A 288,358-nucleotide genomic window follows, 5' to 3' on the forward strand; every position below is an offset into this window, starting at 1 on the left:
CATGTTACATGAGATTACGATAACCTGAGTATAACGTGATCGGGACAGATTCTCCTAAATGCTGCTTCCTTTTCCAAAAGAGCATCTTCACCAATGTCAATTAGACTGTTTTAGAACAAATGGTTCATTTCCCATAATCCTCTGCTTAACCTCCATCTATCTGAAATGCTAGAAAAGAAAGGAGATTAATGTCATGACAATTTAACACGAGATAAGATATGAAAGACAATAGTTCAAAATTGAATTTTACTATTTGCAAGCTTTGGCTGCACCTGTCAATTGTAACGTAATTATTATAGAAAAGCAGCTACTGTCTAGACGCAGAATATGGGTTTCTTCGCCAAGACGTAATTTTGATGCAGGCACCGTAAAAATAGCAGAATTTACTGAGAATGGTTAAAGGGAGGCTCCAGCAGCAGGGGTAAAATGTATTTTGTGTGATAGTCTAAAGCAAGTTTCAATAGGGCTTGATGCAAGCAGTATGGTCTTCTCGCCAAATGCGAAAGTTTCCAGAGTCCTAGTGCTGGCATACATTTCTTCATGCGTTTCTTAAGGCTACGGGGATCATTTCACCAGACAGTTTTACTAAAAGCTCTGCCCACTTAAAAAATAAAAAATAAAAAAATCACTAAATGCTGTTCACGCAAACGTTGCACCTATTTTTACACCCCCCCAAAAAATGGTAAATGACCCTCTATGTTGATCGTTGCACAAATGCATCGAAAACAAACAAAAAAACCTTCCAAATAGTCTTGATTATAAATATATTGTTTCGTGTCTATAGCTCCTATGCAAAGTTATGTGTCTCCATGGTTGCAGGTTACAAACCCTGTTGTCTGATCCTACAGTCATGACTGCTGAGGACAATGATTGGCTGCAGCAGCCTTACTAGAGATGAGCGAAGTATTGGAAAATTTGATTCGGCTGCTTTGCCGAATTTTACAGAAATTTTTTGGCAGCGTAAGTATTGGCAGCGATGACAGGGAACGGGGATTGCGCTGCTCTCCGTCATTGTATCCCTCAGATGCCGTGATCAAAAATGATTGCCGCATGTGATGGTAAAAATACAGTGTAAAATTAGCAGAAAAATAAGTTAAATCATACTTACCTCCTCCACTTGCTCGCGACAGGCTGGCCGCCACCATCTTGCTTGAAGACCTATCGTGAAGTCTCGCGCGGCCCATGATCTCATCACGTAAGCTGGCGTGTTGATGTCATACGTCACCGCACACGAGATTTCGTGTGAGATCTTCAATCAAGATGGCGGCGGCTGACCCATCGCGAGCAAATGGTGGAGGTAAGTACCATTTTTATTTTAGTTTTTTACACTATTTCAGATTAAATCGATTGGCCACCATGAAGCACAAGGAAATTCATCTTCACTGCTAATCAAATTTATCCTGAAATTCGGATCGAATTCCACTTCGTCGAGTTTGATTTGCTCAACATTAATTACCACTGCTGTTTGAAAACAAACCAGCAGGAGGACCAGTCCCGCACCGCAGAGAACAGCGCTGGAGAAAGGGGAGAATATAGCTTATTTTTATTTTTTTAAGCAATTTTATGGATTTTTTATTATCTTTAGCTGCCTTCAAATGTAACCTAATGTATGTTCAGATGAAGTAAAGGACAGAAAGAAGAGAGGATGACTGCTGGATCAGAGTGCACTAGACTGCTGGATCAGAGTACACTAGACTGCTGGATCAGAGTGCACTAGACTGCTGGATCAGAGTGCACTAGACTGCTGGATCAGAGTACACTAGACTGCTGGATCAGAGTGCACTAGACTGCTGGATCAGAGTGCACTAGACTGCTGGATCAGAGTGCACTAGACTGCTGGATCAGAGTGAACTAGACTGCTGGATCAGAGTGCACTAGACTGCTGGATCAGAGTGCACTAGACTGCTGGATCAGAGTGCACTAGACTGCTGGATCAGAGTGAACTAGACTGCTCGATCAGAGTGCACTAGACTGCTGGATCAGAGTGCACTAGACTGCTGGATCAGAGTGCACTAGACTGTTGGATCAGAGTGCACTAGACTGCTGGATCAGAGTGCACTAGAATGCTGGATCAGAGTGCACTAGACTGCTGGATCAGAGTGCACTAGACTGCTGGATCAGAGTGCACTAGACTGCTGGATCAGAGTGCACTAGACTGCTGGATCAGAGTGCACTAGACTGCTGGATCAGAGTGCACTAGACTGCTGGATCAGAGTGCATTAGACTGCTGGATCAGAGTGCACTAGACTGCTGGATCAGAGTACACTAGACTGCTGGATCAGAGTGCACTAGACTGCTGGATCAGAGTGCACTAGACTGCTGGATCAGAGTGCACTAGACTGCTCGATCAGAGTGCACTAGATTTATTTGTAGTCTAATAAAATTTCCTCAGTGTTACGTTCTGAAGAAACAGAGTTATGTATTATGATGCTCTGCAGCAAGGTGTGGATTATGTTCTGCAGCAGCTGAGGTGTTTAGCAGGATGCCCTGCAGCATTTGATTTGTGTATTATGATGCCCTGCAGTATGATGTTTTTTAGGGCCTCATTAAATAGTTTTGGTCCTGGTGTTTTTGGGCCAAAAAAAATCTCAAAAATGTCTGACGATCATCATTTTTTGTAACGTTTTTTGAGATGCCTTTGAGGTGTTTGAGCAGTGCCCCAGAACAGAAAGTACTTGCAAATGGTTTATTCTTTAATGTTTGTCATATTATTTAATGCCATTTAAAGGGGTTGTTCACTTTTTAGTATTAATGACATATCCTCAGGATAGGTAATCAATATCAGCTCTCCCGGCAACCCCACTGATCAGCTCTTTGAAGAGAAGGCAGCGTTCATAAGAGCCTTCTCTGCTCTGTTTACCTGCTCGCCGCAGCAATTACAGTGCTGAGCAGGTGTAATTACAAGTATGGTGTCCTCATTTACTTCTATGGGACGGCTTCGTCTGTTCAAGTGAATACCACAGAGCCGTCCCCGAGAAGTGAATGGGGAGGACGCCATACTTGTAACTACAGCTGCTTCCCACTGCAATTGCTGCGGCGAGCAAGTAAACCGAGCAGAGAAGGCAGAGCTTGTATGAGCGCTGCCTTCTCTTCAAACAGCTGATTGGTAGGGATTCTGGGAGTCAGACCCCCACCAACCTGATATTGATGACCTATCCTGAGGAGAGATCATCAATAGCAAAAAGCGGACAACCCCTTTAAGCCCTCTAGCTGCATCTAGAGAGTTCTGTCTGGAAATAGCAAGGAGAAAACGCAACTCCATGTGCTCCATTCCTAATGAGACTGAACCAAAGCTTCAGAAACTCACCAATCCCTGGATGATCTACAGAAAGGAAGAAAGAGACAATAACCGATCAAATAACTAAAGTGTGAACTCAGCCTTAGGGCCCGAGCAGACGATTGTACTGGCTCAGTGCTGGCCATGTGCACTTCGTTTGCGGATGTGAACCCCTTGACTTGAATGGATTTGCGATCCGCAAAATACCACAAAAGATAGGACATGTCTCATGTTTTGTGGTGCGGAGGCATGGACCCCATATCCCATGGAAGGGGCTTCAGATCCATGCTTCTGCTCTGCAAAAGAAAGGTGAAGTCCTATCTTCGGTTGTATCTTGTGGATTGCGGACCCATTTAAGTCAATAGGTCCACATTCGCACCATGTAGTGCACATGGCCGGTGCCCGTATATTACAGGAACTGAGCCAGTACAGTCATCTGCATGAGCCCTTAGGCTGTGATTGGCCTTCAGCCATGATTTTGGTCATACGTCGTGGGTTAAAACCCTTAGAAATGTATCCCATTGAGAGCTGCATACACTTAAAGCTTTCATTGACAACCCAATTTCTAAAGGCTGTATCTCTATATGTAGCTCAGCTAGTACATCAGTCTTGGTCTTGATTACAAGCTTTCAAACAAGAACATGATCACATCTCTAGCTGATACACAGCCTGAGATATGAAGGACGGGAGATACAGGTCCTGTACATGGTCTCAGGGGGAGGGTAACATGGATCTCTGTGCGTGTTATCGATCCCCCCTCTCCATCAATCAGAGAGCATACTTGGAGTGAGAAGATGGGTGCTTGCCCATTTAATCCCCTTTCTAAGCCTAATCAGGCCATTAATTGATGCCGTAACCCATACATTTACCGGCATCTGGATCATAGCGCCAAATAAGTTGCACCAAACATTTGAACTGCATACACACAAACATCAATAATGTTCACATATTAAACTTTCCCTCGAGTCCATTCCCGATCTTTAGCGTAAAACCTGCGGAGCACTTCTCTAGTGATATCTGTTACATGCTGCAGTAATGGCGACTATCACCACAGAGGAATATCTAATATATTTCTAAAAGATGGGAAAGGTCAGTCAGAAAAGATTTTCTTTCACTGTTTTTAGTCAGTTTTACAAAACAAACCAGTATAACAAACCAGGGCAAATTGCGCTCCTGCACAGGGTCCACACAGTTCAAGGGCAGCACTGAAGTAGGTGTACGGTATTTTTTTATCTCCCAACCCCCCAAAAAATAATAAAGGTTATGTTCTACATTATAGTATGTAACCCAAAATGGTTGCTATAAAAACTGCAACTTGTCCCACAAAATTCAAGGTCTCATACAGCTAAATTGAAGAAAAAAATAAAAAGTTATGACCGCTGGAATACAGAGAGGGATAAATGTTACTGGTCGTAAGGGTACATTCACATGACCAAAAATAAAAAAAGACTGTTAAAAACGGATTAACTTTGAGTTTTTCATGGCCCTTTTGTATCAGTGTGTTCATCCATTTTCTGCTTGTTTATCAGTTTTTAACGACCGCTTTGCATCCATTTTGCATCAGTTTTTAAAGACCATTAGAAGTGGATGAATTTCATATATTTTATATCCCGACCCTTGCAGTGCTCTCTGTATATATAATGGTCCCCATAGTTCCCCCCAGTATAGATAATGCCTCCATAGTGCCCCCTAGTATAAATAATGCCTCCATAGTGCCCCCTAGTATAGATAATGGCACACTGTGCCCCCCAGTATAGAAAATGTCCTCCTTTGCCCCCCCACCCCCCCAGTATTATAAAATGCTCCCTTTGTGTCTCTGATATTATAAATTGCCCCTTTGTGGCCCCAGTATTATAAATTGCCCCCTTTAGTTCAAACAAAAAAATACCTGAAAACTTGCATACTCAGAAACACTCGCTCCTCGGTTGCGCCTAGGCTGTATGGGCTTCTGAGAGAATAAATTGTTCTAAAAACTATTGTTCTCCACCTAAACAACCCTAATCCTAACACATACAAGGGTTAGGATTAGGCTGTACCCTTGCTCCTCACTAGGGTTGCCACCCGGCTTGTATCTCACTGGCCAAGCCGGTGATTTAGTGCCCCTGCCGACGCCGGTAATAATTGCTGGTATTTTTCTATAGGGACTGTTACTAACGAGTGTTACCATTGTGGAGCGCTCGTTAGTACAGCCTTCAACTCCCCCACTTGTGTTAAGGAAAAAAACAAAAAAACTCGCCACATCCATTTGCGCACTCCGCGGTGAACACTCACTGCTCACTGGAAGCTCAGCTCAGGACAGGACCTGTGAGACGTCATCACACTGGACCGCAGGTCCTGTCCTGAGCTTTCAGTCAGCAGCGAGTGTTCACTGCGGAGCGAGCAAATGGATGAGGTGAGGTTTTTTTTGTACTGAGAAGAGAAGAGGCATTAGTAATTCTGGGGGGGAGCACTAATGGGGACAATACTACTACTTGGTGGGCACTAATGGGAACAATACTATTACTTGGGGGCACTAATGGGGACAATACTACTACTTGGGGGGCACTAATGGGGACAATACTATTACTTGGGGGCACTAATGGGGGAATTACTATTACTGGGGAGCACTAATGGGGGCATTACTATTACTGGGGAGCACTAATGGGGGCATTACTATTACTGGGGGGCACTAATGGTGGCATTACTATTACTGGGGGGCACTAATGGCATTACTATTACTGAGGGGCACTAATGGGGGCATTACTATTGCTGGGGGCACTAATGGGGGCATTACTATTGCTGGGGGGCACTACTGGGGGCATTAATTCTGGCAGGCACTAATTGGGGTATTAATATTGGGGGAGCGAATGGGGGCATTAATATTATTGGGGGGGCACTAATAGGGGCATTACTATTACTGGGTGCACTAATGGTGGCACTAATAATTCTGGGGGGCGCTAATGGAGGTATTATTAATACTGAGGGTACTAATGGGTAGGGGGGTAAAAAAGGTGAAAAAGCCATCAAAAACGGCGCCAAATCCCTTGTTGATCAATATGTGCCAGATATTTAATCGAATTGGGAAAGAATAATAGTAATAGGGAATCTTTTGTGAAGGTGGAATGAACTTAGTAAAATCGCATCTCTTAGTGAGATCAATTAAAATAAAATAAAACGGTAGGATACAATCAAAACATATGAACAAGACTCACTGTACTGAGGAGGAGGTCTAATGGATAAATACGAGACACCCAATAGACGCAACCTCCCCCGCCTGGATCACTCGTAGAGTAATAAAATCAAACGTCAAATCAGTTGAAATAGACGAAGATAAATACAATAAAAACAAATGGAATAAAATGACTCTCTTCACTGAGGAGGAGGTCTATGGGATAAACTCAAGACACCCAATAGACGCTACTTCCCCCGCCAAGATCGCTCGTAGTGTGTCAGGAAATAACACGGCAGTATCCAAGAGGTACTTCAGGTGATTTCCTTTAATGGAATCTCAGGTGGGCTCAACGCATTTCGGGGGCTTCAAAGTACCCCCTTCTTTAGGAGCAGTCAAGTATAAGGTAGCAGAACAAAATGTTATAATAAAATCACTTACCAATAGGCCTTATATATTGTGTTACATGTGGTCACCTAAACATGTGGTAGGAATGGAGGGAGGAGGGATGGATGTAATTTCCGGTGTGAACCGGAAGGAGTGCGTTCCAGTGTGGAACGCATATTCTAAACAGTTACTTTATTGAAAAAAACATTGGTAGGATAGTTAAATATCATTGGTGGTGTTAGTGGGTATCTAAAGTTCACCTCCCGCCCTGGAGGAGGGTGAGGTGAAGCTTAATTTAGCATGCGAACAGGACGGATGGGCACTTCCGGTCCCGCTCGCAGTGGAATGCATTGGTGGAATGCAGACCACTTTCGGTGCAGTGGAACGCACGGAAGAGGCTGTGCCAGAAGCACTCACCTAGTCCAATGAAAGGCGTGTAGATTATTTGCTCACTAGTTAGATGGAGGCCCGTTGTTTATAGGGGAAAATATAGGCAATATATATATATATATGGCATATTGGTGCACATACAGTACAGACCAAAAGTTTGGACACACCTTCTCATTCAAAGAGTTTTCTTTATTTTCATGACTATGAAAATTGTAGATTCACACTGAAGGCATCAAAACTATGAATTAACACATGTGGAATTATATACATAACAAAAAAGTGAAAATATGTCATATTCTAGGTTCTTCAAAGTAGCCACCTTTTGCTTTGATTACTGCTTTGCACACTCTTGGCATTCTCTTGATGAGCTTCAAGAGGTAGTCACCTGAAATGGTCTTCCAACAGTCTTGAAGGAGTTCCCAGAGATGCTTAGCACTTGTTGGCCCTTTTGCCTTCACTCTGCGGTCCAGCTCACCCCAAACCATCTCGATTGGGTTCAGGTCCGGTGACTGTGGAGGCCAGGTCATCTGGCGCAGCACCCTATCACTCTCCTTCATGGTCAAATAGCCCTTACTTTCAAAGTTTTCCCAATTTTTCGGCTCACTGACTGACCTTCATTTCTTAAAGTAATGATGGCCACTCGTTTTTCTTTACTTAGCTGCTTTTTTCTTGCCATAATACAAATTCTAACAGTCTATTCAGTAGGACTATCAGCTGTGTATCCACCTGACTTCTCCACAACGCAACTGATGGTCCCAACCCCATTTATAAGGCAAGAAATCCCACTTATTAAACCTGACAGGGCACACCTGTGAAGTGAAAACCATTTCAGGTGACTACCTCTTGAAGCTCATCAAGAGAATGCCAAGAGTGTGCAAAGCAGTAATCAGAGCAAAAGGTGGCTACTTTGAAGAACCTAGAATATGACATATTTTCAGTTGTTTCACACTTTTTTGTTATGTATATAATTCCACATGTGTTAATTAATAGTTTTGATGCCTTCAGTGTGAATCTACAATTTTCATAGTCATGAAAATAAAGAAAACTCTTTGAATGAGAAGGTGTGTCCAAACTTTTGGTCTGTACTGTAGATGTATAGGTATATATTTACAATTGACTATCAGTACATGGATACACAGTAGATGGATGCATTACAGGAATAAATGAATAATTAAATAGTTATAATAGATGAATAAATGACTACTAGATGTATATAAGAGAACAATAAATAAATACAATAAATAGATGCATTCATTAACAATAAGTAAACACAAAGAAGTAAAAGAGATATAATAAATCATGATGATAATCATGAATGAATGATTGGATGGGTGACCTTATTAAAAAAGTGGATTGGTTGGTGACTGCTATATAAAAAATATATAAAAAATGTACATAAAAAAACTGCTTAGTGTATATAGATAGATGTATGTAGCTATAAGCAAAATGGGGGCATTGTTAATTCTGGGGGGCTAATGGGGAGATTAATATTAATGAGGGCATTACTATTACTGGGGGCACTAATGGGACATTATTAATTCTGGGGGGAACTAATGGGGGCACTATTAATTCTGGGGGTCACTAATGAGAGCATTGTTAATTCTAGGGGGCACTAATGGAGGCATTACTATTACTAGGGGTGCTAATGGGGGTCACTAATGAGAGCATTGTTAATTCTAGGTGGCACTAATGGAGGCATTACTATTACCGGGGGGTCCTGCTGCCTCAAATGAGAAGCAAGTGTTCTGGCTGGTGCTAGTGGATAAGGTGAGTATTTATTTGTTTATTTATTTTTTGACCCCTGAAAGGCCCTTTATTTACATAGTTGACCCGTTTTTTAACTACTGTTAGAAACTGCTGTTAAAACTGTCCCATTGGTTTCAATGGGTTCCAATAAATGATTCGTCCAGCATCAATAAAAAAATCTCAGTTATTAATACATATTAAAACTCAATTTCTGACGCACGCTGCGCCCTTAGTCATGGCGCTATAGCTATATGTCTAAAGAGGGATTTGCTGCCTGGGAACAATGATTTTCTACGCGGACAAGATATTAATCTAGTGATTGCTTGTCCCCATACAGTGGAGATGATGACTGCATGTAAATGCAGCCTTCATCTCTGCTGAAGATCAGGCAATTATCGGGAACGTCTGGTTTGTTACAGATAATTGCCTGACACATTGGTCCGTGTAAAAAGACCCTGTCTACCTGCACAAGTTGCGGATTAGGCCCCATTCACACCACCATATTTTTGATCCGCATCCGATCCACATTTTTTGCGGATAGGATGCGGACCCATTGATTTCATTGGGGCCGCAAAAAATGCAGACAACACATCGTGTGCTGTCCGCATCCGTATGTCTGTTCTGTAGCTCCGCAAAAAAGATAGAACATGTCCGCAAGACATACAAGAATAGGACAAGAACCAAAGAATAGGACAAGAATAGACATTGTTACAGTGGATCCGTTAAAAAAAAAAAAAAAACGATGCAACATGGACGTCACACGTACGTCATCCATATTTTTGGCAGATCTCCGTTTTGCGGACCACAAAATACATATAATCGCGTGAATGCACCCTTACGCGTAGATTTTCGTGTAGATTTTCCACAGCGTAACACAGTACCAGGAATGTCTATGAAATTGTTCTTCTGATTTTGAAATCCGTAGCACGCCAGTTGTTTGTGCGTTTTTTTTTTTCACCCTAGTAATGCTATAATGAGATCTGAGGCAAAATCGCATCAAAAACCGCAAGTAACACATATGGTTTTTGGTGCAGAAACGCGCGGATATCTACATGGAAATCTGTGAGGATTTTCTGCTTGTAAAACGTGCACCCGTGTGCATTCGCAAAACTGTGAAAAAAATAATGGCCATTAAAAATGAATACACTGTCAGTTTTTTGCGGCCATTTTGCATCCATGTGTGCACCCATTTTCAGGCGTATATTAGTAAATTTGCTAGGGGTGCGGCCCGCGCTCCACACAACTGTCGAAAACATTGACATACAACATAATATTGTTACACGGCTGGTCAAAATGGGGACTTGCGACAATTTTTACGACTAAAATGGTCCTTTGATAAATGACCCCTGAAGAGTAGTTGACACAGAAGAAGGTACAGATGCTGCAGCGTTAACAGTCACAGTCATAGGGTCATATATATTAAGACCGGTATTTTAGACGCCGGTCTTTATCCCCTATAGTTGGCGGTGGATCCATCGCAGTTTTGTAGAGACACCGGCCTCTACATAACTTCGGAGGATCCACCGCCGCCTCTAAATGTAAGACAGGTTCATTTTTAAGAAGGTGGAATCTGATCGGTTGCTATGTGCAAAGTCTTATTTTGCGACATTTTTTTAAAGCAGGTTGGACAATATTTTGTTGCACAGGCATTTTTGCACCGTCCTCGCCACTTGGGTGTGTTGGGACTTTACCATCTTTTACTCCTGGAAATAGACATAAAAGAGGAGTAAGGCCCCATTCACACGACCGTAGGGACGCTGTGCCTGTGTTGCGGACCGCAAACTTGAATAGGTCTGTGATCTGCAAGATACGGCAAAAGATAGGACATGTCGTATCTTTTGCAGAGTGGAGGCACAGGCCCGGAAGCCCTATCTTTTACCTTGTGGATTGCGGACCCATTCATGTCAATGGGTCCACACTGCATAGGGTTTCCACCCGGTCGGTATCTTACTGGCCAAGCCGGTATTTTAGCGCCCCTGCCGGTAATTTTTTCTACCGGCAATTATTATTTTTCTATAAGGACTGTTACTAATGAGCACTTCCATTGTGGAGCACTCGTTAGTACAGCCTTTACCTCCCCCTACCCCTTTTGTTTTAAGAAAAAAAAGAAAAAGAACTCGCCTCATCCATTTGATCGCACTGCGGTGAACACTCGCTGCTCACTGGTCAGGGCCTGTGAAACGTCATCACGCTGGAGAGCAGGTCCTGTCCTGAGCTTCCAGTGAGCAGCGAGTGTTCACCGCGCAGCGAGCAAATGGGGGAGGTGAGTTTTTTATTTATTTTTTCACAGAGAAGAGAAGGAGGGATTACTATTACTGGAGGTACTAATGGGGGCATTACTATTACTGGGGGGCACTACTGGGGGCATGACTATTACTGGGGAGCACTAATGGGGCATTACTATTAATGGGGGCATTACTATTACTGGAGGTACTAATGGGGGTATTACTATTGCTGGGTGCACTAATAGGGGCATTACTATTATGTAGGGACACTACTGGGGGCATTAATATTATTGGGGGCACTAATGGGGGCATTAATATTATTTAGGTGTACTAATGGAGGCATCAGAATTACTGGGAGCACTACTGGGGGCACTAATGTGGGCATTACTATTACTGGGGGGCACCACTGGGGGATTACTATTACTGAGGGCACTAATGGGAGCATTACTATTACTGGGGGCACTAATGGAGGCATCAAAATTACTGGGGGCACTAATGTGGGCATTACTATTACTGGGGGGCACCACTGGGGGAACTAATGGGGCATTACTATTACTGAGGGCACTAATGGGGGCTTTACTATTACTGGGGGCACTATTGGGGGCATTACTATTACTGGAGGGCACTAATGGGGGCATTACTATTACTGGGGGGCACTAATATTATTGGGTGGCACTAATGGGGGCATTAATATTATTTAGGGGCACTAATGGGGAAATTACTATTACTGGAGGCACTAATAGGGGCATTATTGATTCTGGTCGGACACTATTCATTCTGGGGGGAGCTAATGGGGCATTATTAATTCTGGGGGGCACTAATGGAGGTATTACTATTACTGGGAGGAACTAATGGGGGCACTATTATTTCTGGGGGCACTAATGGGACATTATTAATTCTGGGGGGCACTAATGGAGGCATTACTATTTCTGGGGGCATTACTCATTTTGGGGGGCACTAATGGGGGCATTATTCATTCTGGGTGGGTGCTAATGGGAGCATTATTAGTTCTGGGGGCACTAATGGAGGCATTATCAATTCTGGGTTGCACTAATGGAAGCATTAATATTATGGGGGAGGGGGGGGCCCTACGGTTGTGTGAATGGGGCACTCATACCTGCAGATTTTATTGCAGAAAATTCAGCAACTGAAAATCTGCTCCATTTATTTGAAGAGGGGGCAACAGGCGCAAGTATTTCTGCAAGCCCCAGTCAGGTGAATGGAACAGATTTTCTGACGCAGACATTTCTGCAACAAAATCTGCGGCGTGTGAAGGCGCCCTAAAAACTACTCCAGTAAGAGGCTGCATAGACTGCCGGAGATGTACCTCATTTATGATGAGGCGCACATTCAAGGGGAAAACAAATACTAGCGTGAATGATCCCCAGTGAGTAAGGCCTCATGCACACGACCGCATCTGTACTGCGGTCCGCAAAATACGGATATGGATAATGAGGCAAGGACATATTCTATAAATGGTGGAACAGAGATACGGATGCAGACAGCACACAGATGACATCAGTGTGCTGTCCATTTTTTGTGTGTTGTCTGCAAAAAATGTGGATCAGACACGGATGCAAAATACAGTCATGTGCATGAGGCCTTAAAGGGGTATTCCGGTTATGTAAAGTCATCCCCTATTCACAGGATAGGGGGTAACTATTAGATCGGTGAATGTCCTACTGCTGGGACTAGGTCTGCAGCTATCGATTATTTTTGCAATCAAGTATTCTACCGATGAATCCAACGATTAATCAAGTACTGTAATGAGAAAAAAACTAATTAAAAGAACGTTTTCCTTTATAAAAACTCCCCCCCCAGTGCCATCAGGTCCCCCCCCCCAGTGCCATTTGCTCCCCTCAGTGCCATCAGGTTCCCCCCAGTGCCATCCGGTCCCCCTGCAGTTCCATCAAGTCACCCCCCCCCCCGTACCATTAGGTTTCCCTGCAGTGCCATCAAGTCCCCCCCCAGTGCCATAAGCTACCCCCCCCCCCCAGTTCCATTAGGTTTCCCCCATGCCATCAGGCTCCCCCCCCATGCCATCAGGTTTTCCTGCATTGCCATCAAGTCCTCCCCGCAGTGTCATTAGCTACTCCCCGCAGTGCCATTAGGTCCCCACCCTCAGTGCCATCAGGTTCCCCCCCCCCCATGCAATCAACTATCCCCCTGTGCCATCATCATCTCTCCCTCCAGTGCCAGTGAAATAAAATGCTTACCTTTCCTGTAAGGGCACTGCCGAAACGAATCCTTGATGCAGAAAATTTGCATGGAGGATTTTTTTGTGTCGAGTAACGCTGGGTTCACACCTGAGCGTTCTGAAAGGAGCGCTCTGTATGCGCGATTGTACCGGCGTTTGCAATCGCGCATACAGAGACAAGCGAACACCCATTGTCGCGCGTTCCCGAAAGTCTATGTACGGGAACGCGCGACAAGACGCCCCAAAGAAGCTCATGTACTTCTTGGGGCGTCGGGCGTTTTACAGCGCGATCGTACGCGCTGTAAAACGCCCAGGTGAGAACCATTCCCATAGGGAAGCATTGGTTTCTCCTTGTTGAGCGTTTTACAGCGCGTAGGAACGCGCTGTAAAACGCTCAGGTGTGAACCCAGCCTCACTCATCGAGTAATCGTTTAGCCCTAGGAGCACCCATGGAGCAACCCATGGAGCACCCCAAAATGAACGCAGGCACGGACACAGTCACTCCATTCATTTCTATGGGAGTTCCGGAGATTGCTGAGTGATGGCAAAACATTTTTAATGGACTTTTTCAACGTGCTTTTGTGACGTGATATCGCACTTCTGCATCGCGCCGTCTGTATAGGTGCAGCATGGGAATTAGAGCTAATTTACGCGTGGATAGTGCGGCGCAAATACGAATGTGTAATAGCACCTTTAATACAAATATTACGTCCGGTGGAATAGAACATTTCCCTTGATGTGTTCGAGCTCTTATCAGTGCTGCTCTGTGGATCTAGCGATTCATTCTTTATCTGTTGTTTATATTTGTTTTCTATATATTTTTGGGCTTACAATCGCGCCTCCGAGTGTCTTTATGTGTGTGCAATAGATATATTCCAGAGTGGCTGCGCGCGTGTACAGAGCCCAGGTAGTGCCAGCAGGGGGAGGAATAGAGGCTCGTCCTTCCGCCGGCTCTGCTGTGTCGTGAAGCATTCTGTATCTGCGAGCACGGCTAATTAAACCTCAGGTATTCATCTGATTTAAAGCTGAAATCCATCTATTACACCGTCTAATAGTGTGCTGCGATATGACACAACGCAGGGCGGAATGAGAGCGCTTACTGCGGTGCAAGATGAAATTCATTACTGCGAGTATTGTAAAATAAAACTGCCAATTTGTGATTGACATCTCTTCCCAGTGTGAACGGTGTGCAAAAAACTGAAATATTTGGGAACCCAAAAAAAAGAATATCGGGGGTCCTTACAAAGATTGGCTTTCTACGTCGGTCTTGTTTACCACCTGAGCTGCCGGAGGATTCGTCTAATTTATAACGAGGCGGGCGCCCCACAAAACATTAGGCGCACCTGCGTCGGTCCGTGAGCCTGGAGCCCCTGACTGGAGTAAGAAATAGTAAATTTGCCGGAGCCAAAACTCCAGCCCTTGCCGCTCCCAGCATAAAAAAAAAAATCTTATAGGGTTTCCGTCACCAGATTTAACCCTATTAAGCTAGCTGACATTGTCAGCTAATGTCAGCTAAACCTAACTAGCCTATTCCTACTTTTATCTATGCCCCCGTTACGCCAGAAATCTAAGGTTTATAATATGCTAAGTATCCTGTACGAGCGGGGGGGGGGGGGGGGGGGGGGATTGTTCCTGCTCCTAGAGGCTCCGTTCTCCCACCTTTGTCGCCTCCCTCCATGTCCTGATTTACAGGGCCAGGCAGCGCTCGCATCCGTCTGCCAGCCCTGTGCTCTGGTGAAATCTCGCGCCGTTCAGCATTCCGCGCAGGCGCAGTAAGGAAGCTGGCAGCCTGCGAGTGGCTTTCCCTCACCGCGCCTAATGCTGAACGGTCCAAAAAGGGGTCTTGCAACATTTTTGTACCCCTATAACTGGCAAAATGAATTTTTAAATATTTGATAAATCTCGGCTGTATTTCAGTCAATATTTCATGCGGTACACCAGTCGCTATCCTTGGTGTTACCATGGAGGCAGCTTGTGCGGATGCTGTGCAGGGTGGGCAGCCCTGGTTAAAGGGGCATTCCCAACTTAGATATTTCTAGGATATTCCACCTCCGGGGCCGGGACCCACACCTATGAGGAGAGAACAGGAGTCTCTCCAGCTGGTGAATGAATGCAGCACCTGCACACCTATATAGCTGTTTCCGTAAATCCGAAATCCTGTTTCCGTAAATTCCCAACTTAGATATTTATAGGGGATTCCATTAGTGTCTGATCGTTGCGATCCCACTTTGGGGACCCACATCTATGAAGAGAACAGGGGCCCCCCACCTCCAGCTGGTGAATGAATGGAAATGGGTTCACCTATATAGAAGTTGTGGACACGGCAGGCTCGGTGCATTCAGCTGTTTCCGTAAATCTTACAGTACTGGACGGAAAGAGATGTCCACATGCACAATCACCCCTCCACTTAGGGTATTCTTCGCCTGAATGCTTTAAGGCATATCCTGTGGTACTACCCCAAAAAGCCCCCTTTGATTTTGGGGAAGGGGGGAGGGGGTGAATACCTCTGCAGGAATTCCCTTTTCAGCATAAAGGGTGCTAACGCCGCTGCAGCAGCAGAGTAAGGCTGGGTTCACACCTGAGCGTTTCACAGCGCGTTCCTACGCGCTGTAAAACGCTCAACAAGGAGAAACCAATGCTTCCCTATGGGAATGGTTCTCACCTGGGCGTTTTACAGCGCGTACGATCGCGCTGTAAAACGCCCGATGCCCCAAGAAGTACATGAGCTTCTTTGGGGCGTCTTGTCGCGCGTTCCCGTACATAGACTTTCGGGAACGCGCGACAATGGGCGTTCGCTTGTCCCTGTATGCGCGATTGCAAACGCCGGTACAATCGCGCATACAGAGCGCTCCTTTCAGAACGCTCAGGTCTGAACCCAGCACAAGGGTAGAGGCTCGGCTTAGCAGCACCGAAAGTGTAGCGCCTGCACAGTTGCTGCTCTGAAGCCAACACAGAGTCTCTGCCTTCGCTTTGCGAATTGGAGCAAGGCAAAGGCAGGAGACTGCAATACCGAGCACAGCCACTACACACTGTATGGCGCTGTGCTTGGTATGTTGTGAGGAGACTGCATTGGTGACAAGGGGATCTGTGAAAGGAACAAATCCGAGGTTTCCGTCAGGAAATCCTTCCTACAGAAACCTCAGAGGGGCGCTGCAGAACACGGGGTGGGGACCTATAGAAGGGAATATGTCTGCAGGACCTGACTACATAGGTTTGCTAGTAGTCTGTTACCATGGAGACATAAATCTGCACCAAAGAAAACTACAGGAAAATGTTAATGATGACTATTTGCAAAGGTGCTTCCTTTTAGACTGGGAATTGCTACTTAAGCAGCCGCCATAGCACTTGTGGGTTGCGCTTTGTCGGCACCCTTGAATCTTGTATACAGCACCCTGGTGCCACTTTAACCTCTTAGTGACCAGGGACGTTTTTTTTTTATGGAAAAATCTAGCTTGGGCCATTTTTTGGTTCATTAGTTAGCTCTTTATTACAGTGTCTTCCTCCTATTGTACTGCCCGCATTGCTCAGCTCTGGCCGTGTCTTGCTATGAAGCGAGCAGCTCTGCTATGAGGAAGGGATAGCTCACAGCATCCCTCATCCCTCTGCTCTCTTGCTGCCATGGCAATCCGACGAGGACCACCGAAGTCTCCGCCTCGCGCCGTGACGTCGCATTTCGAACCAGCCAATGGTAAGTAAAAGAGGCGGGCGGGAAAGAAAAAAAAAAAAAAACACACGTGCTCTCAACCAACCTTCCCCCCTCCCTTTTTACACCGGGGCAACGCCAATCTTGACTGACAGAGCAGGGCCATCGATTGGTGGCGTGCCACATCTCCCTTAGCAACGGTGGCGCGACAACAACTCTCGCCCTAGCAACCGCCGGAGCGCGCCATTTCTCTGAGGTGGTAGTAGTAAGGCGCCTCCTTCGCTGGCGGGCGGGGACGGGAGAAGGGGGTTTTGAGGGAAGCTGCGCCCCCCCCCCTCTTCTCCTCCTCCTCCTCCCGGGGCCGAAGACACGGGGAGGGAGGAGCCTGCCTCCATTATTTATATTTTGTCTCCCTTTTTATTTCCTCCCCTCCTTCAAAGTCTGACACGTCCGCAGTGAGTGAGTGGCGTTGGCATCCTGTCAATCCGTCACCGGGGCCGGCAGCAGCAGCGCAAAGCGGGGCAAGCAGCCGGAGCCATAAATCCCGCCCGGGAGAGCCCCGACTACCGGCCCCCCATCCATCTCTCCCTCATCACCCCTCAGCCGCCGCCGAGGAGGAAAAAACTTTTTTGATTGCTGCTCTGAGGCATCATCATCATCATCGTCCCCATCTGACTGGGCACCTTAACCATTTCTATCACCTCTCCCTGCCCGGCTCCTGTCATTAATACTGGGCGCTGCTCCCCCACCCGCCCCCAACTTCTTCTTCTTCTTCTTCTTCTTCCCAGAGACTTTCTTTTGATGCATCTTATTTCTCCTCTTTTTTTTATTTAAATAATCCCTCATTTATTTTATTGGCGGTGATCAGCGAGGAGCTGCGGCTACTACTACTACTCCTCTAACTACTACTACTACTCCTCCATCATCATCATCGGGCACTGATTTATGTCCTGGACGCGGACAGATCGGGACTGAAAAGAAAGGACCGAGGCGATGTGAGGAGCCCCGATGCCTTCTTCTGACTCCGTGACATCTATCACCATCTGCGGGGAAATGAGCTGAGAATAATTGACTTTATTTATTTATTTTTTTGACATTTTTACAAAAAAAAAAAAATATATATATATTTTTTTTTTTAGGATTTTCTTTCTTGGAATAAAGCTTTGAAAAATCATCAACGTGATTTCTTATGCAAGGACTGTCCTAGAAGAAAGTGCGTCTTCTCCTGCAGAGCATCCTTTCCTTCAAGATCTCGGAGTGGGTCTTGCATTGACAGAAGAGGGGGGGGAGGAAAAAAAAAAAAAAATTGCTAAAAAACTGATTTCCACTTGTGACTTGAATGGCTTTTGCTTACTCGTGTCCTGATGGGATGAATCGGAAGCGGCCTTGGCAAAGATAAAGAAGCAGGGACCTTTGACCTTTCATGAGACCCCCAGAATTTTGTCGCATTTGCAGCGCGCGGTGGAATAAATCGGCACTGGAAATAGACCCCCAGAAGCAGAATTTTGTCTAGACGAGGCGTTACTTTCTATCAGTTTTTTTTTTTCCCGGATGGAGTGAAGAACTGTATTTAGACACCTTCTTTGCCAGTCAGTGCACGGGAATTTACTCTTCGTTGTCACTGTTGATGTGCGGGGCACTGACCCCCCAAGCGGTTGTGCCCCCGACTGTGAGGTCGTCTCCTCGCAGTCTAGATTTCCATTGATTTCGGCTGCGGAGAGGAGTATGGACGAGCAGACCAGGATGCTGCAGACTTTGGCCGGGGTGAACATGGCCGGTCACTCGGTACAGGGGGGGATGACTTTACCTCCTCCCCACGGACACGACGGGACCGATGGGGACGGCAGGAAGCAGGACATTGGCGACATCCTGCACCAGATCATGACCATCACTGATCAGAGCCTGGACGAGGCACAAGCAAAGTTGGTTTCCATTGCAATAAAAGAAAAAAAAACTGAAAAAAAAAAAACCCCTGCGCACACACATAGAGACACGCAGCATCACGCTTACCCTCCCCACACATGAGAGCAGCTCATCACTCCTGTACATCCTGGAGTGAGCAACTTCTCAACGCAGGCAGTTTGTCAAGTCGTCCGACACATGTTTGGGTCACAACGACGAACCCAGGAGGTTCCCCAGCGGGGGGACTGGGTGATGCCTTCATGGGCTTCGGGCGCAGCTGCTGCGCTCTCTGTGCGGCTACGTCCTTAGGATCTGCGCCCTATATAGGGGGGAACTGATCGTTATGGATCCACTCGGCACGGTAGGGGCTACACGAGTCAATCTGCACTCGTTTATTAGCTCATATAAGTCCCCGGTTATCAGGAGGCCCCCGTATAGAGCATTATTTATAGGTCAGGCTTTCAGGACCTCTCCGCTTCCTTCCAAGGAGCAATCCTCTGTCATGTAAGAACTTCTCCAGACCCAAGCATCTGCCGCGTCCTGATGGCGCTGGGATGTGCTTCGCTCTGTGCCCGTTTTATGCCCCATCCTATGGATTTTGCATGTTTCCTTGAGCATTGGCAGGAGACGCCGCCGCAGACTAAATCCAAATCAATCTTAGGGAAATGTACTGCCGTGTAAAAAGTTGTCCCCTTTTAATAAATCAGTTTTGATATGGACTGAAGTCGTTTATTGCCGACAGGCGGTGATTTATATTCGCTATAATAACCGGCTAATCTGACGTGTGAGCAAACATTACACGTTGTGAAGCTCTACTCTTACACTTACCACTAGTCCTGGTCCTCGGCGTTTACTGCAAAGTTAGGGCCAACTTCTCCAAGTCCCCCTGACCCTGCCGTGGGGGTAGGTGGCCGCAAGGAGGGAGTCCGCTCTCTTTGTTCTAGTTTGTTATTAGAAGGGTGAAGTGTATAAATATTTATATTATATCGATACATTAGATTCCATCTAAATAATGTGCAGAATGTTACCTGTGTGAACACACACATAAATCTATACATACATGATGTGTGCAGGGTATAAATATACATACATGACGTGTGCAGGGTATAAATATACATACATGATGTGTGCAGGGTATACATATACATGATGTGTGCAGGATATACATGATGTGTGCGGGGTATACATATACATACATGATGTGTGCAGGGTATAGATATACATACATGATGTGTGCAGGATATACATACATGATGTGTGCAGGGTATAAATATACATACATGACGTGTGCAGGGTATAAATATACATACATGATGTGTGCAGGGTATACATATACATGATGTGTGCAGGATATACATGATGTGTGCGGGGTATACATATACATACATGATGTGTGCAGGGTATAGATATACATACATGATGTGTGCAGGATATACATACATGATGTGTGCAGGGTATAAATATATATGATGTCTGCAGGATATACATACATGATGTGTGCGGGGTATACATATACATACATGATGTGTGCAGGGTATACATATACATGATGTGTGCAGGGTATACATATACATACATGATGTGTGCAGGGTATAGATATACATACATGATGTGTGCAGGGTATACATATACATACATGATGTGTGCAGGGTATACATATACATGATGTGTGCGGGGTATACATATACATACATGATGTGTGCAGGATAGAAATATACATACATGATGTGTGCGGGGTATACATATGCATACATGATGTGTGTGGGGTATACATATACATGATGTGTGCAGGGTATACACATACATGATGTGTGCGGGGTATACATATATATACATGATGTGTGCGGGGTATACATACATGATGTGTGCAGGGTATAAATATACATACATGATGTGTGCAGGGTATACATATATATACATGATGTGTGCAGGGTATAGATATACATACATGATGTGTGCAGGGTATACATATACATGATGTGTGCGGGGTATACATACATGATGTGTACAGGATAGAAATATACATACATGATGTGTGCGGGGTATAAATATACTTGATGTGTGCGGGGTATAAATATACATACATGATGTATGCTGGGTATACATATACATACATAATGTGTATGGGGTATACATACATGATGTGTGTGGGGTATACATATATATACATGATGTGTGCGGGGTATATATACATGATGTGTGCGGGGTATACATACATGATGTGTGCAGGGTATAAATATACATACATAATGTGTGCGGGGTATACATATACATGATGTGTGCGGGGTATACATATACATGATGTGTGCGGGGTATACATATACATGATGTGTGCGGGGTGTACATATATATACATGATGTGTGCGGGGTATACATATACATGATGTGTACGGGGTATACATATATATACATGATGTGTGCGGGGTATACGTACATGATGTGTGCGGGGTATACACATACATGATGTGTGCAGGGTATACACATACATGATGTGTGCGGGGTATACATATACATGATGTGTGCGGGGTATACATATACATGATGTGTACGGGGTGTACATATATATACATGATGTGTGCGGGGTATACATATACATGATGTGTACGGGGTATACATATATATACATGATGTGTGCGGGGTATACATATACATGATGTGTACGGGGTATACGTACATGATGTGTGCGGGGTATACATATACATGATGTGTGCGGGGTATACACATACATGATGTGTGCAGGGTATACACATACATGATGTGTGCGGGGTATACATATACATGATGTGTGCGGGGTATACATATACATGATGTGTGCGGGGTATACATATACATGATGTGTGCAGGGTATACACATACATGATGTGTGCGGGGTATACATATACATGATGTGTGCGGGGTATACATATACATGATGTGTGCGGGGTATACATATACATGATGTGTTCGGGTTATACATATACATGATGTGTTCAGAGTATACATGAAACATACTGTTCATGCATTATTTATCTTGTTTCTATTTTTGTGTATCTATCCATACATGAATAATCTATGTATCCAGGCATTTTTACATTAAATTATCTGTCCATTTATACATCATCAATCTATGAATAATCTATCTTCACATTCTGTATCTATCCATACTCCTAAGAATTATCTATGAATTGTCTATCCTTACATCTATACCTTATCTATCCTTCTATATATCATCTATCTATGAATTGATTGAATTATCTATCATTCTATCTATCTATCTATCTATCTATCTATCTATCTATCTATCTATCTATTATCTATCTATCTATCTAACTATCCCCTATCTATCTATCTATCTATCTATCTATCTATTATCTATCTATCTATCTATCTATCTATTATCTATCTATCTATCTATCTATCTATTATCTATCTATCTATCTATCTATCTATCTATCTATCTATCTATCTATCATTCCTTCTATCTATCTATCTTTCTATCATTCCTTCTATCTATCATTCCTTCTATCTATCATTCCTTCTATCTATCTATCTATCTATCTATCTATCTATCTATCTATCTATCTATCTATCATTCCTTCTGTCTATCTATCTATCTATCTATCATTCCTTCTATCTATCATTCCTTCTGTCTCTCTCTCGATCTCCGATCCCCTGGTGTTAATCTGTTGTTCTGCCCGTTTCTTGCAGGAAGCATGCACTGAACTGCCATAGGATGAAGCCGGCCCTCTTCAGTGTTCTGTGTGAAATCAAAGAGAAAACAGGTAAGAGTTGGTGCCTTTCAGTCTTTTATGAACGCTGGTTGCGCTCAGTTTTACGCCGCTGCATTTAAGCTGCACGCCGCCATCTTTGTTTCCAGTAACGTCTTGCGGTCAAAAACCGGTAGAAAAAAAAAAAAAGATATTATTGATCATTTGTGTACAGGCCGCTGTGTATATCGGGTGGGAACAGGTCACCTGCCACAGGCAACACTTTTCTTCTGTCAGGCCGTGGCCCAAGTGACGACGAAAGGTTAACCCTTTCTACGCTGGAGGGGAGGCAAATAGGCCCCAAAAAAAAAGTTGTCCCCGTGTCTTATACCAATAACAAATTGCCCCAGAGGCCTGTGTCTGTAGGGCGCAGGGGGCTGATCTATGGATCAGATGATCAATATGGAATCTGTGCGGCCGACACCAGATCACATCAGAGATGTTACCCGCGGTCCTGGCGGTAAAGCAATCCGTTTTGGAGAAATGAAATCACAATTCAATCAATTTAAAGGGAAGGGACTTCTAGACAGGATTTCCACGGCGTAGTGATAGGTGCGCCACTGCTACTGTCATATTGAATATTTCATATACGTAATGCGTATACATTATGCCCAAAAGGAGGTCACTGAGTGTTTACATAGTTGCATGTTCTTAATACATGGCTGCCATTTCAAGTGGGGGAAAAAGAAAAGAAAAAAATATATATATATTTACATTTTTATTTTGTGGAACGTTCTTGTATATTTCCTTTAAAAAAAAAAAAGTGATCGTTAAATAATCCGGGGATTTCAAGGGTGTCAGATCACCAGAACCTATTAAAGGTGTCAGTTTCAGTGTTGAGCTTGTCATTGATACATTGTAGCAAATCAAATGACTACAATATATATATTAATTGCTGGCACACCTAATCAATCACCGTCAATTTCTGTGTGCGGAGAGGGTTCTCTCCTTTTTTTTTTTTTTTTTACCCCCCCACCCCACCCCCTCCCAAAATCTTTCTGTGTAATTGCTGCTTTCTGCTGGAATAATACACAATGACCTGATCTTATGAGCACTTGCAGTGCTTATTAGACAGTGCTCAGTCCTAGAGCAATTCAGAGGTTAATTATATATATATATATATATATATATATATATCAGTATAACGTGACACTTGCATTGTATTTAGCTTTTAATTGTACGACTGTCATTATTTTTCTCGGGCTTCACGGCGTATGTTCCCACTTAACATTCGAAAATTTTAATAATTGAAATAATTGTAGACTTTATTCAGTCCGCAAAGCGACCCTAATCAGACTGACTAGCGCTGCAAGCAAGGTGTCAAACCTCAGCTCTTCGTAGATTAGATAGGGGGGCGAAACCGCCCGAGAGGGCTGATCGGTACAAATGTCCACCGGCACCCCCGGCTTCTAAAAGTGACAGTAAAATTGACAAAAGGAAAAATGGAAATTGGAAAAGACGTGCCTATTACATTATGAATGAGCCCAAGACCTCTTTAGTTGTCTTAGGCAGACAAAGAACGCGGAGCATTGGCCGCGACATCAATAAGGAGCGGAATTGTTTTAAATGAGAAGATTCGTTTTTACATCGCCCTCCCTTTTTTTTATTTTTTTATTAGTACGATGTAAAACTGTAGGTATGGATTTCACACATCGCTATGCCGCCGTCTGGAGCAGCGGCAGCAGCTGGAGTCGGGAACAATGCTGAATTTCAAGTGTTTGTTTCTGTCCTCGGTGGCGGCAATCTGCTTAATGTCACGGAGGGAGGGCGGCTGGTGCGTGTGCGAATACCAGCCCGGGCAACTTTACCTTATTAACCGGCCAAAATGAAAAGGGTCAAGAAGCGTCTTTTGTTTTCTGACCGCTTCATTGTTTCAAAGCTTCTCCCTTCATACAGGGAATCTATCAAAATATCGCAGGAGGGGAGACGCTTCCCTCTATCCCCACCTACACTTCAGGACTGTTTTATTATGTTTGTTCATTTTAATTATCACATCAGCCGGCAGGTTTTTATTGAATAAAAAGCCAGATAACAAGCAGGTTCCAGCCCGGCCGGCGCATTTATCTTCTTCCCTTTTTTTTTTTTTTTTTTTTGCATGCTTGTGAGTGGAATTCTTGTTATTTTTATATATTTTTTTCTTCCCATTGGTGTTAAAATTACAGAGTAGTTGCCAGGTTTTTATTAATGTTTGCGCTCCACAAAGAAGCGGCAGGCTTTTGCTTTTGCTTTTGCATTTGTTTATTTATTTATTTATTTTTTACGCTGTAATTATTGCTTTTTTTTTTTTTTTTTCTAAAATATTGGGTTTGGAGAGAATAACAGTGTTTTCGGGAATCAAATTTTGTATTGGAGATGTTAAACTGCGGCGAATCACTTTTTTCTGTTTTTCCTGCATTGATAAAAATTAAAAAAAAAATCTAAAAAAAAAAAAAAAAAAGCGAGAAGGATTAAGGCTCCTTGAGCTGTGTTGGTTGCATGTAGATGAGAAATGACCTTTTTTTGGAATGAAATAAACAGGCTCTGGATTTTTCAGCTAGCCACGGGCATAAAAATCAATACACGTGAACATATGATTGCGTATGGATGGGTTTTTTGTTTTTTTCTCTTCTCCTTTTGTCAAGGAGCCCGAGTCTAAATGTAAGTTTTTATCCCCAAGTGGGTACACGCTGGCAAAACGTGAGATTGCTTTATTAGTATTTTTGAACCGAGAAAATTAGAAATATTTGTTAGTTTGTCATCCAGGCAGGAACGGCGCCATAGATCTTGGAGCACAAAACCGCACAAATACACTATATATATATATATATATATATATATATATTTGTCGCTGAGCCCATCTGCCCCGTATAACTACCTTTTCACTTCGGACTTTAGAGGATAGACGTACAGTAGGAAGGGGCATTGACAGCTGCCAGCCACCCGTAATCTAGGAAGCGTGGAGCCATTCATTTAGTAGTAATGTCTAATGCCATACACCATGGTTTGCCAGATTTGTGGCCTTTTGCGAGTCTTCTAAGCAGGACAGACTTGGGAAGATCATAAAACGTAATGAACTTCTCCACCGAGCGAGGTGTCCGCAGGGGGAAGCTCGAAGGACCGTCTCGGGCTACTTGGAGGATTTTTATATGCCTAAAGAGAGTCGGTAGAAACGCTCACTGAACATTTTTGACCCAGAAAACAAGATGTGAGTAGCCAGTCGGGGGATTGTTAACCTGTTTGTTGCCAAGGCGGTGGGTTTCAAAGTCTGCATGGCAACAAACCATATAGAAAAATAGCGTCAAAGTAAATACGGTATAATACCAATCAATGTTCTGCCTTGATATAAAGTGATGCAGCGGCGGGAACCCCTTAAAAGAAGGGTATAATAGACTGTGCAGGTGTTAATACTTATAAATACATACATATATATATATCACGTATTAACATGTGTAACTAGTGAACAAAGCACAATGCCTATTCAGGGAGACGGCTCTTTTCCCATCCGGGGGGAGAGAAAAATTATCTGTAGTTAAAGCGTAGGAATGTATCTGAGAACACGCTCCCAAAGAGGGGGGGGGGGGGGGATCTACAATATTAATTTCTCAGCTTGACATGACCTTTAGAAAGTGCTGATTCAAAGTGATCAGACATACCTTTTGTCCCTATGTCACTTTTGGAGTTGTGATTAACCACCTCACTCCGATCTCTTCCCCTCCACCCCCTACCTGTGAGCACCGCCGCTCCGAGTCCTTGTAGAGCCTCACAAATTATAGCTGCCCCGAGTAGATGGTGGAAAAGGTGAATTATCACGGATATGAAATGTTCTGTCTATCTATACATCTATGAATCAATCTATTCATCCTTTCATGAATTATAATCTTTCTATCCATACACCTACAAAATACCTATCCGTCTATGAATTATCTATGTATGCACACAGCATTGCACAAATGAAATCTACAGGTCTGTCTGTTTATCTTTTATCTAATTCATAGTTTATCTATCTATCCTTCTTTCTATCTATCCTTCTTTCTATCTATCCTTCTTTCTATCTATCTATCCATCTCATATCTCTGTATCTATCTATCTAAAAATAAGCAAACTCTGCGGCACTTCCGTGAATGTGCGTTTATTTACCCGGTATGATGCATGTATGTTGCATCACACAAGGTAAATAAACGCACATTCACGGAAGTGCCGCAGAGTTAGCTTATTTTTGGGGTAGAGGGGTCGCCATTCAGCCTCTGGCACTCCACTTATTTTTTTTCCATAGCTGTGCTTCCTGATTAATCTACTATCTATTTATCTATCTATCTACAATATTTATAAATTTAATATCTATCTATCTATCTATCTAATATCTATCTGTTTATCTATCTATCTACAATATTTATAAATCTAATATCTATCAAATATATATCTATCTACTATCTGTCTAATATCTATCTACCTATCTTCTCTCTATATCTATCTATCTATCTATCTATCTCAATTTTGTCCTTCTTTTGTAACGTATAATTGGTGACATATTTACCATGTACGGCTACTCTGTAAATTAGATCTAGTAGATATATCCGTGGTTAGTTGGTCTTTTTTAGCCCCCTCGAGCTGCGCTATTTGCTATATAGTAGTATAACCTACATGTACACATTCAACACCTAGAAATTCAGCTCTGCTACATCTCGGCCCACTAGGCGTCCCAAACCCCTTGTTGTCGCTCTCCTCGATCGTGTAGCCCCCCGGGTCACGCGCGGTATGATAACGTTTCCCCGGGGCGCTCACTGCTGCTAGGAAACTCTCCTCTGCGATGGACAGGGGGGCCCATTTGGCTCCCTAATTTCTACCTAGTCATTGCTGATTCTTTGATAGAGCAGTAGTGCAGACTCTCCAGCAACGTATGGGTTAAAGATCCAACAAACTTCAACTCAATTAGCGAGCTCTGTTTCCAGCGTACGTCTCGGCTTCCTCTTGTAAGGTTAAGCGGCAGCCAGTTATCAATGCAAATTTAATAAATGAAGATAATGAGGGGCGGCTTCAGAGAGTAGGAAGCAAACACGTATGTTACATGCGGCAGTGATAGCAGACGGGGGGTTACATGGGGCTGCAGCCGCCTCCCCCCCCCCCTTTATGTCTGTTGCACTGCGCCGTGGATATATTCTCTGGTCTCTGTTCTCCTGGAAGTGATGCATATGTCGGTGATATATAAAACGTGCAATTATTACGATGTTGGGACAGGAGAATATTCCACATTTATTTCTCTTCTGCACATGGAGAACCATTTTATGAGGACGGCATGAAATGTCGTATATTTTCTGATCGCCCAATAAAAGTTATCACGTTCCGAATGCAGAGCCTGAAATTGAGCTTTTGCATAGCGGACTTTTTACCCGTAAAGCAGGACGGTCCGAGAGGATTGTCTGTGTCAAGGCTATGGCCAGCGCCGAATTCTGATTGAATGGCGCTGTCCGTTATTTTGGGGGCTCAACCATCCTGTATGTATACTGTCCTGTATACATATCCCACTCCTCTCATCCTGATATAAATGTTAGGTACTGCGGGTCAGTGGAGATGCGGATTGTGGGAAGGCCGTCCGGGCTTCTATAGATAGGATCCGTCCCTTATACGTTTATTATGGCACACTGATATTATTTGGAGTCCCCTTAATATCTTTGACAGTTGATTTGAGATGTTTCCCGTATAGTCGGACCGACATTTCTGTATTAAAATGATTGCAAATGGAAATAACCCCTTTATGATGTGACCACATCTACTGATTATATAAATGGGGGAGGGGGTCCTTGTACTGCACTATAAATATTACAGCAAGTCCTATTTTGCAGCATAATTTGTGACTTTTTACCCTATTTTTACATCTGGGACACTTTCACAAAAAGTTGGTGGGGAATGGGCAGGCCACAGGCCCGACACTATTAACCATATCTGTGCCAGAAAATTGCCTTGTGCTGCGTCTGAAATCGTAGCCAGCTCTTTGCTAGTTTAGATTGCACTTTCGGGTGCACGACCGTGCTGAAGATAGCCATTATTAACAGGCTGATTGGCGTAACGCACACCTGGCAGGTTTTCTTATTAGGACTGGTGACAGAATCGCCATTCTTAATAAATTTCCCCCCCAAAAGTGTAAGTTCATAGATGGATGGAGAGAATGTTAAATGATAGGAAGGTAGATAGATATTCAAGATGGGGAAGATATTAGTAGCACTGTGTTATCAGAGGGGTCCGCGATGAAATCAGGAAATAAAAAGTCCACAAACGGTGGGATTTGCTTACTTTTTTCCTGGCCTAGAACTGAAATGAATACGAGGGAGTGGATTCCACTGTTTGCTTCTTGTAGGGACACGTATTTTCAATAGATTGTATTAGACATCGGGTGCAGTCTATGGTTTGTATGGTAGGTAAGTAGTCAGATAGGCAGATGGCAAGAGATGAGGTGGATAGATATAGTGATACCTAGTTATGGTGGTAGATATAGAGGCACAGAAATACATAGTTATAGAGGTAGAGAGATATAGTGGTAGATATAGAGGTAGAGAGATATAGTGGTAGATATAGAGGTAGAGAGATATAGAGGTAGAGAGATATAGAGGTAGAGAGATATAGAGGTAGAGAGATAGATATAGAGGGAGATATAGAGGTAGAGAGATATAGAGGGAGATATAGAGGTAGAGAGATATAGTGGGAGATATAGAGGTAGATATAGTGGTAGATATAGAGGTAGAGAGATATAGTGGTAGATATAGAGGTAGAGAGATATAGTGGTAGGTATAGAGGTAGATATAGTGGTAGAGAGATATAGAGGTAGATATAGAGGTAGAGAGATATAGTGGTAGATATAGAGGTAGATATAGAGGTAGGTATAGTGGTAGGAATAGAGGTAGATATAGAGGTAGAGAGATATAGTGGTAGATATAGAGGTAGATATAGAGGTAGAGAGATATAGTGGTAGATATAGTGGTAGAGAGATATAGAGGTAGATATAGAGGTGGAGAGATATAGTGGTAGATATAGAGGTAGAGAGATATAGTGGTAGATATAGAGGTAGAGAGATATAGAGGTAGATATAGAGGTAGAGAGATATAGAGGTAGATATAGAGGTAGATATAGTGGTAGAGAGATATAGAGGTATAGAGGTAGAGAGATATAGAGGTAGAGAGATATAGTGATATAGAGGTAGAGAGATATAGAGGTAGATATAGAGGTAGAGAGATATAGAGGTAGAGAGATATAGAGGTAGATATAGAGGTAGAGAGATATAGTGGTAGAGAGATATAGAGGTAGATATAGTGGTAGAGAGATATAGAGGTAGATATAGAGGTGGAGAGATATAGTGGTAGATATAGAGGTAGAGAGATATAGTGGTAGATATAGAGGTAGAGAGATATAGAGGTAGATATAGAGGTAGAGAGATATAGAGGTAGATATAGAGGTAGATATAGTGGTAGAGAGATATAGAGGTATAGAGGTAGAGAGATATAGAGGTAGAGAGATATAGTGATATAGAGGTAGAGAGATATAGAGGTAGATATAGAGGTAGAGAGATATAGAGGTAGAGAGATATAGAGGTAGATATAGAGGTAGAGAGATATAGTGGTAGAGAGATATAGAGGTAGATATAGTGGTAGATATAGAGGTAGAGAGATATAGAGGTAGAGAGATATAGAGGTAGATATAGAGGTAGAGAGATATAGAGGTAGATATAGAGGTAGATATAGAGGTAGAGAGATATAGTGGTAGGTATAGAGGTAGATATAGAGGTAGAGAGATATAGAGGTAGATATAGAGGTAGAGAGATATAGAGGTAGATATAGAGGTAGATATAGTGGTAGGTATAGAGGTAGATATAGAGGTAGAGAGATATAGAGGTAGATATAGTGGTAGGTATAGAGGTAGATATAGAGGTAGAGAGATATAGAGGTAGATATAGAGGTAGAGAGATATAGAGGTAGATATAGAGGTAGATATAGTGGTAGATATAGAGGTAGAGAGATATAGAGGTAGAGAGGTATAGAGGTAGATATAGTGGTAGGTATAGAGGTAGAGGTAGAGAGATATAGAGGTAGATATAGTGGTAGGTATAAAGGTAGATATAGAGGTAGATATAGAGGTAGAGAGATATAGTGGTAGATATAGAGGTAGATATAGTGGTAGGTATAGAGGTAGAGAGATATAGAGGTAGATATAGTGGTAGGTATAGAGGTAGAGAGATATAGAGGTAGATATAGAGGTAGAGAGATATAGAGGTAGATATAGTGGTAGGTATAAAGGTAGATATAGAGGTAGAGAGATATAGTGGTAGATATAGAGGTAGATATAGTGGTAGGTATAGAGGTAGAGAGATATAGAGGTAGATATAGTGGTAGGTATAAAGGTAGATATAGAGGTAGGTATAGAGGTAGAGAGATATAGAGGTAGATATAGAGGTAGATATAGAGGTAGAGAGATATAGAGGTAGGTATAGAGGTAGAGAGATATAGAGGTAGATATAGTGGTAGTTATAAAGGTAGATATAGAGGTAGAGAGATATAGAGGTAGATATAGAGGTAGATATAGTGGTAGGTATAGAGGTAGAGAGATATAGAGGTAGATATAGTGGTAGGTATAAAGGTAGATATAGAGGTAGATATAGAGGTAGAGAGATATAGTGGTAGGTATAGAGGTAGATATAGTGGTAGATATAGAGGTAGAGAGATAAGAGATGGATAGGAATAGATATAGCCGCACACACAAGCTCAGCATAAAAAGTGCTCTGATGGGAAGTGTCATAATCAGATCTTCAGAAATGAAGCAGATAATCAATCAGTTTGCGACTTGTTTTATTCTGTTCTGACACTTCTGTCGGTCATTGTGTTACTTATCTGTAAACCTGTTGTACACAGAGTGGTGGGTATCCCCCCCGTACCGTGCATACATTGTGAGACGGGTGGCACAGTGCAGTATCTATCTGTCTATCTATCCGTCTGTCTATCTATCTGTCTGTCTATCCGTCCATCTATCTGTCTGTCTATCCGTCTGTCTATCTATCTGTCTGTCTATCCGTCCATCTATCTGTCTGTCTATCCGTCCATCTATCTGTCTGTCTATCCGTCCATCTATCGGTCTATCTATCTGTCCGTCTGTCTATCCGTCTGTCTATCTATCTGTCCGTCTATCTACCTCACTCGCTCACTGTTGCTATTACTGTGTTATATATATTATTACCCATGTGCGTTCACATTGTGGCAAGGCCGCTAGTGACGGGCAGTCCTTCTGTCTGACATGTCTAATGGCAGGACAGAGAAGTAGATGTTTGCTTTTCCCTCCCATAATCTCTACTTCACACCAGGAGGAGAATACAGTGTTTGCCTTTTCCACAGCCCCCCCCCCCCCCCGAGGTGAGCGGCACAGCCCCCCCCCCCTGATAACCTCCCCTCAGTCCCGCTCTTTAGACGGCCCAGGTTTTGAATTATGAAGGCTGTAAATAATTCACATCAATATTTAATATAAATTATTAAAGTTTCTGCCAGGCCTTACATTCACCTTCTTTCTAGTTGTGATGAACGCCAGTCTGCAAAAACATGCAAGTTCTGGCCAGAAGCGCCATGTTTGCAGCTCCGCCCTCCTCCCGGGCGTCCCGTCACGCTGCAGGACCTGGTATGAAATGTAAGGAGAGAAGGATTAGGATGCGGATGTGCCTGCTGAGGATGCAGTTAGGGCGGTAGAATGAGATAATCCCGCGAGGAAAGATTTATCTAGAACACCAATGTTTATTATATTAATGTTTATTATAACATTTACTGTTACTCCGTTTTTAGTCACTTACTATAGAACATAGGCCATAATGGTAATTTTTTTTTTGCTTTTTTCTAAAGAGGGGCATCCTATGTCCCCTCCATAGTCCTTCTCTTACCTCCTGTGTCAGTACTATGTCCCCTCCATAGTCCTTCTCTTACCTCCTGTGTCAATACTGTGTCCCCTCCATAGTCCTTCTCTTACCTCCTGTGTCAGAACTGTGTCCCCTCCATAGTCCTTCTCCTACCTCCTGTGTCAGTACTGTGTCCCCTCCAAAGTCCTTCTCTTACATCTTGTGTCAGTACTATGTCCCCTCCATAGTCCTTTTATTACCTGTATCAGTACTATGTCCCCTCCATAGTCCTTTTCTTATTACCTGTGTCAGTACTGTGTCCCCTCCATAGTCCTTCTCTTACCTCTTGTGTCAGTACTATGTCCCCTCCATAGTCCTTTTTTATCTCCTGTGTCAATACTGTGTCCCCTCCATAGTCCTTCTTTTACCTCCTGTGTCAGTACTGTGTCCCCTCCATAGTCCTTCTTTTACCTCCTGTGTCAGTACTGTGTCCCCTCCATAGTCCTTTTATTGCCTGTGTAAGTACTATGTCCCCTCCATAGTCCTCCTCTTACCTCCTGTGTCAGTACTGTGTCCCCTCCATAGTCCTTCTCTTACCTCCTGTGTCAGTACTGTGTCCCCTCCATAGTCCTTTTTTTACCTGTGTCAGTACTATGTCCCCTCCATAGTCCTCTTCTTATTACCTGTGTCAGTACTGTGTCCCCTCCATAGTCCTTCTCTTACCTCCTGGGTCAGTACTATGTCCCCTCCATAGTCCTTCTCTTACCTCTTGTGTCAGTACTATGTCCCCTCCATAGTCCTTTTTTATCTCCTGTGTCAGTACTGTGTCCCCTCCATAGTCCTTCTCTTACCTCCTGTGTTAGTACTGTGTCCCCTCCATAGTCCTTCTCTTACCTCCTGTGTCAGTACTGTGTCCCCTCCATAGTCCTTCTCTTACCTCCTGTGTCAGTACTGTGTCCCCTCCATAGTCCTTCTCTTACCTCCTGTGTCAGTACTGTGTCCCCTCCATAGTCCTTCTCTTACCTCCTGTGTCAGTACTGTGTCCCCTCCATAGTCCTTCTCTTACCTCCTGTGTCAGTATTGTGTCCCCTCCATAGTCCTTCTCTTATCTCCTGTGTCAGTACTGTGTCCCCTCCATAGTCCTTCTCTTACCTCCTGTGTTAGTACTGTGTCCCCTCCATAGTCCTTCTCTTACCTCCTGTGTCAGTACTGTGTCCCCTCCATAGTCCTTCTCTTACCTCCTGTGTCAGTACTGTGTCCCCTCCATAGTCCTTCTCTTACCTCCTGTGTCAGTACTATGTCCCCTCCATAGTCCTTCTCTTACCTCCTGTGTCAGTACTGTGTCCCCTCCATAGTCCTTCTCTTACCTCCTGTGTCAGTACTGTGTCCCCTCCATAGTCCTTCTCTTACCTCCTGTGTCAGTACTGTGTCCCCTCCATAGTCCTTCTCTTACCTCCTGTGTCAGTACTGTGTCCCCTCCATAGTCCTTCTCTTACCTCCTGTGTCAGTATTGTGTCCCCTCCATAGTCCTTCTCTTATCTCCTGTGTCAGTACTGTGTCCCCTCCATAGTCCTTCTCTTACCTCCTGTGTTAGTACTGTGTCCCCTCCATAGTCCTTCTCTTACCTCCTGTGTCAGTACTGTGTCCCCTCCATAGTCCTTCTCTTACCTCCTGTGTCAGTACTGTGTCCCCTCCATAGTCCTTCTCTTACCTCCTGTGTCAGTACTGTGTCCCCTCCATAGTCCTTCTCTTACCTCCTGTGTCAGTATTGTGTCCCCTCCATAGTCCTTCTCTTATCTCCTGTGTCAGTACTGTGTCCCCTCCATAGTCCTTCTCTTACCTCCTGTGTTAGTACTGTGTCCCCTCCATAGTCCTTCTCTTACCTCCTGTGTCAGTACTGTGTCCCCTCCATAGTCCTTCTCTTACCTCCTGTGTCAGTACTGTGTCCCCTCCATAGTCCTTCTCTTACCTCCTGTGTCAGTACTATGTCCCCTCCATAGTCCTTATCTTACCTCCTGTGTCAGTACTATTTATTGCATTGATTCGGTAAGGGTTCATGCACACAAACGTATTTTCTTTCTGTGTCCGTTTATTATTATTTTTTTTCGGACTGTATGTGGAACCATTCATTTCAATGGGTCCGCAAAAAAAAAAGTAAGTTTTGTGTGAATTCCATTTCCATTGCGCAAAAAAATAGAACATGTCCTAATATTGTCTGCATTGCGGACAAGGATAGGACTGTTTTATTAGGGGCCAGCTGTTCCGTTCTGCAAAATGCAAACAGACATCATCCTTATTTTTTGCGGATCTGTGTTTTGCGGACCACAAAATACTTACAGTGATGTGCACGAGCCCTTCCTGTCATCATGCCTAGATTTGCTTGTTAAGAATGTCCTCTGCCGCTGCTACCCTCTGTGCCCACCTACCGCACTCCGCACGTTTTTTGAGATCATGCGATTGGGACGGGTGAAATTAAATTCTTACTCCTGTCTTTTTTTTTATTTTCTTTTATCCTACTTTTGTAAAATAAAAAAAAATAAAAAAACACTTACAGACCCCATTTATTTCAGTGGTCTGCGTCCTGTTCTATATATTTTTTTAACAGGACTCCAAACATCACACTTTTCATGTAAAAAAAAAAAAAAAATAAAAAAAAAAAAGCTTTAAAAACTTTTTTTTTTAACATTATGATGGATGGGAAATGGATCGGACAACTTAGGCACCAAACAATTTCAACTGTTAACTTTGCGACAAATCACAGAGCATCTGTTTTCACCTCTAGTTGACTTTAATGGGATATAAAAAAAATGTTTTCAAAAATATTGAAAAACGGATCTCCTTGTCTTATCGGCTGTCGTTTAGATCAAGTTGTAAAGGAAAAGAAAAAAAAAACAGGCAAACCCCCGTAGCCTGACATAAACTTTGGAGTAATTGTGTGATTTTACTGACTGTAGCAGGCAGACAGACCCGTCCTTACATCAGCGAGCGCGCATAAAAAGGCAAATTAGAAAGCCGGCGTTTTTACAAACTGTGTACGATCTTCCCGGTGCGTGTGTTCTCCTTCCAGCCGCAGGGAGCTTACAGAAATTGCCAATAAATTTAACAAAGCCACGGAGAAGATAGACCTCAAGAATTCCCATTTTGTTGCATAAAATAGCAATGCGCACCGAATTAGCTGCCAAAAAAGGGTCATCTGTCCTACGAGAGGTCTCCCCAACCCCCCCTCCCCCGTAGGGCCACGTCAGAGCTTCTGTTCATTGTCTGCTGTTTTGGAGAGAGGGATACGGGCCAACAATGTGAAGTGACAGAGCACGCTCGGCGGCGTGGTTACAGATGTACGGCCGGATCGCTGACGCCGGGAATCACAAGTGAAGTGTTTTAGAGCAGGAGATTAGAAATAATCCTATTACACATATGTTGCGTCTTGTGTTCTTTATTTTAATTTTTTGTCTATCGGAGTTTGTATGCCGCACCCCACGAGTGGCTTTCGTACGTAAGTCTAAATTAACCCTGCAAGACAAGGTGTAACCTAGGAGTCCAAACCCAATGATGTCCCACGTTTCGGGAGACTGGCCTGTGATCAGCTCACACAGAGAACGGATTGATGCGGTATTTTATTATATTGCTACGTGTATCCATGACCCGCCGATTTATTGTGTACTATGCAAGTTGTGGGATTGTTGCCTTTGAGCATCTACGATTACAGAAAGTTTATAGAAAGTCCTGTCTCACAAGCTGGTGAACTCTGAGCTCAGGCAAAAGCAAAATGTACTCGTTTCACGGGTATTAATTATTATTATTAGCCACTCATAATGCAAGTTATTGCTAATCCGGCATCCATTCTGTTACAGAAGTGGTTGCCATTGCTTATGGCCAACTGGGCACGGCACTGCGTCGACACCATATTGAATTAGGCTGCGCTGAGGGTAATATAGAGCAGCTTATTTCTACTTTGCTCCTTCTCTCGCTCTACTAGTTTATTTTATTATTAACTCTGCTGCCTCATTGTAGTATTACTTCTGCTTGTGATTTATGTGGCACTTTATTGCTTTTTATTGCAGGTGTGTAAAGCTGCTTTGGTTGGGTAAACTTGTTACATGCGCAAATACATACATGTGTCAGTGAACATTGGATTGCTGTCTGCTAACACATTTGTGCAAAAAAAAAGTAAAAAATTATATATATATATTACAGTGATTTAGTCCTGATAAAATCGACTGCAATAAAGTAAAGATCATTGGGAACATTTACTTTGTCTTGGTCTGGCAGGGTTGATCCTACTGATTAAAATGATACCTGTCTTGTGAAAATCAATTCTGGCATTCCCGAGAAAAAAAAACAACAACTTTTATTCTTTATGCAAATAAGGCATTCGGTATACCAAGGATGTGGCCAGCACCGGAAAGCTGAGGGGCAAGACCCCGCCTTCAGTGCACTTAAGCCGTCGTTTGCTTAAAGAATACAAATCTTTTTTTCTCTCTGGAACGCCGCAGTTTATTTGGCACAAGACAGGTATCGGTTTACTCAGCAGTAGTCAACCCTATCACAGCCAAGTATTCTTGGTTTTATAGAGTTGATTCTGAAGACAGGTGCTCTATAAAGGGACTGTATTGTCAGAAAATGATATATTGTGAAAATCCAAGTTTTTATGTTAAACATATTTAAAACAGTTTTTTTTTTTTTTTATAATTTTCATTGTCATTCTGTATATTTTAAAGTATTTCAGAAAGGATAGAAGTTTTCACACCGCCACTAGTCCTCACAAGCGTAGAGATCACCTCTCAGCAGTCATCTTATTATCATGACTGGTAACACCCAGGCAGATGAGGTAGGATCCAGCACTGACAATAGGTGATGGTCACAGCTCACTTCCTCCCCCTCCCTGCACAGTGACCTATGCACAGGTTACAGAGCATACCTGAACTACAGGTTCTTACTCTAAAGCATGTCTCTGACTGCTGTTCAAAGAGCAGCAGCTCGGGCAAGATGGCCACCCCATAAGGAAAACTTTGACCATAGCAACCAATCATATTCAACCTTTCATTTTATTTTTGGAAAATGAAAAGATTATTCTGATTGGTTGTTTTGGGCAACTAAAGCCGGCCATACACATTAATCTTTTATCCGCCATACCTGTTGAGAAAGGCGGGTTCGGCCACCACACTACTGTGAGTGGAACGCTCCCGACTTTTCCCTGACAGCCTGGTGATGTCGGGAGAGAAGAGGATCTGGCGAAATGAATATGTTCACCTTACCCTTTGGTTCTCCCAGGAGATAGCTGTTGGCCAAACGATCGTTTGACCGACCGCTATTGACTGTGTATGGGCAGCTTAAGCCAGTGATACTCAATACTGCGATTAGTCTCTATTGAGTAATTCAGTTATTAAAAAGGTTCTCCGGGCTTTTAATATTGATGATCTATCTTCATACACGTGCACATGCCATCTCCCCATACAGCTGATCAGCGGGGGGGGACCGGGTGTTGGACCCCCAGCGATCTGATATTGATCACCTATCCTGAGGATAGATCATCAATAGTAAAAGCCCGGAGAACCCCTTGCATGCATTTTTTTTAACTCATTTCTGCATTATATTTTTAGTTTGTTCATTAGTAGAGGCCATTGTCAGTGGTCCATTTAGATTTAGGAAGCTCTGCTAACAATTGAGTGCCCAGGAATACTGCTGATCGAGAACAAGAATCCAACTTGTTGTAGTTTATCCTGCTGGATCCTCTGGTCCTAGAGATAATCAGATGGATTTTTCCTTCACTGGCACAAAACTTCAGTCTGTCCTTATCTACCCTAAATATTGTGGCCAAGAAAGAGTAGCTTGTTGTTGCGCTCCTGACACCCATCACCCTCCACATGTTCCACCAACACCCTGCCCAAGAGCAGCAGTATGCCTACAGATCATATATCACTTTTTTTCTGGTTAGGAGTTGAATTTCCATGTAACTTTATGTGCGCTTCAAGAATGAAATAGGTTCCAAGATAATGGGTGAGATAACACAGACGTTACCACCGGTGAGGTGGGACATCGGTGGACCCATCTGCAGTTTTACAGTAGAGCTGTCAGATACGTTACAGCGCGTGAGGAGCTTCAGGCCAGAGACTCTGGCAGCTGTAAAGCTTTATAACGTACCCCTGTGATCTACGCAGTTATCCAAGCTACAATACTAATCTATGACTAAAACGAGTCCTAATAACTCGGGGCCTCTCCTGCTGGGCTTCAACATTTTATACTTATCGTCAAGCATGCTATATTGGATGTACGCTACACAAATATATATAATTATCTCGTACTTAAATACGCTCCAGTTGTTTGGCTGTGGTATAAGTCTCAGGAGTTTCAGGATTCAGCCCAAACGCTGGGTGCAGTGGTACTATTGCCGATCCCCAGTAATGATCCCCGTGTCATGAGGCCACCACTGGCATTTTTCTGTTGTCTTTTTCTTTAGTACACACTGACTGTTTCCACCAGTGCCAGATATGATCTGCAGCATTGGTGTAAAGTCACATGTTCTAATTTTTTACGTCCGTTATTCACTGACCGTCAAAAAAAACAGCCATGTGAATAACTCAATACCCCGTGTCGTGTGAATGTAGCCTACAGAATAGAAGAAGAGTATTCATGTTTTATATCCCGCCTCAGATTGCAACCTAAGGGCTCTGTAACAAGGGCTAGCAATCGAAGGCAATTATCAGGAAGGATCGCTCGTTCCTGATAATTGCCCTTTGTAAAGGTGCCAGCAGTCGCCCCAAGCAAATTGCGTAAATTGTTGTTTTGGGGAGGCAGATTGTGCTGCGTAACCAGTGATCTGCTGCCCAGAAAGGATGAATCTGTGCAGGGATGAGCGATCACTGTAGCGATCGCCCCTCCCCCACACCGCGGAGGCGATTGCTACTTGTAAATTCAGCTCTCGCTACTTCTAACGAGCAGGTCATTATCGGGAATGAAAGGCTCATTTTCAGTAATTAGATTCTTACTTTAAGGCCCCTTTACATGGGTTGACCAAGCGGGCAAAGTTTTCTCAGATATCAATACTATTAATAACCCTGTCTATAGTGTGGTGACATTTACTGAGCTGTTCTACAGTTAGGAACATTTATTACAATGATATGCAAAACTGCCAATAAAAAGATCATCTAATCATAGGATTACCTCAGGGCCCAGTCCATATAAAGTGTAAGACCCCAGACTGTGTGCAGACCCCAGTCTGAAATTTACTGAGGTGGCGGATACCGAGGTGGCTCCCCAAGCCCTCCTCACAACTATACATAAAGATCTGATGCTCTCAGCATTAATTAATTAATTTAGGAACATCAGGTACTTATGCCCCTTACCAGCGGCGCTGTGTTATTTGGTTCTGCTGGGGCAGTATATTGTACTGCACTGTGTTATTTGGTTATGCTGGGGCAGTATATGGTGCTGCACTGTGTTATTTGGTTATGCTGGGGCAGTATATGGTGCTGCACTGTGTTATTTGGTTATGCTGGGGCAGTATATGGTGCTGCACTGTGTTATTTGGTTCTGCAGGGGGAGTATATTGTGCTGCACTGTTATTTGGTTCTGCTGGGGCAGTATATTGTGCTGCACTGTGTTATTTGGTTCTGCTTAGGCAGTATTTTATGCTGCACTGTGATATTTGGTTCTGCTGGGGCAGTATATTTTGCTACACTGTAATATTTGGTTCTGCTGGGGCAGTATATTGTGCTGCGCTGTGTTATATGGTTCTGCTGGGGCAGTATATTGTGTTGCACTGTTATTTGGTTCTGCTGGGGCGGTATTTTTTGCTGCACTGTGTTATTTGGTTCTGCTTGGGCAGTATCTTTTGCTGCACTGTGATATTTGGTTCTGCTGGGGCGGTATTTTGTACTGCGCCACAATCTTACTGGTCCCACCTACTTCTGTTGGTCATGCCTACTTGTGTTTGCCAGTCTTCTGTCAATTTGAACCTGCCTACTACACGAGGACACTTTTTTAGAAAGTTTTTTCTTCTTCCAGGGCCTCGTTTAGTTCGCAGTCCGTCCCTGCATGTTGGATATTTAAAGTGGTTGTCCCACAAAAAATATTCTACAGTTTTCAAACCAGAACCTGGAGCTGAATACTTTTATAACTTGCATGTAATTAAAAATTTAGCATAGCCACTAAGTTATTCAATAAAATGTATCTGTATAGCGCCACCTGCTGTTTGTTCTTTCCCTCATTTCTTTGCCCTGCTCACTGAGAAGGCCGCACATGCTCAGTTTCATCCTTCAGCTGCCTCCTGAGCTGTGATAGGGAGAGCATGGACACACCCCCTTAACTGCAGCAGAAAAGACACTCCCCTTGAGCTGTCAGCTTGATATAAATCTAGCAGAACAATGACTGGAGAGATCTCTGGACCCATGTGAGGTACAGGGTCTTATTTTTTTTATTTTTTACATTAATCATGGAATAACCTCTTTAATTTATAAAACAGAAAAGCACACTATGTAAAAAATCCCTCAATGTAACATGCATACATACCTTCAAAATGATGCCGAGAGCTACACTGGCAACAGTTATGGCCAAGCAAAAGGTACAGAAAGGTAAAAAAAAAACTAAATGGAAACAGAAATCATACTCCCATTAGGCTGTCTCGGCACACCTTTCATGTGGACGAATATGTCGGGTCTGTCTGTCTGTCTCTGTTTGCTCCCTTAGCATGAAGTAAAATGTAGCAGCCCCCGGATCTTGTAAATTCAGATACTTAGCAGATGCCGATAAGTTTGGCAATTATCATTTTCCTTTCTTTTCTTCCGTCGTCTTGGCGAACAGTAGTAAAACAGTGTGCGGTAAAAGTGTTTAGAGAGGGAGATAAATAAGTTGAACAGTTTTGCAATGCAAAGTGGTTGGTGGTATGTGTATTTTTTTTATTTTTTTTTCTCTGAGCCTTTCTTGGCTTCTTCTAAACTGCTATTGTGAGCCCCAAGCAGATTTTCCCATTGCTAATGTCCTAGAAGTATTAATTCACTTTGAAATGCTAATTAGAGGGCATTATGCAAGAAATGAGATTAAGTGGCAGCGTGAAGCCATTTGCCTGTCAGTAAATTGAGAGTTTTAGCATCAAGAAGAGCTTTGTTTTTTTTTTTGTGTTTTTTTTTTTGTCTTGCACGTTTCCCTCGATTTTTGCATATAAATAAAATTGATTGAAAGCACTCAAGAAGCTTCCAGAACCGAGCAGGATCTTTCCATCTCTCCTTCTGCCCCTTGTTGCTTTTAATATTATAGGTGGCTATGATGTACAGGTGAAGGCTACGGAAAGGTCTGAATGAAGTAAGCATAATGTGGAGCACAGCCCCGAATAAGAGGGGGCACATTATCCGTAATAATCTTCTGGAGTATCCGGACGTTCCACATTTTATTTTACTTCTCTTAGGAAAGCGTGCAGGAGTGGTGATGAGGATAATGGCATAAAACATTTTAAAACTTGATCAAAACCTAAGGAAATTGTAGAATTATAGGGTCGGATTTATCATAGTATGTGCCTCGTCATAAATTAAGCACTGCATCCGGCAGTCCTATGGATGTCCCTGGAAAATAAATAAATAAAGAGTGGCCTCTTGTTGTAGGTGGGTCCAAATTGTCAGAAGGTGGGGTAACACGAGTAGGCAGGAACAACAGAAGTAGGTGGGCCTGCAATACCTTAGTGCAGCACAAAATACCGCCACCCTCACCACAGTATTCAACTGTATCTCCGTCCTGAGTCATACAGTTGAGTTCGGGAGGGCACCTGCGACCGTTGGCTGGGTGCATAAGTGCCTGATGCTCCCAGCAATAATTAAAGGGGTTCTGCAGTTATTTTAAACTGATGATCTATCCTTTGGATAGATCATCAGCATCAGATTGGTGGGGGGGCTGGCAGTAGCGGAGCGGACTTCTCGCTGTTTACCACAGGCCCAGTGACATCAGGGCTAGTATCACTGGCATGGGCGGGGCTAAGCTCCATTCAAGTGAACAGAGCTTAGCCCCGCCCAGGCCATTGATACTAGTCGTGACGTCACTGGACCCCCGCCGATCAGATGCTGATGATCTATCCAAAGGATAGATCATCAGTTTAAATTAACTGTAGAACACCTTTTATGCTGAGAGCATCCAGACTACGGCTCTGAGGTGGGCTTGGGCAGCCCCATGGGCATCGGCCCATTGGGAAATTTCCCCTTAGTGTCGAAGGCCAGTCCACCCCTGGGCAGTCCGTGCTCCTGAACTGCTGTAGAAGATGATAAATGTGTTGGAGCCCCCGGCCCCTTTTCGATAAATTGGGAAGGCTGGCAGAGAAATGGATTTCGTACAAAACTTTTAGCTCCAGTGCAGTTTAACAAGTCACAAACATGCAATTTTTTTAGGATAAATGTGGGCAATTGTTTTTATTGCTCTTCTGGTAATTATCGGTATTCTCGGGGTCCAAACTTTTTTCGAGCGATAATATCTAATAGGTTTTGAATAAAAGAAATGGACCCTAGTAGTAAATGATTATCTTCAAAGACAGTGCTAAATTCTGTAATTTTTTTTTTTTTGGCCCTTCAGAGTCTGGGCCGCCGGAGGAGCCTCAAGTAATCTGGTGGGCCAGTTCCAGTAGATGCTATAACGTAGCTATTAGGATTAATATATATGTCCATCTAAGGTCTGATGTGCATGGTGGAGCTGTGTATGAGAGGTCTTAGGTTTGCACACAGAGCCAATGGAACATATGCACAAGCTACGTATACATGACATGACTGCTACCTCCATCACTATCGTCCTATCTATCCACATGCGTCCCCGTCCTGGAGCACGTGCTGAAAAGGGAGAAGAATTAGAGCAGACTTCGTGTTAGTCAATACCATAACTTTGTGTTTTATGACAACTGAAAGCCATTTATTAGAAACTGGCCAGCCCCTATAAGTCAGTAAATTGTAGTAGTCAGCGGAAACCAGTGGACATCAATATATGCCCAAAACTAGGCCAGACGGTATTTTTTTTTTTTTTAAAGCCACGTGGTAAACGGTGCTTTTAAAAAAAAAATTTTTTTATCTCAGTGTGGTATATGCAAGGAAATTCTAACCTAGAAACCCTACTTGAAAAGCAAAGTATTAAAGTTAATATTTGAGTAAGTAAAAGATGAAGGCGACAACTACCGTGTGGTTGATTTGTACGGCGTACACTTTTTGCTTTGTTCATAAAGACCCCTGCCAACTGTATTCTCCACCTGCGCCAATTCCACGGGGAAGCATTAATACAAACTCTCAATGCAGGTAATGAGTATTCATGAATCAACTACATGTCCACGAAGTCCGCTGTCTGTACTAATAATTCCCCGGTAAAGATATCTTCCATCACAATATATCTCATTAGTTATGTTGATGCATTATATGATAACGAGAACCAACAGGTTCACTAACCTGTGACTAGTTACAACAAAAGGCCCATCATATCCAAACCTAAGAAATCGTGAAGCGGTACTTCTTCAACTTCTCAGATTTTACTGCTGTTTTTGGTATGTTGGGGCTGAATGTGTCAACGTGACAGTACCTGAAGTGTACGTATCGGAGGAAAATCCTCTTATGGCTACTAAAGTTTTGGTTGTATAATCAGGTAGACACTAGCATAGTGATGGCTAACCTCCCGCACTCCCGCTGTGGTGAAACTACGACTCCCAGCATGCTCCATTCATTTCTATGGAGTTCTGAGAACAGCCAAGCAAGTGTACATCTTGGGAGTTGTAGCTGGAGGATAGCCATCACAGCTCTAGCATCTTATTGTTCACCAGTTTCTTTTTGATTGTGTAAAAGGTCCGTGGTTCAGTATGGCTAGGATTACACGAAGATTTTACAAATTTGGTTAAATTCTCCTTAGCAACAGACTACGACTGGCCAACTCGTACGGTTGCTAACGACATGGTAGCTCATAGCCTGTTGCTTATGGAGCATCTTGACAAATTTTATGAAGAAAATCTGCAGTAAAGGAAAGTTTTCCTTTTACACTAATTACACCCCTGTTAGAGATTCACCCATAGAAGTCTTTTTGCTTCAAGGGGTTGTCTTACGGTATGTTCACATAGGTCTGCAGTAGAAATCTGAGCTGACCCTAAGATTTCCTGGCGATCATTTGATTTCTGTAGGTCTAGCTCCTGAAATCCCCCAGCCTACTCCTTCATGGTCATGCTTAGGGCTATATAGTTTTTCAACAGCTGGAGAACCAAAGGTTGGAGACACAGGCAAGGGTGGACTGCCCATGGACCCTACAGGAAAATCTATTGGGGGTGGCCCAAGCCCTCCTCATGGCTGGCAGACGGGTACATAATGATGTTATGCTCTCAGCATTAGGAGCATCAGATACGTCTGCAGGACAGTCATACAGCTGAATACTGTGGCGGGAGCGGCAGTATTTTATGCTGCACTATGGTATTGCTGGCCCCGCCTACTTTACTTGTGTTGCCCTGCCTTCTGTCAATTTGGACCCGCCTTCCACATGGGGCCATTTTTACTTGTCTATTTTGTTTTCAAGGGACACTTTAAGTTCCTAGTTTGCCGTTGGCCACAGGTCTATGGAAATACAACATGCAGTATGTTTTGTAGCCACTGGTAAGAGCTCGAAACGCGTAGTTTTGAATATAGAAATTTGGATTCACCTTTAATTCATGGAAAAGGAAAGGAGATATAGCTGATAGTTTACTCTATGCACTGTATTCCACGAGCATGACAGTGACTTATCAGATGGCCACAGGTACCTGGATGTAGCCCGTGATCAATGCAAATTTCAGAACATTTCCTATAAATTTTTGTACATTTGGTAAATTGATTTGCTGTATGTAATCCTTGTACATACCTATAGCAGGGATGTAAATTTAGTGGCCTCATGTCTGTAACGTCAAATGTGAATAGTCTGCAGACTCAGCCAAGGAAATATCCCCAGGTCTGCTATTTCTTACAGCTGCGCCTGTTTCGAAGTATTGTGAATTCCCGTCCCTATATCCTGTCATATTATGACTTAAGATTTTAGCCTTATGGTCAAAATGTGCAATGATTCCTATTTGACCTCATGGATGTATATATCTTACCATTCCTGAGTAAATTACCCCTCCATAAAAAGTACAGCCAGCGATTGTGCAGAGCCTAACATGATCCATAGCGCCAATGTGTGAGTTTTATGGCATTTTATGCTGAAGTTTTCTCAAAAATTATAGCACAATCCTGTCACTATAAAACCAGATGATAGGTAATAACAGGCAGGGGGAGGATTTCAACATTTTTTTTCTTGTTGTTCCTGAAGAAATTGATTGTTTTTTGCTTTTTTTTTTTGCTCCTTTTTCCACAAGCAAACATGGAAGCTGTGGGAAAATGAATCCTGTTGCCTAGCCAATAGATATGATGGCCCTCGTCAGGATGAAAACTAAGCAAAACTTTGCGTTATCTGCTAATAATCTAAATCAGGGTAAACTGCCCTGAAAATAGGGCTCGGGGGCTTTTAGTCTGTGATAAGACAAGCATTCTAATATTAACATTATTGTAGTTTTCTTTCTTAAAGGGCTTTTCTCCTCAAGACAGCCTGCTTCTTTTTGCCCTACTAGGACATATGGATGTCGTAAAGGTGGGGCTTCCATTCATTTGAATGGGCGACATGTAATACCACTTTGCTCCTGCAGTGGCCACTGCAAGGAAAGTGTACTGGCGCACATAGCAGGCAGTGATCGGGAAGGAACTGTTCCTAATAATTGCCTATTTGTAAGAGGAAGTGAGAGCTGCATTTACATGCAGCAATCACTTCCCGCAGGACAAGGGATCAGCGGTCTCTTGTCCCTATACATATTGATTGATTGTTTTTTGGGCAGCAGATCCCTATTTACACAGCTAGATTCACTTCCCAGGAATGATGATTTTGGTGTCAGCAGAAATGATGATTTTAGGGGTTGCTCATTCATTAGGTGATCAATGGCACCTTTCCATGGGCAAATTATCGGGAATGAGAGTTCGTATGAACGTTCATTCCCAATAATGTTTCTGCTTAAAGAAACCTTTAAAGTAGCCAGAGCAATACCCTGCTGATCACCGGGGGCAGTCTAAAGCCAAGCAGCTGGTTACCAGGCAGTGAGCAATCTGAAATCTTGATGAGACATCCCCTTTAAAGAACCTAGAAAAAATTCTCAGCATGAAAACTTTTTGTCCGATTTGTGGCTTGTTACTCCAAATATTGATAACTAGAAAGCAGGAATAATAGGTGTCCGACAAATTTTTGACACTCTGACAACCAATTATTTTATTACCATAGCATTTCAGATTGTTGGCATGTGCATTTAATACTGGGTTGTGTCTGTCTGTGGGCAGCCTTAAAGGCTACATACACCTTTGGGGGCAATTTTTTAAATTTTTGCATTGTGTTCATTTTGAACTAAAAATCATTTTTTCAACTGATCTTTATTAAAAAATGTTGAACCACTGTCTTTGTGCAGCCTTGAGTTTCTCTAGTAGCAGGGTCGAATTTTAACTCTGTTCCATCAGGCAGCTTAACTGACGACTCCTTATCTCAGCTCACTGACCTTGTAAAGACTCATTATAGCTAAATTCTTGTCTTACTGATAAGAATATGGCATAAATAAGTGTTTATGACCTTTTAATAATTTAGAGATAAGGGTTATTAGATCACCAGAAAATAAAAGGTACATTCGCCCGTTAGAAAAAACACTACACCCCGAAGGGGTACATAGCCCTTAAGATGGCCTTACACATTAGTCTAAAGTTGATTAAAACGGGCGATTTGAACCAAAATGTTAATCAGGTAACAATTAACCACGAAAGATCGTTTTAGCCAAAAGCTGATGACTGTCAAGTCGTCCTCTGGAAGGAATTTGACTGTGTTTAACATTTTTTGAACATGTTCAGCCAGTTTGAACCATTGTAACGACCAGTAAGGACCGAAATGTGTAGGACTGAAGATTGTTCACCAGACAATGATCACCTACTTCGGTGTGAAGTACATGGCACCTTTAGACTATGTCTATGTGTAGACTTTTTGGGGGTTATTTATTAAAGAGGTTATCCGGTATCTACCCCCCCCCTAATGCCCGGGCCCCTTGTATGGGCACCCGTTTTGCTCCATGCACTGGCCACTGCTGCAACTCCGCCCCTTGAGGCTGGTCACAGTTGCGGCCTGCTATTGGCTGCTCTCTCCGTCGCTGGATGTTTTGAGCCAGACGACGGGGAGATGCAGCAGCGGCCGTGCAGGGATCCGGAGCGATGCTGGTGCTGGGGAGTAGATAAATATAATCCATACAAGGGGTCTGGGCATTGGGGGGATGTTTTAGATCTTGGATAACCCCTTTGAGAGCAGCGATTTTATATGCCGGTCTTAATATCCCTGCACTGGCGGTGGATGCGCAGGTAGGTAGAGTTGCAGGCCTCTACTTAATTTAGGCTTAGGCACATGATCTGGCGGCTTAGATTTAAGCCATTTTCTATGTCAAAAACTGGCGTAGAAAATGATAAATGAGACAGGCCTACTGGCCCACCCTCTTACACACCCACGTCAGGCCCATTTTATTGGCACTGGCGTGAGCGGTGCAAGGGGCGCGGATTTGGCCGCATAACACCTTTGCGACAAAATAAGCGAATATATATATATTGGTGTATATTGGTTGATAAATGACCCCCTTTATCTCTCACAAAAAAAAAATTGCTTTAATAACGTTGTCCATAGGAGTGCAATAAGTAGTGTGAAAATTTTAAAAAGTAGTTACTGTTTTCCCCAAAATCACACAGAAATTCCATGTACGGTAAATCCTTTTTGTAAGGATTTATTTAGTTTTATAGAAAAAAAAGTCTTACTACGAAAAGTCGCGTTGTAGCTTTAGCCTTACCTCATGGGTGTATATTCTTGGTAATAAGGTGCCTGTACATGGTGTGGTCCGCGTGCAGATGACTAGTACGCTGCCTCCGCCCAGGTGCGGCCCAGCAATCGGCAGTAATCTCCAGGTGGATGCTGAAGTCGAACCGCGCCCTAAGGCTACATGCACACGACCGTATGTGTTTTGCAGTCCGCAAATTCCAGATCCGCAAAAAAAATGGATGACGTTCCGTATGGCATCTGTTTTTTTGCGGATCCATTGTAATAATGCCTATCCTTGTCCGCAAACTAGAAAAAAATAGGACATTTAGCACTATTTTTTTTTTTTGCGGAGCAATGGAACGGACATACTGATGTGGACAGCACACGGTGAAACGAATGGGTCCACATCCTATCCGCAAAAAAAACTAAAACGGAACGGACATGGAAACAAACAACGTTTGTGTGCATGTAGCCTTGGATATTACCTGTGATCATGAAGAACCTAGTACCCATGTCTTAGGTACACTTGATTTTCTTCTCTGCAGCGAGTCCTTTTTCCTTGAGTCTGCAATCTCATTTTTCTTCCAGGGCTTCAAGTGCACTTACCCTGGGCAGGCTGCCTATAACAATTACAGGTTCTGCACACAATAGTTTATAAGGCAGGAATTATACAAGCCATACTTAAGTACACAAATAGTTCGCTGGAAGGAAAAGCTCTACTTGAAAATTATAAAATACTCAGTACTCCATGCTATGGAGGAAAGTGGCATGATTGTGCTGTTCCCATAGCAGTTCAGTGAGTTGACTGTATCTGTCCAATAATATAATCAGCCCCCGGTATGTAATGTAATATCATATGTGCCTCGGACATGAGTTCTCAGTCCTTAGAGGAATTTCCAGTATTCTAGCAGCCAGAAAAGCTAATGAAATCTGCAAAATCCAAACAACCTGACTTATTTTTTTGCAAATTGAATGCAGGGCACTGCCAGCTGTGTTTTGCATGGCAAGATGGCACTTCTCTTAAATGGAGTGTGTCATGTTGAGCATGGTGCCTGAGCTGTGGGCATTATATTATAATGCAAGAGTGGCAGAGTATATATATATATATATATATATATATCTCTCAAAGAAAAATGGCGGCACTGGCTCAGATGAAAAAATCGGGTGCACGTTCCAGGGGAATGGACTTCTTACCCCAACCAATGGATCCAGAAAATGGACGGCACTCCAGTAAGATGAAAGCAAGAAATACCTTTATTCACCCATGCGGTGCAACGTTTCGGCTCCAAAGATGAGCATCTCTGCTTGGGTGAATAAAGGTATTTCTTGCTTTCATCTTACTGGAGTGCCGTCCATTTTCTGGATCGATATATATATATATATACAGGAAAAGATTCTATATAAATTGTATTTCAGTCAAATGCCTTCTCTTTCTGGTCTTTGAAGTCAAGGAGGCGGTCCTATCAGTGATTGACAGCTCCCTCTGTATACACAATCACCGATAGGACCGCCTCCTTGACTTCAAAATTTGACACCCAGGACTCCCGACGATCATCTGTTTGAGAAGGCACTGGTGCTCCTGTGAGCGCTGCGGCCTTCTCTCTGCTCACCAAACACAGCACCGTACATTGTATAATGGCTGTGCTTGGTATCGCCATCAGCCCCATTCACTTCTATGGAGCTGAGCGGCCCCTAGGTCATGAACTCGGCACTCATAGCTTCTCAAACAGCTGATCGGCGGGGGTCCCGGTTGTCGGACCCCCACGATCAGATACTGATGGTGACCTATCCAGAGAATAAGTCTTCAGTTTTAAAATCTCAGAAAAACCCTTTAAGCTGTTTTGGTCCTCATGAAAACTCGCCCTTATTCTGCATAGCAGATAATCAGAGTTTAGCTGTTATGTAAGTGTGAACTAGAATAGATAAAAGATGAATTGTAATCTGTTGCTTTTGTTAACAAGGCTGTTTAGGTACCAAACGTATCCCATGGAGTCATGTAGTTGTTTCCCGACACAGTACGAATAGTGATTAATACATAGTGACAGAGCAGAGTCAAGATGGTAGGAAACACAATCTGTGTTTGGTAATATGTCATGTATGGGTGAAATTTTGTCTTGCCCGTTGCTTAAAGGGATTTACTAGGCGCCTGATATCGATGATCCATGTTCAAGGTAGGCCATTAATACCCGATCGACCCGATCTGACACTCTGCACCCTCACCAATCAGCAGATCCTTGCAGCCTCTGATGAATGGAACAGGAAGCACAGCTCTGTTCAGAGTGTAGTGGCCGCGTTGGGTTACTGCAGTTCTGCTCCCATTGACGTGAAGGGTAGTTGAGCTGCAGTAACCAAGCACGCCCAGAACGGCGCTGTGCTTCCTGTTCCATTCACAGTGCTAGTTCCAGCATCAGAGGCTGCAGAGCTCAGCTGGTCAAAGGGAGTGCGGGGTGTCAGATCCTCACCGATCCAATATTAATGAACTATCCTGAGGAAAACCCCTTTAATTTAAAAACTCCATTTAATTTAGATATTCCATGAAAAGTCAGTGGTAGGTGTCCAACCATGGGGAAGAACTGAAGTCCATTGTATGTGGTTAGGTGGACCACGGGACCGAGAGTACAGTACATCTTCAGTGTGAAACGGGCCAGATGAAGAGTAGTAATTTCAGGGAAAATTAACCACACATTGGGGTTGGTGAGCAGAAGAATGGACCTGAAGAACTGAATCTCAAAGACAATGGATGGAAAATGTTGGGTGTCCATGGAAGAGGCCTAGGGCTTACAGGAAACAAAAAACAATATGGATTTTCAAGAGTAAATGGACCAGGGGATGTAGACATGTGAAGGAAATATAGGCAAGGGGACAGACCCTTGTGAGTCGGATGTCCAACCATGTATGGTGGAAAGGAGGTATTAGAGCTGGAGTTTTTGGTGAATCTGCTCTATAAAAATTTAGATTTAGTGAATATCAGTAAGAAATGTATCGGATCGCAGTTAATGAAAGTCCTCCACCACGTGTTCTCACTTCCATTACTCCTGAATGCGGCTGCAGGAAGCTTACAATTAAGTAGGTTGTCTTCTATACAGTTTTAATAAGGCTGTTTAAAAAAATCCCCGACCAGCCTCTTTACCCTCTGCTGCCTGGCTTAGCCAGCAGTAATAATAACACAGATCACAGCGCTGCTGGTATGTCACCCCAGAGGTGGCTGCACGCTGACCTGCGAGGAATAATTGTGAGAGCACCGTGGCACTGATAGATATTATTACAGATTGCCTGTCTTGGCTGGAGCTTTGCAGCAGGAAAGCAACTTGTCTTCTTTACAAAGTGCTAGTGTTTGTGCTCTTATCGCAGCATCAATATAAGGCTTTCTGTCAGCAGCCCCGGCTGTGGTCAGCAGTAATGTAAATGTTTGGAGGATGAGTGTGTTCTACAGGCGTCCATCTACTGGGGTAAGCCGGTCCTGTAAGGAAATCCTGGAAAACAGATTCCCATTCATCCACCGGACAATTGTCTTTGTTATCGGAGAGGCTGGAGTGGTAGTAACGCAGCCACCAAATCCAGGCCTGCTGCCACTAGCTGGTGGTGGCCACTGCCAACACATACTTCCCATGCGTCAGTGCCAGAAAATGGGGACAGAGGGGGGATTTATTACAGCCCTGACAGTTTTTGTATTGTTGAATGGGCGGCTAAATGGTTTACATCGGAACCAGAAACGGGGGGGAGACAGAATAACGACAGAAATGTTCTCGTTTCGCTTTCTACTGATGGCTGCGTAGTGAAATGTTCATTGCAAGTCATATACCACGCAGTTGTAAAGCCTATTTCCACATATTTTATATACTGTTAAGTTGTCACATCATGGCAGCCAGATGTTATCCTGAGGATCTTCCACAGAACAGCTAGGCACATTCTCCGAGGCAGAGCTTGAAGCTCACGGGCTCCATTAAGCAATGTGTAACGGGGCACCCCACCGGCCATGTGTCCTTTTATAATAATGGTACCTTCTTATGTGGCAGGAGGGCCTTTGCGTGTACATGTATTAAAGGGGTTGTCCTAGGGTAGACATAAATGGTATATGGCTAGGATATATCACCAGTGTCTATGCGGTATGGCTCTGACTGATCGTTAGCATATAGTGGCACAATAATGGGGACAATTTATTAAAGATAAATTGTAATTTATATTTAATTTTATTACTACTTACACTATATATATATATTTTGTAAGAAGGTACCTGGAATCATCATGGATGGAAGGTATGTGTCACCGAGGTTCCTGGCCTCGGTGAAGTAAGAGCCGGTATTTTATGTGTCCGCAGCAGCTATTGGTAATTGACACCTAAAGATTTAGCATGTCTATTATAGCTGATTCGGGACGGCTCTTACTGGGAGTAGTCAAAGTGCTGGGAGGGTGACTACTCCCCATGTTCCAGGCCAGGTGTGGTGGATTTACCTCCCTTTGACAGTGGAGCTCAGGAGTCTGTGTGCTGTGAACTGAGGCCTGTGCTGGGATTTGAGGTTTGAGCCGGGCTGGAGGACTCGGGCCCCTCTAAAGCCCAACAGGATGCCTAAGGACTTGATGAGGCTGAACGGCTAACAGTGTGTGAATTGTTTATGGACTTTCCTTGTGTGAACAAACACCAAGCCACCTGCGTTTTGTGATACACCAATGTGTGAATAAACACCGCTGTTTGATTCAAGTGTACTCTGCCTCTATACTGCATCCGCTAGTCCTAACTACCAGAGCGAATCCCCACAATATATATATTTTTTGCGCCCCAACTCGTTCAAACAGCTGATTGGTGGCGGTGCCCAGAGTCGGACTCTTACTGATCAGATATTGATGACCTATCCCGAGGACAGGTCTCCAATATTTATTGCCTGTAAAATGAGTCTGTAAACTAGAGGTGTATATAAGCACATCTTAAATGTTGGTGATTTGTAGGTTTTAATGTGATGGATAGAACGGGTCATTTAAAGCCATATAAAGCAGTGTCAGTATATACACTTTACGATTACTAGGCCTCCATGCTGTTCATTGTCAAGAGATGCAGTAAAAGGACTCTGCCTTGGGCGGCGTGGGAGCATTGGTCTCCCCCACATACCTCCACATACCTTCTCAATGTCTGACCCCCTCACTGTTTACCGCTTGTGATAGATATAGGGCCCCTCCTCTCTGCGCTGGAGAGGTGTTCTATCACTGAGATTTTCCAGAGATGGACAATCCCTTTGAGGATGAATTTATGGTCGTGTAGTATTGATGTTATTGATGGTTTGTCTGCAAATGCTTTTTATAATTTATTATGTTTTATATTATACAGCGATTTATTACTGAGCTATGGAGGCATTTGGAACTTATTTTTTGGACAAATGGAGGATTTGGATGTAGCGGACTGCCTGTCTGGCTTTTAGATAAAGGGACTTTTTTAAAATTTCTATTTAACGACAGAAAAAAGGTAACTCTGAAGAAAAGCATGGCGTATCTATAGCACATAGTCGTTTTTAGTAGATGGGATTTTGTATTCTTCGGTAAGGTTTCTAGTCTAAATCATTGAAAGCGCTGCCCTTCCTTCAGACTCGTATAGTATTCCTGTAACCGCTAAACCACCAGCCCTGCTAATGAAACGAGAGGGATCGAGACAATCGAGTCCAGCTTTTATCTTAATCGGTATTCAATTCTTCTGGATCTTTTATTATAGTGCAGCCTATAGTATTGCTTCTCATCCTCTAGAATTGGTGGTGGTGTCTGCCACTACAGTATTTAGGACACTGTAGCTTATCTCTTATCTGGTGACTTCAGTAAGGGTACTTTCACACTTGCGTGGTGAAGATCTGGAAGGCAGTTCCGTCACCGGAACTGCCTGCTGGATTCTGAAATCCATGTGCAAACGGATAGCCTTTGTAGACGAATCCGGATCCATCTCACAAATGCATTGAAACACCGGATCCACTATTTATTTTTTCTGAATTTTTAAAGGTCTGCGCATGCGCAGACTCGAAAACTGGATCCGTTTTGCCGGATCTGGCATTCCGGCAAGTGTTACGGTATTTTGGCCGGAGAAAATACTGCAGCATGCTGCGGTATTTTCTCCGGCCAAATACCGTAAGAGTGACTGAACTGAAGACATCCTGATGCGTCCTGAATAGATTGCTCTCCATTCAGAATGCATTCGGATAAAACTGATCAGTTTTTTCCCGGTATTCAGCACCTAGGACGGAACTCAATACCGGAAAACATTAACGCTAGTGTGAAAGTACCCTAAGGCTGGCCATACCCGTGAGAAACCATCGCCTGAACGCTCGTTTGGCCAACAACTCTCTCTCCAAATCCCCACACGCTTGGCTTAGCCGAACTTGCATTTGTCTTGAACCCGGAGAGGGTTAAAAAAAAAGAAGCCACTGCTATATACTTGGCCACGACTTATTTTTCTAAGAACAAAAGAAATGGACATGCTGAAATCTAAAAGCCTCATCCTTATCTCCGTCATCTACCTGGAAAATCAGGAGGCCCCATACACGTTAGGGAGAGTTGACATCACCGTTGTTTTTCCGTCAGAAGAACAGAAAAATAAAGGAAAAAAAAACTGTCCTGTAAGGCTACTTTCACACTAGCGTTCATAGGTCCGTTCGTGAGCTCCGTTTGAAGGAGCTCACGAGCGGACCCAAACGCCTCTGTCCAGCCCTGATGCAGTCTGAATGGAGCGGATCCGCTCAGACTGCATCAGTCTGGCGGAGTTCAGCCTCCGCTCCGCTCGCCTCCGCACGGACAGGCGGACAGCTGAACGCTGCTTGCAGCGTTCGGGTGTCCGCCTGGCCGTGCGGAGGCGAGCGGATCCGTTCAGACTTACAATGTAAGTCAATGGGAACGGATCCGCTTGAAGATGTCACCATATGGCTCAATCTTCAAGCGGATCCGTCCCCCATTGACTTTACATTGAAAGTCTGAACGGATCCGCTCAGGCTACTTGCGCACTTGCGAAATTTTTCTAAGTTATTAATGCAGACGGATCCGTACTGAACGGAGCCTCCGTCTGCATTAATATGATCGGATCCGTTCAGAACGGATCCGATCAAGCGCAAGTGTGAAAGTAGCCTAAAAAAAACAAAACAAAACACGGATCCTCTAAAAAAAAAAGGATCCGGTAAAAGAAAAGGATCCTGTTTATCTTTTATGCAGCTTTTGCATCCGTTTTAGCAATTTCTGCCTCAGATCTTATTTTTAGATAGAAAAAAAAAAAAAAGCCCTGCCTGCATGCAGGACTAGGGACGAGCGGTTTTCATATTTTGAAATTAGTTTTCGGCTTCGGGTTGTGGTATAATGTGAATTGCGCTATGGATTCCGTTACCACGGACCATAACGCAATTCCATGACGGATTGCATAATGGAATGCTTTTAGAGGCATTCCGTTATTCATTCCGTCATAATAGAAGTCTATGGGCTGCATAACGGATCCGGCCCGTTTCCATTATGCTGGAGTCCTCTCCTACATAATGGAAACCGTACGGATCCATTGTGCAGCCCATAGACTTCTATTATGACGGAATGAATAACGTAATGCCTCTAAAAGCATTCCATTAATGCAATCCTTCATTGAATTGCGTTATGGTCCGTGGTAACAGAATCCATAACGCAATTCACATTATACCACAACCTGAACCGAAAACAAATTTCTAAATATGAAATTCGCTCATCCCTATGCGGTACTTTTTTTCCATCTAGAAAACGGATCTCAGACGTATGTGCATAACGGATACACAGGATCTGTGTTTTTTTTTTTTTTTTTTTACAAGATCCAGTTTTTTCTTTATCCTTCTGTTCTTCTGACGGATCAGAAGAATAGAAAAATAACGGTGATGTGAACTTGCTCTTAGATGGTCGGCAGGTTTGGCAATACACATCAGTATATAGCCTGGGATTTTAGTATCCTCAAATTAGTGTGAACCTACCCATAAGACCAGAAACGTAAAGAATTCATCCTATTATAACAAGTATTTTTTTCCTATTTGCAGTTGTAGCAGTCCCCAGGACAGGGGCATCTCCAAAAAGAGAGTTCCTGGCTTATAGTATTAGAATTAGTGGACATTTGTTTTGCTGCCTTTGCATTTTTCGAGCTTGATGCAGCCAATAAAATTCAGTGCCTGATCAAGGGTTAATAACGTGTTTTCAGCCGTGTACAAGTCTTAACTGTCTATTTTAAATAGTCCATTCCAAGGACTCTATCACTGAAACTTCTTATAGTGAGATTCCTAAGCAAGGCTGCAGAGTTCACCCCAGTAATTCATCTGACTTGTATTTAGACATTCTTTCCCCCTGAGGTATACATTTGCCTTTTTGGTATTGTAGATCTTTCCAAGGTTTATTTCTAAAATTAAAAAATATATATATATATACCGTATATAGTTTTCATAAAACTGAAAATTAAGATGTGTATTATCTGGGAATACACCAAACAGACTTCTGTACATTAGTGGTTTTATGTGCAGATACCAACATTTTATTTGATAAAAATAAAAGGCACTAAAGGGTTAGAAATAAGACCCTGATCCCTTGCTGCCTTTCAGGTGCTGTTTTGGTGCCCACTGCTCTCCACTTCCTGTCCCCGTTCAACATGCTGGAAATGCCAGTGAAGTCCAGCTCAGCCAATCACTGGAGGAGGTGGATCACCACTAAGGCTGGTGATTGGCTGATTGGCCTTTTCCTGGCATGGAGAGCAGTAGGAAGCATGGGATTGCTGGAGGTGAGTAAAGCACCTCTTTGAACCCTATATGACCCTGTATAGCCCAGAGCATCCATTTAATTAAAGGGGTATTCCAATCACATACAATGGGGGCATATCGCTCCTATTCATTTCTATGGGGCAGACGGAACTAGCCGAGCCAGCGCTTGGCTATTTTCGTCAGCCCCATAGAAGTGAATGGAGCGCGGCTGCGCATGCGCAGTGCGCCTTCCGTTCATTTTCCCGCTCCTTTCTCATTGTGGGTGCGGGTCCCAGAGGTGGGACCCGCACCTATCAGATATGTGGGGAATATCCTAGCAATATGCCGCCATTGTCTGAGATGGCAAAACCCCTTTAAAGGGGTTATCCTACGAAAAATATTCTACAGTTTTCAAACAAACACCTGGATCTGAATTCTTTTGTAATTGCATATACGGTAATTAAAAATTTTATATAGCCACTGAGTTATTCAATAAAATGTATCTGTACAGCGCCACCTGCTGTGTTTTTTTCTTATTTCTTTGTCCCGCTCACTGAGAAGGCCGCACATGCTTAGTTTCATTTTTAACTGCCTCCTGAGCTGTGATAGGTAGAGCATGGACATGCCCCCTGAGCTGTGATAGGTAGAGCATGGACACGCCCCCTGAGCTGTGATAGGTAGAGCATGGACATGCCCCCTGAGCTGTGATAGGTAGAGAATGGACATGCCCCCTGAGCTGTGATAGGGAGAGCATGGACACACCCCCTGAGCTGCAGCAGAAAAGACACTCCCCTTGAGCTGCCAGCTTGATATAAATCTAGCAGAGCAATGACTGGGGAGATCTCTGGATCCATGTAAGGTACAGGGCTGGTTCTAGCTTTGTTAGAAAGAGATTGTCATGGACTATATGATATCTGATTTTCATTTTTTACATTATTCATGGGATGACCCTTTTAACACAGATTGCAATATTTATACGTTTCGGGATGGCTATTCTCATCTGAAAACATTGCAACTTGCAACCAGAAAAACTAGTAATAGGTTTCGAATCTCCAAAATGTCAACCGAAACAAGTTCTTACTTCTTACATGTACAAGTCAGAAAGACAGGCTGGAAGCTGGAAGTCGTTTTCTGTGTTGAGGACAGGAGCTTCTTCAGGGTTCTGTACAGTACAGTACATCCTCTTTGAGGCAAAATGGGGGATTCCTGAATAATAATTCCCTTATTGGGGTTCATTTACACATCCGCAAGTGTTTTGCAGTCCGCAAAACACGGACACCAGTCATGTGCATTCCGCATTTTGCGGACCGCACATGGCCGGCACTACGACAAGAATAGGACATGCTCTATTTTTTTGCAGGGCCACGGAACGGAAGTGCGGATGCAGACAGCACACAGTGTTAGAAATGAATGGGTCCACACCCGTTCCGCAAAATTGCAGAACGGATGCGGACCCATTATGCGGATGTGGGAATGGACCCTAAGGGTCCATTCACACGTCCGTTTTTTCTTTCCTGATCTGTTCCGTTTTTTCAGGAACAGATCAGGACCAGATCTGGACCCATTCATTTTCAATGGGTCCTGGAAAAAATCGGACAGCACAATGTGTGCTGTCCGTTTCCGTTGTTCCGTTCCGCATGTCCGTTTAAATATAAAACATGTCCTATTCTTGTCCTGAAAAATCGGATCCTGGTACAATACAAAGTCAATGGATCCGCAAAAAACGGATGACATTCGGATGTCATTCCGTATGTCATCCGTTTTTTGCGGATTCCGTTCCTGGAAACACATAACAAATTTATTTTATTTTTTTCAATTTTTTTTCAAAGAAATCCAAACAACTTTATTTGATTATTGAAATGTATACATGTTTCCGTTTTTTGCGGATCCGCAAAAAACGGATGACATACGGAAACATTTTCAGGAACAACGGATCCGCAAAAAACGGACCGTTTTTCAGGATGAAAAAAAACAGGACGTGTGAATGGACCCTTAGTAAGGGTCCTTTTTCACAGTCTGATGCTGGATCATAAAGAGTGCCAGTCAACAATCTAACAAGTCAACTGGCGCTTGCTTATAGGGCCTTTACATGGGCCAATACAAACTAAATGGGAGATTCAAAAACGTTAGTATGATCTCTCGTCTGCAGTATATACCCTGTTTGCATGGTGAGCCGTAAAAAAGGGAATTTTGAGGCTGCATCAAAGATCTGATCAACAGACAAACAAGAATTTGCACACTTGTTGGTCGGGATGCTTAGACCGGCCAATGATCGGTCAAAAGACTCTCAACATCATACCGCGTTAAAAGATCTCAAACTCAAACCAATGTGATGGAGGAGGAGAATTATAAACCATATGTATGGTGATTGGTGACCGTTGGCTAAACTCATTGTGTCAACACATTACATTCTGGCTTTTACCACCAAATTAAAGGGGTTGTCTCATCATCATCCTAGCGATAGGCCCACCGTCGGGCCCATAGAACTGAATGGTAGCGGTGGCCGGTCATGCGCGGTGCGCTCTCATATGGGGAGAGCGCTTGGTGGTGGCCGGCCCAGAGTCCTTCAGCTACCACTTTGGCCCGCTCCGTTCCCGATATAGGTGCCGGTCCCAGCGATGGGATCCGCAACTATCAGACAATGGGGGGCATATCCTAGCGATATGCTCCCATTGTCTCAGATGAGACAGCCCCTTTAACTCCCAAATCCTGGAAACGGTGGGACCACAGTAAGGTGAGGGGGGTGGAAGGTGCAGAGGGACAATCTCTAGTCCCTAATGCTAATTATTATTAAAGGGGTTTTCCGAGACTTTGGTCTGACTTTCCTACTGATGACCTATCCTACTGAACTGCAATACAAAGGACAGCCACTATACAGTGAATGGCACCGTGCTTGGTGAGCTGATAGAAGGCCGCAGCGCTACTGCGAGTGTCGTTGCCTTCTCAAACAGCTGATCAGCGGAGGTGCCAGGTGTCAGACCCTCACTGATCAGATACAGATGAGCTATCCGCGTGATAGGTCATCGTTAGAAAAGTTTTGGAAAATCCCTTTAAAGAGGACACATGGGAACCCAACCCTGTATTTAAAATCCAAGCGTTGGCCACTCGAAGTAAGCGCTTGTCAATATGTAGCTGGCGTCTATCGTCCCGCCTGCAACAGACCTTGTATTTTTTGGATGATCCCTCTGTATCACGGTCTAAACAGTAGTCCATGATACTGAAACAATCGGCCATATTTCCACTACATGGCGATGGCTAAACACGGAGGATCCTATTCATTCCAGCTGCCGCCCTGTTGTCGGTAGCACGTGATGACACAAAGAGGGCACGATTGTGCTGTGCATAAGCCCCCTTTAACTCACTGCGCATTGTCTTCATGTGCATTGATATCAGAATATTCAGATATTTTTTTTTAATTCCCCTGCGAGGCGGCGCGCTGTTCTAATATTTACATTTTGCTGTGACATGTCAACATCCCCTCGGTGCCATTTCTGATATGTTGCTATCAATAACTTTGTCAGGCACAATAGAAGCTTCCCATTTCAATCCACCCACCGCTATGTTAAATCACCCACTTTTTATTCCCCCCCCCCCCCCATAGACGAGATGTGAAATTAACCGAAGAATCGGGATGAGGAATCTCCACAGCTTCTGCCTAGACACTAGAAAGCGCGTAGACGTAAGCAGCCTTCCTCCTCTGTGCTTAGAATTCACCAGCACGTTCCGAGCCTCTCTTCAACATGCTTGAATTTACTACTGCACAACACACCACTCAATATCTGTTCACTTATGTACACTGTAATTGAAAGTATTGTATTTTCAATAGGAGTAAAACAAGATTTCTCCATCGTTACGCTGACTGATTAAAAGCTCCTCTTTCCCCATTAAGAAGGTGTGCAATTTCCAAAAGTGTTTCATTTCTTTTCTGCGTAGTATCGAGGGCGATACATAACCATATCTGTGCAGCAGAAGCTCTACGCCCCATGGGAGCGTGCAAATATTATTTAATGGGCGCGTTTTTGTCTTACAGTCTTCTGGTAGGAAGGGGTTAACTAGTCTGAGATTACGATAAGTACTATTAAAAATTATATATATATATATTATATATTTTAAAATGCAATACAGAACTCCTTAAAGGGACATTAAACATAAACGCTCCCATCTCCATTTTTAATGCAGTCAAGTGCAGTCCTTTTTGTTATCAGACATTTCCAGTTTGGGAGAGGCTGCCCCATTCTATTTGTCGGTGGGATGACTGAACTGAACACTAGGAAAAACAAAATGTCTGCCTCCATGATCAATACTTTATCTCGCATATCTCCAGTTCTGAGAACCTCCTGAAAAATTGACAGGCGTTGTTGTGCATTATATGAGCAGCTCTGTCTATAAGCTTCACTTTCATTGGCTACTGATTTTTGCTAAGCACTCCTTTAAAATGCCCATGGAGCCCCTTTGTATGATCTGACCAGTAACAATTGGCATAATAAAGATGGTATTAAAACTATGGTTAATGTGATCATTTAAATTTGAACCCATCTTTTGAAAAATGTGTGAAAAAAAAATTTATGTAAAAAACAACAACTTTCTAGTGAGATCCTCTTCCGCTCCCTTACGGATGGTGCCTGGTCTTCCACCTCTGTCTGCATCCTGCTCCAGCAATAATTTTCCAACACAGGGTCACGTGACGTGCTACAGCGGCTGATTGGTTGCAGCAGTCACATGCTCCTATGTTGGAATGTCATCAGTGAGGTCTGGGAGAAGTGGGGAATTTGGGAAGTGAGCACAACAGCGCTATTAAAGGGGTTATCCCATGAACAATGTAAAAAATGAAAATGATACATAATCTAGTACACGCCATGCTCTTTGTAACAAACGTAGATCCAGTCCTGTAATTGACATGGATCACGAGCTCCCCCGATTCATTGATTAGGGGGAGCGTCCTTTCTTTGGGGTGTGTTCATTCTGCTGTAGCTGGTGGCAGTTGAAGGATGGAACTGAGCAGGTGCTTCCGTCTCAGTGAGCAGGGCAGAGAAATTAGAAAAAGAGCGAACAGCAGGTGGCGCTATACAGATAGATTTCAGCGAATAACTCGGTAGCTATCATTAATTTGTAATTACATGCAATTACAAAAGTATTCAGATCCCGGCGCTGGTTTATAAACTATTACGGTAAATATTTTTCATGGGACAACTCCTTTAATTTTTTTTTTATATTATTATTAGATTCTTTTCTGGACCGTAATGTGAAATGACCTTTCATTGATTTCTAGGATTGAAAATATTTTATTTCATTTTTTTAATAAAATACATTTTATTATTTATTATTATTATTTTTTATTTTTTTTAGAAAGAGCGCCACTCTTACCCACAGCCTGTGCCTGGTATTGCAGCTCACCCCTATTCAAACCAACCTGGCCAAACGTCACATACACAAGTGTGGCGCTATTTCTCTCTCTGCCAAACCAAACAGAAAATCTTAGTCCCTAATCTCAGACGACAGAAGACTCCTGTCTGGCCACTTGCTCTCTTTGTATCCGGTGAAGACTGCGGTTTCTGCTCCTTTCAGGTTCGCAGGATATTTTTTTCTCGGCCTCTCCGTATTGATCATCCTTTGGGGAAATATTGAACGTTATTAGCTTAAAGAGGGTCAGAGGCAGAGTCGCCTCCCAACCCAAGTCCTCTCACAGTAATGACTCCTCTATTTATAGATCCCCATTTCATTAGTCGCAGAGTTTCAGGGAAGAGGATTTCTCCTGGGGAATGGGATACTTGAAGTTCATTTTCTCCCTGATACACATTAAAGCAGAGGGAAGGCAAAAAAAGGAAACCTGCACGCAGCCTTCATCTCTCTGCATTTATCTAGGACACGGGCTGACATCTGGAGGAGGCTGGTATTCCTAAATATACATTTGTAGCAACGTCTGTGGCAATCTGAAGGCAGCGCATTCTGCGCGGTGCATTAAGCATTTGACGGTGTGCGATTATTTTAACCCATTTCCTGCCAGGGCGAGCCTTGCCCTCTTGGCTCGGACAGAATCAGTGTGTAGTGCTACCATTGGCCACTGCGGTGGTCGTGCAGCCATAGGGTAAAAGGAGCTTTACTTAAAGGGGTTGTCTAGGATGGCTGCTTTCTTCCGAAACCAGCACCACTCCTGTCCATGGGTCATGTCTGGTATTGCATCTCAGCTCCATTGGAGTCAGTGCTGCAATGCTGAACACAACCTATGGAAAGGGGGGGATGCTGTTTTTGGAAGAAAGCAGTCATGTTTTTATATTCCTGGGAGACCCCTTTACTTAAATCACTGTGGAAAGGATCGGCAGTTGTAATGGTGGGCTCACATCACGTTTTTTTGCCTCCGTTTGACATATACGTTAGGAAAAGAAAGAAAAAACGCAGCAAATCACGTTCTTGTTTTTTTTTTACACTGAATCTCTATGGTAGATAGATGCCACTGTGTGGCATCAGTCTGAGGCATCCGTTTAACGCATCCGTTTTTTTTTTTTACACTAAAACTCCATGGTGAACGGATGCCGATGTATGGCATCAGTCTGAGGCATCCGTTTAACGCATCCGTTTTTTTTTTTTACACTAAAACTCCATGGTGTACGGATGCCACTGTATGGCATCAGTCTGAGGCATCCGTTTAACGCATCCGTTTATTGTTTTTTTTTTACTCTTAAACTCTATGGTGAACGGATGCCATTGTATGGCATCAGTCTGAGGCATCCGTTTAATGCATCAGTTTTTTTGTGTTTTTTTATACACTAAAACTCTATGGTGAACAGATGCCACTGTGTGGCATCCGTTTAACGCATCCGTTTTTTTTTGTTTTTTTTATTACACTGAAACTCCATGGTAAACGGATGGCATCAGTCTGAGGCACCAGTTTAACGTATACGTTTTTTGTATATGTTAAACGGACAGGAAAAACTTGATGTGAACCCAACCTAAGACCGTCTCCTACAGTACATGCCAAATATGCTCAGATATGAGGACACATTATTTCTCGCTGTCCTGCACTTTATATTATAGGGCGATAAAACAAAAAAAGTGTTCCCACAGCAGTAGTTACTGGGTGACATAGGCGACTATGTTTTTTCCCACCCGTACATTTAGGTATATATAATTCTTTCTATTTAAAGGGGTGAGTTTTTATGAAAAAAAATTTTATTTATTTTTTATCAGCATTATTTTTTTTGAAAAAATATTTACCTAAGCTGTGATCGCCGTCATTAGAAGTGACTGCCGAACGCTTCCTCGGGAAGGTATTTATAGTATTTTCTTTTCGGTATTTGCATTCCAGAAATTAAGTCCCCCACGCCAGTCCTCGACATGCCTTTCATACATTAGAATGATGAATTGAGAGGCGAAATGGGGGGAAAAGACTGCAATGCAATGAAAATTTAATCAGCATCTTCTGCTGCTTTAATAAGGCAAATAATTCTTATTGGTCGCCGCGTTAAGATTTCTAATATTTAATTCATAACAAAGCTTGCATTATTTCGCAGCGGTCTCAACAGCGACACTTTGCTGCCTGCCAAAAAGCCAACCATAACAGCTTAAAAGCAGCTGTAAATGCCTGGTACAACTAGAGTGCTGTGATCTAATCCACGCCGGTGTCACCAAAATCATCCGACAAGTCCAATCTGTTTACCAAATCACATTAATGATGGATTACCGGCGGGCGGGCGGCCTTCTTGGTGGGTAGACGAGAGATAGACTCCATGCAAGGTTTAGCCAAAGGTCAGTGTGGCAGTATATGGCGGTGATGAATATCTGCCACCCTCCCCTTTTATTATTACTGAAGGGGATCGACATGTATATTTTTATTTCTAATTAAACGCTGTAGATATCCCTTCCCGCTCGAGATGGACGGTATTAGCGGCATCTTTCAGTTTTTAAGGTTATTAAGCCATCCGCACGCATTCGAGCTGTCATGTCCAAAGGAAAGAGATGTATGGCGAGAAGCAGAGCCGGCAGCTCCCCTTTGTCATGATATTGTAAGCAGTTGTGCGGGCTGGAGTGAGGCCGCAGTACAGCGCGGTGCTCGTACGGTTCACGTCAGTCTAGTGGGGTTGAGTCGCGCGTATTGTCATTTCCTAGAAATTGCGCCGTTGTACAGTTAGTATCCCATTTGCATGCCTTTGTCCCCAACAAATGTACATTATACGGAGGCACTAGAGATGAATTGGTTAACTCTTTATGTGTGAAACCACAGAGAAGGGATCGTAATGCGCGCAAATGCGTTTTTGTCCTTTTTTTTTTTTCTTCAATGTAGTAGACAGCCTTTTATTGTATTTTTGTGTCATTCGCTTCTCATATTCTTTGTAGCAGGTAATTAACGGTGCAGAGAGCCAGTGCTGGCTCTTAACGACCTTTGATGACATTAAAGTTAATGGAGCCGGCAGCTTCTCGTCATGTAAGGGAGAGTTCACGTCAGAAGAACCAAAAAATAATTCCTTTAAAAAAAACAAAAAAAACGGATCCTGTGCATCAGTTCTTCACATTTGGCATCCGTTTGAGCCATTTCTGTCCTTTTTTTTTTTATGGGGGGGGGAGAGTTCTACATGATTTTTTTTCCGTCTAAAAAAACGGATCTCAGACTTGAGTGGCTCAAACGGACGCCAACTGAAGCGTGGGATCCGTTTTATTTTATTTTTATTTTTTTCCGTTCTTCTGACGGATCGGATAAATGGTAAAAAAAAAAAACTGTGATGTGAACTCTCCCTAATCATGTTATAGGAGACCTTCAAAGTGTTAAGTGTATGGAGGATGAAAGTCATCAAGGTAAAGGTATACAGCGTATAGACACGGAAAAGAGAGGGAAAAAAATGTGTGTGTGTGTATATATATATATATATATATATTCCACTTTGTTGGCAATGCCCACGCTGTCAAAGACAACAAGAGACAGGCACAGCACATTGTTCACCGTAGGAAGAGCATCCTTGTTCTCCAAGCTCCTTTAATTGATGTCATTTCCCCAGAGGTAGAAGGCTCCCCTAAGCCCCGGAGCCTGCAGAGTCCACCCTCGCTGCGCCCTGACAGTCTCCGGCCCATGTTTGGCATGACAGGAATTAATACAGGAAGGCTGCAAGAAAGCAGTGATTAATGTCAGGTGGGAAGGGATGCTCGCTTGCTCTCGCTCTGCTTTGATCGGGATCGAGAAGTGAAGAAGGCTCATTTCCTTCGAAGCAGAAAGCAGAGGTCGTACGGAGTACATTAAAGTCAATTTCTCCTTATCTTCAGTTTCCCGTTAATATTTCCAACCCCTTCCGTGCCGGCAGGGGAGAAACGTCATCCCGGCTCCATGTAATTTATTAATTCTTTTTTTTTTGGGCTCGTGGATTTCTACGACTTCTCAGTACAGGAGAAGTCAACCGATTCCGCTGCCCTTGAGAAGGCATTTACTTAGCTGCTCTTTGTGTCCAGAGGTAAACAGTGTTTATCGAGATCTCACGTGGGGATCGGACGCGCGGTTCTAGAGATCTAATAGAGGATTAGCGCAATGCATTTCTTTACAGCGCCGAGTATATGGGTCCTATAGCGGCCAGGGTAAATCACCGGTTACGTGGCATCTGAAGACAGTAATTCTATATCATTCAAAACCCGGATTGCACATCGTAGGGTGTAAGCGATGCCGCACGTGTCAACAGTGTCGCATGGCAAATGTAAATGGATGTGAAAGCGAACGGAAAATTGGGTGTTAATAATAATAGATTTGGATAGCAGGGGTCCATTAAAAGGCAGCAATGTGTACTGACGCGTTTTACACTACACGGCAAGCGTATGTGCAGCGTTCTTATTGTTAGGTGAGGCACTGGGGACCGTGATAACGCCGTGCATAAAAAGCATTAATCTGCTTATGTGTAGAAGATCTATATCCATGGATGCCGTATGGGCCGGTTGGTAATCGCATACGCTGGGGATATAGGCGACCGTGCTTGGGTTCCGCACAGATCCAGGACACTGCTTCCCTATTCATCTACAATACCTTTCTTTTCTTTTTCTTTTTTTTGCTCGTCTTTTTTTCTTTTTCTTTTTTTTTTTTAAATAAATGATAATAAACTCATTTCTTGGTGTTTTCTGCCTTAAGACATATCCTGGGCTTTTATACCCCAGTGAAACGTGAGCGAGGAGCCTGTCAGTAGCAGTGCATGACAAAATAGATTATTAATGAAGATCTGATCTCCAGAACTCTATTAATTTATGTCTGCCTGTCGTATCTCGCAGATATATCAGCCTCCTCACTCAGGGAAAAAAAATATCTGCCAACATTTCGGCTTTGTTTTAAAGTTCCTCCTAAGATAAAGGATTCGTTAGTAGAAACATGGTGTTGCCGGGCGCTTTAGCTGAAGAAGAAGGAGGAGGAGGGGGTAAAAAAAATAAATAAGACTTTTTATCACATTTCTTGGAAACGCGTCGGCAAGAATTAATAACTACCCAGGTAGATCTCTTTACAGAAAACTAAAAGATTTTTTTTATATTTTTTATTTTTTTTTACATAATGAATTTGCTTACTTGACTACAAATGGAGAAAGCAAATAACAGTACTGTTTAGAAGATGCAGAAAAGTCAGAACTTATCCGGAAGCTTCCTGCGTAATTGGTAAAGATGATTTAGGTTATCTGTTTGCTATGTGCTAAAAACCTGCAGCCCCCAGACATATATTTGCATTTAAGAAAAAGATTTTTAAATAGTTGGTTTGCGAGCACCAGTCTTGGTATATAAGGGACGATACCACTCTTTGCTACCAAGCAGATGGACACCCCGATAGGTGATGTTTTTGGGGTGCTGTATGGAGGCAGATAGAAATGAAGAAAGTTATTCCTACAGAAATCCCCGCTGGTCACTATGACCTCCATGTCTATGCTGCTATCTTAACCATTAAAGGGGTTGTCTGGCCTAGTAAAATGTTTTTATATAAATGGTCAATCGGATCCCCCCGCCACTTCTATTTTAACGCTTCTTGGGTCCCCATTGGTCTGTTCTTCCTTGTCACCGCTCAGCTGATCACTGGTGGGTTCACCCACCGTAGATCGTAACTGGCAGAGCATCTATTTTCTGTGTGTCGAGAGGGACCAGAAAGCAGCGGGTGCCCATGAAGGATCGGGGGGGACATCACTTTGGGGGTCATTTAGTAAGACCGGCGTTTTAGACTCCAGTCTTTATAAAGCCTCTTCGCTGGTGGTGTATCGCCGAAGTTATGAAGAGGCACCGGCCACTCCATAAATGCGGCACGTCTAGCGCCGCTTCTAAATGTAAGACAGCTTCCTGGCAGGAGTAGAAAATGATGAATGAGAGAGGCCGGCAGGCCCGCCCTTGCTCGGCCCACTTTTTTGAGACCTGACGTGAGCAGTGAAAAGTCGCGGATTGCGGCACAGCTAATCGTTGCGCTTCAATCTGTGCCTGAAATATGACTAATATAGGCGCAATTCAGGTTGATAAATGACCCCTTTATGTCATTTTGATCCTTTGTTCAAAAACTTTTTACCAGCCGGGCAACTCCTATAAACGGCTAAAATATACTTACAATTTACATTGTGTAGTCCCTGTGCCGCCGTACAACACACCTATTGGCTTCTGTGGCGCAGTCAGTATATGCAGCACGTCACCTCTGTGGCCAGTTGTTGTGTATGATGTCATCGCGCTGATCACATATACTAGATGGGCCGGGAACCCTGGTATCGGAGGCACAGAGTAACCCAGAAGTCAAAGTAACTATATCACTGCTAGTTTTTACCCGTATGGGGACTGGAACCCCGGGCAAGGTGATCAGATCTGTCAAATATTTAAATGAGTAGTGACATCACATGACATGAATTGTTCAAAGCACAAATAAAATACGCTGTTACAATCTCCTCCATGTCTATGGTTGTGTATTTTAAGCCTTCTTTCTAGTGGTTGCATTTCTGTTATCCTGTATTTCTTACACCCAGGCTTTGCTATTGTTACTATTTGTATTGCGAGTGTTGCTTATAATTACATTTTTTAATACTACTTTTATATATACAGTGTCGCTTTATTGCCCTGGTATATGCTCTGGATCCGTTTCCAATCTCACTGCTTGTTACAAGCCTCTTTTTTTTAATTTTTTTTGGGCCTCTCAGATGTAAGAATGAAAAATGAACGTCTCTGTCTTTAGGAAGTGAAGGCAGAGTGCACAGTTCCTTCATATCACCTCCAATAAATGCATTGAAGCCCCCCCCCTTTCCCCGTGCCCCGTGTCCCCTCCTTCCAGACACATAGACGCGTTTTCGAGGCGGACAGCTATATTTTTCAGAGTGCCTCGCGCTGAGAGATTTCTGCTCTCTGCCTGACACTAGACACCAAGAATATTTCCTGAAGTCGGGAGAATTTTGAAAGGGTAGGAAAAAAAAATGAACATGCTGCAGGATGATATTCCGGTAGATGGGGAGGAAGCAGGGGGGTGACCGACAAATGGATTTAACCCATTGGTAGTCCAGGCGATCAGTAACTGGCAAAGGGCATGTTTGCCAGGCTCGTATCCATACCGGAAAGACAAAACGTAGCCCGTTGAATCAATGTGGGCCTCGAAAATTGCCTCGAAGACAAAAGATGAGACAAGTCTCCTAATAAATAAATAAAATAAAGCAAAGATGCCTCTGGATAGAAGGAGCATTCCCAGCCACAACTGTGGTGATTATGGGATATAGTTAGCAGGGCTTCCCTTTGTTTGCCATGCATGTCCGCACATTAATGACAGTTTGCTAAACAGCTTGGCCATTCAGCTTTTGGAAAGTGCAGCCGTTGGCTTTAAGCCGTAAGCAGTATGAAGTCCATCTCGTTTGTAGGGTGCCGAACCCTCCTCCAGGCCGGGAAGAGGATGCCGCGTGTATGGCTGGGCCCCCACTGGCAGCAAAGGGTTTGTATCTTTTGGTTAAAAAGAATCGTCTGGCATTCTGTAAGAATTTATTTCCCCCGCTGGCCTTGCCAGCCAGATTTTTGCATGCGTGCATGAATATTCTGACGAGAGCGGGGACTGGAAGCATCCCATGGCTGCACAAAGACGCAAGTTTGGCCAGCTCCTTCTCTAGGAAGAAAAATTGATGGCCGTGCAAACAAATCATTTCTATTTGCCAGTGCCTTAACCATCACACACAACAACGCGAGGAACAAAAGATAAAACAGCCCAATCAATCTGTTTAGCAACATATACTTTACACAGGGATTTGGATATGAAGGTGTCGAGGTGGCAGATAACGCTCCGTTATGTCACCGTCTAATTTTATGGCTCACAGTATGTTACTATTATAGAAACGTGAAGGGAGCAGGGCTTGCAGCCTGTCTGCCGGCAGCTCTGGAAGCGGGAAGGGGGCCTGTAACATCTGTTAATTGTATTACGTATAGTATACTTTACGCTTTTTTATCATTTTGCTGAATCCTGGTAGTTTGACACAAAATTTCGGAACTCATTCAATGTGTCAAGGTTACACAATGATGATAACTAACCACGGCACCCAAGTCTTAAATTTAATACAGTGCTTTTATGGAATTTGGCAATTAGTTAATTTTTTTACTATTCTCAATCTAGGAATTTTTTCTCTATAGTGCTGGAATTTAGCATAAAGGGGTCTTCTGCTTTCTTGTGACTGTCTCACTCCGCTTATGGGTCACACCAATAGCAATCTCCTTTTAATATTTCATTATTGAGACAGATCTTTTATACTGTAGACCGATCCAAAACCCACAGGCTGGAGAGAATTTTAAATTTTCTGCGCCTCTCTTTTGACCACCACCCTGTGAGACAAATCAAACCAGACTGGCCAGGTAACATACCCCAGTTACACCGTTAAGAGATTAAAGGCAATTGGCTTGTGTCACCGTTAAAGGGGTTGTCCTGAGTTATAAAAAAATATATAGCACTATAAATCTGATGGGCAGCAATATATAACGGAGCTAAGCAAGTTTTAGGTAAAAAAAAATTATATTTCCTCATTTCCCTGGTTCTCTTCTAGCTTTTTGTTTTCATGCAATAACAACAATCTCTGCCCCTCCTCCTGCTCTGCAAAGGAAGTGAATAAGTCTGCCCTGAGTGACATGTATGACTGCTTGGAGACACAGCAGCATGTTGTATGTGCAGGACTACAAGTCCCAGCTGTACAATTACACTGCTGACACAGGATCTTTCCCCCTACCTGTTCTTGTGCAGAACTCCTAGTCTGTGAGCTCCTGTGCCCATAATTTGCCTCCTCACTGCCTGCAGCTACTCAGTAAAGCCTTCAGCCCTGAGTCTGTGCAGCTGAAGGGGTTAAGAATCCAGGGAGAGAGCAGACAGCAGCAGCAGTGAAGGGGGGTGTGGCCAGCACAGTGACTTCTCCTGTACAGACACATCTGCTCTTTCAGGGTTGTGCACTAATCATCATCAGAGCAGGGAGAGAGGCTGACATCACAGGTCATGTGACCCTCAGTGGAATCTGAGAAAGGAGCAACTACAGATGCAGGAAGTGTATGGCAAAGCTGTTACATTTGATTAGTTAGAAACATACAAAGAACAAAAAAAAGAGTGGTAAATGTTATCCCATAATTAATGTAAAAAATGAAAATCGGACATCATGTAGTACGTGACCATCTCAAACAAAGCTAGAACCACATGGATCCAGAGATCTCCCCAGTCATTGCTCTGCTAGATTTATATCAAGCTGGCAGCTCAAGGGGAGTGTCTTTTCTGCTGCAGCTCAGGGGGCGTGTCCATGCTCTGCCTATCACAGCTCAGGAGGCAGCTGAAGGATTAAACAGAGCATGTGCGGCCACCTCAGTGAGCAGGACAAGGAAATCTAAAAACGATTTTCCACTAATGCCTTTCTTGCACATCTGCTAGCAGCAATTTTTAACGAGTGCTTAGTATAGGGATCCCACTCCAGAGCATAAATCAGGAAATTCAAGCACTCCAAAAATCCAAATGCAAGTCTGGACTTCATTTAAAGGGGTTGTCTGGCTTCAGAGCCTCTTCTTCACTCATTTAGCATGAATGAGTGGAGCATCGGAGCATTTCTTGCTATGATGCTCCCTCTTGCCCTGTGCTGCATTACTTAGAACAAGGGCTTCTCCTTTACCTCCAGTGATATCTGAGACTCAGCATGGGTATGCTAGGGGGCGGCTTCCGCCTAGCAGTGAGCTTGATGACGTTACCTGCACTGATGGGCGCTCTTTAGCACTGCCCTAGGCTGTAAAACGGGCTAGAGCAGCGCTATAGTGCTGTTGACATCACCGGGATCACTGCTAGGCGGAGAATGTAAACAAAACAGCGTTGGCTTGCGCGATACAGCGCAGGGCAAGGGGGAGCATGAAATGCTCCACTCATGCAGAAGGGGTTATGTCTGGGTTAAGTTCTGAACCTTGACAACCCCACATGAGACGTTTCATCAAACCATTGCCGCTCTAGCCTGGCAGCAGGGATAAGTGTATCCACACTGTGTTAACGCATGCACTTTTACCTGACACCGGTCTTTCTTCTTACTCAGCTACAGCGGCAATCGTTTACTGAAGGTCCTTTCGGAACGAAACGTCCCATGTGCAGCCACATTTAAATAAAATCCTGATTTGCATTTGGCTCTTTGGAGTGCTAGATTTTTCCTGATTTCTGGTCTCATCTTGTTGACATGCCTCCTCCTGTCTCCTCCATACATTTGGTGAGTTACCAAGAAAGAGGAGACAGATGGAAGAGAGTATGAATGCGGAACCAGACTACACAGGGTTTGTTTGTAGTCTGTACTCCATGGAGACGTATATTTCTTCACAAAAGCTGTAGGCACAAAATTGGAGGATATTTTAAATGTTTTTTTTGTATGCAACTTGTTAATAAAAAGCTTGCAAAAACATACGTAACCTCTAAAGCAGCAACTAAGGTGACATTTTGCTTTGATTGTATGCTTGCTCCTCTGATTTGTTTGCCTTTTTGTGCAGTCAGAAATCGTCTTGTATTTGTGTGTTTTTGCTTCTACTCTTTCTACACTTCATTTGTATCGCCTGATATGCATAAATTAATATTTACGTGCTCAAGCAAGAGAAAATCCTGAGCATTCTTGATCTCTTTACATCGGGCGGACCCTTTCTTTGCTTGGTTATAGGGAAGAAGGATTTGCATTAGATAGCACGCCTGCGTTTGTTAGGAGAGGCTGGGATGGCTTTAAAGCTCGGAGCGATTATCTGCTTCTTCTCAACCAGCAGCATCTGAGCACCAGTACACAGCATCCACACATACATCTTTCTCTGGAGTAGCAAAGGACATTTGTCTTTGCGAATTGTGGTGAGATTTTAAAGAGCGGATTTGACAGGAGACATTTTGCTGACATGGAATATTTTGTTCACTTCTGACTCCGGAATAAGTGCTACTTCTGTCACAGTGATTGATTTATATTTGTTTCAGGCTGCACCGGCTCTGTACCGTGTGCCGCTTGCGTTTCCTCTTTTGGTGTTGATCACTAACGCTATATGCGACGACACATTTCTACCAACTCGCGCTCTCCGTTTCATCATGTCAAATAAAACTTGTGGGAAATTAAATGTATCTGGTGTTGATCATTTGTCTCATCCGTTTTTTTTTTTTTCGGTTCGGGCAGGATGGTGTTGTTAGGGCAGGGGAGGTTGACATGGGCGAGTGCTCAAGTTTTCTTCTTGATATCTTGATGCCAGTTTAAGCTGAGAAGGTTCAAAGTTTTAGGCAGGTGTAGAAAATGATGCAAAGTAAGAAGATCTATCCTCAGGATAGGGCATCAATATCAGATCAGTGGGGGTCTGACACCACCGACGCTGTTAGAAAATGTCTGGCGCTCCGTGAGTGCCGCGGCCTTTTCCTAGACCGTGTGACATCACGTACATCGGTTACATGGCCTAGTTGCAGCTCTGCCGCTTAGAATTGAATGGGGGCTGAGCTACAATACCAAGCACAGCCGCTATACTATTTATGGCACTGTGCTCGGAGACCTGCCCGATGCCGGCTATGCTCCCCAGAGCTATGGGGAGCACGGCAGCTCCAAGAAACAGATGATTGGCAGGAATGCCGGGACTCGGACCCCAACGATGTGATAATGATGACCTATCCTGAGGATAGGTCTTCATTATTATTTACTGGATAACCCCTTCAATAGTTCATTTTTATCAGTTAACAAAATACTAAGTGAATGAACAAACGAGAAACCCTTTGCCTTCAAAACAGCATAATTTTATTCTAGATGACGCTTGCGCACAGTTTTTGAAGGAACTCGGCATGGAGTAGAACTGACCACAGATCTTCTGTGGATGTAGGCTTGTTCAAATCCTTCTGTCTCTTCATGTAATCCCAGACAGATTTGATGATGTTGAGATCAGGGCTCCATGGGGGGCCATATCATCACTTCCAGAACTCCTTGTTCTTCTTTACCTTGAAGCGAGATTCATTGGCTGTATGTTTGGGGTCGTAGTCCTGCTGCAAAATAAATTTGGAGCCAATCCAACTCATCCCTGATGCTATTGCATGAAGAATAAGTATCTGCCCGTTAGACTCCTTCAAGGAAGCACAAAGATACGGGCAACGATGAGGACCGTTGTAAAATAAATGACAGCTGGGTGTTTCTCTTATAAAAGGTGGGTTACTTAGACAGCCTAAGGGCTCATGCACACAAACGTATTTTCTTTTCGTGTCCGTTACGTTTTTTTCTGCGGAACCATTTATTTCAGTGGGTCCGCAAAAAAAAGGAAGATACTCCATGTGCATTCCATTTCTGTATATCCGTATTTCCGTTCCGCAAAAAATAGAACATGTCTTATTATTGTCCGCATTACGGACATGGATAGTACTGTTCTATGAAGGGCCAGCTGTTCCGTTCTGCAAAATACGGAATGCGCACGGATGTCATCTGTATTTTTTGCAGATCCATTTTTTGCAGACTGCAAAATACATACGGTCGTGTGCATGAGCCCTAATACTGATGACAGGTTGGCACTACCGTAGCATCGAGATCACCATGTGTACATACATGATCACATCAGCTGAAGGTTCAACCATATATCTGGTACACGGTCACAACTGTTCACTGTAAAGACAGAAGAATACAGTATGACATCTACATTTATATGCAGAGTCTGTTTTATGCCGCCATTTTCAGACATGATCAAAAAAAATATATATATAGATATAAAATACAAATACATGTGCACTTTTATCCTGACACTGTCATATATTGGCAGGTAAAACCTTTCCACAATGCCCACATAATACTGCTATATCAGGGATGGCCAACCTGAGGCCCTCCAGCTGTTGCAAAACTACAACTCCCAGCATGCCCAGACTGCCTATAGCTAGCAGCCTACAGCAGGGCATGATGGGAGTTGTAGTTTTACAACAGCTGGAGAGCCGTAGGTTGGCCATGTCTGTTCTATATAATACCTAAATAGTGAAGGGATAAAGTGCCTGGTGATGTGGAGCAGTGAAGGGGATTATGGTGGTCCACCGTAGGTGCCGAGTCCTTAGCATCCCTAGCAAATCAAAGGGACGGGTTCCAAATTTGCCACCCCCCTAAAATTGCCATTTTGTAAGTGTCAGTTCTTGGAGGATCGGTATGAACCGATCTAGAGATCCAAGCCGGACAGCTAAGTGCATTTCTCCGTACTTCCGTTCCGTGGCCTCGCAAAAAAACATAGAACATGTCCTATTCATGTCCGCAGTTGTGGACAAGAATAGGCCTTTCTATCATAGGGCTGGCCATGTGCGTTCCGCAATTTGCAGACTGCAAAACACATGCAGTCGTCTGAATGAGCCCTTATTCTCCTTCAGTTAGTGATTTCAGCCTAACCAGGCGCTCATCATACAGAACAAAATGTTTTAGGTATCGCTGTTACAGTTCACGATTATGGTTCTCAGTATCCGGGATTTTGTTACCTTGAAGCATCTGCTTGGCAGACGCAGGCTCGCCAACATAATCCTAATTTCCATTATCTGTGACAACGTGGACCAAGCCAGGAAAGTTTGGCATTGAAGCTTTTGAACAGAGCACACAGATTGTTCCACCGTACAAAGCAAAGCCAGAGACTGACGAAGTCTCATAAATCAACTGTCCTGTTCTGGGATTGTGCCTGATGGAATCCACCGCTACAACATGGGATGGGAACTTTTGTCAGACTTTTTTTTTTTTGTTCCCCTTTGTCAAATTAGCATTTGCCCCACATTGGAAGACTGTAAAAGTTTTCTTTAATCGTGGTAAGGCAAAAAAGTATTTTAGTGATAGACTAAACCGGAAAAACAACTTTAGTGACAAAAATTTGCATTTCTCAATGGTGCTGATTACCAGTGGCCATTTCTGGTCATGTAATAACTGCATTCTGGCCATAGTATAGTGTCTGTAACCCTTGCAAGCGTGGATATTGATGACCTATCTTTAGGATAGGTCTTCAATATCGGATTGGGGGTCTCTGACACCTGGCACCCTTAACAATAGAGTACGGTATCTTAAGCAGCTGCCGATGCTGGATACTATACAGTGGACAGAGCCAGAAGAAGACTGCTCCATTCACTGTGTAGTGGCCATGCTAGGGTACTGCAGCTCAGCTCTCGTTCAAGTGAATGGTAGTTGAGCTGCAGTACGCCGGCATTGGAGACTACACAGTGGATGGAGCTTTCCGTGCAGTCTATAGTTTCCTCTGCTGCCCGAAACAAATGATTGAAAGTAGTGTCTGGTGTTCGGACCCCCACTGATCTGCTCATCCCTGAGGATAGGTCATCAATATCTACGTATCTAAGTTCTGGAAAAACCTACCTGGAGAGTTGAAAACTTACAAGAATAGTGCTCCCTCCTCTGCACATGCGCAGGCTAATCCGCCTGGATCCCGACTGGATGAGGGTGCTTCTTTTCCTGTTCAGATGCCTTAAGGGGGTTGTATCACTTCATCAAATGGCATTTATCATGTAGAGAAAGTTAATACAAGGCACTTACTAATGTATTGTGGTTGTCCATATTGTCTCCTATGCTGGCTGGATTCATTTTCCCAGCACTTTATACACTACTCGTTTATGACCACCATACAATCCATCAGCGGTGGCCGTGCTTGCACACTATGGAAAACAGGCACCAGCCGATGAGCGCTCCCACAGAGGTCTCAACCACCAGAGAGGCAGGCGCTTTTTCCTGTAGTGCTGCAAGCACGACCACCACTGATAGGATTGCAGGATGGTCGTAACCATGGAAACGAGCAGTATATAATGTGATGGAAAAATGAATCCAGTCAGTGTAAGGAAGCTATATGGACAATCACAATACATTAGTAAGTGCCTTGTATTAGCTTTCTCTACATGATAAATGGCACGTGCTAAAGTGAGACAACCCCTTTAACTATAATCCAGCTGAACAGGAAAATATTCGGCCACATCCGGTTGTGACTCGGGCAGAAGAGACATCTGCATCGGAGGCGTGAGGGAGGGTAAGTACTATGTTAAAGAGCTTCCCTCCACAGATTAGTTACAACTACTAATTAGACAAAATGCCCAGAGAACCCCTTTAAAAAATATATAAAGAGGAAATTAAATTATTATTTATAATTTTAATTATTTTTTTTTTCATTTTGACTGGAAATTAATTTTAAGCTAAATCATTTATAAGCCATTGGCTTTAACAATATTGTCAACTATTTAAGTGCTAAGATCTGGAGTATCCAGTTACCTTCCTCCTGTGTATGAGGCATCTGTGAAGCAGAATTTGCCCTCTTTATAGAATTAATGTCAGGAACAGATCCGGCACATCTCCCTTTGACCTCGCTGCCCACTAATGGCTTAGAAAATTGCTCATTAGAGCATTCAATACCTAACAAGCGAACACCTCAACAGCAAATATCCCACCTTTCAGTTGGTCGCTCGCTTTCCATTTCATAACCACATTTGATTAGGGGTCATGTAAAGCCAAAGTCATCAAATTGTGTGATTTGCATGAAGTTGTTTGGAAGAATTGGGGTTTTTAAGCATATATTTTCATTTTCAGTGTTATTTCCCAGGTTTGGAAGACAACATTTTTAAATGTGATCTAAATCACACGTAACCTAAGGGTGGAAACTAGCAGGAAATATTAATTCTCTCTTATTGCCATCTGATTTGGATTCAGTTTGTAGGTTACCTTTGGGTTGGAGTAACAATAGAGGGGATATCTCACCGGCATTGTCTTCTTCGCGGACCTCCTGCAGTTATTGGTGTCACTGATTAATTCCGTAGAGATCTTCTGACATGGGGATGCTGGGAAGATCTAGTTGTCTAAATTTTGTGGTGGGTACTCATATTCTTGCAACTCTTGAAAGGATACTCTGGGTAACACGGCCCAATACTTTGGCCAATTATCGGGAACAAACATTCCTACGAATGCTCGTTCCCGATAATCAGCACGTGTAAAGGTGCCGCAGATCACCCAGAGAACAAGAGAAACTGTCATTCGTCAGGTGAAATAATCAAAGGTGCGGACACCTCGATTATCATTCCCGGGGAACAGATCGTGCTGTCTAAAAAATGCTCTTCTGCCCAGTAGCGATCGTTCGTTCTCATACTGTGGAGGTGATCGCAGCCCTTCACCTCCACTTAACGAGCAGCTGACTGTCGGAAAGGAACGCTTCCTTCTCCACAATCAGCTGCTCCGTGGCCGGTCTAATTCCACCTTTATTCCTAGTACAAGACCTGCATCATATTAGAGGAATTATCTTGGTACCCTATAGTTCCCCTGCGGTGGAACTGCTGGAAATAAAATACTTGTCTCGAGTTCCTCCACAGATTATAGCTGATTGCTGGGGTTCCTAGATCATCAGGACACTCTGGGGGAGAATTGGCGATTCCTACATCTGTCTTGATCCTGCGTTGGAGTGAGATATGCCTGATTCATGGAGGACCTCCGTGCTCCAGAAACTCAGCTTGCTATGGAGGTTCTGCCCCTTTACTCGCTACTTTAGAAAAGGGTTGGAAATCTCAAAACGTTGCAGATATGGCTTGCTCTATAATTTGCAATATATTTTTTTAGTACCACTTTTGTGCTCTAAGAGGCTTCATAAATCAACCCCAATGTGATCAGCCTGTTGTCTAGGACCCTTCTAACTTAAAGGAATTGTCCAGACTATACATAGCATGGCAATGTGTCAGCGGTCTATTACTGTTCGATTAGATCTTGACATGTTCATTGAACATATCAGCCCAGGACTTGCAACAAGCAATTTCCATAGAAAATAAACTTGTAATAAACAGGTGTACATGTGAGACGCAGGCACCTCTGCTCTCAGGGAAGTAATTTCTTCCTCTAGTTAAAGCATGTCAGGCTCCGCAGACATAGCCCCCGTCCTTGCCTGTTCTCCTGAGATCACAGCACAATATCTGTATCCTTTGCAGCTGCCGAGGTCAAGCATCCTAATAACAATGGCGAGATAAAGCGACTGGAGGAAAGTGGTCATATTTTGTGTATAGCTTTTGGTGCATCCCCTTTATCCCAGACTATGCCATAAATTGTGGGAGCTCTAAAAGGACATACTGTATACACTGAAAATAATATAAAATATATGGTTTAAAATCAACACAGAACTTTGTAGAAAAAAATTAGCTGTAGGACATAGGTTTTTGATCCTTTTGAAACCTTGGCTCATCATCTATTACTAGTTTGTTGGGTTCCTTTACTATAAGGAGAAAAATATCTCCTTGGCATAGACCATCGATGGCAATCTTGAGGCTCTCCAGCTGTTGCAAAACTACAACCCCCACCATGCCCACACAGCCTACAGCAGGTTGGCCATCTATGGTCTATGCCAAGGAGATATTTTTCTTGTTATAGTAAAGGAACCCAACAAACTAGTAATAGATGATGAGCCTCGGGGTTCAAAAACCTATGTTTAGGTTGGCCATCCCTAGCATAGACCATTCAAGTATGATCGTGGGGGACCGTGGACTCTTCATTGTTCATCCAGACACCAAGAAGTATATACAAGGGTCTTTGTCTGATATGACATGTGAAGTGGGACTATAGGGTATGAAGACTGGGGTTGTTCGGTCAGGACCAACATTGAATACCAGTTCTGAACAATGACCTCGTCCATTCAACTGCCGTCAGTAAAAGGTTCTTTTAAAGGGGTTTCCCATTATGATGGCAAATCAGAGACTATGTTTTGTGTATTTCCAACCTCTAAAATCCTAACCAATCTCGACGATGAAGGGGATGCAGATCCAGCTTAGCCCTGTGGCCCTATTACTGTATTTCCTCTGTACAGCAGCACCCGTAGTGTGGTCATCGTCAAATGAATGGGATGGGCTGTGGTCCTTTTCATAGCCAAGTGGCTGGGGAGGGATCAGCAAGCTTCGGCACTCCAGCTGCTGTCAAACTGCAACTCCCAGCATGCACACTATCTTGGCTGTTCTTGTAACTCCCATAGAAGTGAAAGGAGGACTCTGGGAGTTGTAGTTTCAGAACAGCTGGAGTGCCGGAGGTTGCTGAACCCTGCTGAGCTAAGGAGCATGTCTATGAACAGGTAGAATAGGATGCAGCGCTAAACCTGTGCTTTGCCCCCTTTATGCTCAGGATCACCAACGGTTCCAGGGGTCAGACATTCACCAATTGGAAAGTGGTGACCCGTTCTAGTCGTAGACCATCACTTTGGGCAAACCCGTTTAAGGTTCCTATGTATAACTTCTACCAAATGGTAGCGATTAGAGGGGAGGGAGGACTCGGCCAGCTATGACACTAAAGCCATGCAGTAGGCCCCTCATGGATGAGATCTCACCATGGATGAGATTTCTTGCACCTTTTACACATCGAGTCAGAGTCACAAGCAATCTGTAACGTGGGAAGGAGGCGAGAAATAATCTTCTAAAACACGGCACATTATGGATGTATTTGACAACATTAGCAATGTAAACTACAGATTGAGCGTAGCAGGGAGAGGCTTTTACAGTAATGCCAGGAAAAGGCGCTTGTGTGATTTTCATGAGCAATCATCAGTTATGGTGCAGCAAGTTCACAAATCAGAAATGATATCTCCAGGCAGCGCTGTCAAGTACTGTTCAAATAACACCAGCCTTGCATGTGAATAACAGCAGACATTTTGAATTAATTAATCAGAGGAGATAGCCCGATCCCTCTTCTCATTAGTCTGTGGGTCGGGAACAGGGAGATGTATGCGATGACGATGATAGTCTTGTCTTTAATGGTGATTTATGAACATTTGGGATTGACTGAGATTTGTATGAGGGCTTTGGATAAAATAAACCTGTGTTTTTGATTAGAAGTGTCAAGCCAAGCAGGTTCACGCTTCCTTCGCTCCGCGTAAGACCTTGCGTAGTAAATTACCCTAATCACCGTCTACTTGGGTGCATTGTGGGAGCAAAATGTGGACAATGAGGCAAAATAGACATAGGTCTATAGGTACTCCGTGTGGCACTGCTCCATATTACACAACTGTAGGTACTCCGTGTGGCACTGCTCCATATTACACAACTGTAGGTACTCTGTGTGCTACTGCTCTGTGTTACACAACTGTAGGTACGCCGTGTGCTGCTGCTCCGTATTACACAACTGTAGGTACGCCGTGTGCTGCTGCTCCATATTACACAGCTGTAGGTACGCCGTGTGCTGCTGCTCCATATTATACAGCTGTAGGTACTCCGTGTGCTGCTGCTCCATATTATACAGCTGTAGGTACTCCGTGTGCTGCTGCTCCATATTACACAGCTGTAGGTACGCCGTGTGCTGCTGCTCCATATTATACAGCTGTAGGTACTCCGTGTGCTGCTGCTCCATATTATACAGCTGTAGGTACTCCGTGTGCTGCTGCTCCATATTATACAGCTGTAGGTACTCCGTGTGCTGCTGCTCCGTATTACACAGCTGTAGGTACTCCGTGTGGCACTGCTCCATATTACACAGCTGTAGGTACTCCGTGTGGCAGTGCTCCATTTTACACAACTAGGTACTCCGTGTCCTGCTGCTCCATATTACACAACTGTAGGTACTCAGTGTGTGCTGCTCCGTATTACACAGCTGTAGGTACTCCGTGTGCGCTGCTCCTTATTACACAGCTGTAGGTATTCCCTGTGGCACTGCTCCATATAACACAACTGTAGGTACTCCGTGTGTTGCTGCTCCGTATTACACAACTGTAGGTACTCCGCGTGGCACTGCTCCATATTACACAACTGTAGGTACTCCGTGTGGCACTGCTCCATATTACACAAATGTAGGTACTCCGTGTCCTGCTGCTCCTTATTACACAGCTGTAAGTACTCCGTGTGGCACTGCTCCATATTACACAGCTGTAGGTACTCCGTGTGGCACTGCTCCATATTACACAGCTGTAGGTACTCCGTGTGGCACTGCTCCTTATTACACAGCTGTAGGTACTCCGTGTGGCACTGCTCCATATTACACAGCTGTAGGTACTCCGTGTGCTGCTGCTCCTTATTACACAGCTGTAGGTACTCCGTGTGCGCTGCTCCATATTACACAACTGTAGGTACTCCATGCGCTGCTGCTCCACATTACACAGCTGTAGGTACTCCATGTGCTGCTGCTCCTTATTACACAGCTGTAGGTACTCTGTGTGCGCTGCTCCTTATTACACAGCTGTAGGTACTCCGTGTGGCACTGCTCCATATTACACAGCTGTAGGTACTCCGTGTGCTGCTGCTCCTTATTACACAGCTGTAGGTACTCCGTGTGGCACTGCTCCATATTACACAACTGTAGGTACTCCATGCGCTGCTGCTCCACATTACACAGCTGTAGGTACTCCGTGTGCGCTGCTCCATATTACACAGCTGTAGGTACTCTGTGTGCGCTGCTCCTTATTACACAGCTGTAGGTACTCCGTGTGGCACTGCTCCATATTACACAGCTGTAGGTACTCCGTGTGGCACTGCTCCTTATTACACAGCTGTAGGTACTCCGTGTGCTGCTGCTCCTTATTACACAGCTGTAGGTACTCCGTGTGCACTGCTCCATATTACACAGCTGTAGGTACTCCGTGTGCACTGCTCCTTATTACACAACTGTAGGTACTCCGTGTGCTGCTGCTCCTTATTACACAGCTATAGGTACTCCGTGTGCACTGCTCCATATTACACAGCTGTAGGTACTCCGTGTGTGCTGCTCCGTATTACACAACTGTAGGTACTCCGTGTGGCACTGCTCCTTATTACACAGCTGTAGGTACTCCGTGTGGCACTGCGCCTTATTACACAGCTGTAGGTACTCCGTGTGCACTGCTCCTTATTACACAACTGTAGGTACTCCGTGTGCACTGCTCCGTATTACACAGCTGTAGGTACTCCGTGTGCACTGCTCCCTATTACACTGCTGTAGGTACTCCGTGTGCACTGCTCCATATTACACAGCTGTAGGTACTCCGTGTGCACTGCTCCGTATTACACAGCTGTAGGTACTCCGTGTGCACTGCTCCCTATTACACAACTGTAGGTACTCTGTGCGCTGCAGGTACTCTTTGTTCTTCTGGGAGATTAGCAATGTCTGAGATGTTTGGTAGATTGTCACCTGTGTGTACTAAAATATGGGCGTAAATGACTTTGCAGTACGTCCTGCGTAGCGATGGAGGGATCGGCGCCCAGGGACTGGAAGTTGCACAAGCTCTTCCTTCTCTTCAAACAGCTGATCGGCGGATGTACCAGTTGTCAGATCCCCACCGAGCTGATATTGGTGACCGATCCTGAGAATATTTCACCAGTATCTACCCCTTTAATACGGTATATTATTCTATATAACATCCAGCTTCTAATAAAAGCGTTGTATACTTTATTCTTCAAATCCATAAACTCCAAAAGTGACTCAATACAGACAAGTTACATTAGCGCCACTTACACCTATTTTTCTTTCCGCATCCGTTCGGCATCTTTGCGGATCAGATGCAGACTCATTCATTTTTATGGGACCGCAAAATCCACGGATAGCACACTATGTGTTATTTGCTTCCATATGTTCATTCCGTATATCCGCATAAGGGCTCATTCAGACTACGGTGGGCTGTCCGCATCCAAAACAGATAGAGCCAGATACAAGTGCGGAGGAGAATAGGCATTTCTATCGTAGTTTTATCTTGTATTTGGGGCATTCATTGACCCGTCTGATCCGGGTGGCTCCTAAACAAGTACACAGGTGAGCACAGCTACCTTCTCATTTGAAGGCTATAAAGCGATTCCTTGGGCTGAAGACCTGCTTAGTAGAACTGGGCCCGGGTGTGAGATTGCCTTTGGGATGTGTGGGAAGAGCCGCCAGACTCTGCAGTTTCAGACCTTTTTTACAAGCTTATCTTTGCAACTGTCAACCGACGCTGTAAACCTTTACTACCAGCCGTTAACTGGCTCTGCTTTAATTATAGGCAAATTCCTCATTCTGTCCTAAGAGGAAGTTCCAGTAGTTCTATATTTACAGCCCATAACAGAGTTACTAACCCGCTGATACAGATGTCAGCTTCATAAAGGAAGCCAGCTCCCGCCAGATCTGCCGGCGCTTTAGGAAGGTCAGGGGAGGAAATTGAGCTGGGCTTCTTTATAGTGAAGGTGACCGGGGCCCATCCTGCAGAGGGAAGTCACTGGGCTATACCCGGTTCATATGTACAGGTTTAACCAGCACGTTTCAGACCTTATGCACTACACACAGGTTAATAATTTGGAACTCAATGACCAGCGCGTTTCAGACCTTATGCACTACACGCAGGTTAATAATTTGGTACTCATGCCAGCGCGTTTCAGACCTTATGCGCTACACGCAGGTTAATAATTTGGTGCTCAATGACCAGCGCGTTTCAGACCTTATGCACTACACGCAGGTTAATAATTTGGTACTCCACCCAGCGCGTTTCTGACCTTATGCACTACACGCAGGTTAATAATTTGGTACTCCACCCAGCGCGTTTCAGACCTTATGCATTACACGCAGGTTAATAATTTGGTGTGTGCCGTTTAGGATGTGGTCAGATATTAAAGTGATTTCTACAAATTTTTGTAATATATTTTTTTTTTTACAAATAAATAGGTTTTGTGCATTTTGTAACTATTTTTAATGCATGCAGTTTGCAAATACCGTTTAGTGTATACAGTGTCTATGCAGGGTTATGTGCCTCCATGGGGTTGTCCGAGAATACCTAATTTCTAACAGGTGCCTCCCCGACTGAGAGGATCAAGGCTGGGTTCACGTCACGTTGTTTTTGTTCCACATTTAACGTATAAAAAACTAAACAAAAAAAAACAAAACGTTAAATGGATGCCATACGGAGGAATCCGTCGGAGTTCCATTGTTAAAAATATATATACGTTAACGTAGACGTCTTTTCCTGGACTCTGCAGGATGAAATAAGAGTACTGTACTGCGCGTTTGCATCCCCCTCCCCCCCCCCCCCAATGTATACATTAAACGTAAGGCAAAAACATGATGTGAACCCAGCCTGACCTGCCGCTCTTGAGACACATCACAGCTGAAGCCTCTGGTTGGCTGAAGAAGATCCGGTGACCATGCCCAAAAACAAACCCTGGACAGAAAGATGGACGACGGGGAGCAGGGTAATTATGATCAGTAGGGGGGGGTAGGCTGTTAGAAATGACGTATTTCCGGACAATCCCTTTAAGAGACTTTAGGTCAGTTTATGAAAGGCTTAGTGGAGTTGGTGTGTTTATCTATTTCAGCTGTGCCTATAACCTGTGGCCCTCCAGGTGTTGGAAAACTACAATTCTCAGCATGCCTGGACAGCCTACAACTATTAAGGCATGCTGAGAGTTGTAGTTTTGTAACAGCTGGAGGGTCACAGGTTATAGGCACAGCTGATCTATTTCTATCTCTCTATTTCTGTTTCTCTATTTCTCTATCCCTCTGTTTATCTATCTCATATCTATCTATCTATCTCATATCTATCTATCTATCTATCTCTATTATCTATCTATCTCATATCTATCTATCTATCTATCTATCTATCTATCTATCTATCTATCTATCTATCTATCTATCTATCTATCTATCTATCTCATATCTATCTATCTATCTATCTATCTATCTCATATCTATCTATCTATCTATCTATCTATCTATCTATCTATCTATCTCATATCTATCTATCTATCTCATATCTATATATCTATCTATCTCATATCTATCTATCTATCTATCTATCTATCTATCTATCTATCTATCATTGCCATTCATACAGTATTATTGCCAAAAACTAGATTTAATCCCATCTTACTTCTACTTTTCACTGCTAATTTAAATTTTGGGGCAAATCTGTCAGATGTGAGTGCCCTTATAATGCCCACAGCCCCTGTGCCCCTGCCATCCTCTAGCTATGATGCTGAGTGCAGCCTCCTGTGGTATAGCGGTATGCCCCTCTCTGGTAATTACCCATGGAAAGCAGCTTTCCCTTTGTGCCTTTCTATTAAAACTTAATGTGGTAGTTTGACCCCCCCAAGTCTGCCCCTTTTGTGTAGTCGCCTATTGTCACCATCATCTTCATCACAACTTGTCACAGGTCCAGGGGGTAGAAACAAGTCTTACTTCAGTGACACTCGAGGACCATTGTCTGCTCTCCTCCTCCGTTCTTATTGTCACATCTTCAGACATATATGCAGGAAAATGCAGCCCACATGGCGTCTTAGGTAACAATCAGATTTCTTCCGCAGCAGCAGGCGCCACAAAAATCACCTCCTAGTTTTCAGACGGATGTGACAATTCCTTTTTGCAGAAAGGACTGTCAGTTTTATAATGTGCATCAGTATGGAGCAAAATCCGGTTACTGTCTGCAGCATCAGAAATGATCCAACCTCAAGATGTAGGAGCAGAATCCCGACCGGCATGAAGAATGCTTATTAAGGGCTGAACCTGCAAATAAGTCACGGGGCAGTTGTAATTGTTACTTTTAACGGTTAATATTAAAATATGTGCTATAGAAAATGTGCGTCCGAATTTTGGCAGAATCGCCATTACTGCTGGGAGTGAGGCAGAAGGCCTGATCATCAATTCAGCAAGTGACTATTCCTCGCGCTGTACGGCGAAGGGCCTTTCCACTGCTCCATACATATTAGGAGAGGGCAAATATGTTTTAGAGGGTGGAATAAATTGCCAAATCATTCAAATAGTGCAGGTTTTATGGCTATGAAAAAGACATTACAAGAATTTGAATGTGCCCATTCATTCCTAAAGAATGATTCTTAAACTGCAGGCAGCAAGGCAGCATGCACAGGTGTTACCGAGTGAGCCGCTCGTTCCGACGCGCCCAACATATGCTCTGTATTATTCCCATTATTAATTGTGGTAATAACATGTAATAGTCATCCGATGAGATACAAATGGATGCCATTCAATAGACTGCTCAGACAGCTCAGCAATTACCCAGACAGCTCGCAGTCAGAAAATCTGTTCAAATCTGAGATTATCGCAGATACGCTGGTGACAATGGCACCTTGTCAGGTCTAAAGCATGTGCGCAATCTCCGTTTTAATTGGCCTTGTTTATTAATTATTCTTATTGGGCAATCTTCACTTGCTTTTATTGCGCCTCGATTTAACTCCGTCCTAGCCGGCGCAATCGGGCACTGAGATCGGCTTTGTAATGGTGCTCAGATTAGCTATAGTGAAATGTGTAGGTCCTTAAGAGGAAATTTCCTGTAGCTGTGTCTTTTAAAAGGGTCATCCAGGTGAAGATAATGATGACCTATCCTCAGGATAGGTCATCATTATCACATGGGTGGGGGTCCGCTGATCAGCTCTGGTGAGCTCCTTCGGACTCCGGGCGGCTTTCCAAGCACAGTGCCGTACATCGTGTAGTGGTTGTGCTTGGTATTGCAGCGCAGCCCCGTTGCAGCTGAACCACATTCCAGTCCACTAGGCCATGTGACTGATGTACGATGGCCTAGGAAGAGGCTGTGGCGCTCACGGAGTGCCTAACCTCTTCTAACAGCTGATTCAGGGTGTCCCAGGAGTCGTACCCCACCGATCTGATATCGATATAACCTATCCAGAGGATAGATCATCAATAGTAAATCCAGGATAGCCCTTTTAAAGTATACCTGACATTGCAGAAGCAGCTATGGTGTGTGCACATGATTATCAGAATATCTGACCATTATATGACTTGTACTCTGCATTCATAGCCAGTTTTCAGTACTGCAGACTATATCTATAATTGTCAGTTTTCCATGAGCTCAGCTGAGGAGTTGGTAGATACTAGCTGCTATCATGTCTCCCGTGGACAGCAAACAAGGAGAAGAGAAGACCCTTCTTTGTGCTGCTGCTCCTTCCCCTACATTCAGAAACAGCATCTGCATGGCCAACTTTCTAGAGCAATACTGACCAATGTTTCTCTGAATCCGGCCCTGGGATGAGACAGAAAACCTAGTTTCACATCCGCAGCTGTCCTCTCCAGCAAGCTGTTCCGGTATAGAAGTGCCTGCTGGAGTTCTCTGGCTTTGCCGGATACTGCTCAATGCCTGCCAGCGCCCATTGACTATAATGGGGCCTGGCAGAGATCCGGCTGCTACCCGGTAAATATGCTGGGAGTCAGTCGGACAGAAACCTGCTGTATCTAATGGTTTTTGTCCGGCCGATTCCCAGCATTCTATGCCCGAACTATCGTAGAGGACAGCCGCGGATGTGAAGCTAGTCTTACCTGAAGCAGTGTCTCTGTGTGTGCTCCACTTTCCATGCAGCTTCTCCACCTTCTCTCTCTATTAATCCTCTGTGAGCAGCAGCTATAACCTTATCCTTCTGTCTCAGCTTTGCCTCTTTCAAGACTAGATTTTAGTAGTAAATTTGATCAGCTCATGCGGGATGAGAAGCTCAAGCCAAGGTGTCCGGGACTAAGAAGTATGGCTGTTGTATATATGCAGGAATGCTTCATGTAGCAGGCCTATAGATGACTGTTTTGGTTTGCCCCCAACTTCAGCACTTTTCAGGTTGGGTTTAAAAAGGTTAATTTTGGACTCCTGGAGATCCCTCATGAGTGGCCAAGATGGGACATGATCTTATTACAAGATAGAGGATAGAGATATAATTTTCTAGTTTCCTCTTATCAAAATAATTCTGGATTGTGAAATCGAAACTCTCCATGACATGACGTAGTGGCTTCCATCCTAGTTTTATTGATGTACACAAGTGTTATCTTTGAAGGCCAAATGTGTGTGTTCTGTCGGGCAAAGTAGACTTTGTTGGCTCCCTGGGAAAAGAGCAAACCGTTGCTTACTTTATTGAATAGAACAGCTCCATAAATCCTTCCTGTGATCAACACCAGACCAGCTCACAAGGAAACACAGGACACGGCTTTACGACTAGTGTTCTGATAGTGGCCTGGAAATGTATTTTCACGCTCAGTAGGCACTTTTCAGAAACTCATGGGCAATTTACTGCGTCGAATTTTATTATTGGAATTAATATTGATGTCCGGTGATAATCTGTACAATGAAAAGTCGTTGGGTACGGTGGTTCTGCCAGATGCTGCAAAGTTTACTTTGTGGTATGTGGATCCTGTATGGGAGGCACAAAAAGGGGGTGTCCACCTTTTCATGTGCTTTTTTCAGTCCCACCCCCCAACGTGGCTAGACCCCTGGTGGTGAGCATACTTGATCCCTGTTGTGTGCCCGTGACCGTATTGCGTACTATTGTGTATCCACGTTGTGCATACGGCGGGTCCGCAATACACGGTGTGGGGATTCGCTCTGGTAGGCAGGTTAGCGGACGCAGTATAGAGGCAAAGGACCAGGTTGTAAATCACTCTTTAGTGTTTATTTCACACTTTTAACACAACACAACAGTCACTTTTATGGCTGGGTGCTTGTTCACACACGGAAAAACTCAATAAAGTACACCTGGTATCCTGGGTGTCAGTTCACACCCGGATCAGCCTCAGAAAGTCCATTTGCAGGCTTTAAGGCAGCCTGATCGCCTGACACTGATCTTCAGACCTCAGCACAGAGATCTCGAGAGATCCACTGTCAGAGGGAGGTATTCCACACCACCTGACAGTGCTGGCTGTTTTTTAGAGGCCTACCAAGACCCGGCCTGGAACGTGGGTAGTAGTCACGCACCCAGGACTTTGACTACTCCCAGTAAGAGCCGTCCCGGATCAGCTATTTACAGCCATACTAAATAGCAAAGTGTCAATCAGCATTAGCTGCCACTGACACATGAAAATACCGGCTCTTCACCGAGGCCAGGAACCTCGGTGACACATACCTACCATCAATAACGACCCCTTGTACCTTTCTACAATGGGCACCGGCCCGTGTGCACTCCAAATCACGGATGGGGACCTATTCACTTGAATGGGACCTGCAATCACAGAGATGCGGAACGGAAGCACGGATCGGAACCCCACAGAGTGTTTCTGTCCGTGCCTCCGCACAGCAAAAAATAGAATTTCTTCATTTTTTATTTTTTTTTGCAGTGTGGATGGATCACGGAGTTGAATGTGTCTCGATCCGTCCCTGCCGCCGCACGGACGTTGCCTGTGCGTTGGGGACCGCAAATTGCGGTCCCCAATGCACGGAACGGTTGCACAACGTTCGTGTGCAAGAGCCCTAAAGGTGGAGGAACCTTTTGAACATCTTTATGTGAATGTGGGGCGTGTCGACTCTCCCCTGAATAATGAAGGTTGAGGCATATCTAAATTCAACATGTCCAATTCTTTATTCTCCCGGCTGCCGATAAAGCCGTTTCTGTCGGCTGAACGATCTATTGAAGGCGTATGACCACCTTTACTAGGCAGCAGCAGTTGAAGGGATTCATGCTGGAATTATTGTGATTTCAGGACCTTTTTTAAGGCTCACAAATCTGTCGGAAATTACCGTAAACTTCGGTGTCTCGGTAATAGTGCCCTGGCGACTTAAAGGTGTTGTCCACTATTAGAAACACAGCTGCTTTCTTCATCAGCACACACATGACAATTTACAGCTTATTCACGTCAGTGGACCTGAGCTGCAATACCAGACTTGACCTGCGGAAAGGTGTGGCGCTCCTTCTGGAATAAAGCAGCCATTTTTTTTTCTATTCCTGAAAAAACCCTTTAAGTCGAAGGCAAGTGAGCGGAGCTACCTGTTACCCTTGGCCTCCTGTGATAGATAATTACTTCTGCCTGGCACTGCACATTTCTAATTACCTTACCCTTTATCCAGAGGTTATTAGTGGCATTAAAAAGGGTAAAGCTCCCATCCATACCCACGGAGACGATCGGCAGCTGCAGGAATAGCAGAGTTAATAAAGTTAAGATTAGACCTAACTTTTAGCTCTTCACTTCCCGCTCTCTCCCACACCCCTGTATGTTGGCAAATTGCTTGCGCCAGAGGGTAGAAGACATGAACGTGCCATAAATTTGTCTGCGCCCCTTATAATTTAACATTGCCACCTCCTAACAGCCATCTCTCCCCTTGACGCAGCGACAGCCATATTGTGTCCACAGCATACACTTCTGCTCGATGGACTAACTGCTTCATTTAGGAACCGTTGCGTCCCGATAGATTTTGGAACGACACATCAGCTTGGGGGGACAGTTAATTGCAGATGGCACAGGCAGCTGCTTTAAATGAGATCCCAGTACGACGTATATTCGGAGACCTTCTCCTATTAACTACCATCTCAAAACTCTGTTGTATTGTACATCCGAGTCACACAAATTGCTTTGTTCCTGCATGCCGATCCTTCAGGGGCTTCCACGTTATTGAAGCTCCTAGGAAGCGAGGCATCCATATTCCAAAGGAAACGGGTTTTTAACCCCTTGAAGGCTAAGGCACTTCGCCACGGCACTTGTACGATCTGAGCAAATGGCGAGCAGCGCCACCGTTCAGTGTGCGCAGGTGTATATCTTCCACGGCTTCCGCATAATGAATGCTTGCCGCTGGTATAAGGAGGATGAAACCCGTAATAATGTTAATAAAGATTCAAGAACTGCTGGCAGCCCGGAGCACTTCCTTAGCTTCTGTAGCTGTCCGATTTCCGCTGTTTCATTTGAAATCAGCAGCAGAACGAGCGCTACTCGTGGTCCTAGCTCGGAGGTAGCCTCTGGCAAACTGCTTCATCTCCTTGTGTTTCTATTTACTGGAGTCTAAGGGGGTCGTCGTAAAAAGACCATTTCCCAGCATCTTTCCCACTGACCACTCTATGCTCTCGTCTCCTGCCAAACACTGCCTGCCAAAGAACCGTTCGAAAGGCAGCAATACAATTTAGCTCAGAGACTGTGAATTGTGTGTGTGTTCTTTGACTTCAAGATGATGAAGGTTGTCAGACGGAGAATTTTCTCTGTATAGTCCAGCGAGACATATCTGACCCCTTTGCTTGACGCTCTCTTTGCTTTTGCTCTCCCATCCTAGATTTCCAAGATCCTTGTACTGTTTTAATGGTCTGTCTGCTCTCCTGTTAATTTGGGCGTTCCTCGGTTATTCCTCCCTGAAATATATGATTAAAGAGCATCTGTCAGCAGTTTTGTCCCCATGACACTGGCTGACCTGTTACATGCGCACTTGGCAGCTGAAGGCATCTGTGTTGGTCCCATGTTCATATGTGCCCACATTGCTGAGAAAAATGAAGTCTTAATATATGCAAATGAGCAACGGGGGCGTTGCCGTTACACCTACAGGCTCTGCTCTCTCTGCAACTGCCGCACCCTCTCCACTTTGATTGACAGGGCCAGGCGTAATGACTTTTTCACTGCCTGGCCCTGTCAATCAAAGTGGAGAGGGGGCAGCATTTGCAGAGAGAGAGCAACGCCTCTAGGAGTAACGACAACGCCCCCGTTGCTCCTGGAGGCTCATTTGCATATATTAATAGAACATCAACACATAAATATATGGAAATTAGCCTCTAGGAGCAATGGGGCCAGCGCCTCTCTGCAGCTGCCATGTTCTCTGGACCAAGCTTGATGACTGTCAAAGTGGAGAGGGCGCGGCCGTTGCAGAAAGAGCAGAACCTCTAGGTGTAACGGCAACGCCCGACCGCTGGGGCCCCCTGATGGAGCGGCAGGTCAAGCATATGCCTTGCCTCTCAACTCATTCTCTGTGGGACCGCCGCACATAGTCGAGTGCTTTACTCGCTTTACTTTACTTAGCTGTCTCTGACAGTCCCATGATCTGTGGGGTCCCCGCAGTCAGACCCCCAGCGATCAGTTAGTTATCCCTTATACTGTGGATAGAAGATAACTTCTAATCTTAACCCCTTTAAAATGTAAAGGCTCCCCATGTTGTCTATACTTGCATCATTGGATCTCCTGCTTCACAGTCATCAACCCCCCCAGCAGGGACCTGCTCACCTCAGAGGGACCAGAAAGCAGAGACCAGTGTGTGAAGCGTAAAAACAGGAGCAATGGGGGATCGGTAATATATTGAGTTATGTTATTTTACACCATGAGGACCCTTTTGTGTTGGGCAACCTCAGCCGCTGGTGGTCAGGGCATGATGAGGGTTTTAGTTTTGCAACAGCTGGATGGTCACAGGTTGGGGAACCTTGAACTAGGAGATAACCTTAGTTTCTTGAAGGATACCCATGGAAACCACCAAAGAACAAAGAGCTGGACTGTTTGTGATGAGAAAGATGGGTCTATTTATTGAGTCTCCGGAAACAGTGCCACTCTTGGTCGTGTCTGGTATTGCATCTCGGCCTCATTTACTTACAGCCAATTCAGCAGAGCTCACCAGTCTTAAAGTGCACTGATAATCCCGGTATAGGGGACCTGCGCCATTTATCACTCCATATCCTGTTTCATAAAGGCCGGCTTGATAAATATAATGTCTCTTGGCCGTAGATGCGTTTCATGCTGAGCGAGGAAAATGGTTCATTTGTTCGCCCAGTGTCAATCGTTGATATATAAACTTTAAGTGCATATCAATACTTTCAGAAGGGTTATGAATTTGCACAAAAGATAAATTCTGCTATAAGAGCTCATTAAACCCACGTAGACGGAGGCCTGTGCAGGTATCAATTCATCAACATTCATCTGAAAATGCTCCCCAGGTGCAAATCTACATTCAACGTACAACGATACAGGCAGCGTTCACCGTGCAGTAATGCGGATTCGTCTGCAGCTAAACGATCGTATAGGAAAACGAACATCTGCATTGATCTGGCACTAAAAACACGTAGACATCACGCTGGGCCTTTACAATAATGGTTCAATACGCATGGCACATACCAGTGGCACAGTACAGGCCAGCCTGGGGTCACATAATGTGCAAAGGGAAGAGCAATTTGGAGGGATTACACTGTTGTAGTATGGTGTATATAATGTAATATGTTGTTTTTTTATTAGATGGGTCTTCCCATCTTGTAAAGTCATGACAAAATACAAATGACGTCTGTTCACATCTTCAGTGGGTCGGCATTTTGCACATGTTCTGTCTTTTGCGGATAAGACTTACGGATGGGGAAAGCACACAGATCATCCTCGTACTTTGCGCATCTGTAGGTCCATTTTCGCAAAAAGATAGAACATGTCCTATACTGTCCATTTCATGCTTCGATGCTCTCCTTTGCCCTGCACTGAATTGCACAGGGCAAAGGCTTTTTCTGGAGATCCGGTGACGTACCGGACTCTCCTTGAGTAAAGCTAGGCGGAGGCTTCCTCCTAGCAGCGAGCCCGGTGACGTCACCGGTACTAATAGACGGCCTTTAGCGCTGCCCTAGCCTGTAAAATGGCTAGAGCATTGCTAAAGCCTGCCCATCAGAGTCGGTGACATCACTGGGAACACTGCTAGGAGGAAGCCTCCACCTAGCAGAGTGGAAAATGTAAACAAAACAGCCCTTACCCTGCACCATACAGCTCAGGACAAGGGAGAGCATTGCAGCATGAAACACTCCGATGCTGATGTCAGGGGGGCTGCCTGGGTGAAAATGGGGGTATGTCCGGATTCAATTCTAAACCCGGACAACCCCTTTAAACTGCACAAAGTGTAGGACTTGGGTTATGCTGTGGACCTTGTAGGAAAATATGGATTTGCAGTATAGGCTGCATCTTATATTCAAAAAAGTAAAAAATTCAGCACATGTCTATGTCACTGTTCCTTGCTACACGTATGGTTTTCTACCAAACATATTCACATGCATGCCATTATATTAAAAAAAAAGCCAAAGATGTGTGACCTAATCCACCGCATCTCGTCGTAACCCCTTCACATTGGCACGTGGTACAAACAGAGAGTTAGATAATGAACCAGTGTGACGGTGTGCCCCGGAGGGTCCTGTAATGAACATCACCAGGATTACGTTATCGTCCATGACTTGGCCATTACACGATTCTGTATGGAACTGGTGGCTTCAGGGGGTCGAAGTGTGGGAAGGAGGACCAGGAACCAACAGCCTGATACCTGTAGTTCTGCTTGATCTTTATACCTGTGAAGATTCATTTGGTTATTGTCCATCTTGATGCATCTAAAGGTACATTCAATAAAGCCGCATTTACCAAACTATAATTGACGCGTGCGCAGCTATTATTGCCAATCGTTCAGTGGAGTAATTAATGCAAATATTGAGAATATCGCCCGGCGTAAACCAGAAGCGACAGTAGGTTTCCTGCCACCTTATTATCTCCGACAATGGGAGCAGCAACCAGAGGAGCGGGAAATAAATGGCTTGGAACTTGCAGCAAGTTGAAGAAGCCTCCTGCCAGGGGAGAGCGACTCGGGAAGAGGAGGACGAGACAAAGAGAGAAGAGAAAGTGTTGTCTTTGTTTTCACTTCCACACACGACATGTCAGCAGCATGAAGGACACAACTTATTCCAGAGCCGTGGATTGGCACCGCTTGTCAACACTTTGTAATGATGTTAAGTCAGCAGTATGTAGGATTTGGGATGCCACCATGTCGCAGCGTCTCCCGGGATGCATGTTTTTAACTGTGCCACTTCACCAACTCCTCACTGAATCATTAAAAAGTCTGCGTTTCTTCCCTAAACCTGTAGCATCTGGCAGCTGAAAAAGTGCAGCCGAAACGAGCAACATGGTGCAGAGCATAGGAGAAATTTCATATTGTGACAACACATCAAAATAAATTGCTGTCAACAGACCCAAACACAGAGTGCTGTGATTTTATCTGACGTGTGAAGGGCTGAGACAGGCTGTCTTGACAAGTATTCCTGGAGCACCTGATATATACACAAGACAGTGATGTAAATCTGATTTGCCTGATACGAGTGTGTGGCTACAGTTACAGCTGTAGAAAATATCCCCATTCTCTTGTTATTCACGCGCATGCTGGCCTTTGATTCTGGCTCCAGGTCCCTTCCCATCGTTGGCCATTGGCGGCCAAACCTATTGAAGAGCTTTCCAAGCTTCTAAAAAATAGTAAAAAATCTGGCGCGGGGCGAAACGATTTGTTTGGCCAGCTTAAGCTGTACTGTAAAAAAAAATAAAGAAACTTTATCTATATACTGATCTGTGGAATATGCTGATCTCTACAGAAGCAAGAAGAGTCACCCTCCGCCTGCAGATCTGATTGCTAGGCTACAGCTCAAGCATTTGTAGGGTATGCCGCTAAAAATGTTCTGCAGTAGCACTTGAATCTGTAATTAAAAATGTATTATAGCTACTGAGTTATTCAATGAAATCTATCTGTATAGCGCCACCTGCCGTTTGCTCTTTTTCTAATTTCTCAGTCCACCTCAGTGAGGTGGACGCACATGCTCAGTTCTATCCTTCAATTGCCACCAGCCGGATCTACTGTTAGAAACTGTAGCAGTGACAGGGAGAGAGATGCAGGGGGGCACGTCTCCTGAACTGTAATAGGGAGAGAGCTACAGCATATAGGGCATGCCTGCTGAGCTTTAATAGGGAGAGAACTACAGCAGATAGGGCATGCCTGCTGAGCTGTGATAGGGAGAGAGCTGCAGCAGATAGGGCATGCATGCTGAGCTGTGATAGGGAGAGAGCTGCAGCAGATAAGGCATGCCTGCTGAGATGTGATAGGGAGAGAGCTGCTGCAGATAGGGCATGCCTGCTGAGCTGTGATAGGGCATGCCTGCTGAGCTGTGATAGGGCATGCCTGCTGAGCTGTGATAGGGAGAGAACTACAGCAGATAGGGCATGCCTGCTGAGCTGTGATAGGGAGAGAGCTGCAGCAGATAGGGCATGCCTGCTGAGCTGTGATGGGGAGAGAGCTGCAGCAGATAGGGCATGCCTGCTGAGCTGTGATAGGGAGAGAACTACAGCAGATAGGGCATGCCTGCTGAGCTGTGATAGGGAGAGAGCTGCAGCAGATAGGGCATGCCTGCATAGCTGTGATAGGGAGAGAGCTGCAGCAGATAGGGCATGCATGCTGAGCTGTGATAGGGAGAGAGCTGCAGCAGATAGGGCATTCCTGCTGAGCTGTGATGGGGAGAGAGCTGCAGCAGATAGGGCATGCCTGCTGAGCTGTGATAGGGAGAGAGCTGCAGCAGATAGGGCATGCATGCTGAGCTGTGATAGGGAGAGAGCTGCAGCAGATAGGGCATGCCTGCTGAGCTGTGATAGGGAGAGAGCTGCAGCAGATAGGGCATGCCTGCTGAGCTGTGATGGGGAGAGAGCTGCAGCAGATAGGGCATGCCTGCTGAGCTGTGATAGGGAGAGAGCTGCAGCAGATAGGGCATGCCTGCTGAGCTGTGATAGGGAGAGAGCTGCAGCAGATAGGGCATGCCTGCTGAGCTGTGATAGGGAGAGAGCTGCAGCAGATAGGGCATGCCTGCTGAGCTGTGATAGGGAGAGAGCTGCAGCAGATAGGGCATGCCTGCTGAGCTGTGATAGGGAGAGAGCTGCAGCAGATAGGGCATGCCTGCTGAGCTGTGATAGCGAGAGAGCTGCAGCAGATAGGGCATGCCTGCTGAGCTGTGATAGGGAGAGAGCTGCAGCAGATAGGGCATGCCTGCTGAGCTGTGATAGGGAGAGAGCTGCAGCAGATAGGGCATGCCTGCATAGCTGTGATAGGGAGAGAGCTGCAGCAGATAGGGCATGCCTGCTGAGCTGTGATGGGGAGAGAGCTGCAGCAGATAGGGCATGCCTGCTGAGCTGTGATGGGAGAGAGCTGCAGCAGATAGGGCATGCCTGCTGAGCTGTGATGGGAGAGAGCTGCAGCAGATAGGGCATGCCTGCTGAGCTGTGATAGGGAGAGAGCTGCAGCAGATAGGGCATGCCTGCTGAGCTGTGATAGGGAGAGAGCTGCAGCAGATAGGGCATGCCTGCTGAGCTGTGATAGGGAGAGAGCTGCAGCAGATAGGGCATGCCTGCTGAGCTGTGATAGGGAGAGAGCTGCAGCAGATAGGGCATGCCTGCTGAGCTGTGATAGGGAGAGAGCTGCAGCAGATAGGGCATGCCTGCTGAGCTGTGATAGGGAGAGAGCTGCAGCAGATAGGGCATGCCTGCTGAGCTGTGATAGGGAGAGAGCTGCAGCAGATAGGGCATGCCTGCTGAGCTGTGATAGGGGGAGAGCTGCAGCAGATAGGGCATGCCTGCTGAGCTGTGATAGCGAGAGAGCTGCAGCAGATAGGGCATGCCTGCTGAGCTGTGATAGGGAGAGAGCTGCAGCAGATAGGGCATGCCTGCTGAGCTGTGATAGGGGAAGAGCTGCAGCAGATAGGGCATGCCTGCTGAGCTGCCTGCTTGCATGGCAATAGAAGCAAAGAATGAGGAGATCTCTGGAACCATATGATGTACAGGGCTGGTTCTAGCTTTGTTAGAAAGATTTTGGGGGTAATTTACTAACCAGAAATATGACTATATTATGCGTATTTCTGGTACAGATTGTAGCACAAAGGACCTCTGCGACTTTTTCCCCCGTTCACGTCAGGTCTATAAAAGTGGGCGCAGAAGAGTCTCATTTACCATTTTCTACGCCTGATTTAGGCTTAGAAAATAGTCTAAATGTAAGACAGCTAGAAAGCGGTCCTACATTTAGAAGCGGCGGTGGATACTCCGAAGTTATGTAGAGGCTGGTTGCTGTAGGGGATATTAAGACCGGCGTCTAAAATGTTGGTCTTAATAAATGACTCCCATTGTCATGTACTATATATATATATATATATATTATTTTTTTTACATTAATCATGAAATAACCCCTTTAACCACTTGGCTGGAAGCATTTGTGATAGTTATGTTACTTACGTGACTCCTACCTGTAACTTTTCGTAAAGCACAGAGTCAAGCGTGCGGCCTCTTCAAAGGGATCGTTATCTCCGTGCGGTTACCTTGCACAGACAATCCGTTTGGCACCTACTCAGAACCATTACAGATCGTTTAGGAATGCTACACAATCTCCCCCAGATTCTCACCATCCTACCATCATAAATACTGCATATTTCATCTCGCCGGTGGCAGCAGGGAGCTCGGAATGATGCATAGAAATTTGACTCTCACTAGATCATCTTCTTGTATGCATATTTTGCTTCAATCATCTCAACGCAGATTGTAAATGGGGGAGAGTGATTGTAGAAGAGCTATGCTTTCATTGTGAAGAAAGAGGGAGAAAAAAAACCCAGTGCATGTAATCTGCATGTCAGGGCGTTATGCATAATTCCGATTTTCCTCGATGGCTCTATAAAACAATATTTTGCTTCTGGCCCCCTGAGACATTATGCATGAAGTGAGTGGAGTCACATAGCAATTTGCATATATTGCAGCCTTAGTGCAAGATAGGATAGCAGACGACAATAAAAAAGGATTTCCTACACTGCTGACTGTCCTCTATAGCGGGAAAGTAATTAAATTAATGGTGGGAGTTGTCGTTCTGAAACAGTTGGAGAGTCATAGGTTGGGGACCGCTGATCTACGACTTCACATATTGTAGACTCTTAGACAATATTTTAGGTCAGCCTGTTCATCTCATGTGATGCAATGTGGTGCGGTAGGTTCAGGTAACGTTCCTTCGTAGTCATGATAACTGTCATCCAGTACTGTAGGTTTAGGGTAGCACCTGTCATCCTATAGCCCCTGCCTTCCAGGATATTGATGACCTATCCTTAGAACTAGGCATCCAGTAAGGGGTTCTCAAGGAGTTTCATACTGGTGGCCTATCTTCAGGATCTCCCAGCACCCCTGCTCATTGGCTGTTAGAGGAGGCCGCGGAGGTGCTGTGCTTGGTGTTGCAGCTTAGGCACATTCACTTGAATGGGACTGAGCTGCACCCAGACCATATGACCAATGAATGTGATGTCACATGGCCTAGGTAGCACCCCCACAATCAGCTGTTTTCACTAACTGCAGCCCTGGAACCAGAACTGGACAGCTCAAGTGAGTGGGAGCAGCGCTGCAGTAACCAGGTACAGTTACTACACATTGTACTGTACTGTGTAGTTTGAGTGCCTGCGTCCGACCACAGCAGCTTTTATCAGCTAATCGGCAGGGATGCGATGAGTCAACGTGATCATCGCTGATCTGATATTTTTGTACCTTCCTAAAGATAGGTCATCAATAGTAAGGTCCCCAGAAACCCCATGTAATGGATTCCTTTAGTAGTTAAATTTAGAGAAACATTTGTGGTAGGATTATTTTTTTAAACCTTATTTAATAATAAAATGTTATGGCTATTTTTTTTATTTATTATTAATGGTATTGACAGAGGTGGAGCTATGACAACCTTTCAATCTTTTTTTAAAGAAACAATTTGTCATGTGAGGAGAGACAGCTCTGTGAAGAACATTGTTCTCTATCATGTGTCTGATGGACCACATTGACTTACAGTGGTGTCTGATGGACCACATTGGCTTACAGTGGGGTCTGATGGACCACATTGGCTTACAGTGGTGTCTGATGGACCACATTGACTTACAGTGGTGTCTGATGGACCACATTGGCTTACAGTGGGGTCTGATGGACCACATTGGCTTACAGTGGTGTCTGATGGACCACATTGGCTTACAGTGGTGTCTGATGGACCACATTGGCTTACAGTGGTGTCTGATGGACCACATTGGCGTCTGATGGACCACATTGGCTTACAGTGGTGTCTGATGGACCACATTGGCTTACAGTGGTGTCTGATGGACCACATTGGCGTCTGATGGACCACATTGGCTTACAGTGGTGTCTGATGGACCACATTGGCTTACAGTGGGGTCTGATGGACCACATTGGCTTACAGTGGTGTCTGATGGACCACATTGGCGTCTAATGGACCACATTGGCTTACAGTGGTGTCTTATGGACAACATTGCCTTACAATGGTATCCATTAGGTTTAGTCATGGTGTTCATTGTTTTGATATGAACTGTAGTGCTGCATGAAGCACTATTTATCCCATCATTAACTATGGAGCCTGTTTCGGAGTTTGAAACAGAGTCTTCAATGCGAATGGGGAGGCGATCCTTATCTGCCTGGCTAAGTAGTAATTTTCCTCTCTCATATTACTGTAACTTAAAAATCTACCATTCAAATTCTAGAAAACCTGTCTGAATACCCATATAGTTGCTTTAATGGCAGATACTTGTCAAGCAGCCGTCCCAGAACCACAATCAGCTAGGAAATGCATACAATTTAAAGAGAATCTGTCAACTCCAAAACATCCCCCAAACTAGAGTAAGCGGTGCCTAGTGTGGGTGGTGCTGAGTCTGGTTATGCAATTTTTATCTTCATACTCACTTGCATTCCGATGCTGTGCTCCATCAAACCAGAGTCCTCTCCATTATGAGGTGAGCATGGTGGAGCACAGCATCGGAACGCAAGAGAGTATGAAGATAAAAGTGACATGACCGGACTCAGCACCACTTATACTATACACCGCTTACTCTAGTTTGGGGCGTTTTTCGGAGTTGACAGATCCCCTTTAAGAATGTAAATTAAAGGGAGAGCTCAAGGACTTGCCTTCACCGGTGGTTGTTTGACTCTAGGGGGAAATGCTTCCTAATACCGTGTGAGATGTGAAGAAGAAATGATCATACTCTTGGTATCACTCAGCTGATGCTCCGTTTTACAAAACCTTGATGCATAAGAGTTGTAACTTCAGAGAAGTAGGCTTCGCACCTATAACCGAAGCTTTTCTAGTAATCTCACTCTTTTTCAGTGAAAATGCGAGTCGCCTTTTTTGCCGTATTGTTATTTTATCCCTTAAAGGCTGCTAATGAGAAATAGAGGCTCATTATGATTTTAAGGATGAGAGAGGAATGCTTTTAATTAATGATATGTAAATGCTCTTGAATTGATTATGTTAGAATATCAAGAGAGATGGGTAGAAGCTGTGGTGTAATATATTTTAATTAAGAATTAATTAAAAATGATGGCAATTTCATAAAGCCTTGCAGAAAATAGTGGGAATTTACTTTCTGTCAGGAGTAAATTAGCTCGTGATTAAATAAAAGGGCCTTGCATTAATAGCAGAGTTATTTTTACACCGCGCAATGAAAAATTGCACCGTTCTCTTAAATATATAATCCACAATTCTATACATTTCATTCGGTTCCACAAACGCATAAAAAGCTAAAAATAAAAAAACTTGGGAAGAAGTTTAGTAAAGACAAAGCACGCACATGAAAAGAAACCTATTCGCAGCCAGCTGTCAATTTCCGACTCCGTCCGAACATCACAGGATACAGTAGATGGATCATGATGTCTGCGCCGTGTTACATCTTCCCAGGTGACAGCTCTCCTATCTTAATATATGTCTGGCTCCCGTCCATACTTTAATACGACGTCCCAGGGTTAGTAGCATCACTTGTGCAAGGTGACCTGGCTGGTAACTTGGGATATCTGTTACTAGTACACACAGCCAAACAAGACCAAGCGGGTAGGAGAAAGTAGCAGCATTGTGAATGCTAAATTCCAGTTTATTTTTTTTATTTTTTACGTTTAGTATGTTTGATTTGACTTTTAATATAGGAATTTGTTTTTTTGTATTTGCTGTACTTTTTCTTGAATTCCTGATAGGGATTTTTAATTTGTGTTGAGCACAGCTTTCCTGCCCAGTCTGGAGCCAGAACTCATAGACTACCAGATTTTCTGCCTATGAACGCTTGTTGGCGATCATCTGGCAGTCTTATACCGCCTCCAAATGCCAGATGAACAAACAAATGATGCTCGATCATCGGACAGTCCAGATCTTTCAGCATGCTGAAAGATCTGGATTTGCCGGTGACAGATCACGCTGTCTAATAGCATAGCATATAATAGTAGCGGTGTCCTCTGCTAGCCACCTGCCGATTGCCGGAAGGGAACGCTTCCCTCACAAAAATCGCTAGCAGCATCGGTGTCTAATACACCCTTAACTCAGGGGACGATTACCTGCTTTTTATTATCAGATCTTGCTGCTCGTCTCACTTTTAGTGCAGACCCATTAAAGAGATTTTCCGAGACTTTTATATTGATGATCTACCCCCTGGATAGGTCATCAGTATCTGATCGGTGGGGGTCCAACACCTGCCGATCAGCTGTTTGAGAAGGCACAGGAGCTTGCTGTAGTGCCGCCGCCTTCTCACAGCTTTGCCTAGTCCAGTGGTGGCCAGAGGCCGCACTCGGAGCCCTCTCTGTGGGCACCCGCACCCTGGAATAATGGTGTACCATTGTGCCGTAGACTTCTCCTGCCATTCATCAGTGCAGGGCGCACTATGAACACTACAGGCAATGCATTGAATGCAGGCTATTATAGCTAAATGATAAAGTACATTGAAGATATACTATATTGGGCTGTAGTATTTAGGTGACATTGCCGTCTTGGCACGTTGCGATAAATATGTTGGGTTTTGAGTTGTAGTTTGGGCACTCGGTCTCTAAAAGATTTACCGTCATTGGCCTAGTCCATGTGATGTCACGTTCATTGGTCACATGGCCTAGGCCTGTGATGGCTAACCTCCAGCATCCCAGCTGTGGTAAAACTACAACTCCCAAGATGTACACTTGCTTGGCTGTTCTCAGAACTCCATAGAAATGAATAGAGCATGCTGGGAGTCGTAGTTTCACCACTAGCCGTCACATGGCCTAGGTGCAGATCAGCTCCATAGAAGTGAATGGGTCTGAGCTGCGATACGAATCAGAGCCACTATACAATGTAAGGCACTGTGCTGGGTGAGCTGAGAGAAGGCCGTGGCACTACTGCGAGCGTGGGTGCCTTCTGGGTGTCGGGCCTCACCAATCAGATTCTAGTGACCTATCCAGAGGATAGGTCATCAGTATAAAAGTCTTTATATCTTCAGTGAAGCTACAGTGCCTACAGAAAATGTAAGATAGTCTAAGACACCTCCTGTCTCATCACTAGTTCAGACTGCTGCAGTCTCTCGCCTCCTGAAGCTCTACCTCTTCAGATTGGCTGCAAGTCTATCTCAGGCTCACCTAGAAGTCAGTGTATGGAGGTTCGATTTTCCTTGCAGCTATGGCAGAACGATGGTAAAGTACAGATTACTAAACTACTAAAATGAAGGTTATCAAGTATTTGAGGGGACCAAGCCTTACTTTAGAGGGTTGAATATCTTTCTTTACAAAGCAGATGGATTCTGTATGGTGAGTGGAGGCTGTTGTCCCTCAATAATTAATATTGCCAAGACATGGCTCGCCTTGTGCTTATCACTTGGGTATTTAGAAGTTACTCCACGGTTATGGTTATGGTGGTTCTTTCAGGAGAGATTGTCTTGATTGGACTTATTCAACATTTTCCTTTCTTTTCTGAGGGGACCTTTCCTCATTACCCCATAGAGACCAGCGGGTTATTGGTAGAACATCATCTGTTCCTCTGTCCATTATGGATGGAAGATGAAAGATGGCACATCTATGTGGTTATGGCTTTGCATAGGTCACTATTCCTCCATACTTTGTTTTTCTTTTGATTCTTAGACGTGCCATCATGCCCTCTCTGTATTATATCGCGCCTGGCATGCCGTACCCTCGTCCTCTATAAATGACATAGGGTCGTTGGGTTACAAATAAAAACATAATTGGAAAGCCAGTGATGACTGTAGTCATGTTAAATGTCGGAGTGCTATTCTCCCACCCCTCCGGCGCAGCGTGGCAGGACAGCCAATACCACGTTCCGCTCTCTGCCTCCCATGGCATTGTGCCTCCAGTTTCGAGGGAAGAGTTCGCTGAAAGGAACATGCCTGATCTCCATACACTCCATGAGTTCAGCAGCACTTAGCCCTGGGAGGGAGGCAAAGACTATCTCTGAAATGGTTCTAAATTGACTTCACACCCATCGGAGCATCAGGGTTCATTCGCTTTAAGTATTCTCTTCCTCACCACGATGCCACCTAATTGCTTCTTGAATAATTTCAGCGTTTCTGCCTGGACAGTCGTGCCCGTCGGCCCAACTGCCTTTACCAGTGTTTTCTGCTCCTGCCTCGAATTAGCTTTGCTCTTAATCTCTTGTTCCATCTCTGTTTGCGCTCAACCGGGATCAGCTCATTTACTTGCTCAGTAAAGAGTTTTCTCTGCCGCCCCCCCACTACTAATAACTTATATTTACATAGACATAACAGTGATTTGCTTTAGAACTTATTTTACTTCATTATCCGCTTAGTGAATAATTTGTTCGCCGATTATGTAACATTTAAAATGCGTTAGCAATGTTTATTGCTTCTCTCCGTCATTAAGACGGTGGCATTTCTGTGTCTCAAGGCACGGCGATGACGCTTACACAGAACGTCTATACTGGAAGCAGTCTGAACTGTTTGTGTATATTATATATATGTTATGTGATTTAACAAAAATTCTGCATTTCATGAGATGCTTTTATCATTGCCTGAACGTTAGTTTTCTTTTCAGCCGCATTAAACAAAAGCTTTGCAAAGGTTTTGTTTTTTCGGCATTAAACACTCTTTACGCTGCCCTCCGCGGTATCCACGCACTTAATTAGCCATCAAGTATTCGCACCAAGGGTTAAACCAAAGGCAAATTATCTATGCGTACCTGCCAGCCAACTCTTGTCACACACCCATCAGCCGGAAAACATTAAATGAGTCGGAAAACATTAGCTAGATATGACAGCAGCAGCTTTAAAAGCATTTAATGCGTCTGCTACCACTCAAACCACAATGACCTCCCAGGACGAAGGGTCTTGCAAGCTCTGCTGGGAGGGATGGTGGGGGTGCTGTGGGTGGGTATAAAGGTGGTGATAATTGTAAGAATAAGGCATTGGCTGACCTGTTTTCTACACACAGGTCTAAGAGCTTTCACCTGTCGTATGTGATCTGGAGTCAGTGAGAGGTAGGGTTTAGTAGGGGGAAGATCTCGATGTAAAGGTAGACCGCTGTCAAGTGAGGAAAACAAGAGCTTGATTGATGAAGTATCGCCTCTCCTATTCTGTATCAACATAAAATAACTTTTGGGACCTGAACGTGCCGCTCTTGGTCCTTACAGGTTGACATCCTTTCAGTGTCGGGGTGATGCATGCCACATTGGTGCCGTGGAAATGATTTGTCCTCCCTTTTGTGCTACTTGACATCAGAGAACCTGCAGCAAAGATCCAGTAACAAAAGGAACATTTCTAGCTTGCCGAGGACGGCGTTGTAATTATACAGTTCTTAAACCTTCAGACCCCCTGGCTGCTTTTTCCCCCCCAGTCGTGCGCCAGTCACATCGCACCCCTGCCGACTCCCCATGCCTTCCCAGGAATCCTTCCTCGCACCACCCTCTGTGTTACAATCTGCCATCGCAGATATAATTGCCGGGTAGCTCCTCTCTCTCTCGCGTTCTGAGCCTGTTAAAGTTGGAGCTGACACTGCCCTATGAATCTCCTGTCAGAAACCGTAGAACCAGAGCTCTTAACCCTACATGTGCAGGACCCCTACAGTTCTCCAAAAATTGCTACCGAGGCGGCAATTTAAGAACAAGCTGCTGTTTTTTTGTTTTTTTTTACTTTTTAATATCAGAATTATTTTTTCAAATCCATATACATTTTTGGTATATTTGCCGACTTACAGATTGATAAAGTGAAGATGAAACAAATTCAGAATACAAAAAACCTTTCCTGTGTACTTAGATATGTGGCCCTTCGAGGGGCTGTATAATTTAGGTTTTTGTTCTGAAACTCCTCTTCTAAATGCACGGCTCTTCTATTTAGGACTGTTTTTGACAAGTAGGGGCCTTAGGATAGGTTTTGGTAAATCGAGTGGTCTGTTCCGGGAGAGGAGCAGACTGACTAAATTACCATATCCACACCACCAGGGCCCATCCCACTGTAATAGGATCCGTCGGGGTTCTGGCATGACTGCTGGAAAAATACCGCCATATGCAGCATCTTATTGGACACTTTGCTGGACACCCGCCAAATTGAAATCCGGCGGGCCACAGTGAAGTCCTGCTATGCCGGATACGGTAATTCTGGTAGTCTGCCGGACGCAGATGTGAACCTAGCCTGGGTTTATAGAGCAGAACATATATTTAGAAGATTAAAATTTCCTAAGCTGTAATGAAAGCACATATAAAACAAACTGTGCATCTAATAAACCAATGATTCAATATAAATACTAAATTATATTTAAGATTTTTATTCCGAAGCTGGAGTCGGTACTCTTACTTCGCATCCGTCAGACCAGACACCTGGTTCTTTGTTATGGTAGTTTTGAGAAGCTTCAAAGCCGTACTAGGTTTTGCCGGAAAGTCCTAGTTCAGGAAGCTAAGGCTTCTGCTCTGCTAATAGAGGGCTCATTGACCGGAGCCACCTGTATGTGCCGATATCTCGCTTTAGCTTGATTTTAGTTGCTGGTATCCATAAGGAAGCGTTAGGTAAATGTTTCTGCACGTTGGTGGGCACCCGGTGAGCGACGCTTGGCATCATGGGTTCCCGGTGATATTGAATCATTTTGTTATTCCTTTCTTGGATCTTTCTATTCTCAGCGCCTCTTGCTAGCAGTAATAACCACACAGTATGCGGCAGAGCTTATTATACAGCTGCTGGCGCTATATGATTTTTCATAACGGATATTTTTAATTTATGTTCCTAATCATATTGAGGCGCAGTTCACACTAGCATTTGGAAGGCTTGAGATATCTAACCAAAAATGGGAAAATGGGACAGGATAAACAAAACATTCCTGGAGAGGTTTGTGCTGATTTTCAGACTTTTTCGGAGTCATTTTTATGTTTTTTTGTTACATAACTTGATATTGGTGATAATAACTAATCAGATTGTGGATGTTTGCTTAGTTTCAGATCGGCTATAAATAATCCAAAACACAACATCAATTAGAAAAAAATATATATAAAAAACTAAAATAAATGACAGGGCAGAGCAAATGATCTTTCTGATCTCTATAAATCTGTGATATATTGTATAATAAATGGGGGCCCAGTCTTAAATTGGCCATACATTTTGAATAGCTTTTGGCCAGACATTTGCTTGGCCGGCAGTTATCTTTCCCAATTGAATGCATGTGTTTTGATAAGAGGAGGGGTGAAAACCACTGCCACTTTTGGAGGTGGCTTATCTGCCTGAGAACAAAAGGAGTGAGCAGCTGCTCATCCGAGTTTGGGTAGGAGGAGTTGGGAGGTCCCTTACACATTCGCCGGTCAGCCAGTCCCACCAAAATCGGTGACTTCATTCGGTACACATTTAGGGGGGCATTTATCACACCTAAAGTGTCATAAAGGTGTCACAAGTCTCGGCGCACAGCTTATGTGCGGCAAAACTTGGGAATTTTCTCCATTCATGGCACCTTTCCAAAATGAGGACAAATTGGGGAGTTATTCAATGAAATCTGCATAGCGCCACCTGCTCTTTTTCTAATTTCTCTGTCCACCTCAGTGAGGTGGACACACCTGCTCAGTTCCATCCTTCAGCTGCAGGAGAGCACACCCCCAGAGCTGTCAGCTTGATATAAATCTAGGAGAGCAATTGTGGGGAGATCTCTGGATCCATGTGAGGTACAGGGCTGGTTCTAGCTTCGTTAGAAAGAAATTGTCATGTGCTATAAGATGTCTGATTCAATTTTTTTTTTTTACACAAATCATGGGATAACCTCTTTAATTACCTCTTAATCAATGTAAATAATCAAGGGTGGCGTCGCTTTCCTTCCTGGGATGCTTACAGTTTGTCAATCTAATGTAAAGAGTCCAACAAAGGTCTCGGTCAATCAAATATTACAGTGGATGGTGTTCAGGTACCGCTTTACCCTGGTAGGTTCTTCCTCCTTTGAAGTCAATAGGGGGAAAGGATAGCCCAGAAAAAAGACAGAGACAAAGTGTGCTATGGTTTATAAAAAAAAAAACTAAAATAGGTTCTAGAGTGTCAGCTCTGTGCGGAAATGGTATCTTCAGGTTGACGTAAAAAGAATGCATGATGCTGGACCACATCATACCATAAGGTGTTAATGAGCCCCTACCTATAAGCCAGGGCTCCTCGAGTAACACTGGGTTATGAACGTAAGATATCTGGCTATTTATTTATCTTACAAGAGGACTTAGAAGCAATCTATAAACCAAATGAGGATCCTCCCGTTTACTGCAAATGCAGCAACTTCTTCCATAGCGCTTCACAGTTGGGGAGTAATCATTGCCATCATTGAGATGTACACAAGTGAATGGTTTTATGGACTTCACGTGAAAACCCATCAGTGGTAGAACAGAGGGAGATAGACGGAGTTGAATGAAGATTTTGAGTTTTTTCGAGAAGGTTACAATAGGGGAGGATGAGAATATAGGGGTTGTAATTTTGATCTACATAGGGCCCCCCCCCCCCCCCATGACAATATTAACAGGGCCAGAAGCACTGTCCTTAGAACCAGCCCTTCGCAAAAGCAGATTCCAGCTTTAAAGGGGTTGTCTCATTAGAGCAACTTATCACCTATCCCCAGGGTTGGACCCCCTGATCAAAAAGATCGGGGGGGGGGGCTGTCTTCCCCTTTTAAAATGAGTGGCACACACACATGACTGTCCGCCGCTCCATTCAACGTGATGGGACTGCTTAGCTATGTCCGGTGCACCATGGTTCTGGATGGAGCAACATTGCACATGCATGACCACTGCTCCTTTAAAATGAAGGGAGGACGCAGTCACCTGTTCTCGTGATCAGGGGGGCCCCCTGTTCGATCAGACACTTATCACCTATACTGTGGATAGGGGATATGTTGTAATAGGACAACCCCTTTAAGGATTTATTTTTTTATGTGCTTTGGTCCCTTTATTCTGCTGATCAATTAGGTCAGACCCCGCAGTGATCACACGGCCTGTCTTAGAAATGTGTCATAAATGTATATTAATGACCCCCCCCCCTTTCAAATATGCGCACTTCAAGGAGTTTTCTAGTATTTTTATATTGATCGTCTTTCTTCAGGATAGACAATCAGTATCAGAGCTATTCCTGAAGAGCTGAACGGTGGGCTGTCAGGCCCCCACCAAGCAAATATTGGTGCAGTTTCCTGAGGACAGGCCATCAATATAAAATTACTAGAAAACCCCTTTAAGGTCTATGACCTTGTACAGTCCCAGGACGAGGGCCTACACATATGGAGCTGCCTATCTTTTGCTGCTGGTATATTGGTAAACCCTGGGAATAATAAGGCGAGCACTGTAGTAGATATGCTGCTCGGAGGGTCAGAAGTGAAAGTGAATTTGGATTTTTGATTTCTGTATAGTAGGCGGTGGAATATGATAGATCTGCAGGCAAACCTAGGGGAACATTAAATTCTGTACAGTCGTATATAATTCCTAAGGTCACCTTGATGCTATCCTTTCAATATCCACATTTTCCCACAACATGACCCTCAGCTTCAGCCCAAGGAAGAGACCTCTGATCAGGGTCCAACACATCTTACCTACCTATCGCATCATCATTGTAGGCTTCCTGGTCACCAGTGGTCATCCTATCAGTGGGTCTCAGGTAAAATAAACCTTATGCCTCACCTGAATTGTTTGCCTTGTTCTCAACATTAGCTCAGCGTCTGAAGGTCAGGTGCATTACCGAGCACTGAAGTTCCTCGATGATCGGCCATTTGTATGAAGGTACAAACCCTCCCAATCATTGACCCCTGTAAACACGTCCAGAGATAACATTGATCACATCTGTTATAAGGTATAAAAATCATTGTTTGTAAGGAAACAGTATTGGGGATGAACAATCGCAGTAACGATCATTCATCCCCATACAAAACAATGTGTTCCATTTAAACGGGCGCTAATTTATAGTTGTAAATGGGCAATTACTGTTGCTTGGTGCTATTTTTATTTTATGTGGGCAGCCTTTGATCTTTGAAAGGGTTAAGGCCCTAGTAACCTGGCACCGTACGTGGCAGTGCATTCTTTAGGTGCTACTCCTCCCTGGTACCAGCTGCAATATATCACTGTCACCCCGGTGCCCTCCACACCTTGGATCTTTAGATCAGGTGCCCGGGCGGCACTCACTGCAGCAGCTGAACAATCCTGACACACTGTCCCCGGTGGAGGACTGAGGTGAGGCACGGTTGGAAGGCAGAGAGATTGGCGTCACTGTCTGCTGCCTCCTTACAAGGGGAAGCCTGATTAAAACTGAAAGGAGGAATTTATCGTTAGCTGTCGACACGGCCAATCCTGCGGTGCGGGGTGTGCGCAGATCTGCACACTTTGCGCCCTTCTTACCACCGGGAACGGCAAAAAGTCCCTTGCATCCAATGTCACCGAGGCACAGAACTGATCTTTGTGCCATTCAACGCCTAATTATGTGTAGTCAAATCAATTCTAGGGCTCTTACACGGAGCTCAGAAGGAAGGGGTTAAGCGAGTTAAACAATGCGCTCTTTGGATCCGACGCCTTCCCATTGTCATGGCGGTCATTTGCAGCACAGAGTTGTGGAACGGTGGCAGTCACAGGGACGGGGAGGAGGGGGGATGTGTGGATGTGGCTGGATGTAATGTAGGCAGTGACACAGGGACAGTGTAAATATCCCAGTGCGGCACAGGGGAAATTAGATTTACTTCAGCAGCTCGAAATCAAGGACAGGCAAGCGCCCTGTGCGTATTACTGTAATAAAGACACACTGCTCCTTGTGTAACGCTACAAGCCACCCCTTGTGTGCGATACCGTAATCTAGACGCCCCAACGCCGCGCATTTAATACTGGAAAATGGATTTGGTGCTTGTGGGGTAATATAGGATGGCTTAGTAGGTTGGAGTGTAATATACTCTGCACTGCAAGACAGAAATGCAGGTATGGTATATACACCCGCCAATTACCAAGAGGAGATTGGGATATAAAGGCCAGCGCCCGGGTCGGCTGCAATGGGCAGTGTGTGTGGTTTTATGCATAGAGGTCAATATAAAGAGAGAAACTTGCATAGATACAAGCAAATAGCACAACTTAAATACGTCAAAAACAAAATCTTTATTAAATCATAATCCCATACCGTGCAAAAAATCGTCCCATAAAAACATTTAAAAGCACACAGGTGGGTAGCCATGATAAGTACCACAAGCTATCCCCCATACTGAGTTAGAAAGGCAAAAGCCGGCATACACCGGGTGAACAAAAGCACAAATAAATACCAATGCAATGAAAAGGAATGCATGAATAAATGATATACAAAGCAAGAATAATGCAAAATTTCATATAAAACCCTTGCGGCCCCGGAAAGGGGGATGGTGAAGACTGTCCCACATGTACGCCAGCTCTCCTGGCTTCATCAGGGGTGTCTCTGACTGATAATCCCGTATATTGGCACGTCGTATTCTGGTTCTAGGTTGAAATCAGTCTTGCAGTTATATCTATTGCGGGTCTTCAAGCTCAAGGATGCAGAGAGAAGGAGACTTACATTGAAGATTATCAACATAAATATGTCTTACTAAAGTGATATTGTTGCTTTAGATGCTCTTTGTGATGCTCATCGTCTTCCTCTTCCACATGGTTAGTTCTTCTGTGTGGCACTTTGTATGGGAAAGTCATGTTGATCTCTTACAAGTAAGCGATATATATCAGCTACCACCCTGGTTTCCAGACCTCTGATTGAGGTATACTGCCACCATATGTCACACTCTACATTTATGTTCCTCAAGTGAAACTTCTGTTTTAGCTTTTTGGTCCTTTTTTTAAAATGTAAAGGCAGAAGTTTGTAGGGCCTTAGTGATGTTTCATCCACATTGATGTTATTTCCTGCTGCATCAACTGGTGGACGCCATCATATGATCTTGGACACACAAAAACGGGGTTATCCCATGAAATGTAATACTCAAATGAAGTATTGTTTCAATATACAAGCTTAAAAAATATGGTATGTTCTTCTCTGGCAGCGCCCCCTGCTGGTTATTCTTTTGGTCCACCTTCTCCTACATTCAGAAGTGGACTGACATGCTCAGTAGCTTCCCTGTCCCCTTCCTTTTCCCAGTGATCTCATAGGGAATTCTCAGAAATATATAGCTGTATGTCTCTCTAGTGGAGAAGGATATTGTGGTGGTGGATTATATACTGTAGTGCCATTTATTAGTGGAATCACTGGGCGATGTGTGAGGGACAGTTTTCTATGCAGGGGAGAAATGGGTTAACTAAAGCTGACTGCAATGCACTCCTGGGAGTCTTTAAAGGAGTTGTCCTGTCATTTATATATATCGATACCAGATCAGCGGGGGTCCGACAACAACCACCCCCACCGATCAGGTGTTTAAAGAGAAGGCGGTTCTCCAAGCGAGGCTTCCTCTTTATTGCACTGCCCATTACTTTGGAAGTGCAGTGTAATACAAGTACTTGAATAGAGCGAGTAATTACACTACGCTGCCGCTCCAGGGGAGAGGAGAGGTTGCTGCCTCCTCGCAGTTCACCAAGCACAGCGCCGTCCATTGTATAGTGGCTGTGCTTGGTATTGCAGCTCAGCCCCATTCAGTTAAATGTGACTGAGCTGCCATGTGACCGATGAACGTGATGTCACTGGCCTAGAATGAGGCCATGGTGCTCACAGATAGCTGTGGTCTCTTCAAACTGATCAGCGGAGGTCCCTGGTATCAGACCCCCACTGATCAGATACTGATGACCTATCCTGAGGATACATCATCATATTAAAGGATAACTGTCAATGTTAGCATATGTTACTGCTGCAGCAGCATTATGCATAAAGCAATCTTTAGTTTCTTCACTTACAGTTTTTCTTGAGTTTTCCCCTTAGTTACGGCTGTTTTGAATGATATAATATGAGGATCTTCTCAAGATGGCTCCTCTGCCAGTTCTCTGAGGCCAAAACTGCATTCCCTCAGGTCACATACAAACTTGCTGTAGCCAGCAGCTTCCTGCCAGCCAATCAGATTGGATTACTGAGAGACACGCCTCCTCACTCTGAAGCCTAATGCAGGCATGCAGTGTGAAGGACCGCCCCTCTGTCTTCCTAGCCGGAGACAGATGAGCCATAGCAACGGTCTTTTAAGAGAGCAGTGGAAAGGGACAGAGGACATTAATGAAAGCTGTTATTATAAGGTAATTACAGATCTTTTGACAATCATTGAATAGACTAACTCAGGTATACAGACGTGGACAAAATTGTTGGTACCCTTTGGTCAATGAAAGAAAAAGTCACAATGGTCACAGAAATAACTTTAATCTGACAAAAGTAATAATAAATTAAAATTCTATAAATGTTAACCAATGAAAGTCAGACATTGTTTTTCAACCATGCTTCAACAGAATTATGTAAAAAAATAAACTCATGAAACAGGCATGGACAAAAATGATGGTACCCCTAGAAAACACAGAACATAATGTGACCAAAGGGACATGTTAATTCAAGGTGTGTCCACTAATTAGCATCACAGGTGTCTACAACCTTGTAATCAGCCATTGGGCCTATATATATGGCTCCAGGTAATCACTGTGTTGTTTGGTGATATGGTGTGTACCACACTCGACATGGACCAGAGGAAGCAAAGGAAAGAGCTGTCTCAAGAGATCAGAAAGAAAATTATAGACAAGCATGTTAAAGGTAAAGGCTATAAGACCATCTCCAAGCAACTAGATGTTCCTGTGAGTACAGTTGCACATATTATTCATAAGTTTAAGATCCATGGGACTGTAGCCAACCTCCCTGGACGTGGCCGCAGGAGGAAAATTGATGACAAATCTAAGAGACGGATAATCCGAATGGTAACAAAAGAGCCTAGAAAGACTTCTAAAGAGATTCAAGGTGAACTTCATGCTCAAGGAACATCAGTGTCAGATCGCACCATCCGTCGTTGTTTGAGCCAAAGTGGACTACATGGGAGACGACCAAGGAGGACACCATTGTTGAAAACGAATCATAAAAAAGCAAGACTGGAATATGCCAAACTACATGTTGACAAGCCACAAAGCTTCTGGGAGAATGTCCTGTGGACAGATGAGACAAAAATCGAAGTTTTTGCCAAGGCACATCAGCTGTATGTTCACAGACGAAAAAATGAAGCATATCAAGAAAAGAACACTGTCCCTACTGTGAAACATGGAGGAGGCTCTGTTATGTTCTGGGGCTGCTTTGCTGCGTCTGGCACAGGGTGTCTTGAATCTGTGCAGGGTACAATGAAATCTCAAGACTATCAAGGAATTCTAGACAGAAATGTACTAGCCAGTGTCAGAAAGCTTGGTCTCAGTCGCAGGTCATGGGTCTTGCAACAGGACAATGACCCAAAACACACCGCTAAAAACACCCAAGAATGGCTAAGAGGAAAAAATTGGACTATTCTAAAGTGGCCTTCTATGAGCCCTGACCTCAATCCTATTGAGCATCTTTGGAAGGAGCTGAAACATGCAGTCTGGAAAAGGCACCCTTCAAACCGGACACAACTGGAGCAGTTTGCTCATGAGGAGTGGGCCAAAATACCTGCTGAGAGGTGCAGATGTCTCATTGACAGTTACAGGAAGCGTTTGATTGCAGTGATTGCCTCAAAAGGTTGCGCAACAAAATATTAAGTTAGGGGTACCATCATTTTTGTCCATGCCTGTTTCATGAGTTAATTTTTTTACATAATTCTGTTGAAGCATGGTTGAAAAACAATGTCTGACTTTCATTGGTTAACATTTATAGAATTTTAATTTATTATTACTTTTGTCAGATTAAAGTTATTTCTGTGACCATTGTGACTTTTTCTTTCATTGACCAAAGGGTACCAACAATTTTGTCCACGTCTGTACATGCCTAGCTCTAATAAACTAGCAATAAAAATAATAAATATGACCGTTATCGGTCCCCCTCCAATTCTGACATTTTTAAATGACCTCAATTTTAACCCCCCCCCCCCTTAAATGAGCCTAAATCGTATTTAAAAAAAAAACAAGGCTTTTTTTAAGCTAAAAGTAACAATCTGGTTGCAGTGGGCAGCTTTAGTTTTTGATACATCTCCACTGAGAGCAGAGCAGCTCAGCGAGGGCGGGGCTACCGTGTGATTGACAGCTCAGCTTGATGGTCCTGTTCCTCCACAGTCCTGAGTTAGGACACAGCCCTCATCGATGTAAAATATTTCCACATATGTGGCTTTGAATATTGTGGTTTATATTGCCAAAAATAGTTCTAGCTCTTGCCACAGATGACTGGAGACACATTCTTTGCCCCCTCTTCCTCTCCGTCGCCCGCTCTTTCCTGCGTCTTGCTTCTTATTTATTAATAAATGGCAGCGCAGCTCAACGAAAAACAAGGGGTGGGGGGGGGGGGGGAACAAAAGATTTTTAATAGCTGGCACCGAGTCTCCATGGCAACACATCCCCCCCCCCCCTACACTCTCTACCGCTCTCTTTCTCTTAAAGAATATCACATTAGGGCCCAGAGAAGTTTTTAACACCTAAGTAATGGAAGCGCGTTAGCCACCACGCCATCTACTAGTCATTTTGGCCACGGCGCATAGAGGTCATATGCTGAGTTCAGTGAAGGGAGCCAGGACGCCAAATGATGCTGAGCGTGCGTCTGGGATATGAGAAGAACAGAATTACAAGAAGAGTGCAGACCTGCTGAGGCAATTACGACTTAATGGGGTCATTTGGAAGGCAATTGCTAGGGGTTAATGTACTATGGAGAGATGAGGTGAGATTGAAGTGAAATTTGGGGGCTGCAAATATCTTAAGATAAGAGAGATCAGAGAGCGGAGAATTTCCTTGCAGCCAGGACATGGATAGAAATATTCACCAGAAGGATCAGGCGGTGAGGCAGAAGGGGGCGGACGCGGGAAATGAGAGAGAAGGTGGACATGATGTCAGAGCGGGGGGCGCTGGCTCATGGACGAGCAGGTAGCCATTCTTCGGCGATGCAGAACTTGTGCAAGTTTTCTTCACTGTTTTCTTGTGGATTTTTCTGCGCGGATGCAATCACTTTTTGATGCATTTTGAAAAACAACCCTCAACATCTCCTGGCCTCCATCAGTGAAAGACAGGTGCCTACAGTTTTTCATGCAAGACCCATTTACTTCTATGGGGCCAGGGCTGCATGAAAACAGCAATATATATAGAATATGCAGAAAAAAAATTCTCTCCCCCAAACGCAGAGACGATGGGTGAAAAGCAACGCTCATGTTCACAGGCCCATTGAAATGAATGGGTCAGAATTCAGTCTGGATGTTGTGCGTTCGTATAACGCATCGCATCCGGACGGAAAACTCGCTTGTTTGAAAGAGGCGCCTATAAAGAACATACAATTAAAAAAAAAAAAAATCTTCCTATCTTAGTTGGGACCGTATTCATACCATACTTTTTTGAGTGCAGTAATTTTACCCAATTGTGCCTAGACCCAGTCGTAAAATGTGACATCATTTACCGCATGACTGGTGTGGAATGTCGCATCAGGTTTTAGACCTATTAATGAAACAATCATGCCAAAAAAGTACTGCATTGTGCCTAGCTCACCCGTTTCAGCGTTCGCGCTTGATTAGTAGGCGTGGCTTATACAAAGAGGTGTGGTTTAAGATATAACTGCGCACCAAAATTTTGCCGCAAAATAAGACAACCAGTAGTTGGTGTAAAGTTAGAAAAAGTATCGAGCCATGGATAACATTTCTCATACCGCGTGACCCTCTGTGATCAAGTTAGATGGCCTACCTAAGTTCACGCTGTCTACAAGACATCTTTAGGTGATGCATTTTAGACTAGATAGAACTATCTTTATACTTAAAGGGATTTTCTGAGACTTAAAGGGGTTCTGCAGTTTGTTTAACCCCTTAAAGGGATTCTGTCACCAGTTTTTGACCCCCACATTCAAAAATATGGTTATGTTCATGGTGCCCTTGTGATTCCTAATGTGGTCTTATAAGCTAAATCTGTAGGCTCATTTAGTGTAAAAAAACTTTTATCTAACCTGTCATTCATCAGATTAAGGTGCCCAGGAGGATGCTCATGTCTCCAAGATGCCGCCCGCCGCCGCCGTTCGTGCCCAGCTCCTCCTTTGCTGTCATCAGCGATGTGCCCAGCTCCTCCTTTGCTGTCATCAGCGCCGCCTCAGAATCCTTTGCTACTCCTCCGACTTTCCCTCACTCCCCCCTCCTTCTTCTCTAACATCCCGCGCGTGCGCACAGGCCTGTGCCTGATGCGCCCGTGCGGACTTCTCCGTTCAGCTTCATTGAGCGAAGTGCGCATGCGCCGGCACTTCGCTCAACCTCCCGATGACCTGAGCCTTCAGGTCATCGGGAGGTTGAGCGAAGTGCTGGCGCATGCGCACTTCGCTCAATGAAGCTGAACGGAGAAGTCCGCACGGGCGCATCAGGCACAGGCCTGTGCGCACACGCGGGATGTTAGAGAAGAAGGAGGGGGGAGTGAGGGAGAGCCAGAGGCGTTGAAAAGGATTCTAAGGCGGCGCTGATGACAGCAAAGGAGGAGCTGGGCACATCGCTGATGACAGCAAAGGAGGAGCTGGGCACGAACGGCGGCGGGCGGCATCTTGGAGACATGAGCATCCTCCTGGGCACCTTAATCTGATGAATGACAGGTTAGATAAAACGTTTTTTACACTAAATGAGCCTACAGATTTAGCTTATAAGACCACATTAGGAATCACAAGGGCTCCATGCACATAACCATATTTTTGAATGTGGGGGTCTAAAACTGGTGACAGAATCCCTTTAAGGACTCGGCCCTATTTCACCTTACGGACTTGGCCATTTTTTTGCATCTGACCAGTGTCACTTTAAGTGCTGATAACTTTAAAACGCTTTGACTTATCCAGCCCATTCAAAACTGATTTTACAAACTTTGTTAACCCTTTAGGTGTTCCACAAGAATTAATGGAAAATAGAGATACAATTTCAAAATTTCACTTTTTTGGCAGATTTTCCATTTTAATAATTTTTTTCCAGTTACAAAGCAAGGGTTAACAGCCAAACCAAACTCAATATTTATGGCCCTGATTCTGTAGTTTACATAAACACCCCATATGTAGCCGTAAACTGCTGTACAGGCACACGGCAGGGTGCAGAAGGAAAGAAATGCCATACGGTTTTTGGAAGGCAGATTTTGCTGGACTGTTTTTTTTGACACCATGTCCCATTTGAAGCCCTCCTGATGCACACCTAGAGTAAAAAACTCCCAAAAAATGGCCCCATTTTAGAAACTACGGGATAGGGTGGCAGTATTGTTGGTACTAGTTTAGGGTACATATGGTTTTTGGTTGCTCTATATTACCTTTTTTGTGAGGCAAGATAACAAGAAATAGCTGTTTTGGCACCGTTTTTATTTTTTGTTATTTACAACATTCATCTGCATGTGATATTTTTATAGACCAGGTTGTCACGGATGCGGCGATACCTAATATGTATACTTTTTTTTTTATTTATGTACGTTTTACACATTGACGTCACGACTAGTATCAACTGGCCTGGGCGGGGCTAAGCTCTGTTCACTTGAATGGAGCTTAGCCGTGCCCCGGCCAGTCGATACTATTCGTGACGTCATTGTGCCTCCAGTAAACAGTGAGAAGGCCGCAGAGATCCTGGAGCGCCGCTGGCTTCTCAAACAGCTGATTGGCGGGGGTCCCGTGTGTCGGACCCCCGCCGATCAAATGCTGATGATCTATCCAGAGGATAGATCATCAGTTTAAACAAACTGCAGAACCCCTTTAAATACTGATGACCTATCCTCAGGATAGGTGGGGGTCCGACACCCAGAACACCAGCCGTTCAGCTCTCTGAGAAGGCATCCGTGCTCCTATGAGCGCCGCGGCCCTCTGTGTGCTCATCAAGCACAGTGCCGTATATTATATGGTGGCTGTGCCCTATTCACTTTTATGAGGTTGAAGTTGCGCCTAGACCATGTGATGAACGTGTTGTCACCTGGCCTAGAGAAGGCTGAGGCGCTACTGCCTTCTCCAATAGCTGGTCGGCGAGGTCCCGGGTGTCAGACCCCCACCGATCAGATACTGATGTCCTATCCTATCCAGAGGGTTGGTTATCAGTATGTACGTCTCAGAAAACCCGATTAAAGGAATTGTCCCACTAAAAATATTCTGCAGCTTTCAGACCAGCTCCTGGATCTGAATACTTTTATAATTGCATGTAATTAAAAAATTTTGTATAGCCATTGAGTTATTCAATAAAATATAACTGTATAGCGTCACCTGCTGTTTTTTTCTTTTATTATTATTACTCTGTCCACGTCACTGAGGTGGACGCACATGCTCAATTCCATCCATCAACTGCCTCCTGAGCTGTTATAGGAAAAGAGCTGTAGCAGAAAGGACACTCCCCTGAGCTGCTATATATGATATAAATCTAGCAGAGCAATGAATGTGGAGATCTCTGTCTCCATGTGAGGTACAGGGCTGGTTCTAGCTTTGTTAGAAGGAGACTGTCATGTCCTATGTATGATGTCTGATATATTAATCATGGGATAACCCCTTTAAGGAATTTCAAGGTGGTCTGCGGTTTCCAACGTACATTCCTGGGGTATGAAACAGAAAAGTCAAGCGGTCACATAAAAGAAATCTGATGGGTGTCTCCACCAACGTGGTTTTTAGCCGAACAAAAAAAAACCCATCAAAAATAGAAGAAAAAACCCTCCATGGCATTGTTTGATTATACAGCGTGAGGCTTTGGAGCACATCACGTTTCCCGGCATCAGAGCAAAGCAAAGAGACTGTCAAAATATTATATGAATATCAGCTAGCGTTCTCTGAATGGGTATTTGGGTTGTGCGGAAAAATTACAGGTGTTTCAATTAAAAGTGTCAAAACGCTGATGGCATAATGAAAGTCATCATTTTTGTGTTAACCTATATTTTAGGCGCTCGTGTACAAACCGGGCCTGGGAGCTGGGAGTTCAGTTTAATTTCTGAGTAAACTGTTAGGAATTAACTATTGTAAGGATCGCCCAAAATGAAGCGGAAACCACGGCAGCACAGAATTGGCTCAGACATATGCAGTGAGGATTTTGGAACTCCTCGAAACACCCCCGAGGGGGAATGGGAACTTAAGAGGCATTCTGTTTTAATCCGTCATAATATAAGTCTATGGATCCGTCTGGTTTCCGTTATGCAGGACTGAAAACAAAGTCCTGCATAACGGAAAGCAGACGGATCCGTTATGGTTGGCCATAGACCTCTATTATGACGGATCAAAACGGAATGCCTCTTGAAGGCTTCCGTTTTGCATTCCGTTATAACAGAACCTATAACAGAATTCCTAACCCACCCGAACCTTGTGAAGTTTGGGTTCGCTCATCCCTAATTCCTGGCATTAATTAAAGGAGTTTTTCCAAATATTATTTTTTACTGATGACCTATCCTCTGGATAGATCATCAGTATATGATCAGTGGGGGTCTGATACTCTAGTCCCCCGCCAATCAGCTATTTAAGATGGCAGTAGCACTTGCAGTAGCGCCAAGGCCTTCTTCAGCTTTTCCTCTCACATTCATCGATCACATTGAATTTAATGTGGCTGAGCTGCGATACCAAGCACTGCAGTGTATGGCGCTGTGCTTGGTAAGCAGAGAGATGGCTGTGGCATTACTGCAAGCAGAGCTGCCTTCTCAAATAGCTGATCGTCGGGGGTCCCGGGTATCGAGCAGATACTGATGACCTATCTTAGCCTTTAAAAACACTAGGAAAATGCCATTTAATGCAGAGAGCATCTGATCAATATGTACTCTATCAGTATCTTGAGGAGGGCTCAGTCCAGTGGGAAATTTCCCTGTAGGGTCTATGGCCTGTCGGAGGCATAGGGTTATTTGTACCTGTACAGTTTGTGTTAAAGGTAGCCTATCACGTTGGGCATGCCGTCTGATCTACAGGCAGCATGGGACAGAGCAGGAGGAGCTGAGTAGATTGATATATAGTTTTATGGGAAAAGATTCTGTATAACTTGTAATCTGTTCAGCAAAATCCCTGCTCATTCTGGGCTTAGGAGTCCAGTGGGCGGTCCTCTGTATGTACAAGGAAGGCTGTCAGTGACTGATAAGACCGCCCACTGGACTCCTAAGCCCAGAATGAGCAATAATTTAAATGAATAAATAAGTTAAACCAAATCTCTTCCTCCTGCTCTTTAACATGCTGCGTCTGATCAGACTACATGTTCAATGTGACAGAGGGCATGTGTTACAGTATTAGACTTCACGCACACGAAGCTGGATGGCAGGGTAGTTTCTGCTTGTCCTTCTGCATGGTGCTCCATACAGCGAAATATTGCCATGAGATTTCCATTGAAAATCAATAGGGCAGATATATAAAGATTTATTTTATGCTAGAAAATTGTGTCTGCGCCATTTTTGGTTTGTGCCAAATTCATGATTTGGGTTGTTCAATTTGCCTAAATCTACAAAGTGGTGAAGTGACGCACTTCACCATAGGGCTTTATACTATCAGATTTGAACTGGAGCTGGTGTTGGTTTTATCCAAGATTTGTTGAAGAACCGAGAAAATAATTAAAAATGGATACTTTATTTTGGTTATGCTCATTTTGCATCTGTTTTTGTCAGTTCAGTCAGACATCTGTTATTTTAGATGGGGGAAAAAATAACGCACGCAGGACTTTTTCTCCTGTATAAAATAACGGGTCTCTGACCGAACTGACAAAAACAGATGCAAAATGAGCATAATAGATGCTCACAATAAAGGATAAAATGTTCTCTTATTTGGAGGGATCAAAAAATGGAAAACTAAACGGTGATATGAACGTGTTCTTACACAGACTGTTCATAAGTGACCTTAAAGGCACACTAAGCCTAAAGTCTTAAAGGGGTTGCCCCACGAAAAATATTCAACAGTTTTCAAACCAGCCCCTGGATCTGAATACTTTTTGTAATTGCATGTAATTAAAAATTTAGCATAGCTATTCAATAAAATGTACTGTACAGCGCCACCTGCTGTTTTTCTTTTCTTATTTCCTTGTCCTGCTCACTGAGGTGGCCGCACATGCTCAGTTTCATCCTTCAGCTGCCTCCTGAGTTGTGATAGGTAGAGCATGGACACACCCCCTGAGCTGCAGCAGAAAAGACACTCCCTTGAGCTGCCAGCTTGATATAAATCTAGCAGAATGAGGAGATCTCTGGATCCACGTGAGGTACAGGGCTGGTTCTAGGTTTGTTAGACAGAAATTGCCATGTACTATGTGATGTCTTCTTTCATGTTTTACATTAGTCATGGGATAACCCCTTTAAGTAGAGTTTATAAAAAGAGCTGCTAATATCATCCACACATAAGTATGTATCTGGTGGTTCTCACTGCTTGTTTCAGCATAGTCCCCTTGACCATGAGGAGAAACCATGCAGACCCCAATAAGCCTGTAGTGCATTTTGAGTTTGAATGACTTCCAGTTTCCATTGCTGTTAAATTTATGTTGTTGCACCAGCAATCCATATTTATGCTGGTGAGGAACAACCAGATGGTAGCTTGCAGGTCTTCTTTCCACCTACTACAAAGATGGTCTGTAAGGTAGTGGCTGGCATTCTGTGCCTACATTTAAGGGACTCCCAAGGTTTGCTCTTCACAGTTTTATTTGCCTGAGAAGATGCAGTCAACCACCCTTCCATTAATCTTTTGCTTGATGACATACCCTCAGACCTGGGCCAGATGAAAGGGATTATGACTGAAGGATCAGACTACACTTGGGTTTGTTTGTAGTCTGTTACTATGGAGACCTATAGGTCTGTAGAGGAGCTTGTAGACATGTTGGATATTTTTCATCAATACTACAGTATTTGCAAAGTTGTCACCTTTTGTATTTTATATACTTTGGAGAAATATATGTGTATTTTATATTAGTTTGTCTTCCATTTTTCTTGAAAATTTTGTGGTGGCAGCAGCCAGACTTATTCCCGTCATGATATTGCAATCAAGGCGATTGCTCTTCAGCTTTCTTGGGCTAATTGTAAGAATTCCACGGTCTCTGCTCATAATGATTGGATTTACGGCTAATACAGGTCTTTCAGCAATTCCTTGTGTTAGCCCACATCATCTTTGTTGCCCGTGTTCCACCATGGAGAATATCTGAAGGAGAATAAGGTTTCCATTCTTTAAAAAAAAAACTGCCTTTCTTTTCTCCTCAAACCAAAGCGCCTATCAAGAGAAAAAAAAAGAAGAAGCTTTAAACAAGAGAGGGAAGCTAGAAATTATGACTTAAAAAGTCTGAAGGGTTGGAATTCATTGCCGGCCACGTCTGTACTGTTGTAAGGTAGAAAAATCAATGATGCAATCTTTTCCCTCTCTCCTTGTCCGAGCCCTAATTGAAATGGAAAATCAGATGAACGGCCAGCAGATAATTGTTTTATCAATAGTGCCTGCCTGCCCTGGAAGGGTCAGCCTAGAATGATCGCGAGCCAGAGGTATGACGGGGACAAAATGTGAAATTGAACGGGGAGGAGGTCATAAATCAACCGTGACAAGGAAGAGTGACCGATGTGCGTGCAGCTGCTGGGACAGACTTGCTCTACTGCTTGGGATGCCTTAACCCCTCGTGGGGATACAGGTGTTCATAATAATATCGCAGGCATGCTAATTACGATGATGTGTGGCGAGTGGGCAAAATGACAAGAAGTTGGCACGAGAAGGTTCCACGTAGAGTCATTTCGCATCAAAGCATGAAGGTTCCTGGTGCCTGATCGTTATTATTACAATTACCTTCAGGACCGAAACCGTCATCCGTATCGTGGCACTACATGGTACGAATTCGACGCCGTGCATAATTAACCCCTTTATAACAGCAGTACGTTTTCCAATATATGTATTCATTAATGGTTTTAGCTTATGTTTTTGAGCAAATAAATCCTTCTTTAATAGAACTAGGTGAAAGGCGGGTAAAACCCCGTCCTTTATTTTGGATTAAACCGCTTTGAAATGGGTGGAATCGTTTCAATTTCTCTTAGGTTTATTTTAGAATGTTTTAGCATTTTATTTTAGGGTTTAATGGCTTGCTTTTTTTTTTCTTTCTACATATAGGAGGATGTGTTTCTTTATTTTTTAATTATTATTATTATGTCTTTAAGGCATGATCAGTTGTAATGGCAGAAAAAAAGACCGTGTCCGGACAGCAACGATATCGATGTGTTTAAGGGAAAGTGTAAATTAAATTGAGAGCGAATGCTTTTAGGGAATCAGATTGAACAAGGGCTTGAGTAAGATACAGAAACACTTGCACTTGAATGTCTGTCGTCTCCCTTTGCAGCAGTCAAGTCCCAGAGGTCTGAAGTGTGGATGTAACCTCTTGTGTCTGGAAGATCATGACGGGGATGCACAGATAACACGTCTCATATATCTAATTCTGATGTAACTTGTTTTGAGCAGTAAATGGCATGATGTTGATATATATCCCCACCTGACATTATCTAGCAGCTGGAGCATCAAGCTGAATCCTCAGTCACATGGGGATCCAGGTTTAGTGCAGTCAGACCATCCTGACAGTGAGCTGATGCTTGGAGAAGCATTGTCCCTTTGTGCCTTCAACACATGAAGATGTTTCCCTCCAGTCTCCATTTTTGCTCTTGTCAGACACTTGTTTGGTAGGAGAAGTATCGCCGTCCCAGCTAGTGAATCAGAACCTCTTGATTTTCAGGCACGAATCGCGCGTCTTACTGATATAGTAGAACCGCGTTAGCCAATGTAGTGGTTTTCACACGTTATCAGTGACTAGATGCAGTTCTGTTTCATCTATGTTCACGCGAATTATACTACGCAGTGTGAAATGCTGTGGTTATTCCCATTCATTGATTCATTGGGGCTTATCCCCATCCTATGGCTTAACATGCTACTTAATTCTCGTAGATTTTCTTTCTTTGGGAAATTTATAGCGACACATGAAGAGGTTTCCCGAAACCTCATTTACATGCATGAAACCCGCACTGACGCCCATATGATATCCAACATGTGTGAACGTAGCCATCTAGACCTGCTTGATATTCTTAAGTGATATACAGTATTGATTTCAGTGGCAACTCTAGATAACCCCCATACCGTTGCCAGATTTGCCATTAAGGACTCCAGGAAAGATGGTTGACCCCCTGCGTAGGTGTTGTCATGGCAGCCATGTTTCTTGAGCTGATCTTGTGGACTGCTATATACAGGAACATATCTTTATAGCAGTTGGAGCTGTGTTTTCCCCTGCATAGAGAAAAAAAATGGTACAATTCTGCCACCACTAGGGGGAGTTTGAGAGCATACATTACTGTACAACTGTTTTATTGATGAGTTCTATGTATAAACAGTATGCAGTAAGCTCCCTCTGGTGGTGACTGAAGATTGCAGATTAGAATCTGAGTCCCAAGAGCATGCACCATATGCTATAAAGATTTGTTAAAATAATTGATCAATATAGAATGCTGGACCTAAAAAACAACATGGTATTGCAAGATGGAAATTGACTTTAAAGTGTAGCTGAATTTTCACAAAAAGTTGTGTGTCTTTCTACAATCATATCTGTTTGGGCTTCCCTAAAGTCTTTCAACCATATTATTCCCTGTTTCAGCTGCACAGCTAGATGCATTTCTCTCAGAAGCAGTGGGTGTCTCCCTTCTGCTAGTACTGTATGCAGTGACCTTACTTCCCACTATATCTGTTTTCTTCTAAAGAGCTTAGAAAGCTGATAAGAATGAGAGATCAGACTAACAGACACACAGGAGCTTCTCTGCTCCTCAGAAGCAGTGTATAAGCAATGCCTCTATCAGGCTCAGGAGCTCAGCTAGGTCGGACACATACCCACATCCTGTCAGCCATCTTCTGAGTCTCTGTTATCAGGGATGGATCTTGTCCCTGATAACATGAGATGGAGGGCAATTATTTACATTTCCCAGTTTATGCCACAACATGTATCATCTTACATACCAGTGCAACTGGTCGTATGCCTATACAGTTCCTGTACGCACAGTAAATCCTATATTATGCGTATTGTCCTTATATACTGGTATATGAATTGAACTGTAAATGGTAGAGCGAGGGGCCAAGGACTGATCAGTGCTACTTTGTACTTGCTGCAGAGAAGAAAGAGAAAAGCAGAATAGGAAGCAAGAGTAATATGCAGCCGTGATTATCCTTTATGTGCTATGAATGGAGCGTTCACCTGCCAGTGACAGCAAAATTATTTTTATTCAGGATTAAAATTCATATTACCTTGAAACTGAGACGACATGTCATGCAGTGGGCTGCGCAAGGAGGTCATACACGATTGTGCAGTTTTACAATATTTCTAATTATTATAATTAAGCCTTCAGTATCTCAGTGCTGCACAGTGCTCTTCAGTTACTGATGAATGCTTTCCTGGGGGTTGTGAGGTGGTAAGATTGGGGTCTATATCAGTGTATTATATATACCATAATATGAAGGTTAGAATGATTTATAGATCAGCATGGGTTCAAGTGTAATGAAATGCCTACTCCTGCAGGTGGCGGTGTTTGGGTTTGGTGTCATTTGTGCTGCATGGTCCATGCTAAATTCTGCCATATGTAGCATTATCTTGCTTGTGGTCTTCCGGTCAGCAGAGACCAGATGCTGTACCACAGCCTGAGTTTGCTGCTACGTAGCCAGAAGATGGACTCCTGTAAATAGCAGCCTGTAGTCTGTTCACAGACCTAATGCAATAGTCAGGGACGTAGCTATAAGGGAAGCAGTAGGAGTAGCTGCTTTGAGGCCCAGACTCGGAAGGGGCCCACCCAGGAGGAGGACTAAAAGATTTTGTCAGGGCCCCCTCAACAGTATTGTACAATGACATTATATATGGTGACAGTTAGGGGTGGGTGATATAGACGATACGCAATATAAATTTAGCCAACGATAGAGATTTTGTTTATATCGCCATATCGCGGTAGAACATGGCATGCGCCGCTCTCGGCACGTAATATGTTGTCCTGAGCCGGTATAGTGGAGAAGGAAAGGGGTCCCTCCCTCCCCACTGTGTGCGGCTGCCGCTGACCACCACTGAGAACAGACTAGGAGGAGGAGGGGAGGGTCTGTGGCCACTCCGCCACCAATGAGAACAGAGTAAGAGGAGGAGGGACTGTGGCCACTGCGCCACCAATGAGAACAGAGAGGAGGAGGAGGGGAGGGACTGTGGCCACTGTGCCACCAATGAATATAGTTAATATGCCTGAATACAAACATAACCTGCATGTGCCGGCCATATCCCATACCTGGCCTCTATTACTGAGCGCCGTGATTTGCCGCAATTAACCCCTCCGGATCACGGCGCGCAGTAATAGAGGACAGGTATGGGATATGGCCGGCACATGCAGGCTATGTTTGTATTCAGGTATATTAACTATATTCATTGGTGGCGCAGTGGCCACAGCCCCTCCCTTCTACTCCCCCTCTTCTAAGTATTATATTAATTGCGGGGACTCCCCCTCCACATGATTAAATCATTGGTGGCAGTGGCCCCAGGGTGGCAGCTTCTCATCCAGCAGTGTAATCGCAGGGCTCCGATCGGAGTGTGAAGTCCTATTCACCCTGATAGAGCTCTATTAGGGTGAATAGGACAAGGGTTCTAGCTCCTAAGAAGGCTAATAGTCATTAAATAAAAAGTAAAAAAAAAAAAGTGTAACCCCCCCCCGAAATATAGAATATATTGCAATATATATCGCACATGCTTAAAATTATATTGCAATATAGATTTTAGGCCATATCGCCCACCCCTAACAGTATATGCAGTGTAGGAACCAGATGGAGCAGCTGCTGGGCCTGGTCTGAGAGAGGGATCTTGACTAGCCACAGGAGCGGCAGTTGCATGAAAGGAGCGGCTTGTGGAGAAGTTACTGGGAGAGGGGGGGCCTCATTCAAAAATTTGCTGTGGGACCCAGTAATTTTTAGTTACGCCACTGGCAATAGTGGTGATTTTGATTCCCCTCCCCATTCTCTTCGCCATAAAAGCAGAATTCTTTAGGGCATTACTGTAGATGTGTATATACAGTTACCCAATATATAAATTCAGGTTCACTGGACATCATCATATCCTTTACTTTACCAACCTCTGCCAATATCTGTTTCAAGCCGCCATAACCATGGGCAGCATAAAATTCTGACAGGCTCCCTTGCAGAGAGCTGGGTTTTACTCTGAAAGGCGGTGGCTTTTCAGAGAAAACTTTATTTAAAAACTTCTCAGGCACAGAGAGAAGAGTCCAGGCGCAAGGATAGGACTCTCCCTGCACTGCAAGGCTTGATTGACAAGTCTCTCCCTCTTCACAAATAGTAAAGCAGTGTAGGGAAAAGCGCACAGCAGACTCTTCTCCCCGTGTCCTGACTCTTCTCCCCATTACCCGCTCCTTTTAGCGCATGACTGTGATCGGGCCAGGAAACACGGTCTGGATACATGAGATCCATGACTGCATCTTAAAACACTATGATACAGTCAGTTCTGGTTAGGGGACCCGCGGTCGGCTTGGGAGATCTGACAGACAAGGACCGTGTTTTTCAGGCCGATCACGTGAGCCCTAAATCAGCGTCTTAGAGTAAAACATAGTTATGTGTAAAGAGGGACCCTATGTGGGATTTCATGCTGTTTAAACCATGGACGGCAGGTTCCCTTTAAAGCGGTTTTTTCAGGTATAAAAAAATTACAATTAGAGTAAAATTGCCAAAAATTTTAAAATATTACATTTCACAATGAACATACCTTTAGAATTCCCCATGTGTCATACCAAAGGCGTATTAGGTATGTTTTTATTTCAGTATTTTGGCCAATTTTACAGTATTTTCCGCTTTATAAGACGCACCGATGATAAGATGCCCCCCAGGTTTTAGAGGAGGAAAATAAGAAAAAAATATTTTTCATCAGACCTCCTATGAGATCCTCAGATCAGACCCCGATAAATATCAGGACATCACATCAGACCCCCATATCAGTCCTCCATGTCAGAACCCCATCAGCCCTCAATGTGAGACCCCCATCAGATCTCAGATCAGCCTTCATTGTCACACCCCCATCAGATCTCAGATCAGACCTTTATTTCAGACCCCCATCAGCCTTCATTGTCACACCCCCATCAGACCTCAGATCAGACCTTTATTTCAGACCCCCATCAGATCTCAGATCAGCCTTCATTGTCACACCCCCATCAGACCAGTTCCTTGCCAGACCATCAGACCTCAGATCAGAATAAAATAATACTTCTCCTGTGCTGCGGCTCCTCTTTATCTCCGGTAGCGCTCCCATGTCTTCTCTGGCCCGCGCTGCGTCCGGCATCAGGTCATAGTGCGCGCGCTACGTCCTGATGCTGTACGGGGTCGGGACAGTGCAGCGCCAGCCCCAGGAGGGGTGAGTATCGCAAGCGTTTGCATCGCTTCACTCCCCCCTCCCGGCACCTAATGCATACTAGTGCTCACTAGTATTCGCTTTATAAGACGCACGGCCATTCCGCCCCCCACTTTTGGAGGGAAAAAAGTGTGTCTTATAAAGCGAAAAATACGGTATATGTTTTCTAAGCGCTATCACATATAAACGAGATGTTGGCTACAAAGATATGAAAAGTATATTTCCCCAGAAATTCAACATCCAATCTGTTCGACCCACCTCCCCCAACATTTATATTTTGTATTTGATATAGTGCACTCCGAGTGAGCTGTAAAAAATCTCTCCATACAACCTCCAGCTAGAAACACTTGGAGAAAATCATCATTTTGTTTCTACCTAAAGTCTCTTCCTATCTAGCTCCCGCCTGGCACAGAGAATTGACAAAAATATGAAATTGATTTGGTTGAGGAGTGTTAAAGAGCCGAGAGCCAAATGTCACAGCAATGAATGGCCACCGAGCCGGGAAAATCGATGCGGAGGTTACGGTGGGGCTGGGCAGAATGCTGTGTTCCTGGAAGAGATCAGTCTGCTACGGCCTTGGAGAGCCATCAGCCGAAGAGCCTGAGAGGTTTAATGACGGCGGATACGGAGGAGCTGACAGTATTAGTGTATACACACCAAAATGCACAGAAAATCACTGCTAGAGATTGAGAAACTTGATTAAACAAAAATATATCCCCTCAGTTGACTAGAGTGTCCACATATTGTCCCTGAGCCGTAGAGCTTACAATCTGATTGTCACTATATATTGTAGAGTGTTCCATTCGCGAACTGTGTAATATATACCCTTATATACACATAGCGGGAGTCTGTTTTCTGGGACAGCTGGGATCCCAAGATTTTGGGGACCTATGACAGGTGGCAGCAGATCATCCCTATTATACCCTATGCGACAACATTAGATGTATATATTATAATTGCATTATGAGCAATTATCCGAGTTCTCAAGATAGCAACCCACCCAACTACAATGGCAATGGTGGACCCACCTCCAAAGGGAGCGTTTCAGATAATGTGCTCACCCAAGCCATGAAGCCTGGTGGACCCAAATGGTCACCATTGAACCCCTCTGACTTGAAAGCGGTCCGTCAAAAATACTGGATACCTTCACAGAGCCTCCCCATGGATGTCCTCCACATAAATGTGAACAAAGACACAATGTGAACAAAGTCACTTTGAGGTAAGAAATCGGCTCCACGTGCCTTGCCCCAGATTGTTTATGCATTTTTTACGCGATTTTCGCCTCCCTAGAGCGCGTGTAGGAAATGCGGTGGGGCGAAGTCTACTTTTACACTGGCGTTTTGGCTTTCCGTTTGTGAGATCCGTTCAGGGCTCTCGCACAGCGGTCCAAAATGGATCAGTTTTCCTCTAATGCATTCTGAATGGAAAAGGATCCGCTCAGAATACATCAGTTCCGTCTCCATTCCGCTTTGGAGGCGAACACCAAAACGTTGCCTGCAGCGTTTTTGGTGTCTGTCTGATGAAACTGAGACAAACGGATCCGTCCTGGCACACAATGTAAGTCAATGGGGACGGATCCGTTTTCTATGACACAATCTGGCACAATAGAAAACGGATCCGTCCTCCATTGACTTTCAGTGGTGGTCAAGACAAATCCGATAATACAAAGGGATCCGTTCTGAACGGATGCAGACGGTTGTATAATGTGAACGGATCTGTCCATGACGGATCCGCACAAAACGCGAATGTGAAAGTAGCCTAAAAGTTCTAAAATGCGCCTGATTTATTAAAGACGTGGTGCAATATATTGACCTAAATTAGGCCTACCAAGAGGTGGCATCAAGATGTGCCAAATCTGTCACCCAGCATGAGACAGTGTGACAAATTCGGCCCATCTCCTGACTGTCTGGTCTAGTTTTCAGCCGTCTAAATTTACGACCGTAATAATAAATCTGCCCTAATTTCCGCGTGCCCTATATTTCTCTCGTCCCCTTTGTCTGCGTTCCTCTGCTCCAGTGTACGGCGCGCACACCTGCCAGACTTTCATTGCACCACATCTTAATTACTTCCCCTTTTGATTCCCCGTTTGCTGCCAGTCCCCCGTACCTTTACTCGGCTCATCATAGCACACCCCTCCCCCTGTTAGTTTCTTGCCTGTTCCCCCCCCCCCCTTTTCTTTTCCTGAAGAAAAATCGCCTCATTAGTGTTAAATTCCCAAATGCCGCATCATCTCAAACAGGGAAGATTATAACCTGAAAGGAAGAAAAGACAAATCTTAAAAGAAAAAAAAAAAACCTGCAAACCTATGGCAAATAGTCTGCGAGTGGACTGCATCATAAAACTGCCCCCTATGTTGTTGGGAGTGTGTTTGGAGAGCTGCCGCCATATGTTCCTTGGGTTTTTTCGCTGGGATTATGCCATCATTATTGCTGATAAAAGCTGTTTACTGCCTTGGCAGAAGATTCCTGCTCGGAGCCATTCTGGAAATTGGCATACAGTTTACAGAAAAGTTCATTTGATGCCAGATGCCACGATACAGGGCTTTTGTTTTACGCTGCGATTACTGGCTGTAGCCTGGCCATTCCCTCTTATTGTCCCTCATATCACTTGGGTTTTATAGATATAGTTTTTTTTCAGTGGAAAATACCCCAAAATTCAAGCCGGCAATTCTTTAGTAGTAGCAAATGAAACATGGAACCCCTTGCCCCCAATCTGGGGCATCTTTTTTTTTTTTTTCCAGATCTAGGTTTCCATGTGCAGAAGGTTCGGCATTGAGAGTGTTAACAAGCCGCCTTCCGAAACAGTGACCCGACGAAGGCTACAAATGTGAGGTTTAGCTACACTGTCTGGTTTAGCACAGCCTGACCTTAGAGAAGTAAGCGATCTATAATTCTCGTTTGGGTAGGATTCAACCTGCGCTCTCAAAGTGTATAAAATTTACTGCTCTGCCCTCTGTAAACTTTAATGGCTTGTGCCAAGCTCGTGCTATAAAAGTGGGAGCTTTTAGGAAGAAATGGCGCTCACAGAGCCTTACATGACATAGCAATCTAGCTCAGCCGCTTAAAGTGGTGGCTTTCCATTATTTCTTTTTGTATATTTTGCATATCATTTTCAGGTGTATTTATTGTAAATTTACATGATCTTTATCTTTTCTTTACTGGTAGCTTTCTTCCTCTTCGATGAAAGCTCATTTACATGCCCCTTTTCCCAAGGGGCACTGCCTAGCCTATAAGCCTCCAAGGAGAAACAGTACCCCCTTTGACCTCTGTCAGTGGCTTCTCACCTGGAGAACCAGTAGAGAGGCCAAGAACCCCCCCGAAACAGCAGTCAAGTGAATGGGGCTGAGCTGCAATACCAAGCACAGCCACTATATAATGTACGGCGCTGTGCTGGGTAAGCTCTACGAAGAGGCTCCTGTGAGCCTTCAGCCTCCTCAAATAGCTGATCATCAGGAGTCTTGGGAGTCGGACCCCCGCCAACCTCATATTGACCTATTCTGAGGATAGGTCTTCAATATGTAAATTCCGGAGAACCCCTTTTAGACAGTCTACATACACAGTGCCCATGCTGCAGACTGCAACTTTGCACGGGCCCCCATCGTCTGCGGACGAGGACCCATTCACTTGAATGGGGTCCGAAAATCCCCGCATCAGACGGTTCCTCACCGCAGAAAAGTAGTGCATGCACGGTCAGAAAACTCTGTAGTGCTTCTATAGGCTTCCGATGTGTGCCTCCATTCCGGATTGCGGAGCCATTCAAGTGAATGGGTCTGCATCTGTGATACGGTGCGCACACAGCCGGTGCCCATATCGTGTTTGCGGGCTGCAATACAGGTACTGACCTGCTACGGTCGTGTGCATGAGGCCTAAGGCTCCATTCACAAGTCCTCAATTTTCCTTCCGAATCTGTTCCGCAATTTTGCGGAACAGGTACGGATCAATTCATTTCAATGGGGGAGTAATTGCTGTCCGCATCAGCACTTCCGCAAAAAAAATTAAGCATGTCCTACTTTTGGCCGCAAATTGCGGTCCGCGGCCCCATTGTACTCAATGGGTTCGCAAAAAAGCGGATGACATGCGGAAAGACACCAAATGTCATCCACATGTCATCCGCATTACCCTAGCAGCATGTATTCCTCCTTCCTTTTTTATTTCTGCGGAAACACGGAACGGATGTGGATGCACTTTTGTAAAAAACTGAAGGTTTATACGGAAACATGGATCCGCAAAAAAAGGACCGTAAAGGAAAATTGCGGACGTGTGAATGGAGCCTTAATCACAGAGTAGGACTGCTCACTGGACTCCTAAGTCCAGAATAAACACAGATTTCAATCCATCCATCCAAGTTCTACTGAATAATTTCCCATAAACACATATATCGATCTGCTCCGCTCCTCTGGCTCTGCAGGTCAGATTGAATGTTCAACTTAAAGGGGTTTTGCAGTTTTTTTTAAACTGATGATCTATCCTCTGGATAGATGATCAGCATCTGATCGGCGGGGGTCCGACACCCGGGACCCCTGCTGATCAGCTGTTTGAGAAGGCAGGGGCGAAGCTCTGTTCACTTGAATGGACCGGTACTGCATCAGGCCGTCGATACAGGCCATTGATACAGTGAGGAGGCCACGGCGCCGCTTCCTTCTCAAACAGCTGATCAGCGGGGGTCCTGGGTGTCGGACCCCCGCCGATCAGATGCTGATGATCTATCCAGAGGATAGATCATCAGTTTAAACAAACTGTAGAATCCAGCGGTGTGTGGCAATAGCCGGCTATACTGGATATGGTGAACTTCAGTAGTTTGTTCTTTGGCCGGAACAGACTACCAGAAAACACACAACGGTCATGTGCATGTAGCCTAAAGGTGAGTTCATACTTATTTGATGCAGGTCACACATCAATACACATAGATTTTATGCTGAAGTCCGATTATAGAGTTTGTGCCACACGTCCGCTACAAAGTGCGATACACTGTACCGTAAGTGAAAGGGGGCTTTGGTAAACCTAGCTTCTTTCCAATACGTTGCGAAAACGCAGCAGAATCGCAATGCAAAGAGTGAAATCAGCAGCTATATCTAGGTACATGGTGATTTTGAGCACGACACGTGTCGCGCCAAAGTAACACCGTGTAGAAGGGCAGCTATAGAGATGAATGGGATTTCACCGCGCCTCCCATATTTGTAGGATTACGGCCCGATCTCCGCCGGTCCCCCTTATAGTTAATGTGGTTGGACGGCGCTGTAGCAACCAGCAAATCCCGGAATCAGTTTGTGTCCGTTCCTTCAGAGATCCGTTATTTTAGACCTTTTCTCCCATCTAAAAGCACGGATCTAACATGGCGGGTGCACATCTGCACTGCGAACAGAACAGACTGCTGGAGTTCACAGAGCATTTTTTGTCCGTCCAAAAGCCGGCATATATGCTGGAAAGCATCCGGGTCCTTCCGGGTACCATTACAGTGAATGGGGATCCAGCGGTGCACGCCAGATACCATGATCTCCAGCAAGTCTGTTCCTCTGCAGGAGTTCGCAACGCAGATATGAACCCGGGCCTTAACGGAACTGACAAAAACGGATACAAACTGATCATATTGGATCCGTTTTTTTTTCTTCTGTTCTTCTGACGGATCAGAAGAACGGAAAACAAATGGTGATACGACTGCTCCCTTATATGTGAATTTTGGTGCAGTTTTAAACCTATACATTGCAAAGGGTGAAATCTGCAGTGAACATCCGCAACAGAATTTACATGGAATTTTTCCTGCTACTTGCGGACTGGGCCTTTTGAAAACCGCCATCCACATGTATTGTTGGTTTTTCATCGCGGAATCCACACTGAAAATCCTCAGCAGTTCTGCAGGGTGTGAATTCCACCCTAATGAATAATTCCATAGTGCAGTACCATTCATTATATATTTTTTTTGTTCCTAGTGATTCAAGTATTGACCCAAACATCATCTCAATGACCCCAGCCGTAAGATCAGACCCTTTATTATCTCCAGAGCGGATCTGGTCTCCTGGAGACACAGAAGCTTCCATAAGTATTGAGACGGCACATCACCTACTACTCCAGCAGAAGTAACAGGCTTTCCCCAGAGCTCCAGGGCTTAAACAGCCAGCTCCGTTGTATGCATTTTCAGCTCCAGCCCAATTAATAATTTGCATAATTAACACACATATTAAATTGGGACTGGCCTTGCGTGTTTGCAGTGACGGAGTAATGAAAGCACAGAGGGGCTGCTGCAGATCGCCGTCAGCCAGCACAGGGAAGCAGTAATTTGCGCTGGGACTGACAGGCCAGTTCGGGCAAACCCTGTTTGGCAGCTTTAATCGGTGACAAACGGCTCTTAAAGCCGTAACAGTGTTTCTGTCACTTACCCGGTTTGATGTCACCGTTAGACACAATAAATCAATAGTGTCAGAATTCGGCAATGTTTACAGCTAGCAAGCTTTATTATTTCATACGCTCCGGGCTGCGGACATCTGCAAATTGTCATAGACACAGAGCCCTACAGAGCCACAGAGCAGAGTGTGCATGTAATGTGTGCAGCACAGGCGCCATCTCCTCCCGTCACGTATACGCCACTTATATTTGTAGGTAGTACTGCCAACGCAAGGACAGTCATTAGTGGTCATCACTAAAGAAACGGGTACATCTGGTTAAAGGTCTTCTCTTGGACCAAAATTAGAAAAAAAACATGGCTGCTTTTTCCAGATGCAATACCAGAAATATCAGGGTGTTGTCTCTGGTGTTGCAGGTCAACTCCTTTTTTTGTGGGGTTGACCATGACCAACTTCATTCACCTAGATACAGGATAGATCAGGTCAGCAACCCTCAGCTCTCCAGCTAAGGAGTGCCATAGGTTGCTGATCTCTGGAATAGATGGTAAATGTATAATCATGACCCCCTGACCCATCATCACAACAACATGGGTCCTGATTCTCCTGTTTCAGTAGGGCGGTGGTGGGGCTTGACTGTCTATGAAATGCCAACTACAGAAGTCCCACAGAAGTGAAAGGAGCGGTGGACATACTTGTGCACCACTGCTTCATACCCATGCACAGTTGGGAACAAGTAGAGGGAAGAAAGACTCTGTCAGAACCCTCAGGTGGCAGCTTATCTCCCCGAGAACAAAAGGATTGGGCAGTTGAAATCAAACAAGCCCGATCCTTCTCTCTTGATAGAGAGTTGGGAGCTCCCCATACAGAAAAGATGGTCAGCTGGTCCTGCCAGAATTGTCGGGTTCAGTTACTATTTATCTAATGTGTATGTCCAGCTAAATCCCCATGATTTGTACCCAATTGAGTTAAATTAAACAGTCCCTTTAAAAGGGTTATCCTGGAAGTAATATTGATGACCTATCCTCAAGGTAGGTCATCAATATCAGATTGGTGGGAATGCTACTGCTGGGACCCCAACGATCAGCTTTTTGGAGAGGCCAGGCCGTCCGTTAGCGCCGTGGCCTGTTTCTAGGCCATGTGACATCATCGTACAGGCGCCTTCCTGTAACAGCTGATTGGTGGGGATGTAGGAACTCGAATCCTAAGGATAGGTCATCATTATCATTTCCTGGATAACCCCTTTAAGAAGGACATCCAATTTTATATTAAAGTTCTGCTTTTGAAGCAAACATGTGACACGGCTTCAAATAGGAATTATTACTTTATACGTCTTGGCTTTGTGATGTTGGCGCCACATGGGCGATGTGTATTCCCTGCCGGTATAACCAAATGACATTTTTGCAGAAGAGTGGGTGGCCATGTTGGTTTTATACAAGTTCTTAGTTCTGGGCAAGGGTACCTGGTTCATATGGAACCTGTTAGCAGCTTGGCACTCCACCCTACCCTTAAGCTCAGTGTTGACCAGTTTTGGACATGTCTGAACATTGTCCCGGAGATTCCATCCAGTCTATCATAGAGGGATGGGCTATGCCAGTTGTCAGTCTAGATAGAGATGTATCCATAGCCAGCATAAAAGCCAAAGAGTAATATGTCGCACATATACAAACAGACCCGTCTGCACCTTCCGAGTGCCTCCCTCTGCCATTCACCGTATCCAGTCACTTAAGACTAAATATTCAGTTAACACCATCAACACTCCACATCCAGCGAGTCATTCTCAGTGCATTACTCAAAATGCTAATTCACTGGATCGTTTGCAACAATTGTAAAATGACAGCACAGAGGTAGGAGGTGGGAATAGATTGTTGACTCCAGAAAGAAGAAGCGGGGGGGGGGGGGGGGGGGCATCTCTCTAACCCGTTCCTCCATCTTATTTTTTATATGATGAATAGAAAATCTGACATCTGAAGCTCGGGAACAAACATGTTGTGTCCACACATGGGGTCAAGATGGCTAACCTCAGCCGATAAAACCCCAGCATCCCCTCCCCACAAACACTACACTCTCTCAACCACACTCACGAAAGACAAAGAAGAAAAGCCTAGATAATTAGACCAAGCTGATCGGCAGGAGGTAGCCAGCCTCTCTCAGACTGCCTCTTGTATATTCATGACCCTGAGTGATTGATGGAAGGACAGCGATTGTTGACACTGTCATTTGCAAGTGGAGAGGTAGGGACAAGTGACTGTGATGCATCTAAAAGGGGCCTTGGCGCCTTCTCATTTCAATTCTATGCTGCGCCTCATCCACTTCCAACAGGACATCTGCTAATATGGGCGAAAATAGGGCTTAACCCCACCACCGCCAGAAAGCATGGGTGAAGCAAGGCTCAACTTCTTCATTTAATGATAAAGGGTCTGGTTGAACATGCAACATCAAATACATCATGGCAGCAGATTACAGAACAATCGGCGTTTGCAATCTCCCCGTGACATCATATGCTATATTTTGTATTCAATTTAGCCCTTTGACTGCCGAGAAATTACACCCAATTTAATATACTTTAAATGCTCAATAATTAAGAAATTATGAATCAAATCTAAGTACAAAGGAAATCATTTCCACCTGCTTTCAATTACACCAGGGCTGTTTGGTAAAGCAGGCCTATGTGATTCATTTACAGACCCCCCCCTTTTCTTTAATTGTATTGCTAAATCTTGTTCTACAAGGTACAGTTATCACATATCGTCCTTACAATTAGAATGTTGACCCTATTGTAATGTGTCTTTGGGAAATGACTACAAACCTATCCAAAAGTAGTTGCCATGTTTAGGATAGTCTTCTTCAATCTTCATTATTAAAGGGGTTGTCCAGTTTAGAAAGCCCATTTCCATGCACACTATTAGGGAGCATTGAGGGGGGGTCCTCTGTTCAGGATTATCATCTCTTGGCCAAAGCAGAGAGTGGCTCCAAATTTTCCTGCTCTGGAGGACACAGAAAATCCATTGATATAAATGGACACTGTGTAATACTTCTTTTCCACTGCAGAGGCGCTGTCAGGAAATTGAAACTCTCCTGCCAGATTAACCCACACCCTACAGCTGATCACTGTAGTCCTAGTAAGGTGGGGGTCACTTTGTGATTGTTAAAAGACCTTTTTGACAAATAGGGATTGTCTAAATCGGAGAGTCCCTTTAAAGACAATGATCTCTTTGCTTTGAGATGAACACCATTGGATAAGGAAGACATTTGTAGGGTGGCTGGACGTTCTTGATCATCTAGCCAAGTTCCAAAGAAAGAACAAGAAATGTGGACCTTTTAAGAAAAAATGATATTCAATTGGTAAGAACTTTTGAGAAGATCATATTAGAGGATTTCTGAGAGCTCCCCCAATGTCCTAAGTTAGCAGTTCCTTGTGTTTTAGTGGATAGTCTACATGTTGCTAACCAAGGGGATTACAGAAGCTTCCAAATACTTTTTAAAACCACCCTGCTTATAACATGGAGTGAGGTTCTTACTTCTGGACCTCACCAGTGTGAGCTTTGACATTGATGGTCCTTTTTATGTGGATCATGGCAGGAGGCATTTGAGGCTGCTGATATGAAATAGTGTCCATGCTGACGTTGACTGGCTGCCATGAGATTAATGTCACAAAAGTACTAAGATAAGTACAGAACAACTTTATTTTTAATTCTAGCTCTACTAAAACTCATCTCAAGGAGTTTCCCAGGACTTGGATAATGATAACCTATCCTTAGAGTAGGCCATCAATATAAGATTTGTCAGGGTCCGACAACCAGCACCCATGCCTTGGTCAGTGAAACTAAGAGTGCTATTACACTGCCCGATCTTTGGCCAGTGGGAGTGCTGATGGAAGATAACCTATCCGTCGGCACTCATTTACACCTGCCTGATTACATAGGCCGATGCATACAGAATGTGGAAGGAATGGTCGTCACTCCTGCCTAATTCTTCTCTATTCATTATCGGCAGCACACCCCTGATGTTACAGGAAGATGTGCTGCCGATAATCTGGCATCTTTCATCCATGCAGATCGGCCGATGAACGAGCTGATGGGCATCTTTGCCCATTCATCGGCTGCTCGATTATACTAGCTGATTATTGGTAACAAATGTTTGTATTCCCCATAATCGACCCAAAATCGTGCAGTGTAATAGGGCCCGGAGCCTGAAGCATACAGCTCCGTACACTGTGTAGTGGCCTATCGTGTTTATTGCAGCTCAGCTCCTATTCACTAGAATGTGGGCTGAGCTGCAGTAACCCAACACGGCCACTACACGGAGTATGGAGCTGTCTTCTTCTGGCTTTGTACACTGTTACTTCCAGCGTCCATGGCTTCTGCCGCCAGTTGATTGTGGGGTGCAAGATTTCGAACCTCCACCAATCTGATATTGACGACCTACCCTACAATTTGGTCATCAATACACAAGTCCTTGAAAACTCCTTGAAGGATCATATAAAGCTTTATACCAGGTTGCATGTATACAGCAAACAACAGATCTGAAAGTCAACTGATTGCTCTGCTCTGGTGGGCAAACTGATGTGACTAATAGGGGGATTACAGTGGAGTGTGCCGTAGGATCAGGCTGTATGTAACTAATGACAGATGCTGTTAGGGAGAAGAAGGAGTTTTAATAAAATGAGATTAATCTTTAGGAGTTTCTAAAACACTTGTTCACAAACTGAGCCCAATTCCTCTGCATCCCCCCCTCCCTACCTCTCCTGTCCTTCTTCTAATCAGCTCAACAATTTACGGCCATGCTCTGAAATGAACGCCCTCAACTGCCATCTTTGTATTTACACCAATTAACACATAAACTCTTAATTACCCTGATCAGGGGAGTTCCCAGCCCATAAATGGGTAGTGACACTGCAGCTGCCAGCACCGACTCAAGGTGACGATGAATGGGGACGTATCAATTAAATGACAGTCCCTGGGAGGCGCGAGGCATGCACCGAGCAGAGGGTGCGAGGCGATGGGCCATGTTTAGCCGACGCTGGAGGCAGTTAGAGAGTGACAACCTCTGCTCCAGACAGAGATGAAACGCTGCTTCACATTTTATGTCGTTGGATATTTTTCAGACGTTCCGACATAATTTGTTTTATTATATATATATTATTTTAATGAGAATTTCCACATTCCTGTGCATTTCCTTTACACAGGGAAATCAATTGTCTTTTTTTTTTTTGCTATTTGAGGTGGGAATTGAATATTAATATTTTATATCCTAACCACATGACTTACAAAATTTCTTTTTTTTCCCCACCCATTTTCTCCCTATTGTTACATTCCGGTATGATGTAAATTCTACATAAAGGCTTCATTAACCGACGTACTTAACAAAGAGAAGCATTTTGTGCATTAAACAGACGGCCCATTAGCATAAATGCTTAACTCCATGGAGTACACCGAGATCCTGGTTTAAAAAAAAAAAAGTTTTTGAATAAAATAAAATCATGTTTTCTAATGAGGAATACAGTCAGTGGAAATAGCTAGGGGGCTATATATGTATATTTTTCCCCCTAATGCATTGCATGGCATTGACGCGCCCCGGTGTTGGGTCGTGTGTGCTTTTCCATTAAAGAAAAGCAAAGATCTCATTTTCTAATAGACATTTTAGGTCTATATGATCTCGTCCTGCTGAATAGGTTAAAAGGTATATACTGTTGTACTGTCACACGTCAGCAGGTTGTAGCACAGCTTTGACTGTAGGCTCATCGTGTCTCCCTGTACTGGTCAGCACTGGACAGCAACCAGTATGCAAACAGAAGAGACCACCAACCTTACAAAAAATCCCCCTTACGCCCCAATACGAGGCGCTCCGTAATTGCGGAGGAAGCTGGCGGTTCTACCTGAGGAGCCGTCGTCTTTTTAGGTGAGAATTATGGCTGTTATCGTTAGAGCAACGACTGGAAATTAGCTCCAGTCCTCCAGCAATTCTTCCTCCCGCCCTGAGCATCTCAGTGTGTTTATACATGGCTTGTATGGCAGCCTTCATAAGACATTTACCCCATGATTTGCGATGAGCTTATGTGTGAATAATTAATGGCAATTAATCCTTAATTACAGTAATTAGGCAAGTCACAGGAAATTAAGCTGCAGCTGGAGAAGACCATGCCTGCATAGCGAGGGCTGAGGGGCTGTGTGAATTTGCCTTTCACTGACAAGCAATGCCAAAGATGAGGGTTTAGCGGTCCCTCCTGGCTGACTGATGAAGACGGAAGAGTAACTACTTTGGTGTCAGACAAGACAGAAGGGTTAAAAACGCCAGCCACCTAAACTCTCCGGCAAGTGTCATCTTAAAGGGAAAGCCTAAGGCAGCCAGATGTGCTGTGATACTCCAGAAGTATTAGGTAGTAGGGACTCCATAACTATACGTAGCATAGGGCTAAACTTTATTATTTATTGCAATTCGGGTCTATATAGAGATGGGTAAAATGTACAGCCTTCCTTGTAAATCATGAGGCAAGTGCACGGAGGCTTACAGAAAATCTTTGCCCCGTAACTAAAATGTAATTTCACTTTTCAGTAGCCCATGGACCACCTGAAAAATGCATATACTGTATGTGCTTTGTAGAAGAGCCTAGATGTATATAGTCAGGGAGCTTTTCGTGTAATTGCTCGGAGAAACTCATTCCAGATCCGGGCAATTGGCGCTCAGTAGCTCAATTCTTCTTTTACACAAGACCATTTATGATCCATCTGATGTCTTAAGGACACTAGGATGGACTCTACAATATACTCCCAGAATGTGTGACTGATGGAAAGGTCTGTAGACGTGTATATCCCACATGATTGAAGACGTAAAGGCTACAGACCATTCCTTCAGTCGGCTCATTCACTTCCTTCACTCTCTATGTATTTCTATTCGAGGTCTAAGGAAATGTTCATCTTTGAACAATTCTTTTCCATTTCTGATGCTTATCAATTAGATCTCTCAGTCCATTGTGTAAATTGAAGATAAACCGTGCTGGACTGTAGCTCAATGGACGTTAATCTATTCCCATAAAACAGCAGAGTCTGCTAGTTTGTATGTTTTCCTTGTAGGTCATGTAGAGCTTGTATTTTCTTACACCGGCAACAAATCTTGAGATTGCCATACATTTTGTAAAGCTTTTTTCTCCCGACTGCCCCATAAACATACACCAGTTGGACCAATCATACTCAGAATGGAGGTTTGGGAAAGAAGTAAGGTATCTCCTCAAGAATGATAAGATGAGTCATGTTGAGATCCAACTGTGATATCCTTAGCTCCCCTACATCTGCCATTGGGGGATGCCTCCAGTAGATCCATACATTGTTGGCCAGTTCTGCCAAAACCTGATGGTTTGGCTACTTTAACACTTGCGGCAAAGCTAATCCAGCAGGCGGTTCTGGCGAAGATGGTGGATAGTGCTGCATGCGTGCCAGACCCCATCTTATATAATTGGATTTGGCCACCCCCTGGAATAAATGCCGGGATTCGGCCAGACTAAAATCTCTGCATAAAACTGTTTTTGTCCGGCCGAATCATGGCATTTATGACAGGGAATGTCCCTATCCCTGCCGAATCCCACTATAGTCAATGGGGTCCAGCGGTGTGTGGGACTATCTGGCTATGCTGGTTCCCGGAGAACTCCAGCCGGCTGTTCCAGCAGAGAACTCCCCCACCACATGATGTCAGAGGAGAGAAGGATCAGGAGAAGTGAATATTTTCACCCCATCCTTTTGTCCTCCTGGGAGATAAGCCACCACCACACCACCAAAAATGCTTCAACACAAGTGTTAAAGTAGCCTTTGGCTGAATGGCCAGCTTTAGGCATTTCAGGTTTCCAGGGCCAATGAGGAAGGGGTTGCGAGCAATAGGTGTAAAGGGAAACCTGAAAGAACTAGACAAGAGAAAGACTTGTGGGTTGGGAAGAAGTAGCAGATGACTCAATGATATCTTGTAGAAGCTTTGTATTCATTTACGTAAGACCAATTTTTTTTTTTTGTAGGGGTCATATCACTAAGAGAGAAACTACAAGAAAGTAGATATTACTCTACAGTTTGCCTTCTCCAACTCTGGGTGTACTGTACAAGTTATAGTCACTTCTCCTTTGTATTAATGGCAGCTGCAGAGATGTTCACGGTATATATAGCAATTATAAATACAGAAGGTTGGAGCCTTGTAGGTTATTCAGATCTAGAAAATTGGTTTGGCTTTTTCAAGTCACTTCTCGGCATCTGTCTACCGTGACATGGGCCGCCATTTTTAGCAGCCTGCAATTTTGTTCTCTTACAGTTTTATAAATGTAAAAAAAAAAATAATATAAAATAACAGCCAGAAACTACATGAAATGAAGTGTGCTTGGATGAGTCCTACACATTGTCTTTGCGGACGGGTTAATTGCTGTGAAAACTATTAAAATAGGATTTGTGTCAAACGCACAAAGGGTGTCAGATTCTCACTAAGCCCTTAATTATGAGTTGTCAACACTTAGCAAAACGAGCCCTTGTCCTTAATTAGCTTTGATTTAGTATATTCATTGTTAGAAAGTGTAAACAAGCGAATAATTATTTTCTTTCTTTCAAGCCAGCAAAATAAGGAAATATCAGCGGTGTCGGAAACTGTTAAAAGAGCAGTCAGTGGCATTTATAAAGGAAGGGAAAAAACTGAGAAATACTTGTGGAAGTGTTAACCCTGCAATCTCTGCGGAGACCAAACCACATAACGAGAAATTCATGAAAATGGCAACTTTTTCTTCACTCGTCTTAATGACCGAGCCATGTTAGGGCCTGAAGGACCAAGAGATGTTTTTTAATTGTTTCAATAGTTATTTTTTTTTGCCTCTGCATTCTGTCAGCCGTAACTTTTTTTTTTGCTTCTAAGACTAAATGGTTATGAGAGGCCTTATTTAATTTTTTGGGGATGAGTCATATTTTCTAGGCATTATTTTCTATAACTACGGTATATGGTACCATTCAGTTGATAGGAGTTTATATATATATATATATATATATATATATATATATATATATACAGTTGCAAGAAAAAGTATGTGAACCCTTTGGAATGATATGGATTTCTGCACAAATTGGTCATAAAATGTGATCTGATCTTCATCTAAGTCACAACAATAGACTATCACAGCCTGCATAAACCAATAAAACACAAAGAATTAAATGTTACCATGTTTTTATTGAACACACCATGTAAACATTCACAGTGCAGGTGGAAAAAGTATGTGAACCCCTAGACCAGGCATCCTCAAACTGCGGCCCTCCAGCTGTTGTAAAACTATAACTCCCACAATGCCCCGTTGTAGGTTGATACCTGTAGGCTGTTTGGGCATGCTGGGAGTTGTAGTTTTGCAACAACTGGAGGGCCGCAGTTTGAGGATGCCTGCCCTAGACTAATGACATCTCAAGAGCTAATTGGAGTGAGGTGTCAGCCAACTGGAGTCCAATCAATGAGATGAGATTGGAGGTGTTGGTTACAGCTGCCCTATAAAAAACACACACCAGTTCTGGGTTGGCTTTTCACAAGAAGCATTGCCTGATGTGAATGATGCCTCGCACAAAAGAGCTCTCAGAAGACCTACGATTTAGAATTGTTGACTTGCATAAAGCTGGAAAGGGTTATAAAAGTATCTCTAAAAGCATTAGCATTTTAGTATTTTTGCGTTGTGAGCATAACGTTATTGGCAAAAAAGAATATTGGGAAATACAAGTATGTTTTATATGTTGTTTTTTTTTACTTTGAAATGTAATTTATGAATTTTTGTATTTTTTGCCTTGTGTTGGGATTTAACATTTTTTTATTTACTGTTTTTATTATTTTTTTCATTTGATAATTTACTGCCATATGTCTTTATGATAGTACATTACTGTGTGTGGATGCATAACGCACAGGCATCTGTTAGGGCAAACCTAAGATATGCCCTAACAGAGAATATCACCTGATAGCCCTTGGGTCCCTTATTAGACCCTGGGCTGTCACACTGCCCCAGTCAGTCTCAGTGATGGCATTGCAGGGGGATCACAGGGACAGGACAAAAAGAGCCCCCTCCTTTTGTCAACAACGCGATCTACATTGATAACAATGCAGAAAGAGTAAAATGCCCGGGATTGGGTTTTTGCTAATTTGTTGACTTGGTCTCTTACCTTGTAGTTTGCCATCCAACATTTAGTTTTTTTTCAACATGCTTGAAATATAAAAGAGCTGTTATAATGCCATATCTCTAATGCTTTCCTCCGGCGGCCGTACACATTCAGTAGCTTTCCGCCAAACGATCGCCCAACAGCTATCTTCCCCAACTCCCTCACGGCTTCCCCATACACATACACATTTGGCTTGGCCGAATTCAATGTGGATAGGGTAGGAAATCACTGCCAGGCATTTTTGGTGTGGGCTTATCTCCCAGAAGAACAAAAGGATTGGGTAAAAATATTCTCTTCTCTTGATCCTTCTCTCCTCTAACATCATGTGTTGGGGGAGATCCGAGAGCTCCTCATACTTATTAGACCATCAGCCGAACCCACTGTTCTTGGTGTGTAATGTGTAAGGGGGCCTTAAGACTTAGATCAGAGACTTACCTAAGAGGCTTAGGTTTGTGTGAACTGATTCTTATTACTTCTAGCTCATCATGTGTCTACTACTACTACTACAGTGCTTGATCGCACATCCAGCTATGTGGTCTTAAAACCATAGACCAAAGTAAAGCAAGGATAAAACCATTACCATGCCTGACATTAATTTGGTTACCATCTATTTGATCCTTTTTTTTTAAAAGGTAGATGTCCAGTTGGTTGATGACCATTAATAACATAATCCAGAGAAGATCTTGCTACTTTAGCCGAAGAACTGAATGGCTACTGAGATACTTCTATAAAGAGTGAATGGCGGTTCAGGGTCATTGACTACATGCTGGTCTACATTGAAAGTTCAATCCAGCAGAAACTGAGGTTAGAGAAAAATAAAGGCGGCAGAGACAGAAGTATGACTTACCAACTCCACAGTCCTACAAATTATGACTAGGAGATATGTGTTTTACTTTTTGGTTCTTGAGATTCTTGCAAGTTTGGATGCAGCAGATCTGAGTATTTCGTGATAAAATGTAGGTTGAGTTTTTTTCGGTGTTATTTGGAGAGGATTCACAAAATCTCAATAGCTAAGCATGCATGGCCAACATGGGCCATGCTGGTGGACAGTGGACTTGGGGAACTGGTTCTAGCAAAGCGTGAAAAGAGAGGTCGATAGCTAAAAACCCACTTAAAATAACTTCAGCTCTACCTATTGTCTAATTAATGTTATATATTACCTGTCTATATGGGGTACTTTTGTATTGCTAGTATCTGATTGCAAGCTCACATGGCACAGTTCTTTGTGCGGCTCAGCGAGAAAAAGAAAACACTATTAAGATTAAATACAAGGAAAATTCTGGAGGGACAGGCACGCGGTGACATCTGGGGTTGAAAGTAGATTGAAAACATTTCAGACCTGGGCTGCCAGATTGAAGGGCATGGATCAATTTTTAATTTACTTGTACGTACAGATGACTCATTTGAAAGAGAGAGATGGCAGAAAGAGAAGGAGTCGAAAGAGCGAAACACGCAGAGAGTGCTATTGAAGAGCGAGAGACGGCAACGCGAAGTGGAAATGAGACTGTGATAATGAGCGGGCAAGAGTGAGACACTAATAGAGAATTCAGGCAATATGTGGGAATTATAGGGAGCACGTGTGAAGACAAGGGGTGGGGGGGGCGCTCTCCATGCTGATTAAAGTCCTAGAATTCTCCTAACAGTGTTGGATTTTATAAATGATTTTACCTTTCCCCCCGTCTCCCCAACCCAGCAAAGAAGCAGCACATTCATTTTAATATGTAGAATTGGTTTGCTAACAGGGTGACAATTTCAAACGGACACCCCACTGTGTCACAAACACTGCAAAAATGGTTGCCCATTTACCCCGCCAAGGCAGTTGTTTAGAAGCGAGATGGTCGTCCCTGGAAACGCTTTAAAGTGCTGTAATTTTATTTAGGATAATGAGGATTTATAACAGTTTACCATACAAGAACCTGCCTTTAAATGGACGGCCAAATAAGCTGTTTAGCTTAGCTGAACCGAGGATTAGATGGGCACTGAGGAGACGCAGAGTTAATAACTGCAAACTCTGCACATTATCTAAAGACAAATCTTTCATCCGTAATATTTTGCCTGGTTTTCCCAAGTCAATGTGGTCTGAGTCTCTGCTGCTTCTCATATTTTTAGTTCTAAAATCCGCAGTGTATTTGAAAAAAAATTATGCTATTATTCTTACTCCCAGATCTCTATGACCTCTTCAAAGAATAGATTTTGATGGTGATTTCAGAGGGTAATCTCAACCATAGTTCTAAAATGCAGGAATACGGTTGGGACATGGGGTGGTATTCTGATGACACCTTGTTAATGCCCATAAGAGTATACGATCATCATATTGTATAGTCCGTCACTTAGGACACCTCTCTATTAGAATTGACCCGCACAACAATCACTGAAGGTTGAAGATGAAGCCAGATCTTCAACCTACAATGGTCTTGTCTTTATGAGACCACTTCTAATAGGCTTACGTATTCTAAAGTGGCTTGTAATGAGATCTGATATTCTGACGAGACCTTGCCAATGCCCATAAGAGCATACGAACATCATATTGGATAGTCCCTCACTTAGGACAGCCTCTCTATTAGCTTTCACTCACATAACAATCGCTGAAGGTTGAAGGTGAAGCCAGACCTTCCACCTAAAATGGTCTTATCTTTATGAGACCACTTCATGTTCAAGAGTGGCTTGTAATGAGAATTTATATTCTGATGACACCTGCTAATGCCCATAAGAGTATACGAAGATCATATTGCATAGTCCCTCACTTGGAACACCTCTCTACTAGCTTTAACCTACATAACGATCACTAATGGTTGAAGGTGAAGCCAGACTTTCCACCTAAAAGGGTTTTGTCAAGGCCACTTCTAATATGGTGACATGTTCTAGAGTGGCCTATAAGTATAATACAGTAAAGCTATTGATGTTACTCCTACTAGCCTTTAGTCTCCAGTACATCAGTGGACCAAGACAGAGATTAGCCGCCACAATAATTCATTTCGAGTTTCAGTTCTCATCAGCTGGAGGGTCAGTTGTCAGGACTGGCATGTTTTAATAAAACTAGTGAAGACCTGTAGCTTAGAAGCATGATGTACGGACCTAGGTCTTATCGATTGAAAATAACCTTCCATCATGTCCTCCTGCCATCAACTGTTTTTGGGATGAAGCACCATTTTAAAGGAACACCACAAATAAAGAAATGTGTGGATTTGTTCATACGGCCACCAGTTTCATATCAGTCCCGTCTCCATTGCTTTTTGATGCCAAGAATAATGTCGTTTGCAGCACTATTTATGCCATACTCAACGCACCGAAAATCCAACGAATCCATGGTAATTTAATAGGATCTGTTAGGGCGTGTATAAAAATGGAGTAGTCAAAGCATTAATAATGTTCCTTTGTACATTTCCTTACACTGGGAAACTGAGCATATACTGTATGTGTACTGTTAGGGAGGATTAGGAAACTTTGGGCAGATCCTGAGGGTTGTCCTCCGGAGACCTTAAAATGAATACTTATCTCACAGAACCCCTGTCGCTGCTTCGGTTTTCCATGCTAGACTATATTTATCCCTGCTGCAGCTGTGATGTCATATCGACAACACGTGACCCCTGCAACCAATCAGTGGCCTCAGCATGTGCACCCAACCAGGCAAGTGATTGGCTACAGCGGTCACCTGTTGTCGACATGACGTCGCCGCTGCAGCCAAGTAAACAGAGCCCAGCCAGGAGAACCAGGGTGGTGCAGGATCCATGTGGCAAGCTCTTACCTGTTCTTTTATTTCAGGCTCCTCCAGAAACCAGACAAACCCTTTAAGTCTGGAATATTTCTAACAGCAAGTTTGCAGAAAATCCTATACAGTCTTGAATTTCAGATAAGAGACAATTACACACATTGTTTGTGCTGTAGCCCGTTGTCTGCCATCGTCCACCTATTGATTCCAGAATCGTGTTATCTTCAGCATCCACAGTTGTGATGGGGAACGAGCCCAACTGTGAAGACACTTGACATGAGGCATGAATACATGGACAGATAGGCAGGTGCTCCTAGTATTTGGTTGTGCTTAGAGTATTCTGCACTAGTGAGTGCCGATATTAAAGCTTTCTATGGCTCCTGCCTCTGCTCACAAGGTCAGTGTGTTTGCTGGTTTAATAGCTCCCCATCAAGGATAAAATCAATGAGCTGCCTCACATAGCATCTCTAGGGATCCTCACCTACTCCACCGCCAGGACGTCAAGCTCATTTCTGTAAAGGAGTTTTCTCTATAGGTTTTTTTTTTTAATTTTTAGTATGTATATTTTATATATAATAGGCACTAGAGACATAGCCCACTTTCTAAAATAATGTGTATCTTTCATTCTTATGACTACATCTTATTAAAGAGATATTAGCTTCTAAAATGTATTTGCTAATATTGTCTCCCACTGGGGGCTGGTGTTCCCAGCCGACCTTGTATCTAGTCTTCCATAGTTCACAGGTGGTCACTCATTCGTTGGCTGTGACCCCTTCACCTGATGTATATTGCAAGGAGGGTATACCCCCCCCCCCCCCCGTTATTGGACGTGGCCTCTCCTTTTGTCCACGTAGGTGATTGTTAAAGATTATAATCATGTAGCCACCTAGAGACTATAGAAGACTAGATCTGGAGAGAATAACCCATAGTAGATGCTTACAATAAACCTTTTGTTCTCCAGCTAGATTTGTCTTATAAAGTGAGAGTTTCCCCATACACAGCTAAAAGCCCCCCGCCCCCATGTGTGCTGTATTGAGGCACGTCATCTAATCAACAAGACATGATCTACCTGACTTGACTTAAAGGAGCATTCCCATCTCAAACACTGGGAAGCCCTCAGGATAGGTCATCAATATCAGTCCGGCACCCTTGGCGATCAGCTGGTTGAAGAGAAGGCCACACTTCGTGCGAGCAAAGCCTACCCTTGTGTGTTTACCTGCTCGCCGTCGACATTACAACGGTGAGGTGTAGTTACAAGCCGTCCCATTCATTTCAATGGGGCGGCTCCTTCCTATTCAAGTTTATAGGAACAAGGCGGGAATCAGGATAGTTCATCAATATCAGATTGACAGAGATCCGACACTTAGCACCCCCACCGATCTGATATTGATTACCTATCTTGAGGGTAGATCATCAAATTTAAAATCCTGGAAAACTAGATTATTTTTCATGGGACAACCCTTTTAAGAACCTGATTATTATTTTTATGGTGTGACAGCTTGATTTATGAAGAGGGTTAGGGATCCTTTAACAAATCTGGTGGATACAAAGTGGACCTGTCACTGGGAAGTCTGGAAACCCCGCCAGAAGACAAGGCGTAGGCTCCTATGGCCACCGGACTTAGTGGCATGTAATAATAATGTTGCTGGTTAATATAGATTTGTATATAGGTCCCCAGCAGCTGAAGCAGGAAACCGTCCCTGAAACCTGATTATACGGAGTCCCACAGGTACAAGGCACACAGCTGTACGTCCAGTAGAAAATGTACTTGCTTCTTATTAGTTTGTGTGGAGACTTGTGACCATTTTTCACCGCTGACTCTGTAACCTCCTTGACCCTTCCTGGAAAAACAATTTAATGTCATTTAAGTGAAACAAAGTGGACACCAAAGTGAACACAGGAAGCAACGGGAATCATTGACATGAATACCTTATGATTAAGTGGCACGTCCTCCAACTTCATCTTCCATGCTTCGTAAGTAGGATTAAATCCACTTATTAGATGTTACGTTGGTAGAACTTGTGGTCACAATGGATTTCATGTTCCTTCTCCTTAATAGTTAGAGGATATTACGCAGACAAAGGTTATTTAGAACCTAAAGTTGGGATTTCACGCTAATCTTCTGCTAGAGGGACATCCTCCCGGAGTTCTTTGCATCTGGCATACCCGGATACTGCCCCCCCACCGGAGCCCATTGTCTATAATGGAACCCTGTGGGGATCCAGCCTGTTTCTGGCATTAATGTCTGTATTTGGCCAGACAAAAAACGGTGCTTGCACTAATGTTGGAATTGGTCTGGATCCCTGCCGGGTCCCAATTTAGTCAATAAGGACTGGCGGTGCTCCGGCCCTTTCCAGCTGTGAACTCCGGCATTCTGTCCAGGTCATGTATTGGGGACACGCCATGCATTATAAGGGTAAAGACCCCCCAGGCACATCAGTGTATTGTTGGGCAAACCTGCATGTGTATGGGGAGCTCCCAACTCTCCCCGGACAGATGATGTAAAGGGAGAGAAGAATCAGACTAAATAATTTTTTTGCCTGATCCCTTTGTCCCGTCAGGAGATAAGCCGCCGGCTGAGGTGCCTGGCAGCGTCTTTCTCCTCTGTCCTCATTGAACACACATACACATTCTGCAGAACTTAGTGTGTATAGGGAGGTCCGATGACGTAGCTTTCGGCCAAGCGACCATTTGTCTGACAGCTGATGAACGTGTATAGTCAGTAGTCTTAATCATAAGGCATTCATGTCTGTGGTTCCAGTTGTTTCCGGAGCTCCATACTTTCTCTATTGGTCTGCTGGAAACATGTGAGTGAAGATGTCTCCGGCAGTCCCATAGAGAATGAATGGAGTGGCAGGGTGTATGCTCCACCTGCTGCTCCATCAGAGGGAATGGGACCCTAATTCTTGGGATCAGTGGGGTTCCCAATGATCGGACCCCCACCACTGATCAGTTGGTTAGCCTTTTCCTGTGGATAGGGGATAACTTCAAAACCTGAGGTTACAGAGTCATATGACCAAAAGGTCAGCAAGTCGGGCCCACCCACAGCCGCCAGTGGCTGCACAATCCGAAACCATGGCCAGACCATTCGGCCTTATCCTTTCAAGCCCTGGAAGCAAACAAATGAATGCTGCTATTGAGTGGCAGCAAGCAGAGATACTGAAAACCATGAGGAATTGTTACACAAAGGATATTAGAAAATTGTATAACATTTCATAAAAAAATTGATACATTTTATTTCCTGAATCCAGATTACTCCTTTAAATTCCACCTCCAGATTGACAGAATTTAAATGAAAAGAGAGTCCATGTTCTGATCGGTTCGGACCCCCGCCCTGTTGACTTTGGTCAGTCAGGTTCCAGTTATTTCTTCTAGATGGAGTAGAGCTGCATACACTGATGGAATAGAACTTTTTACAATACGTTTTCCAATTTGATCAATTTTTCCCGTAAGTAACTGTGCAGCAATATCACAAGACCCATCTACGGAAGTGCAGTGTGAACAGGGCCGTTTAAGATGCAGGCAGGGAGTTCTCCTTGTTTCCCGGTGGCCGACATGCTGTGAGGCTTCTCAGATTTATTCTGCAGTCTCAGCATCTCCAGCAACCACCTCCTGCCGGCTCCCAGAAGCCATTGCTGCTGCTCAGATCTGAGCCTCCTGCCCCCCATGGTGACTCCAGCGCTGTCGTCCTCGTTTCTGATCACGAGCCAGGCGGGTGCACTCATTCATTATGGATCCTGGAAGAGTGGTGATATGGTCGCCAGATGACAGCACAACTCATCTCATAGAATCGTCACCCCCTGTAGATTCTAGCACATCCTGTACGTCTCCGAGCCCAACAAGCCTTGTGGCTACCTCTGTATACTCTCCAGGGGACAACTGCGCCTATAATACCTGGGGGTCCCCCTAATTGCTTTATGGTTCTAGATAGGCAGCATGCATCTACCTCCGATACATAATATTCTCACCAACCACACTCAGGATAGTAGAAGCATCTGATCGGTGAGGGTCACTGATCACAGGAACGGGGGTCTCATGTTCTCCATTTTGAACGTAGTGGAGTCATTCCATGCAACACTTTGGGACGACCAAAGATTGTTCTGCACTTCGACTACATCTGTCATAGACCAGGGGTCGGCAACCTCTGACACTCCAGCTGTTGTGAGAACTATGACTCCCAGCATGCATACTTGCTCATAGAAATTAGTGTAGCATGCTGGGAATTGTAGTTTCACAACAGCTGGAGTGCCGGAGGTTGCTGATCCTTGTCATAGACCTTTCCTATCGTTATGAGACTGTCCTAATTAAAAAACTACTGTATATCTCTGTCTAGCATTCTGTCTATCTATCTATCTATCTATCTATCTATCTATCTATTTCCTATCTATCTATCTATCTATCTATCATTCCTTCTATGTATCTATCTATCTGTCTGTCTATCTCACTGTTTCTCTCTCTAACTGTCTTTCTCTCTGTCTATTTGTCTGTTTCTACCTGTCTCTCTCTACCTGTCTGTCGTTCTATGTGTCTCTCTACCTGATTGTCTGTCTGTGTGTATCTACCCATCTGTCTCGCTCTGCATGTCTATTTGTCTATCCATCTGTCTGTGTCTCTCTATCTATTTATCTATCTACGGTATATTCTATCTAAATAATATCTATCCTCTCCATATAGCTACTGTACGTTTCCATTTTTATTTCTATCTAATCTATCTGTCTTTCATTTATCTATCTATCTATCTATCTATCAAGGCAGATGGATGAAAAGATCCACTACTTTCCTTTCTGCTACTTTGGGGTGCTGCCCTTTTCCTTTCTTAGGGTACTTTCACACTTGCGTTGTTAGATTCCGTTGCCGGAACTGCCTGCCGGATCCGGCAATCTGTATGCAAACTGATACCATTTGTAGACGGATCCGGATCCGTCTCACAAATGCATTGCAATACCAGATCTGTCTCTCTGGTTGTCACCCGGAAAACCGGATCCGGTATTTATATTTCTAAAATTTTTAAAAATCTGCGCATGCGCAGACCGCAAACTCAAATCCGTTTTTCCGGAACACTTGGAGCCGGATCCGGCATTAATGCATATTAATGGAAAATAATTACGGATCCAGCATTCTGGCAAGTGTTCCGGAATTTTAGACGGAGAAAATACCGCAGCATGCTCCGGTATTTTCTCAGTCCAAAAACCATACAGTGACTGAACTTACGACATCGTGATGCGTCCTGAACGGATTGCTCTCTATTCAGGGCGGAACTCAATACCGGAAAAGCTGAACGCAAGTGTGAAAGTACCCTTATTCTTGGTGTGCCCCATGGCCGGGGTGCTGGGGTGGGCACCCACATTCCGTACACTTTCTGGCAGTGCTGCTGCTTTATCCGTCTGTCTGTCTGCCAATAACTGACACCATTCAGAGCGATCTCTGTTTTTTAAAATTCCATTGAATGTCAGCCTCCAATCTGCTTGACGTGCGGCGGGTAAAGCATGGGTGTTCCCCTCCCACGACGTGACCCCCCGCTAAATCACATGACAGTTATTAGCACCGACATCAGCGCCGTGTAGCAGTTTGCAGTGATGGGAGTCGGATGATAGTCTATAATCCAATTCCGCCATCGTAGCCTCCCTAGATAAACTTGCGGCACGTTTTATTACAAAGTAGGTGGCCTGGAGGAGAAATCTCTGTATTCTTTGCTTTTGGTATAAAATATGCACTGGGGTTTCTTATTTCATCTCCAATCTGTGTTATTCTGTAAGAATGCAGCGGTGCCCAGGGTCCTCTTTAATATTTAATTCAACAAGTTTTTAATCTGTCATTATGCTGTGATGAAGTAAGCATCAAGTGTCGCCCAGAAAGATTAAATTATACTTGGAAATAGGAATTGAAGTGATTTAAGGCCGGGACTGGAGTATTTGCTTTGGACTAGTAATAGTTGCTTTCTTTGTGATAGATCTATATAGATATAAGATATGTGTGTATTTATGTACCGATGTAGCAGAGCTGAATTCTGCATTGAGCTATTTGTGCAAAATCTAAGGTTTAACCAACTTCACGTCTCCGTTCCGATGGGGTTTGCATTGAGTTTTCTTTTACTTTTGAGGGTAAAAATGGCGCTGGGTGCGGGGTGCTCCCAGACTGTGCTTTTTGGGTTCAGATTCTCCCATACATAATGCTCGGGATAAAGGGAGAAGGATGCGGCCAGACACATTACGTTGATTGGGTGGTTGAAATTCAACATGCCCGATCCTTATTTCCCTTGACATCAGACATCGGGGGAAATTTGCGAGGCCGGATACACATTAAATGTTCGCCAAACCCACTGAATTCAGCTGGTTTGTGCGACATAGATCTAAGGCTACTTTCACACTGGCGGCTCTCACACGCGGTCCAAAACGGATCAGTTTTGCCCTAATGCATTCTGAATGAAAAAGGATCCGCTCAGAATGCATCAGTTCAGTTTCCATTCCGCTTTGGAGGCGAACACTAAAACGCTGCTTGCAGCGCTTTATTGTCCACCTGACGAAACTGAGCCAAACGGATCCGTCCTGACAGACAATGTAAGTCAATGGGGACGGATCCGTTTTCACTGACACAATTTGGCACTTTTAATGGTGTTCAAGACGGATCCGTTTTGGCTATGTTAAAGATAAGGGTCCATTCACATGTTTGTGTGTGTTTTGCGGATCCACGGATCTGCAAAACACGGGCAGTGGCAATGTGCGTTCCGCATTTTGCGGACCGCACATTGCCGGCACTAATAGAATATGCCTATTCTTGTTCAGGACATCTATTTTTTTTGGGAACGGAATTGCGGACCTGGAAGTGCGGGTCCGCAATTCCGTATCTGGGCCACCACATCGTGCTGCCCTATAGAAATGAATGGGTCCGCAATTCCGTTCAGCAAAATACGGAACGAAATTGCGGACGTGTGAATGGACCCTAATACAAACGGATCCGTTCTGAACTGATGCAGACGGTTGTATAAGGCTACTTTCACAATTGCGGCAGGACGGATCCGACAGGCTGTTCACCCTGTTGGATCCGTCCTTCCGCTATTTCGCCGGACCGCCGCTCCGTCCCCATTGACTATAACGGCAGTGCACGGCGAAAGGCCGCCGGACTAAAAGTCCTGCATGTCCGACTAAGAGTCCGGAGGCCTCTCACCGCGAACTGCCGTACTACGCCGGAGCTCCACCCCGTCCCTGTTATAGTCAATGGGGACAGAGCGGCGGCACGGCAAAATAGCGGAAGGACGGATCTGACAGGGTGAACAGCCTGTCAGATCCGTCCTGCCGCAAGTGTGAAAGTACCCTGATCTAAATGGATCCGTCTGTGCAGATCCATGACGGATCCGCACCAAACGCGAGTGTGAAAGTAGCCTAACATGTATGACCAGCTTAGGGTACTTTTACACTTGCGGTTTTCTTTTCCGGCACTGAGTTCCGTCAAAAGGTCTCAATGCCGGAGAAGAACTGATCAGTTTTATCCCCATGCATTCTGAATGGAGAGAAATCCGTTCAGGATGTCTTCAGTTCAGTCTTTTTGACTGATCAGGCAAAAGATAAAACCGCAGCATTTTTTTTCCATAGGAATGTACTAGTGCCGGATCCGTCCTTCCGGTCTGCGCATGCACAATGACACCGGAAAGACGGCTCCGGCATTTCAATGCATTTTTCTGACTGATCAGGCATTTCTAAGACTGATCACGATCCTGATCAGTCTTACAAATGCCATCAGTTGGCATACGTTTTGCCGGATCCGGCAGGCAGTTCCAGCGACGGAACTGCTTGCCGGATCACTCTGCCGCAAGTGTGAAAGTAGCCAGACGGCTCTCCCTGAGAACAAAAGGATCGAGCATGTCTCTCAATGTCTGCCTTGTCCGACCTTACCAAATGGAAGTGCGCAAACCAGTTAGGTGTTTGTTGCTTGGCTCACATCCTAATTCCTTTACATTACAATGTCAGCTCTGCTACACCCTTCAGACTTTTATTATTTGCAGTGGTTTTTGTGTCAGTTTTAAGTCTGTCTTTGGTTTGTGCGCCTGTGTCAATGTGAAATGGTGCACTTTAATAATATATTTGGCGCGAGCGCAATGTGGCATAGGTTGTGACATGGTAAATGTGCCTATGACACTGGCTGACCTGTTTCATGTGCACTTGGCAGCTCAAGGCATCTGTGTTGGTCCCATGTTCATATGTGTCCGCATTGCTGAGAAAAATGATGTTTTATTCTATGCAAATGAGCAACGGGGGCATTGCGATTACACCTAGAGGCTCTGCTCTCTCTGCAACTGCTGCGCCCTCTGCCCTTTGATTCACAGAGCCAGATGTGAGGACATTTATATTGTATGGTCCTGTCAATCAAAGTGCAGAAGGTGCGGCAGTTGCAGAGAGAGCAGAGCCTCTAGGTGTAACGGTAACGCCCCCGTTGCTCCTAGAGACTCATTTACATATAAGAATACATCATTTCTCTCAGCAATGCGGACACATATGAACATGGGACCAACACAGATGTCTTCAGCTGCCAAGCGCACATGGAACAGGTCAGCCTGTGTCATAGGTACAAATCTGCTGACAAATGCCCTTTGAGGCCTCATGCACACGTCCGTTCTGTTTTTTGCGGTCCGCAAAACACGGAAGCCGTCCGTGTGCCTTTCGCAATTTGCAGAACGGAACAGGCGGCCCATTGTAGAGAGGCCTATTCTTGTCCGCAAAGCGGAACGGAGCCGCGGATGCGGACAGCACATGGATTGCTGTCCGCATCTTTTGCGACCCCATTGAAGTGAATGGGTCCGCACCCGAGCCTCTAAAACTGCGGCTCGGATGCGGACCAAAACAAGGGTCGTGTGCATGAGGCCTAAGGCTTAGATCAACTGGCGTATCAATCTGTGTGTGGCCAATATTTTTGAGAAAATTTGATTTAAAGGTGTTCTCCAACCCCTATAATGACCCCCCTAATGCCCAGGGCCCCTCATATAGGTTATACTTACCCCCTCCCCCGCACCAACGTTGCTTCTGATCCCCGCACGGCCACCGCTGCATCTCACCGACAAGCGGATCAAAACCTATGGGGGAGGGGTTAATGAATGGCGGTCTGCTATTGGCTGACGCCTGGCGCCGGGTGTTTTTATCTGCTTGATGAGGATATGCAGCAGTGGCCATGCGGGGTTCATAAGCGACGTGGGAAGTGGGGTAAGTATAACCTATATGAGGGGCCCGGGCATTAGTGGGGGGTCATTATAGGGGTTGGATAACCCCTTTAATTGAACATAAGTCCTTTTTTTTTTTTTTTATTGCACTGGAGTTCCTCTAGTAAATGTAGCCACTTTAAAAAGTTGCAAATGTCGCAAAAAAACAAACAAAAAATATTTTTTTGGTGGTTTGCTCATTCTCCATATAGAGGGTACTTAACTATCATGCCCCCGATTCCCGTCCATCACAAGCACCCACCTGCCTCGTGCATTCCCGATTGGAATAACGTAAGACCCCCCCCCATCCCCTCCTCCACCACCCCCTCCCCCCCCGCATCCCCGTGAAGCAGACAGGTTCCCTGCTGCCAACGCACTCTGCTGATCGGGCAAAGTAAATGCATGGCTGTGTACAGGAATAAATAAACCCGAGCGGCTGAGTCAATAAGCAGGCTGCGCGCTGCGCCTACAGCAATGGCGGACAGCTCATTTTGTAGATGCGCGAGTTTTGTTTACATTTATAATGCAGCTTTATTTAATGCTGACAGATATAGCTTGTGGCAAATGATAGTCAGAATGTATGAGCAGTCATAATGCTTCTGTCTTCTTATAGTGCAGCGATGAAAATAAGCACTTCACCTCTGTTTTTATTGAGCAAAAGATAGCAGACAGCTATGCTACGCACGGCTATTTATTGAGTTGTTTTACTGGCTCTGAACATGCCGCTTTATAGCCGTTGTGAAAATGGACTTTTGCTGGTGTGTGGGAAAGGAAATAGCTCGGCAGTGTGGAAGAGCTGTAAAAAAAGATCTCTATAAATTATGATTATTTATTTCATTTTTTTTCTTATTTTTTTTTTATATTTTTTTTTTTCACTTGAGCTGGAAAATGTCATTTGAGCAGCGGTACTGCAGATAAGTGGAAATGCCTAAATAAATCGGGGAGCGCGCTGAGCTCTAGAAGCTGCTGCCCGGACGTACAGCGCCTGATACACAGGTACTTAGATTTTAGGAATTATTTAAAAAAAGAAAAGAAAAATGTAAAAAAATAAATAAATGGGTGAAATAAACAGATTAAAGGAGGGTAGAAACTAATTGGGGCAAAGGGGAAACGGCTCAACCAGTCAGGTTCCACCTTTCATTTTTCAGAGCTGCTCTGGAAAGTGAAAGGAGCAATCTGATTGGCTTTCAGTTTTCCTTTGCACCTGTTTTGATAAATCTCCCCCAAAGGGTCTGTGCCACTCTTGTCTAGGAGAGGCGTCTGGTATTGCTGTTCATCCTGATTCACTTGAATACAGATAACGCGCATCACGTGGGCATTTCCTGGTGCGTTCTGCATCGGTTGGTAGGGGGTGCCACACGTAGAGGGTAAGTAACGGACATACAAGATAGCATTTGGTAAATTGGGGACAAATAGAACCTGTGGCAGGCGCAGCACTATGAAGTGTCTTTTGCGCTGTGGCATTAGAAGAATTTTGATATCTCTGACTTTTAGTCTAACCAGACTGTCTATTACTCTGTAATTCCTCTAGTTCCGTTCTATGGAAACAGTAGGTTTAAAGAACACACCAAATGCTTGAAATAACTTCTTTATTAACTTTAACTTTTCGTCATATATAACACTGCCACCTCCGCAGCAAATCGTCCATGTACATAACACGTGTTGAAAAGTTATCACAAAATGGCAGTATGCATAAGATGGTGGTTCAACTGTTCAATCTTGTCATTCAACATAAAATTGTGGATATATTTCTCTCTTCAGTATCTGTACTCTCACTTTAAGTTATTTAAGCACTTTATGATCTCTTTGAGAGGTATATATGAGGTCTAACTAATAGTTCTACTTGCTGAATTTGGTCGCAATTTGCAGTATGCAGTTAGCAGTAACTATTTCCAAATTATGATCGGGTATGGTTGTATGCAATTTGGATTGAAATATGGAATTTGAATTTGGATTGTGACCTTTTAGTTTGCAATTGGTGGAACTGTAAGTAAACACACATATAACTGGTTCAGTATACAGTTCTGATCACTATATTAACAGTAGGAACATTATATAACAGTTTTAAATACCTATTTTAGCCTCTCTGCTTCCATAAAACACAGCTCTTAGTGGAGTGAATGTCTGTTCAGCTTCTCTCTTCTGGTGTAATGATTCTAGCACCTCCTGCTAGAGAATTTTCCACACAGGCTGTGTGTGAGGCTGTCTGTGATTGTTCAAAACACCTGCTATGTGTGAGGCTGGCTGTGATTGGTTTCTGGTGTGTCATTGAGCTTACCTTACATCCATATAATGAATCTTAAAGGCATATTATCTTTTTTCTGCTTCTGTGCACATAAAATATAACAGTTATAGGACATCAAGTCACTGTAAATAACTCTGCTTTTGTCTTTAACACACAAACATAGTAACTGTATTAAGGTTATTGGCAGGTTTAGCTGTATAAACATATAAGCTATATTAGCAACCTAAGGACAGGTCTTAGGGCTCTTTCACACCTGCGTTCTTTTCTTCCGGCATAGAGTTCCGTCGTCGGGGCTCTATGCCGGAAGAATCCTGATCAGTTTTATCCTAATGCATTCTGAATTGAGTGAAATCCATTCAGGATGCATCAGGATGTCTTCAGTTCCGGAACGGAACGTTTTTTGGCCGGAGAAAATACTGCAGCATGCTGCGCTTTTTGCTCCGGCCAAAAATCCTGAACACTTGCCGCAAGGCCGGATCTGGAATTAATGCCCATTGAAAGGCATTGATCCGGATCCGGCCTTAAGCTAAACGTCGTTTCGGCGCATTGCCGGATCCGACGTTTAGCTTTTTCTGAATGGTTACCATGGCTGCCAAGACGCTAAAGTCCTGGCAGCCATGGTAAAGTGTAGTGGGGAGCGGGGGAGCAGTATACTTACCGTCCGTGCGGCTCCCGGGGCGCTCCAGAGTGACGTCTGGGCGCCCCACGCGCATGGATGACGTGATCGCATGGCACGTCATCCATGCGCATGGGGCGCTCTGACGTCACTCTGGAGCGCCCCGGGAGCCGCACGGACGGTAAGTATACCGCTCCCCCGTTCCCCACTACTACTATGGCAACCAGGACTTTAATAGCGTCCTGGCTGCCATAGTAACACTGAAAGCATTTTGAAGACAGATCCGTCTTCAAATGCTTTCAGTACACTTGCGTTTTTCCGGCGTGTAATTCCGGCAAGTGGAGTACACGACAGGTCCGGACAACGCAAGTGTGAAAGAGGCCTAAGCTGGCCAGCTATAGAACCCGCCCCCTGGAACGCCCCAAACTGGTCTGGGCCGCCCATTTTGAATAAGTCCCAGCCCTTTTTCAGCCAAAATTTGCAGGGATTGTCTCTGAAAATTAGGGCCAGTCGCTGCAAATTCGGGACTGTTGGCATCTATGTACATACATGAAACATCACAGACAGAAGCTACATAAAGTATATCCATCTGTCTAATATTATGTGAAACTGCATCAAACAGTGTACTATAGTACGGTTTTTATTCAATGCAAACAAATTCCACAAGATTTTTTATTTATTTTTTACAGTGCAAATCAATGGGCAGGGTCTCCAAAAATTCTATAAAACACATTCTTCAGATAGATACTATCAATTAAAATGCATCTATTACTGAAAAAAGAGAATTGCTTCCTAAGATCATAAATGAGGATATTTTACTTTCTGCCATAAAGCGGTGGACAGTAATATTATAATAACTTCTCAGACAACCGTGTTTTTTCTTCGGCCAAGCAGCCATTACTGGTAGTCTTCAGCCGAATATGTAGATCTGAGTCATAGGATGAGATCATAGAATTATATTAGGTAAAACTCTGTCTCTGATTTATTAAACTTTTACTTTTAAAATGTTGGTGCACTTTTGCTCCAGTAGGTGGATGGCGTAAGATTAAAAGGTTGCCTCCAGCATATCAGATTTGTACCCATGACACTGGATAACCTGTTACATGTGCACTTGGCAGCTGAAGACGTCTGTGTTGGTCCCGTGTACATATGTGCCAGCATTGCTGTTTTCATGTATGCAAATGAGCCTCTAGGAGCAATGGGGGCGTTGCCATTACACCTAGAGGCCCTGCTCTCTCTGCAACTGCCGCCTCTTGATTACTTTTTCTCTGCCTGGTCCTGTCCATCAAAGTGAAGAGGGAGCGGCAGTTGCAAAGAGAACAGATCCTCTAGGTGTAACGGCGACGCCCCTGTTGCTCCTAGAGGCTCATTTGCATATATTAAAATATCATATTTCTCAGCAATGCGGGCACATATAAACATGGGACCAACACAGATGCCTTCAAGAGGACATGCAACAGGTCAGCCAGGTTCATAGGTACAAAACTGCTGACAGATGCCCTCCAGCAAAATGGACTTTAAATGAACTGCACATGATAAATTCACTTCTGTGGGTTCCTTTTCGCCATAATCATATTTTTATTTTTTATTATTTTTGCAATGGATTTGCTTAGAGTCAAAAACATCTTGACTGTAGCTAGGACAAGCTCTTCTGCACCTCGTTGCATGATGGCTGCATAAAACCAGAGTAAGGGCTCATTCAGACGACCATAGTGTTTAGCGGTTCGCAAATTGCGTATCCACAAAAAACATGGATACCGGCCCGTGTGCGGTCCGCATTTTGCGGACCGCACATGGCTGGCACTGTGATAGAAAATGCCTATTCTTGTCCGAAATTGCAGACAAGAATAGGACATGCTCTATCTTTTTTGCGGGGCCACGGAACGAATGTGGACCCATTCATACAGTTGTGTGAATGAGCCCCTCTTTAGCCCTAATATGGCACCCATAGAAGTCTGTCTACCTCCATATGCCCCAGATCTGTATGATACAGCGGCACATGGGCCGCCTACAGCTCAGTAATATGGTCTAGAGACAGCCTGGGGTGTAGAAGGTACGCAGCCTGGGGTGTAGGAGGGTACGCAGCCTGGGGTGTAGGAGTTACGCAGGCTAGGTGGGGTGTAGGAGGGTACGCAGGCTGGCTGGGGTGTAGGAGGGTACGCAGGCTGGCTGGGGTGTAGGAGGTACGCAGGCTGGCTGGGGTGTAGGAGGTACGCAGGCTGGCTGGGGTGTAGGAGTATGCAGGCTGGCTGGGGTGTAGGAGTATGCAGGCCTGGTGGGGTGTAGGAGGTACGCAGGCTGGGTGGGGTGTAGAAGGTGGGTGGGGTATAGGAGGTACACAGACTGTGGAGGTATAGGAGGTACGCAGGCTGGGGTGTAGGAGGTACGCAGGCTGGGGTGTAGGAGGTACGCAGGCTGGGGTGTAGGAGGTACGCAGGCTGGGGTGTAGGAGGTACGCAAGCTGGGGTGTAGGAGGTACGCAGGCTGGGTGGGGTGTAGAAGGTGGGTGGGGTGTAGGAGGTACGCAGACTGGGGGGGGTGTAGGAGGTACGCAGTTTTTTTTTAAGGTACGCAGGCTGGGGTGTAGGAGGTACGCAGGCTGAGGTGTAGGGGGTACGCAGGCTGAGGTGTAGGGGGCACGCAGGCTGAGGTGTAGGGGGTACGCAGGCTGAGGTGTAGGAGGTACGCAGGCTGTGGTGTAGGAGGTACGCAGGCTGGGGTGTAGGAGGTACGCAGGCTGGGGTGTAGGAGGTACGCAGGCTGGGGTGTAGAAGGTACGCAGGCTGGGGTGTAGAAGGTACGCAGGCTGGGGTGTAGGAGGTACGCAGGCTGAGGTGTAGGAGGTACGCAGGCTGAGGTGTAGGGGGTACCCAGGCTGGGGTGTAGGAGGTACGTAGGCTGGGGTGTAGAAGGTACGCAGGCTGAGGTGTAGGGGGTACACAGGCTGAGGTGTAGGGGGTACGCAGGCTGAGGTGTAGGAGGTACGCAGGCTGAGGTGTAGGAGGTACGCAGGCTGAGGTGTAGGAGGTACGCAGGCTGAGGTGTAGGAGGTACGCAGGCTGGGGTGTATAGGGTACGCAGGCTGGGGTGTAGGGGGTACGCAGGCTGGGGTGTAGAAGGTACGCAGGCTGGGGTGTAGGAGGTACGCAGGCTGAGGTGTAGGAGGTACGCAGGCTGAGGTGTAGAAGGTACGCAGGCTGAGGTGTAGAAGGTACGCAGGCTGGGGTGTAGGAGGTACGCAGGCTGGGGTGTAGGAGGTACGCAGGCTGAGGTGTAGGAGGTACGCAGGCTGAGGTGTAGGGGGTACGCAGGCTGGGGTGTAGGAGGTACGCAGGCTGAGGTGTAGAAGGTACGCAGGCTGGGGTGTAGGAGGTACGCAGGCTGGGGTGTAGAAGGTACGCAGGCTGAGGTGTAGGAGGTACGCAGGCTGAGGTGTAGGAGGTACGCAGGCTGAGGTGTAGAAGGTACGCAGGCTGAGGTGTAGAAGGTACGCAGGCTGGGGTGTAGGAGGTACGCAGGCTGGGGTGTAGGAGGTACGCAGGCTGAGGTGTAGGAGGTACGCAGGCTGAGGTGTAGAAGGTATGCAGGCTGGGGTGTAGGGGGTACGCAGGCTGGGGTGTAGGAGGTACGCAGGCTGAGGTGTAGAAGGTACGCAGGCTGGGGTGTAGGAGGTACGCAGGCTGGGGTGTAGGAGGTACGCAGGCTGAGGTGTAGAAGGTACGCAGGCTGAGGTGTAGGGGTTTACGCAGGCTGGGTGCAGAGGTGCCCACCACTACGTTGTCCCACCAGCATCCATTACGGCTGAGCATACCTCTCTGCAGTTACTCCCCGCTAATGCACTTCTTGTCCCTGTCACTAATGACTTGATTCCGGTTTGGCAAATCACACGGGCGGCAACTCATTAATTCCACGTGGGTCGAAGTCCACCATTTAATACACAAGGAAACACTTATATTAATTAGGTGCACGGGTAAGTCCATTATTCAGATGAGAGTAACCACAGCTTTATGCACTGATATAGTACAGTTATGCTGTACATTGCCAGGTCATCAGTAACCAGTCCTACAGATCTCAGCTATCTGATTTAATCAATTTCCATGTTCCTTTATAATTGAATTTAATGGCATATGCCTGATTATACCGCATTAATAGAAAAATCAAATGCTCACGTGACTTCTGACATTGGAACAACATTCTAGCGTCCTCATCTGCATCTCGACACCAGCAGTGCATTATCATCAGGGTCTGACTACCCTGGAGTGGTACTGGTGACAGAGACTATGAAATTCTTACCCAGAATGGGAGTCATTTTGTGGACTTCCGATGGATCAGTTTAAGGGGTTGTGCAAAAATATAAAGGAGGGGGGAGCTGCGAACCCCCTACTTGGCCGGATCTGTAAAGGGAAGCTTCCCGGTGCTGGCTTCCTGCTTCTTCTTCTCCCAGCTCACGATGCTCCGCTGGGCTCCCTCGCTGTCAACATCCTGTTTGACATCGCTGCAGCCAGTCACTGGCCGCGGCAGAGACTAAATCCCCTTGCATCATGTGACCATTTGTCATGACATAAGGGAAAACCGGTCACCCTGAGGCCAGTGATTAGCGGCAGCAATGTCAAACCGGATGTTTTCAGCGATGGAGCCCAGCAGAGCATCTCAGGCCAGGATGAGAAGGAGCAGGAAGCAGGTAAGTAAGCTTCCCTTTACAGTTCCGGCCGAGTGTAATGGGGGGTTGCTAACCCCCCCTTCCCCCTCCATTCTTGGACAACTCCTTTAACATAAAGAGACTGTCAAAAAAAGATACCACTGTGTCATATTTCTTAAAGGGGTCGTCTTACTTCAGAAAATGGCATTCATCATGTGGAGGAAGTTAATACAAGCCACTTACTAATGTATTGTGATTGTCCATATTGCTTTCTTTCCTGGCTTGATTCATTTTTCCATCCCATTATACACGGCTCGTTTCCATGGTTACGACCACCCTGCAATCCATCAGTGATGGTCGTGCTTGCAGGTATAGGGAAAAGCACTAGTCTATGCGTGCTCTCACTGTCCCGGCCACCAAAGAAGTTATCCAAAATGGTTATCCAGCCTTATGACTGTTTTTCTCCAAAAACAGCACCACACCTGTCCAAGGGTTATGTGTAGCATTACAGCCCGACTCTATTGAAATGATTGGGTCTGGGCTGCAGTACCACACGCAATCTATGGGCACATGTGGAGCTGTTCAAATATCAGCCATTTCTAACCTAGGACCAACCCTTTAATCTTGCACAATTTACGAATCCTCTCCGACTTGCCCCTTTTTCTGGACATTCTTCAAAAAGAGTCTAAAACAATAAATTTGGCACCCGCTGTTTGCTCCACTTTTTTAGTGCAATTTATGCACCAATAATTCAGGCACTTTTTTTTTTTGTGATTCTCCCCCGATGTCCATAAGTATGCCATCATATCACTGGATGGTCTGGTGGATCATGTTAGGGTTGGCTTTTACTATCTGAGATCCACTAATGAGGTGATCCAGAACTCTATGCAATAATGGTAGGGCTGCATGGCGATTTTGGGTGTGACACTGGTCGGGGGCTCTTGTCGTGCCCAGGTATCTCCATGTAGCAGGGCTGCCTTAGTGGTCACAGTATGACTTGCATCTAACACTGCTGGATTTTTTTTGTAATTCCTATGTTTTGGTCACAGCAAATGTTCCGTCTTGGGTCCGCGACACATGTGCCCAAAATCGCTGTGTAGCCCTATCCTAAAAGTTTCACTACAAAGTAGAAAGGTCAAACTGATTGGGAGTTTTATTTCACCTCAAATGTGCTGGAAAGCCCATCCTGAAATAGTGTAGGCCACCACCTACATCTCCATGATGTTCCTCCGGCCTTCTTTGGACAAGTGATGGGCTCCAAGTCAAAATTCCACCGAGCGGAGCAAATAACCGCTATGAATGTACAGTCTGCATCCTTGTGACACATGACCTATGTCACTCTTGATGTTTCCGATCTTCTTCAGACTCCACCAAACCAAGGCGTTGTTATGATCGTCTTGTCTCCGCCACACTTAAGCAATCATTTATTGTTTAAATACAGCGCGTGCTGTAACAAAATGCTGTCAAGAGCCATCACACTCATTAACCTAGCAGCTAATTAGCCGCCTCCTGCTTGAAGCCTGACAAGTTTTGCAGTGTGAACCTATCACTGTAGTGTCAGTTCAGGAACGTGAGGGGATGAGGGGGGTGTAGGAGGCGCCCATTAGGTGCCTGTGTGTGGAGGCCGTACGCGGAAGGTTCCTACTCTGCACTCCCACCAAATGTTACCGCCGTTAATACTCTCAGCTGTAATTAAATTGGCAACACTTAATTACTGTAATTAGCGCATTAACTGTTTTATTTCATGGGGAGATGAGAATGTGAAATCAGGTGCAGAATGGTTGGCGAATGCTCACATCACTTTCAGCCCAATATCTTCCTATACGTGTTAATTACTTATAGAGACGTTGAGTCTTCTGTAATTATGACAGGGATTTGTCAAGGGTTTTGGTGCCAAACAGTAGAAAAATAACGTGAAAAAATAAGTTTCATGACAAGGGGTCACTGTCTTAAGACTTTACCTAAAGGTAGGAAAGGTGGTCATACAGATTAGATGAATGCTGGCTGATCCCGAGATTTTGGTGGTGTTGGCTGACTAATGTCTATGGGGGTTTCCCGACTGCAGATGTTAATGGAAAAAGGTATTGTGCATGTTGGATTTTAGTATGTCCTATCATTTGTTCTGGCAGTAGCTTATTCCCCTCTCCCCATTGAGAACACCAAGCTGACCATGAATGTGTATGGGGTGGGGGGATCAGGAGTGTACTGTAAGGGTATTTTTTAAGTACTGGTTGGTTCTGTCTCTTTAATTCTGTTCCCTTTTATTATTACCATTCTGTGTAATAATGTGCCTTGTAATGTAGTGGGTATAGTATAGTATAGTACCCACCCCCATTGTGCTGATAAGAACACATTCCTGAGTGATCTCGGAGACATGAGTAATACACACAGGAGGGGGGGCTGATGGGAATAACTGTGGGTCTGCACTAACAATTAATTGGGATTCCACCAGGAACTTCATCCTAGATGGGATGTAAGTATTGATTTGCCCTATCTCTTGTACACCCTGGGGTGTCGGTTATAACTTGGTATATAGCAATATGTTTACAAGAGAGTAATTAGGGATGTACGTGCACTGATATACCCGGTGGCACCCCCTAATATTACCAAAGAGGAAAAAGCAGCGTTACGCTGGCTTTCAGGCCTTCAAGATGTAGTGATCAAGCCCGCCGACAAGGGGGGAAATGTGGTCCTGATGACCAGAGCCTTCTATTTGGAGGAAGCCTCTAGACATTTGGGAGATACCAATGTCTATGAGAAACTAGGTGACAACCCTGTTCCAGGGATACTTACTAGGATATGTTCCCTTCTTTCCAAGTACATAGAGATACAATTTCTCCCTGCAACTATCTTGGATAAGTTAGTCCCCAAGTTTCCCAAGAATCCAGTCTGGTATTTCGTGCCGAAGGTACATAAATCGCTGTCCCATCCCCCGGGACGACCGATCGTCTCCGGTATGGGATCAGCGACCGAACCACTTTCGGGATACGTTGACTGGTTATTGAGGCCCCTTTTAAAAGGCACTCCCACGTATCTAAAGGACACCGGGGACTTCCTCCGTGCCCTTAATTCTCTTGAGTGGCAGGAGGAATTCCACCTTGTGTCCTTAGACGTGGAGAGCTTATATACCAGAATTCCACATGACGCAGGACTTAGAGCTACAGCGAGGGTCCTTAGTAGCTCCAATAAGGGCAGCACCTTTTCACAGTTTATTCAGGAGTCCCTTGACCTGATATTATCCAACAACGTCTTCCAATTTGGAAGTCAGTGGTACCGCCAGATACTAGGTACGGCGATGGGCACTCCGGTGTCGTGTACCTTCGCCAACCTGTATCTGGCGGTATTCGAAGAGACCTACGTCTTCTCCATACAGAATCCCTTTCTTAGATACATCCATCTTTACCTGCGGTACGTGGACGATGTGTTCCTGGTCTGGTCGGGCAGCGAAATTCAGTGTGTACAGTTTGTGGAATATATCAATGATATCAACCAGATGAATATGAAATTTACCCTCAACTTCGGAGGTGATAGTCTAGAATTTCTGGACGTCAAGGTCTCCGTGGTGGATGGTATCATACAGACAACAGGTTTCCGCAAGCCCACAGCCACCAATTCGCTGCTCCACCAGACCAGTTTCCACCCCCCTGCAGTTAAGGATGCTGTCCCGTACGGGCAGTTTATACGCCTCCGCAGGATTAACAGTACAGAGAAGGACTATTACAGGCAGGCCCACCAACTCAGAGATAGGCTGCTTGAGAGAGGATATTCCAAGAGAGACGTCACTGACGCGATGTATAGAGCGGCCCTCCGCCCTAGACATAGCTTACTTAGTGACCAGATCCACAAGGACAATGAAGATAGGTTCACTTTTATCTTCAAGTTCAGTCCTGTGGCAGATATTGTCAAACGAGCGGTACTTAATAACTGGGATCTACTGAAGGGTGACCCTAGTATGGGAGATATAGCCTCCCAACAACCACTAGTTGCCTTTAGAAAATGTCACACCTTGAGAGATAGGTTAGTTCACAGCACATTGGGACGGTCCCGACAGCCTAACTGGCTTCAAAGCAGGAGACCTCAAGGCAATTTTAAGTGTGGGATGTGTTCCTTCTGCCGCTACAACTCACAGGCGAAATCGCTGTCACTGGGAGGCGTCACACACAGAGTGAATGATTTTATCACATGTCGCACCACCCATGTCGTTTACGTCATATCATGTACCTGTGGCAGGTTTTACATCGGTAAGACCATTAGGCCCCTATTTGAGCGCATACAGGAACATCTCGGCTCCATTAGGACAGGACATGGCTCTCCGCGCCTTGTTGACCACGTACGCTCAACCCACAAAGGTGATCCATCGAGCCTCTCCTTTGCTGGGATAGAGGCGGTGGGCCCCATCCCTAGGGGTGGGGACCGTCACCGCCTTCTGTTGCAGCGGGAGGCTCGATGGATCATTAAAACGGGAGCCATGGGACCACATGGTCTAAATGACAGAAACGACATGGCGGTCTTCCTTTGAAAATAATTTTTCATTTCCATTTTTATTTTTCATTCATTTTTTACACAGTTTAGGTAGCAGTATGTTTTACCGTTTACACAAAAAATCTGCATATATATCACAACTTGATTATTAGCTTTTCCAGGCGTTTGTCTCCAACCTCTCTTATTTTTGTCCTCCTTGTGGAATCAGTTTTCAAACCACAGCTTAAGTGTGTGTTTCCACTATTGCTGCACTCTTTGTTCTCCCTTTCATGCTATTGTAATTTGTCCCCCTCCTTTGATATAAAGGTATGCCATTAAGTATCTTGCTGCAATAATTTGCAGCTACTTTGTATAACATTGCATTGATCCCTTTCTGTTTGTTTCATTGTGCGCACCTGGGGAGCGTCCATGGTTGTCATGGCGATGACCTGGGTCAGCCCTTAAAAAGTACGTCAGTACGCCGGCACATGAGCAGCGGTCCGAGGAAGCGCGATTTGCGCGAAACGGCCGTCACCGCTTGACACACCTGGACCTGTCCGCTCCCCAGCCAGTGCACACAAGTCTACTTTGCTGTACCGCAAAATAAAAGCATCTAATCGACCCTGGTGAGTGCCGCGTGTCTATTACCTACACTTCCGATATAGCAATGTGTTATAGCATGATGGACCGGATCCCTACCCCATATTTAAGCTAGTGATGTTACTTTTTATTATTCTATGTGTGATTCGTTTGTGTTATCATATATTTAATCACACTTAGTAAATATATTTATTCACCTAGCCTGCGTAAGCTTATTCATTCTCAGATATTTTGAATTCACATTACGTTACAAGGAGGAACAGCTGTTGGCCCAACAAGCACTCGTCTGTACCATACAATATGTACTGGTAAACTTGAAAAAAAGCAAAGCAGCGCTCACCTGCAGCCAACAACTTGAGAAGCGCGGACATGGTAGTATTGTCATGAGTAAGGACCGTGATTGATAGGTCCGAAACGCGTAGACCGCATACCAGTCTTGTGTTTGGAGTTTTTACCGCATGAAATAAAGTACAACTTTTTTAGAAGCTGGACTACAACCCCATTTATATACAATATGTACTAAATAAACAGCAATGACAAGTGAGTACCAGTATTGGTGACCACATAGTACATGCCAGTATTGGCCAGCTTTATTTATATAATCCCATTGAACCCCTCAATGAGGATCACATGTATGGGATAGCTTCAAAATGAGGCCTCATTCAGATGGCCTCTTTCCATCCAGGTAGTATTTTCAACCAAAATGCTGAAGAAACTGTATTTTTTTTACCTTTCATATCATCCTTAAATGTTATTTTCCTTAGGATAGACCATCAATATCTGATCGGTATCGGTCCTACACAATGAACCCTTGCCCATCAGCTATTCCCGAGTATACTTGGTGCTGGAACTAAACAATGTCATCCGCTGTGCAGATATGGTTATTGGAGGGCATTGCCTGTTGAAGTGAATGTGATCATGTGATCAGTGCTGTAATTACCAGCTTTGTCCACTATACAGTCGATGGAGCTGTGTAGTTCTGGAGCTAATCGGTAACAGCTGATCGGAGAGGGTTCAGAGGGTTGGACAGCCATCGATTCCATATTGATGGCCATCATTATAAAAATCCTGGACAGCGCCTTTAAAGAAGTAGTCCAAGATTAGAAAAACATGGTTCCTTACTTCCAAAACCACATCTGTCCACAGGTTACATGTGCTGTTACAGCTCAGCCCCACTTCTATACCACACACAGTCTGCAGCCATATCTCCCCATTACTGTACAACCCCTTTGGAATGCATTCGTCTGATAGACCAGTGTTTCCCAACCAGTGTGCCTCCAGCTGTTGCAAAACTACAACTCCCAGCATGCCTGGACAGCCTTTGGCTGTGCAGGCATGCTGGGAGTTGTAGTTTTGCAACAGCTGGAGGCACACTGGTTGGGAAACACTGTGATAGACAACCTTCATACCAGTTTGCCACCAAGTCAACCAAGGCGCCACCTTGAATGACAGGTACATGTGAATCCTATTCTCTGCTGAGAGGCCGGGGAGTCTTTTCTGATCCCACAAACTGCCCAGCTTATAATACCCCGACTGCCTTGAGTGTCGGTATATATTTCTAAAAGCACATTAAAGAGGTTATGCCATGACTGATGTAAGATAAGAAAATCAGACATCATATAGTACACGAAAACCTCTTTCTAACAAAGCTAGAACCAGCCCTGTACCTCACATGGGTCCAGAGATCTCCCCATTCATTGCTTCAATTGCTCTGCTCAATTCTCTTCATGCTGGCAGCTCAATGGCATGTCCTTTCACATGGAGCACGTCCTTTCTGCTGAAGCAATCCTTATCACAACTCAGGCGGTGTGTCCTTTCTGCTGCAGCCCTCTGCCTGTAACTGTCACAGCTTCTAACAGTTGATGTGCCTTGTATTAGTTGGAACTGAGCATGTGCGACCACCTCTGTAGGTGGACATGCACATTCTAATACACATCAAACCCCAGGGGGTGCCATTATAATGAAGTAAAGAGAATATTTCACAACAGAAAATGAAAGGCAAAGTAATTATTCATTAAAATAACGTTTAATGGTGGCACAACCCCCGGAATCTAAAATAATAATAATAATCTTTATTGATATTCCGCAGCGCTTGGGCGTTTTTTCGGCTAGGAACACCCCCCTCTACAAAATGTACCAGAACGCCCCTTTTTGTGCACATTAGCATAAACCCTGCCCCTCATGGCCAATATTGGGCGCCACCCTGACACTTAGGCCTGCCGGCACGTATACACTCGCGCGCCTCTGTCTTCTCCTACATCAATCAGCAATCCCCTTTCTATTGGCAGAAGATTAGTCCCCAGACTTAATGCACCCTTTTCCTTTAAGTGTTTTTCCAGGCCTCGTAATCCAAGCCATTTTATTAGCTTCTAAATAGGATTCCTTCCCCCCAACCAGCAGATAAAAAGAATACCAGGAAAACATCTGATAAAAAGATTTAGCGGCAGAGGGGGCACGCGGCGCGGCGGATATAAACTCCCACATCCCATTCTCCGAGTGCAGAATATTCGCTTTAATTTACAAAACAGCCTCATCTTCTATGCAGATACCAAAGACAGATATCACCCAGGGCAAGTTTAATTTCAGATTGGGATTTCGCGTAATGTTTTATTCATGGTATTATATCAAAAGTCCACTGCAATCAAGTTAAGCTCTAAACTTTAACCGTTCCGTCAATTTCAATTCCGCAGGACACAGATAATTTATTCCGTCCTGGTTTATTTTTGAAGAGGGTAGCGTCCAGACCCCTCCTGAAGGATTTCTGCTGCTTGACCTGGTTTGTGATTTTCGCCATCTCTGTCCATCTAATTAGCATGTTCTCCAAAGACCAGGCCAGCTCTCTGTGTACAGTATGGGCCCGGGGCATTTAATAAGTAGTTGCTCAGCAGTAGATTTGCATGTTTCTCTTGGGGTCTGAATAACGAATTACCTTGAAAATTGTTATGAGTCGCCCCCCCCGTCTCCGCTTACTGTTCCTCCTCAATTACTAAAATCAGGCCACTGCATTGTAATGCCAATGGAAAGCTGGAGAGGACACGAGACCCTGGGATACATGGACGAGGAGCAGATGGCACAGTAAGTTCCAATTCCGCTTTAAGGCCAATACTGCTGGATCCAGACGGCCATTGTAGCCCGACATGCAATAGAAGAGCCGGCCCTCCTGCTTTATGACTCCATCAAGCATGTTCCTTTAAAATCTAGTACGGTACATGTATGCAGTTCATATAGAATGCATGTGAAATAAAGATGGACATTATAGTGTAGTCCCTGGACGCGGATCTCGGAGACTGCAGTTAAAGGTTTGGCCTATCTGGGACATTGATAGCACATCTGTAGGATATGTCGTCAATGTCAGATAGGTGCAGGTCCCATGTTTGGACCCACTCCTATCTCAAAAACAGGCCTCCTGAAGTGAAGGACAGAGTACTGTGCAAGTGGGGACACCCTCCATTTGCTCTATGGGGAGTTCTGAGTGCTGGGTCCGCCAGTCCCATAGCGTTGAACGAAGAGGTGGCCGTTCTTGCGTGGTGCACTCTCTGTTTACCACCATGGTACAAAAATAGTGGGGTGCGCTTGCTCAGCTATTAAAAACTTTCATAACGATGAATGGAGAGCTCTCTGCGCTGCGCGGTATGCTCTTCACTTTGGGAGCCCTATTTTGGAGACAGGTGCGGGTCCCACCTCTGGGACCTGTACCTTTCTGACATCCTAGCGGAATGCCATCAATGTCCCAGATGGGCCAAACCAAACCCTTTAAATATACATCCTTGCACTTTACCACCTGACCGGTTACCACTCCTGGCATGTCTGTTTTAGTAACTACTTGCATTCTCCATGTAGTAACAATCGTGGAGCATCATTTCTTTTATCTCTATTTGGGACATTCCTTTATATTTCATACGAGAAATTTGTTAATCAATTACCTGCAGTCTGCAATAAAGGTCCATCTGGGTATTACCAGTTGAGAGTGCTTCCCTGCCCAGTCTGACACTATCCAGTCAGTGCTGCCAGGGTTAAACTGTACAGGGACTCACCCCCAACTGGTAACACCCAGGTGGCAATTCATTTATAGACCTCTAGTAGGAATAATAGAGAAATGGCACAACACAGAACCATAAGAAATTAGTAACGACTTGCATTCACAGTTCTGAAGCATAAAGCAGACAGAGGTGCCATGTTTTCTTTAAATCCCTATGATTCCTGCCCCTATGTCTGGTCCCTATGTACTATAACTATATCATCCTAGTGTACAATGTGCTCATGTATAACTTATCCAGTTTGAATGATAGTTTATGGCTGTTGCTGCGTATAAGTGAGTATTAGGGTACGGCTGCACAGCGACACTGGTTGTCCCCAGGGCTTCAGAGTAGCGGTGCTCCTGCTCAACATAGGTCAAGGGACCCCTGCTCCAGTTATCGCGAGGTCCCCAGTAATTATACATTTATGACCGGTCCTGTGGATAGGTGATACATGTATTTCATGGGATAACCCTTTACTATTAAATTATAATACAATTCTAAGACACTAGGACGTCTCTCAAGAATGTCATGGAGGAGATGTTTCATACCAATTCTCAGAAGTTACGAGACCACATTTATGGCTCCTCTGACAGTGGACTGGTAAATGTGAGTTTCTGCTTAATATGACCAAAATCATAAATTATCTTCTCCCATTCCTAAAAAAAGGTCATCACCATTCATCAGTTCTCTGGTATCCAAGGTGAGCTTATTTCACTACACCACCCACCACTGATTCACAATGAGGTATGTGGATTGTAAAGGGCACAGCCTATCTGTATGCTGTCCCGTCTGCATCTGCCAGCTGGGACTCGACAGTACTGAGCTAGATTTGATAGATGGATCACTCATATCTACATGGTGATATCCATGGTCCTTAGGGACACTAAGGTGGACTCGGTGAGACAAAACTGACCCATTGGCTTTGAGATGATCAGCAGTGGTCATTGATGACAAGATAGCTGAACTGGGGCAAATCTTAACAGTTGCCTCATCCAGAGTTTGAAGGGAGCAAGATTATTAGTTTTTTATGTACATTACATTTTCCTCTCTGGTAGCTCCTCCTGCTTTTGGTCCACCTTCTCCTGCTTTCAGTGGTGGACCAACCTGCCCTGTAGATTCACTCCTCTCAATTCTGGCCAGGTGATCTCATAATGAAGTGGCCCAAATCCCCTTTCATTGATTCATCTCAACATCTTAATTCCTAAGAAGTATATAACTATATCTCTGTCTAGACAGTGGAGACGAAACTTATGGGGCATGGCCTAACATAAGTGTCTCTGGGGCTATATGTGAGGGAGGAAGGAGTTAGCAGGAGCTAATTTCAATGTATGAGACAGTGGAGAAGAAAATTGTGTGGAATGGCCTACTGTATGTATCTCTGGGGCTATATGTAAGGCAGGAGGGGGTTAGCAGGAGCTAATTGCGATGTATGAGCTGCTGCCCACCCACCAAAAAGGTAGAAAGTCCTTCAGATACATGAGTAAAAACCTTCTAAAATTTGTGGGCAGATATGTGATTCAGGAACCTCAGAAAGTTAGAGGAGAACCTCTTTAGGATCTGTAAGGGTGGCCTGTTGATTGTCACGCAGTTTTTCAAGAACAGACAAGGCTAAAACTCTAAAGAATTTTTAAGCGAAGGATCAATACTACAAAAGGAAGCCTGTTACGCAGTCGAAGTTATGGTCTCCTCCTGTATCGATGCGAACCAATCGGAGAAGAGCAGGTGGCGTTCATACAATAAGGTAATTATTACTATACCAACTTAGCTGATGTCGAATGCAAATCAGTTAATGTGTTAACTACCCGTTAATTACTTTACATGTGAAAAGCAGAAGTCCCCGGGGCACTTTCCCCGATGTGTCAGCGTTAACAAACCAAGTGTATATAGCAGCCTGCAAGACGGGAGAGGGAACGAACACAAGGAATATTGTAAACATAAATTAAAAATGAAATTAGACTTGAAAGCGGATATATTTCTTCCTGGCAGAGTTGATAAGCAGTTTTTCTGTGTTATCAATGCCAGTGTGAAGCAGAGTCTTCTCTTCCATCCTTTATTTCCACTGGGAGAGAATATATGTTAAGGGATTAGCTTTATGTTAGGGAAAAATGAATGGCTTTATGGTGAAAATCTTGTAATAAGTTATGGGCTATTAAATTCTTTGTTGCACTATGGAGAAATATGGGACGCCGGGCATCTTGGGATTAGGAACAGCCCCCCCACACTCTCACTCACAAAGTTTTATTGGCTTTATTCAGACTAATATAAAATAAGATCCCTTATTTTGCAAATGTGATGGGAGTTATTAGACATCTGTCTGCCTCCCGTGCACTCATTCTATATGTAAGACAGCAGGACGATTCCTCAGTATGCACCATTTCCAGTTCCTTATGTCTTCTAGTGTAGAGTACAGTCTCTCCTTGGGGAGAACACGTAGTAGGGCAAGGAGGACTTCATGCAGTGGTACCTGGGAAAAATATGGAAATGTATTCCCTCCAATCGAAAGGACACACCCATTTAAAGAGAACCTGTCCTGTTTTAGTAAGGACTTGCATTCCACATTTCTATAACCGAGGAATGACACAATTAAAGGGGTTGTCCAGCCTTATTTATCCTTGGGGCATTATCCTCAGCACCCATCACTTGGCAAAGGCTGGACAAGGTGCTTGAGAATCTTTATTTTAGGGGTATGGAGGTTGTGTCCTTAGATTCCTTCTGAAGTAAGTCATTGACTTTCAAGCTAAGGTCTCTTTCATACGTCTGTGATCCTCAATAATCCATCTGTGAAGAATTCCATGAAGGCTCTGTTTTTGGTCCGTGTACCCCCCCCCCCCCCCTTTTTTTTTGCTCTCTATTTGTATTCCATGGATGCCACTAGGATGAAAATTAATTTCTAGAGCATCTTCTAACAACGATGCATAAGAACCACGGACCAAACACGGAAGGCATCTCTGTTATGTCCTGTAGACTATAATGTGTGTGAGGGATCCATAATCTCAGACAAAAATAGGGCATGCTTCTGTGGTGTCACCATGGACCCACAGTCTGTGAAAAGTCAATGAATACGTGAGCGGTCTGTGGACATGTCCCAGATTCACTGAAGAGTGAAGGAGTCCTAACTTTAGAGAGCTTCAAAAGGGAGCTACTTACATGCTTTTGGTTTTCTTCAGGAAGCCTAAAGTCTTCTACCACCTCCAGACTATTGGCTCTGCAAGGGTGGACCATACTGAGCCACTAGTTTGTTACTCAAGAGAAACTCCTCAGTGACCACCAACCTCCTTTGTGGACTCTACCAAACAGATCCCCATATCTCTGCTTCCTGCATCCATGTCGCATTGCACTTGCAGTCACGCCTATATGTTTTGGTTTGTGATCGAGGGATTAGGGGGTGGTTACTTCCCGCTGGGACAACCGCCGGCCACAGCTACCTGTATAGGGGTATTTATAATGTAATAACCTTTAGTATAATGTCCCAGTCATCGATCTATGGGAAGTTGGACCAGTCTGGTCATGTAGCACACTTTCTGGCACTAAACTGGCTGATGAAATTCCCTTACGTTTAGAAAGCGTTCTAAAGAATATCATAGCGGGAAGTATTTGTCTATGGCTCCTGCCCCTCTAGAAGGTGAATACAAAGCCCAATCTGAACTGTAGAAACACATGACACCATACAGCAATTGGTATGGTAGAACCAACAGAAGCCTTCAGAGATAAATCCTACAAGATTTATTTTTTTGCTTCCTGTGTTCAATACCATCATCTCAGCCCAGGATGTTGTTACATGGCAGCCGACGGGTTAAATATAGTTTGTTTTAGCTGCCTCCCCATATCGCACAAGGCCATTACAAAAGGTTAGCCGCGCCATTACAACTGCTCCAAAATGAGGGAGGAAGCGGTTTTATGGGTCTCTAACTCCCACTTCAGCCATGAGAGCAAACTAGCATCAGTTTAAAGGTCAGGCGGCTGCGGCACGACAGAGAAAGGGGGGGATATTAGAGGCAGGGAGCAGGTGAAGAAGCAGCTCAGCACCGGGGTGATTCCGCAGCATCAGCCTGCAGAATTATGACCACCCAGAGACTCAGTATCACTTTAATGAGTCCGTCTGAAGAGGAAGAGTCACGATTTATGGAGCTGTTCATAATTTTCTGTAGAAAGGGTTTATAGTGCACTCCTAAAATTCACGTATCTTTCCTTTTTTTGGGGTATATTATCCAAATTTGAATGTCTACGCAATACCCCTCACTAATTGGATTATATTCCAGCTAAAGATGACAAGACACAAACCTGTAGACTTCTGTTCACCTCGAGCAGACATGTTGCGGTATAATATTAGATGGGAGATGACGTTAATATCCTGCAAATAAACAACCTCATTTTGGAATTGCAAATTTCCCCCCGCATTCTAATACCTTCTAACGACATAGGGGTTCAGCGAAACGCCACTATCGCAGCAGACGTCTCCGTCCTCCTCCTATAAATCATAGAGATGGAAATTAAGACAAAACTACATGTTCTAAACGGATCAGCTCGTAAATTGTCTCCTCCTAATGAGCAGCCAGCTAAAGAGTATAAATAACTTTCTTGGCATGGTGCGAGTTTCCAAGGTGCCAGAAGCATTGGAGACATCACAGGAGTTAATGAAATTGTCTGTTATCAAAGTATCATAAAACTGGAGAAATTAAACTGCTGCCCGTTGACGGTGCTGCTCGGCATACAGAAGGCAGGAAGAGCGACTTACAGGAAGCATCCGCCTCTGGTTCATAGGATGATCTGTGGTGGGGGAGGAGGGATGTGCTGCTGCATAACATTCAATTATTCGCACACCTCGGCTGCTGCAGACCTTCTTTATGGATAAAGATTATGCCTTTTCATATCAGCCAAACATGATGGACTGGTTGGGGCAGATGCCATAGACCAACTTCACTCCTCAGGGCCCACCTGCCGAATTTCTCGAAAAATTGATATAATTAATGTCAGTGCATTAGGACTAACCACAGGTATTTATTCTCGGGCAGGTGGGCCTTGAGGGGCCCTGACATAGACTGTCTAGACATGCACCAAATTTGATGCACTACTAGATACTTTTGGTTGGCTTCCTTTGCGACAGTAATTTACACCAAACTGTGCAATTTTGGTGCAAAATAGCACATTTTAGGCTATGCCTACTTTTCAGTCGCTCACCTTTTCTGTTAAGCCACAACCCTTGGTGAGCTAACGCAGTAGATATGTGTAAAACTAGATTTACTTATTGTACTCGCATATGAGCTCCCAATGGCGCTGACAATCTAATGGGGTCATTTATTAAGACCAGCGTTTTAGACGCCAGTCTTAATTCCCGTTTGCTGGCGCTTGATGCGCCTAAGATATGTAGGAGCGCCGGACGAACCCAGGACCAAATATGCACCAAATTGGCCCCATTTTGGGCACATTTTATGAGCACGTCTAAGTGCAATCATAAATCACAGAAAAAATGCACCACACGGATATGCCACTGACTATACTGGCTAGTCATAAATGCAGATATTAAAAGCTGAGACTTTTGCCAATATATTCCTGTCAGGAAGATATCGGAGCCCCAAGCACCACGTCACGGTTCTCAGCATGGCAAGGGGTCCTACCACTACGCTACCTATGGTGTGAACAAGGTCTGAGGGTGATGTAATCCAGCTCACAGCCAGGCTTCCACACAACCGCCTAGCAGGACAACTAGTGCAATGTGAACAAAGCCAGACTGTAAGCCACACCCATATCAGACTATGTAATGGAGGCTACCAGGTGCAAAGAGTGTTTGAATGCCAGGTGAAGGCACATACACTACATATAAAACAAGACAAAAACACAGAAATATAGTGGCAAATCTGGGGGAGCCGCTCAACCCCTAACACTGTAGCGTGTTTTTCATTGGGGGAGCAGCCCCACCGCATGTGGACCGCAGCAAACGACTATCCCCAGCAAAAAAATATTTTGCATACGGTGGAGGATGTCGGCGCGGTCCACATGCACCACAAAGGCATCCTACACAAAACGGAGCATTGTGCGGATGAAAATATAATCATAAATCACAGAAAAAATGCACCACACGGATATGCCACTGACTATACTGGCTAGTCATAAATGCAGATATTAAAAGCTGAGACTTTTGCCAATATATTCCTGTCAGGAAGATATCGGAGCCCCAAGCACCACGTCACGGTTCTCAGCATGGCAAGGGGTCCTACCACTACGCTACCTATGGTGTGAACAAGGTCTGAGGGTGATGTAATCCAGCTCACAGCCAGGCTTCCACACAACCGCCTAGCAGGACAACTAGTGCAATGTGAACAAAGCCAGACTGTAAGCCCAACTTATATCAGACTATGTAATGGAGGCTACCAGGTGCAAAGAGTGTTTGAATGCCAGGTGAAGGCACATACACTACATATAAAACAAGACAAAAACACAGAAATATAGTGGCAAATCTGGGGGAGCCGCTCAACCCCTAACACTGTAGCGTGTTTTTCATTGGGGGAGCAGCCCCACCGCATGTGGACCGCAGCAAACGACTATCCCCAGCAAAAAATATTTTGCATACGGTGGAGGATGTCGGCGCGGTCCACATGCACCACAAAGGCATCCTACACAAAACGGAGCATTGTGCGGATGAAAATATAATCATAAATCACAGAAAAAATGCACCACACGGATATGCCACTGACTATACTGGCTAGTCATAAATGCAGATATTAAAAGCTGAGACTTTTGCCAATATATTCCTGTCAGGAAGATATCGGAGCCCCAAGCACCACGTCACGGTTCTCAGCATGGCAAGGGGTCCTACCACTACGCTACCTATGGTGTGAACAAGGTCTGAGGGTGATGTAATCCAGCTCACAGCCAGGCTTCCACACAACCGCCTAGCAGGACAACTAGTGCAATGTGAACAAAGCCAGACTGTAAGCCACACCCATATCAGACTATGTAATGGAGGCTACCAGGTGCAAAGAGTGTTTGAATGCCAGGTGAAGGCACATACACTACATATAAAACAAGACAAAAACACAGAAATATAGTGGCAAATCTGGGGGAGCCGCTCAACCCCTAACACTGTAGCGTGTTTTTCATTGGGGGAGCAGCCCCACCGCATGTGGACCGCAGCAAACGACTATCCCCAGCAAAAAATATTTTGCATACGGTGGAGGATGTCGGCGCGGTCCACATGCACCACAAAGGCATCCTACACAAAACGGAGCATTGTGCGGATGAAAATATAATCATAAATCACAGAAAAAATGCACCACACGGATATGCCACTGACTATACTGGCTAGTCATAAATGCAGATATTAAAAGCTGAGACTTTTGCCAATATATTCCTGTCAGGAAGATATCGGAGCCCCAAGCACCACGTCACGGTTCTCAGCATGGCAAGGGGTCCTACCACTACGCTACCTATGGTGTGAACAAGGTCTGAGGGTGATGTAATCCAGCTCACAGCCAGGCTTCCACACAACCGCCTAGCAGGACAACTAGTGCAATGTGAACAAAGCCAGACTGTAAGCCACACCCATATCAGACTATGTAATGGAGGCTACCAGGTGCAAAGAGTGTTTGAATGCCAGGTGAAGGCACATACACTACATATAAAACAAGACAAAAACACAGAAATATAGTGGCAAATCTGGGGGAGCCGCTCAACCCCTAACACTGTAGCGTGTTTTTCATTGGGGGAGCAGCCCCACCGCATGTGGACCGCAGCAAACGACTATCCCCAGCAAAAAATATTTTGCATACGGTGGAGGATGTCGGCGCGGTCCACATGCACCACAAAGGCATCCTACACAAAACGGAGCATTGTGCGGATGAAAATATAATCATAAATCACAGAAAAAATGCACCACACGGATATGCCACTGACTATACTGGCTAGTCATAAATGCAGATATTAAAAGCTGAGACTTTTGCCAATATATTCCTGTCAGGAAGATATCGGAGCCCCAAGCACCACGTCACGGTTCTCAGCATGGCAAGGGGTCCTACCACTACGCTACCTATGGTGTGAACAAGGTCTGAGGGTGATGTAATCCAGCTCACAGCCAGGCTTCCACACAACCGCCTAGCAGGACAACTAGTGCAATGTGAACAAAGCCAGACTGTAAGCCACACCCATATCAGACTATGTAATGGAGGCTACCAGGTGCAAAGAGTGTTTGAATGCCAGGTGAAGGCACATACACTACATATAAAACAAGACAAAAACACAGAAATATAGTGGCAAATCTGGGGGAGCCGCTCAACCCCTAACACTGTAGCGTGTTTTTCATTGGGGGAGCAGCCCCACCGCATGTGGACCGCAGCAAACGACTATCCCCAGCAAAAAATATTTTGCATACGGTGGAGGATGTCGGCGCGGTCCACATGCACCACAAAGGCATCCTACACAAAACGGAGCATTGTGCGGATGAAAATATAATCATAAATCACAGAAAAAATGCACCACACGGATATGCCACTGACTATACTGGCTAGTCATAAATGCAGATATTAAAAGCTGAGACTTTTGCCAATATATTCCTGTCAGGAAGATATCGGAGCCCCAAGCACCACGTCACGGTTCTCAGCATGGCAAGGGGTCCTACCACTACGCTACCTATGGTGTGAACAAGGTCTGAGGGTGATGTAATCCAGCTCACAGCCAGGCTTCCACACAACCGCCTAGCAGGACAACTAGTGCAATGTGAACAAAGCCAGACTGTAAGCCACACCCATATCAGACTATGTAATGGAGGCTACCAGGTGCAAAGAGTGTTTGAATGCCAGGTGAAGGCACATACATTGCACTAGTTGTCCTGCTAGGCGGTTGTGTGGAAGCCTGGCTGTGAGCTGGATTACATCACCCTCAGACCTTGTTCACACCATAGGTAGCGTAGTGGTAGGACCCCTTGCCATGCTGAGAACCGTGACGTGGTGCTTGGGGCTCCGATATCTTCCTGACAGGAATATATTGGCAAAAGTCTCAGCTTTTAATATCTGCATTTATGACTAGCCAGTATAGTCAGTGGCATATCCGTGTGGTGCATTTTTTCTGTGATTTATGATTATATTTTCATCCGCACAATGCTCCGTTTTGTGTAGGATGCCTTTGTGGTGCATGTGGACCGCGCCGACATCCTCCACCGTATGCAAAATATTTTTTGCTGGGGATAGTCGTTTGCTGCGGTCCACATGCGGTGGGGCTGCTCCCCCAATGAAAAACACGCTACAGTGTTAGGGGTTGAGCGGCTCCCCCAGATTTGCCACTATATTTCTGTGTTTTTGTCACGTCTAAGTGCACTCACATTGGTAAATGTAAGCCTATATGCATATAGCAATTGTGCAGTTTGAGGAAGGTTGGAACACTATAGAAACCTGCCAGATTCAATATAAAACTGCTGATGTGGCCAGCAGGCATATATGGGTATGTATAATGTGCCATACACAGATGGATAATCCTTTCTGTGTAATACATCGGGTCTTGTCATTTCCTACATCTGCGGATTCCCAGGTATATTACCCATCTGCATAAATAGCGCTTTCGGGAAGGCCCGAGTAGATTGCAGCTCGAGGTGCAGCATTTCTGACGGATGATGATAACATGTTTTATGGCAAAAAAATATTCATCTTTATCAAAATTCCATTTTTATCTGATCTCTCCCAGTGTCACGCGCCGCAGCACATTTTCATAGACTGGCATTTAAATAGTAACTATAATGTGATTTATCCAAATTTTCCTGGTTGATGTCGGAATGGCAGAACAGGATGATACGCCATTCAGAGTCTGTGGAGAGCTGGGTCAACGACAGCACATCTTCGTGATCCATTGGTGTTCGTCTCGTAGGAACCCTCTACCCTAGGTCCTTGCTAAAGTAGTCAGAAACTAGAGACATTACTCAGAGGTATCCTGATGCAGTTGTCAGGACTTTTCACATTGAAAGACTAGGGACAACGTTTTGGGCAAGTTGATGCCCTTCTTCAGGCTACAATAATTGCATTAGTATATCTGAGTGCTGAGTAATCTAGCCTTCTTCCAGTGTTGACCTTACCTCTCAGTAGTGTCATTGGTGTGATGAGTTTAAAGGGGTTGTACAGGAATTTTATTAAATCCCCCCACCTAACAGTACCTGTGAAGAAAGCTTTACTTACCTGTCCCCTGCTGCTCCGTTCCTCTTCCATCTCCTTGACTTCCGGGCCATCTTCACGGGACTTCTGGTGACAGGGTCACATGCTAATGACTGGCCTTAGCAGTGACGTGTCCCCCACAGCCTGTCATTTGCTGCTTGGGGGTATGTCACCGCTGAGGCCAGTCATTGGCTGCAGCTGAACACGTGACCTCATTAGTATGGAAGTTGACAGACAGGGACTTGGAAGTCCAGTGAAGACAACCTGGAGAGCAGCTTAGTATAGCTTTCTTCACAGGGACCTGTGAGTGGGGTGGATTTAAAAAAAGAAAATCCTAGACAACCCCTTTAAGAAGTCGAGGAGGAATCTGGTAAGGGTATTTAAAGGGATCCTTCTGATTTAAGTTATAACATTCTATTGGTCTGGGTCACACTGCCTTTGGCACCATCTAAGTCCAAGGTAGCCAATCAGAGAAAGTGAGTACTGGTAAACTGGGTAAAATCCGGTGTTATCTGTGCCTACGGATCCTGCGATAAAAAAAAAGCTAATTTCGTACAAAATAATAGTAAAATTCTGCTGCTGCTTGAGTGATACATTTTATTAATAATGAACCACAGGATCCAAAAACAGTTGCAAAAATTAAATCCAGAGTACGGCGCCTCTGAGAATCGCCTTGTGACTGTGCGCCGTTTAGCAGCCGTGCGGATAGAATTGCATCTTTACACTCTCTGATCTCCGATCAAACCGTTAGAAAAGCAGCCATATACTTCACCCTCAAAACTAAATATTCCGGCATAAACATTTACTGCCCCCAAATAAAAAAATAAATATGTTTACCACGGAAAAGAAATCTCACGCCGCGATTACAACTTTCTTATCAGATTCAAAGGAGCTTCTGAGGAGGCCGAGAGAAAGGGAGTATAAATCTGCCTCCAAAAAGGGTTTATCTGAGCCGGGAAATGAAATAAACATTTGAGGTTCTCGATACTCTGTGGCTGCGTGCACTTTACGGGGATTTAGATTTATTTCACTGCAGCTGCACTGCCAAGATTTATCAGCGTTGCTGCCTGGAAAAATTCTGTTATGCCTGCCGTACCTGGCCTTAAAGAGTTAATGACGCTGGCTTCGTGTGCTAGACAGGCCTAAAGGGGGAAATATAATTTTAAAAAAATTGGTCATGTGATATTTGAAAAATTGACAAAAACTGGATTATTTGAGCATGAATTCAAGACTTCCGGACAAATATTAAGTGAAAATATCTTGCGTTATAGGTGGGTAGCATTTCCTTACATATGCGATTAGGGCACAGAGACGTCCAAGGACCGTATTGCCCTGCAGAGTTATATTATAAATTGGGTAAATTCGGGTGCTCCGCGCCAGTTAGGGCTCATGCACACGAACGTGGTTTGGTTGCGGACCCATTCACTTTAATTAGGCTGCAAAAGATGTGGACAGCACCCCGTGTGCTCTGCAAAAAAAAATTGGAACATGTCCTATTCTTGTCCGTTTTGCGGATAAGAATAGGCATTTCTATTATGGGTGGTCCATTCCGCTCTGCAAATTGAAATAAAGGAAATTTCCCTTTAAGTGAAGGTTAGATTTAAAGGGGTTGTCTCACTTCAGCAAGTGGCATTTATCATGCAGAGAATGTTACTACAAGGCACTTACTGATGTATTGTGATTGTCCATATTGCTTCCCTCGCTGGCTTGATTCATGTTTCCATCACATTATACACTGCTTGTTACCGTGGTTACGACCACTGTGCATTCCATCACTAGTGGTCGTGCTTCAACACTATAGGAGCCTATGTGCACTCCCACAGTCCCGGCCACCAGAGAGTCCGGCTCTTTTTCCTATAGTAAGCAAGCGCGACCACCACTGATGGATTGCAGGGTGGTCTGTAACAATGGAAACGAGCCGTGTATAATGTGATGGAAAAATGAATTAAGCCAGCAAAGGAGGCAATATGGACAATCACAATACATTAGTAAGTGTCTTGTTTTAACGTTCTGTACATGATAAATGCCATTTGCTGAATTGAGAAAACCCCTTTAAAGTTGGAATTGTAGTAGTACATGCTTTGCAGTATATACCGTATGTGTCTGTCTTCCTATACTCGGAGGAGATAAACAGAAGTATATAAGAAGATGTAGATTGTAGAAGAAAGGACTATTGATTCCAGCAGAAGAAATACAATTTGTCTTGACATTACTGCATAATAAATAGGCAGCAGCAGCTGCACATGGAGGCTAAATGCGGATCTGTCAGCTAAATATGCTGCGTATGTAAGGGCCCATGTTACTACCACAGATCCATTCTCCTGTTAGCCAGGGTGGCCAATGGACCTCTAACTCATTTTGCTGCCCTTACATGGACCAGCACGGCGTATTTAGCTGAGAGATCTGCTTTAAGCTATCCACTGAGAAAGAGTCATCATCCTATTAAAGAGGTTGTCCAAGTGAACAAAAACTTGCCCAAAGTTGTCATAAAATAAAAAATGATCCTATAGTTACCCGTTACTTCCCCTCTGTTTCCTGCGACACAGCTTCAGTCCCCCTTACGGTAGGCTGTGACCACCTCAGCGGTCTCCTGCTGTATACCGCCAAGGCCAGCGATTGGCTTATATTGTTCTAAATATCAAAAGCTGCAATTACACACAAAATTAAAATGCATTGTAGAGAATATGGTACGTGGGTCACCTTGACGTTGTGCCCAGCACTAGACAACTGCATCAGTAGTGTTGACCTATACACTCTGAATCGTATGTACTTCAGGGCGAAGCCAGAAGGCCTTCAGTGACATCATGTCTTGATGGAAAATCAAAGACTGAAATGTCTTGAAGATAAAAAAAAATTCAAATTCTAGTTGATGTTAATTCACTATAACCATTATTTGACTCTGATGTCAAAGATTTAAAGGTGTTTTCTGGGAGTAAGATATTGATAACCTATCCCCCACATAGGTTATCAATATCTGATCGTGGGGGTCTGATCTCTGGCACCCCGCCAGTTTGACAAGACCACAGAGCGGTAGCCTCTTCCTAAGCCAGTGACGTCCTTTTCATTGATCACATGGCCTAGGGGCAGCTGAGTCCTATTCAAGTGAACCAGTACCAAGCACACCACTATATACCAATGGTGGTGCTGAGAGTTGGACCCCCATCGATCAGATACTGATGACCTAGCCTGAGGACAGGTCATCAGTATCGTAATCCCTATGATTTGGCTTTTCTAGTTCTTGACCATCTGAAAAGCCTGTTCGTTCACACAGGACATCTATTCCAAATGTGTGTTACATCCGAAATTCCTTTCATGGAAATCAGAATTCTTTTAGACATTTTGGAAGAAAATACTGGCAAGCGGGTGGCAAGGGTAGCTGGGACACAGAATCGGACCCAAAGTTTTTTTTAGGGTCCATTCACACGTCAGTTGTTTCTTTCCTGATCTGTTCCGTTTTTTGCAGAACAGATCTGGACCAGATCTGTACCCATTCATTTTCAATGGGTTCCTGAAAAATAAACAGACAGCACAATGTCAGATTTTTTTTCAGGACCCATTGAAAATGAATGGTACAGATCTGGTCCAGATCTGTTCAGCAAAAAACGGAACAGATCAGGAAAGAAACAACGGACGTGTGAATGGACCCTTATAATTCAGGATCCCCCACAGAATAAGTTAGCGTTGTTTTCAAGGAGTTTTGAAGGTTCTTGGGCAGACCTCCTGCCTATTTGACGTGCTAAAAGAAAGTTAAAGGGGTTCTGCAGTTTGTTTAAACTGATGATCTATCCTCTGGATAGATATGTGTCCTCTGGATAGATATGTGTCCTCTGGATAGATCATCAGCATCTGATCGGCAGGGGTCCGACAACCGGGACCCCCGCCGATCAGCTGTTTGAGAAGGAAGCGGCGCTGGCAGTAGTGCCGCAGACTTCTCGCTGTTTACCGCCGGCCCAGTGACGTCATGACTAGTATCAATGGCCTGATGCAGTACTGGTCCATTCAAGTGAACAGAGCTTAGCTCCGCCCAGGCCAGTGATACTAGTCGTGACGTCACTGGGCCTGCGGTAAACAGCGAGAAGGCCGCGGCACTACTGCCAGCTCCCCTGTCTTCTCAAACAGCTGATCGGCGGGGGTCCCAGGTGTCGGACCTCCGCCGATCAGATGCTGATGATCTATCCAGAGGATAGATTATCAGTAAAAAAAACTGCAGAAACCCTTTAAGGCTGAATCCTTCCATCGAAATGGGACTTTTATGTGACAAATGCTCCATTTATTTTTATGCCAATGAATTTATGAATGAATTTTTGCAAACCTTGTAGAAACCATTGAGATCACAAAGGGAGTAAAGTACAGATTGAGACGTTCTGTAGTATCTGGCATCATAACACTCGTAGGTCTAAAATTTGGAGATTCTGAAGACCGACCCTTTTTGAAAGATGTTTCCATTGCTCTGCTCTATTTTACCCCCTTATGCCCTGGCCCAGAGAAAAGGGAAAATTAAAGACTGGTATAATTGGCAAGGAGCAACCATAGGTTTGATAGAATACATCCTTCATCGAAGATCTTTTCTTCTGTCTTCGATGCAATCACCGCGAGGAGGAAGATTTGCACCAAACCGCGTAGAGAGAAGCCAAGTAATCATTTTCTTCCCCTCTCTCCTTGGTTTCCCAAATTGAAGCAGACACATGATAAAAATGTCAGCCCCACTCGGCACGTCAGGCCCCTAACAGGATTACATGTCAGCCCTTAATGCCTGGCTGTGTTTCCCCCTCACCATGAATGGCTGCATTATTGCTGGCGGAAAGTTCCGGTAATATATAGTAAGAGACAAGTAGCTCTTTATGGCCAGTGATTATTCGCTTTGAATGAAACCTGTGATTTATGTCCATTTAACTGAGCAGCTCCTTGTAAAATTCCCACCGCTGCATTTTTCCTCAATACAGAATGACTGAAGCGAAAGTGACAAGCGGCTTGGCGTGGAAATGTGCAGAGCGCTGCGGTGTTATATTTAATATACCTGACACAGGAATCGTGTACAGTTGACTAACCCTTGCTTTGCCAAAGGCTACGTTGATGGGACTACTGGGGTTCATTAGTTGTAAACATCAGATCTCGATTTTAAGGTGGTCCATCGACTGGTCTATGGCGGCAAAGCGAAGTCTCTGAAATCTGACCAAAAATGCTCTGCATATGCTTCATAATAGTATTACATATGACTGGTCTAGTTCTTGACATAGATAGTAGGTTCTAGTAATCTGACATTGACTTTCAGGCTAGCCACATATTGGTCGTTCTTGAGAGACAGCTACTTTGCATGCTTTTCCCAGCAAGCAGTACCCTAAAGGGTTACTCCCACCTTCTAAATTAGTGGCATACACTAATCCAGTCAAAGGCTTTCCTTGCATGCCAGCCCACCAGTATCAGTGTGGTCCCCAGAGGCAGGCGCAGACTGGCCATAGACCCTACAGGGAAATTTCCCGGTGGGCCGATGCCCAGAGGGCCACCTAAACCCTCCTTTTGGCCAAAAGCCAGGCAGATAAAGATCTAATGCTCTCAGCATTAATTAACTTAGCCAATATTTTGTGCTGCACTGTGGTATCTGGTTTTGCCGAGGTAGTATTTTGTGCTACACTGTGGTATCTGGGACCGACGTTTAGTTTTTTTTTCTCCAGTTCAACCCTCGAGAAAAGCATCCACATCCTAATGATATGTCATCACTTTGTGACATGGGAACATCTCTTCAAAGACTCCCTACCTTTTGCTGGATTTCTGCAAGTCGAAGCTTAACATTTCATAGTTGGAGGACAGGCCCTCATCCAGGGATTTAGACCACCAAGAATATCAGTGCACTATATGAAGGTAGCCTCAAAACATCATGATCTAAAAAAAATTCTGGTCAGCAATTCTAACCACTGTTAAAAATGACCTGATGCCTAAAAGAACAGACAAAACTGCCTAAAATTTGGGACAGATTTTAACAGATGACAACCAAACCAGTGGATGATTACACATAGGAAATCGTATTCCTATCAAAATTCATTTGTCAAAGGGAGTGGTCCGAGGTTTAAAGTAAAATAAAGCATTTTTTGGATGATAAGACTCAACTTTTTTTAGCAGGAGAAAAAAAATCTTTCTTATTAGTGCCTGCAGTCAGGGTGGTCCAGCAGTTCCAGACCTCCCTGACTGCTTCCTTAATTATCCAGCAGAACGCTCATACAGCACTTTGCTGGATAAATGAGAAAGTTGTGCATCTGCAGACTTGTTTCTCTCCCTGCTCGACACCGACCCGTGTGATCAGTGCAGGTGGGAGAGAAGGCTGAAAGACCATTCAGCTCATGGAGAGGACTGTGAAAAACACCTCCTTCCCCATGCTGAGGGTCCCCAGGCAGTGTAGCTAAAGGACCTTTGATGATATCACCAGTGGGAAAAGTCAGACCAGTAAGAAGAAGACTACACAGTGTATAGTGTATGGTACTGTACACTGTAAATTGTGATGTTTATGGAGATGTTGGTACTCCCATTATGGTAGCACGTGCACCACTGCTGTTTGTTTCAGTGGCTGGCTGTAAAGTATTAACCCCCTCTACACTAGACTATATTTAGGTTAATGACATTGACCCATCTCCTTTATTACTACGACCGGGGAAGTAGAAAATATTTTTCTAATTTCCTGTTGTCTAAAGTCATGTTTTTTTTACCCCAAGAAACGCTTGGCTGTATCTCGTATTACACCTTCTCCGCATGCTACTGGATGAAGCTGAACTGAAGTAGTGCAATGTGTCTGGTCAAACCATAGGCAACCCCCTCAAACCCATGATATTCAAGTGTGGACACCAATCAGACATTAATTAAGTCATTTTAAAATGGGTTATCCCATGATTCATGTTAAAAATAAGAATCAGCCATCATATACTACATTAAATCCCTTTCTAACAAGCTTGTAACCAGCCCTGTACCTCACATGGATCCAGAGATCTCCCCCACTCTTTGCTCTGATAGATTTTCTTTAGGCTGGCAGCTCGGGGGCATGTCCTTTCTCAGGGGGTGTGTTCTTTTTGCCGCAGATCTCCCTATCACAGCTCAGGTTTCTGCTCCAGCTTCTGGCGTCAGCTTAATGGCTAGAACTGAGCATGTGCGTCCACCTCAGTAAGGTGGACAGAGAAATAAGAAAAAGAACAAACAGCAGGTGGCGCTATACCAAGAGAATTTATTGGATAACTCAGAGGCTATGCTAAATTTTTAATGATAAATTCCAAAAATATAGAGTAAATAAATAAATGTAGGATATTTTTCTGAAGCCTCTTCTTGAATGCTCAGGACATAAGTGGGATTTGGTTGAGTAAATTTGCAGATTTTAGGTCAAGCTGATCCACGGATTTGGTTATGTTCTATTTGCCAGACATCCGATGCCCTACGTGTGCACCTTAACTTCCCAGGTGAGACCACTGCTCGTGCAGCACAATATTGTTCTGCCGGCGAGAGGCGAGCCGGCAGTCTGCACTCCGCAGGGTGCTAATCTGTTTATTTATAATTCAAAAGCATTGCCCATATATTAATGAACCCTTAATGAGCTGCTGAAAAAGCGTGCGATGATTACATTTAACCATACCCCGCAATCAGGAGGCACCCGGAGTGGACGCTCTAATGCAGCTTTACAAGAGTGGGAGCGGGTATTACTGAGAGGTTAATATTCCGACTGACCTCCACTTTTATTTATTTGGTCTGGAGACGATCACTCCTATTCAGACCCGTTTATCTATTAAATAGACAGGGGAGGCAGGTGTTTGCATGCTGAAAAATACTTAATTAAGATTTGCTGAAAGATACCTCGCGACCGATGCGAATTCCACCTTTTTTCGTGATCTGTTACAAAGAGATTGCCAGCACTACACCAAATGTTACTGTCAATGAATAACTTTTGTGCCGTTCTGGATCTCAAACTGATTATCTCGCCGCAGAATCCATTACATTTAGGTAACACATATGGGACTGATAGTATAACAGAACATAGCCGTAGCTAAATGCAGGTATATCAGAGATAATTATTCTCCGGCCGCTTTCCCTTTGCTGTGTTACTTGTGCAATAAAGCAACTTCAATATGGAAGCTGCTTTAGGGGAACACATTTTGCCTTATTACAGATGGAGACACCACATAGTCATTTCTCTGCTGAAAATGAGTCATTTCCTCATGACAGATAATAATAAAATAAACCCTATACTGTCTGTGAAGTTATACCAATGGTTTGAGCTCCTCACTATTTAGATGTGCCGTGGGTTTGATTGTATCCTAGCGAATGTGATAAATCTGTCTGAGGTTCCTTAGCATTTCCATATCTCTCATCATGGTCTACTCCAGGGTTACAGACATTTTTTGTTGCCTTATTGTCCCTGCTCACACAAGACCTTACCATCCGTTAGGTCTTATTTGTGAAGAAATAGATTGGCTCCAAAAATATCGGTCTTCAGATGGATCTTTGAGGAACATTTTTGAGTCACAGCCTAAGCCCATCAAAGGATACACTGTTGGGCAAGTCTAAACGTGGCCATACACATTAGATAGACGTTGGTTGATGTTGGTGGTTGAACAAGCTAACATCTGGTAAACATTTGTTTAGCAGACACGGCCATATATATTTTTGTCCACATTGTCCAGAGTGGCCATACAGAGGGCGATGGATGAAATACTTTCTGGGAACGTTCTTTCGATGAAAGATCTTTCGTTCATGAGCAATCTTTATCTAAACAATCCATCTTTCTTCCAACTATCATACAAAAGCGTTAACCATGGCCCACTTCTTTTCAGACGATAATGGTCTGTCTTTGGTCAGCCATAAAAATCGTTTGTGGTTAAAGGGGTTAACCCATGACTAACCAGCCCTGCACCTCACATGGATCCAGAGATCTCCCCATTCATTGCTCTGCTAGATTTATATCAATCTGGCAGCTCAAGGGGAGTGTCTTCTCTGCAGCAGCTCAGGGGGTGTGTTCATTATCTCCCTATCACAGCTCAGGGTGTGTCCATGCTCTCCCTATCACAGCTCAGGGGGTGTGTCCATGCTCTACCTATCACAGCTAAGGGGGCGTGTCCATGCTCTGCCTATCACAGCTCAGGAGGCAGCTGAAGGATGAAACTGAGCATGTGCGACCATTTCAGTGAGCAGGTCAAAGAAATAAGAAAAAAAAAACCAGCAGGTGGCGCTACACAGATACATTTCATTGAATCACTCACTGGCTATGCAAAATTTTGTAATTACATGCAATTCCACAAAGTATTCAGATCCAGGTGCTGGTTTGAAAACTGTCCGTTTTGATCAACTTTAAACCAGCTTTAGGCTATTTGGGCATGCTGGGAGTTGTAGTTTTGCAACAGCTGGAGGGCCGCAGGTTGAGCATGCCTGCTTTAAGCTAATGTGCAAGGTCAACTTGACCCCGATTCTGAGAAATCTTGTTGCCAACTGGTAACTCTGTCTAAGGAACGATAAGGAAGCGGAGAATGTATCACAGTCAGGACTTCAGAAAAGCATCGCGCTTGGAAACTGAATTGATATCATATTGCTCGAGATCCAGTTTTAACAGAATTGGCAACTTTTCGAAGAAGAACAACTCAGTCAAAGTCTGTTTTATATTTTTGTTTGGCGGGGGGGGGGGAAGATTGCTTTTAAAAAACGTTTTATCAACTGCATCATTAAAGGGTTTCTCCGCTTTATACAATCCCCATAAAGAGTCACTACACAACGAGCTGATCACATTCTATTCCCCTGCTCTAATCAATGAGAAAACCTCTTTAAGCACCCTGTTGTGTGGCCTGCCTGTTCTGCATCTCCACATCACGGATGCTGACCCATTCACTTGAACATGTTCTATTTTTTTCACGGTGCGGGCGGATGACGGACTATTCAAGTTGAATGGGTCTCGATCCGTCCCGGCCGGCGCGCGGATGTTGCCCGTGCATTAATGCACGGAACGGCCGCACAGCGGCCGTGTGCATGAGCCCTTATTATGTAGCTTTTAGGAATTTTATTAAGTGTGAATAGACAGTAAATAACATGATGGAAGTGACTGGAGCACGGTATGTTCACATACTCTATGCTGGTCCAGGGGGATCCAGTGCAACTTTGTATCCTTGATTTAAACAGATTTAAAGAGGTTAATTGTGCTGGAACAATCCTTCCATTTCTGTCCTTCTGCAACTTTAATGAAAAAGCTGATGCGAGACCGTCTGAACGTTGCGTGTTTATCCAGTGGTTGTGTTCCCCATGGTTCATTGGAAGAATTCCCCCAATCCTCAGGATAGGTCATCAATATTAAAAACCTGGAAAACCCGTTTAAGGACTTTGGTCACATTTTTATTGCATCGCATCAATCATGTCATCAAATACATATTTTTAATTGTTTTTATTAAAAGTTTTGGCTTCTGCAGTTTGCAGTGTATTCAGATACGTGGCAACCTGCAGAAAGTCGTTACGTGCTGAATCCATCAGATGGGCTTTCTGTTGGCTCACCCTGACCGGCTAAATTCTGATCAAATCTGAATCTGAAGCCCAAAACTGTATACCGTTTTTATCGCTGGAAACTTTTATTCTGTATGGTATGTAGACACTTATGATACCTTCCTCTGATACCGATCCGTCTTGGCGGCAACTATCTGGCATTGGTTGCTACCATTGAGCTTAGTATCTCCAAATAGGTCAGTGTGAATTTGCTTCATAAGCAACATGGAGATGACCATGGAGGCAGCATAGGTTGCCACCACCTGGTGTAGGGTGCACCTGCATAAGGTTCTTGCTTTATACCGGCAACCACAGGGCGGCAGAAGCTAGTCCAGTGTTCTCGCTGCCATTCTTCTTCTCCGCAAAGAGTGTAGAAGCCTAAAGCAAGATAATGAGGTCCCGATTGTACTTTGTTATGGACTCCTCACCTAATGCATTGTCATTTGATGCCTGGATGGTGGGGGCTTCATTGACTCGGTGAGCACAGGTTTTGGGATTAGACTGAAATTAGAGACTGATTTAAACGCAGAACGTGTATTCCAGACCAGCGCCAGGAAAGCCTATTGATTACTGAAAGGATGAATGATTCCATCCATGGGTGGTGCTTCTAACATGGGTTTTATGCCGCAATGGTTAAAGGTGGAGCGAATCGAAGTATCCGAAGTGGACTTTGATACGAATTTCAGGGAAAATAATTCAGTTCACCACGAAGCCGAATTTCCTCGTGCCTTGTATTAACGAATCAATTTTCCCTGAAATGGCGGTGAAAAAAAATTATAAAAAAATCATTCTAACCTCATCCATTCGAGCACGAAGAGGCCACCGCGGCCATCTTGCTTGAAGATCCCGAGTGAAATCTCATGCGCGGTGACATATGATGTCAGCATGATGACGTCATCACGCACCGTGCGAGATTTGGCTCTGGATCTCCAAGTAAGATGGCTGCTGCGGCCTGTTCGCTCTCAATTGGACAAGGTATGTAAATTTTTTTTTATGATTAACCCCTCAAAAGTATTGGTATTATATCTCAAATGCCGCGATCAGCAATGAAGGTTTTAATCACTGGGGGCAGCGCGATCACGGTTCCCCGTCATTGCGCCCGCTATTTACAAAGAAATGCGCTTTGTGACAAAGTAATTAGTCACAAAGCAAATGTTTTTGTAAAATTCAGCGAAATTTTTAAGAACTTCGCTCATCTCTAGTTGTTACACGGAAGCACTGAAAATGGGTTCACTTACCGTATATTCCACTTTTTGTATTCTGGATGTTATTAACCAAATCATTGAATATTAGTATTTTTCTAGATCAAATTGATGTCGGATTTATTTTGCTTATTTGTCCCATCACCACTGGTCACCATGTAATGGATTCTTTATGTCATCTTGCAACCAAAAATTCTTCACATACTCATGTCATCTGTTCTTTAAATCAAAGGTCTCAGCATCCGAGGGGCACAGGAAGAAGATCCCCCAGACCCACAGCTCATGAGGCTGGACAACATGTTGCTGGCAGAAGGCGTATCCGGACCTGAGAAAGGAAGCGGAGCTGCAGCAGCCGCAGCGGCGGCGGCAGCGTCAGGCGGGACCTCAGACAACTCAATCGAACATTCCGACTACAGAGCCAAACTCAGCCAGATCCGACAGATTTACCACACAGAACTGGAGAAATACGAGCAGGTATAATGATAAATAATAAAGGCTTTAGATGGCATATCTCATCATCGGGCACTGGCAAATATATGGATGCTGTTTGCCAGTGCTTGTCATAAATGACTTCTGGGGGTTCTGTTGAGGGGTACCCACATGCCTGGTTCTGTCCCAGTGAGCCTGCAGGAGAGAATGCTGTATATGCTTAGTCACAAATATAAGACATTCCCTTTAAAGAGCAAGTCTTATCAGAAAATTACCTATTTTTATATTAAACATTTTGAGAATTTCTGGTGATTTTTGTTTTATTTTTACATATCATTAACTATATTTAACAAACAAACAAATAATGCCGTTTTCACACTGGCCATGAGGCTTCCTGTTCTGTTAAGGACACTCTTCAGTAACTATTGCATTATCATCACTGTCAGGATTACAATGACAGATATCACCTCAGTACAGATAACACAGGATCCGCCATTCACAATAGTTGATATCACAGCTTATCTCGTCCCTCCTGACCTCTGCACAGAGCATGCCTAGACAACTCTCCCATAGAAGTCATTATGTCGCCTCCAGCCTATTGTGGCTATGGGCCACGCAGCCTAGTGGTCAGTGTGAAAACTGCAGGGTTTTAGGATATTTTTGTAATACATATAGGAAAATTGAAAAAAATCACTAATAAGGCCTCTTTCACACGAGCGTGACGGATTAGGCTACTTTCACATGAGCGTTTGGTGCGGATCCGTCATGGATCTGCACAGACTGATCCGTTTTCATAATAAAAACGTCTGCATCCATTCAGAACGGATCCGATTGTATTATCTTTAACATAGCCATGACGGATCCGTCTTGAACACTATTAAAAGTCAACGGAGGACGGATCCGTTTTCTATTGTGATATATTGCATCAGTGGAAACGGATCCGTCCCCATTGACTTACATTGTGTGCCAGGACGGATCTTTCTTGCCAGGACGGATGCGCTTTCTTCCGCATCGTCAGGCGGACACCAAAACGGTGCAAGCAGCATTTGGGTGTCCACCTCCAAAGCGGAATGGAGACTGAACCGATGCATTCTGAGCGGATCCTGTTCTATTTAGAATGCATTAGAATGCAAACTGATCCGTCTTAATAGAAGTCTATGGGAATCATAACGGATCCGCCTGGTTCCTGTTATGCAAGACGGAAAACAAAATCCTGTCGACAGGACTTTTTTCTCCGTTCTGCATAACGGGAACGGGATGTATCCGTTATGATTTCCATAGACTTCTATTAAGACGGATCAAAACGGAATTTATTTTGAAGGCTTCTGTTTTGCATTCCGTCATAATACAAGTCTATGGGCAGCATAACGGATCCGTCCTTCCGTCTTATGGATTCCGTTATTTTCCGTTATAACGCAAAGCCATAACGGAATCCAGAACCCACCCTTAGGCTTCCAGTTTCCGGTTTTGAGATCTGGTAGACAGTTCCGTTCCATTAAGATTTGGTAGTGTTACATGGAAACGGAACAAACTGGATCCAGCACTAAAGCCATTGTAAGTTGGTGGGTGACTAATCAGTTTTTTTTTCGGCTCTGGCATTATTGACTTACATAGATTTTGCTGCCGGATCTGTATTTTTCCATTTTTCAGACCGGACACAAAACTTCAGCTTGCAGCGGTTTTGTGTCTCGTCAAAAAAACGCAACCAAACTGGGACATCCTGAGCGATTTTGTCCCCATTGACAATGAATGGGGACAAAACGGAACTGTTTTGGCCCGGTTTTGAGATCCTCTGCTGTATATCAAAAACAGAAGACCACAACGCAAGTGTGAAACAGGCCTTAAGACACACATTAGTGATAGTAGCTACATGGCAAGTTATAATTAGAAGGACCACATTGCCCAGGCCTGATCAAACAGGAGGTGGACTGAAAGGTGACTACAGAGAGTCCATATTGGTGGAACCTCATAAGAAGCTGTGGACTGGCTAAATAATAGTCTGCTCTTCTCTGCTTAGATCAAGTGGCTGCGTCAGTCTGTGCGGGGACAGGTTTTCTGTTATATTTTTATATTTTTTTAACAAAATACAGTTGGATCCTTATATATATATATATATATATATATATATATACTGTATATATATTTTTTTTTTTTTTTGCTGTGATTGTACTAGAATTCCCTTATGTAATATTTAGATTTTCTAAGGCCTCATGCATACGACCGTGTCCATATTGCGATCCACTATGGAAACCTTTCCGTCTACATTTTTATCACTCCTTTCGCTACAAATGACTTGTCTTGTCCGCACGATGGACAAGTATAGGACATGTTCTATAATTTGTTAAACGGACATACAAGTGCAGACAGCACGGGGACGGCATCCGCGCACTGTCCGTTCTTTTTACAAACCCATAGAAATGAATAGGATTCGTGTGCAGTCTGCCAAAAATACGGATACCTTACACGTGCGATACACACATTTTTTTCCACTCCTTTCACTAGAAATGTCTGTTATCCACAAAAAACATTGCCATGGGCATGAGCCCTTACGGTGATAAATATCTGCGTATATGTTAGGCCTCATACACGCGACCGTAATCTCGGTCCGCATCCGATCCACATATTTTTTTTGCAGATCAAATACGGACCCTTTCATTTCTTTGGGGGTCACAAAGAATGCGGACAGCACACGGATGCCATCAAATCATAGAACATGCCCTACTCTTGTCCGTTTTGCAGACAAGAATAGGTATTTCTACCATGGGGCCCCTGAACAGTGCGGGATGCACACAGAACACATCCGTATTTTGCGGGTCCACAATTTGCAGATCGGAAAAACGGATACGGTCGCGTGCAGGAGGCCTTATAAAGGTGTATGCAGGCTATGTGGAGTTCCAGCTGGAGGCACTCGTAGACAATATACAGTACACCTATACGTGAATACACGGTCGCTTGTACAAAAGTGCCCTGAACATTATCCGCAGCTGCTGTAATCTAGATGACACTTTGAGAGCTGCCTTTCTGGAGCTGCACTCAAAGTCGTTTTTTTGCTAAAGGCAAAATGATGGTGGCGACGGTCCCCCGTGCCCCAGAACATCTGGGAGACCTGGCTGCTGCAGACATTGATCTCTCCTGAGTTCCCCCCCTTCCCAGATTGAGAATTGGCAGGAAATCCAGGCCATCATTTGGGGATACAAACCATGCAGTAAAAAAGGGGAAAACAAAAAATAAATTCTCAGACAGCAAAGGCATAAAAACGGTAAAAATGAATTCCGCTATTTTGCAGGAGCACCTGACTAGCAGATACCAAACACCCTAAGTGCTTAGCGCTACGTTTCCTCCAGCAAATGAGTAGGTGTCTGGATTATTAGCACATTCATGAAATTCAAATATCCGCATTGTGCACTTTGAAGTGGAGGAATGTGCTAAAAACTGTCACTCTATTATACGCATATATATATATATACTCGCACATAAAAGCCTGCCGCGTAACACAGCACGTAAAGCCTGTAAGTAACCCTATTAAAACCAGCCCCGCGTCCTCCTCCTCCAGAAATAAATAAGAAGGTAACACAGCCTTTTAATGGAGCATCCGGAAAGAAATCACTTTCGCAGAAGTGCATGCATCTTTCTTAAGGGCGTACCCGGGTTTTAATTATCTAAATGTAAATACTTAACGAATTTTACTTGGAGTAATGAGCTAGAGTGCATACTACATAAATGAGATGTTCTAATTAATCTTGTATGAACTAGTGCTTTAAAGGGATGCCGGGTGAATCCCACAAACCCTGGGCTCGTGCCAAATTGCTAATCAGCCTTTCAGTTCATACATGGCTTCCCTTAATAAGCGGAGATAACGTTCAGCTACAAATAAATCCCCTCTTATTCCCAGCGAAACGTGCAAAACAGTTCACTTCCGAAATCCCAGCGCTCGCCGCAGACGTCTTTCTCCTACATTCAGATCCTATTGATCTTTTTTTTTGTAATAACATTTTTTTCTTTTGCTCTTTTTTCACATCTCAGGAACATTTTTGTTACTGTAAAAAATGTTATTTTTTTTAAATCACTGCGTTCCAGTGAGTTACTTTAGTTTGAAGGGGTTGTCCAGGATTAGGAAAAAGGTCTGCTTTTTGTTCCCAAGAATCAGCGCCACTGGTGGCCATGGGGTGAGTCTGGTGTTGCAGGTCAGCCTGATTTATTTAAAGGGGTTGTCCCAAGATTAATGTAAAAAAATAATTAGTACTTGACAACCTTTTTCTAATAAAGCTAGAATCCAGCCCTGTACCTCACATGGATCCAGAGATCTCCTCATTCATTGCTCCAATTGCTCTGCTAGATTTATATCAAGTTGGTAGCTCGGGGGAGTGACCTTTCTGAGAGGGCGTGTCCTAGTGGCAGTTGATAGATGGAACTTGAGCATGTGCGTCCATCTCAGCAAGCAGGACAGAAAATTTTGAAAAAAAGCAAACAGCAGTACATATAGATTTTAGTGACTCAGTAGCTATAATTTTTAATTACATGCAATTACAAAAGTATTCCGATCCAGGTGCTGGTTTGAAAACTGTAGAATATTATTTGTAGGACATCGCCCTTAAAGGGAATCTCTCACAAGCGACCTCCCTTTTAAAGTGTCCGCATTGACACATGGCTGGGGTCCACCTGATTGAAATGCTGTCTGTCTTTTGTTGATCCAAGGCTCCATTCCTGAGTTTTGATCCTTTTTCTTAGGCTACATGCACACGAACGTAAGGGCTCCGTGCCTGTGCTGCGGACCGCAAATTGCAGTCCTCAATGCACGGGCACAGACCGCGGGGCAGCCGCATGCGGATTGCGGACCCATTCACTTGAATAGGGTCCGCACCGCAAAAAAAGTTGTGCATGCGCTACTCCGTAGTGCTTCCGTGGGGTTCCGAACCGTGCCTCCATTCCGCCTCTCCGTGAGTGCGGACCCACTCAAGTGAATGGGTCCGTGATGCAGAATGCACACGGCCAGTGCCCGTGCATTGCGGACCCGCTGTATGCGGGCCGCAATACGGCCATGGGTGGTACACGGTCATGTGCATGTAGCCTTAAGATGTTTAGTGCAATGAGGGCATCCCCATTGCTCTTGTTGCACCCAAGCTCCACTCATTGGACAGCAACAAGCAAAGGTGATGCCCTCGTTGCCTCTAAGACCTAATTTGCATATTGAAGAAAAAATATAAAAACTTCGGACCGAACCCTCGGATCGACAAAAGGAAACCAGTGTTTTTAATCGGGTGAACCGCAGCTATGTGTCTACGTAAACAGTTGGATATGGAGGTCACTGGTGACAGATTCCTTGTAAAGGGGTTGTCTCATCTTGGACATCGGGAGCATAACCCTACGATCCACCTCTGGGACCTGCACCTATCCTTGGAACGGAGCCTGCAAAGTGCAGGAGGGCGCTCTGCCCTCCATTCATTTCTATAGGACTGCCGAATATAGCAGAGAGACAGCTCGCTATTTCCATAAGCCCCAGAGCTTGCTCGGTGCGCTTCTCATTCATTTCAATGGGACTTCTGAAAATAGACAAGCTCACCGCTCAGCTAATTTTGGCAGTCCCATAGAAATGAGTGCACCCCCCAGCACTTTGCAGGCTCTGTTCTAAGGATAGGTTCCCGTCCCAGAGGTGGGACCTGCACCAGTCAGACACTGGGGGCATATCCTAGCGATCTCCAAGATGGGACAACTCCTTTAAATGGGGCTGAGCTGCAATACTAGACACAATCCAAGGGCATGAGTAGTGCTTTTTCTGGAACAAAATTGACCTTTTTTTCCTTCTAATCCCAGGAAAACACTTTAAGGGTACGAGCCCACGGTTCAGCTTCCACTTAATATATACCCCATCTTGTATTCACCGCCCAGATGATGAATGCAGGGAGTACAAAGAACCTCTCTTTTCAGCCCAGTGTAACCTGATTTCCCCTTTCGCTAAATGCACTCTGCAGCCGCGCACCATTGTGGTTGCTTAACCATCCATGAGTACTTACCCTTACATTGGCGTAGATGCCAATTTTCTATTAACCGTGTCATTTCTTTATCGTCCCGTGATGGAAGAAAAACATCCAGTGTCCCACACGCTCGTCTTGAGGTTACGTGAAAGAAGTATTGACTCACAGGGTTTGGAGTAATCCAGGAAGAGCTATAGAGGAGCATGACATGTGCGATCGGACTCTTTATATACAATTCTTTCTCTTTTTTTTTTTTAGGCATGCAATGAATTTACAACCCACGTGATGAATCTTCTGAGAGAGCAAAGCCGGACGCGCCCCATCTCCCCCAAAGAAATCGAAAGGATGGTGGGCATTATCCACAGGAAGTTCAGCTCCATCCAAATGCAACTGAAACAAAGCACTTGCGAAGCTGTCATGATCTTGAGGTCGAGGTTTCTCGATGCCAGGTCTGTATAGTATTCAGCTAGTGTTGTCAGTGTTGATGGTCACTATCAATCATTTCATACATTTCTAGAAGGAATAATAGATGAATGGCACAATTTAGCGTTATGAGAAAAGTTGGAGCATAATTGGTATTTCAAGGGGTTATCAGGGATAAAGATGATGATGACCTATCCTCAGGATAGGTCATTACTATCACATTATTGGGGGTGTTGCAGCACCGCCACCGATCAGCTTTTGCAGGGAGCCGCTGCGCTTGCCGGAGCTCTGGTTACCGAGCACAGCTCCATACATCGTATAGTGGCTGTGCTTGATATTGCAGCTCCGCCCCATTGACTTGCATGTTACATGGCCTAGGAAGAGGCCACTGCACATTACCAAAGCTTAATATTCAAACGTAAAGGGGTTATTCTGGAAAACATAATGATGACTTCTCCTCAAGATAGGTCATTATCTGTGGGGGTCCGTGTCCCAGCACCGCCACCGATCAGCTTTTGCAGGGAGTCGCTGCGCTTGCCGGAGCTCTGGTTACCGAGCACAGCTCCATACATCGTATAGTGGCTGTGCTTGATATTGCAGCTCCGCCCCATTGACTTGTATGTTACATGGCCTAGGAAGAGGCCACTGCACATTACCAAAGCTTAATATTCAAACGTAAAGGGGTTATTCTGGAAAACATAATGATGACTTCTCCTCAAGATAGGTCATTATCTGTGGGGGTCCGTGTCCCAGCACCGCCACCGATCAGCTGTTTCAGGGAGTCGCTGCGCCCACCGGTGCTCTGGTGAGCGATGCAGGCTCCTATCGGCTTTTCACGCGCAGCACCTTACATTGTATAGTGGCAATGCTTGGTACTGCAGCTCAACCTCATTGAATTGAATAGGGTTGAGCTGCAACTAGGCCATGTGACCGATGTACAGTGATGTCACTGCTCTAGGAAGAGGCTACGGTGCTCAAGGCCTCTTCTGATAGGCGGGGGTCCTGGGTGTCACAGCCAGGCAGATCTGATACTGATGACCTATCCTGAGGATTAGTTACAAATATCCTTTCCTGGATAACCCCTTTCAGGGTGCATTCAGACGACAGTATTTCTGGGTCCATATCCATTCTGCAATTTTTGTGGAACGGGTGCGGACCCAGTCATTTTAATAGGGCCGCAAAAGATGCGGACAGTACACTGTGTGCTGTCCGCATCCGTAGTTCCGTTCCGCGGCCCCGCAAAAAATATAAAGTATGTCCTATTCTTGTCCGCAATCGCTGACCAGAATAGCCATTTTGTATATAGGGCCGGCCATGTGCATTCCACAAAATGCAAAAAATAAAAAACACTTACGGTCCTCTGAATGTAGCCTAAAGGGGTTGTCCGACCTGGAAAAAATTGCACAGTTGCTTAATCAAGAAACCTGGGTGACACTGACACTTGGAGCCGTAATTAGGGCCACCATGGAAAGTGTTATTAACCCTTTGCTACTCCACAACGCAGAGGAAAGAAATTAAACAACAATAAAAAATGAATATGTTAATTGTAAAATAAATATGCCCCAAATTCTCAAAGAGCCTCTATGTTCTACATCTTCTTGTACAAATACGGCATCAGGACTGTGTGGACCCAGCTATCAGATTAACACATCGCTGATCACAGGCCTACCAAGTGTCAGAGAAACTTGAGAACTAAAAAAAAACCTAGCAATTTATCACATAGACTTCTCCACTTGAGTAAATAACATAAAAATTACACCGAAAATGTTCCGGCTGTGTGAATTGCTTAACTTAGCAACCGAAGCGGAACATGGAAAGTTACTTGGAAGGGTTGTGTTAACTCTTTCCTAAACCCATAATTATGGTAGTAAATGGTACGTGTGCTGACGGATAGGAATGTAAGCAGAATGGAGAATATGAGAGCAATGAGATCCTAGCAGCCTCAGGCAGGCAGTTTGCCGAATGCCTTATGGCACAGTAGCCCCGAGGCCTGCGCATTTCAAGGCTTCCCACAGGGAGGTTGTCTGAATCCTATGAAACATGTATAACTGCCTGAGTGTGAACCCATCTGTGCTGGGAAGTGTATCCTGCAATCCTTGGATGGTTACATCAAGGCTGAAACACAAAAAGGAGAATAGAAGTCCTTAGGAGAAATCAAAAGGCGGCGTATTGTTCTGAAAAGCGCCTTAGTCAAGAGAACGGCACCACCTATGGTATGTGTGCGCTAAGGCATAACAAAAAGTCACCTTATCAAAGATGAGTATTCAAACTTAAAGGGGTTGTACGGCCAGAAAAAGGGCAGAATTGGTCAAAAGAACTAGTAATAGTCATCTTATCGATCCTTCGACACTTCCCAGATTCCCTGTCTGTCTCTACTTCCTGGTTCCTCTCAACACAGGAAATGTAACCTCTCAGCCAATCACTGGCTGCACATTTTCATGTCAAAAGGGACCAGAAAGTACCTGCACACATGTATAAACCTGAATATTTTCGGTGCATTTAGACTAATAAAAGAAAATTCAATTTAATGGTGTACATTTGCTTTTTCTCAAAACCTGGTTGAACTTTAGAAGACCAACAGTGCCTTGTATTAATGTCCATAGCAATATAGCAAAGAAATAGTAGCCTAAAGGTGGCCATCCACATTACACTAACTTCAGCCAAACCAGACCCACCATCCATGCGTGTGGGGTTGTCTGGACTTCCTGAGGTAAAGCCACCACCAGAGATTTAGGAAGAGACAACTGGAGAGTTAGGAAGGACAACTGTTGGCTAAACTCTGTCTAAGGTGTCTTACTGGCCTCACACCTCTGTTCTTACTTTTGCTCTTGGTCTGAACTCATATCACTGCTTCTTGTGCATAAGAAGAGCACAGTTATGATGACCTTACACTGTCCAGTGTCAATGGTAGTTATGAGGGCCTTACATGGTCCAGTGTCAGTGGCGATATGATGGCTTTACATGGTCCAATTTCAATGGAGTTATGATGGTCTTACATAGGCCAATATCAGTAGAGTTATGATAACCTTACATGGTCCAATGTCAGTGGAGTTAATTATCATAACAATATGTAGTCCAATGTCAGTGGAGTTATTATGGCCTTATGTAGTCCAATGTCAATGGAGTTATGATGGCCCTACGTGGTCCAATGTCATTGGAATCATGATGGCCTTACGTGGTCCAATGTCATTGGAGTCATGATGGTCTTACGTGGTCCAACATCAATAGATTTATGATGGCCTTACATGGTCCTCACACTTTGTGATCCGTACATACTTGATAATTTCATTTTGCAATATTGAATGTCTCCGATCTCCTCCCCCCTGGGCGCTTCTTGTCCCAGTAGTCGTATCAAGCCAGAAGAACCACCAACTTAGTATCTCAGTAAGACTTTTCCCCTTTCTATGCTCTACACTATACTAGCAATACCCCTGCCACTATATACAAGAAAGACAACGTATGTATATGCCAACCTGCCCAGGCCATTCCAGTAAGCCCTAGACATTGCCATGCCCAGGTACATATTTAGTGTCTTATGCTTTTAACTTCTTTTTTTTCTTCCACAGGAGAAAAAGACGTAACTTCAGTAAACAGGCCACAGAGATCCTAAATGAGTACTTCTACTCCCACCTCAGCAACCCTTACCCAAGCGAGGAAGCCAAAGAGGAGCTGGCGAAGAAATGCAGTATCACAGTGTCACAGGTGAGGAGGTCGCCGGCGCTTCATACCTGTCACAACACTGGAGCGGATTTGGAATATTTGCCCATTTTATTCCTTGTTTTCAAGAAAGATGTCATGTGTCTATGAGAAGAATAAGTCTGAGAGTGTTAGTGTTAAGAAAAGTGTGATTCATTAATTACAACTAATTGCAATTAGTATAACTACATGTAATTAATGCATTACGAGTAATTAGAATCACTATACCCCTGTGCATTAGGCATTTAATTGGGTTAAGACAATGGAATTGTTCCTGCCTGTCATTAGAGCCATTGTTCGCCTGGTTTCCAGGTTTCCATTTCTGAGGTGGCCATCCGCGATGTAGCTGAGCTGCGCGAGCGAGGCTGCAGCAGATCTAAAGGACACAGATATTATTAAATGCCACAGCGCCCAGTCCCGCAGTGGGTCTCTGCCAGTGAGTGCTCCTCCGTCTGTGGGCCCTGTCACATCTCATATGTCACCCATGACATTTCCAGGAGTGTGTCTGGCATATGCCAGATTTCTACAGGCCAAAGAGGCTGCTCATTTCCAAATCCCACTTTCAGGGGTCTATTTATGGTGCTTGATTCTGATTTTTGCATCATTTTAACCCAAGGAGTTTTTCCTTCATGGATTACAAGTATGTGTTGAAATGACACATTGGGTTATAGTGACACAATGACAATATTCCTCCCAGAGCTAAAGAAGCAGAGGTTTTATACCATTAGCATATTCATTGAGCTTAGTCTTTAGTCTCTCTCTCTCTCTCTCTCTTTATACATATATCTTATTTTTACAGATAATCTCCCAACACTAGAATAATCACTATTAAAACATTACCTTTAACACGTACATAGAGTTTAATGCCTTGATACATACCTAAAGAGAGAAGGAAAATAAGTGTTAATCAGACCCTCAATATTAATTGGACCTCAGATCAGACCTTCATTGTTAATCAGACCCCCAGTCAGACCTCAGATCAGACCCCCAATATTAATTAGACCCAAGATCAGACCCCCAATGTTAATCAGACCACCAATCAGACCCCAGTGTTAATCAGACCTCAGCTAAGAGACCCAATCAGATCCCAATGGTAATCAGACCTCAGATCAGATTCACATAGTTAATCAGACCTCAGATCAGATCCCCAATATTAATTAGACCCAAGATCAGACCCCCAATGTTAATCAGACCACCAATCAGACCCCAGTGTTAATCAGACCTCAGCTAAGAGACCCAATCAGATCCCAATGGTAATCAGACCTCAGATCAGATTCACATAGTTAATCAGACCCCCAATCAGACCTCAGATCAGATCCCCAATATTAATTAGACCCAAGATCAGACCCCCAATGTTAATCAGACCACCAATCAGACTTCAGGTAAGACCCCCAATGTTAATCAGACCACCAATCAGACCCCAGTGTTAATCAGACCTCAGCTAAGAGACCCAATCAGATCCCAATGGTAATCAGACCTCAGATCAGATTCACATAGTTAATCAGACCCCCAATCAGACCTCAGATCAGATCCCCAATATTAATTAGACCCAAGATCAGACCCCCAATGTTAATCAGACCACCAATCAGACTTCAGATCAGATCCACAATGTTAATCAAACCCCTAATTAAACCTCAGATCAGACCCATAATGTTAATTATACCCCAGATCAGACCCTCAATGCTAATTAGACCTCAGATCAGACCCAAAATGTTAATCAGCCCTCAGATCAGATTATATTGCAACTGTCCATCAAATCTTTCCTTCAACTCTGCTTTGGGCTCCGCTATTATTCATCCTGGAAATATATGCATTGCTTGGCAAATGGATAATGACATTCCTTATGTCAAAGAGGTGCATCTCTACATGCCCTGATAATCTCCAGTCAGTGCTGATCGTATCAGACTCTGTAGGGATGATATCCCCTGTTGACTAGGGCATCGATAATACCCATTTGCCATATATTCGGATGAGCGAACCGTTTCCTCTCATCAGTCAGAGTTTTTTAACCTGTGAGGTACTGTCCCCGCTGGTGAAGAATCTTCTCTGCTGCTTGATTGACAAGGATAGGCGTCTCGTCCAGCCTTGACAATCTCGCAGCACAAACAAAAACTCCTCAGCTTACTTTTCCTTCTGTTTTCACTCTGGTGTGGACGTACCCCCTACAGTGTTTTAAATGGCACCAGAATGTCCCTAGCAGCCAGAGGGTAGAGAACTGCTTCTGAATTCACAGGAGCCTCCCGTGATGTGTCTGTAAGTGTGATTTATCCCTCATTATCTGTTCTGTGAGCTCAAGATCTGAAAACCAAAAACATAGCGGAAAGTGAGGTCACTGCAGGACAGTGCCAGCAGATTTAACAGAAGAGACACTGCCTGCTTCTGAGAGAAATGCATCTAGCTGTGCAGCTGAAGAAGAGAATAATTAGGCTGAAGAAGCCCCAAAAATACCTTCACAGTTATGAAGCAGAGCCAGTTTTTTTGGGCTTTAATTCTATACCAGGGCTCCCGGCATCACTGATGCATAGAAATCCTCAGTTCAGTCTCATGTGATGAGCAGAAGCTGGATCTGCAAGGAGGGGAAGTGCTGGCGTTTTCTGTAAAGTAGAGAGCGGCACGGTCGTCAGATGTGACCCCTGTATCCGGCTCCAGCCGTGGTGTAAATCCTCAGCTAAGTGCGGCGCGCCGGTGTGAAAGCCTGGTGCCTGTAGGGCTTTTATAAAAACAGGTGCATGACAGTTGTCTCATTAAAACCTCTCCAGTGAAAGAAATAAAGCGCCCTTCTTCTACATAAAACACATTGCAGCGCTGCAGAGAGATGAAGCATTTACCTAATAATTTATAGACGCTTTTTTTTCTTGCCATGTTAACGCTGCAATTAGCTTGATAAATAAGCAAAACAAAACCGTTCTTAAACGAATCTGCAATTAGAAGCGATTCATTAATTGACTTTAGGCGACGGCGAGAGAACGAGAAGATGCTTATCTTATATCTTGCAAGGATTTTTTTTGTTGTTGTTGTTGTTGTTGTGTTTTGTTTTATTTTTTTCTATTTTATTTTTAATTTTTTTCCTGAAGCGTGCAAGCAAGGGACGGGGACAGCCTGCCCGCAGCATTGTTTAGCAAGGGATTCTGGGATGCTGGCTTCAAGCAAGGAGATCTTCTGCTGCCACTTAACCTCTGCAGTGCCAGAAACGACCTGCCTCTGCCTTGCTGTACCTCGTAGAATGGAATTAGATCACCAGCCTCATTACAGGCAGAGGCCTGGCAGATAAATGGGCTTAATTATTGGCAAACTTGATACTGTAGTTGATAAATGTGGTAAATCTGCCTTTTTGTTGCATGTAGACCCTGGGCTATGCTGTAGTTCACATTGTTTCCAGTGCAGTTCTCTGGATTTAGGTCATAAGAAGAGAACATATTGAGATTGTGGTTATTTAAGTAAAATTTACCAATCTGTAATTCATTATCTGCTTGTCTATCTAATATGCATCTGTCTATTCATCTATGTGTCATTTCTATCTATCTATCGTCTATCTCATATCTATCTATCTATCTGATCTATGTCAAATCTATCCGTTTGTCTATCTGTCATATCCATCTGTCTATCTACTCATCTATGTAATATCTATCGATGTCATATCTATCCGTTTATCTGTCTGTGTCTTATCTGTGTATCTGATCTGTCGTAGCTATCCGTTTGTCTACATATCTGTCATGTCTGTCTTTCTTTCTGTCATATCTATCCGTTTATCTATCAGTGTCATATCCATCTGTCTATCTAATCATCTGTCTAATATCTATCTATTATCTATCTATCTATCATTTTTATCTATCTATCTATTATTTTTCTACCTATCTCTATCTATTTGTCTATTTAATCATCTGTCTAATATCTATCTATCTCATATATAATATATCTGTTTATCTATCTATCATTTTATCTATCTATCTCTAATATCTATCTATCTCTCTCTCTATTATCTATCTATCATCTATCTATCTATCTATCTATCTATCAGTCTATCTATTATGTTCTGTCTCTGTCCACCTGTCTATATCTTATGCATCTATACAATTATCTCCTATTTATATCTACCTATCTATGATTGATTTGTCTATCCTGTAAAAGATTTTCCACCCCTTTTCCTATGCTGTAGTAGGATAGCCCCCCAGTGAAGGGGTTGTCCTGCCGTGTCCAGGGGTCTACCTATGGTGTATACTTCTGCTCTTCTAGATGTATCTAAGAGTACATGCACACGTTCAGGATTCATGTGCGTAGAATCTGCACTGAAATCCGCAGGTGTTCGCAGGCAAATCTGTGCGGTCAATCCGCATCAATTGGTGCTGATTTGCGTGCGGATTTTACTAAATGAATGAAAATCCGGTCAGGAAAAATAAGATAAATTGACATGCTGCAGATTTTAAAATCCGCACCGCAGGTCAAAATCCACGCTGAAAAGATCCTTATCGTGTGCATTGAGAATTTTAAATTCTCATAGAATACAATGTACAAGACCTACGGTGTGGATTTTCTGCACGCAAATCCGCGCAGGAAATTCCACACGCAATCCTGATCATGTGCATTTAGCCTTAGGCTACATGCACACGACCGTATGTGTTTTGCGGATCCGCCAAAAAAACGGATGACGTTCCGTATGGCATCCGGTTTTTGGTGGATCCTTTTTTTTGCGGATACATTGTAATAATGCCTATCCTTGTCCGCAAACTAGAAAAAAAATAGGACATGCCATGCACTATTTTTTTTTGCGGAGCAACGGAACGGACATACTGATGCGGAGAGCACACGGTGTGCTGTCCGCGTTTTTTGCGGACCCATTGAAATGAATGGGTCCGCATCCTATCCGCAAAAAAAAAACGGAAAGGACACGGAAACAAAATACGGTCGTGTGCTTGAGGCATTAAAGATTTAAAAAGTCGCACACCTACAGATGTATAGTTGTCAGCAGCCCTAGTTCTGGCAGGACAATCTTGCTGTCTGTTTCTAGGGATCATGTAAAGGAATTTTAAATATCGTGTAGACAGTCGGATACGTTTTTTTTTTTCTTATAGACATAGGCTCCCAGACAAGCATTATAAGTGTGGACAAGGACAGCCTGGGCACCACAGCGCCTGAAATAGTGGCATGGGGTGTTATTATCTGGGCACAGGTTCGCACAGCAGGGAAGCCGGTTTTCCATGCCAGTCTTTCCTATGCCAGCTTCTACATTCAGTGTTAGTCAGCGGAGACTATTGCAAAACGGACAGCGTCATTACCGTGAATGGCGGTTTTTGAAGGGTGGCGTCATTTATTTATGCCGATCTTCACCAGTTGCCGATCCTAACCGGTACTTTCCATGCAAGTTAAACATAACGTACGAGCGGCGCTCTATTCTCCGCTTCCAATTAAACCTTGCTCGTTAGTTTAACCTCAAGGTAATGCCATCAAACAATGCATGTCAGGGAAACACTGCCCACAGTGGCAGTCATTAATTTTAATTGCCTTGATATTAAAGATTAAGAAGCATTGAAGAAGCTGGGCTGGATTCCTATACCACGTCAAGAATATCCAGCACCCCGAGGCCTCCCGAGGCTCCGACGATATTAAAATGTAACGGGAAGGGAGGGGTCAAGGGTTGGAAGGGGTGGGGGAGCGGATAGAAGAAAGCCTTTATTAGACATGGCTCGAAGAAAGCCTTTATTAGACTTGGCTATTGTTGAGACCAGTGAATTGTCCCTCGTCTGCATACGCCAGAGATTTGCTCACTTCTGAAGCTGTTAATAAAGCAGTAATTTGATTTTTTTTAATTTTTTTTTTTACAATAATTATCCGCCCGCCTTCATTAATGTATTATTGCCCTGCTGGCTGGCAGGTTAATGGTAAGCAGAATATATAAAATGTAACGCCAAGTATCATCTAGGGAAAACGCAACGAATGAGGTATGAACTCGGGGTCACCATGGAAAGTCTGGCGGAAAGCATTTGAGCTGTAAAGATATGAATATGGTGTTTTATTTTACGCAATTACCAAACGCCTGAAAGTTATAGGTGTTGGGAATAGAAATAAAGAGGCTTTTGCACGCCGCATAATAATGGCTCCGAGAGGTAATACGGCACTTAGAAGATTTCTAGGTGGTCCTAATGTACTTTCATCTGGAGGCATCCAGAGGGGTTTTCTTATCGCAGATGTTCATTGAATCCAAGAGAAAAAAATATAATAGTTCCTTCGGATGTTGTAGTAATACAGTCCATACGTAGACACAAGCTACGGAGGCGCGGATCTGCCGCCTGCATGGTCAAATCCTAGTGACATTACAACTTTCTCCCCCTTCTCTAGGTATCCAACTGGTTCGGGAACAAGCGAATCAGGTACAAGAAAAACATTGGCAAGTTTCAGGAAGAGGCAAACCTGTACGCAGCCAAGACGGCCGTCAACGCAGCTCATGCAGTGGCAGCCGCCGTGCAGAACAACCAGACCAGCTCCCCCACTACGCCAAATTCCGGTGAGTGCCCCAAGGTGGATCCAGAAAGCAAGCAGAGAAAGGTGACCATGTGTGGATGTGGGCAAGGCTAGAGAAGAGAAGAGAAGCCAGGAGTAGGTGAAAACTAGCCAGATCCTGAGCCCAAGAAGAAGCAGGATATAGTAAAACTGATGCAAATTTATGTCAAATTCCGGCTCCTATTTCATAGATTTTTCTCAAACTGATGGCCTGAAGGACCCTGAATTTTTTATCTACTGAATAGTTTTAGAAGATATAGTCATTGACATCTGTTGGGACATTGGTTTCTTATGGAGGATGCCTAGAGTAGGACGTGAGATGTGGTTAAAGAGGTTGTCTCACTTCAGCGAGTGGCATTTATCATGTAGAGAAAGTTAAAGGGGTCCTCCAGGTTTTTACTATCCTGAGGAGAGGTCATCAATATCAGGTCCGACACCCAGCACCCCTGCCTATTCGCTGTATAAAGGGAAGGGGCGCACAGCGTGCACATGCTGTCTCCCTTCTCTCTTCCTGCTCGCTGCTACTATGTCTGTGGAAAAGCCACAGCGAGCAGGAAGAGAGAGAGGAGAGGCCACATGTGCACTGTGTGCGCCTTCCCTTCATACAGCTGATCGGCGAGGGTGCCAGGTGTCGGACCCCCTCTGATCTGATATTGATGGCCTATCCTAAAGAAGCACGGAGAACCCTTTAATACAAGGCACTTACTAATGTATTGTGATTGTCCATATTGCTTCCTTTGCTGGCTTGATTCATTTTTCCATCACATTATACACTGCTCGTTTTCCATGGTTACGACCACCCTGCAACCCAGAAGCGGTGGTCGTGCTTGCACACTGTAGGAAAAAAGCATCGATCTCTCTGGTGTCCTGGACTATGGCGCTGCACTGCGGCTAGTGATTTTTCCAACAGTGTGCAAGCACGACCACCACTGATGGATTTCAGGATGGCCGTAACCTATGGATACGAGCAGTGTATAATGAATCCAGCCAGCAAAGGAATAAATATGGAGAATCCCAGTACATTAGTAAGTGGCTTGTATTCATTTTCTCTACCTAGTAAATGCTATTCACAGAAGCTGAGACAACCCCTTTAAGCCTGTCCCAATGTTGTCCAGACACTTTTATTAGTCATAGTATTATGGCATTTGACTGGGCATACGGCAGAGACGTGTATGTGCTATTAGATTATAAGTGATCCAAATTGGAGGGGGCTCATCAAATATTAAAGGGCCCCCGGAGTACCTACATTGAAATGGGATCTTCCCCTGGCTGTGACCAAGCCCGACTTCGGGTTTAACTGGCACAGACTCACGGCAGCATAATTCCTTATGACGTTATGAGTTTGAGTCCGGGCAGGGTCACTGGTCTGAAATCTGGATACATATTGCTTTCTTAAAGGGGACCTAAACCTCAAATGAAACCACAAAGGTGTAGCAGAGCTTCCCAGAACATTCTGCACCTTTGGTTTGCATCGGCTCGGCTTTTCCTAGGATGCAGAGTACGGATCCTATATATCGTCTATGGATCCTTACTGGAAAGCAGAGCCGAAGGTGCGGAACGCTCTGGGAAGTACTGCTGCACCTTGGTGGTTTCTGCAAAGGTTTAGGTCCGCTTGTGTGGACCTGGCCTCATAGAGTTTGCCTGACCATCACCCGCATTTGTCCATTGTGTGACATTTATGTACATACGGTATCTGAAGATCCAGAGACGAAGGTGGATTAGCCGTAGTTTTCTGGTGCTTTGGCTATCTCACTATCATACTCTTGTTTGTTCCGAAATGGATCAGGACCAAACACATAATTCAGCTCAACAGGGCATTCATAAATCCTTGCAGATTTCAAGAGAAGATGTTACCTAATTCCTTTGTATGATTATGAGAACACAGAAAAGTTTGCATAAGGGCTTATGCACACAAACGTATTTTCTTTCCGTGTCCGTTCCGTTTTTTCTGCGGACTGTATCTGGAACCATTCACTTTTATGGGTCCGCAAAAAAAAAAAAACGGAAGGTACTCCGTGTGCATTCTGTTTCCATATGTCCGTATTTCTGTTCCGCCAAAAAAATAGAACATGTCCTATTATTGTCCGCATTACGAACAAGGATAGTACTGTTCTATGAAGGGCCAGCTGTTCAATTCCGCAAAATACAGAATGCACATGGATGTCATCCGTACTTTTTTGCCGAATCAGTTTTTTGCGTACCGCAAATACATACAGGTCATGTGCATGAGCCCTTAGAAGTATCCTTATGCGAGGTGGAGAATTATAACATTTAGCAATCCAGCAATCCCATCATGGAGGAGAAGGGGCAGGCTCCCACAGTAGCATAGTGGCTCCAGTCGTAAAAAGATTGTCACGTCAGGCATAACATCCTGTAAAACTGATTTCACACATCTGCGTTGTTTTTTTAAAGGGGTTTTCCAGGCATAGTCTCCCTGTAAGTGCATGCTGAGCAGGACGGTTGCCAAGGTCACCATCCAACGCGAGTATTGTGCATACATCCCATTAATTAGAATTAGACTGTGCGTGACGCTTGCTGGGCATCACAGAGTTGTCTCTGCAACTATACCGCACAGAATACAGAAAGTATGCCTAGACAACCCCTTTAAGGATTACTAACTTTTCAAACACCTTTTTTTAATCTCTTCACACGTTCTTTCAAACTTCCTCTCAGACCCTTCGCTCTTTCCTTTCCTAGGTTCTTCTGGTTCTTTTAATCTCCCAAATTCAGGCGACATGTACATGAATATGCAGAGTCTGAATGGGGATTCTTACCAAGGGGCCCAAGTTGGAGCCAATGTGCAATCACAGGTAGGAGAGACGCCCCTGAGTCCTTCCTCAGTGCACCTCCCACAGCTATCACCAAAGTACATGCACCAGGCCAGGGTGTGCACACGATTGGCGCCATCTAGGCCACCCTGTCTTTCAGGCCATCTGTTACTCTTGTGAATGCCTTCGGCTCTGACTTGTGTGCTCGGGGAGAGAGGTTTGGATGTTGGAGTGAAGAGGTCTTGTTTGTACCCAGAAGTAGTTAATAAAAGAAGAGTCGGTACTGAGTAAGGGTTTGGCTACGTGGCTATTTTGAGCGCGACACCTTTTGTGCACCCAAGTCTCCCAGGGAAGCCATAGAAATCAATGGGATCCCAATGTAAACAAATCCAACGCTTCTCGATTTTTTGCGATTATGTGATCGCTGACGAAGTAAACGTGCAAGTCGCACTGTGCCCCCATTTATTTTTATGGCTGCCCTGCAACACCGCGATAGGCGTGTTGCCAAACCCTAATGAGTCTGGCCGTGCCCTGCTATCTGAAAGATTGTAATATTCCTCTAACATCTTTCAGAGTAAAGTCGGTATTGGTGTAATGTCTGAAGACCATTCCCGTTATTGGAGAACAGTGACAGCAGTTTCAGATTTGGCAGTGCAGTCACAGGGGTGATATGGGAATACAGTCTGATAACAGTCTTTCCATACGTGTGAATGACTGTGATTTGACAACTGTTGACAATCATCTCTCGCAGCCCCAAAGCTGTATTCACAGGGTTTCAGGAAGGTCTGGTCTTCTCTTCTGGGTCTTCACTAGGGAGAACAGATGCTACTGTGCACCGTGGGGGGGGGAGTTTGGTTGACAACCCCTTCATCCTCCTGGTCACACCTGCAAAAGGAAGTATACTACTTCCCGACACTGGCTCGCAGCCTCGGCTGCTCTGCTGTGCTTTTTGATGCCACCACAGCCAATCGCTGGCCACAGCGGTGACCAGCTTCCCTTGTGTCACATGACCATTTATCATGATGCAAGGGGAGCAGGTCACTGCTGCAGACAGCGATTGGCTGCAGTGGCGTCAAACAGTAAGTTTACATCAAAGCAGCCCAGCGGAGTAGCTGAGGCCAGTGAGCGAAGATGCTGGAAAGCTGTAAGTTTGCTTCCCTTCGCAGATCTGCCCAAGAGAAGGGTTTGTCAAAAGCCAACAACCCCTACAAAGGTGCAGAGCCCCTTTAAAGGGGTTGTCTGGTTTCAGAAGTAAACCAGACAACTCTGGGGATCAGCCAGCAATAAAGAACTGGTAAGTACTTACCTGGCAGATCCTGCGATTCTGCTACCTGTTCTCCAGTCCAGGCTGTATTGACAGAGAATGTAGCCAATGGCCGTCCTTTTTGGTGAACTACCGAGGCATCTGGATAAGTACAGCCTGGCCTGAAGAACTGGTAGCTAGAAGGGATCTGCCAGATAAGTACTTACCAGTTTATTGCACTCTGATCCCAAGAGTTGTCAGTTTTTCTCTTGAAACCAGACCATCCCTCACCTCTGTCCATCAGTCCTATAGAACGAGGAGAACAGGGGCTTGAGGCCCTCAGCAGTCAAACATTTATCACCTGTCATGTCCATTGGGATGTACCCTTTTTTATTTGAGCTTTGTAGGCTCAGGGTCCATAGAATTCACAAAAGGCATCATAGATCTTAGTTTCCTTAATCTCTGGGAGTATGAGCTTATTTGGCTAATTCTGTTTGTAGATCAAGAGTCAAGTGGGGTACAATTGTACAAGTGTCTCTTCCAGTCAGTAACTATAGAAAGTGTATTCATGTTAAAGGGGTCTTCCCACTTATGTCTAATATGTGTGGTCTCCCTTATTTGTAGAATAAGGAATCACCTTTCTGAAATTTGAGGAAGGGGATTGAAAGGATAAGGGGGCTCTGCATGCACAGGTCTCAATACATTAACGTTCATGGGCATAGGCTTATGATAAGCATAAGGGACATTGTATGGACTGATAGTTTCCTGTACCATCAGAGTTAGGGTGCATTCACACGACCATATTTTTGGCTGCGGAACGGGTGCGGACGCATTAATTTCAATGGGGCCGCAAAAGATGCGGGCTGTCCACATCCGTAGATCCATTCCGCAGCCCCGCAAAAAAGATAGAGCATGTCCTATCCTTGTCTGCAATCGCGGACAAGAATAGGCATTTCTATCATAGGGCCGGCTACATTCACACGGCTGGTATCAGTGTTTTGCTGATCCGCAATTTGCGGACCGCAAAACATACGGTCGTGTGAATGTAGCCTTAGTATGCATCTTACAAGGCATGTATATTGTGCTGAGCAAAGACTGAATATATTGTTCTCTGACTGTGCCCTATAGGTGGATTCCCTTCGTCATGTTATCAATCAGACGGGCGGATACAGTGATGCCTTGGGAGGGAATTCACTGTACAGTCCACATCACCTAACTGTAAGTACCGTCAGCGCACAGTCTTATCACATCAGGGTACTCATCTTTGGGGGTTTACCAATCTTACAGCAAGAATGGTCACCACTTCAGACAATAGCATTTAATAGGCATGCATTATTAAAGCCGATACAGACTTTATGGCTTGTAGTTATGGTTCTCAGAGTCCTTACACAGAAAAGCAAGAACATACGTCCATAGGCTACTTTCACACTTGCGGCAGAGAGATCCGGCAGGCAGTTCCGGCAACGGAAGGTTGCCGGAACTGCCTGCCGGATCAGGCAAAATGTATGCTAACTGATGGCATTAGTAAGACTGATCAGGATCCTGATCAGTCTTAAAAATGCCTGATCAGTCGAAAAAATGCATTGAAATGCCGGATCCGTCTTTCCGGTGTCATCCGGCAAAACGGATCCGGCATTTATTTTTTTCACATTTTTTTCAGTCTGCCCATGCGAAGGACGGATCCGGCATTCCGGTATTCCTATGGGAAAAAATGCCGGATCCGGCATTCAGGCAAGTCTTCATTTTTTTTGCCGGAGATAAAACCGTAGCATGCTGCGGTTTTCTCTTTTGCCTGATCAGTCAAAACGACTGAACTGAAGACATCCTGATGCATCCTGAACGGATTACTCTCCATTCAGAATGCATGGGGATAAAACTGATCAGTTCTTTTCCGGTATAGAGCCCCTGTGACGGAACTCTATGCTGGAAAAGAAAAACGCAAGTGTGAAAGTACCCTTATAGGTACATGCAACCCCCATCCAGTTACGCCCTCTTTCTGTAATTTTGAATTTGCCACAGCTACAGGCGAGCCGTGCACCTTAACCAGAATCCTGTATGGATGGCACAGCAGAGGTGAGGATAAGTCATCAGTAGAAAAATCCTGAAAATCCCTTTTAATTTTATGATGTTGCTCAGGGGTGTACACATACCTTTTGGGCCCCATAGCAAAATTTAGTATGGGCCCCCCTGCCATACTTAGTTTCCCAGTACGTGCTCTTCTGACATTCATGCCCCAGATTTTTAAAAAATTCACTGAAGAAAAGAAATTGTCGGACAAAGTGGAACAGGTGCTTCAAAAATATGGCACTCATTCTAAACAGCATGTTTTCTCAATGATTTACACCAGAGAACTGGCATAAATACATTGATAAATCTTTCCTGTACAACTCTCAATCACAGCTTCCCTTCACATGATATACAGTCATGTGAAAAAATTAGGACACCCTTTGAAAGCATGTGGTTTTTTGTAACATTTTTAATAAAAGGTTATTTCATCTCCGTTTCAACAATACAGAGAGATTAAAGTAATCCAACTAAACAAAGAAAACTGAAGAAAAGTCTTTTCAAGATCTTCTGTAAATGTCATTCTACAAAAATGCCTATTCTAACTGAGGAAAAAGATAGGACACCCTTGCCCCTAATAGCGAGTGTTACCTCCTTTGGCTGAAATAACTGCAGTGAGACGGTTCTTGTAGCCATCTACCAGTCTTCGACATCGGTCTGAGGAAATTTTACCCCACTCCTCAATGCAGAACTTTTTCAGCTGTGAGATGTTTGAGGCGTTTCTTGCACGTACAGCCCTTTTCAAGTCACCCCACAGCATCTCAATGGGATTCAAATCTGGACTTTGACTTGGCCATTCCAGGACTCTCCATTTCTTCTTTTTCAGCCAATCTTTGGTTGATTTACTAGTATGTTTTGGGTCATTGTCATGTTGCATGGTCCAGTTCCGCTTCAGCTTTAATTTTCTAACTGATGGTCTCACATGTTCTTCAAGCACCTTCTGATACACAGTAGAATTCATCGTGGATTCTATGATGGTGAGCTGACCAGGTCCTGCTGCAGCAAAGCAGCCCCAAACCATGACACTTCCACCTCCATGCTTCACAGTTGGTATGAGGTTCTTTTCTTGGAATGCTGTGTTTGGTTTACGCCAAACATGTCCTCTGCTGTTGTGTCCAAATAATTCAATTTTGGACTCATCTGTCCAAAGAACATTATTCCAGAAGTCCTGGTCTTTGTCAACTTTATCTCTGGCAAATGTCAGTCTGGCCTCGATGTTTCTCTTGGAAAGCAAAGGTTTCCTCCTTGCACACCTCCCATGCAAGTTAAACTTGTACAGTCTCTTTCTGATTGTAGAGGCATGTACTTCTACATCAACAGTAGCCAGAGCCTGCTGTAGTTCTCGAGATGACACTTTAGGGTTTTTGGAGACCTCTTTTAGCATCTTGCGGTCTGCTCTTGGGGTGAACTTGCTGGGGCGACCAGTCCTGGGCATGTTGGCAGTTGTTTTGAAAGCCCTCCACTTGTAGACTATCTTCCGGACAGTGGAATGGCTGATTTCAAAATCTTTTGAGATCTTTTTAAATCCCTTCCCAGACTCATAGGCTGCTACAATCTTTTTTCTGAAGTCCTCTGACAGCTCTTTTGCTCTCACCATGGTGCTAACTCTCACTTCAACAGTCAGGAGCACACCAAACTAAATGTCTGAGGTTTAAATAGGGCAAGCCTCATTCAACATGCAGAGTAACGATCTACTAATTATGTGCACCTGGTGTGATATACCTGTGTGAGATCTGAGCCAATTTAAGAGGGAATACATGTGAGGGTGTCCTATCTTTTTCCTCAGTTAGAATAGGCATTTTTGTAGAATGACATTTACAGAAGATCTTGAAAAGACTTTTCTTCAGTTTTCTTTGTTTAGTTGGATTACTTTAATCTCTCTGTATTGTTGAAACGGAGATGAAATAACCTTTTATTAAAAATGTTACAAAAAACCACATGCTTTCAAAGGGTGTCCTAATTTTTTCACATGACTGTATTACAAAGCTGCCAGCTTGTAGCCACCACTAGGGGGAGCTCAGTGCATAGGAATGTATACAGTTACTGTAATCATTTCTTTGCACTGAGCTCCCTCTATTGGCAGATGGATGAAAATGCAGTGCTTTCATAAGGAAGGACCAAGCCCCAACTCCCCTCGGGCACCCATAGCAGTCGCATGGTCTGTCTCCGCTGAAGGAACGCCAAATTTAATTGTGCTCTAGTCAATAGATTGTATATATAATTATACTTTATAGCAGAAAGCTTGGTGGACACCTTGGTGTCCAAAGCCAAGGAAACAGTATGAAACTCAGCTAGATCTTACCTAATCATACAGTAAGTGATCCCCAGTGTTTCATGTGCAAGGAGTCGATATTAAAGGCATTGATAAGGATACACTATAGGGTCTTTTATTTTCATAGTTCTCTATTAGCGGGATGCCACCCCCTATAAATGCCATGTCACGTCACACAAGTCAGCTACATGACAAAGTCAACTAATCCCTGGTAAACTTTAAAGAGCATTGAAGAGCAGACACTTTGTAAGATCACTTGCTATTTAGCACTGAAGGCTTTCCTCCTTGAGAATGTAACAGTGGTTGTTCTCCTTTAATCGCAGGAGACAAGGAACGAAGTATAATATAATAGGAACTTGTAAATGTCATCTGCCTGGAAAGTGGCAGCGTTAGATATTACCTAACCGCTGAGGTCTCCAACAAGCCCATCGTTTAAGGCTTGTACTTTTTATACAGTTTGGATAACTAGATCTTGGTAGCAGACTTTAATATTTAAAAGGACAATGCACTAGAATAAGTTCTCTTCCATAGATCTTCAGCCTTCATAGTCATCAAGTCTAAAGCCTCATTCACACGTCAGTGTTTGGTCAGAGCCGGGATTGGAGCCTCCACAGAGATCAGGTATAAGGGAAAGATCTGCACCCGCACCTGGTTGTGGCTCCAAATCACTGACCTGTGAATGAGGCATAAGAAAGGAAAGCTGGTGCTTAGTCATCTTTGGTTTAATCTAACACCTCCACCACTAGGAGTGCTGTTCTCCCGAGATGAGCGTTTACATTTAAAGGGGTATTCCGGTAAAGTAACTTAATTTTTGAAAAACTGCATTAAGGCAGCAAGTTATGACCCAACCAGAACCCATACCTATACATATGACCAGAGTTCCAGTTTACCTTGAAATCCATTTGTCCAGCTCCTGAGCCTGCAACACACTGAGAGTATCACCGCGCCTGATCTTACCTCACAAAATTTTAAAGACTACAATCCCCACAATCTCTAGCTTTCCTGCTGTGAGTGCTGATGTTTATTGATTGGCTGCCTGATATACAGTCCGGTCACGCCCCCTCTACTCTGTAATCAGCAGCACACTAACACGCCCTTTGTTTCCCAAGACATTTAGCTAGAGAACTGATAGCGGCACACTGAGCATGCTCGACCTAACAAAGGCTCAGAACTACAGGTCGATGCCATGGTAATTTATGAGGAAACACAGTGGGTAGCAGAGGAAGAAAACTACTTTTATAACTTCTGAACAGTAAATATATGAAATTGACATTATATTAGGTAATCATTGATGATGAATTAGGGTACTTTCACACTAGCGTTTTTCTTTTCCGGCATAGAGTTCCGTCACAGGGGCTCTATACCGGAAAAGAACTGATCAGTTTTATCCCCATGCATTCTGAATGGAGAGTAATCCGTTCAGTTTGCATCAGGATGTGTTCAGTTCAGTCGTTTTGACTGATCAGGCAAAAGAGAAAACCGTAGCATGCTACGGTTTTCTCTCCGGCGAAAAAAACCGAAGACTTGCCTGAACGCCGGATCCGGCATTTTTTCCCATAGGGATGTATTAGTGCCGGATCCGGCATTCAGAATGCCGGATCCGTCGTTCCGTTCTGCGCATGCACAGACGGAAAAAAAGGTGAAAAAAATAAATGCCGGATCCGTTTTGCCGGATGACACCGGAAAGACGGATCCGGCATTTCAATGCATTTTTTCGACTGATCAGGCATTTTTAAGACTGATCAGGATCCTGATCAGTCTTACTAATGCCATCAGTTAGCATACATTTTGCCTGATCCGGCAGGCAGTTCCGGCGACGGAACTGCTTGCCGGATCTCTCTGCCGCAAGTGTGAAAGTAGCCTTAGTCTAAAACATAATTTATATTTATGGTAACTGGAATACCCCTTTAAGCAGAATACATCACTAGGGCAAGCTCCTTTAAATTAGGCAATTTATTTCTCTCATGTTTGATTGCCCAGGAATTTAAAATTAATGTGTAGGGTGGACAATGTTTGGTAGGTGATGGTCGGACCTCCAGGACTCCCCTGGATTAGCAGAATGAAGGAGCTGCAGCACACAGTGTGGCTGCTCCTGGTACTGCAGCTCAGCTCCATACAGATGAATGGGCTGAGATGCAGTCCCAGGCAGGGGAGGACTGGGAACTTAAAAAAAAATAAAAGTGGTAGGCAGGTCCAAATTAACAGAAAGCAGGGCAAGACAAGTAGGCAGGGTCAACAATACCAAAATTCATCCCAGCAGAACCAAATAACACAGTGTAGCACAATATACTGCCCCAAAAGCTGGCCCTCTGTGGTGGCCATCAATAGCTATGATCGTCTATCCTCCTGCTCCAGTTGTCTATGGAGCAGGGGGCTTAGGAGGTGAGGTGCGGGCCACAGCAGTTGAATTCAGGAGGCCATGTGCATGAGTACCTGATTCTCACAGTGTTAATTACTGTTGAGAGCTCATTATGTACCCGGCCAGCGGCAGAGAGGAGGACTTGGGTGGCCCTCTGGGGCATCATCCCACCGGGAAATTCCCCTGTCGGGTCTATGGCCCTTGTCCCAGGCACAACCACGCTTGTATGTATGGCGCTGTACCTGGATGAACAAGGCTTTATCCCTACCTTTACGGATCCTGGAGGTTTGACCTCCACCTATAGTACATTGATGGTCTATAACAGGGATGCTCAACCTGCGGCCCTCCAGCTGTTGTAAAACTACAACTCCCACCATGCCCTGCTGTAGGCTGTTCAGGCATGCTGGGAGATGTAGTTTTGCAACAGCTGGAGGGCCGCAGGTTGAGCATGCCTGGTCTAGAGTAATAATAATAGGCCATCATTTTAAAGTCCTGGACAACCCCTTTGAGCTTAGAAATCATGACTCTTTCAATATAGGGGTCAGCAGTAAGAGACTGGCTCCCTCGTGTCTTACCTCTTATATAACAAGGATAGTACTGTTCTATTAGGGGGCCAGCTGTTCCATTCCGCAAAATACGGAGTGCACACGGACGTCATCCGTATTTCTTTGTGGATCCATTTTTTTTTTCGGACCAGGTTGCGTGCATGAGCACTAAAAAAATATACACAGACATACTCGACGGGTTTTAGATCTCACACCACACAGCCGCCTAGTAAAATAACCTAATAATAATTACAGTGTAAAAAAACAACAACGATATATAAATAATCAGGCCGGCTGCGGCGGAGTACAGACTACCGCGTAAAAATCAAGCACACAATGTCTTGCTCTACGTAAACTACTAGAGTTTTATTCCCTCCCTCCCAAGTGTCAGTCAATATTAACGATTCCCCAAATGATTGAAAATGTTGTGTTGTAGCTAGGAGAATCTAGGGGATGGGGGGGGGGGGGGCAGCCTGGGCGATCATTAAATACGCAAATCGTTTGCATTTTAAATATCAAATGGCTTTTTTAGGGGGGGGGGGGGGGGTGATAATAACTCAAAATAACCCAGAAGAAAATGTCTGAAAGAGGCTTTTAGTTACTGTTCCTTTTTTTTTTTTTTTCATTTAAAACATCCCGAAATGCTTCAGAGAGTTTGCAAAAATCCTTATCAACGTGATAAAATATGAAGCTGTTATTGCCTGCAGCATTATAGCAGACATGAATTCCATCTTTTCTGATGAGGTTTGATAAGGCACTCTCTTATAATACACAGCGTAATCTCGAACCACCAGAGGAAAGATTAATTTATTTGCAAAAAAAAAAAAAAAACTGCTGGGAGAGGGGGGCAAAAAGCTGACTGACGTGGTCTCTTCCAGCTGCCTCGCGTGGTAAAAAATATTACACATTTGTTGTTTATAAATTAGAACGAAAAGCCATAAAGGACATAGGGGAAAGAGTGATAGGTGTTATGAGTGATAGATATTACATATTTGGGGCCTGGCTGTCGGGAAGTGAACACATCGCTATAGATCAGAGCTGTAACACATCTCGGCATCAGACGCACGGGGCTTAACCCTTAACGCACGAGAGGGCATCTCAGGACAGGAAACTAATGGATGATGCTAATACGACTAAAGCATCCGCGCTCGCTTCCTCTGTCTTATATAAAGTGCCATTAGATCAGTCGCCAAGCAGGAACAATACATTCCGTTTTTGAACATTAGTCATAAAAGGCTGCGGAATAAAATTGACATTATGGGGACAATGTCCTAGGCCAAGCAACCTGGTATGAACATATAAAAGTGACGCAGCTGCTGCATTCCGGGAAACAGAAGGCCACTCATAGGCCTTTAAAGGGGCTCTGGACATTTTGCAGTGAAAGGGGTTGTGCGGCCAGTACATACGGATGACCTATCCTCGGATAGGTCATCCATATCTGATCAGTAGGGGTCTGACTCCTGGAAGAGGAGGCGGCGGCGCTCCTACGAGCACTACTTCCTCTTCAAGATGACACCGCACGCTGTTTCGGAGGTGCATTGTAATTACAAGCGCTTGTTTCATTAATTGAAGGGACGGGCACTAGTAATTACACTGCCCGCCGGTGCAAGCAACACGAGGAAGTGCTCATACAAGCGTCGCCTACTCTTCAAACAGCTGATCAACAGGGGTGCCAGGAATCAGACCCCCACTGATCAGGTAATCCCCTCCAATGACCGCTTCAGAAGAGGCTTCTCTTCTTGGACTTGTCTTCTCTATGGCAGACAGCGGGCCAAGGCTCCATATGCAGTTGGGCATTTGGCCACAGCCATTTGACCGACTTTTCAGTCCATCCCTTGAGGTTACTGTTTGAGCAAATGCCGTACCAAGCATAGTGGCCTGTCTTATCCTATAGAAGGGTAGTCTAGACCTGCAGCAGATTGGTCACGGGGGCTCAGGCTGGATGATGCATTTGATGCTGGGGTAGATACCATACTTTAGTCTACGCCAGAATTGTGGAGCAATTTTGGCCCAAAATGTCACACCTTAGGCCTCAACCCTTTTATGCCAAGCTCCACCCCTTTCAGCTAAACCTAATCCCTGTGCTAACTAGTAACACTTTTTAGACATTCTAGTCCATTTGGGCCACAATATTTCTCTTTTGACTTTAAAACCACAGCATTCCACCATGAGATACACCAGGGATGCTCAACCTGCGGCCCTCCAGCTGTTGCAAAACTACAATTCCCAGCATGCCCTAATAGCTGTAGGCTGTCCAGGCATGCTGGGAGTTGTAGTTTTGGAGGGCTGCAGGTTGAGCATCCCTGAGATACACCATTTTAAACCCAAATCCCTGTAAGTCTGGCTTCACATCACCGTTTAGTTTTCCATTCTTCTGGTCCATTAGAAGATCAGAAAAAATAAGTCCTTTATTTTGAGCATTCATTGTCCTGCGTGGAGGGCTTTTTCTCCTGTTTAAAATAACGGATCTCTGATGGAACTGACAAAAAAACTGATGCAAAATATGCAAAACAGATGCTCAGAATAAAGGATCCTTTTTCATTTTCTATTTTTCAAATTTTCCTCCCAGTTATGAAAGGAGTGACAATTGAACCTTTTAGAAGAGGTTATTTTAAGGTTTGTCTGGATTAGTAAACCTACTTTTGAATCATTACTGAACTGAGTTAATGGGTGGGGGAAGTCCTCATTCAGGACCCTCATCTATTAGCCTACTCTCTGTGGATGTACCTGCCTTATACAGACAATGGGCACTGTAATGCTTAATTTCGCCTGTGGTGGCGCTGCTGAGGAACTGGACCCTTTTTTCCAGCATAAAGGCTCATGCACACGAATGTATTCTTTTTTTTACATGTCCATTCCGTTTTTTTGCGGACTGTACGTGGAACCATTCATTTCAATGGGTCCGCAAAAAAAAAACGGAAGGTACTCCATGTGCTCCGTATTTCTGTTTCGCAAAAAAAAATAGAACATGTCCTATTATTGTCCGCATTACTGACAAGGATAGGACTGTTCTAGTAGGGGTCAGCTGTTCTGTTCCGCAAAATATGGAATGCACACGGACTTCAGCCGTATTTTTTGCGGACCACAAAATACATACGGTCCTGTGCATGAGCCCTAACCCACAGAGAACAGCCGACTGCTAAAGGTCCTAGGGAAAAGACAGAGTGCATGTCGGGGGCCTTCTAGGCATGGTCTGAACTGGACAAACCAAAGGGAACACTTGAGTCTTATGCATTACATTGTTTACTACAGATGTGTCCTTCCCTTTTCCTCCTGGCTCGAGATAACCAATGCCGGATGACCAGCTTTGGAAAACAATATTCAGAATTTTTTTTTTTTTTAAACTGGTCATCTGGCACCACTCACCTTGGGATATCTTGAGGAAAAGTGAAGAAGAAACAGAATGTAGAGAAATTTTTGGAAAGAGTGTAGTACATTTTTAGTCCTGCTCTAACAAGTAAAATGTGTGTATTTATTTTGTTTCCAGGCTAATGGAGGGTGGCATGAGGCGGCAACCCCTTCTTCTGTCACCTCCCCAACAGAAGGGCCCGGCAGCGTGAACTCTGATACCTCTAACTGAGTGACCCCTCATAAAACTGTGCAGTCCCAGCTCTCTGGAGGGATAAGGCATCATGTTAGGTCTTTATTCAACACTTCGTTAAGCAGATACCCAGCTCTGAGGAAGAAGAAGACCTTCACCTTCCGATAAATCTTCTTCTCCAGCTCATTGGTGCTGCTTTGCCTGTTTCAAATAAGGACCCGCACACAGCCGCATTGTACGTCCCAGCTGAGACAAGCTGCTGGATTCCAGTACATCTGAATTTTTTATTTTTTTTTGCTTAATCACCACTTTGAAAGCACTTTATCTAATCGGGCCAAGATCTGAGTTAGAATCTGTGAAACGGTCTCCACGTCCCATCGGCACTTTTTAATCAACGGCTCATCTGAAGGAATGAAGTAGCAGCTTTAAGGAGAAACGTTTGCATGTTTGCCTAGAGTATCTGGGGTTACAGTGAAGAGACATTGTGATGATGATGATGATGATTTTTTTCTTCTTGCTCGTTTTCCTATAGGACACATCAAAAGCTCTGTTGATCTGTGAAGATGCATCCACTTCTACAGGGAAAAAAAAAAATCTTCACATGCTGTTAATGAATTATCTCACCGGATGGACTCTTTAATCAAGCCCTTTCATGTTGTCATCTGTCGGCCACATTTCCCAATTTTTTTTTATTTCAGAATTCAAAAACAAATAAAATAAAATAAAAAATCTCTCTAAACAGTTTGTAGGGCATTGTCTAAAAATTAGGGTAACACAATTGGGGGCAAATTATGTAATAGGAATATCTCTGTTACACATCACATTCCGGTTCATGATAGGACAAGAAGTGACATCGGGTCCCATAACAACAAACCAAAGAAACTTTAAAATCACAATATGAAATTTGTTTTTGTTTTTTCTCCATATGTCATTTAAAAGCTATACAGAGGGCTTTTTGATTTTTTTTTTTTTTTTAACATATATTATAGCTAGTGATTTTTTTTTTGTAGTTTGCTATTATTAAGCGAATGCATCTTCAACGGAGTCTCCTCCAGTAATGCAGTAACTTTTTGGTTCATATTAGCCTTTCCCAACCTTGTAAATAACCCTTTCCGTGGCAGAGGATGACGGGAAAGGGATTGAATCCCCAATGTGGTGTTTTACAGCAACGGGTTAAATGCTGTATAATGAATTTCTCAAAATCTGCCCTTTCTTGTGGCAATTAAAAAAAAAACTGTATATATTGTAGCAAAAGAGAATTTATACATGGTCACCGAACGAAACTGCTTTATTTACCTCATAAAAACTCATAGGAACCAACAGACATGTCACATGTAGATTAGTCTGCCCACCTACTACCTCTGAATATCATGCGTAGTACGTCTAACTTTCTATCATCGTGTGATTACAACAGCAGATTGGGCCACGGTGCCCCTGGATCATGCTGGAATCTATAGTAGTGCCATAATATTGTAAATAAAATATAAAACAGTAAATTTTAAAAATTCAAACCAAGCTACAGCATAAAATAATGACACCAATATTTCTAAAGGGAATGTCTCATGAAAAAATGATTATTTAAATCATTTTTTTAATTAATTTTTAAACTTTTGTACATCATTTTTATATTATTTTTGGAGGTGATTTTTCATATTTTATGTTTATATATAGAGGCTGACATTACCTGTTTTCTGCAACTCATGTATCATCTTTTGTTATATGGCCAGGGTCAACGGGGAACGAGGAACTTAGGGGGGGGATTTATTATCTCCCTATGCCATTTTTCTGGCCCCCAAAAAAATGTCATAGACTTCGTGTTTGCAACTTTTTAAAATCTACTGTGACCAAACGTATTCGCAAGTGGTGCTTCTACGCTGCTCTCTGAGAAGGAGGCATGGTGAGGTAGAGACACGGACTACCTGCGCCAAGTCATAAATTAAAGGCTATCTACACCCTCAGAGACAATTTTTGTTTATGATTGCATTTTAGTAATTTTTGGCTAAAAAAAACATATTTTTGATTGGCCTTTATTAAAAATATTGAGCCATTCTGTCACAAAGGGTTAACTGTTTTTCTAGCTGTGTGACTGGTACTGTCACTTTCACTTTGTGCCGGTCATCCAATAAGCCTTATCTCTAAACTACTGAGAGGTCATAAACACTTATTTAAGCCACATTCTTATCAGTAAGATAAGGACTGAGCTATAATGAGTCAGCTCCCCAACTGAGGGAAGAGAGAGAAAATCCCGAGGCTGCTCCTAGAGCATCTCACCCCTGTACAGAAAAAAGGGCTCCATATTTGTAATAAAGACCAATTGAAAAAACGATTTTTAGCTCAAAATAAGTACAATGCAATAATAATAAAAAAATTAATTGCCTTTAAGTGTATCTTCCGGCTGTGCAGGGGACATCAAGACCAGCGTACCACACACCGGTCTTGATAAATCTCCGCCTTAGGCCGAATGCACACGGCCGTGTTCCGTGGCCGAGAGCGGTCCGTGGTATGCCGGGCTGGATTCCTGTTCAGAGCAGGAGCGCACGGCGTCATTGGTTGCTATGACGCCGTGCGCTTCATGCCGCCACTGCACTACAGTAATACGCTATACGAGTGTATTACTGTAGTGCAGCGGCGGCATGAAGCGCACGGCGTCATAGCAACCAATGACGCCGTGCGCTCCTACTCTGAACAGGAATCCAGCCCGGCATACCACGGACCGCTCTCGGCCACGGAACACGGCCGTGTGCATTCGGCTAAATGTCAGATAACAACTCTATTAGACTTTGTATGCAGTTCCCCTGCTATTTCTGGGACATCATTCTTTTTTTAAATATTGCATCATTTTTTTGTATCCTAAAATTTAAAAACAATATGGCATAAGTGCACACATTTTTAACATTTAATTATTTTTAATTGGTTAGGATAGGATTGGTCTTGCTGATTACGTGTTGTATAAATGGTACAGAATGGTATAAAATAAGTAACACTCACGTTACTCATCCCTGTTGCTTCCCGGGTTCCCCACTAGTCTTCTGCTTCCGCGGATCACTCAGCCAATCACTGGCCGTAATGATGGCCTGCAATGACTACTGGTTGCCTTGTGTTGATTTTGAATTTTCTACTTTCTGTAATGAAACCTGATTTTAACAAAAAGACAAAAACAAGAATTTAGTAACTGGACTGATTCCCAAATTTTGAATAATGTTCCACATGGTTGACTGCGTGGTTTCCATCAACTTCATGTCACCTTGCTAGATCATAGAGGTGGACTGGAAACTTAATGTGGCCCTGGAAAAACAAAAGGTGGCCCCAAGTTGTAGAAGAGTCCAAACTGACAGAAGGCGGGCCAACACAAGCCACAAGTAGGCAAGGACAACAGAAGTAGGTGTGACCAGTAAAACTGAAGTCCAGATCAAAATACCGCCCCAGCAAAACCAAATTCTACAGTGCAGCATAAAATGCTGCCCTTTCACCATACTGACGACAGCAATACAGTTGAATTCAGGAGGACACCTGCAGCTGCTGGCCAGGTGGATAAGTGCATGATGCTCCTAGCATTAAGGGTCCATTCACACGTCCGTTGTTTCTTTCCTGATCTGTTCCGTTTTTTGCGGAACAGATCTGGACCCATTCATTTTCAATGGATCCTGAAAAAAATCGGACAGCACAATGTCTGATTTTTTTTCAGGACCCATTGAAAATTAATGGGTCCAGATCTGGTCCGCAATAAACGGAACAGATCAGGAAAGAAACAACGGACGTGTGAATGGACCCTAATGCTGAGACCATCAGATCTTTATGTATCTGGCCAGCAGCTGTGAGGAGGGCTCGGGTGGCCTACTTGGCATCGGCCCAGTGGGAAATTTCCATGTAGGGTATATGGCCATTCCCCCTTCAAAAAGATCAAGGTTATATTTAGGGATGAGGAAATTTCATATTTTGAAGTTCGTGTTGTGGTATTTACTGAATTGTGTTATGGATTCCGTTACCACGGACCATAACGCAATTCTATGATGGAATGTCTAACGGAATGCCTTTAGAGGCATTCCGTTATTCATTCCGTCATAATAGAAGTCTATGGGCTGCAAAACGGATCCGTCTCGTTTCCGTTATGCAGGAGAGGACTCCAGCATAAGGCTACATGCACATGACCGTGCCGTTTTTTGCGGTCCACGGATCCGCAAAAAACAGAAGCCGCCCGTGTGCCTTCCGCAATTTGCGGAACGGAACGGGCGGCCGTTAATATAAATGCCTATTCTTGTCCACTAAGCGCGGAAAAGAATAGGACATGTTATATCTTTTTAGCGGGGCCGCAGAACGGAGCAACGTGTGCTGTCCGCATCTTTTGCGGCCCCCGTTGAAGTGAATGGGTCCGCATCCGAGCCGCCAAAACGGCGGCTCGGATGCGGACCCAAACAACGGCTGTGTGCATGAGGCCTAACGGAAACGGGACGGATCCGTTATGCAGGCCATAGACTTCTATTATGATGAAATGAATAACGGAATGCCTCTAAAGGCATTCCGTTATACATTCCGTCATAGAATTGCGTTATGGTCCGTGATAACGGAATCCATAATGCAATTCAGTAAATATCACAACACGAACACGCACGCGAACTTCAAAATATAAAAATTCGCTCACCCCTAGTTATATTTTTACATTTTTTCTCAAATATGTGCTGTTTAAAGTTACGTCCAATTGGAATTTATATCTTTTTACCCTTTGCATATACATAATTTTACACTGTTATTTTTTTTTATTATTATATTTTTTTCCATCTATATTTTTTCTTATGTTGTATCTGGCTGCAAAAAGTTGCCTGTGCTATAATTTGTGCCTCCACAATGTGCAAAATAATTAAAGGGAAGGCGCACCAGGACAAATGGAAACAATATAGTCAAGCAAATTAACAATATTAATTAAAAAAAAGCTAAAAAAAATATTAGAATGTTCAGCACTACTATACAATTCCGCATTAGTTATGGGTGGTATAAATTCTTAGTTTTTTTAACACATTCTGCTGCTCTTCACTTTTTTTTTTCATTCTTATACGTAATGTACATTGTAATCTTTTTGGAGATAAAATGAAAATGTTTATAAAGCTGCTTTTGCAACTTTGAAGCTTATGAGTGAACATGAGGTCTTACGTTCAACACATAAAATAAGATTAAACAGTAAAACTGTTGTATATACTAAGAGACATTTTAAATGTTTTTTCATCTCGTTAATTCCACACACAAAAAAAAAAAAGAATAAAAAAAACCATTGTAATGCATACAAATTTCAGTATGGGGTGGGATATGTGATGGGAGGGCGGGCAAGGTGGGTGGCATTATGGGAATATCTTTTTTTTCTTTTTCTTTTTCTTTGCTTTGAGTTCACTTTTGTATTGTATGAAGATCTGGCTGGGGTTGATTCACGGGAATACTGATGGTAATGACAATTTGTGGCAGTGATTCTAACGTATTAAAATCCAATCTGTTTGGTGTTTACTTTTTAACTGGATTATACCCCTGGATTGAAAAGAAAAAAAAAAAGAAAAAAAAAAAAGTCTTCCTTGTGGTAGTTCTATGTAGTTTAAAAATACAAATAAAATGTTTTTGATTTGCTGTGCGAGTTTTTTTTTTTTTTTTTGTGTATTACACAGGTGCACTTATAACAAACACAAAAAACTGCACCACACCGGTCCACAGGTTGTGTCTGGTATTGCCAGAACTGAATGGTGCTGAGCTGCAGTAGAACACAAACCTGTGAACAGATTATGTTATTTTTGCAAGAAATTTTGGACACCTTTTTGAGATTTTTTTTTCATTTCAGGCTAAAATCATTGATAAATTGGCCTTTATTAAAAATGTTCTGCCATTTTTGAGATACAGGGGTTAAAAAATCAGTTTATTAGCAGACTGTCGCTCCTGAGTTCCGTCAGCTGACGATTCATGCAAAGCTTTATCTCTGACCTCATAAGCATTCATTATACTATTATAAACTATTATCAAAGAATATAACTTAGGGCTCTTTCACACCTGCGTTCTTTTCTTCCGGCATAGAGTTCCGTCGTCGGGGCTCTATGCCGGAAGAATCCTGATCAGTTTTATCCTAATGCATTCTGAATGGAGAGAAATCCATTCAGGATGCATCAGGATGTCTTCAGGAACGGAACGTTTTTGGGCTGGAGAAAATACCGCAGCATGCTGCGCTTTTTGCTCCGGCCAAAAATCCTGAAGACTTGCCGCAAGGCCAGATCCGGAATTAATGCCCATTGAAAGGCATTGATCCGGATCCGGCCTTAAGCTAAACGTCGTTTCGGCGCATTTCCGGATCCGATGTTTAGCTTTTTCTCAATGGTTACCATGGCTGCCGGGATGCTAAAGTCCTGGCAGCCATGGTAAAGTGTAGCGGAGAGCGGGAGAGCAGCATACTTACCGTCCGTGCGGCTCCCGGGGCGCTCCAGACTGACGTCAGGGCTCCCCAAGCGCATGGATCACGTGATCGCATGGCACGTCATCCATGCGCATGGGGCGCTCTGACGTCACTCTGGAGCGCCCCGGGAGCCGCGTGGACTGTAAGTATGCCGCTCCCCGCTCCTACTATGGCAACCAGGACTTTAATAGCGTCCTGGGTGCCATAGTAACACTGAAAGCATTTTGAAGACGGATCCGTCTTCAAATGCTTTCAGTACACTTGCGTTTTTCTGGATCCGGCGTGTAATTCCGGCAAGTGGAGTACACGCCGGATCCGGACAACGCAAGTGTGAAAGAGGCCTTAAATGTGTGTTTATGATGTCAGGAGACAAGAGATAAGGCTTCACATGAGCTGTCAGCTGACAGAACTGAGAAGTGATACTTTGCAAACAGACTGATTTTTTTAACCCTTGTATCTCAAAAACAGCTGAACATTTTTAATAAGGACCAGTTGAAAATGATGATTTTTTTTTTGGTCCAAAAGAAATGCATTAATAAAAAAAATGCCTTTAAGGGTGCATTTGCACATGCCTGAAAATATAGAAGAGGAATTCACTTCTCTATTGCAATGGGTGAAACCTGCTGTGGAGATCTTCAGCATAAATTGACAGGTCAATTTATACTGCAGTTTTCTTACGCAGCGTGTAGATGAGATTTCTTAAAATCCCGTATAATTTACTGGCCCTGTACAACACCTCAGATCTGCCATATGAAAATCCATGACTTCAAATCTGCAGCATTTCAGTCACATGTGAACATAGCCTATAGCAGTCGTCCCATGAGCATCATTTCTCAGTGATACATGTATGTCCACCTGTCCATAGCATAGGTGATAAACGTACTATCTCTGGAGGTTTAACTGCTGGGGCCCCCATCAGTCATAAGAGCGGGGACCCCCGAGTCCCCAGTGTGACTGAAGAGGTGGTGCACATACATGACCACCACTATTTATTTCTATGGGACTGTCAGAGATAGCCACTGTATTCGTCAGTCCCATAGATACTGAATGGTGGTCACACGTGCACTTCATGTCCATTCACACAGCGATCCATGGTCGTCCAAGATATTGGTGATGGCCACAGCGATCTTTGCCAAAATTAATGGCCTAAAATTTGGGGACCATAAAAGACAATAGTTTGTAGAAACAGTTTTTCCCTGCATTTCTGCCCAAGTAGTGGTATAATCCGCACCGCCAAGCCATAACGCGGGCCATACACTTAACATAGACGAGGACCGTTTGGCCGACTACTGTTCCAGCCGAACCCCCTCTTCCTGTATCAGTTCTCAGTGGGGAGAGGGCGGTAAGCTGCTGCCAGACACCTGAGAACAAAAGAATTGGGCATGTTAAAATATAGCATGCCCAAACCTTCTTTCCCCCGACATCTGCCAATGGGGGAGAATCAAGACACCAATGGTCGGCCAGTCCCAACAGTTATCTAACGTGTATGACCACCTGAGGGGTAACAGCAGAGAACTGATAAGTGGATTCCAATACTCATACAAATAGATAATGCAATGAACAGAAAAGAGCAGAATGTTGGTTTATTCATAAAACAATAAAATAGCATAGTAAAAAAAAAAAAAAGCTTCTGTAACGCATTTCGAAGGGAGTTACAGAAGCTTTTTTACTTTGTCATTTATGGTTTTATCAATAAACCAATGCTTTTTTTTCCTGTTGATTTTACTATATAGTGGGGATCCACACCGGGTCACCAGCAGGAAAAGTGGAGCAGTTCTACTTTATTGGACCACTCAGGGACAATTGCTCTAAGGCAGACTCTCTACATCAGGGGTAGGCAACCTTCGGCACTCCAGGTGTTGTGAAACTACAACTCCCAGCATGCATACTTCCTCTACTCTTCTCAGAACTCTCATAGAAATGAATGGAGCATGCGGGGAATTGTAGTTTTACAACAGCTGGAGTGCCGCAGGTTGCTGACCCCTTCTCTGCATGCTCTTTCCCACTCCTCGTCTGGTAAGTGTCTCGTATATTTGGGGTTCTAGTTATTAGTGGTTTTACATTATGGGGGGGCCTGGTGTTCTCTCTTCATTCATGCAAATAGATGTCATATTTGCCTCAGTTGTCTAATTCATTGACTACGGTTTTCTCTTCCATAATCCTGACAGTTTTTGCTACTTTTTATCCCTGTAGCAAAATGGATCCTGATGACGTAAGGTGATTAATTTCCTGCAAACCAGTGGACAATGGTGGCTGCAATATACGTATTTTATTTTATTAATAATTATGTAATTAATTTTTTTTTTTCTTTAGTTTTATCAAAGTCATGGGGGGCCTGTTGATACTAACATAGTTTATAAGGCTGAAAAAAAAGACACCCAGTTCGGCCTGTTATCCTGCATTTGATCCAGAGGAAGGCAAAAAAAAATCATGAGGTAGAAGACAATTTTCCTCATTTTAGGGGAAAAATTCCTTCCCGACTCCAATAAGGCAATCGGAATAACTCCCTGGATCAATGACCCCTCTCTAGTAGCTATAGCCTGTAATATTATTACGCTCCAGAAATACATCCAGGCCCCTCTTGAATTCCTTTATTGTACTCCCCATCACCACCTCCTCAGGCAGAGAGTTCCATATTCTCACTGCTCTTACCGTAAGGAATCCTCTTCTATGTTTGTGTACAAACCTTCTTTCCTCCAGACGCAGAGGATGTCCCCTTGTCACAAAAATAAAAATCCACTTTGCTACACCCAGCGCTGCTGGTCTGTCATCTTCCCGGGCTTCAGCAGCCAATCACTGCCTTAGCGGTCTCACGCCATACACATGTTAAGCCGGTGATTGGCTGCAGCGCTATATGGAACGCCATGAAATGTGCTCCACTCCATGTCATATTAGGCAGGTATTCTTCCTCTGAAAGCTATGCTGGTGAACAGTGCCCCCATTTTTTTCTGAAAGCACCCATGAGTCTCTGTATATAATTAGAGGTACAGTATGCCCCTAGATGCTAAATGAAACATAGTCAAATGAGACGCTTTTCTAAATTAATTGAAAAACACAACTTAAAACTGCCAGAGTAAGGTCATTTTTTATATCGCAATGGCTGTATTCTGAAGGTTCAGAACAGGTCATCATATCTTCGATGGCAGCACAGTCACTGATTACATAGAGTTGGTTGACATCATGGGTTACGCCAGGTCACTGACTTATTGAAGAAGCGAAAGCTGATGAGCAGGAATACTTCCATCAGCCTAGAAATAAAATAGAAGTTGTAGCGATCTCTTGGACGCTCTTTTTTGTGATGTTTAAGCACAGGACTGCCGCGTTCCTTTCTTTTAGTGTGCGTGCTGTGCCTTGCATGCCCCCTCCTCCATTACATTGAATGGGAAGCATGTCAGCAGGGACTACGCCAGCGTAATGAACGCACAGCCCATCTTGCTTCCCCCCACCATCACATCTCCTCCGGCCCACAGGCTACAAGCTGTCATACGCTGATGAGGTTCATAGCTGGGACTATCAACCAGGCTTCCCCCCGCCTGCCCACGTTTCCTCTCATGCCCGCGCCCAGGAGGCATCATTAACGTACCCCATCTAGAGGCAATTGAGAGCCCTCTCTCCGCTTACAGGATGGCCTTTCTTGAGAACTGGTTGGCCAGTATAAATGTTACACCTCTCAGTCACTTGGGTGTTAACCCTTTTACATCAAAATCAGAAGAAATAGCCTATTCTAGCTTTGAAGAAGGCAAAAAAGTTTCCGCATTCTGGCGTCATTTTGAATTTGCCATTTTAGCTAGTATTAAGCAATCTGCTCATGTCTGACTATAAGGATATTTACTCACCACCCTCCATACTGGATCCGCATTAAATACAGATGTAGCAGAGCCAAATTTGTCCTTTGCCAAACCTCCTCATAGCTTAACAGTAGCATAAGGCAGGTGTCCCAGTACTAAAATATTGATACAGCATCAAGATCTGGACCCCTCGTGGTTTTACCGAAAAGATTATCACAGAAATATAGTGACGTCAGCTGAAACCTGAGGGTCCTGGTGCCATGATTGTAACATTATAGCAGTGAGGAAAGATGCATTCGTTGTAGAACCAGTACAGTTCAGAATATCACACATTCAGCTCTGCTACAAATTCCTCAAAGAGAATGTGGCACCAGAAAATGACCTACTGCTTAAATCATGTTTTATCTTAAAGAGGGTTTTCTGGGATTTTCATACTGATGACCTATCCTCAGGATAGATCATAATTATCAAATCGGTGGGGGTCCAACACTCGGCACCCCTTTCAGATCAGAGCCCTGCCTTTCCTTCATTGTTTACCTGCTCGCCATCGATATCGCAGCGATGAGCAGGTGTAATTACAAGACGTCCCATTCCCTTCTATGGGATGGCTCGTTCCTATGCGCTTGAATGGGAACGAGCCGTCCCATTGAAGTGTATGGAACAGTTTGTAATTACACTGCTCACCGCCGCCGCAATGGCGAATAGGTAGGCCATCAATATTAAAATCTCGGGGGAAAAATTCAAAAATTTTTTAGAATTTTTGCTGATTTTTGTTTAATTTTCCAGGTCAATATCTATATTTAAAAAAAGAAATCCTAAAATCATGCAGTTTTCGCACTGGCCACTAGACCTAATAATATGTTTAGGCTTCCTTTTCTGCGCGGGTAACTTTTCAGTAGCCATCACATTATTATGGTAGACAGGATTACAATTATATGATATCACCTCTGTATACATAACACATGATCCACCATTCACAATAGATGATATTGCAGCTTATCTACTCCCTCCTGAACTCTGCACAGGTTAAAGAGCATGCCTAGAAAAATCAACTATAGATGTCAATGAGATCCGCTCCTGTCCATTGTGTCTATGGCCCGTGTGGCTGCTCTCAAAGGATAGGAAGTCTTGACATAATTTAGTAAATAGTGGCCAGTGTGAGAACTGCAGGATTTTAGAATTTTTTCTATGGATAAGAACATGGAAAATGATAAAAAAATAAAAATAAAAATAAAAGTTTAACATAAAAACTTCTGATGACACAGAAATGTTATTAGAATCTCAGTTATAGGGATTATCCCATAACATTGGGAGACATGGAAGTCATGGAGGATGCCCCCAAGAATCAAGGCAGGGAGAACAGGGGAAATGTATGGCCATAATCTCTGCGACCACATGACCACTAGGCCTACTTACTTTGACGCTGGGTTCAGACCTGAGCGTTTTACAGCGCGTTCCTACGCGCTGTAAAACGCTCAACAGGCAAGAACCAATGATTCCCTATGGGAATGGTTCTCACCTGGGCGTTTTACAGCGCGTACGATCGCGCTGTAAAACGCCGGACGCCCCAAGAAGTACATGAGCTTCTTTGGGGCGTCTTGTCGCGCGTTCCCGTACATAGACTTTAGCGGGAACGCGCGACAATGGGCATTCGCTTGTCTCTGTATGCGCGATTGCAAACCCCCGTACAATCGCGCATACAGAGCGTACGTTCAAGTACGCTCAGGTCTGAACCCAGCGTTAAGCACGGGTTGTCATTGTTGCCCTTTTAAAAGGGTTCACTGCTATTTTCATACTGATGGGATCAATATGTCATCAGCAGTGGTCTAACTCCCGGCACCTCCCACCAATCAGCTGTTTAAGAAAGCCACGACACTCACCAGAGCTTTAGTGAGCGCCGCAGCCTCCTCATCGCTTACCAAGCACAGCACCATCCATTGGATAGCGGATATGCTTGGTATTGTAGCTCAAACCCCATTGACTTGGATGGGACTGAGCTGCGCCTTGGCCATGTGACCGATGAACATGACTAGGGATGACTAGATTGCTCAAAACTTCGGTTTAATGCTGTACAGAGATCTATCTCCGTACAGCATTAACACGAACGGCCTCCGATGAAGCAAAGTCAGTTATTTCAGAAGTCTCAGGAGACTTAGGTGAATAACTACTGTATTTGATTTTTAAACTGAAAACCTTTTTAAAACTTGTATCCGAACTCGGCTTCTGGTACCCCGGAACCGAAGCCAAGATGCAAGTTTTAAAAAGTTTTTTCAGTTTCAAAATCATATACCGAAGTTATTCACCGAAGTCTTGCGAGACTTTGGGAATAACTGACTCGTCGGAGGCCATACATTTGAGAGCTATATGGAGACGGATCTCCACACAGCTTTAAACTGAAGTTTTGAGTGAAGTGACTTCGGATATAGGAACTGAAGCTCGCTTTGCTCATCCCTAAACATGACGGCACATGTCCTAGGAAGAGGCCTAAAGCTCCCGAAGCGCTGTGGCCTCTGCATACAGCTGATCAGCAGGGGTGCCGGGAGTTGGACCACCACTGATAAGATATTGATAACCTATCCTTAGGATAGGCCATCAAAATCCTGGAGAACCTCTTTAATAATATGTGGGACTGCAGGGAATTTCAAGTCCCCTGCACGTGCCATGCCAACTGGTCAGAGGAAACCAAGCCGTTTGTAAGCAGTAAACTGCCTAAAATTCCCTTTAACCCCATATGTTATTATCTGAACTGTGTTTAAAGGGGTGTCCAAGATAAGAAAAAAGCAGTCTACCATAAACCACTCCAGTCTTGTCCATGAGCCGTGTCTGGTACTGGAGGTCAGCCCTGTTCAAGTGAATCGTGAATTGATTTAAATAGGCAAAACCATAACCGATGGGGTATACACCAGTGTTCATCTATTCACAGCAGTCACGAGCGAAGACTCCCTGAAGGCAGCATTTCCAATTATAGCATTATATTAGGAAATAGCTAATTATATAATTCCTTAATAATTCATTTGACATGTTTTCATATGACATTAAGATTATATTGCCTTTTATAGTATTGTACGTTATAAGGTGTATTTTCCAGTTTGGTCCCTAAGGTCCCATGTGACCCTTCTACTTCCCCCTATTATGAATCACACACTGTAGTCCTGACCACAGCCAGGGCACTAGGGGTAACAGATAATTAGTTTTTAATAATATAGTTTTTCCACTGGTTCCAGATGCAGTGATCCCTTTAATGACCAGTGCAAGGACTAGACTGGAGGTAAGGGTTTGGGAGCTGTAAACAAAATCCTAATTTACTACACAGCTTGACGTCCGAACTTGCTGAAGATAAAAATGTCCTACATAGCAAGTAATACGCCAGCTTTTCATCATGTGTGGATCATAACCTTATACTAGAATACTATTGTTGAAGCTTCTATTCATCCATATAAAATTTGATCTTTAAAAATGACTTAATTCATATGAAAATGTGTAGATAAGTACCTCGGAGCGGGCCCGAGCCACTCTGTGCACTCTTGCTCCTCCTGCTTCCTTTGCCAGACCCTCCCTTTCCTTCTTGATTGACAGGGTCAAGTCGTCTCGCCTGCCTCTTGTCAATCAAGGAGAGGGAGGGGCTGGCAGAGGAAGCAGGAGGAGCAAGGGTGCACAGAGTGACTTGGCCCCGCCCTTAGTGCTCCTAACTGTTCATTTGCATATGGACTTAAATTACTTTTTCTCCAGAATGAAGGAACAGATCACTAAGTGAAAAGTGTCATTACATTCAACTGAGCTAGCCCTACAAGACATTGCGTCTGGGTTAAGGGTATGATCACATGGTGTACTCCGCCACGGTTGTTCACGTTGAATACCGCGGACCTGCTCATGAGCAGTGGACACCTGCCTCTGTGCCTCTGTATCCAGGGACGCCTGCGGATTTACACCATGACCTGTGAACTGTAGTGCTGACACTATACAGTGTGTCCATTCCAAAATTCCACTGAGTGAACGGGCCCCTAACAGTAAATTTCCTGGGGACAGGTTCCCTTTAAATCTTCTGGTCCCCACAGACACACAGGCAGGAAAGGAGATGACAGCTACAACAATCTTCTAAAAATGATGACTCAACTTTGCTGGACCAGATGTAATAAATAGAACAGCAAACCGAATGGGAACAGTTTATATGTTTCAGATCTAGTATCTTTAATCATAGCGCATCTGGTCACCCACCTGCATTCCAGTACTTACAGTTACTTTCCTGTTCTCTCCTTTCTCATCGTCTGACAGTTTTTGTCTATCATTCGGGTAGCCCTACTGCTGTGTCGGCAATATGAGGTGAGCCTGTGTGACTTATGTCATTGACCTGTTAATACCTGCTATTAAGATATTACCCTAGGAGGCGCTGTTTTTGATTTTACGTATTCTCTAGCATCCACAGTACATACTTGCATCTGCGAGGTTTCTCTGTTACGGCATCTATTTGTCACGCCCTGCCCTGTGAGTGTTCTGACGAGATCTGTCAGAGTTGCTGCACGTGACTCGATCTGACATGTTTGTTTTGTTGTGGGTTTGAGCTGAATCCCACCTCCTCCCAGGTGTTGTTCTTTAGGTAATTGGTGAGGCCATTTATTCCTCCCTCTCCCTATAGCCTTTGCTGGTTATAGTACTGCCTTGTGAGAGCTCTGGAAGTTTGGTGGATCGTCTGCTCCAACACATCTCTAGATAAGTCCTTTTCCCTTTTTCCTTCTGTGTCTGTTTTGTCTAGGCCTCTAGGGTGACGCTAGCTCCTTCAGGTTGTTGAAGGAGCTGGGTGTCTCTTTCCCACTTCCCTACAGCTGAGGGTTTGGTTCAGTGTGTTTTAGGTACGTGGGCATGTGCATAGCAGCTTACGGAATGTGTTTTTGGGATTGCTAGGAGGTGATCCCTTTTTTCCCTAGCATTTGGGGCCTAGTCAGTTGGTTTGTTTGCTTTGCCGTGTTCTGTTTCCTTCCCTTATCTTACCTACCGTGACACCATTGTACTGTATGGTCACCACTAGTGTTGAGTAAAGCAAGCTTCGGATCATAGTTCCGAAATCGCTTCGGTCAAAACTTCGTTTGAATGCTGGACGGAGATCCGTCTCCATACAGCATTCAAAAGTATGGGCTCCAGCGAGGTGAAACTCGTGAGACTTCGGTGAATAACTTCAGCCATCGATTTTGTACCTTGGTACCAAAGCAGACTTCAGATTCAAGTTTTAAAATGGTTTTCAAGTTTAAAAATCAAAGTCTAAAGTTATTCACCGAAGTCTCACAAGTATTATCTCGCCGGAGCCCATATATTACGATGCTGTACGGAGATGGATCTCCATTCAGCATTCAAACAAAGTTTTGACCGAAGCGACTTCGGATTTATGATCCGAAGCTCACTTCACTCAACACTAGTCACCGCTGAAAAATCCCATTGAGGGTGCATTCACACGACCATATGTATTTTGCGGTCTGCAAAATCTGGATGATGTCCGTGTTGCATCCATTTTTTTTGCAGACCTATTGTGACAATGCCTATTTTTGTCCACAAAACGGACAAGAATAGGACGTGTTCTATCTTTTTTTTGGAACTTCAGAACGGATATACGGAAGCGGACAGCACATAATGTGCTGTACGCATTTTATGTGTCCTATAGAAATGAATGGGTCCGCATCCAATGCGGATCGGATGTGGACCAAAAATATGGTCGTGTGAATGGGGTCTAAATCTGTCTGTTTGCCAGCTTCTTTGATGTAGAACGCCATACCCTAGAGCAGGGATAAGCAACCTCCGAAACCCCAGCTTTTCTGAAACTACAACTCCCAGAATCCTCATGTCATTTCTTTGGGAGTTACAAGAACAGCCGAGTAAGTATGCATGCTGGGAGTAGTAGTTTCACAGCAGCTGTAGTGCCAAAGGTTGCTGATGCCTGCCCTACAGCTACCCAACCATTTCTCGACAAGTGGCGTTGAGCCACATTGGATATTAAATGGGAGAAATTCAGCTAAAAATATGAAGTCATATGCATCTCTAAAGGGATTGTGTCATGTAGAATACCCCTATCCATGTGCCCTGCCAATGTGAATGAGAAGCCATATATTTCTCCTGTAGTGGTTGCTGCAGGGGTAAATCGGCATATTTTACAGGCAGTTTACTTTGGGGGGGGGGGGGGGCATGAAAGGCGATGTATATATTAAAAGCATTATCTGCAGGAAGACGTCAGTAACATGAGGACATCCCTGGTGTCACTAGGGTTAATAATATTGAGAGCTGCCTCATGGTTGGGGAACATTACCTTATGTCAAATCCACAAGCTTTTGGGACTACCATACAATATTTCAAAATTTATAGACGGTGTTGGATTTGTACATGTTCGTTTTCTTTTGTTCTCCGGGGAGATAAGCCACCACCCAAAGGTATCTGGCAAGTTGGCAACAGTATACTCCCCTCTCCCTATTCAGAATTCCTGGACACTCGGCTGTGCATTTGCATGGCGATGGGGAGGGCAGGTAGAAATACAGTAGTTGTCGGCCAAACAAGCATTCTATAGTCTATGGCCCGTCTGAGGGTCCTTTCACATGGACATATTTCTGCCCATCAAAGAGCAGCAACTGATGGTACAGCATATTGATCTTTAACGTTAAGTGCCGTTTACGTGCGGCATCATTGTGAGTGTGGGGACAAGCAACTGGTTGTATGATTGATTGTCTGCAGCACATTGCCTGTTTACACAGGGTGACTGTGCTGCTGATAAATGATGATTTTTAGTGTTGCTTATTCATTTTTTGGGGTGATTGGCATGGGACAATGACCAGGTGCGATTGTTGATTGTTCCCGATTCTCAATCTCATCCCTTAGAGGGTTTATCTGAGATTAGTATCTGATTGGTGGGAGTCCGACACCTGTTACCCTCGCCTATCAGTTGTGTAAGGGCTTGTTCACACGACCGTATGGCTTTTACAGTGTTTTACGGGACGTTTTTAACTGGATCCGTTTAACGTTTTATGTTTCAGTAGTGTTTCCGGTTCCATTCCGTTTTTCCGTATGGCACATACAGTATACAGTAATTACATAGAAAAAATTGGGCTGGGCATACAATTTTCAATAGATGGTTACCGCAAAAACAGAACAGATACGGAAGACATACGGAGTACATTCCGTCGGTGTTATGTTTTTTTGGCGGACCCGTTGACTTGAATGGAGCCACGGAACGTGATTTGCGGGCAATAATAGGACATGTTCTATCTTTGAACGGAAAAACGGAAACGGAATGCACACGGAGTACATTCAGTTTTTTTTGCGGAACCATTGAAATGAATGGTTCCGTATACGGACCATATATGGAACTTAAAAAACGGCCCGTACACGGAACGCAAAAAACGTTTGTGTGAATGAGCCCTAAGGCCTCATTCACACGACCATATTTATTTAAGTTCACGGGCCGTTTTTTTGCGTTCCGTATACGGTCCTTTTAAGGAACTATTCAGTTCAATGGTTCCGCAAAAAAAAACGAATGTACTCCGTGTGCATTCAGTTTCCGTTTTTCCCTTCCGTTTAAAGATAGAACATGTCCTATTATTGCCCGCAAATCACATTCCGTGGCTCCATTCAAGTCAATGGGTCCTCAAAAAAATGTAACACATACGGAAATACGAAAACTAAATGCATACGGAGTACATTTGTGTTTTTTTTTGCGGAACCATTGAAATGAATGGTTCCTTATATGGACTGTATACGGAACACAAAAAACGGCCCGTAAACGAAAAAAAAAAAACGGTCTTGTGAGTGTACTCCAGTATCCTTTCCGTTTTTGCAGAACCATCTACTGTAAATTTATGCCCAGCCCAATTTTTTCTTTGTAATTAATGTATACTGTATATGCCATACGGAAAAACGGAACAGAAATGGAAACACAACGGAAACAAAAAACTAAACAACGGATCCGTGAAAACGGACCGCAAAACACAGAAAAAGTTATACGGTCATGTGAAAGAAGCCTAAGATAGCACCAGCACTGCAGCCTTCTCTCAGATACATTGTACAGCGGCTGTGCTTGGTATCTCAGCTCAGCGCCTAGGCCATGTGACCGAAGAACGTGATGTCACATGGCTTAGGCTAAGCTGCGTGAAGACGGCGGCACTACTTTGAGTACCGATGTCTTCTCAAAGAGCTAATTGGCAGGGGTGTTGTGTATCGGGGACCCCCACCGATCAGTTAAAAAATCTCGTTAAAACCTTTTACACGGGCTGGATCAGCAGGCAATTATTGGGGGGGAAATAAATTCATTCCTGATAATTGCTGGCTTGTCAGAGTAGGTGAGAGCAGCATTTACATACAGCTCTCACCTGCACTGTATAGGGATGAGCTATGGCTACTGCTATCGCAGGTCCCTATAGAGAATTATTGTTGTAAGCATCAATCTGCTGCCCAGAACTTATGATTTTCATATCCACATTATCAATGCTTTCTCTCTGTGTTTTTTAGTTCATAGGGTGATAAGCGGCACCTTTGCACAACTATCTAAGTTGACAATTATCGGGACTGCGTGTTCCTAGCAATGCTCCTTCCCGATAATTGCCCCAATCATCATCCTGTGCAAAGGGGTCTTTAGACCAGAGCTAATCAGGAACTGTAGACACAGGAGACAAACGAATCTTAATCTCTTTATCATTCATTTCCTGGAAGAAGGAGAAGGAAGCTGATTTCTGCCTTTTGTTAGACTAGTATTTTGCATACTGAAGCTCGTTTCTGAGCATTAAATCACGCAGCAAAGTCAGATCCTTGGCTGAGAGTCTTATGTCTTACTACGTCTAGTCTGCTACAAGTGACCCCCACATTCCTGTCTCGTGATATCATTCGGTCTGTCCCTGCTCTGTCTGATTTCAACTGCGTCACTCTGAGAAATTTATTGCTTCTGGCCTGCACAACCTTTTCCTTTCTGAGGCAAGAACTCGTAGATATATACAGACATATAATACCCAGAGACATATGTACACCACCCATATATCACCTAACAACAGAAGCGCATTAACACACTGGATATGTGCTTAACCCACTGGAACTGGAATAGCTAGACATAGGACGTCAAGGGTAGAAGACTCACTTCTGCCCCCTGGGAAGCTCACCGATTCTCCGCCACTCCCATCCTGAAGCTGTCTGGGTCTCCACTTGTCTCTACTTCCTGGCCCTGACTTCATACACAGGACATGGCCACTGTCTAAGATGGGACACTGCTGTGGCTCAGTGGGTATTTCCTGTGCGTCAACATGGGACCAGGAAGTAGAGACCAGTGTGGCCCCGAGCAGAATTGGAACGTGAAAGGTGAGGGATCAATAATGTATTACTTCTTTGTTAACCCACTCTGAGCCAGCGTGTAGGTTTGTTACAAAGAGGTTGTCCTGTGCTATAACATGTAAGATTTTTGTTTCTTACATCAATCAATCACGGCCCCTTTAAACCTATCTTCCTAAGCCCCCGCTAACAGGGCACCACCACTACGTCCTCTAAGCCTGTGTCACTGATGGTGTTGCAGAAAACTAGAAGACACAAATGAGGATCCGACTGACTTGATCCAAAACTAAGGAACAAGAGGGTAAGCCCTGTAACAGCCCTAGCACTCTCCCTTACTGCTCAGCTTATGCAGAAATCTCTATGGTAGATAATTGCATACCCTCGTTCCTCGACTGTATGACACCTGAACACCCTATAATAGTGAGGGGACACGACCAGCGGCTCCCTACACTAAATACGGAGGGAGTCAGGGTCACCTAGGATCAAGACCACAGGAAAACAGAAACAAAGGAACAGACTTATCTTGTGGATGAAGCAGTAGCAGCTTCTAGCATCAGCATAGTCCAGGAAGTTGTATAAACCGCAAGGTGAGGCAGTATGGGGAGGAGATATATAGGGAGGCAATCACTGCTAATAGATGACAGCTGGGAGAGATGTCAAAACGAAAGCAAAACAAAAGAAGATCATGCAGGAAGTACTGAAGAACGTCCATCAGAACTTCTCAAAGTTCTGGTGGTGACAGCCGGGCTGTTGCCATGATAATATTTTTTAGCTGCAGCCAAGCAATTGGCCTCAGTGGTCTCATGCTGTATACTGCTGAGGTCACGGATTGGCTGCAGCAGTATATGGGGCGTCAACGCTGCAGCCCAGCAGAGAAGGTGGAGCAGCAGGAATGAATCGAATGTGGCTTGTGAAGGTAAGCTTAAAGCGAACCTGTCATCAACTGTAAGCTGACCTCACTGAGGGCCGTATAAATTAGTGACAGAAATACTGATTTCAGCGGTGTGTCACTCATGAGCTAAAAGTAAGTGGTTGCTGAGAACCAACATCATAATCATTGCAGCCGAGGCCTTCAAAAGAGTCAAATCTACCTGAGAAGAGTCCTGGTTATTCCTAATCCCCTGCTCTCTCACCCATCTGCTGATGGTTGGCCGTTCTCTCCTAGACAGAAAGAGAGAAAACTAGGTAGAAGACTGTCAGTCATCAGCAGGTGGGCGGGAGAGCAGGAAGTAATGAATAACCAGGACTCTTCTCAGGTGGCCGGGACTCTTTTCCAGGCCCGGTCTGCAATGATTGTGATGTCGGTTCTCGGCAACCACTTACTTTTAACTTATAAATGACAGATCGCTGAAATCAACTCACCTGTCTCTACTATATTCTGCCGTTAGTATGGGCAGCATAAAGCTGATGACAGGTTCCCTTTAAGTTATTTTATTATTTTACCAGCCACCTTGCAGTGCGCCCGGGTAATTATTTTTTTTTTTTACTTGGACAATCCTTTTGCGTTGTCCCATAGATATATACATCTATGTATATATAACTTGGTGCATACAGATAATCCTGGACAGGTTGGAAACAAAGTTGACCTGGGAAAAAATTGGAAACTGGCCTTATATTCTTGGTGGGTCAAATTGGGCAGGGTCAGAAACCCCGTCAGATGTCGCCACATGATGGTATGTCGGGCTAATGCAAAAATACATTAAAATCCCTGGCCCTTATATGAAGCTCTATAGTCAAATATGTAGTCAGGTCATTTATATACAGCCTTAGGGCTAATGCACACGAACGTGTGCCACCCGTGCATGGGCGCCGTCTGTGTGGCCTACACTGACGGCATCCGTTCAACTTAAATGGGTCCGCGATCCGTCCGCACTGCAAAAAAATAGAGCATGTTCTATTTTTTTGTGGTGCGGTGGCACGGACCGAAATGCCACTGAAGCGCTCTGTAGTGCTTCTATGGCCTTCCGCTCCGTGACCTTCTGGATTGAGGACCCATTTAAGTAAAACCGTGAAAAGCTGCACACTTGGCCTGTGCCCGTATATTGAAGACCCGCTGTTTGCAGGCTACAATACAGGCACGGGCACCACATGTTCGTGTGCGTGAGCCCTTATAGTGATATGTGGAGCCTCGTCATTGCCTATATAGTCCTATAGTGAGACAATGGGCACCTATAGAAGTACAGAAGACTTGATCCATGTCTGTACTGTTGAGGAGCACTACTAGTGATACCACATAGTGGACTGCTCATTGGTGCTGAGTTACTGAATAGTTTTCGGGGCGGACGGCCTCACGAGGTTGTAACCCAATCGGCCCACCGGTCAACAGCCAGTCCGCCCCTGCAGATAGGAACGAGCAGCGCTCATCCTGGACTCGGCAAGTATTTGACTGAAGCAGTGCAGAAGAGGAGAGAAGAGGTTAATGAGGAGCTCAGGATATTTCACAAAGGTGATTTAATTACTATTTCCTACATCGCGTTTACTCTTGTACGTCTTGTATTCCCCACATACATTGGACTGCTTCTTATCAGGTTCTACCGGGACAACTGCCCGAGGGCAAAAAAATGGAAAGGTTCAAACACATTCAGAGTGCTCTTAGGTGATAAATATCCAGACTCCGTCATCAAAGAGCCATTTGATCATACACTGTCACTGCAGTAATAAAAAGGATTAATTTATTTTTCCGGACTGCCAAATCTCTCCTGTGTCCCAGGGTTGAAGTTCTGCGTGCGTGGGGCTAATTATAAGTAATTATAGACTACATGCAAAGAATCTAGATATCGATAGTCATTCCTCAATACGTAAGTAGATTGCAAGCTCCATGGAACAACACGCAGAAGGGCACCATAGCTGCAAACCCTGCCCTGGCTATATGGCTCCTCAGCACATAAGCAGCAAAAGGGATAATGTATTTCAGTCTTATGAGCTAATGTGGGGTGTTGGAGCTTGAGCTTGTAAGAGGAAATGAGCAATCTTAAAGGCAAACACCTATAACTAAATGACTCCCTTTGATCAAAGCATATACTTCCCCTTTAATACATGCACACAACATAATATATAATATTTCTATCCAATATAACATACAAATTGCATTATAACCACAATAACATCGTTTCTGCAATACCACCTTGTGGTGATAGCTGGTACTGCAGCTTCATATATAAATTATACTCTATACCAGGGATCAGCAACCTTTGGCACCCCAGCTGTTGTGAAACTACAATTCCCAGCATGCTCCATTCATTTTTATAAGAAGGGTAGAGGAAGTATGCATGTTAGGAGTTGTAGTTTCACAACAGCTAGAGTGCCGGAGGTTGTCTACCCCTGCTCTATACATATACTGTGCTTCCTTATGTGCGATAGGTAAGGGTTTTAGCATTATTATACTATTTACACCAAAAAAACCACACAAATTAATGTTAAATATATGTATGCAAGCCTACAATGTATTCACAGGGTCTTATCCACATAAAATCACATTAAATATATATTCATTGTATCCATAGGCCCACCTTTTTATAAAACTTTATTTTATAAAAATAGCCCAGTGACGCTACTATGCATCTCTTTCAATATATATTTATTAGGCAAATGCATAAATTGCAATTCCCTAATATATAATTCTAATAATATTACATTAGCAGGACGCAGATTTTTATTTTTTTGCAATGCCTTACATTTTTTGGGTGGAAGGGTGGCAAACTATTGGAATTTTGCTTCACCAACCCATCCTCTAATCAGTTATAGCTTTTAATCCTTCTCTAAAAACCTCTATTTTGCAGCGGACAGAGACAACGAGCTAGTGGCATCTGTATCAGCCGTGCATTAAGATCATAGACGGGGACAACGATGGGGTTTTGAATCCTAAAGCGCCAGTGTAATTCATCTACTGATAATTGACAGCTAAAAAAAAATAAACATCGCAGTAATTCCAATAAATAGAATTGCACTTTTCTCTTTTTCCCCTCAATTTGTCTATTTAAAATTCAGCGTTAAAAAAGAAAAAAAAAAAAGCCTCATTAAATATGCAAATCTAGAATTTAGACCATAATTGACTCCATGTAAACTGGCGCCAATTAAACATGAAAAGATGTCATTTGCAGAGAGCCATGGGTTCACTTGGTATTACATGCGAAATGCAATTTTCCGCTGTCTTTGATTTATCGCTGGTAGAAGCATTGTTCAAAGGAGCATGTTATATTTCAATAGAGAAATATTGTTTATTCATTAATATTTTAGACCCAGTTTATTGCGGTGCCCGCCTCTCACTGCATAAAAACTTCACATTTAAAAACATGAATTAATGAACGCATTTGAGAAGTGTAAGGAGATATCATAACCTCTCATTTTTCATCTTGAAGCCGCGGGCAAAAGTATTTTTTATTATTATTGAGTCCCCCCCCCCCCTTGTATTCTGTTATACCTTTAAATAAACCCACGACGGAATATGAAATGTTTTTGACGCGTCAGATCGATCCGAAACACGATGCAAATCAGATGAGAAGGCTTGGGTTTGTAGAATTGAGGTGCAGGCCCAAGATGGCAGAACCGGATCGCTTTTGGGATACATTTAGCTAGAAGCATAAAGTGATGCATTCTGTTTGATTACTGGCCACATATACTTATTTATTGAAGGCTTTATGTACAGATCTGCGCTGTATGGATTGGTAATAGTGAACAGTGATGGTCAGTTCGCAGTGTTCTCCAGCGAACACATGCGGGCTGCCATCTTTAGTAAGGTTAGACTCACCCGTCCGGCGATGCACAGGTAATCCCTTACCTGTGCCTGTGCGCGAGCCGGTCTGAAATCAAATGTGGTCACCGGGAGAGGGCAGTTCCCGAGAACAGCCAGATGAAGGTCCCCGGCGGCTGTTCTCGGAACTGCCCTCTCCCGGTGACCGCATTTGATTTCAGACCGGCTGGCGCACAGGCACAGGGCTTACCTGTGCATCGCCAGACGGGTGAGTCTAACCTTACTAAAGATGGCAGCCCGCATGTGTTCGCTGGCGAACACTGCGAACTGGCCATCACTGATAGTGAACCTCTAGTTCGCTGTGACACTGCTTTGCCGTGTAGGCCGGCTGCGGACTTCTGTAGGTGTGTGTGTGAACAGTTCCCTGTGACTTGTGTGTAGCCTGTGTTTATTGATGTAAGGGTTAATGTTTCCCTGTTCTGTGTGTCTGAACGTCAGATGGTCTGGTGACCTTGTTACTCAGCGATTTAGATCTGTGGGTAGTTTGCGTGAGAGATCAGTTTTCTTCTGTCTCCAGGAAAGCTATGTGCAGGGTGCTTACTATGTGTCTGCTGTGATCCTGTGTCGGTGTGGTATGAGCGGGTTCCAGCTTGGCTCCTTTAGCGTGTTGAGTGATCTTGCTCTTCTTGTTGTGAGCGAGATTTGTGTGCTCTGCCATTATCTGACTTGTGTGTATGACGCCCTGCTATTCTGGTCTGATCCTGATCAGTGTTTGTGACTTTGGCCCTGACTCGTGTGGCCAGCCTGATTGTTCCTCAATGTCAAATACGTCTTTGTCTATATTGTCCTGCACTGCCTGTCAACGTCATGTTTCCTGAGAGAATCCTTATCCACATGGGTTCCAGTTTCTGATTTGATCAGTATTCCATGTCTTTGATCTAGTTTGCTTGTGATCTTGGTTCATGTCTGATTTTGTATGCTTGGGTTCCTGCCTTCTGGTTTTGTGTATACAGACCCCACAGCCAGCATAGGGACTGTCGACCAGTTGGGGGCTGTATTTTAGGACAGATCATCTAAGTAGGTAGAGACAGTGGTCGGAAATAGATTAGGTTTGCATTGTTCTCTACCCGTGCGTCTAGTTTGATTCTGATTACTTTTATGTCTTATGACCACTGTTAAATAAGCCAATTGTTTTTGCCTGTTATGTGTTCTGAAGTTTTAGCTGCGTATGCTTGTGATTTGTTAAATGGTTCCCAATAACCCCTGAACGTGGCATACACACTACCATGTGGTGCACACACTCAGTGTGGAGTCAAACAGTTTCTGTGCTGCCGTAGAGGCTCCCCCGGACTTTATATGTTCGGCAACATTCTCCCTTATGCTGTGAAACCTGCCATGATCGGCACAGATGTACAGTATGGACCTTGGGGCTTGTGCACACAGCAGTATCAGGGGGCGTTCACACATATCATGTCTCTTTTGGAATTTCAGTTGCAGAATCCACACTGAAATCCTGCAGTAAAGGACAGTACAATGTACCGTACAAGACACCCCGTTCACTCACAGCTGTGGATTCAAGGCATTCCGTGTTTCTCTTCAAATCTGCAGCATGCCCAATCTCTCGTGGAAATACCGTAAAGTCTGTGAATTTCATTCATTGCCATACAATATGTGGATTTTCATGCAGATTTGCCTGTGAAAAATGACTAGAGGTGTGAACTCATCCTTAGGGCTCATGCACATGGCCGTTGCCTGGCTGCGCCCGTGTTTCGCCCCGCAAACAGCAGATCCGCAATATACGGGCACCGGCCGTGCGCAAACCATATCACGGAAGCGGTCCCATTCACTCAGTACTGCAAAAAAATAAAACATGTTCTACTTTTTTGCGGTGTGGACGGATCACGGACCCATTCAAGTTGAATGGGTCTGGATCCGTCTGCGGGAGCAGCATGCATGGTGCCTGTGCATTGTGGACCGCAAATTGCAGTCCCGAATGCACGGAACGGCCGAAGAACTGCCGTGTGAATGAGCCCTTAGGGTGCGGGCATACGTAGTGGGTCCACCTGAAAACACCACAGCAGATCAGGCTGAAGACCATTGCCAGAAAAACGCCTCAAAACGGGTTGGTTTTTGCAGCATTTTTGCTGCTGGCATTTGGTGCAGGTCCTCTGCTGCTTTTAAAGGTCATCAGCTTTATACTGCCCATACTAACGGCAGTATAAAGTAGAGACAGTCGAGATGACTTCAGTGGTCTGTCATTGAAAAGTTAACAGTAAGTGGTTGCTGAGAACCAACATCACAATCATTGCAGACTGGGCCTGGAAAAGAGTCCCGGCCTCCTGAGAAGAGTCCTGGTTATTCATATATTCCTGCTCTCCTGCTGATGACTGACCGGCTTCTACCTAGTTTTCTCCCTTTCTCTCTAGGAGAGAACTGCCAATCATCAGCAGATGGGGGAGAGAGCAGGAGATTATAATAACCAGGACTCTTCTCAGGTAGATGTGACTCTTTTCCAGGCCTGAGCTGCAATGATTATGAGGCTGGTTCTCAGCAACCACTTACATTTAGCTGATGAGTGACACACCGCTGACATCAGCATTTCTGTCACTATGTTATACTGCCCTCAGTGAGGTGAGCTTACAGTTGATGACAGGTTCCCTTTAACCAGGGGAGGACTGGCAGCCTTAGTCCTGGGGGGCAAATCTAGTCAAGTGGCCCATTTTTAGCCCCGCCCATTATTAAAAGCCCCTCCTACATATAATAGGCCACTCCCAACACACACTGTAAAGCTGACATTCTATAGTTGCGGCCTGTCTCTACACATCATACGGAGAGGGGAGGTCTGTCCTGGCTGCACTGCCTGCTTATACAACAAGCTACAACCAGGAAGCTCCTCCGCTCTCCTCCCTACCCTGATCCTGCTCAAGGCCTGTGGTTCCCCCCACCATCTGCCACCCGCCCGTGGCCTGCTGCCCCCTTTCGTCATCCTCACCCAGTTCTGAATCCTCCTTCTGCAAATGGCAGGAGGAGGAGCCGGAGCATCTCCTCTCCTACATAGCACCACATACCTCTTACATCCAGTGATGTCACCTTTGTTGTAGACGTTCTCTTTCCTCATCTTCTTCATTCAGACCAGACCGCCATGATGATTTTTCTGCCATCTCCCTTCACTGCAGAGATTGACAAACAGACATTAGTTTCCTGCCACCCCCAATACTATACTGCAGAAACAGTCCCCCTGGAAATACAAACTACCACACAGATAGTGCCCCCAATACTATACTGCAGAAACAGTCTGCCTGGAAATACTACTACCCCACAGATAGTGCCCCCTTAAACAATTATTGGCACACAGCGCTCTATACTATTAGTGTCTGGGCGCAGTTATTTTTTAAAGATAATGTCCCCCAAAAATAATTGTGCTAAGCTGATACTATGCCAGGGTGCCCCCAAAGTAACAATGCTCCCCAAAATCCCACCAATAGAAATAATTCTCTGCCAGAGCACACTTAGTAGTAATAATGCCCCTATAGTGCCCTAGTAATCATGTTCTTCATAGCCCCTAGTAGTAGTAAAGCTCCCCATAATACCCCCTAGTAGTACTAATTTTCCCTATAATATGACAGTACATGAAATACCCCCGCTTAGTGCCCGCAGTTGAGCTAATGTCCCCATAATGTATGCCAGTATAAAATACCCCTATATAGTGCCCCAGTAAATGCCCTCATACTGCTCCTCTCCCCCTTCCCCATAGTGTCCCCATAATATGCCAGTAAAAAAATGCCCCTTAGTGCCCCCAGCAGATGCCCCTATAGTGCTCCTCTCCCCCACAATGTACCAGTAAAAAAATGCCCCTTCTTAGTGCCACCATATGCCCCAATAGTGCTCCACTCCCCCATAGTGCCGCTCTCCCCTATAGTGCCTTCCATAATGTGCCAGTAAAAAATGCCCCCTTAGTGCCACCAAATGCCATAGTGCCCCCCATAATGTTCCAATACAAAAGGCCCCTTTAGAGCCCCCACTTCCCCATAGTGCCCCCAAATAATGCCCCTATAGTAGCACCAGATGCCCCATAGTGCTGCTCTCCCCTATAGTGCCCCCCAGAATGTGCCAATAATAAAAAAAAAAAGCCCCTTTAGAGCCCCCAGTTACCCCCATAGTGCTCCTCTCCCCCATGGTGCCCCCGCATAATGTGCCAGTAAGAAATGCCCCCATAGTGCCAGCTCCCCCAATAGTGCCAGCTCCCCCAATAGTGCCAGCTCCCCCAATAGTGCCCCCCCATAGTGCCAGCTCCCCCTATAGTGCCCCCCATAGTGCCAGCTCCCCCCTATAGTGCACCCCATAGTGCCAGATCTCCCCCCCATAGTGACAGATCTCCCCCCCCATAGTGCCAGATCTCCCCCCCCCCCCCTATAGTGCCAGATCTCCGCCCCCCCCCCCTATAGTGCCAGATCTCCGCCCCCCCCCCCCATAGTGCCAGATCTCCGCAAAGAAGAAAAAAGAAGAAAAAATACTTACCTCCATCAGCAGCGTGTGCTGCCGGCTCAGGCGTCGCGATGATAATGACGTCATCGCGCTTCCTGAGCCGGCCTCTGATAGGCTGCAGGCATTAGTGCCTGCGGCCTATCAGAAGAACAGGGGAGGGACACGCCTCTCCCTCCCCTGCCCCACAGCCCGGCCGCAATTACATCCAGGGCCGCGCCGTTTATTTAGGGCGGCCTGGGGGGCAATTGCCTCCCTGCCCCCCGGCCCAGTACGCCCCTGCCTTTAACCCTTGAAACCCACAGCACCAATTGACATGCTGTGGACTGAAAACTCACGGCGCATGTCAGTTTATACTGCAATTCTTCTCATACTGTAGACGATACTGATTTTCTGTACCAAATTCCGCTTTCACAGCCTTCGTGCCATGTGTACCCTTCAGGTACGGAGCTGTAATAAGGCTGCCATAGACACGCATGATGCTCTAATTAGAAGGTCTGAGTCAGATTCCATACTGAAATAGCAAGCACTATCTGTCCTGCAAGTATCATGCAATGGTGCTATACAAATAGCTAGCATGCCACGGGCCTGGGGTGCGATATTCAAACAGAGCAGAGAGTCGTCTACATAGATGGCAATTGCTAGAAATTCGTTCACGCTTCGTTTACTGGTAAAAGGTGAATTGCATCATGGCTTCCGTTACCATGGAACATAACGCAATTCTATAACAGAATGCCATTCCGTCATAATAGAAGTCTATGGGCTGCATAACGGATCTGTCCCACTTCCGTTATGCAGGGGAGTCCTCTCCAAATTTAGTGCCCATAAGATGGCTGTATAGGGTACATTCACACGAACATAAGCCGTCTGTGCCTGTGTTGCGAGCTGCAAATTGCGGTCCCAATGCACGGGCATCGGCCGTGTGAATCCCATATTGCGGCGTGGACCCATTCAAGCAATATATGGCAAAAGATCGGACATGTCCTATCTTTTGCGGTGCAGAGGCACGGACCAAAAAGTCCAAGGAAACGTTTCTGTTGGCTTCCAATCAGCGCCGATACTGTAGATAGACAACAGGCAGATATGATAGATGCGGCATATGCAATATAGGTATAACAGAAAGATAAGTTAAATATGATATATAGATAGGACACAGATAGGTACAATAGATATGACAGATAGATACGATAGATGATAGAAAGAAAGGCAAATAGATATGATAAGTTAGACAGAATACAAAGATATAACTACTGTATTTAGACAGACAGACATACGATAGATAGATATATGCAAGACAGATATAATAGATGCGACAGAGACCATACATATACAACAGACAGATAAGTTAGATATAAAATAGATAGATACAATAGATTAGATAGATGACAAATACAATATGTTAGACACAATATTTGACCTGGAATAAAGAATTGTTTTCCTTTTACCGATACCAATCTGGTCCCGCGTCTTCTGCATCAGCGCCGGAAAAAAGGTCCTGTTTTTTTTTCTTCTCTAAGACACGATAGAAAGATATATAAATAGATACGACAGATATGTACAATATGATAGATACAATAGACAGATATAGTAGATATATGGCAAATAGATACAGTATATATATCAGGGGCGGACACAGACAGCAGAGGGCCCCTGTGCAGAGAATGTTCCTGCCCCCCCCCCCCATGCCAAATTCTCAACCTAACCTATTCCCTCCTAACATTACATACAGCAATACAAAACATACAGGATGAGGCTACTTTCACACCTGTAGCACTACGCTCCGGCCATCTAATACAAGGAATCTGCCGGACACAAAGCACAGCATGCAGCGGTTTATGTCCCGCTGATTCTCTGCATTTTTGCCAGATTGTGGCCGGATCTCTCCCGTACCCGATTATAGTTAATGGGGCTGGCGGGCATTCTGTCTGCATCCAATGGTGCCGGATCCAGTGAATTCTCAGCTGGGACAGCCTGTCAGAATCACCACTGTAGATGTGAAAGTAGCCTAATACAGCGCCACATACCTCTAACATCCAGTGACGTTTCCTTTAAAGTAGATGATCTTGTTCTTTATCTTCTCCATTCAGACCAGACCGCCATGATGATTTCTTTCAACCATCTCTCGTCTCTGCAAAGTTTGACAGACATCTTAGTTTCCTACTTTTCTATCATCCTCCCACCTTCTCAACATCCCATCATGCACGCTGTGCTCCCCAAAACTATACTGCAGAAACAGATAAACCCCCAAAAATACTAGTTACACACAGATAGCGCCCCCTTCAATATTTATTGGAACACAATGCTCTAAAAAATAACTGCACCCAGCAAATAGTGCCCCTGACACTAATAGTGTAACCATAATGTCCCCCAAAAATAACTGTGCTAAGCTGATACTGTGCCAGGGTGTCCCCACAGTGATAGTGCTCCCCAAAATCCCAACAATAGTAATAATCCTGTGCCAGAGTGCACTTAGTAGTAATAGTGCTCCTACAGTGCCCCCAACAGTAATAGTGTCCCAGAAGTAATAATAGTCCCCCAGTTGTAATAAAGCCTACCATAATGCCCCTGGTAGTTATAATTCTCTTTATAATGTGTGACAGTAGAAAAACGCCCCCTTATAATGTACAAAAAATGCCCGTTGTGTGGCAGTAAAAGAAAAAAAAAACTCATCTTAGTGCCCCCAGTAGAGCCAATGTCCCCAGAGTGCCCTCATGTGTTCCAATGACCCATACTGTGTGCCACTACAAAAAACACTTAGCGCCCCCAGTTGCGCTTAGGTGCCTATAGTGCCCCTATAATTTGTGCCAGTATAAAATACTCCTATATAGTGCCCCCAGAAGATGCCTCCATAGTGCTCTTTCCCATCCCCATAGTGTCCTCCATAATGTGCCAGTATAAAATGCCCCTATAGACTGCCCCACATAGATGCCCCCATAATGCTCCTCTCCACCCTTCCCCATAGTGGCACCAAAATGGGTGCCAGTATTAAATGCCCCTATATAATGCCCCCATAGTGCTCTTCTCCCCCACTTCTCCATAGTGCCCCCCATAATGCTTGCCAGTATATAGGGCCCCCAGTAGATGCCCCCATAGTGCTGCCCCCCCACTTATCCATAGTGCCCCCATAATGCGTGCCAGTATATAGGGTTCCCAGTAGATGCACCCATAGAGCCCCCCATTAATGTGTCAGCATATAAGGCCCCTAGTAGATGCCCCCATAATGCTCCTCTCCCCCCTTCCCCATAGTGGCACCAAAATGGGTGCCAGTATTAAATGCCCATATAATGCCCCCATAGTGCTCTTCTCCCCCACTTCTCCATAGTGCCCCCCCCCCATAATGCGTGCCAGTATATAGGGCCCCCAGTAGATGTCCCCATAGTGCCCCCCTATTAATTTGTCAGCATATAAGGCCCCTAGTAGATGCCCCCATAGTGCTCCCCCCTCTTCTCCATCGTGCCCCCCCAATAATGTGCCAGTATATAGGGCCCCCCGCCCCCTTCTTGCCATACTATACCAAAAATAATGAAAACAATAACCTCCATGCTGCTTTCAGTGATGTGATGCAGGCCTCTTCCGGCCTGTATAGCTGTACGCTGTATAGCCTGCAGCCTACCAGAGGAACGGGCAAGGAAGACGCCTCCCCCCTGCCCTGCCCTGCCGCCGGTAAGAAAAGGCCTCCCTCCTGCACTTGTGCAGCCGGATCGGCTGCACAGGCGGTATGTCCGCCCCGATACACATTATATATATATATATATATATATATATATACACACATACATACACACACACACACACATACAGTAGATATCGATACAGTAAATATACAGTAGATAGATTCAGTAGATATACGAGATTTCATGATCCCATAGATTAAAAAAATGGATTCTGATTCCATTTGTGGCCGTTAATGGGTTAAGCACCTCTCGGAGCCGGGTTTCCTGTTTGCAGTTGCCTTATTTGTGGTCAATTTGCAGGGAGAGCAGCTCCTTGCTGTAGAGGGGAGAAAGGTGATAGATGTTGACATCCAGAATAAAGCTGAATATATTTTAAACAGAAAGAAATGATGCAGTAATAGGTTTGGATCCTTGAGTTAGCAGAGCAGACCGAGCTTTGCATCTCGAGGAGAGAGAGAGAGATCACAAGCAATATACACATAATACACAGTCATTAGCACCAGGATGAAAACTCGCCCATGTATAGGGCCGCAGAGACTCGGGGAAACTGAAGGCCTTTCATAAATTAAAGGGCCAGCTGCACTGCAGAGCAATGGGACCTGATAACACATATCGCAGCTCCTGGAGTCAGTGATTGCAGAGTACAGTGCATTATAATTTCCATTTATGAACATAAATAGATTTTGTTCATGTTTTGTATTGGGATAAACCAAATTTCTTTCTGATTAGTCTCTTGCATCTATACGGTATGTGCACTAATGCAGGGATGCCCAACCTGCGGCCCTCCAACTGTTGCAAAACTACATCTCCCAGCATGCCCAGACAGCTATCAGCCTACAGCCGGGCATGATGGGAGTTGTAGTTTTACAACAGCTGGAGGGCCGCAGGTTGAGCATCCCTGCACTAATGCAAGGGTCTGGTCAGGCGTACATAAAGCAGTAATTGGGCATGAACATACAGTAATATTTAAAGTGTACCTGAGTTTAGAAAAAACAAAACTTTGCATAATGTACTGTGAAGGAACAGTTCTTTTTTTGGTGCTACCCTAGTGTTTTTTCAGCCGAATTATTCCCCTTTTCAGGTGCACAGCTAGATGCATTTCTCTCAAAAGCGGGGCATGTATCCCTTCTGTGAAATCACTGTACTGCTGTGACGTCCTTTCCTTTACTCCCCACTATGTTTGTTTTCAGCTCTGGAGCTCACAGAACAGATAAGTATAGGGGATCCTAAATACATACACACAGGAGGCTTCTATATTATTCAGAAGCAGTTCTTCTATCAGGGGCAGGATCTTGGCTAGCTCTGACATACCGCCATTTCCTGTGACCCGTCTTCTGAGTCTCTGTTACCAGGGAGGCATCTTGCCTGACAATAGGCAGTGGACTGCAACTTAGGGGAAAGTGAGACCCCTAGTGGCCATGACATTACAGCTTTTTCAGGTGGATGCAGGCAGATTTTTTGAATGAAGTGATTTAGAAATGAAATAGTGTGAAAGCACAGTGACTCGTTAAGAGAACTGCATAAAGAGCAATTCCCTAACATGCTGTCTACGCCAGTTGCCTCCAACCTGGTGTCATCTGTTACACAACTAAAACTTCAAGTATGCCATGACACCATGAGGCCAATGCGCTGAGCTTTTTTTATGGCTAGATTGGATTCCCTGTGGGGGAAAGAGTTGCTAGTGACCTGGTAACTCCATCATGGTGCAAAATCCTCTTAAGACGTCATCTCGCTTGGTTCTGTCAATCAAAGTGGAGAGGGCGCTGCAGTTGCAGAGAGAGCTGAACTTCCTGGTGTAACGGCAACGCCCCCATTGCTCCTCGAGCATCATTTGCATATATTAAAACATCATTTTTCTCGGCAATGCGGACACATATGAACATGGGACCAACACAGATGCCTTCAGCTGCCAAGCGCACATATAAGGCCCCTTTCACACGAGCGTGTCCGGATTAGGTCCGGATGCATCCCGGGTGCATTGCGGCAAACCCGCGCGAGTAGGTACGCAATTGCAGTCAGTTTTGACTGCGATTGCGTTCCGTTGTTCAGTTTTTGTCGCTCGGTGCAATGTGTTTTGCACGCGCGTGATAAAAAATCTTAATGTGGTACCCAGACCTGAACTTCTTCACTGAAGTTCAGGTTTGGGTTCGGTGTTGCGTAGATGTAATTATTTTCCCTTATAACATGGTTATAAGGGAAAATAATAGCATTCTTTAATACAAAATGCATAGTACAAGGTCAATTGAGGGTTAAGAAAAAAAACTAATTGATTGCGTAGCTGCCGGTCTCCTGTTCTTTCTTCAGGACCTGTCAAAGGACCTGTGGTGACGTCACTGAGCTCATCACATGGTCAAATCACATGGTCCATCGCCACAGTGATGGACCATGTGATTGGACCATGTGATGTGATGCCACCACAGGTCCTTTAGCCGGCAGCTCATGATTAAAGAAGTAAGAAGAGGCCGGCTGCTACGCGATCAAGAGGAGAAGGTGAGTTAATTTTTTTAGGTTTTAACCCTCAATTGACCTTCTACTATGCATTCTGTATTAAAGAATGCTATTATCTTCCCTTCTAACCATGTTATAAGGGAAAATAATACAGTGAATAGACTTTCATCTTAGCAACCATGCGTGAAAATCGCACCGCATCAGCACTTGTTTGCGGATGCTTGAGATTTTCACGCAGCTCCATTCACTTCTATGGGGCCTGCGTTGCGTGGAAAACGCACAATATAGAGCATGCTGCGATTTTCACACAACGCATAAGTGATGCGTGAAAATTACCGCTCATGTGCACAGCCCCATAGAAATGAATGGGTCCGGATTCAGTGCGGGTGCAATGCGTTCACCTCACGCATTGCACCCGGGCGGAAAACTCGCCCGTGTGAAAGGGGCCTAACAGGTCAGCCAGTGTCATAGGTACAAAACCTCTAACAGATGCCCTTTAAAGGGGTTACTCCGGATATCCTCAAGATATCATATTAGCGGGGGTCCGACACCTAGCACCCCCGCCGATCATCTGTATGAAGGGAAGGCATGTGCAGTTTGCTTGTGCTGTCTCTCTGCCTGCTTGACGCTGCCATGTCTGCTATAGGTCATCCATATTAAAAGCTCGGAGAACCTCTTTAAGGTTTTCTATCTTTCCAAGGGAGTTTTATATCATTATCTATTAAGGTCTGATAATCCACAATATCCAATGGTCAACTATTTATTCTGGACTAAAGGAATTGTACTGTATTTATATGGCTTGACGTCGCTAGAAGATTTGCAAGTTCTATGATGCGAAGGGTGGGGTGTAAAAGTGAGATAACTAGAGTATTCCTGAAATCTTAGGAGGGTGAAATTTCCGGAATAAAGCTTATATATTAATATGACGTGGAAGCGTAAGTGTGGCAGAAAGCCATGAAAGAAGAGCGGGCGGTGAACAGCCTTAATGAGATTCCTGAAGAAGAAATAACGGGGATTTAAAAATGCCGGATAAACGATTAACCTTTCCATTTATCTATTATGGATTAATAACGAGCATTTAAACTGGACAAGTCTCCCTTCAGACGGGAAGAGATGAAGAAGAGTTTTTCTAAAAGATTGTTTGGAAACTGGATACAATAAAAATGGTATCCTTTAGATGCTGAGGAGCAAGATGATGATGTCACAAGCTGATGTCAATAGTCTGTCTACCTACCTATCCATCCATCTACTGTATACATCTATCCACCAATCCATTCATCCATCCTTCCACCCATCTATCCATCACTCCTAAACTGCTACTGTGTCTCAATTTAGCTCCGTTTTCTAATGGAAGCATACAAGTTTTTCAGAACGTGTATAATGAAACTGTCTGTAACCCTGTGCACTACCGAGGCACCATCCAGCAGGACCATGCACACCTCTGCTGTTTTATAGTTTCTATGCCTGCTTATTAATCCAGAACATGGTTGCACGACCAATGAAGCCAGGTGAGGCAATCGCTTCAGGCAGCACCAGGTAGGGGCAAGAGAGGGGCAGCCGAAGGGCCGCTGAAGGGAAGGAGTTAGGTTAAGAAATTGGCATTGGGGAGGGGATCCGTTTCTGTTTTCGCCTCAGGCAGCAGAAAGGCTAGGTGCACCCCGATCCAGAATACCTGATAATGTGGCACCAGATGTAGCAAACTTAAAGGGGTTGTCTCACTTCAGCAAATGGCATTAAGAAAGTATAAGAAGAGCCTTTTTTCCCCCTTTCCATATATGTAGATAAACTCTTTTTCCCCTTAATATTTAGATCATATTACATTTAGACAGTTTTAGGAGATACCAAAATGTCTCATCTATGACTACTCTAAAGACAGAAATTAATTAAGATGTCAAGCACTTTGTAGTAGGATGCAGTGTGATGGGGGGAAGGGGGGCAAGGACTAAGCATGCATGCATTTACCCACTAAAAACCTTTTTTTATGGGGTAAAAAAGGTAAAAATAATTGACCAAAATTCCAACATTAGTAGCACTATCAGAATCTGTTAATAAAGTATCCAGCAATGCACTGGAGATTGCTAGTTGTCATCTTCTGGGCCCCAGCTGAAGCCTGTGCTGTCTACGACAAGCGATGAGCATGGTCATAAGCCACTCTGGGGTTTGTATAGGACTAGTGTTGTATGCAAGGCCAGGGGTGGACACAGACAGCAGAGGACCAATGTGCAAAGAATGTGCTTGGGCCCCTCTTCCCTCAGTGCTTTGGGCAGGGGAGCACCTAGCCTTTTTGCAGGCAAAAGTTGAAATGCCTCCCCCCCCCATGCCACATTCTCAACATAACCCATTCCCTCCAGCCCTACTGTTAAAGACATACTTGGAAACCATTAAATACAGCGCTACAAACATATAGGAGAATACAGCGCACATACCTCTTACATCCAGTGACATCTTCTCTGATGTAGAGGTTTCCTCTCCTCATCTTCTCCATTCAGACCAGACCGCCATGATAATTTCTTTCAGCCATTTCTTCTCTCTGCAGAGTTTAACAAAAAGGGGATAAATAAAAAAACAAACTAAGAAAATAAAAATAACTGCGCCCAGGAAGTAGTATTTCTGACACTAATAGTGTATCCATAATGTCCCCCAAAAATAATTATGCTAAGCTGATACTGTGCCAGGCTGACCCCCACAGTAATAATGCTCCTCAAAGTCCGACCAAGAGAAATAATTATTTGCCAGAGTGCACTCAGTGTTAACAGTGCCCCCAGTAATGTTCCTATTGTGCCCCAAAAGTAATAATGCCCCCATAGTGCCCATACTAGTTATCATGTTTCCCATAGTCCCCCAGTAGTAATACTTCTCCTTACAATGTGTGCCAGTAGAAAAATACCTCCTATAATGTGTGACAATACAAAAAAATACCCATCTTTCTTTCAGATCAGACCCCCAAATCAGACCTCAAATCAGATCCTCCAATCAAACTGCCATATCAGATCCTCAAACTCCTATATCAGATCTTCAGACCCTCATATGAGATACTCAGACCCTCATATGAGATACTCAGACCCCCTTGTAAAATCCTCAGACCCTCATATCAGATGCTCAGGCCCCCATCAGACCTCAGATCAGACTCAAAATAAATAAATAAACGTACCTCTCCTGCTTTGCCGCTGCTCTCCATGTCTGGTGTCCTCTCCTGCTCTGCCGCTGCTCTCCATGTCTGGTGTCCTCTCCTGCTCTGCCGCTGCTCTCCATGTCTGGTGTCCTCTCCTGCTCTGCCGCTGCTCTCCATGTCTGGTGTCCTCTCCTGCAGTCCCGCTCGCTGGTCTCCTCCGGTCTGCACTGTACTGTCACCTGACTGCGTACAATGTCGGGTCATAGAGCGAGCTGTACATAGTTTGGACAGTGCAGCGTGGCCCGGAGAAGACCAGATAGGAGTAGGAGTACAGTGATTCCCTCCTGCAGACTAGTAAGCGCTGCCATAATTCCATAAGAGGGTCCATTCAGTTTCGCTAAGGGAGCCCTCTTTTTTTAGTGGACCAAAAAGCCCTCCATTCTTGCCGGAATCTGCGACAAAGGACCTGGACACAGCCTTCAATGCAAAAGTGAACAAGCCCTGAGGGTGTGACCACATGGCGCTATTGTATGACACTTGCCACGCGGCTATGCTCAAATACTGCGCGGCCATTAACAATACAGAGCGATTAAACAGTGCGGACTTCATTAGCTTAATTAGAACCCTCTGAGGGCCATGTGGCCGCACCGAACGCAGCAGTGTGGTCGTACCCTTATGTAAGTCATGGCCCCCACAGGAATCAGTAGTGGCCGGGGATGAGAGCATTCTCCAGGATGGCATTGTAAAATATCAGAACTAGGCGTTCCTTCACCCTGGAAAGTACTTCATCTGCTGCCGAGCCTTATATCCGAGCTCCGTGACTTTAGCTAAAGCCTAATTATAACTCTTGCCCTTTACAATAAAACTACTGCAAGAAATAGCAGCATTTCCTAAGTAACAATTGCGTAACATAATGCACATTGTTTTTGTCATTGTAGAATACAGACCGCCATCAATGCATCCGATATTTAGACTTAAAAATAATACGACACAATAAGTAATAAAAACATCTATTTTATTTTTTATTTTTTGGGGGAAAGGTTTTCTTTTTTTTTTTTTATAGAATTCACATTTCCTGCCAAGTAGTCTGATCCCTGGGAAATACTGGAGACTAAAATAGAAAGATAAATTATCCGCCATGTGCAGCAGGAATTTGATAAGACAGAGGACGATAAATGCCTTCCTATTAACCCTTTCAACAGCAGAAGGGACATCCACAGGACACATTGCATTGTAGAATGTGGTCTAGTACAGGACCGAATGTGTCAAAACAATCAGGTCTCTTATCAGACTGTATAAGGGAAACCAAGCCATTTATTAGGACTGCCGATAAGACAGAGATAATGTGAACAATGCTTACATTGTGTGCAATGACAAGCCAGGCAATCGGGCCGCCCTCATTGTACCAGGTTAGCTATTCTGGCATTAGCCAATTGGATGAAGCATGAACCGTATGGTTACACACGTAGATGGGACTAGTACTATTGCTAAATTATGTTCAAAGGGGATTTGTCACCACTTTTTAAAGGGGTTGTCCCACAAAAAATGTTCTACAGTTTTCAAACCAGCACCTGGATCTGAATACTTTTGCAATTGCATGAGATAAAAAATTTGTCATAGCCACTGAGTTATCCAATAAAATGTATCTGTATAGCGCTATCTACTGTTTTTTTTTTTCTTATTTCTTTGTCCTGCTCACTGAGGTGGCCGCACATGCCCAGTTTCATCCTTCAACTGCCTCCTGAGCTGTGATAGGCAGCACATGGACACGCCCCCTGAGCTGCAGCAGAAAAGACACTCCCCTTGATATAAATCTAGCAGAGCAATGAATGTGGAGATCTCTGGATCCATGTGAGGTGCAGGGCTGGTTCTAGCTTTTTTTAGAAAGAGATAGTTGTGTGGCCGGGGCTACTCCCTGAGAAGTCACTGGTAGCCACATAGGCACTCGGCCACAACAATTGCGGTCCCTAATGCACGGGCAAAGTCCGGGCGGGACGGATCGAGCTCTGGATTACGGACCCATTCAAGTGAATCCGTGATGCGGGGAGCACACGGCCGGTGCCCGCATATTGCGGACGCGCTGTTTGCAGGTCGCAATACAGCCATGGCCGGACAACGGCTGTGTGCGTGAGGCATTACTCAAATGTCTAACTAAATGCCACCAGCCCAGATAATACCTCCAAATACAATCGCCATACAGTATCCACACATATGTATAGTATTTCCCATATAATAGCACTATTTATTGCCCAAATAATACTGCCATATAACGCCTAAATAGCCATGGTGGTTTTTTTGAAATCCCTGATGTTTCAGGACAATGAAGGTTTACACCTTCCATCCATACTTCCTATAACCAGCCTTGTGTCCACTCCTGTATTGTTTTTTCCATATAGGAGAAATTAAAAAGAGATTCAAGGGGATTAAGATTTTTGCAGATGTTGGCCATCATTTTTAAAGGGCATCTGTCAGCAGTTTTGTACCTCTGAAACTGGCCGACCTTGTTACATGTGCACTTGGCAGCTGAAGGCATCTGTGTTGGTCCTATGTACATATGTGCCCGCATTGCTGAGAAAAATTTAGTTTTAATATATGCAAATGAGCCTCTAGGAGCAACGAGGGCGTTACCATTACACCTAGAGGTTCTGCTCTCTCTGCAACTGCTGCGCCCCCTGCTCTTTGATTGACAGGGACAGCTATGATCCCTTTTACACTGCTTGGCTCTGTCAATCAACGTGCAGAGGGTGCCCCAGTTGCAGAGAGAGCAGGGCCTCTAGGTGTAATGGCAACGCCCCCGTTGCTCTTAGAGGCTCATTTGCATATATTAAAACTTCTCACCACATAGAAGGGGTATTCACTTCTATTAGAGCTGCAGTAACCAGCTCTGTCCACTACGCAATGGATGGAGCTGTGTGGTTCTGCTGCTGGAGCTAATTGAAAACAGCGGATCGGGGGGGGTGCAGGTTGCTGTTCCCCCACCGATCCTGAGGATAGGCCAACAATGGTGACATTCTGGAATACCCCTTTAAACCATATCCTGCTTTACCCCTCTCTCTAACTTACCAGCTCTAATAGTTTATTAGGGGCTGAGATTAAAACAGAACGTATTGATGTGTTCTCCGTCCAGCCAGCATCTAACCAGGGCTTCGTATTTTCTTTAAAATATTATGCAAGTGGACAACACGATTATGCTCAACTCTAATTAGAAACTCACAAATTGATTTTTTTTTCCACCATAAAAAAGTTAATTTTATATACTGCTCAATTTATCTGTCTGAAATTGCGCTTTTTACTGAGGGCAGGCATGTCTCCCTGCTTTATTACACCCATAAAATAATTTTTTATTTAGCCGACAAAACAGTATGTCTCTGTGAAGGTGCCCTTACAGAGTTCACCGTGCGCCATTCCAGACCCAAAATATATGTATTGAGATCAGTAACCAAACCTTAGAGGGGCGCTCAGTCTTTGCAAAGCCCTTTTCGGCAACTTTGCACCATCCCTACTTCACATGTTAGGACTCTAGAGTCATCCACTCTGCTAGCAATGTTCTTCACGTTGCCAGTTACTATATTCCTCAATTCCATCCTTTTCCATGAGAAGATACACATTGGTAGTCTCACGTTACCTCAAACTATTGTTCCAGACCCACTTATAGCAGATAGTGTCTCACAGGGTTCCTGTTCCCATCATGGAGGCTAACAATCTAATTTTACACACCTATGTGGAAGAAACATAGGGGTCATTTACTAACCAGAAATACGCCCATATTAGGCCTATATCTGGTGCAGATTGCGGCACAAAGGTCCTTTTCCCTGCTCATGCCAGGTCTAAAAAAGTGGGCTTTGCACGGAAGGGGACGGGCTGGCATGCCTGTTTCATTTACCATTTTCTAGAAAATGGTCTAAATGTAAGACAGCTCAAAAGTGGGCGCCTCTACATAACTCTGGCGGATCCACCGCCAGCTATAGGATATATTAAGACCAGCGTCTAAAACACCGGTCTTAATAAATGACCCCCATAATGCTCCTGGGCATGGATGCAAAATCTGTAACAGGGACCCTCAAGCACCACTTCTAAATGTGACTGTACCTCATGTACTTACACCCCTGCAGGGGCGTAGCTAAAGGCTCAAGGGCCCTGGTGCAAGAGTTCAGCTTGGCCCCCCCTTCACTCAGTGCTGGTGCACCTAGCCTTTCTTCTGCCCGAGGCAAAAATTGAAACACCCCCCCATGCCAAATTCTCAACCTAACCCTTTCCCTCCAGTCCTACTGTTAAAAGGGTTGTCCTATTTTTACTACTGATGACCTATCCTCAGGATAGGTCATTAATATCAGATCGGCAGGGTCCCCCAGCACCCCGGCCAATCAGCTGTTTGAAGAGAGGGCAGTGCTCATGAGAGCTGCTTTCTCTGTTCTGTTCACCTGCTCGCTGTAGCATTTGCAGTGATGAGCAGGTAAACAGAACAGAGAAGGCAGCGCTCATACAAAAAAACATACGTGGAAAACATTACATACAGCGCTACAGAACATACAGGGTAATACAGCGCCACATGTGTACCTCTTACATCCAGTGACTTCTCTTCTCTGAGATATTCTCTTTTCTATTCTATTCTATTTTCTATTCTTCTCCTCTCAGACCAGACCGCCATGGTGACTTCTTTCAGCCACGCCTCGTCTCTGCAGAGTTTAACAAATAGACATGTTATTTTCCCATCATCCTCCTCACCTTCTCAACACCCCATCCTGCCACCTCCAATACTGTGCCCACCGTGCTCCCCAATACTTTCCTGCAGAAACAGTCCCCCTGAAAATACTGGTACCATACAAAAACACCCCTTTATATTGTGCACCAGTACAAAAAAAGCCCCTATATAGAACCCTAATTGAGACCCCCATCTCAGACCAAACCCCCTTTAGACCTCTATGTCAGACCCCAGTTTTAGAACTCAGATCAGACCCCCCATTAGACCTCCATGTAAGACCCCGACCCAATATGAGACCTCAGATAAGACCTCATTAGACCTCCAGACCCCCAATCAGACGTCTATACCCCCATTAGACCTCTCCAAACCCCCAGTCAGACCTCCAGCCCCCATTAGACCTCTCCAGACCCCCAATCAGAATTCTATACCCCATTAGACCTCTCCAGACCCCCAGTCAGACCTCCAGACCCCCCATTAGACCTCTCCAGACCCCCAATCAGACCTCCAGACCCCCCATTAGACCTCTCCAGACCCCCAGTCAGACCACTAGACCCCACCAAGTCAGACCTCCAGACTCCCATTAGACCTCTCCAGACCCCCGGTCAGACCTCCAGACCCCTATTAGACCTCTCCAGACCCCCAATCAGATGTTTATACCCCCATTAGACCTATCCAGACCCCCAGTCAGACCTTTAGACCCCCCATTAGAATTCTCCATACCCCCCAGTCAGACCACTCCAGACCCCCCAATGAGACTTCCAGAACCCCCATTAGATCTCTCCAGACCCCCTGTGAGACCTCTCCATACCCCCAATCAGACCACTTCAGACCCCCAGTAACACCTCCAGACTCCCCATTAAAACTTAAGACCCCCAATAAGACCTCCATATCAGACCTCAGCTCAGACTGTAAAATTATAAAATAACTTACCTCTGCTGTCTCCTGCTGCCACTCTCCCTGTCCTGGTTCTCTTCTCAGGTCCCGCGCTGCACAGTCACCTGACCTCCTGCAGCGTCAGGTCAGAGTGCACTCTCTACGTCCTGACGCTGCAGGCAGCCAGGACACAACAGCGTGGGACCTGAGAAGAGTAAGCAGGAGGAGAGGTAAGTACAGCGCTCACAGCGCTTCACCCCCGCCTCCTCCTCCTGCATACTAGTGAGTGCTTCCATTATGGAAGCGCTCACTAGTATTCTCTTTATAAGATGCACTGCATCTTATAAAGGGAAAAGTACAGTACCACTGGCAAGGGGGGCCCTCTGGGCCCCCCTGGCTTAGGGGCCCGGTCGCAACTGCGACCGCTGCGACCCCTATAGCTACGCCACTGCGCCCCTGGACAGTGATGTCACTTGACAGAATTCGTCTAGTTATGATAGAGAACGCAACACAATGATATACCACCACAGGGATAATAACAGTGATATCATAATGCAGACAACAAACAGTGATGTCACAGTACAAGGATTTTGAACACAGTGATGTCACAGTACAGAGATAATAAACACAGTGATGTCACAGTACAGGGATAATAAACACAGTGATGTCACAGTACAGAGATAATAAATACAGTGATGTCACAGTACAGAGATAATATACACAGTGATGTCACAGTACAGAGATAATAAGCACAGTGATGTCACAGTACAGAGATAATAAACACAGTGATGTCACAGTACAGGGATAATAAACACAGTGATGTCACAGTACAGGGATATAAAACACAGTGATGTCACAGTACAGGGATAATAAACACAGTGATGTCACAGTACAGGGATAATACACAGTGATGTCACAGTACAGAGATAATAAACACAGTGATGTCACAGTACAGAGATAATAAACACACAGTGATGTCACAGTACAGAGATAATAAACACAATGATGTCAATAGTACAGGGATAATAAATACAATGATGTCACAATACAAGGATAATAATCACAGTGATGTCACAGTACAGGGATAATACACACAGTGATGTCACAGTACAGGGATAATAAACAGTGATGTCACAGTACAAGGATAATAAACACAGTGATGTCACAGTACAAGGATAATAAACACAGTGATGTCACAGTACAAGGATAATAAACACAATGATGTCAATAGTATAGGGATAATAAATACAATGATGTCACAGTACAGAGATAATAAATACAATGATGTCACAATACAAGGATAATAAACACAGTGATGTCACAGTACAGGGATAATAAACACAGTGATGTCACAGTACAGGGATAATACACACAGTGATGTCACAGTACAGGGATGATAGACACAGTGATGTCACAGTACAAGGATAATAAACACAGTGATGTCACAGTACAGGGATAATACACACAGTGATGTCACAGTACAGGGATAATACACACAGTGATGTCACAGTACAGGGATAATACACACAGTGATGTCACAGTACAGAGATAATAAACACAGTGATGTCACAGTACAGGGATAATACACACAGTGATGTCACAGTACAGGGATAATACACACAGTGATGTCACAGTACAGGGATAATAAACACAGTGATGTCACAGTACAGAGATAATAAACAGTGATGTCACAGCACAGGGATAATAAACACAGTGATATCACAGTACAGAGATAATAAACATAGTGATGTCACAGTACAGGGATAATAAACACAGTGATGTCACAGTACAGAGATAATGAACACAGTGATGTCACAGTACAGGGATATAAAACACAGTGATGTCACAGTACAGGGATAATAAACACAGTGATGTCACAGTACAAGGATAACAAACACAGTGATGTCACAGTACAGGGATAATAAACACAGTGATGTCACAGTACAGGGATAATAAACACAGTGATGTCACAGTACAAGGATAACAAACACAGTGATGTCACAGTACAGGGATAATAAACACAGTGATGTCACAGTACAGTGTGCTGTCCGCATCAGTATATCGGTTCCGTTGCCCCGGAAAAAAAATAGTGCATGTCCAATTTTTTTTCTAGTTTGCGGACAAGGATAGGCATTATTACAATGGATCTGCCCAAAAAATGGATCCGCAAAAAAAACAGATGCCATACGGAACGTCATCCGTTTTTTTTTGCGGATCCGCAATTTGCGGTCGTGTGCATGTAACATGTACACACAGTCCTCTCACACTAGTATTAGGGCTCGTTCACACAATACACGGGTCCTGTTCCGTGGCCATTTCACATCACGGATGCGGACCCATTCATTTCAATGGGTCCGCAAACCTGGAGATGCGGAACGGAACCACGGAACGGAAGCACTACGGAGTGCTTTCTGAGATTCCGTGCTTCCGCACCCCAAAAAGATGGAGCTTGCTCTATCTTTTTGCGGAACCGAGGGATCGCGGACCCATTCAATTGAATGGGGCCGCGATCCCTATGCAGCTGCCACGCGGCAGGTGCCCTTTGTTAACGGACCGCAATTTGCAGGTCCACAGCACAGGGCGCAGGCTTCACTCGTGTGAATGAGCCCTTATGTTGCATAACCGCCCTTGGGCCCCTTTCCATAGGTGTACATCATCTCCATCTCCTATTGTTCTGGTGCCGTCCTATATAGAGAGGGTAATTGGTCTTACAGTATGGAACCTACAAAAGCACACAGAACACACACAATCATACATTCATACACACTGCATGCAGATAATACCCTGCAGTTCCCTGATATTCACCGCTGATTGTTCTTATAAAAAAAAAATATATTTTTGACTACGTTCCTCTTAGTGGCAGAATATCATTAGACAGGAACAATCTGCACCTGATTAACATATTGGAGATGCCCACGAGGCTTTCCAGTCATTGTTTTACACTCACATAATTGCAGCCTATGTGTTAATTTGCTATGTGCTAAATTTGCACTTTGTCCATGACATTTGAGAAATTATTTCAGAAATGCTAAAATGTGCTGCAAATGCCCAGAACAAATTATACAGTATGGGTATAAAATAACGCAGGAGCTGCAGACGTGGTACAGCCTTGGGTTGTCCAAGCCAAACTCCATCAGCACACCTATGTGCACGTGGACTATTAGAGCAGATGGCCATTTCGGAGAGCTGAAGAGCTGATAATATCTAGCTCAGGGATGGCCAACCTGCGGCTCTCCAGCTGTTGTACAACTCCCACTATGCCCTGCTGTAGGCTGAAACCTGTAGGCAGTGTGGGTATGGTGGGAGTTGTAGTTTTGCCACAGCTGGAGAGCTTCAGGATGGCCATCCCTGATCTAGCTGATCTTGCTCTGGTATATATGAGCCATTTGGCTTCTGTAAGGGAACTGTCTGACTGGCTACTGCTTCTTCCAACAGTTTGTTTGAAGATTTGGGGTGCAGCACCCATATTGAGGCAGTTGCCTGTGGTAAGACAACCCCTTTAAGAGATCAAGACTCCACCCCGGAAGGCAAAGTGGAAAACAAGTAGAAAAATGACATGGTAGCCATTCTCATTTTTTTTTTATTTTAAAGGGGTTTTCTGGGAATTAAGAAAATTAAAATACTTAAATATTACTTATTATATTATTATCAATATATTCCCAGATACCTTTCATTAGTTATAATGGCTTGTTTAGTCTCTTGAGCAATCATCAAGGGTAATAAAATGGCCACCATCTTATTAGTACACACAAAACCTGTCCTAATCACACAGGAGGACAAGTTACTTCTGGACACTGCGCTAAAGAGCTGCCTCAGCCTCCTCTATAATCCTGAATACAGATGTTAAGATATTCAGCTGAATCTCTGTAGCAATGGAGTTCATGAGGAGACATGAAGTAGAGAGAGAAGGGTGGGGATGTGGATAATGAGCAGCATCGCTTGTATGTAGTCTCCATGACCACAGTCTGTCCTGTCCGTCCTCTCTGTACTTCATGTCTCCTCATGAACTCCATTCCCACAGTGATTCAGCTGAAGATCATATCAGCTGTATGCACCAGTTTGGCCAGTACACAATGGACAGAGGGGGGCCTATACTTCTGGCTCTGTCCGCTGTTTAGTTTACATTGCTGATGGCTACAAAAACCTGATGTGATATTGATGACCTTTCTGGAAGATAGGACTGTTTTAGCACATTGGTGGGCACAAAAATGTCAGGGACCTGCAGATTCTAGACATACGTAAGAGCCCACACTCAGGGTTGGACTTGGGTGACTTGGACCCACCAGAGGAAATTATTCTCGGGGCCCCGCCCCGCTATCCTCAGAGAGGTCTAAAAGGCTTTGATTCAAAGGTATAGACCCCAGTGGCAAGTTCTTGGCTCCATTTCTTTTCTCCTGGACCTGGGGGCCTGCTGTAGTATAAGTACCTGGCATCACTGGAGAATCCTCTGGTGGGCCAGTCCGATGCTGCCCATAATACAGAATTTTTTTAAGTAGCATCAGTACCTAAGATGTAGCACCATGTCATGTATGCAGCTGAACAGGAAACGTTTTTCAGGGTCTACTATTTCTATACCAATGTGTGCCAGCTCCAGGTGCCCCTGTACCGAGTTTCAGCCTCAGATGACCCCCAGAGTGTCTGACATATGACAATTTAGGTCAAGCATGTTTTCCCTATTTTTTGTGAAAATGACAAGTATATGTTCTTGCCATTTTTGTACAAAAGAATACCAAAAAATGTGGCAATTACCATGGTGACAACCGCAGCAAAAACAGCATGTATAGATACTGTTAAACTCGGATTCCCAAGGCTGTAAATACTTGTGCTCCGGGGAGACCAGAGCATAGCCCCTGTTGGTAAGAGCAGCTCTTCTCTATACTGAATGGTGTTTACTGCTGAAGCATACCTGCTATGACTGGAATGATCATGTCATGTTTGATGGTTCGCGCTATTGGATGCACCATTTATATATGTCTGTGCAGACCATGATCAGAAAATAAGTTTCCATCCAAATTCCTGTTGGTCAAAATTGAGCATTTTAATACCCTACACCTAAAATTTATTGTTTATGGTCATGTTTTAGGTTTTACTCTTCACTATGGGCACCTGTAGGCCTCAGTTTATGACTCTAGCTGTCCCACCGATTTCATCCATAGGAAAGCCAAATCAAGACCCACATGACAGTGATCCAATTTTACTCGACAAGTAAAAAGAAAACCCAAGATCCCAGGGATTTTAAGGTCAGATACTTCATTCATTTGAAGTGCTTTTTGTATTACAAAGTACCCATCATACCCTACTCATATCCTGTAAAATGGCTTCCTATAGGAAGACGTGTTCACAAATGAAATGTCTGTAGAAGGAGGAGGGAGGAGAGCAGGCCTATTCCAATCAATGGACCATTATCCTTAATCATATTGACGTTCATATTAACATTTTTACCATCTAATAAATGGATACAAAACGATAGATGTAAGGAGGCATTAAACCTCTTGTAGATAACTCACTTTATATAGATACTGGTGGGATCAATTGGTAATTAGGGGTCATCGCAAAGGATAAGTATCAGATAAAAACTTCATACAGAACAGGATTAAGGCCAATAAAACTCTGGATCATTTCCCTTACATGACATAAAACAGAAGGAGAGAAGAGTGCTTTATTGCCCCCGTATATTATATCACAATCGTTATGTTCTCCCTGGAGAAAGTAGACTTTTCTGTATTGTTCCTGGATCACAATCATCATCAGGGGCGGACTGGGAACCTAAAGTGGCCCTGGAAAAAAAAAAAACTTGAAAGTGGCCCATGTTGTCTAATCCAAACTGACAGAAGGCGAGGCAACACAAGTAGGCAGGGTCAGCAGTACCATAGCGCAAAATACCTATCAGAACCATATATCACAGTGCAGCACCATATAATCATAACCATATATTGCCCCAAAATCAGTCCCTCTGTGGTGGCCATCAATAGATGCCATTTTCTGTTCTACTTATCCAGTTCTCTCTGCTTAAGATATGGAGCAAGGGGCTTAGAAGATGAGATGCGGGTCCAAGTTGAATTCAGGAGAGTATGTGCGGTTGCTAGTGGGGTACATGAGTACCTGATTCTAACAGGTTTAATTACCGTTGAGAGCTCATTTTGTACCCAGCAAGCAGCAGAGAGGAGGGCTGGGCATCGGCCCACCGGGAAATTTCCCTATAAGGTCTATGGCTAATCCGCCCCTGATCGTCATATGTTTCATAATGTAAATTTCGGGGGTCCTTTATTTTTTTTATATGTAATTTAGATATGTGGGGATATGGGCCACCTTGACCTAAGGGGTTTGGTATGCACAACAAGAAATCCAATAAAATCAGGGGCCTAGCAGCGAGGCCAGATTAAGGGTTCCAAGATTACAGAGCACTTCAGTTATTGGGGGCCTCCAATTTAGGCGAGACACTCCTCCACCGCATAAAGGAGGATATTTTCTAAGACTTGTACGCTGTCTCAAAGAATACCAGGAGGAATTTTCAGTATACTGTGCAGTGCCGTGCACCACGCTACTGTACATACAAGCCTATGTACATTGAAAAGGGTTATATCTCTGGCTGTATTGCAGCTAGAACCAACCATGATCCTGGTCTTGTTTTACAGCCTGAAATAATAGCAGTGGCCCTAGCAACCCATCACTGTGCAGCTTTCATTTTTCAGGAGCGGAATATGAATTGAAAGCTGGTATTATGATTGATTGCTATGGGCAAGAGAGAGATTTTAGTTTAGATAATTTAACAAACCTCCATTTTTTTTTCCGTTAAACCACTTGACTGCTACTGCCCTTATTCTATGTCGCACGTTATTTCAGCCCCTGTCTTGCTTCTGTTCTAAAGAAACTGGATTTGTCCCAGCAATTTGAATACATAAGTCTATTTACCTTATATATTCAATGTGACCTCCAAACTTAAAGGAATTGGGCCATCTCACGCATTGGTGTCATATTGCTAGGATATGCCACCAATGTCTGATAGGTCTAGAATCTCTCTCTAGAATGGAGCCCGCAAGGTGAAGGAGAGCAGACTGTCCATTCATTTCCAAGGGACTGACTGAAAATGACCAAGCGCGCTGCTCAGAAGTCCCATAGAAATGAACTGAGAAGAGCATTATGCAAGAGCAGCCACCGCTCCATTCACTTCTATGGTGCTGACGGAAATAGTCGAGCCAGTGCTAAGCTATTTTTGGCAGATGGCCCATAGAAAAGAATAGAGGGCGGCCACTCGTGTGCAGTCCGCTCTCCTTCACTCTGAGGGCCCCATTCTAGAGATAGGTGAGACCCGCACCTATCATTGTGACATTTTCTAGCGATATGACGCCAATGTGCGAGATGGGCCAGCCATCCAGGATTTTGTTATTGATGGCCTACCTTCAGGATAGGCCACCAATATTTGATTGACGGGGAGCCGCAACTACATAGCTCCACCCACTGTGTAGTGAACGGAGCTGTTTACTGCAGCGCTGCTGCTTCTCATTTAAAGGTGTTGTCCCACGAAAAATATTCTACAGTTCTCAAATCAGCACCTGGATCTAAATACTTTTGTAATTGCATGTGATTAAAAATTTTGCATAGCCACTGAGTTATTCAATAAAATGATTCTGTATAGCGCCCCCTGCTGATTGTTTTTTTTCTTATTTCTTTGTCCTGCTCTCCACGATGGCCACACATGCTCAGTTTCATCCTATAACTGCCTCCTGAGCTGTGATAGGCAGAGCATGGACACGCCCCCTGAGCTGCAGATGAAAAGACACTCCCCTTGAGCTGCCAGCTTGATATAAATCTAGTAGAGCAATGAATGAGGAGATCTCTGGATCCATGTAAGGTGCAGGGCTGGTTCTAGCTTTGTTAGAAAGAGATTGTCATGGACTATATGATGTCTGATTTTCATTTTTTACATTAGTCATGGTATAACCCCTTTAAGTCAACAGGAGCACTGCTGCAGTAACCAGCTCTGCTCACTACACCATGAACGGACCTGTGTAGATCCTGCGTAGACTTCTGGTGTCAGGGTCTGACCCACGCAGACCAGATATTGATGGCCTATTTTGAGGATAGGTCATCAATAACAAAATCCTAAAATGGTGAGAGACAGGGAAGGGTTGCGGGTATATTGAATATGTACGATATATAGCATTATATATCTAAATTGCTGGGACAAAACTGGGTTCTTTAGAACAGAAGCTAGACCGGGGCCCGAAATAACGTGCGACATAGAATAAGGGTAGCTGCAGTCAAGTGGTTTAACATTCTCCTTTCGCCCATATTGGAAGCCTTTAACCTTTTAGTTACCGGCGGGATTAACAACTCAGTGGTCAGCAACGTGTTGTCGGCTCCTGGGGGAACCAAAGGGTTACAGAGCAGTTAAGAAGTTGATGAGTTGGAAGCGGTTTGCAGCTCTCAGGGAATGTCGGCCTTCTATTGATGAGGTATATTGATTTACCATCAGTCCCCGCGTGGGCATTCTCTGCTCTATTATACCGCAGCCAAGGCTTATTCCCTCTGCAGTGCTAAAGAGGAAATATGGCCAGCCTGACCTTGGCAATATAGAGATAATGAAAGATTTCTAACGATCTTTCCCCCCTAGATTCCTGCGGACGCCCCTCTCCCCCCCCCCCATCCCCTCTCTAGCTGCTGCATGCTAATTTCTGCAAGGAAATGTTTTTCCTCTTGCGGCCCCTAAATAGAACACACTTCTCTGCCTTGTCGCCCCTTCTAAAAGATGCATTTGGGGTTTGGAGACAGAAGGAAGAAAACAGCGGAGCCTTTACTCATATGAGATTGGCAACAGTTTACAATACTACTAAATATGATTGCTTTTTCTGCACAAAGTAATGGGCGCAGGTGTAGCTGAGCCGAATTTGTCAATTAACTCTTTGGCGTCGCACTGAATGCTCATAGAAGATGTCTCCGAAAGACTACCCTTGTCCATAGGACCTGCTGTATTAGGGCAAATGGATATCTTAGGGCTCATTCAGTATAGAACGGACAGAAGCCCTTCCCCTACTGGAACGCCCAATTAGGGGTGGGTTTACTTAAGCCTCACTCATTTTCATCCCGGGACAGCCCAAATTTGCCGGAACTATCTCTGAAAATCAGCCATGTGTCCACTTTTCAACATGGACCAGATAAAACCGCAGCGTGCACTTAGGTCCAATTTTTTCCGTAAGAGAATGGGTGCGTGAGAAAAACGCCAATTTCTTAACCTAACCCCTTTGCCACAATGAAAGTGATCATTGCCTATGGCCCATCCGCTGCCCCCCTCTTGCCCATACCTGGTGCTGCCTCACCTGGCCTCATTGGTGGTGCACCCCTGTGTCCAGTATACCGGTACGGGTTTCATATCGATCATCTAAATGAGTCCTAAGAAGGGTTTGCCTTGCTCGAAACCACCCCTTACCCTCTACAAGCCACTAACATACAGCAGCTCCGGGGGGTCCGAAGGACTGGAGCCCTCTATGTATAGAAGATGTCTCCGAAAGACTACCCTTGTCCATATGACCTACTGTATTAGGGCAAATGGATATCTTAGGGCTCACTCAGACAAGTGATGTTCACCAGTATAGAACAGACAGCAGCCCTCCCCTACTGGAACGCCCAATTATGGGTGGGTTTACTTTAGCCCCACTCATTTTCATCCCAGGGACAGCCCAAATTTGCCGGGAACTATCTCTGAAAATCAGCCATGTGTCCACTTTTCCACATGGACCAGATCAAACCGCAGCGTGCACTTTGCCTTGCTCGAAACCCCCCTTTGCTCTCTACAAGCCACTAACATACAGCAGCTCCGGGGGGTCCGAAGGACTGGAGCCCTCTATGTATATGTTCGGCCATTCATTTTAATGACTAGTACTACTGTGACTAGCACAAGGGAGATGTATAGCCAGCCAGCAGCTGTTTGAAACGCACCCCTTTGATGAAGTCCCTATGTAAAACCGCTCAGTCATATCACAGATAAATTGGGACAAGTGACAAATCAAGCTCGACTACGTTGGCCACACTCAGCTCTGCTGCATCTGTATGAGCCACGTCATTCAGTTAACCACCGATGAGCCAGTATCTTGGGATGGCGTACAATACCAAGGCCTGCACCTGGATAAATAGGAACCGTACGTGCCTCCTCACTCATCCTTCACGTTGCGATGTCACCACCGTCCGCTCGGAATGAATGGAGCGGCAGTCATATATAAAGTTATCTGTCTGTCTGCCTGAGCCGTGTGACTGTCACTGTTCCGGTCAGTAGGTACAAGGCAGATTGTATTCCCAGTGTTCAGCCGCTCACCTCCCTGCCCTGTGTCAGTGCTCAGATGTAGTGGAGATAAGTAATCCACATCTAGCCCAGCTATTAGTATCAGTGACATTTTGACGTTGCATTTTAAAAAATCCGCTAGTAATCTGAGTGATTTATGGGCTGGTGTCGGGCTCCATCACGGGAGAGCTCCGATTTATCACCGCCTGCTTAGAATTATTAATGATTGCCAATTTGTTAATCTGATGTCGGAGAAATCCCAGAGAAGTAGAGACCTCGCTCGGAGCGTGGCGACGGGCTGCGTGGCACCGGCACTCCGCCATGCTGCACCTCTGCTGCAGTATACATAGGGAGCTATCGGTGATACATAGTAATTGGCTATATTTAATATAATTTCTAGGGACACTTTCCTTTCGAGTTTTTGGGAAGGGTGGCGGATGCTATGGAGAGGTACCCTGAACCCCCCCCAGGTAATTTAAAAGGGGTTTACAAACTGATGAACTATCCTCACGGGTCTCACACCGGCACCCCGGTCTCTTCGCAGCTTACCAAGCACATCGCCATCCACTGTATAGTGGCTGTGCTTGGTATTGCGGTTCAGCCCCATTCACTTGAATGGGACAGAGCTGCACCTAGGCGAACATGGCATCACTGGCCTAGGAAGAGGCCGCAGCATTCACCGGAGTGTCACAGAGTGCTCATGGGCTGGGGTGGGGGTCATGCTGGGAGTCGGACTCTCTCCCTGATCAAATACTGATGACCTATCCTGAGGATTGGTCATCAGTTTAAGGGCTCAGTTTTTTTGCAGACAGTTCAGCATGTCCACAAAAAAACGGATTGCATTCCATATTTTTGCGGACCCAGTAGACTTAATGGGGCCAAGTCCTGATTTTCACTGACAAGTATAGGACATGCTTCATTTGTTTTGCAGAGCTGTGCAATGGAAGAAAAGGGCCCCATAGAAGTGAATGGGTCAGCATCTAATTCGAAAGAAAAAAACAGATCCACATTTTTGCGGACAGCGTGCGGCTGTCTCAATGAGACCTAAAACAGAAAACCCTTACGAAAATTAATTTTGCAATAAAATAGTTTGACCAAGAGCCGTGCATGGTTATACCACCCTCCTATGGCTGCAATAAAAGGGTGGGGTGGGGGAAGGCTGGTGGAACATGGTAACCGGCAGTGATGAAACTCGGGTTATGTTCACCTGGTACAATGAGTTTTGTTCCGCTCCACCACAAAGTAATACAAGCAAATCTCTGTATACTGATGTGTATAGATGAGTTTGTAGTTCAGCTGCTCAATCCTTATCCTGCCCTCCCTGGCACTGGTACTACTAAGATGAGTCTCCACTCTCCTCCTGCATGCACACGATCGTTCCGTTTTTTGCGGTCCCGCAAAACACGGAAGCCGCAATGTGTCTTCCGCAATTTGCGGAACAGAACAGGCGGCCCATTGTAGAAATGCCTATTCTTGTCCGCAAAACGGACAATAGGGCATTTTTTTTTTTTTGTTTCAGAGCTACGCAACGGAGCAACGAATTCGGACAGCACACAGAGTGCTGTCCGCATCTTTTGAGGCCCCATTGAAGTGAATGGTTCCGCACCCGAGCAGCATAAACTGCGACTCGGATGCGGACCAGAACAACTGTCGTGTGCATGAGGCCTAATAGTTTTCCCTGCTATTGTTTCAGAAACTCTGGAGGAGAGGATAGGAGTGATAGTAAGGATGGTGGTTGTAATTAGTACTCACTCTGACACTCCTCTGTGCTGTGTAGTGATGGGAGGGCCCACCTTTCTTCTGTTCGGGGCACACACTTGTTTTTGGGTATCTCCTGCCTGATGGTGGTTTGAGGTGCCCTTGATGGTGAAGAATTGTGACATGTAAGGCAGGGTCTCCTAAAGTGGTGGAGGCAACAGAGAGGGAGTTGTAACAGTAAAACAGTTCTTACTGGAGAATCAAGTTCAGGTACATGATTTACTAGTTCTCAGCATGCATGGACAGGTAGTTGTTACACAGCTTTGCAAATTTTCACAGGTTACACGGATGCAGAAGTAGTTCATAGGGCAAGGTGTCTTTTTAAGGCAAGTTGCCTCTCATTGTTCTTCTCTCCCACATTTAAGCACCCAGAAATAAGGGTGCAACACTTCTCTCTATGCAACCACAGGGCGGCCCCCAACATCAGACTAAGTTCAGAATTCTTTCCACAGTCACAGTTAATGGTACTACAGTTTTTCACGACAGGATGTAGTATAGTGGGCATATCCGGATTTTGCCTTTGCAAGTCTGTCGAGGCACCAGAAGACTTAAATCTCCTGAACAGGTTTGCTGCAGAGCCTATACGTTTTTTTTAAGCAGTTTATGTCCACAGAGCTTCTACATGCACCTCCTCTCTTCACTGGAATGCTTTTCAATATTTTCTTTTTTCTCTTTTGTCTATTGTGACACAGTAAAGGCAGTTGTATGGGGAGGCAGATATTTTCCTCCCAGTGTGTGCTCCTGGACTAATTAGTGGCCAGGTGGGGTCAAACACCAGACTGGACTCATGTGCCGGCCCGGGTTTTGACAACACCTAGCTGCCTTTTAAAGACAGCTGGGTTCAGCAGAAAGGTTCTCTGTATTGGGATCTGAGGCTTGTGCTGGGCTTGGAGGTCTGAGACCAGTGTGAGGGGAAACAGGCCGCCTAAAGTCTGTTCAAGGACTTTTTGAGGCAGAACTGCCAGCTGGGTGTAAACTAACACCAAAACCAAAAGGTGACTTTTTGTGTTGAATGTGACTTTTTGTTTATGAACTTGCCAAGAGTGTGAATAAACACTGAACTGTTTGATTTAAGAACTGGTTGGTGCCTCTATACTGGGTTCGCTTATCCTGTCTACCAGAACGAATTCCCACAATATATATTTGGTTTTCTCTGTCTGTCTCTCTATCCAGGGCTGTATTTTGCTTCCTTCCACTTTACCATATAGGCACTAACGCCTCCCATTGAGTTCTAACCACTTCCTTTTGCCATGTCTCACTACTATCGCAGTGGGGCACTGCATTGTGCTGACATTATTAAAGGGAATTTTTTCAGCAGGAAATTCAGCTGAATGTGATGATACCTTTCACTTAGTAATCCCTTGCTCCATTCTGAAGAAAAAGGTACTTGCAATAATTATGCAAATGAGCTGCTAAGTGCACCAAAGGCAAGCCCAACAAACTCTGTGCACCCTTGCTCCTAGGTAGGCTGCTGGTGTACAGTGGTAGACCATGTGAGCACATTCACATTTTTTGCAGTTTGGCCACTGTATTTAAATATAGAACTGAAGGCTAAAAACTGAATAAAGCTATTAAATACTCGTACCATATGTGTAGATCTAGTGTGCAGCATTTCATATGATCCACCCACATAAAAATGAGGAAGCTGTAGGTGACTCTTGTGTTGCTAAAACAGCTCTGATCCATTGAGGCTTGGCCTCCTCAAGACCTCTGGAGATGTTCTGTGGTATATGACAGCAAGCGTTAGCAGCAGATAATAAAGTCCTGTAACTTGCATGGTATGGCCTCCATGGGTCGGACTTTATTTTCTTGCACATTGCAAATAGAGAATTTGGAGACCAAGTCATTACCTTGAACTCTTTGCTGAATAATCTTTGTAGTGTGGCAAGGCATTATCCTGCCTAAAGTGACCACTATCCTTTGGGAATACCCCTGCCATTACAGGATGTACTTGGACTGTACAATGTTTAGGTAGATGATGTGACAAAGTAACACCATATGATTGTCAGGATTCAAGGTTTCCCAACAGAACGTTGCACAGAGCATCATACTGCTGCGTTCTTCCCATACTGTATCCTCACGCTCCTGGCTGTCCACATGGTGTAAAAGCAAACGTGATAACGCCATCGCCAGTTGACCAGTTCACCATTTTTCCTTGGTTCACTTTTGGTAGGTGCTAACCACTGCATATCCTGCTGTTTTGGAGATGCACTGACCCAGTTGACTAGCTATCACAATTTCACTCTTGTAAAAGTCCCTCAGATCCTTACAGTTACCCATTTTTCCTGCTTCCAACACATCAACTTCATGAACTGACTGTATATCTATGTCCATGCCTGGAACACATGGAGTTTTTTGATGCAAGTTTTGGATCCAACAGGAAGAAGTACTGTATAAGGGACCTTGCACATGACCGTATTCCCTCTGAGACATACAGTCCGTGAGCGGGCCATATGTCCCTGAGCAGCATAGATCGTGCGCACGGGAGCGCACAGCATCATAGATTACAATGATGCTGTGCACGTTGGGCCGCCCTGCGGGGCTATTGTCCTGCACTCATAAAATCATACGAGTGCAGCACAATAGCAGCGCGGGCAGCCCGATCATTGTAATCTATGATGCTGTGTGCACGATCACGGACCATATGTCTCGCAGGGCATACGGTCGTGTGCAAGGGACCCTACGTTCTCTTTTTTATTTCCTATTCCTTTTGAATCTGGCTTTGGGTTTTAAAAAATGCACCAAAAACCTCACGTGTTTTTTTTAGGCTCATATATCCCACCCCATGAAAAGTATCACAAGATAATCAATGTTCTTCCCTTCACCCATTTAACGT

The 288,358-nt window shown here is 44.3% G+C and overlaps 1 protein-coding gene across 2 annotated transcripts; it reads left to right on the top strand.

Annotated features, from left to right (window-relative positions):
* The first annotated feature begins 17,285 nt into the window (after nt 1-17,285).
* Nucleotides 17,286-230,749, top strand: PBX3 (PBX homeobox 3). Of its 2 annotated transcripts, XM_044305767.1 has the most exons (9): nt 17,286-18,935; nt 22,603-22,676; nt 198,442-198,683; nt 204,869-205,059; nt 208,600-208,735; nt 215,063-215,228; nt 217,922-218,034; nt 220,364-220,453; nt 229,963-230,749. In XM_044305767.1, the coding sequence occupies exons 1-9, from the start codon at nt 18,739-18,741 to the stop codon at nt 230,053-230,055; spliced, it is 1,302 nt and encodes a 433-aa protein (XP_044161702.1). In that variant the 5' UTR covers nt 17,286-18,738; the 3' UTR covers nt 230,056-230,749. The 2 variants fall into 2 exon arrangements, with proteins under 2 accessions (XP_044161702.1, XP_044161703.1); XM_044305768.1 differs by lacking the exon at nt 217,922-218,034 and having other exon boundaries at nt 17,287-18,935.
* Nucleotides 230,750-288,358: the final 57,609 nt, after the last annotated feature.

This window comes from Bufo gargarizans, chromosome 9 (genome assembly GCF_014858855.1).
Source record: "Bufo gargarizans isolate SCDJY-AF-19 chromosome 9, ASM1485885v1, whole genome shotgun sequence".
In the NCBI taxonomy this organism is placed as follows: domain Eukaryota; kingdom Metazoa; phylum Chordata; class Amphibia; order Anura; family Bufonidae; genus Bufo; species Bufo gargarizans.

Coding starts and splice junctions, on each gene's coding strand:
- PBX3 (XM_044305767.1), top strand. CDS start 18,739: ATGGACGAGCAGACCAGGATGCTGCAGACTTTGGCCGGGGTGAACATG. Junction 198,684..204,868: donor AACTGGAGAAATACGAGCAG/GTATAATGATAA, acceptor TTTTTTTTTTAG/GCATGCAATGAATTTACAAC. Junction 218,035..220,363: donor GAGCCAATGTGCAATCACAG/GTAGGAGAGACG, acceptor TGTGCCCTATAG/GTGGATTCCCTTCGTCATGT.